At 43.3% G+C, this 287,255-nt stretch overlaps 2 protein-coding genes across 4 annotated transcripts; both read left to right on the top strand.

Annotated features, from left to right (window-relative positions):
* The first annotated feature begins 5,280 nt into the window (after nt 1–5,280).
* LOC115469229 (E3 ubiquitin-protein ligase MARCH5-like) lies at nt 5,281–35,005 on the top strand. The gene is made up of 6 exons (XM_030201668.1): nt 5,281–5,437; nt 7,447–7,649; nt 8,676–8,806; nt 22,242–22,425; nt 27,714–27,880; nt 34,301–35,005. Exons 1-6 carry the CDS (start codon nt 5,409–5,411, stop codon nt 34,487–34,489), a joined length of 903 nt encoding a protein of 300 aa, XP_030057528.1. The 5' UTR covers nt 5,281–5,408; the 3' UTR covers nt 34,490–35,005.
* Nucleotides 35,006–103,829: 68,824 nt separating this feature from the next.
* CNNM4 (cyclin and CBS domain divalent metal cation transport mediator 4) lies at nt 103,830–282,071 on the top strand. Of its 3 annotated transcripts, none has more exons than XM_030201666.1 (8): nt 103,830–105,233; nt 199,914–200,057; nt 209,304–209,441; nt 219,349–219,518; nt 226,367–226,469; nt 234,223–234,285; nt 254,861–255,036; nt 278,155–282,071. In XM_030201666.1, the coding sequence occupies exons 1-8, from the start codon at nt 103,844–103,846 to the stop codon at nt 278,341–278,343; spliced, it is 2,373 nt and encodes a 790-aa protein (XP_030057526.1). In that variant the 5' UTR covers nt 103,830–103,843; the 3' UTR covers nt 278,344–282,071. The 3 variants fall into 3 exon arrangements, with proteins under 3 accessions (XP_030057526.1, XP_030057525.1, XP_030057527.1); XM_030201665.1 differs by having other exon boundaries at nt 234,223–234,357; XM_030201667.1 differs by lacking the exon at nt 234,223–234,285.
* Nucleotides 282,072–287,255: the final 5,184 nt, after the last annotated feature.

Genomic DNA, 287,255 nt, shown 5'->3' with positions numbered 1-287,255 from the left:
GCCCAAACCATTTAAGTCACAGTTGCTGTAGTATCCTACTAACTGGTGGCTGTTTAGTTCTCTTGCTTATCACTATCTTGCCACTTGACAGTGTTTGTTTGAGATTCATTCTCTCGCTCTCACATTTACTGCTGATGTGCATCTTAACACTTGAACTGTTCAAAAGAGAGACACCTTCTGGAGTTCATAAGGTGTAATATGCACAGGCAACATATAGGACTAGATTCAGTAAATGACACTGAAAGAAATCCACACTGTTTAAATCCTGGCTCGCAAGTTAGGTGCAGATCCCCGGTATTCAGTAACACTGCACACATCTTTGGTAACGACCCTGACCAGCCCATGGCTACACCCCCTTTTGAGCTGCACACTATAAGATTTGCACGCAGAATAGTGTGTAGCAAGATGTGTACGCAAATCCAAATGGTTGCCAATTAATGCCAATAATTGATAGCACCCAATTATTGGTGCTTATTGGCTCATTAATCAATTTAGTTGCACACATATCTCAGGATAACCCACAACTTTGTGATTGAATTCTGCACGCCATTTATAGAATCCAGGGGATAATATGTTTGTGATAATGTGTGTTGGAAACAGGGCTGGAACTAGGATGGAGAATGAGGCAGCTATGCAGGTGTCATACAACATGGAGCATCAAGTGCCAACACTTTTCCCTTAACTTCCTGTTTCCTTTCCTCAGTTTTCCATCCTCCTTATCCTCTCAGGCTGAACAGACCACCATGGGTTACACACACTCCTGTGCACAGCCAGATCTCACATTAAGAACTACAAGATTTGGTCTCATAGCAGGAGAAATGCATCTGCTGCTGCCAGCCTGGGATGCACAGTAGGAAGGAGATTAAGTGGGAGTAATCTCAACACTGGCCTGTTAATCCTGGGAGTAGGGGGAAGGTGAATTGACAAGAGGAGGGTATAAGGGGAGAGAGGATGAGGCAGGCAATCCACGGTGAAGGAGGGATAGCATTTTTCAAAGGAAGAAGAGTGAGAAAAAGATACTTTTTTTCTACAGGGAGGAAGGAGGCAATATCTTCAAGAAGGAGGGGTTAAGAAGGGTAAAGTGTGTCTGGAAGGAAGGAGTAGGAAGGGTGAAGTGCATCAAGACTGAGTGAGAAGTAAGACTGAGAAGTAGAAGGGGGAATAGGTCTTGGAAGGAGGAAAGGAACAGCATCTGTACAGAGCAAATGTGTCAATTGAAAGGGAGAAAGTGTCTTGAACTATTATTCAATATTGGGGGGAAAATTATTAGACCTAATAATACTTAATACTGTAAAAACCTCTGTTCAGACTACTTAACTAAATATTGCCTTGGCAAGAATACTACAGCGCTGCGTACATCTAGTAGCGCTTTAGAAATGATAAGTAGTAGTAGTAGTATAAATGTAATTTCAATAAAGCAAATATTCACAAAACAAGTCTAATCCTATCCTGAAATCTCCCAGTCCCTTCTGATTTTATTATCCTTCCACTGAGGCTTAAATACACACAAGACACTATGTACTATGCATTTTCCCCCATAGACCAAAAGGGGATATAAGTATTTGGTCATGGGCTCCCTAAATACATCCTATAAACCCCACACACAGTTTGGTTTTCACAGGGCAAGGGGGAAAAGTGGAAGGAAGAGGCAATAAGAAGGCAATAGTGTCTGAAGAGAGCAAACGTGAAGGTAAAAGACCTTTAGAAACAATGGGAGGCAATGAAAAGAAGGGGAAGAATGTCTGGAGAGATGATATCAAGGATCTGGATGTCTGGTAAGGGACACAGAGAGAGTGAAAAGGGGCAGGAGACTGTGGAATACAGGGTGAGAGCTTGAGGAAATGGGACTGGAGACAGGGCCGGCACAGGAATATTGGTCTCCCTAGGTGAACCATCAGCCTTACACCTCCCCCCAACTAAATTTCAGGTCCTTAACCTGTCAGCTCCCTCCAACATTTAGGTAAACTCTATAATCATGATCATCTGACAATTCTAAAAATGAACATAATTGAACATCATACGTTTAAATATTAACTTTTGTTTTGCAGGTAAAAGTACACATGGATGGTTCTTTCAGATTGTATGGGTCACAGAACTTTTGCTTTGACTGCAGCTGCTTTTTGCTGGTTCTTAGTCTTGCCAAATGGTTCAGCATCTGGGTATCAGTATTATTAGTTCCATAGACAGGTCTAAACCCTAGTAAATTTGGCAAAAGTATAATAATGAGTGATTTAAATTACCTAAATACTGACTGGATAAATGTCACATCAGGAAATGTTGCAGAGGTAAAATTCCTGGATGAAAATAAATGACTGTCTCTTTGAGCAGCTGGTCCAGGAACTGACAAGAGGGGGAGCTATTTTAGATCTAGTCCTTAGTGGAATGCAGGACTTGGGTCAGCTGGGCAACAGTGTTCATAACATCATCATGTCTGAGTTAATAACTGGAGTGAAGACACAAAAGTAATCTACTGTGGCAACATTTAACTTTCAAAAGGGCAACTATGATAAAATGAAGAAAATTGTTTAAAAAAAGCTAAAAACAGCAGTTTTAAAGGTTAGGAGTTTAAATCAGGCATGCACATTAAATACCATCTTGGAAGCCCAGACCAGATGTACGCCATGTATTTAAAACAAGTGGAAAAAGAAGCAAATGTCAGCCAGCATGGTTAAAAGGTGAAATGAAAGAGGCTATTAGACCAAAAAAACATCTTAAAAAAATGGAAAAAGGATCTGAATGAAGAAAAGTGGAAGCAGCATAAGCACTGGCAAGATAGACACAAAGCATTGATAAGGAAGACTAAAAGAGAATTTGAAAAGACACTTGCCATAGAAGCAAAAACTCATAGTAATAACTTTTTCAGGTATATCAGAAGCAGAAATCCTTTGAGGGAATCAGCGGGACTGTTAGATCATCAAGGACTAAAAAGGCACTCGGGGGGGGGACTAAATTAATTCTTTGCTTTAGTCTTTACTAAGGAGGATGTAAGATCTACCTGTGACAGAAACGGTATTCAAGAGCAACAATATGAAGGAACTGAAACAAATCTTGGTGAACCTAAAAGACATACTGAGTCAAACTGAAGAGCAGTATATCACTTGGTCTGGATGGTATAGCCCCCAGTGTACTGAAACAACATAAAAATTAGATTGTTGATCTATTGTTAGTGATCTGTAACCTGCCATAATAATCATCAGTGATACCTGAAGATTGGAAGGTGGTCAATGTAACAACCCCAATTGTTAAAAAGGGTTTTGGGAGTGATCCAGGAAATTACATACATTGGGGTCAGGCAAAATAATAGAAATTATTATAAAAAGAATAAAATGACCAAACACATAGACAAACATGGTTTAATGGGACAGAATCAACATGGATTCAGCCAAACATGTGGATAAAAGTGAGCTAGCTGACATAATTAACATAGTAAACATAGTAGATGACGGCAGAAAAAGACCTGCACGGTCCATCCAGTCTGCCCAAGAAGATAAATTCATATGTGCTACTTTTTTATTTGTACTGTCCTCTTCAGTGCACAGACCGTATAAGTCTGGCCAGCCCTATCCCTGCCTCCCAACCACCAGCTCTGGCACAGACCCTATAAGTCTGCCTAGCACTATCCCCGCCTCCCAACTACCAGTCCTGCCTCCCACCACCAGCTCTGGCACAGACCGTATAAGTCTGCCCAGCACTATCCCTGCCTCCCACCACCGGCTCTGGCACAGACCGTATAAGTCTGCCCAGCACTATCCCCACCGCCCAACCACCAGCCCCGGCACAGACCGTATAAGTCTGCCCAGCACTAGCATAATTAATAGGGAAAATGGAGGAAGGTAAGGGCAGCCCCAGATCAAGTTTTTTTTTTTTTTTTGGTTAGAAGAAGGGAGGAAGCCATAAAAGGTGTGTGTGTGGGAGGGGGGGGGGGGAGACACAGAAGCGAAAGAGGAAGAAAGAAGGTGACTGCAAATGAAGAAAAACACATCACACATACAGCCAAATCCATACTCTCTTAACATCCATCCCACTCAGTGTTTCCACCACACATATACAGACCCGAACTACAGACACCCCCATCCCAAAAAAGCTCCCTTACCTGCAACCTATTCTCCACTCATGTATTTCAGTCGTGAATAAGCACAACAGTCCCCTACTACAAACTTGTACATAACCCCCCACTCAAATATACTGAACCCAGTTTCTCTCATACAAACACACTCCACACTGTCAAAGCACTTACTAGTCACTCACCCCATCCACTGAACATACTATAGCCATTCACTGTCTACACACTCACTCACAGATGCATCAGACCTTTCACACTGAACACACTGCTACTTTCATTCGCTTAATACATAGCAGAGCCACAGAATCACCTCCACCCCACATGCACATACTTGCACATGCAGATCCAAAACAGTTTGTAAACATCCCTCACACCCATCCCCTTACCTCCAACTTAATGTCCAGATACTGTTTAATCTATGAGTGAAAAATAAAAGTAGTTGTGGGACAAGAAAATTCATGTTACCACTCCTTGTGATCTTGGTGCAAGTCACTTAACCCTCTGCTGCCTTCGGTGCAAACATAGAGGGCATTTCAATAACTGGGTGAGTGTAATTATGCACATCTTGTGTTCATAATTGCACCTTAATTGGCACTTATGTATGTAAGTGTACTACTCTCCATCCTACAAGGTAGTACATCAGTGCTATGGCAAGAGGGCACATACAGGGGTGGAGCATGGGTGGGCCATCAGTGTGTCACAAAGCAATGCATGCAGCTTATACAATATTATCAGTTATGTGTGTTGCATAGCCCACTTAAGGTGTACCCACATACCCAGCCTACAGACAAGGTGTAAGTTGTTGCATCAAAAGTTCGGCACGCAAAAGTGGCTTTACACTAGTATTTTATAATGGCTTAGGCAGGCCCACATATCATTACAGAATTGGCCATCAGCATGCACCATTATAGCGCCTATATTGAGGTACCAAATTACAGAATTGCCCCCTTAGATTTGGAGTCAAGATACCTGAACATAACTCACTTTACACCACTACTGAAAAGGCAAGAGGGCTTTCTAAATGAATAAAACACAAAGTAAGATCATAAGCCAAGAAGTTGCTGTTTTGGGAAGAAGCGCTAGTCCTGCAGCTTGAAACGGGCCCCATTTGGTCGAGCAGGCTGGTAAGTGCCTGTGTCTTTAAGAGGCAGTGCTGAGCGCATGCAGAGAGAGAGGAGCAGGGAAGGGAAGGGTTTTGGGTACCTCTGCCGAACGGGCCCCCCCCCCCCCCCAACTCCCCACACGACACGGGCAGGGATCCGGAAGTTGCTGCCACCTCCCCCTACCCCCGCACTTTCGCTTTCTGTATTCCTAGTGTTTTCTTTTTGAGAGGGTTGGGGCAGGAATGGCTGTCGAGGAGGCCATCGCTGAAAGGTAAGAAGGAAGGAAGGGACGATCGAGCGACCAACCAACTAAATGGAGCGAGGCAGTTACTAATATTTAGTTTCTAAATAAACCAGAATTACCCTCCCCTCTGCCCTTCTCCAGTGACAGAGCCGGCTGATCTAGTGTGCATCTCTTCTATGATCGTCTCTGGTTCTGCCCTGTAAGGGATCGGCCAGATCTGTCTCATTATTGTGGCCTATGTTGATAGTTGTTTCCTGGAAAAGTGAACTGCCCCTAGTCTAGGGACCTCTTGCTTCAAAAATTGACAGATTGCCCAGGATACGTGTACAGAAATGGAGAAGGCGTGATATGAAACCATTCCTGATGCTTATAGAGCCTGATCCTGTCTTAAAAACAAAAATTGTCAGAAATACTCACATATTCACATATCACCTAAAAAACCGAGCAAGATGCTGTAGAATATGCAGAATTGTCTTCGTGGTGGACAGTGTTGTTCTAAGAATTGATATTTTTATGCAAATTTTGACTACGTGAGAAATTCATAGCTCAAAAAAAAAGTTATACAAAGGTATATATTTGCAAGCTGATGAAGACGCAATGAAACAGTGTTTAAAGTAAAGGGGGAAATTTTTAAACTGCCCATATGGCTGCAAAGTCAACAGATAGTTTTTTTTTTTTAACCTGTAGTCTTTGCCTGTGTGCTTTTATACACACCTCTTTACTCATAAAACAGTCTGGAAATAGGCACCTACTTCACCTTCACAAATAGCTGACCTGTTGACCCCCCCCCCCCCCCATCACCTTCACAAATAGCTGACCTGTTGTCCCCCATCCCACCCCATAAGTATTTTCAACTCCCAACCTAAACAAGTCCTCATGGCTAAAAGTATGTGAACTGTGGAATAATATACTGTACATGCTTTTTAGCTGGGTAAAAGGAACAATTTTCAGATAGTCTTTTTACCAATGTCATCGGTATTTACCTGGGTAATTGGCTTTATGAAACTTGCCTTCAGAGAGGTCTGTCCCCACTGTGCACCTGATATGTAACAGAGTGTGGGAGAGACCCAAAAGTTGTTGGTGTTCTGTTTGTCAGTACTGGGGAACAGATAAATAGTCTGCGAGTCAGAGCAGAGTTACCATGCATATGAGCACCTACCTATGGGCCACAGCACAAAAATAAGTTCCAGTCGCTATTGCTCTGCAGCCTTGTCTACATGAGGGGATCAAAAGAAGCAGATCACAATGAGAAATGTTCCCTTTAAATCTTTATTCTTGTGAGGTCTGAAAGTAAAATCAAACAAGCCCAACACTGGCAGTGTTTCACCCACACAAGGGCAGTGTCAGGGACTAGGTAATACTCATGAGGCATATTTCAAAGCACTTAGCTTTCCAAAGTTCCATAGAAACCAATGGAAACCTATGGAACTTTGGAAGACTAAGTGCTTTGAAAATATGCCTCATCATACCTCCCTCTGCCCTGTTCTCGGGTTAAAGGGAACATTTCTCATTGCGATCTGCTTCTTTTCGTTGCCGCTTTGGATTTTGCAGATCATATGCCCACTTGTTTTCTTGGACATAAGGGGTTCAACCAGCCATCTGATGCACAAGTTCTAGGGCATTTGGGGCAGGGCTGGCTCGACCTATGGACCAGCTGAGGAACTGGCTTAGGGTGCTGGAGACAAAAGGCACCAAAATCCCATTCTGGCATATCTCCCTCTCTTTTCCCCTGCAGGTGGGAGAGAGGGGATGAGAGAAAGGGGGATATACAGATTGCGGGTTGTGGGGGACACCAATGCAAAAGTTGGTTCAGGGTGCCAAAGTCCCTTGAGCCGGCCTTGATTCAGGGCTATAAATCCATTGCTTTATGTGAGAGACAAGTCACTGTTTTGTGCTGTGACTGTATGCTGGGGATGTTCTCCAGAGAATGTGAAAGACAGGAGTTGCTGATACGCTCTGTGTCTGTGTTCTAGGGAACATGTAAAAAACATGTAAGGGACACAAGATTCACTGTTTTTATTTTCTGTTTGTGTTAGGAACTGTTGGGTGTGCTTTGCAACTGAATGTGATGATTATGTTTCGGAGTGGGTGAGCCCATGCCGCTGCCGGGGCTCCACAAAATGGATCCATCAGTCTTGCCTACAGCGCTGGCTGGATGAGAAACAGAAAGGGAACAGCATGGGGCGTGTGAGCTGCCCCCAGTGTGGCATGGAGTATCGCATTGTCTTCCCGAAACTGGGTAATTGGAGGGGGAGGAAGGCATCTGTTAAAACACAAGGAGAATAGGGTCAAATGTATTTGTACTGCTTTGCAAGAATAGTTCATAGGATAGCAAAGGGAAGCATGGAGACAAACCCAATTATTTTGTATTGTCTGAAAGTGCAGTTTTAAGTGTGAAATCTGTATTCTGTTCAACCTGTTCATAGGGATACAGTGGACACCCTGGGTATTTGTTGCTGCACCTTCAAGAGGGGTGGGTAGGGGCCTTCAGCGTAGCCCTCAGTGGTGAGAGCAAAGTACACATTTGTATAACAATTCAGTTCCAAAGATTTTATGCAGTCCTTCGGTTTGGCACTAACGCGCTTTCCTCAGGAATGAAATGAAATATCTCAGCGACTGATGATAAAAACACATACATTGGCTAGAGAATCCAAAGTACAGCATTGCTCTCCATGTGGTTCCAGCGGTTTTACCACTCCCTCTCTCCATGAAATCCTTTGTGGAGAGAGGGAGCTGTAAAAACACTGAAACCACACGGGGAGCAATGCTGTACTTTGGATTCTCTGGCCAATTTATGTGGGTTTTTTTAGTCATCAGTAGCTGAAATTTTTCATTTGACTTGAGGAAGGCGCATTAGCACCTAAATGCAAGACTGCTTAGAGTCTTTGGAACTGAATTATTGTACAAATAGTTTTTTAATAAACCTACTGTTTCAACGGACATTTGGTCTACTCCCTACCTCTATTTTTTCTCTTTTTTTGTACACTGTGCTGTCTTATGGTCAGGGGGACACTTCTGTTTCTTTTTATGAAAGAAGAGCGGTCATATGGGGAGCTTCCCCAGCTATGAGGACTGTACTGGCCACACTGGTGCCTGCCATCTGTGAGGCAGCTGTAGATGTAATTTGTAGAGATCTATAGGGTTTGTTTTTTGAAATACAGAGAACTGCGGTAAATGTGTGGTAGTTGTTTTCTTCATATGACAAACATTTTCTAAAATATAGGTTTAAAGGGGTGTGCTGACCTATGACCTTTTCCCTTATCAGGTCCCCTTGTGTACTTCTTACAACAAGTAGACCGGGTGTTGTCCAAAGTGAGTCCATTTGCTGCAGCTGGTATTGTGGTCGGGACAGCATATTGGTCTGCTGTAACCTACGGAGCTGTCACAGTCATGCAGGTAACGTCATTAGCAGGCCACGTGTTTCTGTCATACATGTAACAGTAATTAGGAGGAAACAAACTGAAACTCTAAATATCTTCAAACAATTATCAATCAGTGAAGAGTCCAGTGAGAATATCCAAATATATATATGGTCACTATTAAAGAATAAAACGCGAGGAAAAGACCTGAAAACACCCAAACGCTTACTACAATTTTAGCGTCTTCTGCTGGGTTGTGTCATTCATCATTGGTCTTAAAAAAAAAACCTCATGGTATTGAAATTCCATTTATTTCTTTATTACTTCTTTTATTACTTTTTTATATCCTCTTTAAAAAAATTTTAGACTTTCAAATTTCTATTCACACTCAAATTTCTGTTCACACAACAGTTCATAATTTTGCAGTACAACAGTAATTAAATTGAGTTCTTATTTCGTGACATTTTTAATCATAGCATTTATGAAACAAAAAGGAAGTTGAGCACTTAACTGACACCCCACGGCAGCCAGACCCGTTTCACTCAAATGGCTTCCTCACAGGTTGTGCATCGACATCAAAAGTTTTAAAAGGATAGTCTCATATATTTAAATGATGACCTGTGGACCATATATAATTTGAAAACATTAAAAGGGCTAAGCAAAAAAACTGACTTAACAGAGCATCGTGTTTCAAACACCCAAATCATCTAGTTGTTGATCTGGTACCATATCAATTATTTTGAAAACATTAGAAAACCACCTTATACTACATATTATAAGCAGTTCAAACTCACAATCCATCTTGCTGCTGGCGTGTTGTTGAAAATGTTCAAAGTCGAGTATAAAATGACGTTACCATTTATATCACATGATCTATAAAGCTGTGACAAATCATGGGTAGGCACTTTTTAATTGCAGGATCATTAGTTGTTATTCCGCATTAAATGATGTTACCAGTATAAATTGAATAGTTAACTGAAACATTCATACATTCATTATTGTTATACAGACTTAATATAAATTATCTTACAACTGCCATCCTTAGAAAAAAACTTACATTGCTTGGAAAACCTTATGATCTTATATAGAACAAGAACTACCTTGATATTCAAAAAAGCCTTGCTTCAAATTTAGAGTGACTTCATTGTTTAAATCACAGCATCAATTAACCCATCATCAATCTTCAGCAGTCATTCTCAAGAATGCAAAATTATCGATCAATGCTCCCTTTAGAGATTATATGGGACAACAATTAAGTGGTTAATTGAAAAATAAATGCCATTCAATAGTGCTGTTTAGACCATTAGGTTCCAAGGTATTCAAACAGTATATGGAGTGGAGGAGTGGCCTAGTGGTTAGAGCACCAGTCTTGAAATCCAGAGGTGGCTGGTTTAAATCCCACTGCTGCTCCTTGTGATCTTGGGCAAGTCACTTAACCCTCCATTGCCTCAGGTACAAATTTAGATTGTGAGCCCTCCTGGGACAGAGAAATATCCAGTGTACCTGAATGTGACTTGCCTTGAGCTACTGCTGAAAAAGGTGTGAGCAAAATCTAAATAAAATAAATATCCATCTCTGTTCACATTGCAAAAGCAATTTCACCCAGTCACCACCTCTCACATTGGGTTTAACAAGGTCAGTGATAAAACATTTTAGTTGCTCAAACTTATGGTTATGCTCAATACAGTGGTTGACCAATGGTGCTTCACTCCGGTATCTTTTCATATTACTCCGATCTTCATTGAGTCTTATTTTGAAGCACCTCATAGTCTTGCCGACATACAACTTACCACAAGGCCACAAAATTATATATACTGCATGATCACTATTGCAGTTCCTGAAATGTTTTACATGGTAAACTCTGCCGTCATTCGGATTTTTTAAAGATTTTAATTGTAAAGTCACTTCACAGTTTTTGCATCCTCCACATTTAAAATGACCCTGTAAACTATTAGTTTTCTTAACTGATGCAGATGGCAAAATTGAAGAACTTAAAATCTTTTTTAGATTTTTTTTCCCTTGAATAGGAAATTCTCAAAGATGTTTCTGAAACATTTTTATGAAATTTCATGGATTATATTTGCAGTCCTTGAGCTGGTGGTGGTGTATTTACCAAGAAACATAAGAACATTTTGTTTATGGGTTGGTTTTCCTGATCCACTCAGTAACCATTCTCTTGCATTAAACTTGGATCTACTATATGCTTTTTTTACAGTTTTCCTGTTGTACCCCTGTTCTTTCAGATCTTGAATTTATTGCTTTGATTGTGTCTTAAAATCTTCTTTATTACTACAAATTCTGCGGTAATGCAGAAATTGTGAATAAGGTAAGCTCTCTTTGCAATGCTTTGGATGACAACTTGTGAAATGTAAAAACATGTTTTTATTTGAAGGATTTTGATGTACTTCAGTAATAAATCCACTAGAGTCCAGTTCAATCTCTACATCAGGAAAGGTGATATTAATATGAGTGATTATGTGTAAATTGAATTTTAGGATTACATGGATTTAACCAAAGGAAAAAAGATGCAAATTCTTGGATATTGCCAGTCCAAAGCAAAAAGACATCCTCAATATAGTGATTCCAAGAATAAATATATTCCAGAAATGTTGAATGAAAAATCCATTGGTTCTCAAAATTGTTCATGAAAAGAGATGCCACAGATGATGCGACGGTCGTACCCATAGCCACTCCAGAAATTTGATGGTACAGTTGTTCATTAAATAGAAAGAAATGTTCTTTCATTGCTAATCGTGCAACACTAATAATGAACTCGATCAGAACTTTCCGAGGTCTTTCTCGTCGATCAAGTACAGCTTTCAGCAAGTTAAGGGCATCATCTTGAGGTACTGAGGTATATAGGGAAACAATATCGAGGGTTATCATTAGATATCTCTTCTCACCAGTCGGGGTATTCTCCAAAATGTTGAGGAAATGTGTTGTATCTTTAATATTCTAATATATGTTTTATGATTTTCAACTTCCTTTCTTAAAAAGGAGTCCACAAATATTGAAAGTGGTTCTAAAAGAGAACCACGTGAGGAGAGTATTGGATGTCCAGGTGGATTCTCGTAACTTTTGTGGATTTTAGGAAATAAAAAACAGGAATTATGGGATGCAAATTATTCAAAAATTTAAATTCCTCCTTTCGCAAAAAACCTTCTTTGTAGCCTTCATGAGTCACAACATTAATCCTCTTTTGAAGTTTTAATATAGGATCTAATTTTAATTTCCTATATGTACTAGAATCATTCAATTGACGTTCTGCTTCCTTTATAAAGTCTACCCTATTAAGGATAACTATTGCGCCTCCCTTGTTAGCTTTTTTGATTACTTTTGACTGATCACTTTGTAAAGATTTAATAGCTTCTCATAGGCACCCGGTATAAGAGGCTTGGAGAGGCTAAGTCTCCCCCCTGCTGCAGCAGAATGGATCAGCTGTGGAGTCCAGCTGCTCTGAGGGGATTAAATTGTTGATTTACCTCCATCCTCACAGCAGGAGCTGCAGTGAAAGCCCTCTAGCAGTTGTAGAAATTGGTTTATGGTTTGTTTACCTTACTGCTGGGAAAGCAGGGAGGGTTGGCTGGAGGTGTCCTGGGTTGCCAGGGAGATATTTAAGGAGGATGACTTCCTGACCTGCACTGAGGACAGATAGTAGCAGAACGGATACTGGGCCAGCATGATCAGAAAAAGTCACCAGACAACAAAGGTAGAAAAGATCATTTTATTTTCATTATAGTGTTTGGAATATGTCCACTTTGAGAATCAGGTGCTCAACATTAAAAGTTTATATTTATTTACTTATTTATGGCATTTTATCCCACATTAAACATGAATTAGGTGTTTTGTGGCTCTACATGAGAATTGTGATGATATGATCTAATGTTTCTTATTGTTGACAGTCTGCATTTTCCGTATATTGGTGTATTAGGTCTGTCCAGTGTAATATTTATGGTACAGTAAGGTTCTGAGTGTGTTTTTGGACAAAGTTGTGCATAGTGTTTTGCAGTTGAGCGATTGTTGTTAGAATATGCTTTGAGCAACCACTTTATTCTTTGACATATGATACATATCTAATATCTACATTTAATAAAAGGTATTAATTGTGACTTTTATTTTTATTTATTTATTTTTTCTGCGTGTTATCAGACAATTATGGATTTAAGCTCCACCCCCTGGCCCCACCCCTAACCCCGCCCCCTTTATCCTCCCCAAACAGTTGGGCCACCGACCGCCTATGAAGCTTCTCTTTCCTTACGATTTAGGTTGTTATTCTGAAGCTAAAGTTTTCCTTTGAGACTTCATTCAAAACTACTTGACGGAAAGGTACTCTGGGCAAGTCACTTAACCCTCCATAGCCTCAGGTTCAAATAAGTACCTGTATACAATATGTAAGCCGCATTGAGCCTGCCATGAGTGGGAAAGCGCGGGGTACAAATGTAACAACAACAACAACAAAAAAAGGTTGCTATAGTTGAATCAAGGGGACCGGGTGGTATCCAATTTGATTTATTTTGAAGATTTACATTATCCTCCTCAGATGAAAAAACAAAATATAAACGTAATTGTAAAGATCTAATAAACTTCTCAAAAACAGTTTTAAATTGAAAATCATCAAAATGGTTAGATGGGACAAAAGAAAGTTCTTTTGATAAAACACTTTCCTCAGCATGATTCAAAACTCTTGAAGATAGGTTAACTACCATTGACATTTTCTGTTCTTGTTCTGTGTCTGGGGACAAGATCGTCTTGCTCCTCGATTGTTGCTAAATCTTTTGTAATTGCCTCTTCTTGTTGCTAAAAAGCCATCAGATGAGTCACCGCTGCTTGATGAACTTGAAGAATCTCATGAAGAAGTATGGAAACCGACTCCCCAATTTTGATTTCAGATTGCCAAGTTCTCAGTCTACTGTTTTTTTTCTCTTCATTAATCACTGTTTTACTCCATTGTATAATTAACAACATTAAGTCTAATGAACATTTATTTAGTATTCTGTTCCAGGAATCAATGAATTCCTCTAATTCTTTAAACATTTGAAGAGCCAAATTTACCCATAATCCTCTTGGAATTTGTTCTTTTTTACAATATTCTACTAATGCCAGGCCCACCTATCACATGTATGTCAATCTTATTCATAAAAATGTAATTCTTTACTGGGTGAGTTTTGAGGAAATATCTTTAATATCAACTGTAGATATTTTACCCCTCAGATCCATCTAGGTCAGGGATTCTCAACCCAGTCCTCAGGAGACACCCAGCCAGTTGGGTTTTCAGGATAACTCTAGTGAGTAGTAGGTGTAATCGGAGACAGAGAGGATCCCGGGTGTGCCTAGGAGCTATAATGTAGCTGAGAAAGGTCTCCTGATGAAGAGAAAATGAAACACGGCCTGTGTTGAGACTGGGACCAGTTTGAGACCGGGACCAATTTGAGATGAATGGTGCATGAACGAGAGGCACTTGACCACAGGCTATTTCCGTATGGATAAAGAGCTGGAATAAAGTAATATCCGCTGAGGGATAGAAATCACAGCGGGTTGATTGCTTACCTCTGGAAATCTGACCCTGTAATGGGGTTCTGTTGGGATGATTTCATCGGATAGTTTCCTTGCTTGAGAAAACAATTTTGATTGATAAACCATTTATTGGAGTGTGAAGTCACGAGAAGGTGATCATTAATGGACTGTGGACTATCAGGACATTGAGGTTTGAACTGATGCGGAGTTATTACTGCGTCATGGACTGATGTCGTTTACATAAATGTGAGAATTATGTTCAACAGTAGGGATATGGAGAGTGTGTTATTGGGGTAAAGCACAGCTTTGAGTAATATGTGAGATGGTCTATGGATGTATGTAATTTTAAGATGTGGAATAAATATGGTGAATATAATGAGAATGTTGTTTAGAACCACAAATTAGTGCGATATGTGAGTAGTGAATATGTAAGAGATAACATCTGCATACAGTGGCTATTCCAGTTTCTTCTACGAAGACTTCCATCTGTACAAAATTTAGCAGTCAGAATCCTCTGTCAAGCCAGCTGCTTTGATCACATTTCCCCACTCCTGAAGAAACATCACTGGCTACTAGTCACCTATAGAACAAGGTTCAAAGTGCTTATTTTAGCTCACAAGATTCTGTACTCTAATGCTCCCTTATCGTCCTCGCATATCGTTCCTTGTGCTCTTCGCTCTTTGGATGACTGCCACCTCCCTCCCCTGTCCTCCATTAATTTGGAATCTATGTGATCATCCACAATTTTTCACATAGCACCTTTCCTCTGGAACTCATTACCAAAACACCCTCGTTTAGAAATGTCTTACCCAAAATTTAAAACCAGTTAAAAAACTCACCTGATTTCAAACGCATCACACCTTTCCTAAACTAGCAACATCTCTATTCTTTTTTTCTCTCCTACCTATTTCTTACTTTTCACTGCCCTCATCTTTCCTATTTTAGGGGTCCTTTTACTAAGCTGCGGTAAGCACTAATTCATGCTTACCACAGGTTAAAAACGTCTACCATAGGGTGCGCTGATGCGTCCCATAGTAGTTTGGGTATCAGTGCACACTTCCCACGTTCTAAGAAATTGAAAATATTTTTTAATGCTGGGGGCGTCTTTGGGGACGAAGAGTAGGCTTGCCCTTGGCTAATTGGTTAGTGCAGCTGCATCTCAGGGCACTAACCAATTAGTTCGTGGTTAGTGCGGGAACCCTTACTACTTAGTAAATAGGTGTTGGTAAGGGCTTTTGAATTTTGTTTTTATTGTACGCTGCCTTGCCGTAACCCACAAAAGGAAGTATATTAAAAGCAATAAACCATAAACCATCTTGTTCACGTTCATTGTGGATATCCTGAAAACCAGACTGGCATGGTGTGTCCCAAGGACAGGGTTGATGGACCCTGTTTAATGAGACTGACTGCTCTCATTAACATATTAATGCCTAATTGTCTTGAGCAAGACATTTGTTTTACCAAAACAGTACTGGTCACGCTCATGACTAAATTCAAACAAATGATTGCAACCGGCAAGAACATACTATTTCTACAATTCGACATGTCTAGCGCCTTTGACATGGTTGATCATGAAATTCTACTACATATCCTTGAGTACTTCGGAATTGGAGGCAATGTTCTCAACTGGTTCAAAGGGTTCCTAACCACACGATCATATCAAGTGACATCAAATTCGAGTACATCAGCCACATGGACACCTGAATGCGGAGTTCCACAGGGATCCCCCCTCTCACCGACCTTATGTAACCTAATGATGATACCCTTGGCCAAACTACTATCAAATCAAAACCTCAACCCATACATATACGCTGATGACTTAACGATCTACATCCCATTTAAACAAGATTTAAAGGAAATCTCCAACGAAATCAACCAAAGTCTACACATCATTCATTCATGGGCAGATGCATTTCAGCTGAAACTTAATGCAGAAAAAACCCAATGTCTAATACTCACCTCTCAACACAATACGAACAAATTCACCACCATCAACACACCAAAACTGAATCTACCAATTTCGGATACCCTAAAAATTCTTGGAGTTACCATTGACCGACACCTAACGCTTGAGAGTCACGCGAAAAACACAACCAAAAAGATGTTCCATTCAATGTGGAAATTAAAAAGAGTAAGACAATACTTCCCAAGGACCGTCTTCCGTAACCTGGTACAATCATTGGTACTCAGTCACCTAGACCTTTGTAATGCACTCTACGCTGGCTGCAAAGAGCAAATACTAAAAAAATCTCCAGACAGCCCAGAATACAGCAGCCAGACTCATATTCGGAAAATCAAAATATGAAACTGCTAAACCCCTACGAGAAAAGTTACACTGGCTCCCACTCAAAGAACGCATCACGTTCAAAATATGCACCCTAGTTCACAAAATCATTCACGGCGAAGCCCCAGCCTACATGTCAGGCTTGATAGACTTACCACCCAGGAATGCTAAAAAATCATCTCGCACATTCCTTAATCTTCATTTCCCCAACTGTAAAGGTCTAAAATACAAACGAATGCACGCATCAACCTTTTCATATATGAGCACACAAATTGGAATGCGCTGCTGCGCAATCTAAAAACGATCTGTGATCTAACCAACTTTCGCATACTGAAGACCCATCTCTTTAACAGGACATACCACAAAGATTAACACATGTGAACTCCCCCACATGTATCCAAAACTGTCTTAAAATGTTCTCTTGTTATATTACTATCATGTTTTTCATTATCATGTAACCCAAAATCCTTCTGTAATACCAAACGTTTATTCTCTTCTTATTTCCACTATTCATGATGTATTGTAAGCCACATTGAGCCTGCAAAGAGGTGGGAAAATGTGGGATACAAATGCAATAAAGAAAGAAAGAAAGAAAGCAACACTAAATTCAGACTCCTATGAGAATTACTGTCCCCTCTCTAACTTGCCTTTCTTAACCGTCAGTAGAACAAATAATTTATAGTCAGCCACAAATTTTTTTGGAATCTTCTGAAGCACTGAACAGATTTCAGTCTGATTTCCATCCGTAAATATTGAGACAATTTTAGTATGTCTGATTGAATAACAACATCTAGTAGTGCTCTAGAAATGATAAGTTCTAGTAGTAGTATAACATGGACCAAGGTAGGTCAGTTAGTGGAGTTGCTTACCTGTAATAGGGGATCATGTACAGCATCCTGGATAGAGAAGTTTGAAAGGGGGATGGAGTTGAAATGCATCACCTCACCTCTTCAGACACACGTTTACTCTCCCACCATAACTGCTTTGTGTACATTGCTCTTCTAGTTTCCCTTTCTCCCTTGACCAATTCTGCCTCTCTTTTTCTCACCTTCTCCTTTTCTTTTTAATTGAATTTTGTAAACCGCTTTGAAGGCTGTGGTAGGCCCCCTGCAATATATTAAGCATGTGAAATAAATAAACAGTCTGTAGGAAGGCGCTATCAGATCAGGAAGAATGGTTAAGATACTAGTGTGTAGTGAAGGTGTTTACTGAATACCAAGTAGCTGCCTTGCACATCAACTGAGCCTGACCAGCAAATTTGATGCATCCCAGCTCTGCTGGGTGGAGTGAAGCCTGCTTGACTGTAGCTGAATGCTCTATAATTTGATATCTACTTGGAGGTCATTTGCTTATTTATGCTGGTCCATGGCTTTATTCATGATACATGAGATGAAGAATTGTGAAGGCTTTCTGTGCTCTACAGTTTGAAGTAGCTAATAAGACGAGTCCTGTTTACAAGCCAGAGTGTGGAACATTGCCTCTGTGCTGCAGGAGTGCAGCTTAGGAGAAAAGATGGGAAATAAAATGGATTGGTTGAGATGGAATGTTTATATTTATTTTGTTACTATGTGATTACGGTATAACTGTGTATATGGTGAGTAAAGCATGGGCTAACAAATACAACAAAGAACAGGAATTTCAATTTAACTAATCTTCAATATGTTGATATAGAGGGGCATAATCGAACAGGGCGCCCAAGTTTTCCTGAGCATGAAGGGGCGGGGAAACCGCTATTATCGAAACAAGATGGGCGTCCATCTTTCGTTTCTATAATATGGTCGGGGACGCCCAAATCTCAACATTAAGGTCGACCTTAGAGATGGTCGACCTAAATGTTGAGATGGTCGACCTTAGAGATGGTCGTCACCAGTTTTCGGCGATAATGGAAACTGAGGACGCCCATCTCAAAAACTACCAAATCCAAGGCATTTGGTCGTGGGAGGAGCCAGCATTCATAGTGCACTGGTCCCCCTGACATGCCAGGACACCAACCGTGCACCCTAGGGGGCACTGCAGTGGACTTCACAAATTGCTCCCAGGTGCATAGCTCCCTTACCTTCGGTGCTGATCCCCCCCAAACCCCCCCCAAAACCCACTACTGTACACCACTACCATAGCCCTAACGAGTGAAGGGGGCACCTACATGTGGGAACAGTGGGTTTCGGGTGGGTTTTGAAGGGCTCACATTTACCAGCACAAGTGTAACAGGTAGGGGGGAGATGGGTCTGGGTCCTCCTGCCTGATGTGCACTGCACCCACTAAAACTGGTCTAGGGACCTGCATACTGCTGTCATGGAGCTGGGTATGACATTTGAGTCTGGCATAGAGGCTGGCAAAAAATTTAAAATTTTGTTTTTTAGGGTGGGAGGGGGTTGGTGACCACTGGGGGAGTAAGGGGAGAATTCCCTCCGGTGGTCATCTGGCCAGTTTGGTCACCTTTTTGAGGCTTGGTCGTGAAAAAAAATGGACCAAGTAAAGTCGACCAAATGCTCTTCAGAGATGCCCTTTTTTCCATTATCGGCCGAGGACGCCCATCTCTTAAGCACTCCCCAGTCCTCCCTTCGCTATGCCTCCAATACGCCCCCATGAACTTTGGTCATCTCTGCGACGGACTGCAGTTGAGGGCGCTCAAAATTGGCTTTCAATTATGCCGATTTGGGTGACCCTGAGAGGACGCCCATCTCCCGATTTGTGTAGGAAGATGGGCGCCCTTCTCTTTCAAAAATGCCTCTTATAGTGTACCACAAAAGAATAGATTATTACAAATAATTTTATTTTCATTCCAAACAATTATAATCAACATGCTGTGGCAGTTGTGATCTCTTGTAACTGTCCGACAAGGAAGTCCTGTAAATATGATTAGGAGAACCATAAAAACCATAGTTAAGCTGTGGACATTGAGCGGCTCCTGAGGACACCTGGTGGCGAAACACAGCTGTTTCATGCATCTGGTTTCATCAGTGATTGCAATTTAATTTGTTGGAAGAAGTTGATCATATATGGAATATAATTGCCCTGATGATTTGGATTATCCAAATTTGATGACTATACAATATTGTTTGTAAACTTCAATGGATTCAGTAACACAGGAGGTTGCTTGTTTCTCCGTTGTTTTGAACGAACATCATTGATATCTTCATCATGGACTATTAACTTCTATATATAATCATTTATGAACATTTGGAAAGTATATATATATAATGAGAAGGAGTAATTAGATCGGAGAACAATGTTCATTCCAAGGGTTTTTCTGTTTTATGTAATTATTTAGAAGGCTGATTATAATTGTTTGGAGCGAAAATAAAATTATTTGTATTAATCTATTCTTTTGTCGTACATTATATGAGTAAAGCATGAGGCCAATTCTTTTTAATACTTTATTAATGTAGTCTTAGACTGTTTCCTATTGAGTAAAACTGAAGAGAGATAACACCAAACTGCTAGGAGTGGAAGAGTTGCCTAATGGTTAATGCAGAGGGCTGAGAACCAGGGGAACCAGGATAGATTCCAACTGCAGCACCTTGTGACCCTGGGCAAGTCACCTAATCCTCTGTTGCCCCAAGTACAACCCTCCCCCCCCCCCAAAAAAAAAAAAAAACCTCTTTAGAATTCCTAGTAGTCTAATGGCCCCTTTGGGGCAGGTGCGATTCCCAGGCGCTCCTGTGTATGCCGGATCCATTTTCAAAATAGCTGCTGCAACCTCCCACAGTGTGTCAGCAGCCATTTTGACTGTGGAGCTGGAATTGACAGCAACTGGGGAGTTCTCCTGCCCCGAAGAGACAGCTAGACCACCAAGGCTTCTAAATGGTAGGCTTGGGGAGGGCCTTTGGACCGGGGGAGGGTGGTGGGCAGAGAGTGGTCACATTGTGATTGCAGGTATGTGTGGGGTGGGGGGGGGGGGGGGGAGGTTTGGTTTCAGAACAAAAATGCACTGACATTTTCAGCTGAAACTGAGGCATGACCAAACTCAGATTTCGGGCCAATTTCAACACCGATATTTGGTCAGCCTCTAGTAAGGAGTGGGATCAGAAGGGAGGATCCTTCATCTGAGGAGGAGACTGAAGCTGCTAGTGTTCCATATTCTCAGAAGTGGGAGAAAGACTGGAGCCATGGACTTTGAGAATATGTATAAATGACAATGTAAGAGGAGCTAGAATCCAAGTCCCAGGTGCATCCTGCTAACCTTGAGCAAAGAGGGGTCATGAGTAACTTGGACTATAAGTAGAAAAGTCCTTTTGAGAGAGTAGGGGCTTATCTGTTGTGTGGAGTGACTGCATAGAGGCGCGAGAGAATGGAGAGGGGGAATTTAACCAGGATTTGTCGCAAGCCCTAAACAGCTGATTGCTGAAAGAGAGATTGAGAAGGAGCAGAGCCTAGAGACAGCGTAGATCCCAGTTAACTCAAAGGCACTTTAGAGGAGCAAAGACACCCAGGAGGGTCCAGAACATGTGGCAGTGAGAAAGTAACTCGGAGAATAGGAGTGAGTTAGAGACAAAATGAAACCAGAATCATGAGAAAATTGAAACCTTTTCTCCTAATATTACTCTTTTGGGGACTGTATGTCTTATTTTTATTGCCCTTCCAGTAAAGGCCAGAACTGAGCTTCAGTTATTGATTTTAATTTTTAAAATATTACATGGTCTCTGCCCAGAATATATTATTAGTTTTATCTCTGTGCTTAATCCATCGAGGCTCAGGTTCGTTCAGACTTGAGACTCGAAATTCCTAATATGAAAAGCTGTTCAGTAGAGCCAAAAAATCATATCATTTCAGGCAGAGGCCCTATACTTTGGAATGCCTTGCCAGTGGAATTAAGAACTCTTCCAAATTACTCTGGCTTTAGACGTGCTTGAAAGACTTGGGCTTTTTCATAAATATTTGCTTCAAGTTGTACTGACTTCAGAAATTTTGTTATACCTATCTAGAAACATGATTGATGTTAGTAATTCTGTTATACTTATTTCTTTGTACTGTAACTTTGTATAACCTCTCCTTGAGAGCTGCCTTGAGTATTGTTGGTTAAGTGGCCTATAAATGACCATCTATATATATAAAAGGCACTTTGAAGCCTCAAGCCGGAAACTTGAGGCGCCCGAGATATCCGGTTTGGCCTGCAGGCTCCAGTCACTGTAGCTCCGCCCTTGCGTCAAAATGCGATGATGTTGAGGGCGGGGCGGCCCTCACGTCAAAACGTGATGACGTTGAGGGCGGGGCGGCCCTCGCAACCACGTCACTGAGGGACGAAGGGACGAAGAGGAGAGGTGTGCAACTCGGAACGGAGGCAAGGAGGGGGTGTCTGCAACTCGGGAGGGAGGGAGGACGGGGGAGGGGGGATTACCCTGCTAGCGCCCGTTTCATTTTTGCCAGAAACGGGCATTTCTTACTAGTGTTAAATTAAATTAAATATATTTTTGTTTGCCTGGTAGCTTTCCCCTGTCCAGAAAAAGCTGAGAAAATCTTAAGCCACCTACTGAGACCCTTTATCAGTGTTTGGTGTGCATAGGCAGAGAATGATAGAGAAGAGTGTGATTTGGGGCCCGACGCCTAAAACAGCCAGTTCCCCTCAGTCCCTCATATTGGAGGACTGGCTGCACTAATCGCACTCATACCATTGCCTTCTTTTTGTATAGAGAATGCCTAACTACTATTATCCTTTCTTCCTTTCCCGCTGCAGGTAGTTGGTCATAAGAAGGGACTAAATGTGATGGAGCGAGCAGACCCCCTTTTCCTGCTAATGGGGCTGCCCACCATCCCTGTCATGTTGACACTGGGGAAGATGATCCGCTGGGAGGACTATGTGCTGCGTGTGTGGCGGAAATATTCCAGCAAACTGCAGGCCCTCAACGTGCTGGTGCCAGGTGAGGGGTGTGACTCTGGAAGCAGGAATTTGGAGCCCTGCCCAGCCAGAACTGAGGCTCATGGTTAAGGGGAGGTCTTTAATAAGTTGACTAAAGTGCTATAACACTGGCTTCCAAAGTGGCATCAGACTCTTGTGCTTTAGGATATGAGCCTAGTGACAAATTACAATATGAAGGGGATAGGCAAAGGCAATATGTCTAAAGTAGACAAGGTGGTATTCATAGCTTAGCTAAGGAGGGGAGGTGGTTTAGAGCCAAAAGGTTACCAGTTTAAAACCCCAGATCTTCAGTTAAAAAATATTTAGTGACATTATGGAGCAAGTATAGAATTGTTACATTCCCCCTCTTGCAGGTCCCTTGTGCTCTGGCAGTAGACCCCCACCCCCCACCATGCTCCCTGTAAGTTAACCTGTTTTCTTTCTCTGGGTTGTCTGCCTGTCCCCCATCCTTGCTAATTTCTTGGGCTATAGTCTCCCACTCTCTATATCAGTGCTTCTCCTCTCTTTTTTAATCTTATGGTACACTTTCAAGTTTTTTCAATCTTTGTGACACCCCTAACCATGTTTTGCATGATCCTTACTTCCTACCTATCAAGATTCTAATGATGAGAGAGAGGCAGGTGGGAAGTAAGGGTCATGCATTACATGGTTAGGGGTGCCACAAAGATTGAAAAAGCTTGAAAGTGTAGCATAAGATTTCATTATGGTACAATGAAAGCAGTTTACATATTACATACAGGTACACTTTCCTGTCCTTAGTGGGCTCACAATTTAGGTTTTGTACCTGGGGCAGTGGAGGGTTAAGTGACTTGCCCAGGATCACAAGGAGCCACAGTGAGAACTGAACCTGGCTCCCTGGTTCTAACCATTAGGCTACATCTCCAAGCCATGTAGGCCCTATAGGTCTTGTTTCTTGAGATTACAGGGCCTCACACTTGCAGAAGTCGTATGGAAACCAGTAGAGGAGATGCACATAGGTAAACACTGCTCTCCTCCTGCCAGCAGGAAAGAGGGAAGGAAGGTGTGGTTACCAGATTTCAGGAAGGTGAATCTAGAGCAGGGTTGTCCAGCCTCAGTCCTCGAGGGCCGCAATCCAGTCGTGTTTTCAGGATTTCCCCAATGAATACGCATGTTCCATTGTATGCAAATAGATCTCATGCATATAATTGGGGAAATCCTGAAAACCCAACTTGGCAAGGGCTGAGGTTGGACACCCTGATGTAGGCTCTGGTTCCTGTAGTGCCAGTGATAAGTAAGCAGTTAATTCTAGAGTTGGGTAGGGGAAAGCTCAGCAGACTGTTCCCATGGAAAATTATAGTAATCTGCTCTCAATATTGACACATTTTTAAAATGTGCTTTTATCTCGATGTTAATTATACATTGGATAAAAAGAATCCAATAAAATCCGTGTATTTGGTCCATGCAAATTTTATGAAGGAAATACATTGTTAGAAATATTGAACAGAATTCTGGCATATCCACTTTACTGTAGGATCCATACGTCAGCTAGATCACTGTCTTACATATTTCTGTCACCAAACTGAAAATAAAATGCTTTTTTTTTCTCTCTTTGTTGTCTGGGAGTATTTTTTTAATTATTTTAGTCCCTTGTATTTTTTTATGTTTTCCTTCTTGTCTTTGTTTAATGTTTAACTTTTTAATTTCTGTTATCAAATGATAAAGAAAAAATCCAAACAAACAAAGGAATTAATCATGTGCATAAGCAAACAACAGTAAACATAGCTCCCTTTTGCCCCTCCTCCAATTCCCCTTTTCCCCTTCAATAGAAAATGATATGCCACCATACATTAGAGTCTTAAAGAATTCCTTTTGTCTTTATCTTCCTAATTCCTTGTCCAGGCTCTTCTTTCTACTTTACATTTCTTCTCTCACCAGTCTTCATCAATTCCTCCCTTATCCATTTCTCTCTTTTTGCCTCTAAATATCTCCCTTGTATCACCATCTCTTCACTCTGTATTCACTCACTTGGATCTCACACCTCCTCTTTCCTTCACCATCTTTCATCCTCCAGTTCGTCCAGTACTTGCTCCTCTCAGTGTTTCATCTCCTCCCTCTCACTGGGTTTCTTCTTCTCCTATCACCACCTCTGTCCCTCAGCTTCGGTCTCTCCCTCTCTCCTTCCCTACCTTTGTCACCACTTAAGACTCTCTTTCTCATACACATAACCTCCAACACAGTTTCTGGCTTTCTTTCACATACATCTTCCTCCTCTGCAGCTCTTGTGCCCTTGTCTTTCCATACCGCACTCCCACATACAATCACTCCCCAGCACCAGAACCACATGTCTTAGGCTCTGTACTGCCTTAGAGGCTGATCAAATTTTGGTTTCAGATTTGGCATCAAAACTTGACTGAAATTTGGGTTAGGGTTTTGGCTGAAAATTCCTGTGCATTTTTGGCTTACACAGAAACGCTCTCCTGTCCCCATCCTATCTGACCACCTGTAGGCCCACCCCAGGCCCACTTTAGAAAGCTCTGGTGGTCTAGAGGCCTCTTTGGAGGCAGGAACGAACCCCACTCATTCCTGCCCTGTGGTGCTGCTCCATCACAGTGGCTGCTGAGACTGCTGTAGGAGGTCCTGGCAGCCATTTTGTGATTGGACCAGCACGGGCAGGAGACTTGCTGCTGGGATCTCCCACGGCAGTCTCACAAGATGAAGCAGTGGCATGGAACAGGAATGAGTGGGATTTGTTCCTGCCCCCAAAGAGGCCACTAGACCACCAGGGCTTCCTAAGGTAGACTTGGGGAAAGCCTAAAAGGTGGTCAGGTTGGATGGGGAGGTGGAGAGTGATTGCCGGGGGGGGGGGGGGGGGTGGAGAGCGAGGGGGTCACCTGTGGGGGGGCTTTTTTGGTTGGGCATGGGGGAGGGAGGGGCAGTTTTGTTTTTGGGAGGGAATAGGGGGAGGCAGGTTTCTACCAAAACTGAAAAGCCAGTTTCAGTTGAAGATTCAGTTTTGGCAGAAACAGAAGATCCTGGGTTTGGTTGGGCTCTACTCTGTCTCTTTTTTACATCCTTTGCTCTCCTGTCTTCTCACACCTGCCTCAGATCACGTAGCAGCATGAACTTTGGGAAGAAAAAGTTGCCCTAGTTTGCATTGCTGATGTTACCTCCTTTTCCTCTGCACATATCTCCCACAGGAATTACAGCTGTAGCCCGGGGTTGAATATTCTAGCTTCATCCCTCCCCTCTTGTTACTGCTCTCTGCTCTCGAGGTTCATCCCTTTCTGCATCATGCAGCCGCTTTCATGTGACTAATATCCCCTACTCCACCACATAGGGTCCTCTGCTCTGTCTGTAGGCTTCTTCTTTGGTTGGTTAAGTGGTCTATAAATGACCATGTTAAATTAAATATATTTTTGTTTGCGTGGTAGCTTGCTGCTGTCCAGGAAAAGCTGAGAAAATCTTAAGCCACCTACTGGAGACCCTTTATCTGTGTTCGGTGTGCATGGGCAGAGAATCGTTGAGAAGAGTGTGATTTTTGGGAAGATGGCTAAAACAGCCTGTCCCCCTCAGTCCCACATATTGGAGGACTGGCTGCACTAGTCACACTCATACCATTGCCTTCTTTTTGTATAGAGAGTGCCTGACAACTATTATCCTTTCTTCCTTTGTCTGCACTGTTATCATCTCATGCTTAGACTACTGCAACTTGTTTCTCGAAGGTCTCCCACTACGCCTTCTCTCTCCCCTTCAATCCATTCAAAATTCTGCTGCACGACTTATATTCCACCAGTGTTGCTACGCTTATATTAGCCCTCCTCGTTACTTCATTGGCTCCCTATTTGTTTCCACATACAGTTCAAACTCCTCTTACTGACTTACAAGTGCATTCACTCTGCAGCTCCTCAGTACCCCTATACTCCTCCCTGCGAACTCTATTCATTGGGTTCTCTTACCTGTACCCTTCTCCTCCACTGCCAACTCCAGATTCCGTTCCTTTTATCTTGCTGCTCCATATGCCTGGAGTAGACTTCCTGAGTCAATACGTCAAGCTCCAGCTCTGGCTGTATTCAAATCTAGGCTAAAAACCTACCTTTTTGAGGCTCCTATTCACTTGTTCAGTACCCATGTCTTGTTTTATCATTCCCACCTTAAGTATTCCCTTATCCCTTATTTGTTATATTTGTCTGTCTTGATTAAATTGTAAGCTCTGTGGAGCAGGGACTGTCTCTTACATGTTTAATGTACAGCGTTGCGTATGTCTAGTAGCCCTGTACAAGTGATAAGTAGTAGTAGTAGTAGTGGTGGAGGCAGGGGTTTGTAGCAGAAAAAAGACTGTTCTCCATGGAATACTGGAGCAGTGACACAGCAAGGTCTTTTCCACTGGTGTCCCAACACACTAGTTGAAGCACTGCCCTATAAGGACTCCTGCTCTCTGTAGGATGCTTTCTTTTGTGTGACTACTGTCCCCTACTCCATATAGGGTCCTGTGCTTTGTCTGTAGGCTTCTTCTTTCTGTAGGTTTCTCCACTTAGTAGCCTTCCTCACTTTCTAGCTGTGGGCAGCCTCTCTGCCTGGAGGTCATCCTGTTGTCTGTTTACGGGGACACCATTCCCTGCAGAGTCCCCTAATCATCTGGCACTCCCAAAATAGTACGAAGAGCTGAAGCATGACTTTATCAGAGAAGGTTTATTAAATAGGTGGTGATCCTAATAGAAGGGATGGTTTGGATTTAATTCATGCTATTATCAATTGTAGTTCAAGGTGAGTTAGGTACAGTAAGTTTGTACCTGAGACAACGGTGGATTAAGTGACTTGCTGAAAATATCAAGGAGCAGCAGTGGGACTTGAACATCTCAGCTCGCTACTGTAACTATTAGGTTACTCCTCCACACCTTTTCATGACAAATGGGAAAAGATTTTATGCAAAGATGTTTTAATTGTTATCTAAGAGAAAGGAGGTATAGGAGTAAAAACATTGCAGAAGCTGCAGCTAACAAAGAGAGGTTGCAGTTTTACTTATGAAAAATGATGCAAGAGGCAGGGCTTTGCTGCTCAGCTGTAGCACAGTAGCATAAGAGGTCCCTGTGGCAGGGTGCAGTGCTTCATGAAAGTGAGAACTGGTGCCAGGCTAGTTCATGCTAGGGTGGCAACTGCAAGAGATATACAAGAAGCATAGTGGGCTTCAGCCTTGGAGGAGATTCTGTGCCTGCATTTGGCAACTGAATCATTCTTGTAATCTGGTAGAATGCCCCTTCTCTAAGGTTTACCTGATCCTGAGAAGATAGACAGCACCTCTCTCATTGCTTTTCACCTTGTTTTGTACAGGTATTGGACGCCCTGCTCCCCCCATGTTGGCTGAGACATGGTCTCAGAGTGATCATCTCTCCATCTCACGGACACTGTGTGGAGCTCTAGTCTTCCCTACCATTGCAAATCTGGTGGGCAGGCTGATGTTCCGTAAGGTAAACTCCAGCCTCCAGCGTACCGTCCTGGTGAGTATGTGCACAGCCAATGCACAGAACATGATATCTGGAAGAAATCTGCCAGACAGTGCTTGTGTAACCTCGGTTCAGTTTCACTAGGTTTTGCAGTTGTAGAAGTGGACCTCAGGTGCTCTCTGCTGCAAAGGAAGCTTTTCCATCTTCCTCTGTATCTTACATCTGTGCAGCATTGCTCAGTTGCCAGTACTGAACACTGGAGTTCAAACTGTTTTGCTTTTGCAAACACAGCAGTCTGTAGGCAGCAGAAGGATTGATTAACAAGAGATGTCTAAATTGCTTGCAATGACTGGGGAGGGGACACTTGACCCTGCTGTTTATTGCTATCCAGTTCTTCTGCTTTCACTACTGAGTTATCCATCACTCACTGATGCAGTGGAAGATGAGCAGTACTCATAATTCAGGAAGCTCCATTTTGGGCCTCCTGAATGAAGCATCTAATCCAGAATGTTTTTATCATTTGCTTCTCTGGAACATAAGCTTGTGCTACAGGCGGCTGAATTCTGAGCCATCCTCGTTTGAAAGGAGCTGCTACAGGCATAAGTCAGGCCCAGATGCACAAAACCTAACGAGCCCACAACTTGCGTTTTAAACTGGTTCCAGCCAGTTTAAAACGCAAGTAGTTCACCCGGGCATGCACTAAGGGCATTTTCCCTGCCACGGTAGCAGCAACGAAAACGGAAATGCAAATGATTGAAAAGCTATTATAATGAGCTGCACTACCGTTGCAGCCCATTATAATGAGATGCACTACCGTTTTTTCCGATTCCCTTACCGTAGGAACCCTAACGAGATGGTCTGACCTCTTGTTAGGGCTCCTGTGAGGGAATCGGAAAGGAAAAGGGCCCCCAAAAAAAGGTAAAAAAGAAAAAAAAAAAGCAGGAGCGCATGTGAGGGGCGTCCTTTAAGGACGTACTCTCCCTGCGCTTGTGAGAGACGTCTTTTTTTTTCGCAGTTTTTTGCTCTGCCGGCGCTCGTGTTTTTTCCCCCCTTCTATTTAGTCTTCGCCACGCCACTTACCCCTCCACAGCGAAATTTTTCTATTTTCCTGGTTGCCGGAGAATCGGGACGTCCCTTTAGATTAGGCTCCTCTTCCTGGTCTCTTCAGCCAATCAGAGCGCGTTTCGCTGACAACAGCCAGCTAAGCCCGCTTTGATTGGCTGAAGAGACCAGGAAGAGGAGCCTAATCTAAAGGGTCGTCTCGATTTTCCGACTCAGGTACCGAAGGACTAGAGAATGCAAGTGAGCTACAACGAGTAGCTCTTTTGCATTCCCTATCGTTGATGCATTCCCGTTCCCTACCGATTCGCTATGGAATCGGTAGGGAACGGGAATTACCAATGTCTTTAATGCATCTGGGCCTCAGTACATACACACCAGGCTGAACTACTTAGCATTTTATTAATGATCTGGAAATGGGAACGACAAGTGAGGTGATTACATTTGCAGATGACACAAAACTATTCAAAGCTGTTAAAACACATGCGGATTGTGAAACATTGCAGGGAGTCTTTAGGAAGTTGGATGACTGAGCATCCAAATGACAGATGAAATTTAATGTTTACAAATGAAAAGTGATGTTCATTGGGAAGAATAATCCAAATCATAGTTACCTAATGCTAAGGTCCACCTTAGGAGTCAGCACCCAAGAAAAAGATCTCGGTATCATTGTGAACATATGCTGAAATCCTCTGCCGAGTGTGTGGTGGCGACCAAAAAAGCAAACAGAATGCTAGGAATTAATAGGAAAGGGGTGCAAAATAAGACCAAGAATACTATAATGCCTGTGTATAGCTCCATGATGCAACCTCACCTTGCATATTGGGTGCAATTCTGGTCGCCATATCTTTAAAAAGAGATAGCTGAATTAAAAATGGTTTAAACAAGGGTGACCAAAATGATAAATGGGATGGAACTACTCTCATACGAGGAAAGGCTGAAGAGGTTAGGACTCCAGCTTGGAAAAGAGATAGCAGAGGGGGGGATATGATTAAGGTCTACAGAATTTTGAGTGGTGTAGAATGGGTAAAAGTGAATCGATTGTTGTACTCTTTCAAAAGGTACAAAGATTAGGGGACAGTTACACAGTACTACTTTTTATTATAAATGAGATGAACAAGACAATAATTAAATCAAGAACAGTAGCAGAATGAACAAACTCCCCAGCAGAACAACCCCAAATCCCCCAATTATAATGGCAATACATAACAATAGAGCTGAAGTCTGTTATGCATATTGCAGTCCCCTCAGCAGCAGCAACCCCTCACCTCACCCCGGTCTATTGCATTATAAATACTTTCCACCACTGTCCAACTCCTCAGCTCCATACTGGAGGTCCTGCGGTCATGTCAGTTTCATTTTCCATGCTTAAGGTAACCCACAGTTGCCTCTTCCCCTCAATTTCACTTGCTTTTATGGTATATCCTTCACTAAAGACCTCGTCTTTCTCGCGTGTTCCCGAAAAGACCTAGTCTTTCTCGCGTGTCCCCAATACTATCTGTCCTTCAGAACAGGGCTGATAAGGCAGTGTCCCAGCCATAGTTCCCATTGCACTATGTACTCTTACAGTGACAGGATCCATCCTTGCCATTAGTTCCTCCAAGGGTGAGATTATATTACCCAGACTGGAAAGCTTTGGTGCACCTGCCCCTCCAACACTTGATCCTTCAGCTCCTGTTTCCCTTCACATCTGCCTTTCCTTCTCCTCTTTTCTCATCTCTATATTTTCATGCCTATTCCTTTCCCTGGCCCTCATTTTCTGTATCTTCACACCTTCTTTATGGTCCTGTATCCCTCAAAGGGAATTGTACCTCTAATGTAGTCAAATCTCTCTCACTTTTTCCTGCTTCTTCACTTATGCTTATACCTTCCTGGTACGTAACATCTATTCTTCCTGCTTCCATATTGGAAAAGGTCATTGTAGCTATTATTTATGCCCCTGACAGTGGAGTCAATACGAGAAGATTCCTTATCGCCAGTAATCCTGAGTCCCTTCTTGTATCGTTCATTTTACATGTGACACCATGCATCAAATCTTTCTCTCCCCTGTAGTACTACTATGAAACATTCCAGTTGTGGATTGATTCAGGGATGTGTATGTGACCTATTGCCTTGCCCTTCTTAAAACTACCCTAGTTCCATGCTTCTCTGTCTGACATTCTCAGAACATGGAGCCTAGTTAGAGGTTAGAATCCCAAATACCTTAGCCCATTTCAAGGTTCCAGCTACCACCTCAGATGACCTTCTTTTGTGATCTGCCATGACTTTTATTTATGTGAAACTTAATGCCTATGTACCAAATGCTAATCTGCAGGTTTAGTACACACGTTTCAGTAGTAGAGCCTAGTTGATATTTTTTTTTTTATTGGAAATTATTACAAGAACTTGAGAATAGCAACTATACACAGAAGAACATTTGTTTCTCTTACGAACTGAGAAATTAGCTAAGCTGTTTGTTTTGTTTTTTTTAATTCTTGAAAAATGCATGAAATTGCAAAGAACTGAGAGATTTGCAAGTGGGGACGTTGGTCTTGGGATATAACCTAAAAGGGTTCTAGGATGGAGTTACTGTAACACAGAGGTGTATTTTCTAGGAAACAGAATGCGATGGCATTAAAGACAGTAAGGACTGCTTTAGTTGTCCAATTTCCTTCAATTCTGCGGCAAACTCAATAGTAGTCACAGCTTGTAGTTTCACAGCAAAATTGTTAGTGACGCTACTCCTCACTTTTTCTGCAGGTATATTAGAGATGTGACTTGGGGGATCGTTTCCGCTGCTTGAAATGATGCATACCTTTTATCACTTCTATGGCAAAATTTGCTGTGTGAATATTTCTGGTATAGACAATCACTGTTCAGTCACAAGTACACAGCAAATAATTGGTATATAATCTCAGATGTAAGAGACTATTGGTTGATCAGTCCTGGTCTTCTGCACAAGTGCCAGCTTGAAATATGAAGAGTAGTTACATTTTTTTTGTGTAGTGTCCCCTAAGAGTAGCAGAAGCAGTTTCTTCCGTCTTATATGTACTTTATATCTGAAAATTAGAGTACTTATGGGAATATAATCATGGGTTTTTGCAGAGCGTCTTTCCAGGTGCAGCTTATACTCAGAGCGACATGAATGATTTTTTGTTATTCTTTCAGTTGAACCATGTGTACCCATGTATGAGCACTCATTAGGAGTCACATGGTTAGGACAACTAATATTCAGAAAGATAGGGTACACTTGTTCTCTAGAGATGGGTACTGTAGTCATGGATTTTGAAATTTCATTGCTCGAATGATATTTATTTATTAGGATTTCTTTACCTCCTTTGAAGAATTCACTCAAGGTGGTGTACAGTAAGAATAAATCAAACATGAGCAATAGACAATTACAGCAGTAAAAATATTCAAACAATACAAAAGTAAAGCATAGTATACTACTTAACAATATCAACACAAATGTAATAGAACAGTTTTAACTTACAGTATAGGGTATAAGCAAAGATGGAACATGTGGAGGGGCATAATCGAAAGGGGCGCCCAAGTTTCCTGAGGACGTCCTCGCAGGACCGTCCCGGCAAAGGGGCGGGGAAACCCATATTATCGAAACAAGATGGGCGTCCATCTTTCGTTTCGATAATACGTTCAGGGATACCCAAATCTTGACAGGTCGTCTAAAAATGGTCGTCCCTAGACGTGGTCATTTCTGATTTTCGGGCGATAATGGAAACCGAGAATGCCATCTCAGAAACGACCAAATCCAAGCTATTGGTCCGTGGGAGGAGCCAGCATTTGTAGGCACTGGTCCCCCTGACATGCCAGGACACACAACTGGGCACCCTAGGGGGCACTGCAGTGGACTTCACAAATTGCTCCCAGGTGCATAGCTCCCTTACCTTGTGTGCTGACGCCCCCCAACCCCCCCCCCCCCAAAACCCACTCCCACACAACTGTACACCACTACCAATGAGCCGTTTACGGGTGAAGGGGGACACCTAGATTGCGGGTACAGTGGGTTTCTAGGTGGGTTTTGAAGGGCTCACATTTACTCACAAGTGTAACAGGTAGGGAGGGATGGGCTTGGGTCCGCCTGCCTGAAGTGCACTGCACCCACTAAAACTGCTCCAGGGACCTGCATACTGCTGTGATGGAGCTGGGTATGATATTTGAGGCTGGCAAAAAAATATTTTTACATTTTTTGCGGGAGGGAGGGGGTTAGTGACCAACTGGGTGAGTAAGGGGAGGTCATCTGGTCAGTTCGGGCACCTTTTTGTGGCTTGGTCATAAGAAAAAAAAGGACCAGGAAAGTCATCCAAGTGTTCATCAGGGATGCTTTTTTTCCATTATGGGTCGAGGATGCCCGATGTGTTAGGCACGCCCAAGTCCTGCCTTCGCTACGCCTCATGATGCGCCCCCGGGGAACTTTGGTGTTCCCTGTGAACGGAAAGCAGTTGGGGATGCCCAAAATCGGCTTTGATTGATGCCGATTTGGGCGACCCTGTGAGAAGGACACCCATCTTCTGATTTTTTGTCGAAAGATGGGCATCCTTCTCTTCGAAAATAGCCTGATAGCAAGAAGTAAGAGAAGTTGGAAATAAGGGTGACTAATTTAAAGAAAGTTGCACATGAGGTCAAAGAGATGGTTAACAGTATAGATAGGTAAGAGAGTGCACGTGAGGTCAGAGATGGTTAACCATATAGATAAGGTGACAAATTTAAAGAAGTTGCACATAGGTCAGAGAGATGGTTAACATACAAGAAGTTAAGAGAGTAAGAAGGAGTTAGAGAATAAGGTGACAATTAAAGAAAGGTGTACATGAGGCAGAGTGGTTAAATATTATCTTAGCTAAGGGTAGGAGTGGATAAACATATTCTTCTGCAGTATGTGCAGCCCGTGTCACTCCTTGTGTGTGAGCGAGACAAGTTAGTTACTTCTTCCATTAAAAGGCCTGGTTAAAGAGCCACCTTTCACTTGCTTCCTGAAGTAGAGATAGGATCCGCTAACACAAGACTTTCAAGATATGCTGCTAGAAGTTTTACTGAGTCAGTTTTGGCCCATACTTTGCTTGCTTGAGTTGCCAGGTGTCCATCACGGATCTATATTGCCCTGATTTTTAACAGTATTTTGTGTTTTAGCTACATGATATCACCCATGCAGTTTTCATTGGCACAGCCTCCAATGAGCCCTCTGGCAACTGCTTAAGGGTAGGGTCACAAGCTCACAGCACATGTCTAGTAGCACTGTGACTTTCCTTTCACTTGCAATTAGGGATCATCTGTGCTCATTTGTACGGTGGTGAATCATGCTACTATTTTTAACCTTCATCACCTCCTGCAAGTCATACAGAGAATGAAATGGTAAGGTGGACTTTAATACTTAGGAGTAACTGTATTTCTCTTTTTGATCTCCTTCTTGTCCCCTGGCAGGGTGGGATAGCCTTCATTGTCATTAAAGGAGCGCTGAAGGTATATTTTAAACAGCAACAGTATTTGATCCAGGCTAACCGTCACATCCTCAACTACCCAGACAAGGGGGATGAGGAGGAAGACGAAGAGGAAGATGCAGCAGTGCAGCCTGACAGTGAAGATAGTGGTAGTGAGGAGAACATTACTTAATACACACCACAGTTCTTCCTGCTCCTTCCTGGGACCCTCTGTGTGATACATTGTGCAAACTTCTGCAGCCTGCAAGAAAAGGATGCAGAAGCTCTTGCCTTCCTCGCCCTCCCCTCCTCTCCCTAAGTTAAAGGTGCACTCTGCACTTCATCAGTTTTATCAGTAGGGGGTCTGTCTGATGGGATGCAGCAGAACTTTCCCCCCAAAGGCTACATTTAAGTATCTAGTAAAATCTTGTAATTGTTTTTTTTTCTGGACAAGCTTGTATGTGAAGTATTTCCTTTCTAGAAGCTGCAAGAAATTAAATCCTTGGGAAAAGAAATTGCTCTTTTTTTTCAATTGTGCCAGCAAACTGATTTGTCATCTTTTTGGCCTACTTTTGCCAATCTTTCTGTCTGATCCACCCTGGATGTGTCTATCCAGGCAGTGGAACTGCAGTTGGACTATTACACTACATGCTGCAGAGGGAACGTTTTCCTGTGGCACTTAAAAGAAAAATACAGTATTGATTCTAAAGTACATAAAAATATAAAATGTGTCGGTTCTTTATAATAGGTGTTGCTGTTAATATGTCTTATTGTATAAGACAATGTGTACACAGGTGTTTGATTTGCCTAACACCACTCATGGCACAGATCTTGCTTCAGATCCTCCTTTTGATGACAACAGCGCTTGTAAATGCTTCCTCCAGCTCACTAACTTTCAAATCCACTCCTCAAGATGGTTTGGCAGGCAATCAAAATATGATCTGAGAATCAGGTTAGTCTCCATTTCTAAGCAGTGTTTTGTTATGACCTACAGTGCATTATGGGAATTGGGGGCTATTAGAAAATAAGATGGCTGCCCTTTTGTTTCTTTGCTCTTGATATGTTAAAAGGTTTTTGTTGAACATTAAATTGTAACAACAGCTTGTGTATATCTCTTAAGTGCATAAATAGTTGAGAAATGTTATTAATAAATTTGTTTACATTTTGGCAACATAAGCCATCTGAAAATGATCAAATAGTGTTTCCAGTTCAAGCTAAACAATCCAGGAGTTCCCCACTTCCCTGGTATATTTTAGAGACATTTACATTACATCTGAGTCCTACGTATACAGATCAATGAGGCAGTGGTGTGCTGGAGCAGGGCTCTCACAGGCTCTCAAGAGCCGTTTGTTAAGTTTTTAAGAATTTGGAGCCGGTTCTTCCATGGCTACTTTAACAAATTGATCCCAAAATGTGGGCTTGGGTCCCTCCTGAATTCTCTTTTACTTTGCCTGGGAGAGAACAGCCCACTGTTTAACAATTTACCAGCACACCCCTGAATGCAGGTAACAAAAGAGAGCTAGAGCATGCTCTAGGAAGTCACAGTGCAATAAAAGCCAAGAATAACCACCTAGATCAGGTTCTAAACTTAGGACCTCTTTTATCAAGCCGCAAGCCGGTTCCCATACTGCAATGCTGACGGAGCCCATTCAGAGTGAATGAGCTTTTGTCAGCATTACCTCACCGGGAACTGCTAGTGTGGCTTGATAAAAGAGGCCCTTAACAAATAAGAATGTCTTAAGTTGTCTCCTAAACTGATGTAGGTGACAAAATTAGTGCATTCCAAGACAGAGTGGCCTGATGGAAAAGTTAATAACAGCTGGTTCCTAAGACCGTGCACCTCATTGCAAGTTAAACATTGAAAAAAAAGTGCATATATTTTGGGAAATTACCGCCAATATATTTGTGAGTTAAAATACAAATCTAGCATTTATAGGGAGCCAATGCAATTCTAAAAACAACGGTATAAGTGCATCATATTTAGATGCAGAAAAAAAAATCAACCTAACAGCTGCATTCTGAACCAATTGCAACCTATGTTTCAAAAATTGTGAGCAGTCAATGTAGACTGAGTTGCAGTATCAAGCTCTGATAACACTAGACCTTTGAACAAGAAGTCTAAACGTTGGTTGATCAAAGTATTTGTGAAGAACTCTCAATTTCTTCAACAACAACAAAAAAGAAATCTTAGCACTTTGTTCACCTGAAGAGTCATAGTGAACAGGAAACCCATGACTCAATCAAATTTAAGCAGTTGGATAAAGCAGTAGTATCGCTAGTACTGCTAGCTACTAACGGGAAAAAACATTGTTATATCATCTGCGTATATAAATGCTTTTTTTAATCGCAATTTCCAGATAATTCTAAGGAACATTTCACTTGAACAGAAAATTAGAAAACAATTTTTTTTTTTAACTTGAAAAAGTGAAAAGTTCTCCAAATAACATAGGGCGTCTTTTACTAAGGCGTGCTCACGTTTTTAGCACGTGCTAAAATTGTGGGAGCGCTAAATGTTAGAGACACCCATAGGAATGCATTGGCATCGCAACATTTAGCTCACCCACAATTTTAGCGTGCGCCAAAAACGTGAGTGCCTTAGTAAAAGACCCCCATAGTTCATATCATAGTAGGAGAAGAGTTAATGGAAATTTAAAGAGAAAAGATAATCATATCCAAAAAGACATGGTTGCCAACAGCATAGGTTCACGTCAGTTATTTATCTAGAGTCCTTGCTGGATCTTTAACCAATGAACTAGTATCCATAGACTTTCTACTTAGAAATCCTGAGAACTGAACAGGTTCAAAGAAGACATATTTGTCTGATTTCCACTTGATCACACACTTGCAAGGGTATTTGAGGAAAGAAAGTGCACCTAACTAGAGAACTGCAGGTCGCATCAGAAGGAAAGCCTTCCTTTTTTTTTTTTTAGTTTCTTTGGCCAAATCAGGAAATATTCTGACTTGCAGACCCCAAAAAAAGGGACATCTCTTTTTTTTTTTAAAGAAAATCCGTAGAAGCCTGTCTCGGTCAGGAGGTAGCACTAAACATACCACCAAAATAGCTTTAGATAACACATCTAATTCAGTGGTTTCCAAAATATCAGAAATGTTGAAAAAGTCCACCTCCCCTTCAAATAAGTGAACCACAGCAGATCAGGCCTGTGTAGTTTCCTTTTTTAATTCAGGCAGATAATAAACAGATCTCAGTGGAGGAATTATTTCTTTCGGTACTTGTAGAACTTCCTTTAAATATCTGAGAAACATTTCCTTAGCTGAAACATATGGTAGCTTAGGAAAATTAATTACCCACAGATTAGATGCGTTCTCCACCTTTTATCTTAAGAGTGTTCTCCTTAACCAACACAGAAGATACAGTCTGAATATTTTTTAGTTGTTCTGTATGTCCAGCTACTAACTGAGAAACATTATCACACTGAACCTTCATAAGTTCAATATTATTTGTGTTGGTTTGAACCTTTAAATTCATAGTTGCAATTTGAATAGAAAGAGCCTTGCCCACAAAAATGTAAAATCCTAGGAGATATTATAGACCGCAACCTAGCCTTCGAGAGTCAAGCTGTGAACGTCACCAAGAAAGTGTTCTTCACAGTGTGGGAACTCAAGTGAATAAAAAACTGTTTCCCCAGAGAAGTCTTCCATCCAGTCAATGGTCCTAGCCATTGCCGACTACTGCAACAGAATATATGCTGGCTGCAAAGAACAAACTCTGAGGAAGCTTCAGATAGCTCAGAACACAGCTGCAAGGATGATATGCAGGAAATCACGATTTGAGAGTGCCAAGTGATTGCTAAGGCACGAATTACCTTCAAGTTATGTTCTGTAGCCTGTAGAATAATCTTTGGCCTTGCCCCAGAATACATGACCAGCCTCATGCATCTACCGACATGCAACACAATAAAGGACGCAAGAACCTACCTCATCCTATATTTCCCCTCTTGTCGAGGGACAAAATACATATCTACAAACGCGACAAGCTTTACTTACTTATGCACCAAAGCCTAGAATGCACTACCAAACGTCCTGAGAAACATGAACAACTACCTGACTTTACACAAACACCTCAAGTCCTTCCTCTTCAAAAATTCCTCCGTAGCAGAAACCTCTTAGTCACTTGACAAATTAGGCCTATTCACATCTGACCCAATGCAATCTGTAAAACCTGAATATTAGTCTCTCCCATGACCTAAAATATATGTAAGCCATGTTAAACCAACACTAGCTGGAAAATGCAAGGTATAAATGTCGAAATAAATAAATTGCTGTCCATATAGTTTGTAAAGTAAAAGTGGAAGGCCTCTGAAGTTGAAGCGGCGGCATTACCATACCCGAATCTCTCTCCGAGTCCCTGCATCGCAAGCATAGGATTCTTGAGCAGCTCAGCAGCTGTTCCTGTTGCTCCTGAACCCTCCAGTTGCAAGGCCGGAGGTTCAGCTAATACCCCCAGGACCATTCCTGGCATCTTCCCCCATATTTAAATGCTTTTATATCAATTTTGTCAATTGATATAACAACATTTATATATGGGTTAACGATTGTAACAGTAGGAGTAGAGGATAACACAAATGATGATCAGTTGTGGGGATGAAGTCAGGAAATCTTTATCAGAAGCACCGGCAATGTAGACTTGACATGGGCTGTGTTTCGGTGGGTGCAGTCACCTGCTTAAGGGGTCACAAATCTTGCTGCATAGAACATAGAATCAAATAATAAATGAATGTATAACTAACAAATGAAATAAATATTCATTCTCAAAAATATATCAAACATACAATCGAAATCATGTCTATTAAAAGGGAACTGCTAAAAGAACTACATCTATTGAATAAAATAAGGAAACAATATATAAAAACAACATTAGCAATCTAGCTGTATATAAAAGCAGTGTGTCATGAGAAAAGTTTAAAACTCTAAAACTGTTTGGAATGAACAGATCACACAAATTAAATTAAAAACACTACATAAAAATATAAATAATGCATATGTACATAACTAGGCCATTAACAGAGAATCATAAAAGCATATACCTCTAAATACACAAACAGGAAACTATCTGGGGCACAAAGGAAATAGAGCAAACAGAACTCGACTGTACGGTGAACTGATAAAGAAGAGGAAAGCCATGAGTCATACTCACTAAAAACAGGCAGAACTTAATTACTATAGGCTAATAAACGGAGTAGAAGAGACAGAGGCCATGAATCAATTGTGAAGGCACATGAAGAACTTCCAAAATGTATTTTTTTTTACGTATCTTGGGGAGATAACCCTGGAATGAGTAGAAAATTAACTGAATGCACATTTCTGCATCTTACAGTATTTTCAAAGCAATTCACACTTTAGTAACCAAATTACCATGGCCTTTAACGGTAGAATCTAATAAATCCTGGACTCTGAGAGTTATTCTCCAGCTTACCAACTCTCAAATGGGATTCTTGATTATCAACTTTACGTTCGAAGTCGAAAAGCTTAACAGCATTTAAACTCAATTGGTGTGATAGGTTCTGTCCCAAGGCCACCACAACATGCCTTATTTCCTCCAGAGTACACGTGGAGGGGCATAATCGAACGGAAACGTCTATCTCCATGGGCATTTATCTCTGAGAATGGGTCCGTGAAGGGGCGGGCCGAACCGTATTTTTGAAAAAATGGACGTTTTTGAGCTGGGCGTTTGTTTTTTTTAGCGATAATGGAAACTAAAAACGCCCAGTTCAAAAACGTCCTAATCCGAGCCATTTGGTCGTAGGAGGGGCCACGATTCATAGTACACTCGCCCCCCCCCCGATATGACAGGACACCAACTGGGCATCCTAAGTTAATGCGGTGGACTTCAGAAAAAGCTCCCACATGCATAGCTCCCTTACCACGGGTGCTGAGCTCCCAACCCCCCTCCCCCAAAACCCACTACCCACAAATGTACAACACTACCATAGCTCTTATGGGTGAAGGGGGCACCCACATGTGGGTACAGTGGGTTTTGGAGGCCTCCCATTTACCAGCACAAGTGTTACAGGTAGGGGGGGTTGGGCCTGGGTCCACCTGGCTGAAGTGCACTGCGGTACCCACTAAAAGTGCTCCAGGGACCTCCAGACTTCGCGCCTTCTGTCTCGCTGCACCCTAAGCCTGGAATAAACTTCCTGAGCCCCTACGTCTTGCCCCATCCTTGGCCACCTTTAAATCTAGACTGAAAGCCCACCTCTTTAACATTGCTTTTGACTCGTAACCACTTGTAACCACTCGCCTCCACCTACCCTCCTCTCTTCCTTCCCGTCCACATTAATTGATTTGATTTGCTTACTTTATTTATTTTTTGTCTATTAGATTGTAAGCTCTTTGAGCAGGGACTGTCTTCTATGTTTGTGCAGCGCTGCGTATGCCTTGTAGTGCTATAGAAATGCTAAATAGTAGTAGTAGTAGTAGTAGTGGCTTCTAGGACTTGTTGCTGCTGTATAACATTGGCACACCAGTTTACACCTGAAGACTAATCTGTCCGAAAACGTCCTTTATTGGAATAAGCACGTTTACTCACAGTTAACTGCAGATCAGAGGTTGTGCCCCACCACTGGCAACGAGTCTCCCTGGTAGTGAGATTAGCAGGTCAGAGCCGGCAGAATGCTGTACAATGCCCTCTTTCAGCCACATTCAAGGTAAGAACTAAGTTCTCTAACTTGGCTAACACATGGAAGGGATCTAAAACTGGCTAACAAAAATGGCCACTACCTCATGGACTACCCGAAACACAACAGGGCACACTCTGACCCAGTAGGCAGGGGGAAAAGCACCATGGGAGAAGAGCCTACCAACTACCAACATCTTGAGACTGTAACACAAGCTAATGAAATCACGGAGCCCAATACCCTACACCCACCACAATGCAATGCTGATGTGACCCTGTAGTGCACCCGAGAGCCACATCTGACCCAGGGAAAGGCTGTGAGAGGATCAAACATATTATGCTGTCATGGAGGTGGGTACGGCATTTGAGGGTGGCGTACAGGCTGGAAAAAAAGTTTGTAAAGTGGGGTTTTTTTGGTGGGAAAGGGTTAGTGACCATTGGGGGAGTCCGGGGAGGTTGTCCTCGATTCCCTCCAGTGGTCATCTGGTCAGTTGGGGCACTTTTTTGGGACTTGTTCGTGAAAAAAAAGGGTCCAAAAAAAGTGACCCAAAATCACGGTAAAGACGCCTTTTTTTTTTTCGATTATCAGCTAAAGACGCCCATCTCTCCTGGGCTGCTAACCACGCCCCAGTCCCACCTCCGACACACCCCCGTCAACTTTATTCGTATCCGCGACGGAGTGCAGTTGGAAATGCCCAAAATCGGCTTTCGATTATACCGATTTGGGCGCCTTTGCCAGAAAAACGCCCATCTCCCGATTTGGGTCGCAATATAGGCGTTTTTCTCTTTCGATTATAAGCAGGATAGACAGCTTCATTGGATCAAATAACATTACTATAGCCTCAGGTGTTGAGGGTATCACTGGAGCAGCACTCAGGGTAACGTCCGGTTGGGCCAGCCCTCGATCTTCATTCATTATCTCTAACCCTGTTACCTGCAGCTGCTGCTGCTCAGCCTGCCCTGGAGCACTCCCATACTGAGACTCCGGATTACTTGGCACCAAAGTAATGATGTCAGCATCAAGGCACTAGTCATTGGGGGGACTTGCTCCTTGGGGAGAGTAATGTGGAGAGGCATAATCGAAAGGGACACCCAAGTTTTGCTGAGGATGTCCTCGCAAAACGTCCCGATGAAGGGGCGGGGAAACCCATATTATCGAAACAAGATGGACGTCCATCTTTCGTTTCGATAATAGAGTCGGGGACGCCCAAATCTTGAAATTTTTGTCGTCCTTAGAGATGGTTGTCCCTAGACATTTCTGATTTTCGGTGATAATGAAAACCAAGGACACCCATCTCAGAAATGACCAAATGCAAGCCCTTTGGTCATGGGAGGAGCCAGCATTTGTAGTTCACTGGTCCCCCTGACATGCCAGGACACCAACCAGGCACCCTAGGGGGCACTGCAGTGGACTTCAGAAATTGCTCCCAGGTACTTAGCTCCCTTACCTTGTGTGCTGAGCCCTTGAACCCCCCCCCCAAACCCACTACCCACAACTGTACACCACTACCATAGCCCTTACGGTGAAGGGGGGCACCTAGATGTGGGTACAGTGGGTTTGTGGTGGATTTTGGAGGGCTCACATTTACCACCACAAGTGTAACAGGTAGGGATGGGCCTGGGTCCGCCTGCCTGAAGTGCACTTCACCCACTAAAACTGCTCCAGGGACCTGCATACTGCTGTGATGGAGCTGAGTATGACATCTGAGGCAGGCCAAAAAATATTTTTAAAGATAGTTTTCGAGGGTAGTGACTACTGGGAGAGTAAGGGGATGTCATCCCCGATTCTCTCCTGTGGTCATCTGGTCATTTCAGGTACCTTTTTGTGCCTTGGTCGTAAGAAAAACAGGACCAGGTAAAGTCGTCCAAGCGCTCGTCAGGGACGCCCTTTTTTTTTCCATTATGGATCGAGGACATCCATGTGTTAGGCACGCCCAAGTCCCGCCTTCGCTATGCCTCCGATATGCCCCCTTGAACTTTGGCCATCCCTGTGACGGAAAGCAATTGGGGACGTTCAAAATTAGCTTTTGATTCTACCGATTTGGACGACCCTGGGAGCAGGACGCCCATCTTCCGATTTGTGTCGAAAGATGGGCGTCCTCTTTCAAAAATGAGTCTGATAGTATGCTCAATGTTGCTGGGGGCTCTGCTACTCCCCCCCAACCATCCCCGGATCTTAAAGGTCACAAAAGTCTCCATTGTGGTTTGCAGGAAACTAAAGTGCAGTACTTCAGGTGCCCTGACTTCCTTTTTTTCTTAAGCATTTTGAGTTCAAGGTAAGGAGCCAATGTGAAAGTATCCGCCTTAGACACCATCTGAATCTATCTTCTTGACTAATTTGAGGTAATTCAGCAGGTAAAGGTCACCTAACTTTGGGAGATCATTACCCCCCAAGTATTTCAGCCCCCCTTCACCCATTTGATCTGGAAATCCCCCACCCATGTAGCCATCCCAATTCTCACTCCCATGGCTTCCATCTTCTCCACATTTAATGTATACCCAGAATACTGGAAATAATCTGCTAATTCATGCTGAGTAGACTTCAGCAACATCTCTGGCTCTTGCATCACTATTAAGGTGTAATCTGCATATAACATTATTTTATGATCTTTCCCCCCTTAATACACACAAGTTGGGATATTGTCATTGCCTCTATAGCACCACCAATGGTTCAATGAACAAGCAAAAAGTATGGGGGACAGTGGCAACCCTGCTTGGTGCCATGGTGTTTCAACAGTTCTTCTGACCTAAGTCCTTTTACTACTGTCCTGGAAGAAGGCTGGAGACACAAAGTCTTAACCCCCTGCATAAAGGGCCCACCCCCATTCCCACCCTCTCCGTCAAAAATGCCTTCTCATCATTGAGGGCAACACACATGGTGGGGACCCCCTCTTTCTGCACCCAATGGATGATGTTTAAAATCCATCTGACAATTTCCATAATCAAGCACCCCCACACAAACTGCGTCTGGCTGGGAGGAATCACTTTGGAAAGGACCTTCTTCACTCTACCTACTATCTTCATATCGCAAATAAGCAATGCTATTTGTAACTCTGGTTCTCTGGTTTCCCTTCTTAGTGGAAGACCACTACATTGGCTTTATACATGATCTCTGGAAACTCCTCCCCCTGCAAGACCTCATTCACCACTTGTGCCAATAGATCTCCTACCTGGCTCTTCATAACTTGATAATATTCCACCAGGAAAATGTCCTCACCAGCTTCCTCTCCCCTGGCCAGTCTTTTTATGGCCTCCTCAAGTCCCATTTCCCCTTCTTAAAGATGTATTAGCCTACTTTAAAACTGCCTATCCTCCCCCAATTGTGAGAGCTTAGCACAGTCCAGAGATTCTCTCCTCCTCTCCAGATCCCCTGCCCCCACAGAAGCAAATAAATCCAGTTAAGCCTCCAAAACACTTCTGTTATTTCCCTATTTATTTTGCCCACTTTCCCATCTCCCTCTTTTATTTCCTTCACCAACCTAGACTGCTTGCACTGCTTCAGCTGCCGGACCATATTCAGCGTGTCACCAGGTAAGACCGGAATTAGGCAAATTGGATGAACTAATAGATGTTTTTCTGCTGTCATTTACTAATACTCCTTTACATTCACATTTGTATTCTTTCCAATCCAACAGAAATTGGAAAGAATTATATTTTTATCCATAATTCTTGAAAATATAACTTAATTTGGTACACTTTGGATATGTTCCTGGATGTAACTTTCAACAAAAGGAATGATTAATAAAACCCACATCTTATAAGCTTACAATGTGTTAAAAGTGTTTGTATTCAGCAAAGCCATCAGGTCTCTTTCTTTCTGTCTGTATGTTCCTGGGTCCTCAGTTTGAGTGAATTGAGCCCTAAGTAATTGCTTGTGGGTAAAGAAGGATTTGATAGTCTCCCATCAAATTACTCATGCAGTGCCATTCTGTCAATCCTACAACACCTATCACAGGTTCCACTACAGCTGTTGGGCTATATTACCATCAAATTTGTCATTTTTGCAAGCATGCATAAACATTATGATGGGGAATATGCTTTGTATAGCTTAGAGGGGACCTAGAGTTCCTCCAGCTCAATTGGAACATTCCACTTTTGGACAAAACTACCCATCCTTGGCCCGGACTCACAAACTGTGACTTCCACAGTAGATCCTTGTCTCTACGCGCCCTGAATCAGACCAGTAGGTGTCACTGTTGTTCAGTTGCCAAGACTCCCGCCCCCTAGGAAATTGGAACACTACCCCATAGCACCTTAGCCCCAGCCAGTTCAAGGAGCAGAAGGCTCATGGATCAAACCCAGATCTCACATATGACATCATGTAGGATTGCAACCAAGCAGACTCCAGATGTGCTTCTTACCTGTTGCGATGTCAGCACTTTTACATTGTTTCCTGCCAGAAAACAGCACCCAAACCATGCCATACTTTAAAGGGAACATACTGTCAAAACATTTTTCTTCCCCTCACTTCCTTTTAGTTCTATTTCCTTTCTGTAATAATTTTGACATTTTTCAAGGTTTCTTTCATAGAAAACAGAACTTCCATAGTTCTGCTTTTAGTATACAACTTCATGTCACATGAAGAGAGCTCCTGATTAGCCTTGTGCTAATGATGTGTGTAATCCCCGGCTAACCTGACCATGCATACACTGCTCATTCACAGCGCGTTCTTCCCTGAGTGGGCAGAGTCATCTGTTGGGCCTCCCAGCATCTCTCTGATTTCCCCACCCAAACAAAAATAGGCTGCACAACTGTGGTTTTCAAAGATAAATACTCTTTGCTTGCAGTTTGCAGTTAATAAACAGGAAGTTACAGTCCAAAAGCAGATACTCCATTATGAGTCCAAAAGATAGAACTAAATATAGTCTCCAACATCTTTATCTACAGATCTACCCAGCAGTGTAGCCGGGACTTATTGTTTGGAGGGGCCAAGGTTAACAGTGGTGGGCACGAGATAGTGCAGAATGCAGATGTTGACACCCCCATAGGAGCAACTTTTCAAAATGATTGGGAATGCTCAACTCAGCACAAACTATCAAGTCCCTATAAAGGAAATTAAAGTATGCTGGGTTGTGAACACAACTGGTCAGGCTGTCTTTAAATGAAGAGCACAGCAGGTGATGCACACACCAGATGCACTTGTGGGTAAAAGAAATGCTAGGGGTAGCACTGCAAGTCCCACCAGTCTCTCTTCCTCCCCAACTCCAACTCATCACTGCAGCTTACCATCCTACTCCCAACCCGTCTACACCACATTCACGCTATGCCTTCCAATCCACCCTGGTCCATCTATACAACTCATATTCTCCCCCTCCCATCCAGTCCTCAATAGTCCCTCTTCCCTACCTAACCTGTGCACACCATACACTTTCTTTCTTTTCTCTCAGATCATCCCCGCCTTAATGTCGTCGTCTTCTTCCTCTCATCTTCTTATTTGGTCTTTTCCTCATTTCTTTCTCCCAATGCAGTTTGACTTTTGATTTGCAGTAGGGTGCTTACTCCCCCATTCTATACATCTCTGCTCTCTGCTTTCTCCTGACCTGCCTTGCCCCCTACTAATTACTCCCCCCCCCCATTAGGTTCCCTCTCACTCTACTTTGGTCAGTGCCCCTCCCCTGCAGTCTAGGCTCACCAATCCCTCATACCTCCTAAGCAGATTCATTGCACGTTTCAAATTTTTTTATCCCCACCCTTCTTGGCAAGGATCATATTCCTACTCCCACTTCCTTTATTAGTGGTGACTCTAGAACAACAAGCCCTTATTTCTCCTCCATTCTCTGACCAGCACCATTATCCCCCCCCCCCCCCCCCCCACTCCCCTCTTCCCCTGTGTGGGAAAGATATGGGTGTGGCACACCACTACAGCAGTACCCTCCAATTCATGGTGTCCTCCACAGCCACACAGATCACACACCCAAAAGCTAGCCTGTAGCAGAGCTGTGCTGGGAGTGAGAATGGAAAACCAGGGTTTAGTAGCTGAGCCAAGAGGAAAACAAAACCAAGAACCCTTTACCCTCTTCCAAAGTACTCCACCCATCTCTCCTGTAACCTCTTCCTTCTGCTGCCATGCTATTTCTTTGGGATGATACAGCATAATGAGCCCATTTAGTCCAACACTACTGTCTCCTATGAGATGTAACAAGGGAATGACTGTTTTATGTTTGTGAAAAAAGGGAGATGGTGTTACTCTCTATTCCCCTTTCAATTTGAGACTCTATCATAGGTCTTTGCATTTCAGAACTGCCAAAGAGAAGCAATTTTAAAGATATTTTTCATTGTATGGAATCAAATACTGACAGAATCCCCTCTTGCTCTCCCATGTCCTTCCAGTAAAATAACATATTAATTCTGGAGACTATAGGGCTGGAGGAGAAGGGCAAAATATTTATTTATTTATTTATGCACATGTATACCCCACTTTTTTCCACATGTATGCAGACTCAAAGTGGTAATGCACTGATAAGGCTACAGCCAGATCAGTTGTTATACAATTATAATTACATGAAATAGGATAGAAGGAACAGTGTAAGAAGAAATAGGGAAAGGGTAAGAGAGTCTAAAAAAGGTCTATGGACATTTTATTAAGAAGGACTGTAGCAAATATAGCTATTGATCGCAGTTGGCACAGAAATCTTTTTCCAACCTGTCTTTACTTGTTATTGGTTTTCTATCTGTCATCATCAGTGGCATAGCCAGACCTGAGATTTTGGGTGGACCCAGAGCTAATATGGGTGGGCACGCACTGTCTATATAAGTATGAGTAGTGTCTATTGGGATCCTACAAAATAATGCCTTAGAATTCACTTGATGATGGATTTCTAAGTGGTCTGCCCAACAGCTGCCCTGCATCAGTATAACCACATACATACTTAATGGAAAAATTGATATTTTTAAATATAATTACATTATCCCACAATCTCTCCACTGCAAAATGCTATACACAAACTTGTGCAAAAACACACTCATATCCTTACTAAATCATAACAGCACTAATTCCAAGGACAGGATGAGCTACAACCTTATGCTTGAAAAGGCAGAACTGTAATTACACTAGGCTCTAAAACACCAATACACTACCTCGTGGAAAAAAAAAGCAAAACAAAAAGGGCTGCAAATACTACACGCTAGCAGAATACTGCACCTTGATCACACATGAAAAACACATGACACAACAGACATGACACAAGGAACTAGAAATTAAAAAATATGAAGGCAAAATACTGACCTGGAAAGTTAACTCAAGAAGTCAGACTCAGCATTCAGCAATACCAGAAAAATTGAAACTTACATGCAAAATATCACAGATGCACATTTCCAAAAGCTGACATATTCCAATTAATAAATTCTGAATAAAATACTTTTTTCTATCTTTGAGGTCTGATCTATTCGCTTTGGTCCCAGTGTCTTCTGTTTTATGCAGTGTCTTCTTTCCATTTTATATTTTTTTCTCTCACCATGTCCACCATCCTCCTGTGTCCTTATGCGTCCTGTCTACCATCTGTAGCCCTGTCCCTATCATTCCTCAAGTTTCAGTATCTGCCCTCAACGTGTTCCAAACCAGCCCTTAAACTCAGCAGTTTTCCCTCCTTCCATATCCAGCATTTCTCCTCACTCCCCTCCATCCATGTGCATCTACTTCCTCTGTCTTCCCTCCCCTCCATCCATGTCCAGCATTTCTCCTCTCTCCCTTCCCCTCCATCCATGTGCATCTCCTTCCTTTGTTTTTCCTTCCCTCCATCCTTGTCCAAGATTTCTCCTCTCTTCCCTGCCCTCCACTCCATCCATGTCCAGCATTTCTCCTCTCTTCCCTCCCCCCATCCATGTGCACCTCCTTCCTGACTTCTCTCCCCTCCCTCCATCCATCCATGTCCAGCAACTCTCCATTCTCCCCTGCCCTCTCCTCCATCCATCCATATCCAGCAAATGTCCTCTGTCCCCTGCCCCTCCATTCATCCATCCATGTTCAGCAATTCTCCTCTCTCCCCTGACCTCCCCTCCATCCATCTATGTCCAGCAACTCTCCATTCTCCCCTGCCCTCTCCTCCATCCATCCATCTCCAGCAAATTTCCTCTCTCCCCTTTCCGCTCCATCCATCCATGTCCAGCAATTCTCCTCCTTCCCCTGCCCTCTGCTCCATGTCCAGCAACTCTCCATTCTCCCCTGCCCTCTCCTCCATCAATCTCCAGCAAATTTCCTCTCTCCCCTTTCCCATCCATCCATCCATGTCCAGCAATTCTTCTCCTTCCCCTGCCCTCCGCTCCGTCCAGCAACTCTCCATTCTCCCCTGCCCTCTCCTCTCCTCCATCCATCTCCAGCAAATTTCCTCTTTCCCCTCCATCCATCCCTGTTGTCCAGTAATTCTCCTCTCTCCCCTGCCCATCCTGTTTCTGTCTATCCCCTTCCCCCTTCTATCCAGCGTCTCCCCCGCCCCCTCTCTCCCCCTTTGCAGCATCTCCCAGCCATCTGTAAAGAACGACAAGGTGGATGCAGCAGCTCAAAGGTTTGCTTGCTGTGTTTTAAGTGAACAGCGACGGCTGCGCGGGGGAGTGGAAACAGTGATTTCAAATGTCTTCCTTACTTACAGTGGACGAGATAGGCTGGCTCAGTTCCATTCCACTCCCGAAGTTAAAACGACGAACGGGCGGGCAGGCGGCGGTAGTAAAAGCAACAAGGAGGCAGGTTCGACTCCGTCCTTCACTTCCATGCCCTCTCAGCGTCCCGCCTGCCCAAAAGGAAATGATGTCAGAGGAAGGCGGGACGCAGAGGGCAGGGAAGCGAAGGACGGAGTCGAACCTGCCTCCTTGTTGCTTTTACCACCGCAGCGCTGCCCACCCGTTCGTCACTGCGACTTCAGGTAAAAGTCGCCGTTCCAGTCGTTGTCGTTTGGGTGGGCCTGAGCCGAGATTGGGTGGGCCTGGGCCCATCCAGGCCCACCCGTAGCTACGCCCCTGGTCATCATGCTCGTTCTTTTTAAGGATTCTCTTTCAGTTTTCCTCCCATGTTATCATCATGTCTCTTTTCTACATGTATATTTGTCTCTCCCTACAACTTCTTTCATCTCACTTTCTTCTAGTCTTACTCCCTCCTCCATTCTCACCTTCATTCTGTTCTCTCCACCATGACTCCCTTTCCCTCAGCCATTCTTTTCCCAGTCCCACACATGTACTCCCCATCTCTTTCAGCTCCTCTTCTGTATGCAGCTTGTGTCCCGTCTGCTTAATCTTCTTCCTCTCTCCCAGATCATGTCTTCTCCTGCTATCAACCTTGTCCCACACGGCCCATGCTCTCTCTCAGTTCCTCTTACCCTCACAGTCTGTCTACTCTTCTCCCACAGCTCCACTATTGGTCCCTGTCCCCATCATCCAGCCTCTCTCCCCTTTACACATCCTTTCTGCCTCTTCCAGCATTTCAGAACAGCATTGTCTCTCCTAACCTGTGACCCCTTTCCATTCCCTTCACCTCCTTCTCTCCCCGTACCTCTCTGTCTTTTTTTTTTTATTTTACATTAACTACTATAGGTATTACTTTTGCAACATAGGTAATATTGTAATGCCAATAAAGTTATCTGAATTTGTCTGTTCCCTTTGTCATTGTCTGTGTGCTGTACTTGCCTTCCTCATTGGCAGTGTTGCCAGATAGCAAAAAGTTTTTCAGCCCAAAAGTAGACCAAAAATAGCACAATATTAATATAAGTATTAATAAGGTCAATATGAATATTAACAAGGTCAATGTGAATATTAAGGTAATTGTAATCAGTATCAGCATAATTAGCACAATCAGCACCATAATCAGCAGCATCATCATAATTAGCACAAATTCATAATCCATCCACCCACAAAACAAAAGGAGCAAGTTATTTTATTTATTTGTTACATTTGTACCCCACATTTTCCCACCTCTTTGTAGGTTCAATGTGGCTTACATAGTGCCGGAGACTCCAGTGTATACAAATACAATATGAAATTGTGATAGGGTAATGTTCATGTGGTAGGACCACATAGAGGAAATATTTAGCGGAAGAGTTCAGTGAAGGCCATTATGAACTTTAGTGTAGTTGTGTCGCAGATATCAGGCATTTACGTTGGGTCTGTAGGGTATGCCTTTTAAACAGGTGGGTCTTGAGTGTCTTTCTGAAGTGTAGGTGGTCATACATGCTTGCAGGAAACTGGACCAACAGCCTCCTTAACCCCACTTTAGATAGGGCAGAGGCATGGAGAGAGAGAAAATTCCTGAGATGACAAAGCTTGTGGGTTGTATCGTAGCTAAAGGAGAATGTATGGTGCTGGTGTAGGATTGAACAAGAAAAGCCAGCAGTGATTATTTAAAGTTTTTTTTTTTGTACCCTGCGCTTTCCCACTCATGGCAGGCTCAATGCAGCTTAGGTACTTATTTGTACCTGGGGCAGTGGAGGGTTAAGTGACTTGCCCAGAGTCACAAGGAGCTGCCTGTGCCTACAGTGGGAATTGAGCCCAGTTCTCTAGGACCAAAGTCCACCACTCTAACCACTAGGCCACTCCTCCACTCCACAAACCATCTCTCTTTTGATCTAGACACAGGAAAAAGATTTTACATTCTCCCAGGTTTCAACCTAAATCATGTTTAAAGTGGTATATAAACGTAAATAAATAGAAAGAAACTCTGAATGTTGAGCACCTGACCTGATTCTCATAACATGATGTCTGCTTTAGTGGCCCTTTACCAGGAGAAAAAAAATCTCTTCACAATACAACATGTGCTGCTAGGGTATCCCTGTAACCAGCCCCTCCAAATAACACACTGATTATGATTTATAACAACTACTACTACTCTACCTATGAAAAGTTATACTTTCTCTGTGTACATCTGTATGCTGCACAAGCTGACATGTTTGAAAATATAAGTAAGATTAAATAAAAATGCTACCAACAATAAAGCAAGACAAAATGGATGAAGCAGATCATAGCTCTGTTCCGACTCCCTTCCCTTCCTCTGTCCCGACTCCCGGACCCACTCACTGCGCTTTCTGCCTCTGTCCTCCTCTCTGGTGGTGGCTGCAGGTCCCCCTCTCCTGATGATCTGCTCTATGACTCAGAGTGGCGAGCAGATTAGGAGGGGACCCGCCACCACAGCGTCCGGCGTCCGGCTGTCTCCTGTCCCTCGCCTCCTCTGACCTCTGGCTGAGTGAGAAAGAACTTAAGCACGGTACGGCTGCGCAGGCCATGAGAAGAGAGTACTGAGGAAAAAAAAGGAAGGTAGCAATAAGGAGCCAACCCGCGGGCCACGGTGATTTAAAAAAGCCCAACCCTGAAAAAATAGCCCAAAAAACCACGACCTGCGGGCATTCAATAAAAACACGGAGAGGAACGGGAAATAGCCCAAACCCGCGGAATTGGCAACTCTACTCATTGGCTGCTGCTAGGGTACAGCAACTCCCTCCTTCCCTGCAGTCTACTGGACAGATACCAGCTAACAGGCAGCAGTGGGAGACTGGAGCAGTAGCTAGGATACAAAAGCACTTTCTTCCTGTGTTTTCCTATAGCTCTGCAATATGGAACTTGCTGCCACTGATCTACAGACTTATAGGGAAAAATATTGGGGGTGCTCAGGCACCCACAGGGCCAGCATTCAGCATCTGCACGCCTCATTTGTAGTGCCCAGTTACAGAATTGCCCCAGTGAAGTACAATTATTCTTTCACATGGAACATTCCCAAATCAACCAATAAAATTCCCAGCAACAGGTACAGAGCAGAATTACAAAAGCATTCTGTTCAAACTCTGATGTCACATCAGTGAGAGCAGCACAAACTCTCTCCACTGAGAGAGTAACACAAAGCCTTGCAAATACATTCAAAGTGCTCTAACCCTACCTATGAAAAGTCAGCACTGGAAATATGCTAGAACATCAGTACACCTCCAGCTGGAAAAAAAACTAGAACAACCGAACACGTTAAAATAATTATTCTCTGTGGTTACAAAAGGAAAACACAGACTACCACCTAGAAAATAAATAAATAAGAGACTACAATTTAGAAACAAACAAATACCTAGACAAAAAATTAAACTGAAAACCCAAGAAACCAGACTGTGTGCAGCGGAACACTGACAAAAAAAAAAAAGACATTTCCTCCTGTATGGAAGAAAATACATGAAATCCATATTTTCAAAGCTGACATCTCATTTCTTTAAATATTAAAAATCACAGTTTTTTGTACTTTTGTTGTCTGACTATTTTTCCATTTAGGTTGGTCCTGGTCTCTTTACTACATCCTCTTGTTGGTTTTCTTTTAAGTTGTTTTCCAGGCACGCTAACGCTAAATCAATTAAAATGAGTGCATGCTAATGCTAGACACCCATAGGAATATATGGGTGTCTCTAGCGTTAGTGCACACTAATTTTTAGTGCACGCTAAAATGTTAGCGCGCCTAAAGCGCGGCTTAGTAGACAGATCCCTTACTTAAGTGAAAGTAAAAAATTGCTGCCTAATATAATACTTTTTAGTAAAAAGTAAAAGTACCATAACTACAGTGAATGCAACTATTGTTAACATTTTTATCCCAACAATTTTATTGCATTACAATTCAATCACCTTCGCTTTTAGTAAAACTAAATGTTGAAAATGACTGTCACTCATGTGAATGCATTTCTAAGTCTTTAATCCACCACAGCTAAAAAGGTGTTCAACAACTGCACTAGAAGAAGTGGATTGTTTGGTCTGATAAAAAAAATTCCTTCAAATCAGACCATGCAGCAATATTACTGACAGCTTTTAATGTGGTCTGCAGGTATTGATCAATGGAATCTCTGTCTGAAACATTTGACTTCCTTATGGCAAAGAATGCTTTATCAACATTGTTGTCATTATCATCTGTATTAGCAGCTTCATCTTCATTTTTGTTATCATCGTCATGCTGTCCAATTACAGAGAAGGCTTTCACAAATTTGAAATCATTGTCTGTTGTTGTCCTAAATATTTTTCATCTGATGGTAAACTTTGTTTGAATATCTTCAAGAACTGATGCAAGAATGTCAAATGTATGAAAACTCTTCAGTCTTAAGGCCAGACAAGCAGAATATCAATTGAGTGGACTATCATGCCAATATAAAATTTTCCATGGGATGTCCAGCAGTCTGTTGTGATAGAGACATATGTCCGTTCACCAGGAACTGCAACCAGCTTCAGCTTCGTCTCCACTTCAAAGTAACCCAGCTCATCACTGTTCTGTTTGGCTGGAGACTAGTAACCAGTTCAACAAGCACAGGCAACTCTATTATTCTTATAGGCTGTATTCTCTGAACACCAAAATTTAAAATGAGATGATCCACTGTTTGTGTGACGAGGTTTGCAATAGCATAATACTGTTCCAGGTTTTGCTATTTTATTTGGTTTACTAAGGAATCATCATTTAGGTCACTCTGCCACTTTTACTTTTTACTTTTAACTGCAAGCATCAGAAGTAACTAGGTAAAGGTAGTAAAAATTGGTCAAATTATTACTTCAGTAAAAGTAAATAACAAATTTTTCTTGTACTTCTTTACAAGTAAAAGTAACAAAAGTTTTACTTGAGTACAGTAGCTAGTTACATTTACTTAGTTACTTTGCAACACTGCATTTCACCAGTATGGTGAGTAACAGTAAGGCACTGCAACCCGTTATATACATTAATTAACTCCCCATTCACCCCACCTTAAACTCTCACTCATCCAAGCATACTCACAAACCAATCTCAGAGACCCACTCTCTCATACTCAAATGATCAAGTTGGTAATAATTCTTTCAGCCCAGTTAATTTAGGGAGGAAACAGTGAATATAACCCAACATTAAAAAATTCTGTGAGACAAAAACATCATATTCGGATGCTCAGAGGACATAAACCACAACAGCAGAACAGCAATCCATCGCTCAAATAAAGTATCCACCTCGATCAATCAATAAGGGAGCACCATGCTGTATCATTGTTGTGTCACAGAGGATGATGCAGTAGATGTGGCAAACAGTAATTGAAACCTAATCCATAGGGATTTGTAAGTATCCTATTCAGGGCTATTTTGGTTGCAAGACATACACAATTCAAAATCAGCCAATTCAATCATCCTTTGCAGTCAGCAATGTAATGGAGGAGTGCCAGATGATGCCCAGTATTGGAGAATTGTTTCCACCACCACCCCCCCCAAAATAGCTAAATATAGAAATTCTTGCATACTAATGTTTATGTATATATAGGCATCATTTATACCAGGGTACATTATCTGTAATGTGCCCTTGAACTACAAATCCCTGAAATCTTGTAGTTCTCTGTAATAGGCTCTTCCAGAGCATATGTCCCAGATCCCTGTGTCTTATGGGACTCTTCCTATTGGCTTGCCTTGTTCTCTGTGCATGCTGGGCTAGTTCCTCCTTTCTGTTCCCATCAGGACTGTAAGAGTTAGTCTGCAGCATTCTCCTCTGTGAACTGAAACTGCCTATGATGTATTTTGCTATATGACCCTCTTGAAGCTACTGTGATGCTATCAAGATTTCACAAGTGTAAAAGCATAAACAGCATCTCTACTCATTGTGTTGTTGAATTACTCCCAGCTTCTCTCTTGTATGAGAGAGACCTGGTGGAGGACACAGTTTGCAAGGCAAAAACCCTTGTTCTGCACATCAGAACTGTAAGTTACTTGTCCTTGTTTGATTACGGCATTAAAGAAGATTTTGGTTCAAGAGTTCTGAGTTTTCTCGTAGTGATGTTCTATACTCTGGTTTAAGCTGCATGTCAAACACACACAGTGAAAGGGCAGAACACTAATGGCAAACCTTGATTCAGTAGAAGCTGGGTGTCCTTCAAGAGAAGTGCTGAGTAGTTTCATTCTAAAGATTTTTGCACAGTATGTTCCAATCAAAAATGTTATTCCATAAAGTCAGTTTTGGGTATTCCAAGAAAGTGTGCAGTAAAGTCCCTTTCTGAATAAGACATTTGACACAATTAGCCTTACTCCATAAGCCCAGATGAGCTCCTTTAGCTTTAGAAATGTAAGCATGGTGAAGAATCTGGAATTGTGTCTCCTAGAGAGAAGCACTTTTAACATCCAGAAATATATTTTGAAAAAACCTGATCAAGTCTGATGTTATAACCTCTAATTGTGTTTCTTTTGCCCAGTCAGAGGCTAGTGCAACAAGATGGACGCCCTTTGAGAAGTCCCTAATCAATCTATATCAGTTGAGCTGAGAGGGGACATGAAGGAATCCCTGGTCCAAAGCCCCATAATCCACTTTGTCCTTAAATTTAGCAAGTAGGCTTTTATAATAATGGCGAACTTAACCGTAAGCCAGAAAGTGTGTGGATGGTATCTCCCATGCCTCTTGTAATTGTGAAAATGCTGGGAATTATCCCCTTCCTAATTGCAACAATGACCCCAGTGTGGAACCTCCCTGTACTGTCCAGAGGGTAAATAAAGATTGGCCTAAACTTAGTGAAAAGGCTGAATTCTGTATCCGATGTTCTTTGCCCTGTCGCATTCTCTGCAGCCTTCATGCTCTATGCAGAGGAAGCAAAAAAAGGCAGTGCGCTTTTGGCATTCTGAGTATCACAACAGCTCCCCCCATGCAGATATGCAAAGAACGAAAGAGGTATTGTGCAAATATTCAGCAAACCTCTACTTCTGAAAAGGGACTCATATATCCATCTAAGTAGGGTTGCCACATCGTAATTCCTCAGATCAGGTACGTTTAACCCTCCCCACTCCTTAGTTTTAGCCAGCTTTTGATAGCTTACCCAAGCTTATTTGGATTTCCATATAAAACTATGCAGTATAGAACCTAGGTGTAGTTCATCCTTCCTAGTTATCCAGAGGGGCATCACCTGCATAGAGTATAATAATTTTCTTCACTCAACGTGTAATTAAACTCTGTAATTCATTGCCAGAGAATGTGGTAAAGGCAGTTAGCTTAGCTGGGTTTGGACGGCTTCCTAAAGGAAAAGTCCATGGACCATGATTAAAATGGACTTGGGGAAAATCCACTGCTTATTTCTGGGATAAGCAGCATAAAATGTTTTTATCGCCTCTCGCGATTTAACAACTTTGAATAACTTTGTGTCGTCAGCAAATTTAATTACCTCACTAGTTACTCCCATCTCTAGGTCATTTTCACTGACCTTAGTCTTCTCTGTGGTGTTTGTGTGCAATTTTACCAACATGTCCAGATCAGTTCCTGCCATAAAAGCACACCAGATCATGCATAAAGTCATACAGCAGATGCCATTATATTTCAAGTGCAGGTGTCTAATTAGAAGGCATAAAATTTGCAGATTTATAAGTGCCTGCCTCAGAGCTGGTGCTTGGGATGTCCGCTTAGGTTTCCTGTATCACGTGACCCCCCCCCCCCCCCAACCCTGTATTTTATTCTTCTCCCAGTCTCCTATTCCCAGTATTTCATCCACTTTCAAGTCTCCCATTTTCACCCTCTGTATTAATTGCCTTCCAAGCTCATCTGTCTCTTCCTCTCATCTGTTACAAACCCCAGCTCCTTCCCTGTCACTCATTCCCTCTCCAGTCTCTTTGTCTTACCCCCATATTCAGGCTTCCATTTCCCCTTTTGCCTTTCCTTTCTCACCCCCTTCAAAGCCCTGTCCTCTTCCTTTGTCTTTCAACCTATTCATACCCTCCTTCTCATAGGCGCCCGGTATAAGAGGCTTGGGGAGGCTATGCCTCCCCAGCCACAGCAGGATGGATCAGCTGTTATTATAGAAATGCTAAATAGTAGTAGTAGTAGTTCTCTGGTGAGTCCGGCTGCTCTGGGGGGGTTTAAATAGCAGCAGGCTGCAGCTACAGTGAAAGCCGTCTCTAGCCTTTTGTAACCAGTTGTAATTTGATTACCTGCTGGGAGAGCGGGGGGGGGGGGGGGGGGGGGGGGGGGGGGAGGGGGGGGGGTTGGCTGGACTTATCCTGGGTTGCCATGGAGATATTTAACTAGGCTGAATTCCTGCACATGAGCACTTCATACCAAAGAGATTTGCACTGACCCCTGAAATTTTAAAAGTGCTAAAAATAAGTTTTAAAAGTATTTGAAAGATCATTTTATTTTCATTATAGTGTTTGGAATATGTCCACTTTGAGAATCAGGTGCTCAACATTAAAAGTTTATATTTATTTACTTATTTATGGCATTTTATCCCACATTAAACATGAAGTAGGGTGTTTTGTGGCTGTACATGAGAATTATGATCCCTTGTTTCATATTGTTGACGGTCTGCATTTTCCGTATGGGTGATATATTGGTGTATTAGGTTCTGCCCAGTGTAATATTTATGGTACAGTAAGGGTCTGACTGTGTTTTTGCACAAAGTTGTACATAGTGTTTTGCAGTTGAGTGATTGTGGTTAGTATTTTTTTATTTATTTATTTTTGTTACATTTGTACCCCGCGCTTTCCCACTCATGGCAGGCTCAATGTGACTTACATGGGGCAATGGAGGGTTAAGTGACTTGCCCAGAGTCACAAGGAGCTGCCTGTGCCGGGAGTTGAACTCAGTTCCTCAGGACCAAAGTCCACCACCCTAACCACTAGGCCACTCCTCCACAACGCTTTGAGCAACCACTTTCTTCTTTGACATATGATACATATCTAATATCTAAATTTAATAAAAGGTATTAATTGTGACTTTTATTTTTTCTGTGTGTTATCAGACAATTATGGATTTAAGCTCCACCCCTGGCCCCACCCCTAACCCCACCCCCTTTAGCCTCCCCAAACAGTTGGGCCACCGACCGCCTATGCTCCTTCTCTTTTAACTCTTCCACCATCATTTTTTGCCCTTACTCTTCTTCCATACTTCCTTCTCTGACATCTGTCCACCTACCTCCTTCTCCAATATTTATTTACCCTATCTTTCTTCCACTTTAAAACCAGTACCCATTCCTCTGCCCCTCTATGTTCACCTTCCCCTGCATATGCCCTTGCTTCTCCCCTCCCCCACACAGTATCTGTCCTTCTCTTTCTTCTCCCAGTATGTGCTTTGGCCCCCAACCCCCACCTCCCATCTGCCCCTTGTCAGACCCTAGCCCTCTTCACTCGGGCCTAGCATTAGATCCCTTTCCCCATCCCTATATCCCCATGCTAGATCAGTGTTTCTCAACCTAGTGCTCAGGGCACACTCAGCTTCTCAGGTTTTCAGAATATCCACAATTAATATACATGAGATAGTTTTGCATACCACCAAGGAAGCAGTGCATGCAAATCTCTCTCATATTAGTTGCAATTCTTCAATTAAACTACTTCAAGCATTGTATTACTATCACATTATTTAATCTTATTATCAATAACAACACACACCACTACTAAATCTCATATTCCACATCAAGTCTCTTAAATAGTCCATTATACAGGAACTAGTGTCCAAGTAATGGTCCAATGTTGTACAGTTCCTTATTGAATATGACCTTCAACAGATCCAACATCCACGTCTCACATATTTCTCAGGAATACTCCAATCCACTTGGTACATAATCCTTTGCTCCACATAAGAGCGCTGATATTCAAAGAAATCTCCACTTTCACTGTATAAATAGCAGCTTGATCAAACAAGAAGTGGTCTTCACAAACATTCTGCAAACTTTCATTCGGTCTCATATTAGTTGTGGATATCCTGAAGACCCAACTGGATGGGTGTGCCCTGAGTACTGGGTTGAGAACCACTGCAATAGAGGATAGGTGAGCGACAGCAGCAAAAAGAGATGCTCCCATCACTCTGCAAATTATTTTTAAATGCAGGGCATATAAGGAGAACAGTTTTGGTGGGGCCAACTCTGATGGCCCTTCCCTTCCAATGCCTGTGCTGCTATGCTAGTAGTGTTGTGATGCAGGGTCAGCATAGCAAGACAGGCTAGCAATGGCAGCCTTTGGCGCCCCCTAAACATTGGTGCCCACCTGCCATGCTTACCACACTTACTGTGTGCACCAGCCCTGCAGAGAACTGCTACTAATGACCTATACAAGAGGAATGGCATTGCTTTGTCCATTTGCCACTGCAAGGCCTCTACATTCTTCATGCACCTCCTCCCTTTCCTTGATTTTCCTGACACATCAAGAAAAGCAGGAAAACTGATGAATACTTTCAGTCTTGAATTTCTCAGTCTTTCTCAACCAAAAGATCTCTGTCTCTTTCCATTGCATGCAGGTAGTTCAGATTACCACTCTATCCTCATCACCTGCCTCTTTCCCTTAGTTCTAGGAAGGAAGGGATAGGAGGGGAGACAGAAAGAAGACTGCTTCCTAGACTTCTCTGCTGCCATCTGCTGGCCAAATAGAAATATGACCTTCACTATAACCTTGTAACCACATCCTGCTACCCCATAACTGGATATAACAGCTTACTGTACTCTTGAAGAAGAGACACCAGCATTTTTAGTGTACTGATACAATGACATTACTGGTTCATCTGACTACCCTCTTAAATGTGAGACTGAAGCATGAAGCAGCTTCCTGCAATGAGAAACTGCTGGTCTTCTGAGTAGAGATGCTAAACAAACTGAAGTCCAGAGCACTGGAGATTTTTAGTGGTGATTGTGGAAAAAAAATTTAAATTATCACCTTCCTTATTCCATCTCTGTCTTCTGCAGCCCTTCATTCCCTTTCTTTTTTCTGTGCCTCTTATTAGCTGTTAGACTTACTGTAGTTCCACTGGCTCCTACAGGAGTCAGCTTCTCTGTCTCCTTCTATTTCTCTTTTGCAGCCTGCTCAGAATATTCAATTCTGGTTACCACATCTCAAAAAATATATAGTGGAATTAGAAAAGGAGCAGAGAAGGGCGACAAAAATGATAAAGGGGATGGGACAACTTCCCTTTGAAGAAAGGCTAAAGCTAGGGCTCTTCAGCTTGGAGAAAAGACAGCTGAGGGGAGATATGATAGAGGTCTATAAAATCATGAGTGGAGTGGAAAGGGTAGATGTGAAGCATCTGTTTACTCTTTCCAAAAATACTAGGACTAGGGGGCATTCAATGAAGCTACAAAGTAGTAAATTTAAAATGAATCGGAGAAACTATTTCTTCACTCAATGTGTAATTAAACTCTGGAATTTGTTGCCAGAGAATGTGGTAAAGGCGGTAAGCTTAGCAGGGTTTAAAAAATGTTTGGACGACTTCCTAAAGGAAAAGTCCATAGATCATGATTAAAATGGGCTTTGGGAAAATTCACTGCTTATCTCTGGGATAAGCAGCATAAAATGTGTTGTACGTTTTTGGAAACTTGCCAGGTATTTGTGACCTGGATTGGCCACTGTTGGAAACAGGATGCTGGGCCTGATGGACCTTTGGTCTGTCCCAGTATGGCAATACTTGTGTACTTATAATATTGCATTGATGTTGCCACTCTCTGTCACCAGAACTGACCATCCCTTACCAAACTGGGGCTGATGAGGCCAGACACTTCTGAGCAAGTTGTCCTCTGCTCACGAGGGTGTCTTAATCATTAGGCAAGACAAGGCAGTTACCTAGGACAGAAGCTTCTTGGCGCAGCAAAGAGTAGCTGAAATCAATTTAATACAATAGGACCCACCAGTCACAACTATAACCACATACATTTTCAACCTGGATGATTCAGTTATTGAAATTTGAAAATCTAGATACTCGTGACCTAACCATGCCAACAGGGAACAAATTACAACAAATTTGGGAACCATTTTGGATACCCCTATCACCTTTGGCCCACAGCAGAATATTAAACATGTAATAATGTTAACTTGCTTCAGAGACATTAAATTTCCGAGTAAGTGGGGATTGGGTGGGGGTGGGGGGAGTTTATATATATTAATCAGAAGTCATGATGGCACTAGAGTTAATCAGTTTCTATGTCTCACATGTTAGTGCCTGTTGCTATTATTCTACTTATAAAATATATAAACATAACTGCATGCTTCCCCAGTGGAGGGTTGTGAAAAGGAAATTGCGAAAATGGAGCATGCCTGGGGTGTTGGTGCTGGCAGCACAGGAAAAGTGAAGTAACATGCCCTGGAAACAGCACTTAAAGTGGACAGGATATTTAGTTTTAAGCCTATAAGTGCATGCACTTTACCCAGTGAGGGTTGTGCCTGGGCTGCTGATATTAGTGGCTGCCACTGATTGCTTAGCTTGGCTGAGGGGAGTTCTGGGGGTGGGGGTGGAGGATATCTTCAGCCTGTGGGGGTTGGGATTACCCAGGGCCATGAGGGTCTCTGGGGCCCCCCTGCAGGCTATCAGTTGGCACCCTCCCTGGCCCCCCCCCCCCCCCGTGTGGCACAAGATGCAAAGGAAATAGGAGCTGAAAGATGGAGTGCATCTTTGTGGGATTGCTCAACAAATAGATCACAAATAATTTTTTATGATTTTTATGTTTCAATGATTTTTATTGACAGCATATCAAGTACAATAACAACTCTTTGGAAATTACATGGTAAGTCTGTGCTGTCTAACATTTTTATGATTTTTAACCGTGAAGATGATCGCTCACCACTTGCCACACTGACAGGAATTGTCAGCAATATTCTTAGAAACAAATTGCTATACATTGCGAAATAAGATAGCAGATGTACATTCTCAAAGTGGACATATTCCAAACGCTAAAATGAAAATAAAATGATTTTTTTTCTACCTTTGTTGTCTGGTGACTTTCTTTTTCTGATCATGCTGGCCCAGTATCTGATTCTGCTGCTATCTGTCCTCTTAACTCCGTTTCCAGGGCTTCCTTTCCATTTATTTCTTTACTTTCCTCCTTTCTTCTTCATTTCTTGCTCTATATCCATTTCCAGCAATTTCTCCTCTCTCCCTGGGTCCTGCCCTCCCATCCATGTCCATCCTTGTCCCTCTCTGCCCTTCCCTCCTCCATCCATAGCCAGCAATTCTTCTCTCTCCCCTCCCCTCCATTTCCAGCAATTTCTCCTCTCCCTGGGCCCTGCCCTCCCATCCATGTCCATCCTTGTCTCTCTCTGCCCTTCCCTCCTCCATCCATAGCCAGCAATTCTTCTCTCTCCCCTCCCCTCCATTTCCAGCAATTTCTCCTCTCCCTGGGCCCTGTCCTCCCATCCATGTCCATCCTTGTCTCTCTCTGCCCTTCCCTCCTCCATCCATAGCCAGCAATTCTTCTCTCTCCCCTCCCCTCCATTTCCAGCAATTTCTCCTCTCCCTGGGCCCTGCTCTCCCATCCATGCCTCTCTGCCCTTCCCTTACCTCAGCTCCGCGCCCTGGGGCCTTTAAATCTTTTACCTCCAGTCGCAGCAGCGTCAGTGAAAGCGCTGCCAACGTCTCCCTTCCCTTCGCACTCGTTGGTTCTCTCAGTGTCCCGCCTTCTTCTGACGTCAGAAGAAGATGGGACACTGAGGGAACCAACGAGCGCGAAGGGAAGGGAGACGTCGGCAGCACTTTCACTGATGCTGCTGCGACCATCAGAGCCTTGGAGGTAAAAGGTTTAAAGGCCTCAGCGGCGCGGAGCTCAGGTAAGCGGCGAGGGTAAGCACCGTGGCGACACCCTCCAGAGGTCGGCGCCCCCCTGCGGTGCTTACCCCGCTTACTGTATTGGCATGGCCCTGGGATCACCATCAGCTACAGCAGTGGTTCCCAAATCTGGTCCTGGAGGCACCCCAGTTAGTCAGGTTTTCAGTATATCTACAATGAATATTCATGAGATAGATGTGGAGGCAATGCATGCAAATCACTCTCATGAATATTAATTATGGGTGTCCTGAAAATGACTGGCTGGGGTGCTTCCAGGACTTGGTTTGGGAACCACTGAGCTACAGCAAGTGTATGCTGCTGCTAGGTGGGTCTGAACCCAAAATGGAGGGGCTCAAGCTCACCATAGTCCACCTGTGACTACACTGCTGAGGTGAACTTGTGTGGTGTATCAGAACTCTTAACTGCTTGCACCAAGGAGGGACACTACCTATATGTAGTGACACATTCCCAGCATTTGCTTGATCTGAATATGAACGGCTTTAACCTTGGTGAGAGAACTCTCTGAAAGATACCAAGGGTACAGATCTCAGAGAGGTAACTGACATGCTATAAGAAGGGTTAAGAGTAGTAAAACTTGCTTCAGTTGCATTTCCTTATTGCTTAAAGAGTTCTTACTTGCAAAGAAGGATTCCCTTTAACGTTGCTTTTCTGAAGTAGGCTATGAAAAATGTTTATAGCTATTCTGCATGCTGTTTTAGATTCTTTAATTTGGAATTTTTCAAATTTGTATTTTATATTTATCTTTCATTACTTTTTTTTCTTTGATTTTTTTAGGGCTGCATTTCGATTACAATTTGTAATCATGGTTAACATGCAATTAAAGTATGCTATTTATTTATAAATTCTACACACCAAAAAAGGTTGAAATTAAGGTTTTGTGTCTCGCCTTGTAATTCTAAGATTACACAACCTGAATCCTTTCTAATAAATCAACAGGGAACCTCAAACCTCCTAATAGGGAACAAACTGCAAAAAATTCCATCGTCCACTATTTTATCAAGGAGTAGGCTACTATCACTGGTTCCAGTGAGGAGAAAAAAAAGAAAAAAAAAACAAACGCAATGAATATATGAGAAAAACGGATGGTATAAAAACTCTCCTTCTCCTCACTAATTATAGAAATAAACAAGGTGAAACACCTCCCCTCAAAACCACAAAACCGGAAATAAACCCGATATATCTAACATAACCCCAAACACACACTTCAATTAACAGCCTATCCCAATGAGGTTAAAAACTAACAAAACTACCCGCCCAGTATTTTGAGGTGATTCAGTGTGAGACATAGTGTGTGTGAGAGAAAGACACTGACTGTGAGAGAGTGTGTGTGACAGAGAGAGTGTGTGTGTGACAGAGATACCTCCCCCCTCCCTCTGTGGTCTCTGGACCCCCTCCCCCCTCTGAGTTCTGGGGAACCCCCTCCCCCCCTCCTGTGGTTTCAGGTCTCCCTGCCTCTCCCCCCCTCTGCGTGGTTTGCAGCACCGTGCGAGTGTGTGTGTGTGACAGAGAGAGAGTGTGTCTGTGAGACAGATAGTGTGTGTGTGAGGCAGAGAGTGTGTGCGATTCTGCTGTCTCCCCCTGCCCCCATGCAGCCACCCAGTGTTTCTGCTCTCTCTCCTGCCCCCCCCAGTCACCCAGCGAATCTGCTGTTTCCCTTGTCCCCCCTTCAGCCACCCAGCAATTCTGGTCTGTCCCCTGCCCCCCCCCCCCCCAGCGATTGTGCTGTCTCCCCTGCCCCCCTTGCAGCCACCCAGCAAATCTGCTCTCTTCCCTGCCCCCCTTGCAGCCACCCAGCGATTGTGCTGTGCCCCTGCCCCCCATCTTCCTCCTCTGCATCCACCCAGTGATTGTGCTCTCTCCCCTGCCCCCCCTTCAGCCACCTATCGGTTTTCCTCATCTCTTTTCTATTTAAAACACACCTCCAGCGTTCTTTTGAAGCCTCCGAAAGATCCAACGTTTGTGTAGTGGTGTAGATCAATGTCTGCCCCACCCTCACGTCAAACGTGATGACGTCAAGGGCGTAGCGATGCGATTGGTTGAGTGCCATTGCTTTGCCCTCGACATCATCACGTTTGATTCGAGGGTGGGAAAAACACTCATGTGCGAATTTTGATCTACACCACCATAGATTTAGAAAGTTGGGACTTGTGGAGGCTTCATTAGAATGTTGGAGGTGCGTTTTATATAGAGAGATAAGCAGCAGAGGAGACAAGTGCAGTTAAGACATATGATTAGACAAGACAAGACATTGGGATAAATAAAACTGCTAGATTAAGGGTAAATTATATTTTATTTTACATTTATTAAAATAAATATATGTACAGTTGTATAAGGCATGCAGAACTAGTGTCACTTATAGGGTGTGTGGCAAGCTGGTCTAGATGCTTGGGAGAAGAGATAAGCTTTCACCTGCTTCCTGCAGTAGAGGTAGTCTTGAGTTAGATGTAGCCCATCTGGGAGTGAATTACTAAGTGTGGGGGCTACTCCTGAGAAGACTTGCTAGTGAGTGTGACATTGCATGACGTTCTTTGACACGGATACATTTAGGGATGCTCCTTAAGATGATCTTACAGGCCTCAATTATGGGTACTGTAGAGGACTAATTTATTATTTAGGTACTCTGGCCCATTTCACTTGAAACTCAGAGGTGAAATTTTAAATTTAGCCTTTTAGGATATTGGTAGCCAGTGCAGCCCAGTGGTCCTAGCTCACCACTGGTGACACAGGGGAACCCTGGCAACCAACTCTCCTCGATAGACCCATGGGTCACACTAGAAATAGACATGCAGAAAAAAAAATCTGCCATGTCTGGTGATTCTTAATCCCACAAACTAGAACCTCCTAGACCTACCCTATGGATGGGGTCGACCTACTTCATGGTCCATCTCAAAGCAGGAATACTATCAAAGCTTCATTTAGGCAAGTGTGTTCCAGACAAGAGAAAAAATGACCATCACCCTAAAGTATTTTCTTAGTGGCAAAGAGAAGCCGTGTAGAAGACATCACTCAGTGGACAGGAAGACAATGGAGCTTGCTCTGGCAAGAGGAAGCATTTTTTGAGTAACAAAGCAGCGTTGCCTCCATTTGAGTCTGCTTTCTCATTCCACGTCGCTGCCATCATCTCTTTTGCTCTTATTGTTGATGCATGTCACTGCCTCAGGAAAAGTGAAATAGCAGGATTTGGAAACAGCACTTAAATGTGAACAGGATATTGATTTTTAAGCCTAAAATGCATGCACTTTCCCCAGTGTGAGAAGAAAATCTAAATGCTGAAGTAGAGCCTTGTAGAAAGAGGGACATATGCTTTCAGCAGCTGGTGGCCCAGGCTTACTGTGCTGTAGTAGGTGGCCCCTTTGTCTCGTTTGGGGATGGATGGAATAGATGTCTGTCTTCTTTTCCAGTATCTCATTGTGTTGATATCTTGATGGCCACAACTTCCCTCTCTTTGGGTCCCCCTCCCCCCACCTAATGTCAAATCCGTGTTGTATGTACTACCCCAAATGCACATCCCCTCTTTTTTCACCTCTACACCCACTATTATGCTTAAAATCCCTTTGTTTATGTGGCATATGTTCATTCTCTTTTCAATCAGGTCTTGACCCAATCCAACCCTACATTTTGCTCTGATTTCCAGCTGCCTCCAGGGACTAGCTCAGAAAATCCCCAAGCTGTTAGTCTTATGGTGCTGCAGGGATGGATGAGCTTGACTGCATACTATATGTTAAATTGTATTAGAAAATGACCAACATTCAATTGACTTGGAAGGAGGAAGAGAATAAACTCAGCCATGACCCATTTATGTAGCCAGAGGCCAATGCCATTTTAGTAGAGTAAAATGCTAGAGAAATGCTCTTCTGCTGAATTATCTTCCATTCCATGTCCTGTACATTCTTTACCTCCTTTATCTCTGATCTGTGCTGGTATGGAGGAAATGGAAAGCAGGGAAGAGAATGAGGGTCTGGTAACACTGCAGCTAATGCAAGGATCTTTGCCCAGGGAGGAGAGGAACATTGGATGACACACCTCTTTTACAGCTGAACTTTGCTCCACACAGAGTCATTTCTGTGCTTTATGTGAGAGCAAGGGGCACACAAAGTATATTATAAAGTGTGTTAAACAGTTCAAAGCAATATCTTTCTATATAAGCATAGGGAGCAACATAGACAGTATTTAATGATTGTTCCTGCAGCAGGGTGGAAAAGAGCAAACAGATTACACTAGGGTTACCATATGGCTCCAGAAAAAGGAGGATGGATTGAGCCAGCCAGGTTTTACTTCCATTGCTTTCCATTGAAAGCAATGGAAGTAAAACCCGGCTGGCTTAATTACTTCCATTGAAAGCAATGGAAGTAAAACCCGGCTAGCTCAATCCGTCCTCCTTTTTCTGGAGCCATATGGTAACCCTAATTACACCCATCTGCTGTCACCTGAAAGAGATCTGAGAAAAACATGTCATAGAGAACACGGTAACCAAAGTTCTCAAGTAACCCATTTCCAAAGGGAGACTATTTGGCTAGTCCTGGTTCTAAACTTACATCCCAAAGCAGTGTGGTATTTGTAGTCCCTAATTCTAACCATTAAAATCAGCATTGCAGGTCTACAGGCCTTTGTGTTGTGGTTTGTTGGGTGGGAGGAGAGCAAATCTAAATGCTGGCCTCCAGATGCTGGAGATTCATGGTATGCCACTCTCTCACGTCTTCTGAAGGAGATTTCTTACCACTTTGTCTTCTTTTCTCTGGACCATCTCCAGCTTATTTCAGAGCTGCCAAGTTACCTAGTTCCAGAAGGAAAACTTCTTGGTCAGTCCTGGTTTTAAACTTACTTCCCATAGCAGTGTGGGATAGTCCCTGATTCTACCCATTGAAATCAGCGCCGCAGATCCCATATTGCATCAGATGAGATTGGCAGAAATCCAGGACAGGTCTAATATCTGCCTCCTGGAACTGGGTAACTTGGAAGCTCTGCTCTTTATGTCCTTAGTGAGATATAGGTTGCTATGTAACTTTGTAAGTCTATGTGCTTTGAAAATGAGCACCATGGTATTCAAAACTGAACATGATGTACTCCAAGTGAGGCCTCACTAGTGACCTGTACAGGGGCATTATTGCCCTCTTCTTTCTGCTGGTTATACCTTTCTGTATGCAACCTAGCATCTTTCTAGCTTTGGCAACCACCTTGTCATATATTGTTTTGCCACCCTTAGTTCCTCACATACTATTATCGCCTGAGGTTTCTCTCCTGGTCTGTGTACATCAGCATCACCCCTCCTATCACATATAGCTCCTTTGGGTTTCTGTATCCCAATCCCAAATGCACCACTCTACACTTCTTCAGGTTAAAGATTAACTGCCAAGTATTTGACCAGTCTTCTAGGTTTTTTTTAGATACTCGGTATTCACTTCCAGAGCTGAAGGACTGCCAATCAGCTTTTCAGAATATAGTTAATGCAGGCCTCAACAAGTTTTCATTAAATCTAGGAGCCAGCTCAAAAACTTAGGAGCCAGCATCTAAGACCTTTTTATCTCCAGTGATTTTTTTTTTGGAGGTGGGGGCTTGGGTTTGGAATCCCCTCTCAGATTAGCAGTAGCACCCTCTAGTCTAAATAGGTGAAGCAAAGAGGCAATTGCCTCTTTGTTTCACCTATCACCATAGGCTAGGTCCCCATCAGCTCCTCTCTCATATCACCTTTCCAAGCCTTCACCCAGTCTATCTGTCTCTCTCTCATCCCCTCCACCACAGCCTTCACCCAGTATCTCTCGTGGCACTTCTCCAGCCTTCACTCAGTCTCTGTCATACCCCTTCCCCAACCTTCGCCAAGCCTCTCTCATGCCCCTTCCCCAGCCTTCACCTAGCCTCTCTCATGCCCCCTCCAGCCTTTACCCAGTCTCTCTTGTGCCCCCTCCCCAGCCTTCACCCTGTTTCTCTCACGCCCCCCCTCCACAGCCTTTATCCAGCCTCTATCATGCATCTTTTCCAGCCTTCACCAGTCTCTCTCATGCCCTCCCTCCCCAGCCTTCACTCAGCCACTCTCATGCCCCCCTCCAGCCTTCATCCAGTTTCTATTTTGCCCCTCCAGCCTTCACCCAATCTGTCTTTCATATTCTCCCCTCCACCCCACCCCCAGTCTTTACCTGTTTCTCTCTGGCTCCCTGTGTTAAGGCAGCCACCAGCTCTTGCCTCAGAAACTACTTCTCTCGGCTTAGTACAGCTATCGGGCTCTCCATATGCTTGAGCCCCATGGTGCAGGAAGCCTCACGGTTTCAAGTCCCATGAGACTTCCTGAACTTCCTGCACCAAGCCAAGAGAAAAGGTTTGAGGTAGCTCTGCAAAAGGAGAGATAAAATATCTTTCTAGTGAAATCCCAGATGCCAGGGTGTAGTTTCTAGGCACTATGGTGACCTGACACCCAGGATTTCTAGAGCCTGACTTAATTAATATGCATGAGAGATATTTGCATGTTTACTACCTCCACTGTAAGCAAATCTTTCATGAATATTGACTAAATATTCCAATTGGGATTAAAAATAGAAAAACATGATTAAAGCAACAACCTAGGTTAACAAGTATTACAAACAAAATTCTATTACCCAGGTACAACAATAAAAAATATATTAAAAATTTTTGTGAAGGTGCTCAGAAAATCCTTGTGACTCAAAGTGAAAAATCACCTGGTCACCGTTATCTATCATCACACTTCCTCATCAATTTAAGACAGCAGTCTTCAAAAATATTAATAACTCAGTTCCCAATGGTATTTCAATTCATAAGCACAGTCTGTTTTCGATGATGGAATAAATTCAAGACATTTATCTCATTAATCCATTGGGTCAAACAGTTCAACTGAAGAATGCTTTACTGAGGAACTCCATTGAAGAGCAGCTGCTGCTGTTAGATACTGTGTATCAAATAAATAATCCACCCCGACTTGGATCCAGGTTTTGCTTCCATAAGCTTCATCAGGGGATACCCCAAAAGCATATAAAAATAAATAATCAATAACTTCACAATACCAACAAAAAACCCCAAAATAAAACTCACAAAACCCTCACAAGTAAGTCAAATGATCAGGCACATAAAAAAGTGGAAATGCTAACGCCTCAACGTGGTGCCTAGAGAGATCAACACATCAATCTTCTCTCATACGCAAATAATGATCACATGATCAATCTCAAATCAGCTTCTTTGTTCAGACCACTGGGCTGAACCGTATTCCACTGATAAATAAACAACTGTTCTTTCTGAATTAAGATTTGGGAAACATCCCCACCTCGCTGCATCGTAACTTGCTACAGGTTTGCAAACTTAAAGTCCATAATTGTATGGCCCATACTGAACCAATGCTGTACCAGAGGAGTATCCAGTTTGCCTAAACGTATATTGCTAAGATGTTGAGAAACCCTGAATTTGATTTTTCTCTTAGTTTGTCCAATATAATATTTCTGACAAGGGCATTTAACAGAATAAACAACCTGAGCTGTTTTACATGCAGTTGTCTGTTTTAAATAATATACCCTAACACTGTTTGGTTTGCGGACATAAGTAGTCTGCCATACATTAATACAATATGTGCAGTGTCCACAAGCAGAATGCCCATATTCATCCTGCAACATACATTGTTCATCACTCATCAAACAGGAACGCATCAACATATTCGTTAAGTTTTTATTTCTATGGTAGGCAAATTGGAGTGGTCTCTGTAGACTTGGAAAATACTGCAACATTCCCCAATGCTTTTGTATAATTCGGCATATGTCAAACACTTTTGTTGAATATGGCAAAACACGAGTAACTTTAGCTGAATCCAACTCTTGACTATCACATAATACATACTGAACTCGTTTATAAGCTTTTTTAATGACGTGAGCAGGATATCCATGATACATAAATCTTTAGACATAATAAAGGCTTGCTTTTTATATTCCACTACAAAAGAACACAGTCTTCTCAATCTCAAGAATTGTCCCACAGGTATATTGTTTTGTAAATGTTGGGGATGATGACCGTGATTACAATCCATCGACTTCCAAAAAATAGTGGTTTCAAATTGCCCTTGCTTGAAATGAATCTCAATATCTAAAAAAGCTATCGATGCTGTATCACAATGCGCTGTAAATTGGATGTTAGAGTCACAGGTGTTTACCCATAACAAAAATTGTACTAATCTCTCAAGTCCAGCAGTCCAAACAAAGAAGACATCATCTATAAATTGTCTCCAAATGAGAAAATACCACTGCTTTAGATTACTTATTCTGTATACACCCTCAAAGACAACTATTCTTTTGCAGATCTTAGTATCCATCATCCACAAAAAAGGCAAACTTACACAAGACATGCCATACTGGGTCAGATCAAAGGTCCATCTAGCCCAGTATTCTGTTTCCAACATTGGCCAATTCAAGACAAAAGTATCTGTCAAGATCCCAAAAAGTAGCAAGATTCCATGCTACTTACTCCCAGGTATAACCTTAATAATAATAGTTCATGGACTTTTCCTCCAGAAACTTATCAAACTTTTATTAAACCCACCTTTGTTAACTGCTTTTACCATATCTTCAGGCAACAAATTCCACCTTTAAACTAGGCAGGATAACTTAGAGGGGCATAATTGAACGAAAACGTCTATCTCCATGGGCTTTTATCTCCGAGAACGGGTCCGTGAAGGGGCGGACCGAACCATATTTTCGAAAAAAATAGACGTCCATGTTTTATTCGACAATTTGTGAGCTGGGCATTTTTGTTTTTCAGTGATAATGGAAAATGAAAGCGCCCAGCTCAAAAACGAATAAATCCAAGGCATTTGTTCGTGGGAGGGGCCAGGAGTCGTAGTGCACTGGTCCCCCTCATATGCCAGGACACCAACCGGGCACCCTAGGGGGCACTTTTACAAAAACAAAAAAAAAGGTAAAAGAGCTCCCAGGTGCATAGCACCCTTCCCTTGTGTGTTGAGCCCCCCAAATCCCCCTCAAAACCCACTGCCCACAAGTCTACACCATTACTATAGCCCTAAGGGGTGAAGGGGGGCACCTACATGTGGATACAGTGGGTTTGGGGGGGTTGGACGACTAAGCATTAAGCAGCACAATTGTAACAAGTAGGGGGGGATGGGCCTGGGTCCACCAGCCTGAAGTCCACTGCATCCCCTAACAACTGCTCCAGGGACCTGCATACTGCTGCCAGGGAGCTGGGTATGACATTTGAGGGTGAAAATAAAAAGTTGTGAAACATCATTTTTTGTGGTGGGAGGGGGTTAGTGACCACTGGGGGAGTCAGGGGAGGTCATCCCCAATTCCCTCTGGTGGTAATCTGGTCATTTAGGGCACTTTTTGGGGCCTTATTCGTGAAAAAACAGGGTCCAGGAAAAGTGCCCTAAATTCTAGCTACAAATGCATACTTTTTTTCCATTATCGGCGAAAGGCGCCCATCTCTCCTCGGCCGATAAACCACGCCCCAGTTCCACCTTCGCTACGCCTCCGACATGCGCCCGTCAACTTTGTACGCTTCCGTGATGGAATGCAGTTGAAAACGTCCAAAATCGGCTTTCTATTATACCGATTTATTCGTTTTTGTGAGATAAACGTCTATCTCCCGATTTGGGTCGAAATCTAGGCGTTTTTCTCTTTCAATTATAAGGTGGATAGTAACATAGTAGATGACAGCAGAAAAAGACCTGCACGGTCCATCCAGTCTGCCCAACAAGATAAACTCATATGTGCTACCTTTTGATTATACCTGACCTTGATTAGTATCTGCCATCCTCACGGCACAGACCGTAGAAGTCTGCCCAGCACTAGCCCCACCTCCCAACCACCAGCCCTGCCTCCCCCCACCGGCTCTGCCACCCAATCTCAGCTAAGCTTCTGAGGATCCCTTCCTTCTGAACAGGATTCCTTTATATGTTTATCCCACGCATGTTTGAATTCTGTTACCGTTTTCATCTCCACCACCTCCTGCGGGAGGGCATTCCAATTATCCATCACTCTCTCTGTGAAAAAATACTTCCTGACATTTTTCCTGAGTCTGCCCCCCTTCAATCTCATTTCATGTCCTCTCGTTCTACTGCCTTCCCATCTCCAGAAAAGGTTCGTTTGCGGATTTATACCTTACTCTCACCAAATAGAGAACAAGAGATCATAAATTAGGAATAAAAATATTTAGACAAAAAAAACAGAAATGCATTTCCTTTTCTACAGAGCACAACACAAAGAGGCTTATTTCCCATAGCTAACATATTCCATTTAAAATATTCAAAATAAAATGCTCTACCTTTGTTGTCTGGGCATTTTATTTTTCCGTCATGTTGTATCCAATTTTTCTTTTCTTCTTTCCTGTCTTCTGCTAATTCTCTTTCAAGCAGCTGTTGTCCATTTGTCTTTTCTCTTCTCTCCTGTCTATTTATTCCCTGACTACACCTGCCACTGACTTAGTGATGGTTTCTTTTTAGCTCTTTTCTTTTATTTTCTGCCTGTCAATTCAAATTTCACCCTCTTTCTCACACTTCTCCTACTCTTTACTTTTTAGCTACCTATAAAATCTCCATCTTCTCTCATCTACTAATTGTCCCATTCCCCAACTCACTCCTTCCTCAGCCCTCCATTCCCATTACCATATTTCTACCCTCTGTAAACACTATCCTCTCATTCATTGTATTGCAACCCCCATCCTCCCCTTCCAGGCTTCTCCTACATGGTTCCACCATCCCAGTGTCTTCCTCCCTCCACCCTTCTGCCCTCTCCCCCAAGGTCCAGCATTTCTTCCTCTCTTCCCTCACTCCCATTGTCCAGCATCTCTCCATTACTCCCTTCTGCTCCTGGATCCAACATCTCCCTCTTTCACCCCTCTCCACCTCCTGTGTATCTCTCCCTCCCTCTCCTTGACCAATATATTTATTTATTTATTTATTTATTATTTTTGTTACATTTGTACCCCACACTTTCCCACTCATGGCAGGCTCAATGTGGCTTACATGGGGCAATGGAGGTTTAAGTGACTTGCCCAGAGTCACAAGGAGCTGCCTGTGCCTGAAGTGGGAATCGAACTCAGTTCCTCAGTTCCCCAGGACCAAAGTCCACCACCCTAACCACTAGGCCACTCCTCCACTCCACTCAACATCCCTCCCTTGTGCCCCGGGTCCAACATCTCTCCCTTCCTCCCCTCCACCATCATGCCCAATATTTCTCTCCCCCCCCTATGCACCATCTCTCCCTCTCTCTCACCCATCTCCCCTCTCCATGCTGTATCTCTCCCTCCCTTTCTCACCCCTCTCCACCCCTTTGGTGCATCTCTCCCTTCCATAGGGTTGTAATACTGGGGGAGTGTTGCACAATGAGGTATCCTGATATATGGCTGTAGTACTGGGGAGCACTGGAGGACATGAGACTCTCACATAAAGGACACTGACATGTGGCTGCAGGGAGTTAGAGATCCTGATATATGACTGTATTACTGCGGAGAGCTGAAGGTAGTGAGGGACTCAGTTGTAATACTGTGAAGTGCTGCAGGGGGTCTGGGACCCATCTAAAGGATTGTAGTATTGGAGAGTGTTGCAGAGAATGAGGTATCCTGACATGTGGCTGTAGTACTGGGGCAAGCTGAAGCTAGTGAGGGACTCTGACATGGCTGTAATACTGTGAAGTTCTGTAGGGGGGGTGTGGGACCCACACATAGGGTGGCTGTAGTACCTGGGAGAGCTGCAGGGTGTGAAGGACTCTGCCAATTGCCTTTAGCTTTAAGGAGTGTTGCAGCAAGTGAGGGACCCTGACATAGGTAGAGTAAAATATTTCACTGAAGAGTGAGTAAAGCTCCTTGCTTCTCAAGTGTACAATATGCTGCATGTGGTTTTATTGTTATTTATTTGAAAAATGTGTTATACTGCTCTCGGAATGGAGGAGTAGCCTAGTGGTTAGTGCAGTGGACTTTGATCCTGGGGAACTGAGTTCAATTCCCACTGCAGCTCCTTGTGACTCTGGGCAAGTCACTTAACCCTCCATTGCCCCTGGTACAAAATAAGTACCGGAATATACTATGTAAACCGCTTTGAATGTAGTTGCAAAAAACACAGAAAGGCAGTATATCAAGTCCCATTTCCCTTTCCCTTTTGAAGAAAGCATCAGACCATTGCACATATACAAGTGAATAATGATTCTGAGAAATACAAAACACAGACAAACCAAATGGTGACCAGAGGAATGACAGGGCACAAACAAGGGAAGGGAAATTAAGCTGAACAACAAGCAGGTAGAATGGTGTGATTGCTATGTTAGTCCACAGAGAAAGATATGTTGAACTATAGCTGAACAATCGAGCTGTAGATACTTTTTCATTGGACTATTTTGACAGAACTGTGACTAGCTTTCACATACTCTACTCCTTTTGGATTGATGCAATCATTCTGCCCCCTTTGTCTTCTTTCTCTCCTCCCATATTTGCACCCCAGCCCAGCTATCCTCTTCATACCTAAGGCTAGTAGGTACACTGGAATCATCATTCTTGATTACAGCCCTTGCAGGTAACCAGTGATTATGGATTCAGTAGTAGCCTGAGCTGGTATGGTCAGTTGGAGTCAGAGTTCCTGTCCTGTGATGCCACAGGAATGCTTGTTTTCTTGTCTCCTAGTGATTCACTTATTGTTTTACCTATGTTGTAATCACAGAGTAATAAACTAAAGAAGCAAATAAACAGGTCCAGTTCTTGAGTTCAGTGTTACAGTCCTTAAAATAGAATTGGCAGAACAGCACCATGTGGTCCACCCAGTCTGCCCACTTGTACTTGTGTGCTGTGCTGTCACAGGAATAACTCAGGCTGTGCTCTGCTCCCCTTCCTCTTTCACTAAGTTCTCTTGGTATCCATCTCTGACATACTTGAATTTGGTAACTTTTGTTTGTTTGTATTTATTTATTGGGATTTATTAACAATCTTTATGAAGAGAGTCACCCTAGACAGTGTACAGCAGATACAGCTTCACATAAAACTTACAATTTTGTTAACAGTATAAACAACAAACAAAAATAAGCATGAATGGAATCATAAGTACATAAGTGTTGCCATCAAGCCTAGAATCCTGTTTCCAACAGTGGCCAATCCAGGCTACAAGTACCTGGCAAGATCCTAAAACAGTACAATACAGTACAATACATTTTATGCTGCTTATCTTAGAAATAAGTAGTGGATTTTCCCCAAATCTATCTTAATAATGGCTTATGGACTTTTAAGAAGCTAACCAAATCTTTTTTGAACCCTGCTAAGCTAACTGCTTTTACCACATTATTTGGCAACAAATTCCAGAGTTTAATTACACGTAGAGTAATTAAATATTTTCTCTGGTTTTAATTTACTACTTTGTAGCTTCATTGCATGCCCCTACTCCTAGTATTTTTGGAAAGAGTAAACAAGTGATTCACATCTACCCAGTCCGCTCCATTCATTGTTTTATAGACCGCTATCAAATCTCCCCTCAGCCTTTTCTCCAAGCTGAAGAGCCCTAGTCGCTTTAGCCTTTCCTCATAGGGAAGTAGTCCCATCCCCTTTATCATTTTCGTTGCCCTTCTCTGTACCTTTACTAATTCCACTGTGTCTTTTTTTGACATGCAGTGCCAAGAATTGCACACAGTATTTGAGGTATGGTTGCACCATGGAGTAATACAAAGGCATTATAACATCCTAATTTTTGTTTTCCATTCCTTTCCTAATAATATCTAACATTCTATTTGCTTTCTTAGCCGCCATCAAATACTGAGCAGAGGGTTTCAACGTATCATCAACAATGATACCTAGATCCCTTTCCTGGTCAGTGACTCCTAATGTGGAATCTTGCATCACTTAACTATAGTTCGGGTTCCTCTTTCCCACATGCATCACTTTGCACTTGCTCACATTAAACGTCATCTGCCATTTGGATGCCCAGTCTCGAAAGGTCCTCTTGCAATTTTTCACAATCCTCTTGCAATTTTACAACTTTGAATAACTTTGTGTTTTCAGCAAATGTAATTACCTCACTAGTTACTCCCATCTCTACATCACTTATAAATATGTTAAAAAGCAGCGGTCCCAGCACAGACCTCTGGGGAACCCCACTAACTACCCTTCTCCATTGAGAATACTGACCATTTAACCCTACTGTCTGTTTTCTATCTTTTAACCAGTTTTTTTTATCCACAATAGAACACTACTGCCTATCCCATGACTCTCCAATTTCCTCTGGTGTCTTTCATGAGGTAGTTTGTCAAATGCCTTTTGAAAATCCAGATACACAATATCAACTGGTTCACCTCTATCCACGTGTCTGTTCACCCCTTCAAAGAAATGTAGTAGATTGGTGAGGCAAGATTTCCCTTCACTAAATCCATGTTGGCTTTGTTTCATTAATCCACGCTTTTGAATATGCTCTGTAATTTTGTTCTTTATAATAGACTCTACCATTTTGCCCGACACCGACGTCAGGCTCACCGGTCTATAATTTCCCGGATCACCTCTGGAACCTTTTTTAAAAATTGGCGTTACATTGGCCACCCTCCAATCTTCTAGTATCATGCTTGATTTTAAAGATAAATTACATATTATTAACAACTAGTAAAAAAGGCCCGTTTCTGACACAAATGAAATGGGCGCTAGCAAGGTTTTCCTCTGAGTGTGTATGTTTCAGAGAGTGTGTGTGAGAGTGACTGTGTGTGAGAGAGAGAGTGAATGTGCGAGTGTGTGTGTGTGACAGAGAGAGAGTGAGACTGGTTGGGAGTGTGTCTGTGAGAGAGTGTGTGTGTGAGAATGAGAGTGTGTGCGACTGCATATCTGAGACACAGTGAGTGTGAGAGAAAGTGTGTTTCACACAGATACAGTGTGTATTAGAGAGAGAGTGTGAGAGAGAGTATGTGTGCGATACACAGACTCTCTGTGAGCATCCACCCATGTCCAGTGACCCTCCTCTCTGCCCTGCCCCCCCTCCAGCCACCCTCCTCTCTCCCCCTGCCCTCCCTCTAGCCACCCATGTCCAGCGACCCTCCTCTCTTCCCTTGCCCTCCCTCCAGCCACCCATGTCCAGCGACCCTCCTCTCTCCCCTGCCCCCCCCAGCCATCCAGGTTGTCCAGCGAATGCTTCGGGGCAGGCAGGGAAGATCCCCAGTCTTGCCTGCCCACTGCCGGTGCTGACCCCTCCCCCCCCCCCGTTTACGGATCACTCTTCAAAATGGCCGCTGAGACGTCTGCTGAAGTCTCGGCGGCCATTTTGAAGAGCGATCCGGCAGCAGGGGAGGGTCAGCACCGGCAGCAGGCAGGCAAGTCTGGGGATCTTTCCTGCCTGCCCTGAAGAATTCTCTGGACAACCTGGGTGGCTGGAGGGGGGCAGGGGAGAGAGGCGACCTTGGGGGGAGGGGGAAGCAGTGGCTGTGGCGACCTTGGGAGGGGGGATGGAGGCGACCCTGGGGGCCTGGAGGGGGGAGAGATGGCGACCTTGGGGGGTGGAGGGGTGAGTGGCTGTGGTGGCGACCTTGGGGGAGGGGCGGGGCAGCAAGGGCGGGGCCTCGTGCTGCTGTCATGCGGTTGGTTAGTGCTGCGTGTGACATCAGCCTGGGCTTCGGAGCCTAGCAGACCAACTCTGAAGAAAGCCACGGACACAGGCAGCCGGACGCATAGAACGTTGTAGGTGAGAATTATTATATAGGATATTCTACAAGTTCATTTTTCAATTCTATCAGTGCTCTGGGATGAATACCATCTGCTCCATGTGACTTGCTACTCTTCAATTTGTCCAATTGCACCATTACATCTTCCATGTTTATAGAGATTTCATTCAGTTTCTCTGACTCATCAGCTTTGAATACCATTTCTAACACTGGTATCTCTCCCAAATCTTCCTCGATGAAAACTGATGCAAAAAATTAATTTAATCTCTCCACTATGGCTTTGTCTTCCCTCAGTGCCCCTTTTACCCTTCGGTCATCTAGCAGTCCAACTGATTCTTATGCCAGTTTCTTGCTTTACTTATACCTAAAAAATATTTTACTATCCAGCTTATTTTCGAAAGAGAAAGATGCCCATATTTTGACCCAAATGGGAGATGGGCGCCTGTTTCCCCTGGGCGCCCAAATCGGTATAATCGAAACCTGATTTTTGGCGTCCTCAACTGCAGTCCGTCATGGAGACGAACAAAGATCACTGGGGCATGTCGGAGGCGTGGCGAAGGCAGGACTGAAGCGTGGTTATCGGCCGAGGAGAGATGGGCGTCTTTAGCTGATAATCGAAACAAGAAGGGCGTTTTTGACGAGAATTTGGTCCACTTTATTTGGACCCTTTTTTTCAGGTCCAAGTCCCCAAAAAGTGCCCCAACTGACCAGATGACCACTGGAGGGAATCGGGGATGACCTCCCCTGACTCCCCCAGTGGTCACTAACCCCCTCCCACCAACAAAAACCCACTTTACAAACTTTTTTTCCCAGCCTGTATGTCAGCCTCAAATGCCGTACCCACTTCCATGACAGCAGAATGTGTTCTATCTTTTGACAGCCTTTCCTTGGTTCTGATGTGGGTCTCGGGTGAGTGTGACACCTTTACTGTTAAGGGCACTGCAGAGTCACATCAGCAATGCATTGTGGTGGGTGTAGGGTATTGGGCTCCGTGATTCCACTAGCTTGTGTCAATTTGACTGCCCCGATCGGACCGACCGTTCACTTGTCTATTAGATTGTAAGCTCTTTGAGCAGGGACTGTCTCTCTTTGTTAAATTGTACAGCGCTACGTAACCCTAGTAGCGCTCTAGAAATGTTAAGTAGTAGTAAGTAGTAGTAGTAGTAGTTGTGTTAAATGCTCATGATGTTGGTAGTTGGTAGGTTCTACTCCCATGGTGCTTTTCCCTCTGCTTACTGGGTCAGAGTGTGCCCTGTTTTGTTTCCGGTACTCCATGAGGTAGTGGCCATTTGTGTAAGACACTTTTAGATCCCTTTCATGTGTTAGCCACATTACAGCACTTAGTTCTTACCTTGAATGTTGCTGAAAGAGGGCATTGTACACCATTCTGCCAGCTCGGACCTACTGCTAATCTCAGTACCAGCGAGACTCGTTGCCAGTGGGGCACAACCTCTGATCTGCAGTTCAAATAAAGGATGTTTTCAGCAAGATTAGTTTTCAGGTGTCAACTGCTGTGCCAAGGTTATAACACCAGCAACAAGTCCTGTCCCTGGAGCACTTTTAGTGGGTATTGCAGTGCACTTCAGGCAGGCAGACCCAGGCCCATCCCCCCCACCCGTAACACTTGTGGTGGTAGATGGGAGGCCTCTAAAACCCACTGTACCCACATGTAGTAGCCCCCATTCACCCCTAAGAGCTATGGTAGTGTTGTACATTTGTCCCTCCCACAACCAAATGGCTTGGATTGGGACGTTTCTGAGCCGGGCGTTTTTAGTTTCCATTATCGCAAAAAAAAAAAAAAACGCCTATCTCAGAAGGGACCAAATCCATGGCATTTGGTCCGTCCAAACCGTATTTTTGAAACGAAAAATGGACGACCATCTTTTTCGATAATACGGTCTATCCCGCCTCTACACATACCCGTTTTCGGACATAGAAGCCCATGGAGATGGGCGTTCGCATTCGATTATGCCCCTCCACGTTCACATTCGATTATGCCTCCAACACAGTCTTGTTTTGAAGGTCTCTCTTTGCCTTTCTTATCAGCACTTTGCATTTGACTTGACATTCCTTATGCTGTTTCTTATTATTTTCAGTCAGTTTCTTCTTCCATTTTCTGAAGGATTTTCTTTTAGCTCTAATAGCTTTCTTCACTTCACTTTTTATTTATTTATTTATTGATTGATTTTTAAACATAACACAAGCATTACATCTTGTTTAGGTAAAACAGAAAAGAAAAAATTCTACTTCAATATATAATCCCCCATTACAGTTAAATTTCTTTCTTAGACCACAAAATTAGGACAAGGAGGCTAGAAACATAAAAGGAGTTAAATCAAGAAAAGATTTTTACAAGAATATGGCCTGGATCTCCCCATCAAACATACATTTAGTGAATTACAAGATCTCAAATTAACACCTAATCTATCTGTTCACTTTCTTCATACCTATGAAACTCCTCAAATGTTCAGGATCTAAAAAATATTTATTATCCAAGTATTTTAATTGACATTTACAAGGGTAGGCCAGTATAAAACTGGCTCCTAAGGCCTTAACTTCGTCCCTCATTGCCAAGAAAGACCGACGTCTTTCCTGGGTGATCTTCGCGACGTCAGGATAAATCAAACGTTTTTCTCCATAAAATGGTTTTGCAAAATTACGAAAATAAAGTTTTTCAATCATGTTCAAATCTTGTTCGAAAACCATCAAAACAAGGAGGGTACGCCTCTCAAATATCCCATCATTAGAATTTTCCAAGAAACCTGTTAAGTCCTGAAGTTCTTGATTACCATCTGTTCTCTTTTTAGGAATTGGTATATAATAAACTTTATTAATAGGAGGTATTAAGTTTGGAGAAACAGATTTTCATCTTCACTTCACTTTTTAACCATGCTGGCTGTCACTTGCCTTCCTTCCTCCTTTTTTAATACATGGACTATAACTGGTCTGGGCTTCCAGGATGGTATTTTTGAACAGCATCCACGCCTGATGTAAATTTTTGACGTTCACAGCTGCTCCTCTAAGTTTGTTTTTCACCGTTCTACTCATTTTTTAAAGTTAAATGCTAACACATTGGATTTCCTGTGTGTAGTTACTCTAGAGCTGGTATCAAATCTGATCATATTATGATCACTGTTATCAAGCAGCCCCAACACCATTACCTCCTTCACCAGATCATGCGCTCCACTATGGACTTGGTCTAGAATTTTTCCTCCTCTTGTTGGCTCCTGTTCCAGCTACTCCATAAAGCAGTCCTTGATTTTGTCAAGGAATTTTACCACCCTAGTATGCCCTGATGTTACATTTACCCAGTCAATATCAGGGTAATTGAAATCACCCATTATTATTGTGTTCCCCAGTTTGTTAGCCTCCCTAATTTCTGATAACATTTTTACATCCGTCTGTTCATCCTGGCCAGGTGGATGGTAGTACACTCCTATCACTATCCTCTCCCCCTTTATACCATGGAATTTCAATCCATAGATGTGTTTTGTGTCCTTTAGAATTTTCAATCTATTTGATTCAAGGCCCTCCTTAACATACAAGGCAAACTGAATCCTAATAATAGGACTAAGTTGAAACAGTATCAGGAAGAAATAGAAACACTTAACAGCACTGTAAAACAATCATATAATAGAAATATGATAAATCTAATCTGAATATGAATGATACTATAATAGACAGCATGGAAGAACATTCATATAACAGAGATGTGGTACTCACAATGTCAGCACAATGCAAAGCAAACACCCTTCAAGGCATGCATTAGAACATTCAAATATCACAGGCATGATGCTAACACTGTTTGTATAATACAATGAAACATCTTAATAGACAGCTGAGGGGGCAAGTGCAGTTGAGATTATACAGACAGAACAAACTGAAAGCAAGTTAGAAGAAGATAGAAGTGATATGTGCTGGGTGTCCACCACCCTTTCAGTGAAAAAAGTATTTTATCACTTCCCTATGTAACCCTGGTCCCACTCACTCAGTTCACAGGCACCAGCTCAGCTGCTTCGGTCAGGCACCCCGGGACCAGGATATACAAACAGAATTCAAGATGTTGAGCTGGGTGCAGGCTGGAGCCAGGCTTTATCCCGATAGGCTTGTTTACTGGGTACACTTTAAGTCACTCTCACCAAAAAAACAGCCAGCAGTCTCTGTATTTTTCAGGGCTTTTCAGATGGTCAGCACTGCATCAAACATAATCTCCAAATGATATCAGGGGATTCAAAATCACAGTTCAGTTCTATCTTAAATTTCCTCTATTTGCAAACTAGAACCCAATAATCTCCTCATAGACTTCTCAGTAATCTCATAAGAATAGCCATGCTGGATCAGAACACTGGTCCATCTAGCCCAGTATCCTGCTTCCAACAGCAAGGCCGCCGAGAGACTGGGTCGGGCCCCGAGGTCGTCGCCGCCATGCCACTGTCCCCACCCGCCCCCTCCCTCTGCCACCGTGCCAGGCCCCCTGCATTGAAATCATCACAGCGCCTCACCTGTCACCTCACTCCATGACTGAAAGCGCAGCAGCAGCAGATCGGATACGCCTCCCTTCGGGCCTTCCCTCCTTGTTTCCCGCCCTCATGGAAGTTACATCAGATGAGGGCAGGACACAGGGAGGGAAGGCCTGAAGGGAGGCGAATCCGATCTGCCTCTGCTGTGCTTTTAGTCACGCAGGTGACAGGTGAGGCGTTGTGATGATTTCAATGCGGGGGGCCTGGCCCGGTGGTGGATGGTCGACAGACCCAAGGGGGCGGGTGAGATCGGGGGCTGCAGCACCGGGCCCCCCCTTGGAGGCCCAAACCCGGGGAATTTTCTCCCCCCTGCCCCCCCTCTCGGCGGCCCTGTCCAACACTGGCCAATCCAGGTCACAAGTACCTGGCAGAAACCCAAATAATAGCAACATTCCATGCTACCAATCCCAGGCCAAGCAGTGGCTTCCACAAATTCCATCTCAATAACAGATTATGGACTTTTCCTCCAGGAACTTGTCCAAACCATTTTAAAATCCAAATACACTAACTGTCATTACCACATCCTCTGGCAACGAGTTCCAGACCTTAAATATTCTTTGAGTTTAAAAATATTTCCTCCTATTTGTTTTAAAAGTATTTCCATGTAATTGCATTGAGTGTCCCCTGGTCTTTGTACTTTTTGAAACAGTGAAAAATCAATTCACTTTTACCCATTCTACTCCACTCAGGATTTTAGCAGACCTCAATCATATCCTCCTTCAGCCATCTCTTTTCCAAGCTGAAGAGCTCTTACCTCCTTAGCCTTTCCTCATATGGGAGGAATTCCATTCCCTTTATCATTTTGGTTGCTCTTCTTTGAACCTTTTCTAATTCCACCATATCTTTTTTTTAGAATGACAATTGAATGCAATAAAGGTGAGGTCGCACCATGGAGAAATACAGAGGCATTATAATAGTCTCTGTCTTTTTTTACCATCTCTTCCCTAATAATTCCTAGCATCCTGTTTGCCTTTTTGGCCATTGCTGCACGCAATTTCATCATATTGTCTACAACGGTACCTAGATATTTTTCTTGAGTGCTGACTCCTAAGGTGGACCCCAGCACCAGGTAACTATGATTTGGATTATTCTTCTCAATGTGCATCACTTAGCATTTGTCCACATTAAATTTCATCTGCCATTTGGATGCCCAGTCTTCCAGTTTTCTAAGGTCTTCCTGCAGTTTTTCACAATCCGCATGTGTTTTGACAACTTTCAAATTTAATCACCTCACTTGTCATTCCAATTCCCAGATCATTTTTAAATATGTTAAATAGCAGCAGTCCCAGTATAAATCTCTGCGGCACTCCACTATTCACCCTCCTCCTTTGAGAAAAATGGCCATTTAACCATACCCTCTCTTTTCTGTCCAATAACCAATTCCTAATACACAGAAGGACATTGCCTCCTATCCCATAACTTTTTAATTTTCTCAGGATTCTTTCATGAGGAATTTTGTCAAAAGCTTTCTGAAAATCTAGATACACTACATCAACCGGCTCACCTATATCCTGTTTACTCATGCCTTTCCCATCCCATAACAGGGATCATCCACATGTGCAATGAAAGTCCTACCAGAAGTGAGGCACTCCTGCTCCCACTTTTCCTACTTGGGGTGTCTTTATCCCCAAGCTCTCCTAGTTGCTCCCAAGTCGGGAACATTCTATAGTCAACAGCTGCCCTATGGCAGCGGCTTCGGTCTTCACCAACTGTAAAATCCTCCTGTTTGGGTCCCGGGACTTCCTCCTCAGTGCTTAGGGTCTCTTCTGGGGTACCAAAGACCAGAATTTTCTTCATGCAATGCCTTTTATTACCTCTCGGCCTTGCCCCCATGGGCTGGCCCTACCAAAATCCACCCACTAAGCGTGCACTCCCAGCTCTCTTGGTTTAGTGACTGTCCTCAAAATCCTTCCTCCCACTGTTCTAAGCAGGTCATTTTTTTTTTTTTGGGGGGGGGGGGGTGTCAGACCTATAAAACCTCACTTCCTTTTTCTTGTCATGAAGGTTCTCATTCTATGAAAAAAATACAATATTTTACTATCTTATTGAAGCTTGTTAGATATCTGAATGTCTCACATCTAGATAACATGTTTATCTCCTAGTCTTTCCATGTAGGCCATACACCATCTGGTTGGCCCTTCTTTTGACCTTTCTTTGAACTGTCTCCAGGATTTCAATGTAATTTTCCAAATTTTGTGTCCACACCAAACACAGTTCTCAAGGGAATCTTACCAGAGACCAGTAAAGATATTTAATTATTCCCCTCTTTCTCCTAGAATACCTCTCTTTCTGAACCCTAGCATACTATTAGCTGGTAATTATATTGATAGTACTTCCAGCATGCTTAATAGAACTGTACCAAATAACATATTTTACTATTTGGCTGAATACAAATAATAAAAAATATTATTTGGCTGAATACGAATACTGAATACGAATAATGGGCATTGAGCTTTAACATAACAAATAATACAACAAGCAATGTGAAATTAGAGATCAAATGTTTATTTTAGTAGGATTTAAGCACAGTACAGCTCCAGATTATTTATATTCAAATTTAAATCACTATTCGGCCGAATACGAATAATGTATCTGTGGCACTATTCGGGGCCAAATTGAATTGAATATAAATATTCAGTACAGTCCTAATGCTTACTGTACAGGACAGTTACATCAATATTGAGTTTTGCCTTAAAAAATCTGGTGATAAGAATATTTATCCTTGTCAATTCTTCAGTTAGAAAGCTGTGAACAACTGATTTCAAAATGTAACATAATTGTGTTTGTCTTCATGTGATGCAGAGCTGATGAAACTACTGAAGTAGGCAACCACCTATGGTACCAAAATTTGAGAGAAGTGGGTGGCAGCAAAAAACTTGCTGTAAAGACAAATAACTCACTCCACTACCATAAAGTTAGCGTTAGCAACGGCAGGCATTAAGAAGCCTTTCCACTTCATAAGAATCACCCAGCCAATCTGTGAGGATCGGTGCATATGGGACTCCTTCCTTAGCTCTTACAAAGGGAGAGCCAGTGTCACGATTGTGACTATATTCCATGCTGGACTTGCTTTGGGGTTCCTCCAGCCAAGCCAAGCCTGCTTGAAAATCCTGAAGCCTGGATGAAAATCCTGAATCCTATTCCAGTCAAGCCAAATCCGTTCCTGGATCCTGTTCTTGCCAAGCCCTGCTCTGCTGTTCCTGCAATCAAGCCTCACCCTTATTCGTGACCTCAGTTGGGACTGCCTTTATCAAGCACCTGGGAACTTTCTGGTTTGCCTTTGCAACAGAGGTCGTCTGATGAGCTTCTCGTCGGTGAGTGTTGTTGCAGTGCTACCCTGTTACTGCTTATCCTGTCTTTGACCCTGCTTGTTTTCTGGAGTAGTCTACTGTTGCTGCCTGCCTTTGACCCTGCCTGGTTCCTGGAGTATTCTACTGTTGCTGCCTGCCTTTGACCCTGCCTGGTTCCTGGAGTGTCCTACTGTTGTTGCCTGCCTTTGACCCTGCTTGTTTTCTGGAGTATTCTACTGTTGCTGCCTGCCTTTCACCCTGCCTGGTTCCTGGAGTATTCTACTGTTGCTGCTTGCCTTTGACCCTGCTTGGTTCCTGGAGTATTCTACTGTTACTGCCTGCCTTTCTTCCTGCTTGTTTCCTGGGCTATTTGACTGTTTGCTGGCCTCCTGCTGAACGCTGCAGTTCTGGTTTTCCTTTCTGTCCCATAGTCCTGCCGGCCGGCCGGCTGCCCGCACCCAAGGGCTCAACCCCTGGAAAACAGCGGTCAAGCGCAGGTGAAGTCTAGCTGTTCCTGCCCTGCCTGTTCAGCCAGCTTTGCCTTGGTTGCGGTTCCTGTCCTGTTTCTACCAGTCTTTCTGAGTTCTGTCTTATCTCTTGTTTGGGTGGTTCTCCTTCCGCTGCCACTCCTTGGCAGTGGCCCAAGGGCTCACGAGTCCGGATTTTCCTCGAGAGTCTGACAGCCAGTGTCCAGTCAAGAACTGGAATTCCATTCCAATGCATCAGGCAGTACTGGCTTTGGGGTATCTAATATAATAATTTGTTCTTGCAATGTTCCAAGGTCTCTGACTGCGTTTGTAACCATCTCCTGACGTCACTCTCCCACAGTAGAACCCTGCGTGCCTGATGTCAGGAGATGCTACAATTCGAAGCCAGGAGGCGGGAAGCACGCGACCAAAAAGAACAAGACAGGGCTAAGACGTGGGACCGCGGGAGCACAGAACGCGTTAGCCGCTACAGCACTTCAGCTTCAGCCCTCGATCACGACTGACAGCTGAACCACTTCAGGCTGCCTTTGCTTTGGCTTCAATTTCAGCTGTTCCTCTGGTCCTGCCCTCATTTCCTGTTTCCGGAAGGGCGGGACCACAGGAACAGCTGAAACTGAAGCAAAAGCAAAGGCACTCTGAAGCGGCGTCCGTCCGTGCTCCCCTTCACTCTTAGTGGCGCAGCAGCAGGTAAACACTTTTAACAACAGGCAGCAATAGTGACAGGGAGGGCCTGCAGCGCACGTCCTGCTTGCAGTCCGAGGCCAGAGACCAACAGTGGGTGCATAGGACGAGAGAGGGTGGGGGAGGGGGTCCAGGGATGAGAGAGGTGGGGAGGGGGTCCTGAGACCAGAGAGGTGGGGGTCCTGAGACCAGAGAGGTGGGGAGGGGGGCTAGAGACCAGAGAGGTGGGGGTAGAGGGGGTCCTGAGACCAGAGAGGTGGGGGGGGGGGGGAAGGGGGTCCAGAGACCATAAAGGGGGGAAGGGGGTCCTGAGAGGGGGAGGGGGCACACACTCACTCACTGTCTCTCACATACACTCTCTCACACACACACACTCATTCTCTCTGTCACACACACACAGTCTATCTCTCTGTCTCTCTCTCTGTCTCACACACACTCTCACTCTCACACAAACATACACTGTGTCACACACTCTCTCTCTCTCTCACACACACACACACACACACACACACACACAAACACTCTGTCTCTCTCTCTCTCACTCATTCTCTATCTCACACACACACTCCATCTCTCACACACACTTTCTCTCTCACACACACACACTCACTCACTCACTCACATACACACACTCTCTCAAACATACACACTCCGAGGAAAACCTTGCTAGCGCCCGTTTCATTTGTGTCAGAAACGGACCTTCTCTACTAGTATTTTTATAAACCATAGTGTGCTGCACAGTGGCCGGACAGTTGGCTTGCAGCTGAAGTCTGCCAGAGCATCACCTTCTTGGCGCTGTTTCCCATCTTAGTGGCCCTTTTTGATTGAGGTACACGCTTGCAGCACAGGAGGGTGGTGTTCTGGTATGATAATAAAGCAGTGGTTGAAGCAATCAATAGGCAGATGGAGCATTGTGAAATCTTAGTTAGCTTGCTGAGGGTATTTGTGCTACATTGCTCTACGTGACTGTGTGAGCAAAACATGTTCCCAGAGTGCGTAACAAGATAGCTGACTCACTCTCTCTCTCCACATGGGTCCTTTTCAGGCAACCTGCCCCTGAGGCGGACCCTGTGGGAACAGTAATCCCAGATCATCTTTGGCTAATTGCAGTTCAGAAGCGTGGGATCTGCTCCATCTGTTCATTGTTCCAAGCACCTGGAGAGCGTACTCCTGTGGGTGCCAGCGGATAACGAATTTCACACTGCAGCTCTAGCATATCAATGGCGGGAATGTGGGGGCAGTCCACCCCAGGTGCAGGCAGCAAGGCTGTCGGCTCTGCTGGTTCCCTGCCCCTTCTGATACTTCCTGTTCCGGAGCAGGGAACCGGCGGAGCTGACAGTCATGCGACTGCTCTGTGCACCCCCAGGAGGTGAGGATGATGCGCTTTGGAGGAGGGTGAGGGGATGCGCTGGGGGGAGTGCAACGGCAACCCATTCCGGGTGGCAGCCAAACTAGGTACGCCACTGCGCTGGAAAGAGGATAGATAGGACCAATACCAGAACACTTGATAGTGGACTATATCATGTTTGAGTGGAGCAATGGCTTGTCCAGGGGAATGGTAACCTCTAACTTGGCAGCATTAGCATTTTTTGCACAGGTGGAGGGGCATTCAGATTCCATCAAGGGGTTCAAGGTTAAGAGGTTAATGGCAGGTTAGGCGATGGAGGTAGGTCCACACCCTCCAGGTCAGAGACAGACCATTACACACATTTTTCTAGACATATTGTTTGCCAAGCCAATGTGGGGGTGAACACCTTTGAGACATGTCTGTTCCGTACAGCCTTGTCGCTGGCATTATTTGCAGCAATAAGGGCAGTGGGCTGCTATTTAAAAATGTACAGCTAGGAGAGGATGCAGTGCACCTACATATTAATAAACTGGATGGGCTGAAGATAGGACCCGAAGTGGTGAACTGGATTAGGAACTGGTTGACAGACAGACGCCAGAGGGTGGTGGTGGATGGAATTCGCTCGGAGGAGGGAAAGGTGAGTAGTGGAGTGCCTCAGGCATCGGTGCTGGGGCCGATTCTGTTCAATATATTTGTGAGTGACATTGCCGAAGAGTTAGAAGGTAAAGTTTGCCTATTTGCGGATGATACTAAGATCTGTAACAGAGTGGACACCCGGGAGGGAGTGGAAAACATGAAAAAGGATCTGAGGAAGGTAGAAGAATGGTCTAAGGTTTGGCAATTAAAATTCAATGCGAAGAAATGCAAAGTGATGCACTTAGGGAATAGAAATCCACGGGAGACGTATGTGTTAGGCGGGGAGAGTCTGATAGGTACGGACGGGGAGAGGGATCTTGGGGTGATAGTATTTGAGGATTTGAAGGCGATGAAACAGTGTGACAAGGCGGTGGCCGTAGCTAGAAGGTTGTTAGGCTGTATAGAGAGAGGTGTGACCAGCAGAAGAAAGGGGGTGTTGATGCCCCTGTATGTCGTTGGTGAGGCCCCACCTGGAGTATTGTGTTCAGTTTTGGAGGCCATACCTTGCTAAGGATGTAAAAAGAATTGAAGCGGTGCAAAGAAAAGCTACGAGAATGGTATGGGATTTGCGTTACAAGACGTATGAGGAGAGACTTGCTGAACTAAACATGTATACTCTGGAGGAAAGGAGAAACAGGGGTGATATGATACAGACGTTCAAATATTTGAAAGGTATTAATCTGCAAACGAACCTTTTCCGGAGATGCGAAGGCGATAGAACGAGAGCACATGAAATGAGATTGAAGGGGGGCAGGAAGTATTTTTTCACGGAAAAAGTAGTGGATGCTTGGAATGCCCTCCCGCGGGAGGTGGTGGAAATGAAAACGGTAACAGAATTCAAACATGCGTGGGATAAGCATACAGGAATCCTGTGCAGAAGGAATGGATCCTCAGGAGCTTAGTCGAGATCGGGAGGCTGGGCTGGTGGTTGGGAGGTGGGGATAGTGCTGGGCAGACTTATATGGTCTGTGCCAGAGCTGGTGGTGGGACTGGTGGTTGGGAGGCAGGGATAGTGCTGGGCAGACTTATACGGTCTGTGCCAGAGCCGGTGGTGGGAGGCGGGGCTGGTGGTTGGGAGGTGGGGATAGTGCTGGGCAGACTTATACAGTCTGTGCCAGAGCCGGTGGTTGGGAGGCGGGGATAGTGCTGGGCAGACTTATACGGTCTGTGCCCTGAAGAGCACAGGTACAAATCAAAGTAGGGTATACACAAAAAGTAGCACATATGAGTTGTCTTGTTGGGCAGACTGGATGGACCATGCAGGTCTTTTTCTGCCATCATCTACTATGTTACTATTAGCAGATCAAAAAATGGCCAGTTAGACAAAGGGGTCGAGTTAGTACTGCACCGGGTGCAGGAACCACACACTGCCCAGTGGAGAACATTAATGGGTACTTAGCCAGGAGGCCACCCTTGGGGGAGCAGCTGTTGGTGTACGAATACGGCACCCCTATGTCCAAATTCCAATTTGATGCAGTGTTAAAAAGATGCCTGGAAAATGCAGGCACACATTCATGCCAGATCAGTGCAGCCACCTCAGCAGCAAATGATGGACTGCCACCATCTGTGATACAGCGCTTGGGAAGATGTACGTCAGATGCTTACAAGACATACATAAGGAAGGGCATTTAGCCAGCACATTTTATACCACCATTCTAACAGCTTTATTTGGTTTTCTTCCCACAGGCTATGTACCATGAAGATGGACGGTGTAGATCGTGGCCCATTCTTGTGTGTCTTGGGCCAGTAAACGGACTAAGGAGAGACTGTATGGCAGCCACCTGGGATTTGCTGGGAGGAATGTGCAAGTTTATTGGATGGGCCAAGGGGGAATGCAGTGGCCTCAACTTCTTCCTCTCCTCAAAACATGTCTTGAGGAGATGGCATGCCCAAGGGCTATTGTCATACACCTTGGAGGCAACGACCTGGGGGTTTGCTCCTGTGTCCAGGTTGTGTGTGTTGTCAGATGGGATCTCTCTAAAATAGAGAGTTGCACGGGGACAGAAATCTTACCCATCCCCGCCCGTCCCTGCTGGAATCTTACCCGTCCCCACCCATCCCCACTGGAATCTTACCCATCCCCACCCATCCCCGCAAAAATTTAAACCATCCCAACCCGTCCCCACCCGTCCCCGCAAGAATTTAACCCATCCCCACCCATCCCCGTAAGAATTTAATAGTACATAAAAGAAAGTTCCAGTCAGCTCCCTCAGTCTCTCTCTGGATTTGAGCCACAGCACTGTAGGCAAGGAAGGAACGGAAGTTGGAACTTGGAACACTCTGGTGCGCACATGTAAGATTTGTCTCTGATTCACTGGCAGTGTGTGCTGAGAGGTCGCCACATGCACGCGCCAGTAGGTCAGGTGACATCTGATTCTCGTGCCTGTGTCAGAGCTGAGGTCTGTGCACCAGCCTGGGAGCAAAGAGGATTAATAGTAACATAGTAAGTGACAGCAAATAGACTTGAACCGTCCATCCACTCTGCCCAATAGTCACACTCATGATCAATTCATCATTAAATCAATGAGTGTGATATTATATACTTGATTATGGTCTTTCTTTCGTGTTTCTGGAACAAAGACCACAGAAGTCTATCTGGCCCCATCCTTATGTTCCAACTGCTGGAGTTGCCATCGAAGCCCACTCCAGCCTACTCATGTTCTCATTTGTGGGACACAGACCATAAAAGTCTGTCCAACACTGGTCTCATGTTCCAGCCACTGAAGTTGCTGCCTAAGCCCTTTCCAGCCCATCCTACACCAGATTGCCATGTATGAGACACAGATCATACAAGTCTGCCAGGTATCAGCTCTAGTTCATCACAGCCAGAGTCGCCAACTAATTGTCACTTGACATATCCACACACATGCAGCCATTTAAGGTTAGCACGCCTTTTTGAATTCCGTCATCATTTGTGACTCTACCACCTCCTTAATGGAAGACTTTCCACATTTATGCTGTTAAAGCAAGGAAGAAGTGGAGGAGGAGGAGAAGACAGCACTCAAATAAATTGGTATTCGGTAGATGAGAGGCTGGTGCAGGTGCAGCTTACACTTCCACGGGAAGCCCACAGAACTGGTTCCATCCCCGAGGGAACCCCGCAGGAACTGCCTCCGTCCCCGCGGGAACCCCACAGAACTGCTTCCATCCCCGCGGGAACCCCGCGGGAACTGCCTCCGTCCCTGCGGGAATCCCGCGGGTTCCGCGGGATTCCCGCGGGGACGGAAGCCGTGCAGCTCTCTACTCTAAAATCACTTCATTATTTGAAGGTACACACTTGATGTGGTCCAACATCATCCCTCATTGGCAATGCATGCACCTGAAGATGTGGGGATGAGGAAGGAAGAAGGTAAACAGACAGCTGGGATGGTGGACCTGTGGATTGGGAGGCTCTCACATAATAAATGATTGGGTGGATCTCGAGTTACTGGGCTGTACTGGAAAGATAAAGTACACTTGTCAGAGATAGGCAATGACCTTTTTAACAATGATCTGCAGGAAACATTGGAGAGGGTGTTTTAATTTGTCTACAACGACACCTTACCTGATGCTAGGGTCCACCCTAGGGGTCAGCACCCAAGATAAAGATCTAGGTGTTGTTATAGACAATACAATGAAATCATCTGCCCAGTGTGCGATGGTGGCCAAAAAAGCAAACAGGATGCTAGGAATTATTAGGAAAGGGATGGAAAATAAGACCGACCAAGAATACTATAATGCTTCTGTATTGCTCTGTGGTGCAACCTCACCTTGAGTACTACATTCAGTACTGATCACCGTATCTCAAAAAAGATATAGCGGAATTTGAAAAGGTTCAAAGAAGAAAGACCAAAATGATAAAGGGGATGGAACTTCTCTCATATGAGCAGTGGCGTACCAAGGGGGGGGGGGGGTGGGGGCGGTCCGCCCCGGGTGCCAGTGGGTGGGGGGTGCTCCGCTGCCTCCCGTGGCCGTTCCCGCGGCGCCGCACATTAAAAAAACCGGCGAAGCAGCGTCGCAGGCAGCGCCTCATGCCCTGCTTGTAAAAAAAAAAAAATCAAATCTCCTTCCTTCTCCTCCTCGTCTTGACGTCGACTCGGGCCTTCCAATCAATTTGATTGGAAGGCCCGAGTCGACGTCAAGACGTCAAGACGAGGAGAAGGAAGGAGATTTGATTTTTTTTTTTACAAGCAGGGCACGAGGCGCTGCCTGCGACGCTGCTTCGCCGGTTTTAACGGGACTGAGGTGGGCAAGGAGAGGGGCGAAAGGGACTCGGGTGGGGGTGTTCAGAGGGGAGAAGGGGACAGGGGTAGGGGTCTCAGACAGGGGAGGGGAGAAGGGGACTGGGGTGGGGATCTCAGAGGGGAGAAGGGGAGGGGAGAAGGGGACTAGGGTGGGGAGAAGGGGACTGGGGTGGGGGTCTCAGACGGGGGAAGGGGAGGGGAGAAGGGGACTGGGGTGGGGATCTCAGAGGGGAGAAGGGGAGGGGAGAAAGGGACTGGGGTGGGGGTGTTCAGAGGAGAAAAGGGGACTGGGGTGGGGGTCTCAGATAGGGGAGGGGAGAAGGGGACTGTGGTGGGGGTCTCAGACAGGAGAAGGGGAGGGGAGAAGGGGACTGGGGTGGGGGTGTTCAGAGGGGAGAAGGGGGCTGAAAAAAGGGGCAGAGAGAGAGAGAGGGGACAGATCCTAGATGGAAGGGGGAGCGAGAAGGAGGGCAGATCCTGGATGGATGGGAGAGGGAGGGCAAATGGTGGATTGAAGGGGCAGAGAGAAAGGGCAGGCAGTGGATGGAAGGGACGGCAGAGAGGGCAGACACTGGATGGCAGAGAGAGTGAAGACAGATGCTGGATGGAAGGAAGACGGTGAAAAGAAGATGAGGAAAGCAGAAACCAGAGACAACAAACTGTAAATAAAATATATTTTTTTATTTTTTTTGCTTTAGGATAAAGTATTGTAGATGTGTTAAATGTTTATAATAGAACATGTAAATAAGGTAATCTTTTTATTGGACTAATTTTAATACATTTTGACTAACTTTCGGAGAACAAAACCCCCTTCCTCAGGTCAGGATAGGATACTGTAACAGCACTATACTGTACTGACCCGAGGACGGAGGTTTTGGCCTCTGAAAGCTAAATGTATTAGTCCAATAAAATGGTATTATTTTACTTTCTATATTTGTTTTATTTCTATTTGTTAATTTGTAAAGTGGTGATTGGTACTTGTTAGTTTTTTTCAAATTTACATCTGCTGTCTTTATATTTTGCACAGTACTAGGGGACAGTTTCTGTTTCTGTGGTGTTGCATTGTATGCAGAGTCTGGCATTGGGGGTTCAGTTTAATTTTTGTCTAAATAGAAAGTTTATGATTACTTATTCTATAGTGGATTAGGGTGTATCTGTGTTTGTGAAAAAGACATGGCTTTCAGTTGGCATTGACTGTGCAGGATCTACGATCTGTAACTATTCTGTCTGGTTTCGTTTTACAATAGGTGAATTGATGTTCTAATGCTCACTGTAGTGTTTAAGATGCTTTCCTTTTCCTTGTGTGACTCGTAGAAATGACTGCTTATGGTATGGTAGAATTGCTCTATAGGTCCTGAGTGTTTTGTATTCTCGGCATGCTTAGTACTGGATTTGGGGGGGGGGGGGGTGTTAAAAAATGACCGGCCCCGCGTGTCAACTACCCTAGGTACGCCACTGCATATGAGGAAAGGCTAAAGAGGTTAGGACTCTTCAGCTTGGAAAAGAGATGGCTAAGGGGGAGATAATGATTGAGGTCTACAAAATCCTGAATGGTATAGAATGAGTAGAAGTGAATTGATTTTTTACTATTTACTCCTGCAGGAATTCTGCATGTCTGCGCAAAATCTGTGCTCCGAGGTTGAATGGCTGGCCTCCCTGCCATCCCCTGTGCCTTGGCAGGCCCTCCCAAGCTCACAGCAAAGGCAGGCAGGCTGGCTGACTAACTCCCCACCACCCTCCTAGGCCTACGAAATTGGGTTGTGGAGCCGGTGGGGGGAAGAGGGGTTGGTGGTTGGGAGGCGAGGATAGTGGTGGGCAGACTTATACGGTCTGTGCCAGAGCCAGTGGTGGGAGGCGGGACTGGTGGTTGGGAGGCGGGAAATAGTGCTGGGCAGATTTATACGGTCTGTGCCAGAGCCGGTGGTGTGAGGCGGGGCTGGTGGTTGGGAGGAGGGGATAGTGCTGGGCAGACTTATACAGTCAGTGCCCTGAAAAAGACAGGTACAAATCAAGGTAAGGTATACACATATCAGTTTATCTTGTTGGGCAGACTGGATGGACCGTGCAGGTCTTTTTCTGCCGTCATCTACTATGTTACTATGTTACCTGGTGGAGCCTTACTCTTTCCTGCCTACTGCTGCCGCTCTCTGACTTATGTCGCTGCTTTTTCAAAATGGTTGCTGAGACTTCAAGTGGTAATCTCAAGAGGCTACTGCAGGAAGTGTAGGCAGCCATTTGGAAAAAGTGTTGGCATGAGCTAGAGAGTGATGGCAGTGGGCCAGGCAGGAAAGAGTGGGTTCTTTCCTGCCCCGAAGGAACTCTTATGCAGCCCCTACCTCATGGGTGTATGCAGGGACAGGCTGCTGAAAAAAAATATTGATGGCCTGTGGGTGCAAGCAGAGAGAGAGCTGTAAAAAAAAAAGATTGATGCTGTGGGCAGAGAGAGGGGGCTGTAAAAAACAAAAAGAGGATGCTATGTGTGTGTGTGTGTAAGGGAGAGGGCTATAAAGGTGGATGCTATGTGTGTGCTTGTGTAAGGGAGAGGGCTATAAAGGTGGATGCTACATGTAGGTGCATGGAGGGGGCTGGAAAAAATATGGATGCTATGGGTGCTGGGAAACATATAGCTGCATATGTGTACAGGGGGATGTAATACTGGTTAAAATATGACAAATTTGCAAATTTTGTGCACAGAACTTGCTGTCACGTCTGTGGTCGTGACCCCTCTCAGACTTACCTTATTTCTGGGGGTCAGCTTCTGAGCTGGCTTCCGTCTGTCCTTTCTGAGTTAGTTCTGCCTCTGTGTGCTGGCTGCTTCCAGCATTGCTCTAATTACTCCACTATACTGCACCTGTGTGTGTTGAGCCTCTCTATGCTTCAGTATGCTTTCTGCCTGCTTCTTGGTTTGTGCTCCCGTCGCCCTCTGGTGACCAGAACTGGTGGCTGCCATAGACTATCTTGCTTTCCCTACCTGTTCCAGGTTTCAGCCTAGTCTGGTCCAGATCTTCCAGGCTGACAGACTTGTCTTTCTTGTTTGTGCCTGAACAGCACCCGTAGTTGCCTTGAGATTGCTGCAGCTGAGCCTCAGGTGCTGATGGGCTTTATTAATCACCTAGAAACTTCTGTGTTTGCCTTTGCATCATCTAAAGTCCCTGGTATGTTGGGGTGCGCTGTGTCCTTCTGCCTAGTCCAGTTCTAGTCTGAGTTTCTTGCTTGATTCTAGTTAGCTTGTGTGTAGCTAGTTTTGGTTCTATTGCTTATTTCCTAGTCTTGCCTCTGGTCTGTATTCCTGGCTTGGGTTTCTTTCTTAGTGGCAGCTTGGCAGCTTTCAGTATTGTTCTGCTCCCTGCCTGTATTTCTAGCTCCTGGAGCTTCAGCCCTAGTCCTGTTCTCTGCCTGTATTTCTCAGCTACTGGAGCTTCAGCCTTAGTCCTGTTCTCGGCCTATATTTCTCAGCTACTGGAGCTCCAGCCATATTCCCGTCCTCTGCCTGTATTTCTCAGCTACTGGAGCTCCAGCCATAGCCCTGCACCCCTGTCTGCCTTGTTTTTGTCTAGGTGCCTGTGGGCACTTCTGAATCCTGATTCCTGGTGTTCCTGCCTGCTAGCTCCAGTACCAGTTTTCCTCCAAGACCTGCCGGCTGCCTGCACCTGGGGGCTCAACCCCCGGGGCACGGCGGCTAAGTGTAGGTGAAGCCTAGGTTCAGTCCCATGTGTTCTGGTCCAGTAGGTTCCAGTCCAGTGCGTTCCAGTTCAGTACTCCAGTCCGGGGTTCCAGTCCTGTTTTGCCTTGTCTCTGGTTTGGAGGTGATTTTGCCTGCCACTGCCGCTCCACGGCAGGGGTCCAAGGGCTCACAACCCAGTGTCTCTGGGGAAGCCTGACACTTGCAAAATTGTTTGTGCATAATTTTGCTTTTTTGGTGCAGAATTCTGGCAGGAGAAACTCTTATCAAAAAGTACAAAGACTAGGGGACATTCAATGAAGTTACATGGAAATATTTTTGAAACAAATAGGAGGAAATATTTTTCACTCAATGAATAGTTAAGCTCTGGATTTCTTTACCAGAGGATGTAGTAACAGTGGTTAGCATATCTGGGTTTAAAAAAGGTTTGGAGAAGTTACTGGAGGAAAAGTCCATAGTTTACTATTGAGACAGACATGGGGAAACCACTACTTGCCCTGGGATTGGTAGCATGGAATGTTGTTACTATTTGGATTTCTGCCAGGTACTTGTGACCTGCATTGGCCACTGTTGGAAAAAGGATACTGGGCTAGATGGACCATTGGTCTGACCCAGTATGGCTATTCTTTGTGTTCTTACGTTAGTTATAGGCCACAGCTAGTTGTGGGGGAGCCTGGGGCAATTATCCTAAACCAGGGCTGGGAAAATGGCCAGAGTGATAATTGTATGTGTCTTTAATTTCCAGGAGTAAGAACAAATACTCTTGGAAATGAAGGACATATACATCTTTGATGGTTTAATTGTTGTGTTTTTGGTTATATTTTCTGTTGGTTTTATTCTTTCGGGTAGTTTTCAATTTTCTTTTATCTGTCCTATTTATATTGTTCTTTTCCTTCTTTTGATAATTTTATATTGTACATCACCTGGACTTGGCTTTTCTCAAATTTGGTGATTAATAAAGTGTTTATAATAAAAATATAAAAAAACACCTTATTAAAGAGACCAGGAGAATGAGGCAAATGCAACTTAAGAATTGAAAAATTCAATCTTGCATTATCTTAGTACAGAGACTATTGGGCTCATTGTCATAGCACTTAGACTTAAAGTTCAATGGGATTAGATATAACTTTATAAGTCTAAGTGCTCTGAAAATATGCCTCTGTCAGGCTTCTTCCCTGGAAGCACTGGGTTTGCGAGCCCTTGGACCACTACCGGGGAGCGGCAGTGGCAGGCAAGGTCACCTTCAAAGCAGAGACGAGGCAAGGCTGGACTGGAACCCCGGACTGGAGTTCTGCACAGGAATACACAGGACTGGAACCCACTGTAGTGGAGCCCTCTGGACTGGAACCCACGGGACCTAGGCTTCACCTACGCTTAGCCACCATTCCCCGAGGGTTGAGCCCTCAGGTTCGGGCAGCCGGCAGGGTTTACAGAAAAACCGGAACTAGCAAGCAGGAACAACAGGAACCAGGATACAGAAGTGCCCCCAGGCACCTAGGCAAATGCAAGGCAGACAGGCAGGGAATGTCCGGGTTCAGGCAGTCGTCAGGTCAGGAAGAGAATATTCGGGGTCAGGCAGCAAGTATCAGGGTTCAGGCAGTAGTCGGGTCAGGCAGCAAGTATCAGGGTTCAGGCAATGGTCAGGTCAAGCAGCAAGTATCGGGGTTCAGGCAGTAGTTGGGTCAGGCAGCAGGCAACAAGTATCGGGGTTCAGGCAATGGTCAGGTCAAGCAGCAAGCAGAGAATATCTGGGTACAGGCAGTAGTCAGGTCAGACAGCGGGCAGAGAGTAGTCAGATTCAGGTAATGGTCAGGTCAAGTAGCAAGACTATGGCTGGAGCTCCAGTAGCAAGGAGTACTGGCAGCGGACAGGACTAGGGCTGAAGCTCCAGAAGCAAAGGAAAACACACACGGGAAAACCAGAAAGCTAAACACAAGAAAACTAGTAAAGCTGTACACAAGCTAACAAGAAAGCTATGCCCAAGCTAACTAGTCACAAGCTAGAAACTCACACTAAGCAAAACACAGAACAACTGGTAAAGCTGTACACAAGCCAACAAGAAAAGCTATGCCCAAGCTACTAGTAACAAGCTAGAAACTCACATTGAACTGGACAAGGTAGTAGTGCAAAGAGCACTCTAACATACCAGGGACCTTAGACGATGCAAAGATTGCAGTCTCTAAGTGATTAATAAAGCCCTTCAACACCTGAGTAGCAGCTGCAGCCATCAGTAAGCAACTACGGAGGCTGTCCAGGCACAAACAAGAGAGACAAGTCCGGCAGCCTGGAAGAACCGGACCGGGCTAAAGTCTGGAACAGGTAGGAACAGCAAGACAAACTATGGCAGCAACTGGCTCTGGCCACCAGCGGGTGAGAGGAGCACAAACCAAGGAGCAGGCAGAGCACATACAGAACACAGAGAGACTTAGAATACCTAGGTGCAGCACAGAGGAGCAAACAGAGCCAGGCTGGAGACAGAGGTAGAGCTAACAGGCAGCACCCCCAGGTGCAGTAGAGTGGAGTAATTAGAGCCATGCTGGAAGCAGCCAGCACACAGAAAGAAAACTACTACAGAAAGGATAGGCAGAAGCCAGCTGAGAAGCTGACCCCCAGAAATAAGGTAAATCTGAGGGTGGTCACGGCCACAGACGTGACACTATGTAACTTTTGAAGTCTAAGTGCTTTGAAAATATGCCTCTGTGTGTAAAAGGAAGGAGATATTAAAATGTAGAATTTGGTAATCTGTACATTTAACTGTTGTAGAGAACAGTAATTGGAGGTTTTTATGTCACCGAAGGCTATTACAAAAATTTTAAAACTTCACAAGATGGCAGATGCAGAGAAGAGCCTGGAAAGGTGGAGATAATGGTCAGTGCCTCAGGACGCAATGGAGAAAGACATGCAGTAGAGGACACACAGCAGCACATGGGAGGCAAGGAGGAAGTCAGTGAAAATGTACATCAAGCATGGAGGTGATGAGACTGGACAAACTGGATTGCAAGAGGAGTGTATCTGTAGCAGAAGTGGAGAGTGGACTACTCTACCATAGGTCAAAGTTGCCAAAATGGAGAAGCAGATAGCAGACAAGCACAAGAGATGGCAGTGGAATGCTGGCGCTCAGCCTTGGTGTAGAAGGTGGACCACTGCTGCTAATGAACTTTTAGGGCTTGAGTGTGAGTTAAGGGTGGGAAGGAGGTAGGAATTTTTGTATCATATGTGTAGGGTGGTGGGGGTGTGAACAAGGCAATAAAGGGCCCATGGATAGATGAAATAACATAAGAAATTAATGGGTGTACTAAACTGGAACTGAGAAGTCCAAAATGTAAAAAAAGATAGGAAGGGGTGGAGGATGCAATGAATTATTTAATGGTGAATTGTGTGGGCTCTCTCTATAAAACAGGGGTTGAAGGGGAATATGTATGCCTGTAAAGGTACATTTGAGCTCCTGCAAGACAGGACAGTGGGAGAAATTCATTTGGCAAGGCTTATCATTTAAAATGAGCTTGAATGTGTCCCAAAAAGCCACAGAGAATTATGCTTTATCTATTAAAAAAAAAGTGGATACTGCTCTACAAAAGAGATGTGGGGGTGGTGATACTAGTGAACTGAAGTGTCCCCTTTGTGCTCTATGAAGAAGGGAAAGACAGACAAGGGAGGATGATCTGGGTTAGGGGGTGGATAGATGAAAACAGTGGTTTCTATCTTAAATCTGTATGCATGCGGTGGTACAAATTATGATTTCTATAAGACATACTTGGCACATTTTGAGCTTAAAGCTAGGGGGACTGAAGATTGCAGGGAGCAAGAATGGATACCAGCTGCACCTTGGAACCTAAGGAAGAGGAAGGGTAACTATTCTAAAGTGAAGCGTAAAGTGCTATGGTGCTGCATGGAGAAATTTGGTTTAATTGATAGGTGGAGATTCAGGAGCCTAGTAAAAAGGAATGGAAAAATGAGTGATACAGGAATATTTAAGTAGTCACACCCTCATTATGTACCACTTAGCTGGGTTTCTTTGCCCCAAATCATGGATATTGGACTGGATTGATTACTTACTAGTAAAAAAAGGCCCGTTTCCGAAACCAATGAAACGGGCTCTAGCATGTGGCTTTTTTTTGTGTGTGTATGTGTCAGAGTTATTTTGTGTGTGTGAGTGTGTGAGGGTGCGGTGTGTGTGCAGGTTGTTGATGTGTGTCTTTTTTTGTTTTGTTTTTGGTTGGGGGATGTGCTGTGCTGTCCTTGGTCGCTGTTTGCTGCTGGCTGGGTCGCGGGTAATCCTTCCAGCTGGGCCGCAGCTTGTCCTGTTCGCCCACGTCCCAGATGGTCACGGGCACGTTGTTTTCCGGCTCCTCTGACTCCATGTCAAGCGATCCCAAACATAGTCTGTGCTATAGGCCCTCTGGCACTCTTCAGTATTCTGGCATTAGGCATTTAAAAATTTCTCCCCCCCCCCCCCCCGGTCTATTTTTGCACATACCCACAGCAGGAATATTCTTCTCTCGTTCCAGCGGTGGTTCTGTGCTCTCCGTGCTGCACAGATAATGAGCCATTATGCTGTGGAATGCTCCTCCCTTATTGTCACATAGTTTCCTCTGATTGGTCCGTCTTACGTTGCCTAGTGTTGCCTGGGAACGGTGTTGTGATGGTCCTTTGTTTCAGAATGTTGAGGGTGTTTTTTCTGATTGGTCCGTCATGCGAGGGCGGGGCAGAGAGACATGATCAGTGTTCTGGCTTCACCACCATGAATCCATGAACCCTTCAGGGAGTGACTGAGTGACTTCAGAACGTTGAGGGTGAGTTTTATTATAGTAGATATCCTGCCCATATCCAGAGTGGTGAACAAAAATACAGTCGTGCATATGCATATACAAATCTAAGCAATGTGTGCTGTGTCATCAGGATCCTGATTTCCCCTTCCCCAATGCCACAAGCCCTCCTGGAGGTGCCAGATTAAAAAAAAGGGGGGTTACCTGCTGCTGTAGGCCAGAAGATTTGTGGAAGGGTAGAATTTGGGTTGTGTTGGGGGAGGGGCAACAACCTTTTTCTGGAGCCATATGGTAACCCTAATCACTGTTGGTGTGCAGGGTTAGCACTTAAGAAGTCGGCCTGTGCTCATGTCCGAAATTTACGACTGTATTTTCTTGCATTAAATCTAAGCTGTCACACTGCCTCTATCTCTATCAATCATTATCAACAGTCATTCACCGTTTCCTAGCCCAGCTTATGTGCTGTGAGGAAAGGTGTGACTCAATCAGCATATGGAAAAACTCTTGTCCCTCATTTCCAAATCGTTTTGTCTAGTTCTGCTAGAACAAAACTGTTCCATCAGAACCTGTAGCCCTTTGACCCCAACTGAAGGGCTATGGCAGAGCACTGGATTCCGAGAGGAGGAAACCAAGAACCACTTGTACGCAAATTGCACAATCTAGATTTGACCACGTGTCAAGCCTAATCATGGAAGTAAAAGAAAGAAAAAAACAAAACTGTTTGCTTTGTCATCCTGTAGTTCCCATGCTTCATAGTCCTCATGTACCCCAAAGAAGACTGACTTTCTAAAGTGTACGAATATTCATAGTGCCTACTTAGAATAACAGACCTGCTAGCGAGCAGCGCCGTGGCCCGTGGGCGATGCACCGTTCAAACTGAAACACACGTCAATAATAAACTGACAGTGCCATTAGCTGGTAGTTCCAGCTTGAGAATCTAGAGGCCGGATAAATACACCGTCGCCGAGCAAAACAGAACGCTAGAGTTGTTGGGCGGGATTATGCAGATGTTGTGGGTGTGGAGCGTCTGGGAGCATCGCGCTCGAGCAAAAGTCATTCCACCTTAGGGGGCGGAGTGAAGACGTCACTGTGGGCGTGAGAGGGCAGACCCAATGGGCTATGGGTGGGCTGGCGTTGCGCGGTGACGTTGAGGGCTCCGGGCCCTGGAGCTCAGCGGGCTGTAGAGTGGCTGGTTGGCCGTGCCGTGGTGTTGTGTGTGGGATGATGGCGGCTGGCAGCGGGCACTGTTGGCGGTGGGGCTCCCTGCTGCTCTCGTTTCTAGTTTATCTGCTGTCAGCGGTGGATAGCGGTTGGGCTGAGCCCACGCCCCCTGACACTCTGATCCTGGGCATGCGGTTGCAGGACAGCAGCGGACCGGCAGGTATGGGAGAGGACGGCATCATCCAGGTGACGGAGGGCAACCAGGTGCGGTTGCGGCTGTACGGGATGGGGCTGCACGTCCGCACCTGGCAGCTCATTACCTTTGTGGAGCTGCATCAGCAGTGGGAGGTGGCGCCGACCAATAGCACGTGTCTGGATAGGACCAAGGACCTGATCATCCACTCTAACTTCAGCCTTGGGGAGAGCAGCACCTCAGGAGTGCTGACTCTGGACGCCCGGCCGCTGCGTAAGAGCGAGACCTCCAAGGTCTACCAGCTCTGCACCCGCAACAGGACTGGTCACCCCTGGCAACTGCACCGGGGCACCGATGCCAAGCTGCTGGTGGTGGAAGTGAAGAAGCCACTTTTGCCTCTCTGGCTGCAGATCATCCTCATCATCGTCCTGCTGACTCTCTCGGGCATGTTTAGTGGCCTTAACCTAGGGCTTATGGCCCTGGACCCCATCGAGCTGCGTATCGTGCAGAAGTGTGGCACAGATAAGGAGAAACGTTATGCCAAGAAAATCGAACCCATCCGTCGCAAGGGAAATTATTTGCTCTGTTCACTTCTCCTGGGTAATGTGCTGGTGAATACTACCCTCACCATCCTACTGGATGACCTCATTGGGTCCGGGTTGGGAGCTGTCATTGCCTCCACTATTGGCATTGTCATCTTTGGTGAGATTGTTCCACAGGCATTGTGCTCTCGGCATGGTTTGGCCGTTGGGGCTAACACCATAATTTTGACCAAATTTTTTATGATGGTGACATTTCCCCTCTCTTTCCCCATCAGTAAGATTTTGGATTTTGCTCTGGGGCAGGAGATTGGGACAGTATACAACCGGGAGAAGTTGGTGGAGATGCTGAAGGTGACAGAGCCATACACCGGCCTGGTACAAGAGGAACTGAACATGATCCAGGGTGCGCTGGAGTTGCGTACCAAAACAGTAGAGGATGTCATGACCCAGATCCATGACTGCTACATGATCAGCAGTGATGCTGTGTTGGACTTCAACACCATGTCGGAGATCATGGAAAGTGGTTATACCCGCATCCCAGTCTATGAGGAGGAGCGAACCAACATTGTGGACATTCTCTATGTGAAGGACTTGGCCTTTGTCGACCCAGATGACTGCACAACGCTGAAGACCATCACTAAGTTCTATAACCACCCAATCCACTTTGTTTTTCACGATACCAAGCTGGATTCAATGCTGGAGGAGTTCAAGAAGGGTAAGAAGAGGGAAAAAGACCCCTAGTGTGCATCTTTGTCTTCTGCTAGCCACTGGTAGAATGGGAGCTGTTAATGGTAAGGGCTTGAAGATATCTTTTCTGGTCTGTGTGCTGTACCTTCTGTAAGCAACTGATGTGTGAAGATCTAGAAGACCCCGCTGGTCTGTGCCCCTCTTTTGTGCTCTATTAGTAATCGATGGAATGGGGGTAATTAGAAATTTACCTGTCTCTATTCTGTGTGTTGTGTTGCTAACTGATGAGACTGAGCCTGAGGGACAGGGGGTGACACAAGAGGTCTCTCTGTCCCTTGTGCTATGCTGAGAGAGAGAGCCAGCAGCAAAGACTAGAAAAGCCCCCTTCCATCTATAGGTGTCCTTGTGTGAGAGAGTGATAGAGGGACTGCACCAGCATATTTCTGTTGAATGGCAAGGCCTCATTCATAGTCTGTGCATCCCTCTATTTCACTTTGAAATGTCTCCCTTTGTCCTTGCTGATGCTGGCTTTGTGATTTCTCAGGACACATGGTGGAAGATCATGATTCGTGGGCAATGCAAATGCTTACAGTTTCTCTCTGAAGCTGAGTATCCATTCTCCATAGTAAATGACAGCAGATGGTCCATCTAGCATGTCCAGTAACTGTACCCACCACTCCTAGCAGGTTACAACCCTCTGTGCTGTAGTTCAGGCTACTTGGATGTAACTGCTCTTGGCTCCCAGCTTCCCTCTGTTTGGTCTTTTCTCAGATTTACACAACTTTCTTCCTCACCTGCCCAGATTGCCTTCCTTCACGTTATCGGATCACTAGGTTTTTTTATTTACCATTGTTTTGAACTCTGTTTTACAATTTTTGCTCAGTTTACTGAATAAGACCACTTTTTATTTTCTCATGGACTACTGCACAGAGAATGTGGGGTAGAGCATGCTGTTTGTCTGTAGCATTGTCAAGACGGTAGCATAATCCTGGGGATAATGTCTTTGTCAGCTTTCTGAGGATATTCCCACAGGAAAGAAAACTGTGCATGTTGTATTCTTGCTTGTCTGGGTAGGAGCTGGGTGCCCTTGGAACTGAGCAGATGTGATCTAGAAATCATAGCGGATGGATGTGTGGATCACCTCAAAGCATCAGGTTTGCTTAGTGACTTCATTCATGAACGGCTTTTGTAATGGGGCCTGGCAGCCTTAGTGTGATCCTTATTTGTCCCAAGATTTCTGTGTTGGGACATATGTTGGAGAGGCAGCGGGCAAGCTGATGGCTGAGCTAGAGTGCTGCATGAGACTTCAGTTTTCTGTCCAGTGGGGCAGGCAGGGTTCAAGTGCATCACGGAGGTAAATAGCCTTGGAGCACGTCCCTCTTGCTGAACAGAGAGCGGTGCTAAAGATTTCAGTCTCCAGAGGAGGCTTGTTTTCTAATCAGGGTACCGGTCATTCTAGTGCTTGTATAAGGGAGGGAGAGAGGGGTGAGTAAATGAGAACATGTGCTCTAAGGACCCTTGTCTACTTGTCTGTAAAGTGTGGCATACACTTGAACATTATATAAATGTTTTATAGTGGTTATATTGGGAGGGATTGGAGTATTGAAATGCAAATCACCATTCCTTAATCTTAATTCCAGCTGTGCCACTGGTTTCCAAATCACTTGATCTCTGTGCATTGGTTTATCTTGTAATTGGTACATAATTTTCTTTTCTCGTCCACCTTTGGAAGCATTTGTGTTGTCCTGATGCTTTGAGATATATACATACGCTATTCATCCACAAGGTGGTTGCACAGAGACATTAAATTTGAAGTATATACAGTTCTTGGTTTGATTATGGACAGCCCAATTTATCAGGTAGATTTCACACCCCTGTAGAATATTAGTGGCCTGGAATTTGTGTTTCCCATAATAGTGTAGACAGCTGCATTGCTGATGCTTCTGTGGAGCTGAGTCACTGTCTTCCTAATTTCACTTTCTGATCTTTACTGTGTGTGTTTTTTTTTTTTTTTTTCAATGTATACTTTTATCGTTTTTCAAAAATAGCAACAACAACAACCACCACCTGTTACAAAGTATCTTGTCAGCAGAAACATATTTCCAAACTCTGTCCTCCTGCATCATCTATCAACAAGGACCTATCAATTGCAATTCCCTCCTTAATTACTCAAATTCAACCTTCCTTCCTGGCCTCTACCCTCCAAATTATTCCTCTAGTACACAAATGGTCCCCTGATTTTTTTTCTAGTTTGTCCATAGAATGATGTCGCAATGCTGTTCACCTACAATATAAATCTCACTAGTTGCATAAAGATAGATGGCACCTCCACCTGCTTCCAGATCTGTACAATCACACACCTTACAGCTGAGCAGCCCCAAACCAACCATTTATTTTTATAGTAGCCCTATTCTTTCATTGAACCATTAAATGGGTGTAATCTTGGAGCAAAGGTTATATAACTTCCAAATATCTCTTTGAATACTTTTACAACTTTTGGCCAGAATTCTTGAATTATTAGGCAATCTCACCACAGGTGGAATTAGTCTCCCAGCTTCCTGTACCTTTTCCAACACTCTTCATCACCCTTCAGCAAATGTATTAGTGTGACATATGCTGTATATAGAACTTTATAACCAGGCAGGCCAGGAAATCAAAATTGGGTCCTCTGTGTCACCAGGTTTACTCTTACATCATTTTTTAAATGATTTCTCTGTGGAAATGTTAGGTATAAAATTAAAGTTTGAGTGGATCCAGGAGCCGCATTAGGTGTACGAAAGCCCAATAAATATTACTACTACTATTTAACATTTCTAAAGCGCTACCAGGGTTACGCAGTGCTGTACAATTTAACAAAGAAGGACAGTCCCTGCTCAAAGGAGCTTACAGTCTAAAGGACAAAAAATGCAGTCAATCAAATTGGGGGCAGTCTAGATTTCCTGGATAGAGGTACAATGGTTAGGTGCCGAAAGCGACATTGAAGAGGTGGGCTTTGAGCAAGGATTTGAAGATGGGCAGGGAGGGGGCTTGGCGTATGGGCTCAGGGAGTTTATTCCAAGAATAGGGTGAGGCGAGGCAGAAAGGGCAGAGCCTGGAATTGGAGGTGGTGGAGAAGGGTACTGAGAGGAGGGATTTGTCCTGTGAGCGGAGGTTACTGGTAGGAACGTAAGGGGAGATGAGGGTAGAGAGGTAATGAGGGGCTGCAGATTGAGTGCATTTGTAGGTTAGTAGGAGAAGCTTGAACTGTATGCAGTACTTGATCGGAAGCCAGTGAAGTGACTTGAGGAGAGGGGTGATATGAGCATATCAGTCTAGGCGGAAGATAAGATGGGCAGCAGAGTTCTGAACGGATTGAAGGGGGGATAGATGGTTAAGTGGGAGGCCAGTGAGGAGTAGGTTGCAGTAGTCAAGGCGAGAGGTAATGAGAGAGTGGATGAGAGTTCGGGTGGTGTTCTCAGAGAGGAAGGGGCGAGTTTTGCTGATGTTATAGAGAAAGAAGCGACAGGTCTTGGCTGTCTGCTGGATATGGGTAGAGAAGGAGAGGGAGGAGTCGAAAATGACTCCGAGGTTGCGGGCAGATGAGACGGGGAGGATGAGGGTGTTATCGACTGAAATAGAGAGTGGAGGGAGAGGAGAAGTGGGTTTGGGTGGAAAGACAATGAGCTCGGTCTTGGCCATGTTCAGTTTCAGGTGGCGGTTGGACATCCAGGCAGCAATGTCGGATAAACAGGACGATACTTTGGCCTGGGCTTCCACAGTGATGTCTGGTGTGGAGAGATAAAGCTGGGTGTTGTCAGCATAAAGATGATATTGGAAACCATGAGATGAGATCAGCGAGCCCAGGGAGGAGGTGTAGATTGAAAAAAGAAGGGGTCCAAGGACAGATCCCTGAGGAACTCCAACAGAGAGGGGGATGGGGGTGGAGGAAGATCCATGAGAATGTACTCTGAAGGTACGGTGGGAGAGATAAGAGGAGAACCAGGAGAGGACAGAGCCCTGGAACCCAAATGAGGATAGTGCAGCAAGAAGTAAATTATGATTGACAGTGTCAAAGGCGGCGGATAGGTCGAGGAGGATGAGAATGCACAGATAAAAAGTGAAGATTATGAAAAGAGGAAGTGTGTTATATTTATTTTTTTTCCAGAGACACCAAGAGTAACTCCTTCCAGAGTGAGAATGAGTGAGATTTTTCCACGGATGTGTCCAGGGTGTAAATCTGTAAAGAAGTAATACTGAGGGATTTTAAGATTTCTTTGGTTTATTCAGTTGCAATTTTTAAATCCCATATGGAAGTAGGTTGCAAAGCTGTTCTCAATCTGTGTGTACATGGGTGTTTAATACCTGTTATGCTCTCTACTTCCCCAACTTGGTCTTTTCATAATTTCTTTCTTGCCCAAAGTTATCAGATGCCTTAGGTGAACGTTCACTGTGTCACCCCCCCCCCCCCCACCCACTATGCACCTCCTGTGGTGAATTCCCACCCAACCCTTGCCTTCCTCCATTAATTTTTTGAAAATTAATATAAAAAGTCTGTATTTATGACTGGGTCCAACATTTCTCTCTCCCCCCCCAAATTCGGTCTCTTTATTTCTTCCCCTTCCCCATTTGTAGCTTTGCATCTCTGTGTCCCCTCCTCCCCACAGTGCAGCATCTCCCTGCTCTTTCCCACTTTATGTCAGAATCCCCCTGTCTGTTCCCCTCCCTCATCTCCATTTTCCCTTCTCTTTCCTGTCCAGCATCTTTCCATTTCCCCCTCCCCCACCCTCTATGGTCTATCATCTCGCTCTCTCCCTCCCCCCTTGCCTGTGGTCCGGCATCTCTCCTTTCACTCCCCTTCACCTACAATTTGGTAAGTACCCCCTTCTCCTGGAGAACTTCTCTCTGATGCAATTTCTGTTGGGGCAACATTTAGAAGTAAACACAAGTTTGAATGTACACTGAAGGAGAAAGGGGGGGGGGAGACTTACTGGATCATGGGAGGAGAATTGAAGGAGAGATACCAGAGTGCAAGCAGGAGGAGACAAGGGAGGGAGAAATGCTCAGCCACATTGCTCTGGCCATAGGCCTGCCTATCTTTGGGCCTGGGGAGCTCCATTTGCTATGCTGCTGCTCTTCAACCCTTTGCCTCCTGGTCTCTGAGGCTCCAGTGCGGGAGATGAGAAGCTTACTGATTGTGAGATACCATTCAATTGTGTGATTCCTTTGCATAGCGCTTGAATCTTAGTGTTTCCTTTGTTCCAAGCTGATGGTTTTGCAAGATGGCTACCTAAAGTTCTCTGTTAGAGCTCCAGTATTGATAGCTTTGTGCTCCATTTCTCTATGCTGATTTGTAAGTGGGGTTGATAAAACAGTTTTCAGGCCGTCTTGTATGTTTGTTGTCTGGCCTTACCTTCTTTCTCTATACTGTTTTGACCTCCTTCTCTTTCCTTGAGTCCATATGATTTGTCCTTCCTCTGATTATTGTATGTGGCACTTGCACACAATGCAGTGATGGCACTAGAGGAATCTGAGCGAAGGCGATGAGTAAGATTTCAGTCTCTCAGATTTACAAGCACTCTTCACAACCAACATATCTTAGTTTAAGGGTGAAATTTATTTCTGTCTGCAAAAAAATCTCCTTTGATAACACTACCCTGTGTAAAATTTGTATAGCATTCTAGGTGTTCAGTGTTTTACAGTCACATATAGTAAGTAGATAGTCCTTGCTCCTTGAAGCTTACAGTCTAATAAAGATAGACAAGACATGTTGAGGGAGATGGTCTTTGAATTAAAACAGTGGGAACATTTGCAAGGAGTTAGACCTTTTTACTGTTTTAGATGCTCCCTGTTTGACATCCCCTAGGGCAGGGGTGGGCAACCTCTGTCTTCGAGGGCCGCAACCCAGCCAGGTTTTCAAGATTTCCTCAGTCAATATACATGAGATCTATTTGCATACAATGGAGGCAGTACATGCAAATAGATACCATGTATATTTCATTGGGGAAATCTTGAAAACCTGACTGGGTTGTGGCCCTCGAGGACTGAGGTTGCCCACCCCTGCCCTAGTGTATGGAAGCAGTGGAGGAGGCTAAAGGGTGTGGGGACAGGACCTTGTGAGGGCTGATTAGGAGAAGGCCAAGGGATGTTGAGATGTGGTTTCCAGAGAGTGAATAGGGGTCAACAGGTGTGTTAGTAGCGCCTGGGTGATAAAGAGGGCAGGGGTTTGAGGTGCAGATTCAGCTCCTGTGAGGAGGAATAAGTTTTGACAGACTCCCAGAGGTGTGTGATGTGAAGGATGTGGGATAATGATGCATAATTTGCTTCAGTAGGACACCGAGAAAGCACAGCACTACAACTCTCATCAAATAAAAACATGGAACTTGAAAGCAGATAAGGATTATATAACACCCATTTGGTCTGCCCAGTGTTATTCCTGGTGCTGTAGCATTGCAATTGAGGATCCTCTGTGTTATCCCATTAATTATTTGACTCTTACTCTTTATCTTTTTGCTTCCACCACTTTAACTGGGAGGCTGTTCCATCCACCACCTGGAAATGATGTAGAGCAGGGGTGTCCTACCTCAGTTCTTGAGGGCCGCAATCCAGTCGGGTTTTCAGAATTTCCCCAGTGAATATGCATGAGATCTATTTGTATGCACTGCCTCCATTGTAAGCAAATAGATCACAGTCACCCGACTGGGTGAGGGCCGAGGTTGGACACCCCTGATGTAGAGCTTCTCCTCAAGGCATTCTGGCAAATATAAATCCCTATTCTTAAACCAGCATCAGCTCCCCAAACATATCTTTTTCCAAAGCTCTTGATTAGGTTCTTACCATTGCCCTCTGTTTCTGTCTCAAGCCTACTGAACAGCAGGTTTTTTTTTTTTTTTAATATTTGCATTCTGGGCTGGCAAATCCTGGATGTCAAATTCAAGTACAGTCCACAAAAGCAGAACACACGACATCTAATAGTTAAAAAGGCCACTTTAAAACCCGATGTGTTTTAAAGTGGGAAGAATAAAAGCCTTTTTAACTATTAGAAGACGTGTTTTCCGCTTTTGTGGACTGTATTGCTCTTTCTGCAGAACGTTTTTTGTTTTCCTCTTCTGATTACCTTGTCCAAAATTCAAGGCCTGACTCCTAATGGATGAGACAGGAGTAGAGCCTGAAATAGGAAGAATTACACTGGGACACAGGTGAGAGAGAGAATTGCAGTGGTTGCTGTCAGCAGGGTCCTATTTGCTGAGGAGAAGAAATGGACGTGGAGGAGGCAAAAGAAATGTTTGGATATAGAAGATGGAAAGAAAGAGGGTTTTGGAGAGAGGGGTGAACAAAAGAGCAAAAGTAAAAAAGAAAGCCTAATACATAAAAATAGAATAGAGGGATCCGCACTAATCCCAGCAGGAGGGTTCAGGGCAGTTAACAAAAGAGTAGCTCAAAGAATTAAGTCATATTTATGTACAATTAAAATTTTACCAAACAAATTGTTTTTTATGCAAGTGCATAGAGCAAATTTGCAAAGGAAGAGTGTTCCAAATGGAACTTACCTGATAGGAAAACAATGCCTCAAATTGACCCTTAATTTGAATACCTTTGAATGATGTATTTCAATAAGAACTGATTGCATAGTCTTAATGAGGAAAAACACAAATCAGGGAACAGTTGAATTAGCAGATTGGAAGTGCTACCATATAAGACTTGAATCATTGTACAAACAACTTTAATGACAATTTGTGCTTTAATAGGAAGCTAATGAAGCTTTGAAGGTAAGAAGACACTCTATCAAATTTCTTCAGACGGAAATCTAAGCTTATAGCCATATTTTGAACTAACTTGCCTAGCCTCTCATTTGTGTCTATTTTGTACTCAGTGTTCAGAACATGTTTGTATTTGGTATATGATTCTCTATTGGTTGTGATTATCCTTATTGGACTAACTGAAGAATATGAACTCAGTCCATTTTTTTTGTCAGTTTTCAGTTATTCAATTCATTTTGTTCATCAAGGCAGGCAGGATTAATTTGATGTAGTTTATTCCTGTGCCAAACTCACTAAGACCATGGTAGTTTAATGACTTTGTGTTGAATACTCTAGGCAAAACTCACTTGGTCCAAAAGCTGCTACCTATTTTTCTTAAAACTACTGCTGACAGACTGAGTGAGTTTTGGAAAGGTGCTCGTTGATTGTCCAAGGACCTTTGAGAATATGTAGTTTCCTTTTGTTTTCTTTTAGCTTTTTATTTGAAATTTGCAACTATTTCCAAGAAGCATCTTGTACAGAATTACCTTTAAGGCTCATGTAATCCAATAACAGGAATAGCAAGTTCCAAAGGGAAAAATTACTGTAAACAAAGTCCTTGTTTTTAAAGTCACTATAAGGATCCAAAAACACTGTTTAAAGAGTAACCCACACAAAGCAAGTAATTCTGTTTTTTTTTTTTTTTTTTTCATCAGCCCTCTGCATCCTCCAGAACTCATTGTACTGTTGGCTTTGGATAATTCTTTTAGTTCAGTAAGAGGTGTTGCAGTCTGTAATGGATCCACTTTTCTGCAGGCTTTACAACTATTAGAAATATATCTGCAGTGAGTTTGAATATAGTTTTGTGTGTTGCATATGGATATGTAGGTGTGCACCGGCTTGCATTTTATATATTGCCTTCCTTTAGACCAGAGGTTCTCAATCCAATCCTCAGGACACACCTAGTCAGTCAGGTTTTCAGAATATGAACAATGAATAGGCATGAGATAAATTAGAACATAAGAGTAGCCATACTGGATCAGATCAATGGTCCATCTAGCCCAGTATCCTGTTTCCAACAGTGGCCAATCCAGGTCACAAGTACCTGGCAGAAACCCAAACAGTATATATAAAATATAGGGGGGAAAAACCCACTCCACAGTAAATAATGATAAAGAAAAAAGGAATAGTGATAATGTGGCAACACACTAAATCAGTGATGGGCAACCTTTTGAGCTTGGTGTGTCAAAATTCGCCAAAAAACCGAGCATAACTCGGGTGGTGTGTCACTTCGAGAAAAAAAACCATAATTTCGTGATATTTATAGTTTAAATAACAAAAATGTATAATTCTAATATATAACTGTATTTAATAAACCAAAAACTAATTATTTAACTTACCTGCCACTATTTCTAATGGCGGGAAACGGCACCCATGATTTATTCTCCCTTTTTGTTTTCCCTCTCTCATAACGAATTGCTACAAACAAGTAGTGAAAGGAGCATTATAAAAGCAATGAAAAGTGATTTCTTAGCAGGACCGGTATTTTTAGGAACTTCCCAAACAAGTGTGGAGCAGGAGCAGCAGTCAGTGTCCAAGCACAGCTGAGCTAAGCTGCAACAGGATCACAGAGAGGAAGAAAGTGACCCGACTTTATTTGTCTGAAGAGAGCAGCAGCTGCCTGGGTTACTCGCAACTCAGCACTCAGGTTCGACATTTAGAGGCAGATGCAGCAACCAAACGTAAAAAAATCTAAATCGTTAAAGTCCCTAACGATTTTAAAATAACGAAAAATGCACCAAAAAAAAAAGTCACACATGCTGAGATCGGTAGTGAAACGTACAATATATCAAAGAATCACAATACACATCGTTAATCGGCCCCCAAATCATGCGCAGAGCAGCCAAGCGTTATGTTAGCTGCTCTGCGCATGCCACAAACAGTCACAACACAGTCAAATCGCAAGCACATGGCTCCCAAATAAAAACAAAAATTAAAAAAAAGGGTCGGGAGGGGGCAAGGGCGCTCATCAGGAGCGTCCTGTACGGATGGGTCAGATCAATGGTCCATCTAGCCCAGTATCCTGTTTCCAACAGTGGCCAATCCAGGTCACAAGTACCTGGCAGAAACCCAAACAGTATATATAAAATATAGGGGGGAAAAACCCACTCCACAGTAAATAATGATAAAGAAAAAAGGAATAGTGATAATGTGGCAACACACTAAATCAGTGATGGGCAACCTTTTGAGCTTGGTGTGTCAAAATTCGCCAAAAAACCGAGCATAACTCGGGTGGTGTGTCACTTCGAGAAAAAAAACCATAATTTCGTGATATTTATAGTTTAAATAACAAAAATGTATAATTCTAATATATAACTGTATTTAATAAACCAAAAACTAATTATTTAACTTACCTGCCACTATTTCTAATGGCGGGAAACGGCACCCATGATTTATTCTCCCTTTTTGTTTTCCCTCTCTCATAACGAATTGCTACAAACAAGTAGTGAAAGGAGCATTATAAAAGCAATGAAAAGTGATTTCTTAGCAGGACCGGTATTTTTAAATAATTAGTTTTAGTAACCACTGACGTCAGACAGGGGCGGGCCCAGGAGGAGAAAGACGCCCATCGCGAAGGCAGGCATCAGCTGATTCAGCGTTCTTCTTGCCCGTGCAGCGCCTTCGGACAGAGGAGAGAGGCGCTGCACGGGCCCAGTAAGAGGAAGGGGGGCCCGATGGAGGAGGGGAATGGCGGCGACGACCCCAAAAGGGGGCGGGGCACGGACGGAGGATGTCGGGAGGCGGAGCACAGGTGACAGAGTACTGAGGAAGGGAGGGGGGCAGGGGCTTCTAGAAGTTTGCTTTTTCAGCGGCGGAAAGTGGGGAGCAGCGGGGGGGGGGGGGGGGCAAGGCCGTCCGTACAGGACGCTCCTGATGAGCGCCCTTGCCCCCTCCCGATCCTTTTTTTATTTTTATTTTTTTATGTGTTTTCTGAGGTCCTTTGGACCAATCACAGCGCTTTTAGCTCTGCTAATGCGCTGGGATTGGCTCAAAGTTTGTTTATTTTTTCAATTAACACTTTTTCTTGGCACAGAGCTGTCCTAACGAGAGGTCCAGACCTCTCGTTAGTTTTCCTGCCTTTTTCCTGCGTAAAGGCAATCGGAAAAGGTTAGTGCATGTCGTTTCAATGGGGTTTTCACACTAATTGCTCATCTCCATTCCGTTTTCGTTAGCTGCTACTGTCGTCGGAAAATAGGCTTAAGTGCATGGAAAGGATAGGAAATTCTTCCCTGAGGGCTCATTTAACGATGAAAAACGTTTAGTGCATCTGCCTCTTAATCACAATTGCCTCGAGCCTCAGGCACATTTTTCACCTGGCTGAGCTACAACTGCAGTGAGCTGTGATTGGTTGTAGGGAGCCTGTCTGGCGCCTAAAAGGGCACTCCTAATTGGATGATTCTGACGAAGAGGACTGCTGGTTACCAAGGCTGCGAGGTGGGGTGGAGCAGGGGGGTTCCGACTCGGAGGGGGGTTCTGAAGCTGCGATAAGACCACAAACGCCCCTGTCGCCCCTGCCTAAGACCGGCCCTGGCAGTAAGAGCAGGTAGGCTGGGTTCTATCTGCTGCCGGCTTTCAACCCGCGTGTCATCCAAAATGGCTACGCGTGTCAGTGCTGACACGCGTGTCATAGGTTCGCCATCAGGGCACTAAATAATACTTAGCACTGTGCTTTCATGTTATTTATGTTTCAACGATTTTTATTGATGACAAGTTGGACAATACAACTTACTGTACCATATTAATAGCATGTTTAACAGGGACACCACTGACATACATTCTTATTATTAGTCATCAAGCTTTTACATTTAACCCTCCCCCTTCTACTAAATGTTCAACTGTTGACAACTGATTAATTATAATACAGCCAATCTTAAGTGCAGTATAACAAAACATTTAAAACTTACAGTGCTTAAACCGCCTGTTATTTCAACAATGTCAAGTTATTATTATTCAGCCCTCCTCCCCCCTCCCCCCCACCCCTATTCTCTTGTGTTGCTGGAGGATGCTAATTTAACCAAATAAGTTGCCACTTTGCCCACTCTTATCTCCTTTTGCTAGGAACCCCCCAGCCTTTCGCCCCAGACGCTATCGAACCGATCGCCTCTTTAACCCCCCCCAAAAAAAAATTCAGAACACATCCATGGAACTCTGCAGTTTGACTTCTCATCAAGTCCTTGACTTCCACCTTATCACACAAGCCTCCATTAATCCAATCCTCCCAACTTGATCCCAGTTCCCCCCCCCCCCCCCCAGCAAGCATCCAATGCTCCTATTCTGTCTCCTGCTACGGGCTACCTACACGCCCCCTCCGCTTCCCATTAATTGTATCAGGCATTAAGAAGCAAGCTGCGCCCTCTTGGGCTAAGAATTTGCAAGTACGGCATCCAGATCTGGATAAATTGTGCTCTACGTTTGGGAGATTGTTTTGAGTCCCTGGCCTCCCAGGAAGCCAGAAGGTGCACCTGGTTTCGCCAATGCCAGTAGGCCGGCTCATCCGGTGAAATCCAATATTGCATAATGCACTTTCGAGCTACCAAACTCAGCTTCCTACATAACTTTATAGCGGGGGCACGTAACGGGGCAAAAGCTCTTGGTTGATCTAGCAGAAACTGCCTTTCCGTGCCTTGAATCTTATTTCCCAGTCTAATCAAAAACCCCTTTACTCTTTGCCAAAACGCCAGCACCTTGGGGCATTGCCATAGTGCGTGGTAGTATGTGCTGGGACCCCCGCCACATTTGGAACATGCTGAACTGCCCGGCCCCAACACATGAGCCAGCTGTGCTTTAGACATGTAACCCCGAAGGACCACTCTATATCCACATTCCCTCAGTCTTTCATCCTGTACTAATGTACGAATGCCCTTCAGAGTAGCTGCCACATCCCAAGATGCTAATGAGGATCCCAAATCCTGTTCCCATTTGTTTTTAAGGCTGTCATATTGTCTTTTAGGTCTACGCCGAACCAGGGCTCCGTACAGACCGGAGACCGAATACCTCTCAGTCCTCAATTCCTCAAGGAAACCTCGAATTGTCTCACCCATCCTCCCCTTCAGGGTTGTCTGATCCAGAGATTTCATATAGTGCGTGATCTGTGCATAAGCGAATCTGTTGCCCCATGTAGTCCCCACCTTTTCCTGAAGATCGTCAAATGTTATTATCTGCCCGTTTTCTGATAACAAATGTTCCAAGCGCGTAATACCCAACCCTCGCCAGCTACCAAAGGCTGGGTTGTCCAGCCCCGCCGTGAAAACTGGGTTACCCACAATTGGCAACTGATCCGTAATGTGTGGATGTCCTCCCATCTGCCTCATCCACCACTGCCACGCCTCCCGGAGAGATTGGAGTAAAATACTTTTTTTAAATTTAGAAGGGATCAGGCTGCGAGGCAAGTGGATAAGGGCCATCATCTCGTATGGCGCAAAAAAAGCTTGCTCCAGAGTCAGGGGTGTGTAATATTGCGTAACATTGAACACATCTCCCAGATGTCTTAGTAAACATGCCTGATTGTATAAGAACAGATCCGGGAAGCCTATACCTCCTTGCTTCCAGCTCCCAACTAACATGTCTTGGCTGAATTTGGGCTTCTTCCCTGCCCAGCAGAAACGACTGAAAAGGCATGTCACCCTTCTCAAATCCCTCTGCAACAAACGGATTGGCAGTGTTTGTAAAACATACAACCATCGAGGGAACAACACCATCTGTATTAGGTGCACCCGTCCCATTAATGGCAGGGGGAGGTTCATCCAGGAGTCTAATTTATCCCTAGTATGGTCTAGTAAAACCTCAACATTTAAGTGATACAGGTCCGAGGTGTTCATCGTGAGCCGAATTCCTAGGTATTTTAAAGAATCAGTGGCCCACCTCAAGGGGAAATCAGGCCCCCAGTCCCCTCGATTCACCGCCTGTGAGGCCAAAGCCTCGGATTTATTCAAGTTTATCCTAAATCCTGCATAGTCTCCATATTCGCGAAATATTTCCAATAAAGTATCTAGCGACTCTCTTGGATTCACTAGGTGTACCAAGAGATCGTCTGCAAATGCAGCGATCTTGAATATATGGGACCCCACTCGGACTCCCTGAATCATGGGATTCCCCATAATCTCTCTAATAAGGGGGTCTAATACCAAAACAAAAAGAAGGGGGGATAAGGGGCATCCCTGTCTCGTGCCCCTCCTGATAGGGAAGCTCTCTGATTCAAGCCCATTTACCCATAGTGTTGCACTAGGATTAGCATAGAGAACATGAATTGCTTCAACAAACCTCCCGGAGAATCCATATCGCTCCAGTGTGGCAAAAAGGAAATCCCAGTGGACCCTATCGAAGGCCTTTTCTGCGTTGAAACTGATTATCAATGACGCCATGTTTCTCTGTGAGCTATGTTCTAATGATGTCAGAATCGCCCTTAGGTTTTTACTCACCGCCCGACCCCCCACAAAGCCAACCTGGCTCTCGTGTATCAATCTAGGAAGCAATCTCGCCAACCTGTTGGCCATGATTTTCGCCAACAGCTTTGCGTCATAGTTCAGTAAGGAGATAGGACGATATGATGTCGGTTCCAAGGGGTCCCTCCCAGGTTTGAGCAGAACTATTATTTGAGCTCTGTTCAAGTCTGAGGGCATCGCCTGTCTCTCTATTAGTTGATTCAAAAATCTAGTGAGGGCCGGTATAACATCGCCTTCCATTAATTTGTAAAATTCCCCCCGTAACCCGTCGGGTCCCGGGGCCTTCAACCGTGGACTGCGAGCTATGGCCACGCTAACTTCATCTTCGGTGATGATTTGATTAAGGCACCCCAGCTCTTGTGGCGTAAGTTTTGGCAGTACTACATTGTCTAGGTACATCTGATTAGAAAGGCCCTCATCCTCTGGGGGGGCGTACAGCTCCTTATAGAAAGCTCGAAAAGTGTCACAAATTGCCCTGTCAGTTGTGAGGAGACCTCCCTGTCTTTGCCGAAGCGCTAAAATGTTTCTAGTCCCACCCCGGGGAGTAATTAGTTTCGACATTAATTTACCCGTTTTATTACCATGTTTATAAAGCATATAGCGATAGTAGACCTGTGACTTATGTGCCCTCCCCTGCAGGAGCTCGTTCAAAGCTGTCTGAAGCTCCAGCACTTGTTGCTTATCGTCTATCGCATGTGTGTCCCCATACCTCTTCCGCACCTGACAAAGTTGTTTACTCAAACGTAAAATCTCTCTATCTCTTGTCTTCTTCACATAATGGGCATGACTTATGATTTCGCCTTTAAGAACCGCCTTAGCTGCCTCCCAAAACAAAACTGGGTCGTCTAAATGTACTTGATTATGGGTACTATAGTCTGCCCAGCTAGCGTGCAATCGGCCCTTAAGTACTGGATCTGAGCTTAACTCCAAGGGGAATTGCCATCTGCCCGCCCGCTGGGCGCTACCCCTAGGGGTCCATTCTATCTTAACCCAGGCGTGATCGGAGACTGCATACGGCCCTATTTCCGCCATGGTCACCTCCCCAAACATCTGACACGATGTCAGAACATAGTCAATACGTGATTGAGTCGAGTGAGCCCGTGAAAGGTGAGTGTAATCTTTCTCGCCCGGGTGCAGCACCCGCCAGACGTCAATAAGATCTAACAGCTGGCCCATCTGCAGGAGGCCTCTATTATTATAGTATGAGGAGGCTGTCCCAGGGGCTGATCTGTCCAAAGAGGGGTCCCAGGCTGCGTTAAAATCACCTCCCACCACTATGGCTTTATGCGGTTGCTTTAACAGGAAATTGATCAGAGTTTGAAAAAACCTCCGATCATAGCTGTTAGGAGCGTAAACATTGCAAATTAGCAGTCTCTGCCTTCCAACCACCGCTTCTAGAATGACATAACGTCCTGCGGTGTCAATCAGAAGAGGGCTGATCTCTGAGGCTATACCTTTTCTAAATAGTATAGCTACTCCTCCCTTTTTGCCTTGCGCATCTGCCGCTATGCAATTTCCTACCCACCATGTACTGAGTTTGGCATGCTCTGTCTTATCCAAGTGTGTCTCCTGTAGTAGTGCAATATCTGTTTTCTGCCTATTTAGCTGTTGCAAAATCTTAGAACGCTTTATTGGCGAGTTCACTCCGCCTACATTCCATGAAATAATTCTAACCATTATACAATATGTAAGTAAGTGATTAATGCCCTGAGAGTCCATTTCTGTAGAGGGAGAGGACAGCCCAGCCTCTGTCCTCCCCAACCTCTTGCTTCTCGCTTATCTACCATAGTTCTAGATTTTAGACCCGTTCTTTCCGTGACCTGCCTCCTACCCACAATCCTCCCTCCTGAGGGGACCCGGGATAAGAAACCCCAAAAAGATCCCCGCTGCCCTCCCTTATCATTCCCTTTTGTAGGACTCATCTTCTGCTTGCTTCTGCCCTCTTCTCCCCTCCCACTGCCCACCCGCCATCCCCCCTTCCCATCCCCCCCCTGCCCTTTGCACCCGGACCCACATACTGGGACCATTACTTCCTTACGTCCCTCCCTCCTCCCTCCTTATCACATCAGTAAACTTTAAACAATACCCCCTGAAATATTTTGTTTCCAATAGGACAATCTATACAGTATCATTCCCCCCTCACCAGGGGTGTTTCTCACTTCGCTTTTCATTCACACTCGCCGCGGGTGGATTTATCCAATTATTGGACTGCTGGTAGATTCATTCAACTATTAGCAATGTTGACTTCTTGACCGCAGCTGTCGAACAAATCAGTCCATCTGTGTCCAAGTGGTCTGTCTCTTTTATATAGGGTCACAGTTATTTTAACTTGAACAATAAACTTGAACCTTTAACTACGAGTCTCTTCTGACCCGTGTCTTTAAGCCCCCTCAAGGCCCTCTCGTGGCCCTCCCCCGAGGCTATTCAACGTGCTTCTGGGGGTGTCGTATCCAGCTGCTTTAAAAAGTCCTTGGCTTCCCCCGCCGTCTCATATATCCTGGTGGTGCCCTCGTATGTGATCCGCAGTTTGGCGGGGTATTGCAATGCAAATCTGATTTTTTTCTGGAAAAGAGTGGAGCAGACTTCTGAAAACTGGCGTCGTCTAGCCGCCACTCCCGCTGAATAGTCCTGGAAGCATCTAACCGGGTTCCCATCATATGTCAGCGTTGTCCCCGCTCGACTCAGCCGCAACACCTCCTGCTTCTGGGCATAGTTCAGAAATCGTATAATGACCACTCGAGGTCTGTTAGCTCCAGTCATTTTGACCCCTAAACGATGGGCTCGTTCTATCTGCAAAGGTCCCAAGGCTTCTGGGAACTGTAGTTCCGTTGTAAACCAACGCGTTAGAAAAGTCTCCAGACCCCGCTCAGGTATAGTTTCCGGCAAGCCCACCACCCGAATATTATTTCGTCGGGACCTGTTTTCCAGGTCCTCGATCTTGTCCTCCATTGCCTGCAACTTTTTCTTGGTTTGGTCCTGCGCGCTTTCTACCTCTTTCACTCTGTCTTCAACTTCTCCCACCCGCGACTGAAACGTTGCGCAGTCGCGGGAAAGATCTGTAAGCTGGGCTTGTACCTTTTCCAGGTTAGAGTTTATGGGTGATAGTCGGCGCTCCAGCATGTCCTCTAACACCGAGGACATCTCCGCTGTAATTTCCGCAATCCAGGTTGATGAAACCGTCGGTCCGGGCGGGCTTGCAGGCGGCGCCATTTTGTCCTCCGCTCCTTTGCCGCGGAGCTTGTCTCTGTGCGTGGTTTTAGCCGCCATCGCGCCGTCGGGGGGGGGGGGGGGGTCAATTTTGCAAGGACCAACTGCACCGGGTGTTCAGGCCGCCGTGGGTAAACTTTTTTTCCGCGGGGTATGTCTGGTTTCTATTAAGGAGGGAGAACCGGAGCCGGAGAGATCGCTGCTGTTACCCTCTCACGGACATGACGTCACCGGAAGTCCTCATGTTATTTAAATATAAGACAAAAGAGGCATCAGATGTCAGCAGCAAGGGAAGAGCTATAGGATCTCCTGTAGCACACAGCTATTCCAGATCTGAGCTCTAAAGGATTCATCATTCACTTGCCTCCTTTGTCTGAATTGTATCTTATGTATAATATTAATATATATATATATATATACAAAACATTACTGTAAACAAGTACAAAAGCTCTAAAACAAACAAAAAAAGCTACTACTTAGCTTTATTTGTGCACACAGTGCTGGAAACCCAGCAAAAAAAACAAACAAAACCACCTGAAGCCCATATCGGACAGATTGTGTTTTGGTCAGAGCTGCATCCAGGATCGTTAGAGGTAGTCGCTCAGACCATTTACAAGATACTTGCAGTAGTACTGGCAAAAAAAAATGTGGCTCTAGTTACTTGTTTGCAGTAATGTTGCAGTAATGTTTTTGATGTATGCTGTATATATATTTTGTTAGGAGCAGGAAAGGAGTGGGAACAGAATCAGGCTCTTCAAAAAACAGACTGAGGACATCCAAAGTTCAGGTAAAGTTTATTGGGAGAAGACTCTACACAGTACCCTGTTTCGGCACAGGAAGTGCCTTCTTCAGGAGTCTTGATGTTTTGTCTGTATGCACTTGTGGACAAAGTATTATAGAGTGATTCTCTTATAGAGGAGTGTTGTGGTCTTTAGAAAGACCTTTTGTAATGCAGTTTAAAGTATGGCTTCTAAAATTCAGACAGTGGAGGCAAACGATTGGTGAATCCTGTAGAGCTCAGATCTGGAATAGCTGTGTGCTACAGGAGATCCTATAGCTCTTCCCTTGCTGCTGACATCTGATGCCTCTTTTGTCTTATATTTAAATAACATGAAAGAACAGTGTTAAGTATTATTTAGTGTGTTGCTATCTTATCACTACTCCTTTTTTCTTTCATTATCAGAAACCCAAATACTAGCAATCCCAGGGTAAGCAGACATGAGGGAAGCCAGTATCGAAATAACAGACTATGGACTTTTCCTCCAGGAACTTGTCCAAACCGTTTTTTAAAAACTCTGATATGCTAACCGCTGTTACCACATCATCTGGCGGTGAGTTCCAGAGCTTAACTATTCATCAAGTGAAAAAAATATTTCCTCCTATTTGTTTTAAAAGTATTTCCGTATAACTTCATTGAGCATCCTCTAGTCTTCTTACTTTTTGAAAGAGTAAAAAAATTGATTTGCTTCTACTCGTTCAACACCACTCAGGATTCTGTAAACCTCAATCATGTCTCCTTTCAGCACTGCCTCCATTCTACGCCATTCTCTTTCATGCATATTCATTGTGGGTATCCTGAACATCTTTCTGGCTAGGTGTGTCCTGAGGACATGGTTAAGAACCCCTGCTTTAGATGGAGACTAACTCAAAGTGGTTCATTAAGTATAAGAATAATGCAAGAAATGACTATATATCTTAAATGTATATCAAAAATATAATATCAAAGCACGGTTCAAATATACAATTCATGAAAATCTAAAACACCAATATATTTCTAAACAAAATACAAATATTACAAAAATGTTCAAAGAAGAGTGACCAAAATGATAAAGGAGGTGCAACTCCTCTCATATGAGGAAAGCTAAAGAGGTTAGAGCTCTTCAGTTTGGAAAAGAGATGGATGAGAGGGGGATGTGATTGAGGTCTATAAAATCATGAGCGTTCTAGAATGGGTAAAAGTGAATCGATTTTTCACTCTTTCAAAAAGCACAAAGACCAGGGAATACTCAATGAAATTACATTTAAATACTTTTAAAACAAATAGGAAATATTTTTTCATTCAAAGAATAGTTAAGCTCTGGAACTCGTTGCTGGAGGATGTGGTAACAGCGGTTAGCGTATTTGAATTTAAAAAAATTATTTGAACAAGTTCCTGGAGGAAAAGTTCATAGACTATTATTGAGATGGACATGGGGGAAGCCACTGCTTCCCTGGGATTGGTAGCATGGAATGGTGCTACTAATTGGGTTTCTGCCAGGTACTTGTGACCTGGATTGGAAGCAGGATACTGGGCTAGATGGACCATTGGTCTGACACAGTATGGCTATTATTATGTTCTTATGTTTATGTGTAGACATGTATTATTATTAGACACATGGTGAAGTGTTCCCCAATATCATTAAATGGTTGTGTTGTGTGAGTTTCTGGGTCCATATGTCAGATTTTTCCAGGTACACAGCATGTGTTTTGAAAGGAGGGATATTATCTAGGTCTCTCTGAAGGACCTGTTGCTACCTCCCCTCTGCCCTTCCCTCAGATCTCTGCCAAACACTGCTGCAGACTCGCTGTCCTCTTAGTTACTGGATATCTGCCCAGCAGGGCATGTGCACCTCTCCAACTAGCCAAAGAAGTTATTACTGTCCTATGTACCCTCATTAGACATCCACAAGTGGGGACAACCACCCGTACAAGCTGCAAACATTCAGAGAAGTTGCAAATCAAGCCGCATTTCATCCAGGATCTATGGGTATGAGTTTCTGGTTAGACTGCAATTTTGTAAAGATTTTGCCACCTTGGGGTTAGAGAGGCTAAAGCTTTAGCATGGAGTCAAGCATATCCTGGGAATAAATTTTCCCAGCTCTTAATCTAGAGCAGTTTCATAATTCTTTTTTTCAGTTTCTGCACCCCTCCCCCTTCTTAAACCACTTGCCCACTAGTGATTGCTAATGTTACTGTTAGCTGCTAGCATGTTGCTAAAATTCCAGTAGTACCCAGTTATACTACCTGTAACTGTCTTCTAACTGCCTTCACTCTGTGTAGAAAGTTTCAGTAGATTGGCTCAGATTTTAAGAAGACCCTTCTCCACATCCCGTTCTTAGGCACCACTGGTTAAGAAAGGGAAAGGGGATGGAATTTGATATACCGCATTTCTGTGGTTTACACAGGGCTTTTTTGAGGGGGTACTGAGTACCTGCACCTTTTCCACTGTCTGCTAAACTTGACCCATGGTTCTCGTATTTTAATGAAAGAGCTCAGGTTCTACATACAAATTCTGCCTTGTCATAGATTCTGTTGTAGGGTGGGTCCCTCAATGATCACTCCACCCCCGAAGAGTGGCCTGGCATTTGAGTACTGGCACCTTTTTTGCTAGACAAAATGCACTGGGTTTACATATCAAACATTGAGAGGGACCAAAAAATATGTGAGGTTGTTGTTTGCCTTGATTGTTCTTTATCTTGTGTTCTGTTGTTCACATCTTAATGCTCCCTAGTTGTGTGATTATTAGTCATATTGGATTGTTATGCGACTTGTTACCTGTTTTCAATAAAACCTCATGTAAATTATTTAAAAAAAAAAAAAGCAGTTAACGTATTATTTACAGGTACTTATTTTGTACTCGGGGCAATGGAGGGTTAAGTGACTTGTCCAGAGTCCCAAGGAGCTATAGTGGGAATTAAACCCAGTTTCCCTGGTTTGCAGGCTGCTGCATTAACCATTAGGCTACTCCTCTGATCTAGAGTATATGATGCACCTGGGCCAATAAACAAACAGCTGTAGTGGTTTAAAGTGTATAAGTAGAAGCAGTTTTAGCCCCTAAGGACTCTTCTTTCTTACACATCAGCTCTTAACCCAGCCCTGACAGTATAGGATGTCAAGACAGAAAATTCTGCAATCAAGAGACAGCTCTCCTAGATTAGAAAAAGACATACATTTATTAAAGTGGAAGTTAGTTGTGGTGTGAGCCCTTAATAGTTAATCCTTCAGGAACAGGTTTTCTGCAGATGTGCTCATTATGGTCTCTGTTTCCCAAGCTGTAAACGTTTAGATACTTTTTTCATTGCGTCTTTTCATCCTCTCCTTACCTATTCCTCTTTTTCTCTTTCTCCTTCCTCTTTTCTTGTGACTCACCTCCTCCTTTTCGAATTGTCTCTTTTGCTTTTACTCCTCCCTCTGTTTCTACCTAAGATCCATTTTTTTTCTGAGACCATGTTAGCTGTTGATAAAGGGTTTAAAGCCATCCAAATTTGAGTTAGATCAATTACAATGTAAGATTACTGACCAGTTGGTGCGCACTTCAAGTAGAAGATGGGGCAGGGTTTGTACCACGAGGGCAGTCCTGTAACTGAGAAGAGTAGTGAATGATGAGTTGAAATGGAGAAGGGATGGGGGGGGGGGGGGGTGGGTAGGGGGTAATGAAGCTTGCCTCCTCAATTTTGTATCTCATAGAGTCTATGGATTGTGAAGCAGTAGATTTTCAGTGGTTGGACTTCTCTTCCTTGAGTGATGTAGCAAGAATGACACCTATGGGCAGGAGTCAGGGTACAACATACATAGTTCTCAAGAGAGCCAGAGTCTGAGAGGAGTGGATAAACCCTCATGATAGCCAAATGGTATCTCACTGTAATAAATGACCATGGCAAGGTTTCTGGTTGGGTTCGTAGCTCAACTGTGAAGGCAGATAAAGCACATTTAAAAAGTTGTTGAGTCTTGGAATGAGTAGATCATGTGACCAGTGATTATAAGTAAATCTGCAGGAGTCAGTAGGTGTGGGGTGGTCATGCAAGTTGGAGTTATAAATGAGAGGTGAATACATTGGCCATTTGCGCACTGCATTAGCCCTGGCCTCCTAAACTGTTTAGTACTTGGGCAGACAGGCTTTTGGAAGGGATGTAGCACTTGTGATCAAATTTTTGCATAACCATTTACAGTTTGGGGGGGGGGGGGTGAAGAACTTTTCTGAAGGAAAGAGGAGCAGGACTTGAGGGTGGTGATGATGATCTTAGGGTGGCCAAACAGGTAGAAAAGGCGATGGTGAAAGCTAGAAGGATGCTTGGATGCATAGGGAGTGGAATGGCCAGTAGGACAATGGAGGTGATGATGCACCTGTATAAGACTTTGGTAAGACTTCATGTGGAATATTGTGTACAATTCTGGAGACCACATCTTCAAAAAGATATAAAGGTCCAGAGAGTGGCTATTAAAATAGTCATTGGTCTTTGTCATAAAACGTATGGGGAAAGATCTGAATATGTATACTTTGGAAGAAAGGTGGAAGAAGAGAAATATGATAGAGATGTTTAAATAGCTATGTGGCATAAATGCACGGGAGGTGAAAGGAAACTCTGAAATGAGGGGGCATGGGATGAAGGTGAAAGGGAACAGACTCGGAAGTAAACTGAGGAAATACATCTTCATGGAAAGGGTGGTGAATTTGTGGCTTGGTCTCCCAGTGGATGTGGTGGAGAGAAAAACTATCTGAATTTAAGAAAGCTTGGGACAAGTATATAGGATCTTTAAAGGAGTGTATATGGCATGGATCCATAGGTCAAATGGTCTTTCTGCCCTCATTTTTCTATGTTTATATGTAATATGTTAAGTAGCTTCCAGCAGGAGTGTGTTTTTCTGGACTTGACTGCTGCTTATGTTCTTATGTTGTAACTTGGCATAAAAGCCATTTGCATAAAGTGCCAAAAGTGATATCTTACTGACTTGTGAAGGTCATTGAGATCTTCAAGACAGATGATTTCAAACATAGTAGGATCATACTTAAAGCTCCTGAAAACAGCAGGCTAATGGTCTCCCTTAAGGCTTGGCTTTATATTTATCAATGAGCTGTCACAAACAATTACAAAATTATTTATCACACTTGCTTGACTGCCCTCCAAGCAGAAAGCCCACCAGAGTGATTTACAGTCTAAAGGGAATATCAATAACAGTAAAAACAATAATTGAAAACAAAACATAAGAGTTTAACAAAATACTGTTGATCCTGACCATGGCAGACTGTTTATCCAATGGTGTTTGCAGTTTGCCAAACCTAAGATGATTTCAGATGCATTTCACCTTTACAAGACAAATGCAAGCAAGAACTTGACATTTTCTTAATAGGCAATGCCTGAATCATGGTTCAACCATGGCATATTAGTTGTTTTATTACAACCACGTGAAGCAGAGAGTAGCTAAAGTGAGTACTTGTAATAATCTGTGAAAGCTAGCTGGGTCATATTTGGGGAGCAAGGACTCTGATTTTCAGAATATCTGCACTTGCTCTTCTATTCTTCTTGGCCAAGTATTGTTCTCCAGAAATAACCATGTGTATTATAGCTTGAACACTGTGCCTGCCTACAGTGGCTATGTAGTGCCTCCTCTTGTACACTGTAATGAAGTCACAATAAAGCTTATGAGAGAGGTTTGCCTCTATACACACCCTTTGGTGACCGTCCAACTAATCTGATCTGAGGATGTACTGTTCGATTATGCATGCCAGTTGTAGATACGGCATTTTGGTGTAATGTTCTGAATGGTCAGCCACAGATGCTGCTATCGCTGATCCAGCTTGTTGGTTCACTTGGTTTTGGTTTAACTTGGCACTGCTGGACTGTTTAAATCATAGAACCGTTGTGCAATCAGTCCTTTCAGATGGTGTGAGGCTGATGACCCAAATTGTAGCTATAGGCTACTTCAAGTAGTGTTTACATTGTAAACATCCAGTGTCTCATTTCAGTGGTGGGCTACACTTTGCTGATGAGGATGCTAGTTAAGTGTCTAGGCTTGTTTTACCTGTGGTAGGCTAGTGAGTGTGTGTTAGTGGGCTGGGACATAGTGTGTATGTAAGGGACGACTACACTACGACTTCTGGTGCTGTATATGTTCTCTGGTAGGGCAGTGTGTGTAATAGAAGCTTGTATGGTCCTAAATTTCTCAAGTTCATCCTGCAGTATTCCCGGAACAGCATCCATTAGAGCCAAAAACATCCATTATTAATCTATGCTGCTCTCAGAGTTTGGATAGCTCTTAAGCACTTTCCAGTAATTTTTAGTGACTGTAGCATGTCTGTTTCCTTTGCTCTCTGTCGTATTACCAAGGTGAGATTCATGAAAAATGAGGATCGTCTGCTGTTCAGTCAGTGCCTAAGCATGTGCCAGTCATGACCCTGGCACAGGCCTGTGCCATCCCTTTTTATACTGTCCTACTGCCCATATCAGGTTTCACTAGTTAGATTATCTACGAACCCCCATTTCTGAATTATTTTTGGGTATCTTTTTATCAGTATAGTTCATTGGTGTCAGATTTTACTCCCAGGATATTTGCAGAGTTAAAAAAAATTTTTCTTGATAATTTCTACATTTTCTTGTTAATTTCTAATGTTGGTAGGGCCTCTTTTTATCAAACCACACTATTGGTCCCTGGTGCAGTAATGTTGACAAAGCTCATTCACTTTGAATGGTCTTTGTCTGCATTGGTGCACGTGAACCGCTAAAGCAGCTTTATAAGAGGCCCTAAGTATACTAAAAAGTATGTTCAGTCCTAGCTTGGTCTCCTGTTTCTCTGACTGCCTTCTGCTTAGCACATTTGGGTTCCAGTCTAGGTTCAGGCTCTGTTCCTCAAGCTGTTCGCTGCTCAACTGATACGGATACCAGTCCTAACGTGAGCTGCTTTTCTTTCAGCTCTTAGCTGCTCAGCAGGATATATGGGTTCCAGTCTTGGTTCAGGGTCTTGTTCCTTTAGCTCTTTGTTGCTCAGCTGATATGGGTTCCAGTCCTGATTGGAGCTTCTGTTCTTCTAGCAACTCTCGGCGGCTCAGCAGGATATATGGGTTCCAGTTTTGGTTTAGGGTCTTGTTCCTTTTAGCTCTTTGCTGCTCAGCTGATATGGGTTCCAGTCCTGACTTGAGTTTCTGTTCTAGCAACTCTCGGCGGCTCAGCAGGATATATGGGTTCCAGTCTTGGTTTAGGGTCTTATTCCTTTTAGCTCTTTGCTGCTCAGCTAATATGGGTTCCAGTCCTGACTTGAGTTTCTGTTCTTCTAGCAACTCTCGGCTGCTCAGCAGGATATATGGGTTCCAGGCTTTTTTTCCTCTGAGCTTCTCAGCTGGAAATCAAGGTTGCGCTCCTGGTTTGAGGCTCCTGTTCTTTGGCTTTGAGCTACGCAGCAAATTCAGGCTTCATGCCTGGTTCAGACTCCTGTTCCTTTACTTCATTTCTGATCAGCAGGAGACCTGGTTATATTCCTGATGCTGGCTTCTAATCCTTGAGCAGAACACGCCCTTATGTGTAGTATTGAATGATGGAAAGGGGGAAGTAAGGGAATGGGAAGGCATCAGAAAAGCAGCTGTACTTAACTGTTCCTGGGACAGGTAAGTACAGCTACTACTACTTATCATTTCTGTAGTGCTACTAGACGTATGCAGCTCTGTACACTTGAACACGAAGAGACATTCCCTGCTCGACAGAGCTTACAGTCTAATTAGGACAAACAGGACAAATAAGAGATAAGGGAATTACTAAGGTAGGAATGATAAAATATGGGTACTGAACAAGTGAGTAAGGGTTAGGAGCTAAAAGCAGCATCAAAAAGGTGGGCTTTTAGCCTAGATTTGAAGATGGACAGAGATGGAGCTTGGTGTACTGGCTCAGGAAGTCTATTCCAAGCATATGTGCAGCAAGATAAAAAGGAACGGAGTCTGGAGTTAGCGGTGGAGGAGAAGGGTGCAGGTAAAAGAGATTTACCCAGTGAACGTATGACTCCCCTATGAGAGCTAGATGGAAAGCAGTAAGCTGTGAGGGTTGTATTTGATGGCTCTCATAGTTTGGGGGAAGCCATAAAATCACCTCTTGAGTTGGTGAGAAGTACTATTCTCCAGGGCTGTCGAGGGGGGGGGGGGGGGGGGACAAAATTCCCCGGGCCTCCAGGGGGGCCCGGCGCCACACATCCCTTGCATCCAGCGATTTCCTCACCCCCTGCCCTCCCATCCATTGTCCAGCGATTCTCCCAGCCCTCCTCGCTCGTCATTCCTTCCTACCCCCCCACGCGCGTTTAACCGTTTTACGTTTCTTCCTCCGTCGCTGGCAGCGCTGCCATTCATTCTCAGAGGTATCTCCGCTCCCCTCTGCCACGTCCATCTGGCCCTACGTAAACAGGAAGTGCATCAGAGAGGGCTGGATAGGCGCGGCAGAGGGAAGCGGAGCTGCCTGTGAGAATGAATGGCAGCGCTGCCGGCGAGGGTGGAAGAAACGTAAAACGGTTAAACGCGCGCGCGGGGGGGGGGTAGGAAGGAATGGTGAGCGAGGAGGGCTGGCAGGGAGAATCGCTGGACAATGGATGGGAAGGCAGGGGGTGAGGAAATCACTGGACATGGAGAGGAGGGGAGAGAAGAGATCGCTGGACAGGAGGGGAGGGCAGGGGGGAGAGAGAAGCGATCGCTGGACAGGAGGACGTGGGAGAGAACTAAGAGATCGCTGGACAGGAGAGGAGGGCGGGGGGGGAGAGAAGAGATCGCTGGACAGGAGGGGAGGGCAGGAGGTAGAGAAGAGATCGCTGGACAGGAGAGGAGGAGAGTGCAGGGGGGAGAGAAGAGATCGCTGGACAGGAGAGGAGGGCAGGGCAGGGGGGAGAGAAGAGATCGCTGGAGAGGAGAATTGCTGGACAGGAGGGGAGGGCAGAGGAGAAAGGAGAATTGCTGAACATGGATGGATGAATGGAGGGGGCAGGGGACAGAGGAAATTTACTGGATATGGGTGGATGGAAGAGAGGCCAGGGGAGAATGGAGAGTTGCTGGACATGGATGGGTGGAGGGTAGGGAAGTCAGGAAGGAGATGCACATGGATGGAGGGGGAGGGAAGAGAAGAAAAATGTTGGACAAGGATGAAGGGAAGAAAAGACAAAGGAAGGGGATGCACACGGATGGAGGGGAAGGGAGAGAGGAGAAATGCTGGACATGGATGGAGGGAAGGGAAGACAAGAAGTATATGCACATGGATGGAGGGGAGGGGAGTGAGGAGAAATGCTGGATATGGATGGAGGGAAAATTGCTGAATTTAAGGGCTGGATCGGAACACTTTCAGGGCAGATGCTGAAACTGGAGGAAGGATAGGGACAGGGCTACAGATGGTAGACAGGACGCATAAGGACACAGGAGGATGGTGGACATGGTGAGAGAAAAATATCAAATGGAAAGAAGACACTGCATAAAACAGAAGACACTGGGACCAAAGCGAATAGAAAAACTAAATGATCGGTCAACAAAGGTAGAAAAGTATTTTATTCAGAATTTATTAATTGGAATGTGTTAGCTTTTGGAAATGTGTATCTGTGATATTTTTCATGTAAGTTTCAATTTTTCTAGTATTGCTGCATGCTGAGTCTGACTTCTTGAGGTAACTTTCCAGTTCAGTATATTGCCTTCATATTTTTTTTTTATTTCTAGTTCCTTGTGTCATATCTGTTGTCATGTGTTTTTCATGTGTGATCAAGGTGCAGTATTCTGCTAGTGTGTAGTATTTGCAGCCCTTTTTGTTTTGTTTTTCATTAGGTAGTGTACTGGTGTTTTAGAGCCCGGTGTAATTACAGTGCTGCCTTTCCACGCATAAGGTTGTAGCTCGTCCTGTCCTTGAGTGCTGTTATGGTTTGGTAAGGTTATGAGTGTGTTTTTGCACAAGTTTGTGTATAGTGTTTTGTAGTGGAGAGATTGTGTTTTGGCCTTACTGAGGTGGCACCAAATCATCAGAAAAGGTGTAGAGCCTAAATCATGACACACTACCTCTTGAAGGATCTACATATAGTACAGGGGCCCGGCCCGGTGATGGACGGGGGGGGAACGGCGGCGACGACCTCGGTGGGGGGGGAGGGGCCCAGGGACGACCTTGTCCCGGGCCCGGCCCAGTCTCTCGGCAGCCCTGCTATTCTCCCTTGAGCTGGATCTGGGAAAGTATTAAGTGATTCAGAGGATTGTTTTATAACAGGGCACCTGGTTTAAGAGGGCAAGTAGGAGCCTACTTAGGCACTATTTTATAAAGATGCAGGCAGCAGAAATCACACCCGCTTTGCAGGCATAGACACTTACACCTGTGTATAGATTAGTGTGTTTTGGGGCTCTTTTTCAAAGCACCAAGACTTACTATGGAACTTTGTAAGTCTAATGCTTTGAAAATACTCCACGTAACTTGATAAGCTAATATGCCTCTAATCTACAGGTGCGCTTTTCAGCTTTGTCTATATACATGTTTAGTAGCAAATTTTTATGTTGGTTGGTATTTTATGGGATGCAGTTTGTGTGTGTGTGGACATGTATGCGTGAAAATGACTTTTTCTAAAGTTATCTTAGAGCTGGGCAGACTTATACGGTCTGTGCCAGAGCCGGTGGTTGGGAGGCGGGGATAGTGCTGGGCAGACTTGTACGGTCTGTGCCCTGAAAATGACAGTTACAAATCAAGGTAAGATATACACAAAAACTAGCACATATGAGTTTGTCTTGTTGGGCAGACTGGATGGACCGTGCAGGTCTTTTTCTGCTGTCATCTACTATGTTACCAGCCAGCTTATAATCGAACGAGAAAAACGCCCAAGTTCCGACCTAAATCGGGAGATGGGCGTCTTTCTCACAAAAACAAATAAAGCGGTATAATCGAAAGCCGAACTTTGGACGCTTTCAACTGGACTCCGTCGCGGATGCGGACAAAGTGGACGGGGGCGTGTCGGAGGCGTGGTGAAGGCGGAACTGGGGCGTGGTTATCACCCGAACAGAGATGGGCGCCTTTCGCCGATAATGGATGCGTTTGTAGCTAGAATTTAGGGCACTTTTCCTGGACCCTGTTTTTTCACGAATAAGGCCCCAAAAAGTGCCCTAAATGACCAGATGACCCCCAGAGGGAGTCGGGGATGACCTCCCCTGACTCCCCCAGTGGTCACTAACCCCCTCCCACCACAAAAAATGATGTTTCACAACTTTTTATTTTCACCCTCAAATGTCATACCCTCCTCCCAAGCAGCAGTATGCAGGTCCCTGGAGCAGTTGTTAGGGGGTGCAGTGGACGTCAGGCAGGTGGACCCAGGCCCATCCCCCCCCCCTACCTGTTACAATTGTGCTGCTTAATGCTTAGTCGTCCAACCCCCCCAAACCCACTGTACCCACATGTAGGTGCCCCCCTTCACCCCTTAGGGCTATAATAATGGTGTCGACATGTGGGCAGTGGGTTTTGAGGGGGATTTGGGGGGCTCAACACACAAGGGAAGGGTGCTATGTACCTGGGAGCTCCTTTACCTTTTTTTTGTTTTTGTAAAAGGGTGCCCGGTTGGTGTCCTGGCATGTGAGGGGGACCAGTGCACTATGAATCCTGGCCCCTCCCACGAACAAATGCCTTGGATGTATTCGTTTTTGAGCTGGGCGATTTCATTTTCCATTATCGCTGAAAAGCAAAAACGCCCAGCTCACACCTTGGCGAATAAAACATGGGCGTCTATTTTTTTTGGAACATACGGTTCACTCCGCCCCTTCACGGACCCGTTCTCGGAGATTAACGCCCATGGAGATAGGCGTTTCTGTTCCATTATGCCCCTCTATGTCTTTGATAGGACTCCCAGCTGTGTTTCCATTTATGATCTAGAGCCAGGAAGGAAGTGTGACCCTTGGGAATACTTGGATAATGAGTGGCTTGCTGTGTGGTACTTTACTCTCACTGGTATGTGTCTGCTTTAATCTGTCCATGGGCTCCTTTGGGCCAGTAATGGGTGCTATACTTGTGACATATTTGATGGCCATTATAGGGTTTTTGATCTGCGATTCAGCTGCCGATCTTCACTCCAGTGTTCTTTCTTCTGCTTGTTCAGATTTTGTAGACTTGCATATGGAAGAAACGCAGCCAAAGACTTCTGTGTGGGAGGGTGGTGGACGAAGGCCTGTGTGTGTGTGTGTGGGGGGGGGGGGGGGGGGGGCAGAGAAGCAGCCAGTGTCGGCCTCTGCACTCTACTTCTGTTGTTGTTGTACTTGGATGCTGCAATGACTTGTCTTTCCAGTTCTGCAGGCTCGGCCCCTCTGCTGCACTTAACCACACTGGATCTGGACCTGCTTACATCTGGAGTATGTGGGAGGAGAGAGAGAGAGTGACAGGTGGAAAAGGAGATGAAACTGGGGAGAGGAAGCCTTGTTTGCAAATCAAGGATTTGTTAAAGGAAAGAGAGAAAAGATAGGGGGAGAGGGAAAGGGAGAGCTCGGGAGAATAAGGGGTATGGAAGGGTAAAAGAGGAGGGGGAGGCAGGCAGATAGTGAGAAAGAAGACGAGATTGGGAATGAGGCGTGGGGAGAGTTTGAGTTGGCTGCTTCTGGTCTCTGGCACTCTGGTTGCAGCTGCAGCTTCTCCTTTTGGTGTTTGTGTATTTACTTAAAGGGAAGTAACAAATTCACAGTCAGACAACATCATCCACAGTCAAGGGGGAAACCAAGAGACTATACAAGTCTTTCCTCTTATTCTCTCTGTCTCAGCCTTATGTCTCTCTCTCTCTCTCTCTCACTCCCCCACCCCCCCAGCCACCTCCCCTCATCCATATCCTAGCCTCTCCTGCCCCAGTCTCTCCTGCTTGCCAGGCACTTGTGATCTGCATTGGCCACTGTTGGAAACAGGATGCTGGGCTTGATGGACCTTCAGTCTGTCCCTGTATAGAAATACTTATGTATCTCCCTTATATCCTTGACCTCCCCCCCCCCCCCCCCCCCACCTCTGTTGTTGCTTGCAGTATAGCCTGACCACCTAATCCTCCCTCCTTGTTGTATTCTAGTCTTCTTTCTCTCCTCATAGCCTCTCCTCACTGGAACCTAGGCATAGGTGTGGCAACTCTTTTCCTTGGAGTTTGGTCTTTGGCCTTTGTTTTTCTCAGAGGCACTGTCCCTCATCTTTTGCATTTCTGCTGGGAAGCTCTGCAGTTAATAGAAGGTTGTAAAATACAGTTGATGCCTGCTGCTGAGATCTGGGGAGTACTACTACTACTACTAATACCATTTATATAGCGCTACCAGACCACGCAGCGCTGAACACTTGACATAGAGAGACAGTCCCTGCTCAAAGAGCTTGTAATCTAGGTAAAACAGACAGACAAGACAAGGAGTAAGGGAGAGAGGTGAGAATCCTTGCTCTTACTTCCTTTCCATCTTTAATTTAGTATGTTTGCCTAGCACATGGATTCTTGGCCCTGATGAAATGCTCTGTGAATATACTTCTGTTTTGTAAAGCTCTTCATCCATGGAGATAAATCTCTTTATTACTGTGCTGGATGATACCTGCTTGTAGGGTGTAGAACCTATTTTTTTTTAACTTGTACTTCTTTGAATGTAGCATATAATACAGCTATTTGTTTATTTATTTGTTACATTTGTATCCCACATTTTCTCACCTATTTGTAGGCTCAGTGTGGCTTACATAGTACCAGAGAGGTGTTTGCAGACTCCGGTGTAAACAAATACAAATTGAAAAAGATACATATTCAGAAACAGTTTGGCAGGTACATGAGTTTCTTCAATGCACCCACCCACTGTAACCGACACACACATAACCAACTTTTAAACCCCCGTTTCCCCCTACATAACCCCTTCCTCCCTATCCCGCCCAGTTCGCAAAACCTCCACTCAGGAGTCCCGGACCACCATATGCTGAGTCTTCAAGGGTGATTTTGTTGCCAACTTTGAATTTCCATCTATGCTTGAACAGTCCCATGCGATGGTGCTGGAAGGCCGCTATTTTATACATCTTGTACCAACTGTACAGCTTGGCCACTACCAACTTCTAGTTGGGAGTAAGTTGCTGCTTCCAAGTAGATGCTAATACTATACGGGTAGTAGTGAGACCCAACTGACAAATGATATCCCCTCCTTCATCAAGACCCCCTACATGGTGATTAAATAGTGTCACATCCATTGAGGGGTCCACATGTGTACCCAGTATTTGGGACAATGCACAAAATGCTCTGCCCCAGAATATCTCAATTATCTTACAGTCCCACCACATATGAAGATTTTTCCCTTTTTCCCACAGCCCCTCCAGCAACTCTTCCTTCCTCATTCTATCCAGTTACACTGGGGTGTAATACCACTTCATGAGCACTTTATACCCGTTTTCAAGAGTGGTCCCTTGATTGTTGCTTTGATTGCATTACCATGGTGAAGCTAAGTACTACTTTTTTTGTTCCCGTTTTTTGTGATATTTAGACTTCTAACTGAGTTTTCCAACTGTACTCAATGAGTGGTAAATTCGGGTTATTGTTTGAGCACTTAGATTAAAATTTGTCACAATTAAACCTCCTCCTCCGTTTTTTACTGCAGACCTTTTTTCTCCTGTTTTGAGGTTCTTTTTTTTTTTTTTTTAATTATTACATTTGTTTTGCTCTGCAGGTGTTTTTGGAGGGGGGTGGAGCCAATGATAGCCATTTCAGTTGGTGTCCAAGCACATGGTACCCTAGGCTTATGAGGCTACATTATTTATAATTATATTTTAAAAAGTGACTTTAGATATAAGTGCTAAACCAATACCTTATAATCAGGGCATATATACATTCAGTAGTTTCTAAATTAAATTGCTCTGGGCAGTTTTTTTTTTTGAAATTTCATAGGTTTAGTTCTGGTTGCCATATCTCAAAAAACATACAATGGAATTAGAAAAGGTTCAAAGAAGAGCGTCCAAAATGATAAAGGAGGTGGAACTCCTCTCATATGAGGAAAGGCTAAAGAGGTTAGGGCTCTTCAGCTTGAAAAAGAGACAGCTGAGGTGGGATGTGATTGAATAGTTAAGCTGTGGAATTCATTGCTGGAGGTTGTGGTAATTGCGGTTAGCGTATCTGAGTTTAAAATAGGTTTGGACAAGTTCCTGGAGGAAAAGTCCATAGTCTATTATTGAGATGGACATGGGAGAAGCTACTGCTTGCCCTGGGATTGGTATCATGGAATGTTTCTACTAATTTGTGTTTCTAAGTAAAAAGGGGGAAAAACAACAATACAGTTAAGCCACTTATAGCCTGCTAATACCATATCAAATAGTTCACAGCGGGTTACAGCAAGACAATAGCACACAATTCTCCTAGGATGTCACAGTTTAACAAAGATCATTATAAAGTCAACTCATTCTTAAAAATTCCAAATATGTATAATGATTTTTAAATCACATATCTGTTAAACAATAAGATCTTTTTAAACAGGCCATAAATGGGTAGAAATCTCAAATTTGATGGTAAACATTCCTAGAATTTAGCAGCCTGATATGCAAATAGACCTGAGAAAAGTTTCTTGGAGGTGATACCCCGGGGACTTGGAAAAGCAAATGAGAACTGATTTCCAGTATTATAGCATCATCCTATTAAAAGAATAATACACCAGAGAAATCATATATAATGGTACTATACCCTGGATTATCTTCCACAAGAGACATCCTAATTTGAAAATGATCCTCACCAAATTATATATCAATGAAAGTAAGGAGGAATGTAAAAGTGGCAAAACTTTACATTAAAAAACCCCCACCTCAAAATGGGAGAAAAGGGCGGTAGGGCATCAGATACTCATTTAGAGAAGGCTATCCACCTTATTTTTGAAAGAGAAAGACGCCCATATTTCAACCCAATTTGGGAGATGGGCGTCTTTCTCCCGTGGGCGGCCAAATCGGTATAATCGAAAGCCGATTTTGGGCGTCTTCAACTGCACTCCGTCGCGGAAACGGCCAAAGTTGACAGGGGCGTGTCAGGGGCATGGTGAAGGCGGGACTGGGGCGTGGTTATCTGACGAACAGAAATGGGTGGCTTTCGCCGATAATGGAAAAAAAATAGCCGTTTTTAGCGAGAATTTTGGTCACTTTTTTGGACCATTTTTTTCACGAACAAGTCTCAAAAAAGTGCCCTAAATGACCAGATGACCACCGGAGGGAATCGGGGATGACCTCCCCTGACTCCCCCAGTGGTCACTAACCCCCTCCCACCAAAAAAAAAAAGAACTTTAAAAACTTTTTTTTCCAGCCTGTATGCCAGCCTCAAATGTCATACCCAGCTCCATCACAGCAGTATGCAGGCCCCTGGAGCAGTTGTTAGTGGGTGCAGTGGACTTCAGCCAGGCGGACCCAGGCCCATCCCCCCCACCTGTTACACTTGTGGTGGTTAATGCTGAGCCCTCCAAAAACCCCCAAAACCCACTGTACCCACATGTTGGTGCCCCCCTTCACCCCTTAGGGCAATGGTAATGGTGTAGACTTGTGGGCAGTGGGTTTTGGGGGCATTTGGGGGGCTCGGCACACAAGGGAAGGGTGCTATGCACCTGGGAACTCTTTTTTGTTAATTTGTAAAAGTGCCCCCTAGGGTGCCCAGTTGGTGTCCTGGCATGTGAGGGGGACCAGTGCACTACGAATCCTGGCCCCTCCCACGACCCAATGCCTCGGATTTGTTCGTTTTTGAGATGGGCGCCTTCGTTTTCCATTATCGCTGAAAAACGGCCAGTTCCTAGGCATTTGCCCCACACAACCCGTATTATCGGAAAAAAGATGGGCGCCCATCTTTTTTCGAAAATACAGGTTGTCCCGCTCACGGAAATAGACGTCCACGGATATAGGTGTCATGGAGATGGGCGTTCGCGTTCGATTATGCCCCTCTATGAGACCTCTTTTTTATAGATCCAACTATTGCAATTCTGCAGCCTAACCATTTAATCAATCACTTGCCCAAACCATCCAACCTCCCTAACTTATATTCACAGGAGCATAATTTTTATTGAAAACATCTACTCACATATGTAACTTCAAGGGTAGAACTTTAATGATGCATACAAAAAAATAATGAAAAATGGTGACCACTTAGCTGCCCACTGATTTTATAGATTTCCCCCTGCCCAATCCCTCCCTCCTCCAGAACACAACCCCAGTGGGATAAACCTCCAACTTCCATCACTCCATAAGGATGTATCTGTTGGTAGCAGCCAGTACCACATACAAAAATACTAATAACTTTGATCCCCGTCAACCAGATCCAGCCATCATTCACACAACACCTTCACCCACTTCCGCAAACATACCAAGTCTCAAGTCCCCTATACATTCCCCATACACACAACAGCTTTCCTTTCCCAAGAGTAACAGACACTCTTCATGCAAGGTCATCAAGGTTACCCAGTTTACAACAGCTGTGTCTCATATAATAAGCTGCAGTCCAGGAACAGTCATCAACCCAGGTATATTCCTAAGCCTATCAAGTCACACACCATCAATTTCAGCCTGCCACTTCAGTACTCATCCAGAGTGGTCACCTTTTTATTAGCTCCGTTTCAGGCCACCAAAATCCCAAATGGAAAAGTCCAGCAGTAGCGCATGTTTGCCCTGGTCAATGATTTTTTTTTTTTTTGCTTTTATTTTGCAATGACTGCCTCCCATCTTTGTTAAAAATTAAACACTGATAAATCCTTGTGCATAATACAATGAAGAACCTTGGCTGACTCTTCCCCCCCCCCCCCCCACCCTGCTTGACAGCACCTCCTGTATGTGTTACTCTGCCAGAGCACTTAATTAACATCCAGTGTCTCTGTTTAAATAATAGTCATGAAACAAGACGACCTGCTTTGGTTGCTGTAAGGCCTTTGGCACTGTTCCACCCAGGAAAATAGGTGTGGCAGTCTGACATGAGTCCCTGGTTAGTAATCTGATGGTGTTACAGGTAACAGAGGATAGCTGTAAACAGAGTCACTCTAAGGAGAGGAGAGGGGTCAGTACAGTTTCGGTCTAATTCTTTCATAAGCGCTGTTGCAGAGAGGCTGCAATTAAAGTTTTGTCTCTTAGCAGAATCAACAAACAAGTTATAGGTGATAACTTTTTATTGGACTTTTTGAATATATCTGTGACTAGCTATGGAGAGCTAGGTTCACTTCATCAGGTCACTGCAGAAACAGTGCAATTGCACTGGGTTTGAATAGAACAGAGATCTTCTGTGAAGGTGATAAGAGAAGCATGAAGCTGTATATTCCCTTACAGCTCAGTAAAGGGATTCATAGAGAGGGATACATAAAGATGATCACCATTTCTGTCAACTCCCTCCTCTCCCCTTCCTCCATATGCTTTCACTGTTTGTAATGGTCTATGTGCACAGCCCTATTCCTGGCTGACTCTTGTAACTATGCTGTTTCTTCACTGATCTGAAGAAGAGAACATAGCTGCCTTTCAAAGCTTTACAGATGCACTAAGCTAGTCTAGTTAAAAGGAGTTGCCTGATGAAGTGTGGCTAGCTCTCCACAGCTAGTCACAGATGTATTCAGGCAGTCCAACAAAAATGGTGACGGAATTCAAAAAGCCATGGGATGAGCACAGAGGATCCCTAATTAGAAAATGGATGATATAAAAAAAAAAAAAAACTTACATGACTGCATGTATGTTGATGTGTTGAGTAGTGTTTGGATGGTGACTGGCTGTGAAGAACTGAGGCCAGCACTGGGTAGACTTCTACAGTCTGTGTCCCATATATAGCAAGATAGTTTAGGATGGGCTGGAGTGGACTTCAACAGCAACTCCAGTAGTTGGAATGTGAGGACTGTGATGGGTGGGCATCTCTGGTCTATGTCCCAGAAATGTGAAAAAAAAGACTAGGATTAAGTATTTTTATACCACATTCATTGTTGGTTTAATCATCTATATAAATAATTCTCACCTGCAACATTCTGAAGCTTACTCTGTGGGAGGGAAACACTGAAGCCCTGCAGTGTTGGTAGGCTAGGCTGTCAGCAACTCTCACTCATGCACCACTCACTCTCACTCATAGACCCGCCCTCAGCCATGCCCCATCCGCACATAATTCACAACCCCAACGCTCTAAATGAAACCATCACCGGAAGTTGAAGCGTCGAGATATCCACCCCGCCCTCGCGTCACTACGTGATGACGACGAGGGTGGAGCACTGACACTCGATGAAATGCCATGTCCCCCTGCCCCTTGGCGGCCATTTTTCTGACGGAACCTGCATCACGGACCGCCAGCAGCGGACAGGTGTCTGGAGGGGGGCTGAGGGACAGCTGGGTCGGTGGCCATGGGTGGCTGCAGGGGGGCCCGGGGAACAGGAGGCTCGCAGGACAACAAAACCTTGCTAGGGCCCGTTTCATCTCTCACTGAAACGGGCCTTTTTTACTAGTGAATTGATAATGAATATGACTGTTGGGCAGACTGGATGGACTGTTCAGGTCTTTATCTGCTGTCATCTACTATGTTACTGCGTTACTCTGTTTTTGTCAATCCTCATATCTACATGTAGACTAACTCAACAACCATAAGGTTTCTTTTTGCAGAGGATGCTGTAGAGACAGTGGGAAAATGTGGCAAGATCCATTCTAGAAAAGCTTGAAGAGTGTGTGCTTGAGTGTATGGCAACTGAGATGTATTACAAAAATAGCAGGTATGCATTGGAGTAACGTGACTCTTGAATTTCTAAACCTCAGTGGCAACTTTTTTCACATAGACTTCTCAGTCTATAACTCGCTTGCTTCCTCATCGGTTTAGGACAAATTGCTAAATACCAAAATGTTCTCAAATCTACTATAAATCATTTCAAGCTACAACAAACTTCTTCAAATATCAATTTTTATAAGGCATTAAAATCCAAACTTGTCTTTTCTTGATTAAATCAACCGGACCCATTGGTACATCGAGGAGCGGTCCTAATACTACTTGCTGTCTTCTTTTCATATCAAACATTTGAATAGGCCCATTTTAAGCACCTATTGAAGGCACATTTTTTCGATTAGCTTTTGGTTTAGCTCTCCCAGGTGATTAAGGGGTGGTTGGGTGGGGACTGATTGTTTGGACTGCTTGGATTGGTTAGATTATTTTTAAATTTGTATTTTCTTGGAGTATGTGGTGGTCTATCCTATTTTTAATGGATTTCTTTTCCTGGGTTTTTATTGTTTTGTATTGTAAATCGCTGTGATCTTATGTATTTAAGCCTAGTGGTATAGCAAATAAAATAAACTGTAACTTAATGGTTATGAGCACTGCAACTAGGCAGTGAGGGAAACAGTGGATTGCTAGGCGGAGTAACCAGGGCTGTGGAGTTGGAAGCAATTTTATGTGGAGTTAGAATTGGTAAAAATGTCCTGACTGGACTGAAGCTTCAAAATAAATTTACCATATATTATAATGTAAGTTCTTATCATTTTGTACTTATTTTTTTGTCCTGGTTCTAAAATATAAGTTATATTCTGAAATTGTTAGAGATGTTGCCCTGGTGGTTACTGCTTTGCCACCGACCCAAGTTAGATTTACTATACATAGTAGGAGTCAGAGTTGCACAGTAGAAAAATAGAGGAGTTGGAGTCAAAGGTTTGGTGTACTGACTCCACAGCCCTGGGTGTAACCAGGGCAAAAAGAGAATTAATTATATACCTCTGTATGAATTAGCGAAGAAATGTTATCAAGAATGTTGTGTTCAACTCTGAAACCTTGAGAGGTATCTAGCGAGAGGCTACCAAAATAATGTAGATTCTACACCATGAACTGTTTGAGGTAAAAATTAAATCCTTAAATATGTTTGTCCTCGAAAATGGAAAAGTTCTGATATTAAAACAAGGGTATCAAGAGCAAGAAGCAAGCATTTTTCTTTTGGAAAGAAAGGAAATTTCAGGGCAGGGGTAGGTTCATGATAGAAAGAGGACTAGGCTCAGAAGTAAGCTAATGAATCATTTAGATACAGAAAGAACAGATGCAAGCATCAGCCTTCTGGTGGGCAAGAAAAGGTGGAACAAGCCCGGAGGAGCTTTAACAGTTGGAAAGCCAGGATAAGTTGAAAATCAGAGTATCTGCAGTATTACAGTAGGAAGAGAGAAGGGGCTTACAAAATGGGCCTGGGGGGGGGGGGGGGTCTATTGTATGATCCTGTGTTTTATGTTGCATTGAACACTGTGAGAAACCTAAGTGATTTATCAAATATGAAAATAAACAAAACTGAGTCGAGATGATTTAGTTTTCAAACACTTCTTATTTAGTTCATTTGTTTAAAATGGTACCAGCAACCTCTAGCAGTAGTCACATAGTACTACCACTAGGGGTTGCTGGTGCCATTTTGAAACCTGTGCCAGCAGGGGCAAGAGTGACTGGAGAATGCTCCTGCCCTGTACTCGGCACACCCCAGGAGTTTATAAAGATAGGCCCGGGGGGGGCTTATGGGAGTGTATTGAGGCTTTGGGGAAAAGGGGCTTTTTGAGGATGTTCCGTGTGTGAGGGGTGCTTCAAGGGGGATATGTGATGGGGGGGGGGGGGGCTTTTGGGAGTGAGCATGTGTCTATTGGGTGGTATCTGGGGTTGGGGAGAAAACTAATACCTGACTCCTTTAAGAAGAGACCCAGTGCTCCTAGCCAGGAAAAATAATACATCTCACAGTGTTCAATGCAAGCTACTTTATTCAGTTTACTTCATAATGAGGCATTTTGCATGCTTTGCATCTCATGACTATGTATCCTGTGGCAACTTAAACGTGTTATAGTAATACAATACATGTTATTGCTGTTTAAAGCGTATTAGGAGCAAATTGTCTTATGTGCAAGGATGGTGAGCCCTTAGGTCCCGTAAGGCCCCGAGGGACCTTAAGGAACAGCCGTGCAACCCCAAGTCTTCACCCGCGGCGACCGCCGTTCACCAAGGGTTGAGCCCCCAGCTGCAGGCAGTCAACGGGACTTCAGGAACCGCGGGGTGCCAAGCTGTGGGGACAGGGACCAGGAGAGCAGAGGGCAGCTGGAGAAAGAGAACATTCGAAAACGGGCCAAAGGTCAGGGCTGGCAGCAGACAACAAAGTCAATATCCGGCAAGAGCTCGAGGCAGGCAGCGAGCAGGGAATACCAGGAACAGTCCAAGGGTCAAAACCAGAAGAACAAGGAACGCAGAGAAACACAGGAGCCACAGGAAACAGGCCTCGGGAACAGAACCTGAAGCAAAGTTCAACACAGTCTTCTTCCTTAAGTACTGCTCAGGATCAATCGCCCCACCCCCGCAGGTATTGCCGACCAACCCGAGCCTGGTGTTTGACAGAGCCCTTCTGATTGGCTCAGTCTGCCCAATCCAGCACCTCAGAGGCGGAGCTCCAGACCCCCATGCCCGGGAGAGACGAGGACGCCGGCCATCGTGCCCGGGCACCGCCTTCCCCTGCAGCGCCAACCCTGCCCCCACAGCCGGCGACCGAGAGACCGATGGCCGCAATCGCCGGCCTCCGACCTCGGCCCCGAGTTAAGCGGCGGGCCTCGGCTCCCCGCCGCGACTTCCAAATCGCCGCCTCATGCCACGGTGGACGCCGGCTCCCGCCCTCCACGGCGGAAGTGCCGGGGGGAGCCGCGGACGCAACACAAATAAGCTGCATTTTAGTCATAATGCATCTTTATAACTAACTATCTCCCTAAATGGTCAATTTTCTCAGTGAAGAGAGGTGAATAGGGGAGTGCCTGTGGATCTCTACTGAGGTGGTGCTTTTTAACATATTTAGTTTCAACATTTTTATTGGTGAACAATTACTGTAACATTTGTGGTACAACATATGACTTCTCATGTACAAAATAGTAATCAACACCATTACCTAAACCTACACTACCCAAATTGCAAAGGACTGAAATACAAAACAACTTATGCAGCTGGCTTCTCCTACATAAGTGCACAACTATGGACTGGGCTCCCAAAAGCTGTGAAAACAATCCACGACCACTTGAACTTCAGGAAATCACTAAAAACCCACCTCTTCAAAAAAAGCCTACCCCAACGACCCCACGTAACCCTCTTCACCTACCAACACAGCATGACTATGATCGAACAGGACAACACGCAATCTTCATCCATTCCGACCAGCCACTTATACCTCATACGATCACTGTACAACTTTGTATTTGTTATCCACCGACTGGGCAAACGCCTCTGGTGGTACTATGTAAGCCACCTTGAGCCTGCAAATAGGTGGGAAAACGTGGGGTACAAATGCAACAAATGAATAAATAAATAAACCTAGAACCCTTCTTTTCTCGAATGTCCCATTAGACCCCTTCCACTTTCCTTCCACCCCCCTCTTCTCCCCAAACATAAGTGATGAATTGGTGAATACAAATTCTTCCCTTTCCAGTTCTCAGTTGCATGGTAATAGAGAGCTTGGACTCTGATAGCTCCCTACACCCTGTAGGGTCCCCTCCTGTCCCCCCAATATTAAAGTGAACATCCATCCCTCCCCCCCATAACTCCCCCTCCCCTACTTCCTTCCCTTGATTAAATACTTCAGGCCCAGGCAGCTCCTTGTGACTCTGGACGTCACTTAACCCTCCATTGCCCCAGGTACAAATAAGTACCTGTATACAATATGTAAGCCGCATTGAGCCTGTCATGAGTGGGAAAGCGCGGGGTACAAATGTAACAAAAATAAAATATAAGAGACCTTAATGTTGTAGGGTATTGGCAAAACAAAGGCTAACCTACCATAGAGGGGGCCTCCCTATGTGGTGTGGAAAATCACCCAATGATTCAAAGTATAGCTACGTGTTCATGGCGCAAGAGATTGGATGCAAGATCTCCATATAGAATAAAACACAAATTGATGTTTAAAGATGATACTTGTTTCTCTAAGCTTGATTAAAAGTAAGTCATATAATTTATTACGCCAGTGCCAATGAGCGGGAACAACCCCTTGGGTCCAGTATTGTAAAATACATTTTTTTCTCCAATATGTAGGCCATTATAGCAGAGCCTTTGCCTTTGATCCCTAATACTGAAACCTGTCCTAATAAAATATCTCCAGGAAGAGGTGCAGTAGTCTATTTGACTATATGTTCTAAATACCTAATTATTGTGCTCCAAAAAGAACGGATGCCAGGGCAACACTAGAATTCACTATTGTCCAGTGCACTTTGAGCACATTGGAGTTTCAATACGGTTCTTTAAATAAAGTCTCAATTGAGAGAGAGAGATGCTCTGTAAATAATTTGAAACTGAAAAAAAATGCGAATCGCCAATGGCAATGTTGAGAAAAATAATTTATTTACCGCATTATTAAAATAGCCCGACATGGCCATGTTTCACCCTCCTAAAGGGCTGTGTCAGCGGCTAGCGTATAACAACCCAGTAGTGCAGTAAAACCAGTTCCACCTACTGGACAAAAATAACTCCTGTCCTGAGAAGCAGCAGCAGCATTTCGTGATGGTGAATCAGGAGAGGAGTTGTTTTAGATAGCCTTAATTTATCACTGAATATCAGCAACTATGAAGTCAAAGTTCATTTCTACAGTTTTTTTAATGTGAAAGATATCCAGGCCAATGTAACGCCAATTTTTAAAAAAGGTTCCAGAGGAGATCCTGGAAATTATAGACCGGTGAGTCTGACGTCGGTGCCGGGCAAAATGGTAGAGACTATTATTAAGAACAAAATTACAGAGCATATTCAAAAGCATGGATTAATGAGACAAAGTCAACATGGATTTAGTGAAGGGAAATCTTGCCTCACCAATCTACTACATTTCATTGAAGGGGTGAACAAACATGTGCATAAAGGTGAGCCGGTTGATATTGTGTGTCTGGATTTTCAGAAGGTGTTTGACGAAGTACCTCATGAAAGACTCCAGAGGAAATTGGAGAGTCATGGGATAGGAGGTAGTGTTCTATTGTGGATTAAAAACTGGTTAAAAGATAGGAAACAGAGAGTAGGGTTAAATGGTCAGTATTCTCAATGGAGAAGGGTAGTTAGTGGGGTTCCCCAGGGCTCTATGCTGGGACCGCTGCTTTTTAACATATTTATAAATGACCTAGAGATGGGAGTAACTAGTGAGGTAATTAAATTTGCTGATGACACAAAGTTATTCAAAGTCGTTAAATTGCGGGAGGATTGTGAAAAATTACGAGACTGGGAGACTGGACGTCTAAATGGCAGATGACGTTTAATGTGAGCAAGTGCAAAATGATGCATGTGGGAAAGAGGAACCCGAATTATAGCTACATCATGCAAGGTTCCATGTTAGGAGTCACGGACCAAGAAAGGGGAATCTAGATGTTGTCGTCGATGATACGTTGAAACCTTCTGCTCAGTTTGCTGCTGCGGCTAAGAAAGCAAATAGAATGTTAGATATTATTAGGAAAGGAATGGAAAACAAAAATGAGGATGTTTGTAATGCCTTTGTATTGCTCCATGGTGCGACCACACCTCGAATATTGTGTTCAATTCTGGTTGCTGCATCTCAAAAAAGATATAGTGGAATTAGAAAAGGTGTAGAGAAGGGCGATGAAAATGATAAAGGGGATGGGACGACTTCCCTATGAGGAAAGGCTAAAGCGGCTAGGGCTCTTCAGCTTGGAGAAAAGGCGGCTGAGGGAAGAGATCTATAAAATAATGAGTAGAGTTGAATGGGTAGATGTGAAGCGTCTGTTCACACTTTCCAAAAATACTAGGACTAGGGGGCATGCGATGAAGCTACAATGCAGTAAATTTAAAATGAATCGGAGAAACTTTTTCTTCACTCAACGTGTAATTAAACTTTGGAATTCGTTGCCAGAGAATGTGGTAAAGGCGGCTAGCTTAGCGGAGTTTAATAAAGGTTTGGATGGCTTCTTAAAGGAAAAGTCCATAGACCGTTATTAAATGGACTTGGGGAATATCCACTATTTCTGGGATAAGCAGTATAAAATGTTTTGTACTTTTTGGGGATCTTTCCAGGTATTTGTGTCCCGGATTGGTCACTGTTGGAAACAGAATGCTGGGCTTGATGGACCTTTGGTCTTAACCAGTATGGCAATACTTATGTACTTTTGTAGGTTACGTGGTGGGGCATTTTCGATATGACTTCTAAGTCCGATGTTGGATGTTTTGCACAAAACTTCCAAAATCTAAATAGGAAAGAAGCTAATTTTCAAAAAAGAAAAACGTCTATCCCCCCCCCCCCCCCCCCCCCCCCCCCCCCCCCGAAAATACTGAACAAGGTTTTGTGATTTGGACATTTTTTTTGGTCCATTTTTGAAATAAGAAAAAAGAATAGGTGCAAAATGTAGCGATTCATTCCATTGGGTTGTAGGAGGAGTCAGCATTTTTAGTAGACTGGCCCCTCAGACATCCCAGGAGGGCAGTGGGACACCTTAGGGGACACTTCTGTGCACTTCATAAAAATGCTCCCAGGTACACATTTCACCTTTCCTCACTTATCTTGTCCCCTGAACCTTCCAAAACCCACTGCCCCCCACTGTGCACCACTGCAATAGGATGAAGGGGGCACCTTGGGAGGGGTCACATTTCCACCACAAGTGTGACAGTTAGAGGGAGATAGGGACCTGGGTCCCCTACTGTGTACTGCACCAACCGCTACACTACTCCAGGGACCTGCATGCTGCTTTAATAGACCTGACTTTAACATTTGCAGCTGTCACAGAGGCTGGTAAGTCATATTTTTACTCATGTTCTTTGGGGTTGGGAGGAGGTCAGTGACATATTGGTGGGGGGTCACCCCTGATTCCCTCCAGTGGTCATCTGATCATTTAGGGCACCTTTTTGTGTCTTAGTAGTTATAAAAATGTCTTGGTTTAGTCCTGGACGTTTTTGTTGTGTTCTGTTATGGCTGTAAAATGTCCAAGTGTTCAGCACGCCCTAATCCCATTTTCGAAACGCCCTGCCACGACCTGCCCCCTTGTGATTTGAATGCACTTCTGATGGACTTCATAGGAAAACGTCTAAAAATAGGTTTTGAAAATACTGATTTGGATGTTTTTGTGAGAAGAACGTCCAAATGCTTCTTTATGCCATTTTTTAGACATTTTTCTCTTTCCAAAATGACCCCCTATGTAACTTTGTAAGTCTAAGTGCTTTGAAAATATGCCTCCATGTGTCATTCAAAGGTTCATTTCATTAATTTGATATCCCACATATTATAATCACAGTGGTTACAAAGTAATAAAAAATGGGGAGGAAAAAAAAAGAAACAGTAAAGGACACAAACAGTAGAAGAAAAATAATAGACAAAAACAGACACATAAGGGTCACAATACCCTCAAGTAATTAAATTTAAAATAAATCGTAATATGTTAGTAAGTTATAAAAGCAACAAAGAAAAGGGAAACAGTGCATCTCATCTTTCCATCAAATAAGCTTAAAATGTCCTCATCAATTTAATATCTATTTAGTGCCCCTAAGTGGTACACCAGTTTCTCTGTTTCTTATGTCTCAAATGTCTGCATTCTCCAAGGTTCCTTAGTTGGAAAGTGTGCTAACATTATTTGGGAAATAAGTTTGTAAGTTTTATTTTGGTATTTGATATAGTAGTAATATTACCTTAGACCTCCATCATGCCCAGTTTGGGAATTGGGTCATCTTGGAATTGCCACCTTGAAATGTCTTTGACCATTTCTATCCTGAAATGACTATCTGAAAGCAGGCCCACCATATTTGAATGTTCTAGCCCACAGCCTGTTCAACACTTAAGGTCTTAGATCATAATTTAGAGGAAGTTGGAGTAAGTGGATCTGCACTTCTGTGGTTTGCATTTTTTTTTTTTTTTTGGAGAGTAAAAATCTGAGGACTTGATGGGATAGGAAATTTTCTGTGTCATCTTTGTTGAAATGTGGTCTACCCAGGGCTTTTACTTTCTTCATTGTTTTAATATTGTTTTGGGGTCCTATAATTTAGGTGGTAGCTGGATTTGAATTTCAATGTTATCTTTTTGGAGAGGACATATGGATTGTCGCTCATTTTGAATATGACCTTTTGTAGATGTTAGAAACCCTTAATAAATGTCTTGATGAATGGATTAAAATTAAATGAGGATAAATCAGAGGGGGTTTGGGTCAGTTGGAAAGGAAATGAGGTAGGACGAGCCATTGTAATTGATGGTATAACTTTAAAGATTGCTGAAGGTGCAAGGAATTTGAATCCAAATAAAGTTTTCACTAGTTGTTTGAGGATGTTTTGCAAATTTCCATTTATTAAGGTAATTTAGGAAATATTTTGCTCCAGATTATTTAGTTACTATTATCCACATTTTAATCACTAATCAATTTGATTGCTACAATTGTCTCTATATGGGTGTGTTCAGGGAAAATGATAAAATGATTACAACCTCTATAAAACATGACTGGTGCTAAGTGATTTGACCATATTTTGTCAATTCTGCACCAATTACATTGGCTATCAGTTGAATCTAGGATGAAATTTTAAAGTTCTTTGGTTTTTTTTGGACCGTACATCACAAACAACCACTGTATTTGTCAACATTATTGAAATCCTGTCATCCTTAGAGAGCATTATACTCCATGCTGCAGGCACTACTTACTCTTATATAGAAACATAGAAAAATGAAGGCAAATAAAGATCCACATGGCCTACCCAGTCTACCCGTGCATGCCATCTACCATCCTTTCCTGTCCCCTAGAGATCTTATGTAGTTGTCTCAAGTTTTCTTGAATTTAGGTAGGTTTTTTTTTTTCTCCACTGGGAGGTCGTTCACAAATTCACCACCCTTTTCATGAAGTATTTCCTCAAGTTACTTCTGCGTCTGTCCCCTTTCACCCTCATCCTATGCCTCCTCATTCCAGAGCTTCCTTTCAGTTGAAAGAGACTTGCCACCTGTGCATTTATACCATGGAAGCATTTCAACATTTCTATTATATCTCCTCTCTCCTGCTTTTCATCCAAGGTATACATATTGAGATCTTTGTCCCTGTACACTTTGACAAAGACCACTGACAATTTTAGTAGCTGCCCTCTGGACTTACTCCATTCTGTTTATATTTTTTTGAAGGTGTGGTCTCCACAGTTGTACACAATATTCTGAATGAGGTCTCACCAGAGTCTAATACAGAGGCACCATCACCTACTTTTTCCTACTGGACAGTCCTCTCCCTATGTACCCAAGCATCCTTCTAGCTTTCACCGTCGCCTTTTCTACTTGTTTGGCCACCTCATGATTATCGCATATCATTGCACCCAAGTCCCATTTTCTCTTTGCCCCCTAAACTGCACGAGGAACTTTTGCCAGTCAAACCCTCAGCTGTGCTGTACTCAACAAAGAGCCTTCTCTTGTTTTAGTGGGATGATTGTGGAAGTTACTGTGAGAAGAAAAGGATTTCATGAAATTATACAATTTCCTCTAATTTGCTGATATGGGAAGAGAAGGATTCTATGAATTTTTTTAAAAAGTGTGTAGTTTTTCATAATGGGGCCCTTTTACTAAGCTGTGGCAAAAAGTGGCCTGCGGCAATGTGAGCTTGTCTTTTGGGCACGATCTGGGCCTTTTTTTAAGGGGCTGGAAATTGGAAGTGCAGCAAAATAAAAACCAGCGCACATCCATTTTCGGCCTGAGACCTTACCACCACCCATTGACTTAGCAGTAAGGTCTCTCATGCTACCCAGGTGGTAGGCATGCAGCGTACGCACACTGCTGTTTACCCCCGGGTAAGTGCCACACGGTAGAAAATAGAAAATATTTTCTACCTGTGTTTTTGGCGTGCATCAAATTCACAATTACTGCCCGGGGCACTCGGTAGCTGGGTGGTAATGCTGGTTTGGCACGCTCTGGACGCGCATAGGCCCTTACGCACCTTTGTAAAAGGGTCCCAATGTAATTTGATCCGTTTATATTTCTTTTAAAGGGATTTGATGGGAGATTATTGAAAGTTATTATTTGTGATGGTCTGTTTTCATGTTGTACCGTTCTTTGAGCACTTGATAAAGCATGTAGTCAAGTGAGTACATGAAATGAAATAACAATCTGTCTGAATCTGGAGTAGAAGGCTGGTGTCTGTTAATGCTCCTGCTAGGTTGGACCATATTAAATAACAGAAAACGTGGCTTGTTCTGAACCCGAGAGAATACTTGTGATCCATTCAGGAATGATGATTGACAGCGCCTTCCTTTTCAGATGATGGATTAGACTACAGAGAAAACAACTAATTTTTTGAAAGTCACTTCTGTGAGCATTTGATATATAACAACTTATCTATTCTTTTGATAACTTTTGAAAACTTGATTATTTGGTCTTTTTTCAACCTTGAATAGGATTGGAGATTCAATTTGGCTCCTGTATACAAGTTCTACAGGAGGGAGAGCAGGGGATTATGGTGTTTATGAAACTTTAATAAATGGAACTGGGCTTGCTATAGGTGTGGCAGATGTAATAACAGGATGAGAGAATGTGAGAAGGTGGTTGTATGACTATAGATCTATTTTTACTATTTCATTTAACGATGTATTTGACTATTTTTAGATGTAATGATTCAATTTTGTGTGTATTTTAACTAATGATGTAATCTGTTATGTTATACCAGTTTTTGTATTCCGCCTATACCTATTCAGTTCAAGGATGGATTCCAATGAACAAGAGCTGGACCAAACTATCCAGGAACTACAAATATTTGAACCAAACTAATATGGTACACTGAAGAGTAGATAAACCAGCTTTACAAAATAGAAAACTTTTAGAAGTTTTCTAAACTGAAAATAATGAGCCTAAGATTTACAGAAAAAGGAAGCTGGTTCCACAGATTAGCTACTGGTATTTAATAGACAGTGAAAGATGTTTAATTGATTTTTAGTTTTTTATTCATTGGAAATCTCAATTTGAAAAGATTTTGAGTCATATCTTGTAGAAGAAGACCCTTGTAATCTGCAATATAAATTATAAAATGAGAATTAAATTAAGTTAACATTTTTAAATTGTGTAAGGGTTCTTAGAGGAGCACAGGGCTAATATAAAGTCAAGCTGACAGAAGTGAAGAAAGTGGTCGGGAAGGCATAGGCACAAAAGGGAAAAAGGCTACTAAAGAGGGTACAGTGCACTCCAGTTAAGTGCAAGGCCTCGGTCTGAAGTTTAATTTGCATATAGCCAGTGTTACTGTTTAATGTAACTGGTGTTACCATTTGATAGCATAATTTCAGTAACCACACAGAGCCAGTGTAGCACAACTTATTTATTACTGTTATAGGACAATCAACAATTTTCTTACAGTACCAAATGTAGTTATAGATGTAAGACATAGACAGCTGTTCCAAATAAGATGCACACTGTTTGTCTTTTTTTGTTTTGTGTACCGCTGCTGCTAGGGACTGTTATTTAGGTGCTAAGTTGTTCAACTAGTCAGCTCACCAGGTCTCCTTTTGCTGTGTGTGCCACTGCCGCTGCAGCCCCACAATCCCTCAGGCAGGGAAGGAAAGAGTGGGGAACCAGCACCCTCCCTCAGTCGCTCCCAGCCTCATTATATGCAAATTCCACTTGACTCAGGCAGCCGTACATCACAATGTGAGGAGCCAGTGAGGGACAGTGAGGAGAGATCCAGGACCATTCCTCCTCATTAGCCGCATATTATACAACTGCTATGCGGCATTACAGTTGTACATCACAAAGCTGGAGCCAATGTGGGGGGGATGGATCCTGGATCTCTCCTCACTCTCCTTCATTGACTGCCTGCGTCGCATGGCATTTGTGTATCACAAGGCTGGGAGCAAACAAGGGAGGGTGCTGGTTCCCCACTCTTTCCTTCTTTGCCTGAAGGACTCAGCGGATGCAGCAGCAGTGGCACACAAATTATCCACATTAATTAAAAGATACAAGTTGGTCGACTATGCCCCTGAACGGAGTGATGTTGCTGATCAATGCATTGCATTTAAACGGAGCATGCACTTATAAAATTGGGACTGAAACATGCTAATACAGGTAAATGGAGTGTGTGCTTATCTGACGTGCGCTTAAATGGCATGCACTTTAAAGCAAGATGACAAAAGCAAGGAGGAAGAGCAAAAGTAAGGATCATAAAATTAAGAGGAGACGAGAAATGTGTGGAAGAAGGCTAAAGAAGTGCATACGTTATAAGCAAATTATTCTGGGGTTTGCTGAAGGACACCTAGAATAGTGGGATAGTGTCCTTGCCATTTATGGAAAAGTGTTTGTGTGGGGCGAGAAACTGAAAGAAGGTAAAGTCATGGAAATAAATAGGATACATCTAAGGATGTTAAGGGAGCACAGAGGTCTGGTTCCACTGAACGACCTGTTAAAGGTCTTTGGAGACAGGTGTGGCTCTGTGGAACTTGAGAAGATGATGTCCTTTGGAAGAGTGGTGATAGGGAAGAGGTTGGAAATTATAGACCCATTTTTGGTGGTAAAAAAATTAATGGGTGCTCTTCTGAAGGAGGGGATAGTGAAGCATTTAACTGGTGGGTTGCGGATCTGAGGGAGATTGTATCAGACAACTCTGATTAATTTCTTTGATTGTGTGACAGGTGCATTTATTTATTTAAATATTTTTCCCACCACAAAGTTTTAATCCCAAACTTTTAAGAAATACAAAAATAGCACTGGATCAAGAATGTGTGCTGGATGTGATTCACTTGGATTTTGGCAAAACCTTTTGATTTCATCCCATATGCAGGCTTAAAAAATTGAGCAAGCAGTGGGTGCATTCCAAGGTGGTGAACTGGATTAGAAATTGGATCAACAATATAAAATGGAATGGTAAATGGAATTCACTCTGAGGAATAAAAGATGATTAATGACTTGCTTTAGAGTCTCGCTCAGTATCTCTTTAAGCAATGTTTTGGGAAGATTAGCAGGGAGATTTTTTCTATTTTGCAGATGGATGTCGAGATCTGCAAAATATTAGATGCATCTGAAGAAAGTGGATGGAATACACAGCATTTAGGAAAGCTTGACAAGTGGTCAGCTGCTTAGTTTTAGGTTTTAGTACAAAAAATGCAGAGGTTTCTATTTTGGGTATAGAAGTCTAAGTGGTGCCGTATATACTCAAAATGTAAACCCATCCAAATACAAAACCGAGAGTTTATATTGCTAGCATTTCTCTCCTTCCCCATCTCCCCCATGGTGTTTGGCATTCCTCCCCGCCCCCAAACTGGAAGAATAGCTACTTCACTTCCTTCCCTCCCTAGAATAGATGAATCGCCCCTCCCCCAGTGGTCTGCATTTTCTTTCACTTCTCCCCCTACAGTGATGATCAGCATTTTTCTCACTCTGTGATCTCCTCCCCCCCATGTTGACTGGCATTTCTCACAGTTCCTCCCTTCCCTCCCCCCCCTCCACCATGGTGACCTTCACTTCGCTTCTTATTGGTATCACCTCCTGCCCAGCTGCTGCTGACACCGAAGTTGAGTCAGTGCAGGACCTTGAGTATCTATGCATGCTCAAGTCCTGCCAGATCCCTGAAAGAGAGGGCAGGATCTGGCAGGACTTGAACATTTGCCGATGCTCAAGGTCCTGCAGTGGCCCAGCTTGCAGTAATTACTGTGTCGTCAACAGCAGCAGAAAGGAGGTACTGGTAAGAAGAGAAGTGCCCATCACCTCAGGATGGGGGTGGGGGGAGAGAGAAATGCCAGTCATTTTGGGGGGGGGGGAGATGGAGAGAAATGCTGGTCACCACAGGGGGCTGAAGGAGAGAAATGTGTGCTCTTTTGGGCGGGGTGAGAGGGAGGACAAAACAATTCTTGGCTTATAGTCAAGTATGTGCAGTATATAAAATGTCCATAAAACAGGAATGAGACCTCCAGGGTGACTAGATCCTTTGATTTTGAGATCTGGAAATAGTAGGATAAGGCAGTGGCTAAAGCCAGGGGGATGCTAGATTGCATAAGGAGGGCTATACCTAACTGAAAAGAAGCAATGATTAAGTCTTTTAGTAAGACCTCACCTGGAGGTCTTAGCTCTGAGAGGGTATAGATAAATTTGAGGCTGTCCAGAGAAGGTCTGCCAAGATGGTGCAGGATCTACAATTATAAGCCCTTTGAAGTGAACAAATATGTATTCTATAGAAGAGAGGCTAGACAGGAGTGATATGATAGAGCAGGTCTCATCATGGTGGCTAGAAATTTCCCCCTTGTGCCCAGGATTTTCATACCTTGTTTTTCTTTTATTGCCTGTGCTGTTGCTGCCCGAACAAAAATGTCCTCTCCCCTGCGGTGCACACTCTGTAAATTTGAGCTGCGTGGTTTAGGACTTGCAGCACTGGTCTCAGGTTCCCAAGTCCAGCGTGCATTGCCGTTCCTGTACTGGGTGGCTCAAACTTGCCGAGAGCCGCACAGTGTGGAGGAGAGGTAAGTCTTGTTCAGTAGTGACAGTAAACTTCAAGATGAAGGGTCAAGGTCTGAGGGCTGGCTTAATGGGAAATCTTGGGGGTGGCTGGCTAGCTGGAGCAATGATTGTGAGGAGTCACTAGCTGGCTTGTTATGTGGAAAAGGCTAGGCATGGGGGGGGGGAGAGAAATAGGAACTGAAGGTTTTGTGGCTGACTGCTTCCTAGGTGGTGAGGACTAGCTTGCAGGTTGGGAGGAAAGCAGGTCGATAGGGAAGATAGACTGAGTGATGCCAGGGTAGGGGGATGTGAGAGAAAGAGAGATTTGGGGGGGGGGGTGGGGGGGGAGTTGCTGACACTGTGCGTCTGCCCGTGCCCTGCAGCATTGCGTTAGAGAACTGATTTATTAAGCTTTATTTTCCCTTAGACCCAATGGGAACACAAGCTTAATAAACCAGCTGCTAAAGGAGATGCAGTAGACTTCAGAGAACATCCCTCTTGCTCCCCATTCACCCTGTTTTTCAAGGGGGAGGGTTGAAAGGTCAGCTGCTGGCTTCTGAATTTAAAGAAAATATATCAAGGCCTGTGACAGAGGCATTCAAACACCTGAAAGATGCTGGTAATGCTCAATAAACCTACCCGTTTCAAAAGAAAGGACATTCTAAAACAAATTCACTGAGAAGGGCGACTGAGGAGACAGGTTTCTTCACTTAGAGCAGGGGTAGGCAACTCCGGTCCTCGAGAGCCCGCAGGCAGGTCAGGTTTTCAGGATATCCACAATGAATATGCAGGAGATAGATTTGCATACCATGGAGGCAGTGCTTGCAAATCTATCTCCTGCATATTCATTGTGGATATCCTGAAAACCTGACCTGCCTGCGGCTCTTGAGGACCGGAGTTGCCTACCCCTGACTTAGAGTGATGGAAGCCTGGAATGCCCTCTTGAAGTGGGTAGTGATGGTTAAAATAGTTTAAAATATGTGTGGTGGGGACAGAGGACTCTTAGTTGGTAAATGGGCAAGAAGAGAAAGATTGACCTAGTGACAGATCAACAGTTTGTGTTCAGCAGCTGCTATTGGGGCTGCCAGAATGTATGACAAACTGGTTAATATAAAATGGTAGAAGTGGAACATTAGCATCCATGGTGGTGTTTTGTTTGACAGGCTGTGATGGTAGACCTGACTAGCTGCAGGTTCTGTAATGATGAAGTCCTGATGAAAGTGCTGGCACGCACATATGACAAGCTACACAAGGGAACTTCAGAAACAACAGGAAGATGGAGTAATGGAAGAAAAAACTTTATTTGTAATGCCCGACACGGCACCGTGTTTCGGCCAAGTGCCCGCCTCCATATTAGGTACTCTCTCTACACAAAGGCCCCTGAGGCAGGCACTTGGCCGAAACATGGTGCTGTGTCAGGCAATACAAATAAAGTTTTTTCTTCCATTACTCCGTCTTCCTGTTGTTTCTGAAGTTGCCTTGCTGGTCACAGTACTCCTTTGTTTGGCTTCCTGTTACGTAGTGGATCACAGTCTTCTGCTTCTACAGCTTCCCTGCTTGTTAAGCTACACAAGGGACCTAGAAGGCCAGATATTTTTTGGTAATGCCCCCCCCCCCCCCCCATAGCAGATGATTTGCACCCTACTTCTATATATGGCACCAAAAATTGCATGCACACATTTGGATGTGCAATTTAATAAATGAGCCAATTAGCTCTGATAATTGGGTGCTAATAATTGACATTAATTAAAATTTACACATGCATCTTTAGGTGCTGGGATTGTGCAAATCCAAACAGGGGGCATAGCCGTGGGAGGGACATGGGCAAATCATGGGTTAAAATTCAGGGGATCAGTGCCTCATTTAGGCGCAAGGATTTACACCAGAATTCAGTTGTTGTAGATCCTTATACCTAAAGTTGGGCTCAGATCCCAGCGCTAAACACTATTCTATAAACTGCGCTCAACTTTCAGCGCTGTTTATAGAATAACACTTATTTTTTTGGTGCCCAAATTTGGGTGCCATTAATAGAATTGAGTCCTTATTGATTACAGAGCCTTGTACGTTGGCAAGGAGAAGGCAGAAAACTAAGAAGTGGTTGTGTATGCTTTTCTAGCCAAGAGGGTAGAGTACAAAGAAGGAAGATAACAAGACTGCCCTGGATATTGAGACATCTTGCAGGTGCTCAAACCCAGCTGCCAGCCACTACATGGACAGAATATGTGGACTTTTTCTGCTGATACCTGCACACATGTATTTGTGTACCTATATACAGAAAAATATGGTTTTGCTTTGTTATACTTTTTGCTTAAGACTTCTGGCAATAGTGTGTTGGGAAGAGTGGGGGAAGGTGAGCTTTACACACAGTAATGCGATAACAGAAAGCAGGGCCACTGAGACACTCGGCTGGGCCGTGAGCTGGACTGGATAGCCGCACGCGCCTGCCCCCCCGCACCCTTCTGTCTCTGAGTCACTGCTGCGGTGCTCCCTTGCTTTGTCCTCTCCTGCTCCAGTGCTCCTGTGTGCTGGGAGTTGGGACCCGGATGATTGCATTAATGTGATAACGCATTAATGTAATCATTCTGGTCCTGGGTAGTGAGCAGGAGAGGACAGACCCGAAAGCAGGCAGGAAGAAGCTTGCTGGCACCGGGCCTGAGCCCAGGTCCCCCCTTGGAGGCTGGGCCCAGGGAGATTTGCCTCCTCCCCACCCCACCCCCACCCCCCACATTTTAGCAGCCCTGAAAGAAAGTACAAGTGTTCTGGAGGATGAGGAGGTGAGGACTGGCCTGTGTGTAAGTAGAAAGATAAGAGATCAAAGTGACCCAATGTCAGCCTTGAGGGACAGTATTTGAGCATGGTAAGACAGGGATGAGGAAGATAACTTCAATATTTTCTTTGCAGGGCTTAAAGAAAGGAAAGAAGAAATAGCATTGTTTAATCTGTGTTGGTTTAGAGCAAAAGAAGGTAATGAGTAATAGGCAGATTATTTTTAATGTGCAGTGATGTCATTTTATGGCAGACAGATAAACGAGCTGTAATTGCCAGCACTGGAATAAATGAATGCTTTATACTCAAAGATACATCACTGAGCTCATAGTTTGTTTATTCCTAGATTTTTATTTGCACTAGCATCTAGTGCAGTAGTTCTTGGACACACCTAGCCAGTCAGGTTTTCAGTATACCCCCAATGAGTATGCATGAAATAAATTTGCATCTTTCTCATGCATATTTATTATGGATAGCCTGAAAACCTGTCTGGATATGTTCCACGGACTGAGTTGAGAACCCCTGATCTAGTGTGACATGAGTTGCTAGGGTAAGAATCTGTCACTCCAATAATTTTCCACACCTGATTTAAGACAACATGTACTAAGGGCAAAGCAGAGTTCTAGACTAGCACAGAAAATAATGGCCAAAATCAAGAAGGCACCCTCCTCATGGGGAACACTCATGACTGAGTGTGTAAGGGAGCAAATGAGATGTGAATGGAGGTTCCATATTTAATTTCAGGAAAAAAGTGAAATCTTGGTTGCAGGGCCGTGCCAACATGGTAAGCGGGGTAAGCACGGCAGGGGGGCGCCATCCTCTGGGGGGTGCCGCCGCACCATGCTTACCTCGCCCTCCCGCTCCCATTGCCCAACTGCCCGCCCTCTTTTCTCCCGCAAGATCCTTTTCTTTCTTTTTTTCCTTTTAAATTTACCTCCGTCCGGCAGCGCAGCGTCAGTGAAGGAGGCGGCGCTCCCGACGTGTCTAGCCTTCCCTTCGCTCAGTGTTCCGCCTTCTTTTGACATCAAGGAAATGACGTCAGAAGAAGGCGGAACACTGATTGAAGGGAAGGCTAGACACGTCGGGACTAGCGCCGCCTCCTTCACTGACGCTGCGCCTGCGCTGCTGGATGGAGGTAAATTTAAAAGAAACAAAAAAGGAAAGTGATGTTGGGGAGGGGGGGAAAAGGGCAGTTGGGACATGGGAGTGGGAGGGCAGGGAAGAGAGGAGCATGGATGCGAGGGCAGGGTTCATGGAAGGGAGAGAGGGGAATTGCTGGATAGGGATGAATGGAGGGGGCAGGGGACAGATGGGCATGGATGGATGGGAGGGTAGGGCTCAGGGAGAGAGGGGAATTGCTGGATAGGGATGAATGGAGGGGGCAGGGGACAGAGGAACATGGATGGATATGGATTGCAGGGCAGGGCTCAGGGAGAGAGGGGAATTGCTGGATAGGGATGAATGGAGGGGGCAGGGGACAGAGGAGCATGGATGGGAGGGCAGGGCTCAGGGAGAGAGGAGAAATTGCTGGACATAGAGGGGAGGGAAGAGAGATGAAGGAGATGAAATGAGGGGAAAGGAAGAGAGGAGAAAAACTGCACATGGATGAAGAAAATAGGCAGAAGCTGAGGACCAGAAATGAAGAAGAAAGGAGGAAAGGAAAGAAATAAATGGAAAGGAAGCCCTGGAAACGGAGTTAAGAGGACAGATAGCAGCAGAATCAGATACTGGGCCAGCATGATCAGAAAAAGAAAGTCACCAGACAACAAAGGTAGAGAAAAATCATTTTATTTTCATTTTAGTGTTTGGAATATGTCCACTTTGAGAATTTACATCTGCTATCTTATTTTGCAATGTATAGCAGTTTGTTTCTAAGAATATTGCTGACAATTCCTGTCAGTGTGGCAAGTGGTGAGCGATCATTTTCACGTGGCGGGGGGGGGGGGGGGGCGCCAACTGATAGTCTGCAGGGGGGGCACCAGAGACCCTAGGCACGGCCCTGCTTGGTTGTCCCCGGGTTAATGGTCAAGAGTTTGCTAATAATATACTGCTTTTGGGCTGTGAGAGTAAGCAGGGTTATGAGTGGGAATGGGGGAGGTTTTTGTGGGTGGTTTTTGGGTATGGTGGTCTGGAGTGGGAAGGTTGTTAATGAGCTACTGATCTTCTGTTTATCTGTTGTATTTGTGATCAGTATTTTAATATTGTGTACACCGCTTGGAGGAGCCTATTATTGGTTCTTGGGAATGCGATCTGTAAGTGATTTAGGAGCCTATTATTGGTTCTTGGGAATGCGATCTGTAAGTGATTTATTAAATTTTGTGTGTGTGGTCAAAAGAGCTTCCTGCTGTTATTTGTGTGCTTAGTAAACCTAGTCATACTTGTTTTGACAATGTGTGTATATATGATGGATTTGGCAAAAAGGGGAAGAAGTGAAATAAAAAGAAAAATCTCTTTGGTAAGATGCCTTGATTGTGCATTAACATCTGATCTCTGTTTGTTTATTAGTTAATTTGATATCCTGCCAGTTCTAAAATAGGTCTTAGTGTCTTGCAAAATAATTAAAGTTAAAACAAACAAGAAAAGAACGCCGTAATTAAATAGGAAAGAACACAAACACACTACACTCATCAGAGAATAAAATCAAAAAACTTAGTCAATTCTTAATCAGAGAGGTGTTGCAGACCCACTAGAACAAATCATACTGGCAGGGAGCGGAATGGAAAAGGCTTGCCTGAAAAAAATAGGCTTTTAAGAGGGCCTTAAATTTACAAAAAGAAAGCTCACCAAGAAGGTATGGGGGGAGATTATTCCATAAAAAGGGTGACAGATAGAAGTACAGTGAATTACGGGTAGACAAATAGCAAATCTGGGAGAAGGTAGAACTAACTGGTGAGAATCCAGGGAACGGAGAACTTGAGATGGGCTATAGAGAATAGTGACTGTGGAGAGAGATGGAGGACAACCCAAGTGAAGAGCACTATGAGTAAAATACAGTATCTTAAACTAACACCGAAAATGAAAGGGCAACCAGTGTAATTGTATAAGTAGTGGAGAGGCATGATACCACCACTTGGCTTTACATAAGAAGCAGACAGCAGAGCTCTGAAGAGTTTAAAGGTAGCAAAGAAGATAAGAGTGAATACCACACAGTAGACCGTGCTACATTAATCGATGTGAGTGATAATGAAAGCATGACTAAGTGGAGAGAAGCGAAGTCAAGATAGTGTTGAATAGACTGAATCTGATGCAACCAGTAGAAGCCCTTTTTGATAACTTGGGAAACCTGACGGTCAAGACTAACTTGTAGTCAAAAATCACTCCACGGTAGCGAAATGAGGAAACTGGTGAAATGAATAAATTAAACAAATTCAGCAGAATGGAAGGAGGGAAAAAGAGAACCCGATACCCAACAAGCAGTTGTTTTTGAGGGATTACCATCTTTTGTTGAGAGAGCCAGTTGGCTAAAGAAAACAGGACTGCAAATGGAGACAAATCCGGGCTTGGGGGAGACACAGCATAAATTAAGGAGATTGTTGTCTATAGATGAAAAATTTAATATTCCAATCCTGAATAAGCGTGGCCAAGGGACTGAGAAATATGTTAAATGGAAGAGGGGAAAGAAGTGAACCCTGAGGCACACCACAGGGTACAAGTCTTGTGGCAGAAATGGATGAGGCAGTAGAAACTGAAAAACTGTCAGAAAAGAAAAAAACCATTTGAAGACACTGCCAGAGATACTGATAGATTGCAAGCGGGCCAATAGAAGTCAGTTATCTACCAAATCAGAAGAAGCCAAGAGGTCTAAAGAAATAGGAAGAATCACTTTCCTAGTATCCAAAAAAAAAAAAAAAAAAAAAATGAAGTTCACTAGTCAAAGCAGTCATTGTAGTTTTCACTGCTCTGAAGAGCATGGAACCCAGTCTGACGTGGGTGAAGAGTACGGTGATCGGAAAATTGTAGCAATTGATCAAAAACTACTTTCTCTGTAATCTTTGGCAGAATACAGAGATTAGAGATAGGTCTGTTCAGGGCAATCTGGGTCTGAATCAGTAGCTTTGAGGATAGGTGTAATTACCTTTTTCTAGGAAACAGTAATATAACCTGAAGAAACACTAAGAGGGGCATAATCGAACGCGAACGCCCATCTCCATGGGCGCCTATCTCCGAGGACGGGTACGCAAAGGGGCGGGACAGACCGTATTTTCGAAAAAGATGGGCGTCCATCTTTTGTTTCGATAATACAGTTGGTGCTGGGCAAATGCATCAGATTTGGGCGGATTTGAGCTGGGCGGTATCGGTTTTCAGCGATAATGGAAACCGAAGGCGCCCAGCTCAAAACCGAACAACTCCAAGGCATTTGATCATGGGAGGGGCCAGGATGCGTAGTGCACTGGTCCCCCTCACATGCCAGGATACCAACCGGGCACCCTAGGGGGCACTTGTAAAAAGTAAGAAAAAAAATTAAAATACCTCCCAAGTCCACAGCTCCCTTACCTTGGGTGCTGAGCCCCCCAAATCCCCCCAAAACCCACTCCCCACAACTCTACATCATTACCATAGCACTTATGGGTGAAGGGGGGCACCTAGATGTGGGTACAGTGGGTTTTGGGGGCGGTTTGGAGGGCTCCCATTTACCCAGCACAAGTGTAACAGGTAGGGGGGGGATGGGCCTGGGTCCACCTGCCTGAAGTCCACTGCACCCACTAACAACTGCTCCAGGGACCTACATACTGCTGTGATGGAGCTGGGTATGACATTTGAGGCTGGCATATAGGCTGGAAAAAAAGTTTTTAAAGTTCTTTTTTTTGGTGGGAGGGGGTTAGTGACCAATGGGGGAGTCAGGGGAGGTCATCCCCGATTCCCTCCGGTGGTCATCTGGGCAGTTGGGGCACTTTTTGGGGACTTGTTAGTGGGAAAAAAAAAGGGCCCAAAAAAAGCGGCCCAAATTCTCACTTCTGCCGTCCTTCTTTTTTCCATTATTGGCTGTGCACGCCCATCTCTCTTCGGCCGATAAACACGATCCAGTCCCGCCTTCACCACGCCTCCGACATGCCCCCGTCAACTTTGTTCGTTCCCGCGACAGACTGCAATTGGAGGCACCCAAAATCAGTTTTCGATTATACTAATTTGGGTGCACATGAGAGAAAGGCACCTATCTCCCGATTTGGGTCGAAATATGGGCGTCTTTTTCTTTCGAAAATAAGCTGGTAAGTGTGATTAAGTATAGAGTCAGCAGGGGGAGGCCATATCTGGAAATCCTGATTCAAGAGGAAGGAAAGGGATAAGCAATGAAGTAGTGAGGCACATTGGGGGGAGGGGGGATTCTATATATGGTGCCTAAAAATCCACACCTAATCATCATATTCTATAAGTGGTGCCTAGATTATAAAATATAGAATATGCCTAGTTGATATCCTAGCGCCTAAAACTACACGCATCTATTTACACCAATGAAAACATGGCGTGAATCCCGGTGTATAGATTTAGGCACACTGTGCCATATTCTGTACACCTGTAAATATTGGAACTCCCATTTCTATGCCTATAACCATACGCCTTTTTGCCTGCGCGTGTTAGAACTTAGGCGCACTGTGTTACAGAATATGCTTAGTGAGTTGTACATGTAAATTCTAATTATTGTCAATTAGTGCTCATTATTGCTTGTTAAGAGCTGTTATCAACGCTGATTAGCTTGTTAAGCCAATTAAGTTGCACACGTTGTTATAGAATATGCTTGGATTTCGACATGGATCTCTAGGCGCACTATATAGAATTCGGGGATAGTGGATAAAATATGAGACAATAGGATAAGAGAGGGAATTGTAAACATGGATCAGGTATCCTCATAAACTGGGGGAGGGGGTGGCTATCAACAGAAGCAACTAGCAAAGGAGAAACGGGAAAACCTGAGGTGGAGGAGGCAACTGAAGCCTAAAGGGAAATGGGACTTGACATATGCCTTTCTGTGGTTTATTACAACTACATTCAAAGTGATTTACATAGTATATACAGGTACTTATTTGTACATGGGGCAATGGAGGGTTAAGTGACTTACACAGTGTCACAAGAAGCTGTAGTGGGAATCAAACCCAGTTCCCCATGATCAAAGTCAACTAGGCAGTTGACTTTGTTAGAAAAGTAAGAGGCAAAAGTAGTAACTTTGAACAGTTACTAGATTTGGCTAATTGCTTCATGTAATAAGAATTTTTAGCAAGTCTAATTTGAGAAGAGTAGTGATGGGTAGCAGGTTTATAAATCCTAAGAGCATAGGGAGAACAATATTTGCGCCAGTTAACAGGAAAAGGCCATTATGGTACCATTAGTTATGGAGAAGACAACGTGAAGAAGGTTGATGCTGAGAGGGGGGCAAAAAAGAGAGAAGATAGGGTGCTAGGAATTGGTCACTTCAACTAGACTCAGTTCAAGGAAGTTGCAAGGAAGCAAGGAATGTAATGGGGGGGGGGGGAGTTCAGGGTTGCGATAGAAAAACTGAGATAACTGAGAAGATTGTGAGCTTCTATATAGAATGTTGATGTACTAAAATGTGGAATTTCATACAAATTAGTGGCCCATTTTCTGGTGATAGATTGCTGTGTATGTAAATAAGCTCCCTTCATACTTGCAAGAGAAACATTGTTACTGGGCCTTTCTGAGATAGATAAAACTGTGCTTCACGGATGTCTAGTTTACCTTTTCTGTGAAAATCAGCATGTCTGTGATGACATTTGTGCAGGAGTTTTTGTTTGATTTATGTTTATTAAAAGCTTGATGTACTACTCTTGAATGACAGATCAGAATAGTTTACAATTACAAATCTAGAATAAGCAAGAGGTGGCCTAGTGGTTAGGGTGGTGGACTTTGGTCGCTGGGGAACTGAGGAACTGAGTTTGATTCCCACTTCAGGCACAGGCAGCTCCTTGTGACTCTGGGCAAGTCACTTAACCCTCCATTGCCCCAGGTACAAATAAGTACCTGTATACAATATGTAAGCCACATTGAGCTTGCCATGAGTGGGAAAGTGCGGGGTACAAATGTAACACTCACACACAAAAAAAAGTAAATTAAAATAGAATAACATAAGCCAATGATCCAGTAACCATGTTCTGATGTATGAGAAAAAAAATTAATAAATAAATAATTCTATACAAAAATGCATTAAATACACAATACAGTACAATGAAATAATATCAATTAAATCAACCATATGTTTATTACAACAAAATAAAAGAAAATGTGCAAGTATTATGCTACATTGCAGCATTACATTCATTCATAATTTTAGTAAAATTCCTTGTGTAGCAGACACTGCAAAATGTGACTACTTAAGGAAGTGGTGAACTTGCTGATTGCTTCACAAATGGTGGTTCACACGGAAAAGTGCTTGAAAACTCTGAAAATGTAGTGAGGTTTATACTCTTTTTGGAATGCTGTTTTGTTTTTTTCTTGTGAAGCCCCACTTGTGAAAGATTTTTAAAATTAGTCCATCAGCAACAAGTTGGGGGGTTCATAGTCTTTGCTTTTTTATCAAATGTTTGAGCAGAAATATAGAAATTTAGGTAAGGGAAAATGTATGTTTCCTTATAGTGCTGGTGATGATGATATTTTATTGACACAGAGGAAACCTTTGTTCAAAGTTGGGCTCTTTTAAAAGATGCAAAAATCTGAATACCACTAAAACAAAAATTCTGTGGTAAGGACATGGTTATGAATCTCTCCTCTGAAAGTTTTACCTCTGAAGACTTGATCCCAATTGAAAGGCCTACTTAAGTGCTAGGAATCATTTTAGACATTTTGACCAGTTTTAATAATTTATATAAAAGATGCTTTTCAAGCTCAAACAACTAATAGCCGTCTAATCTTATTTCTTTGAAATTCAGTTCACCCACCTTATTGGTCCAAGCTTTGATTCTTTCTCAACTGGACTATTGCAGTGCACTCTATGCTGGTGTTTCCTTTGCTCTTATGAAAAAAAACTCCAACTTTTGTAGAATACCGTGGCTAGACTGATTTTCCACTGAAAAAAAGCTTGATCGTGCTACTTTATTCTTGGTATCTTTTCATTGGTTACCAATGAAGGCTTGAGTGAAATTTAAACTGGCTTGCTTTGTTTTTAAATGTATAAATGGTTTTGCCCCTGAGCCTATGTCTAATCTAATTCCTCCATTTCCTTTGAAATCTTTATAAGTAAACTGTAAGCAGTGTGCTGTGCTTTGCATACTGTGTTAAGAAAACATTGGAAGTAACTTTTGGGATAGACAGTTGGAATAGTGATCTCGGTGGCTTCACCTCCATTTTTGTGTGTGACTTTAAATGAATGCTTTTTTTAGTCTTTCTGTACTCTGGAAGGGAAGCCGGGGTTACTCTTAGATTTGCTTCTTCCCTTCCTAATTTAAGCTCCCCAAGAGCAATCCTTCCCTTCTCCTCTTCTCTACCTGCACTCTGCACTCCAGTTTAATACTATATGAGGTCATTCTTTTAGAGGATAATTTTATACAAAGATGCCTTTTGTCTTTGTTGTATTATTAATCACTTTGAGACCAGAACAGCTGCAGAATCCATGACAGATCATTTATAAACTTTATATGGACAGATTCCTGCAAAAACCAGGCGGAGATATGGCCGATAAAGGACTTAAAAAAAAGAATCTACTAAGGCACACTCCATTGACAAGATGGCAGAATGTGCATTGCCATCCCCTCCTGCGTTCACAGAGGTGCAGCTTGCACAACTTACAGTTGCTGTTGAATGTGCTTTGGAGCTTCGGCTAGGTCAATATCTGGGCAGCTGACACATTTGGAATCCCTTGTGGCTGACACAAACCGGCGGACGGGTGAATTAGAGCAGCACGTATTGACCATTGAAGACTCAGATGTCCAGGTGGTGGATACCCTGGTGACTTTACAACAAAAGGTGCAGAGGCAGGCTGCCTTATTAGATGACCTTAAGAATAGATCACGTGGAGGGCATCTCTGATTAGTGGGCTTTCCAGAGCAGGTTGCAGATCGGGCCCTTTCTTCTGTTCTAGAAGGCTAGCTGAGCAAGGAATTTGTGCTATCTGACAGTGCAGGTCTTGAACGCACTCATTGGGTTGACTGTCAACAGGAGGGCAGGTGGAGGTCCCGGTTTGTTGTAGTAAAGGTGCACAATTATATTCATAAAATGGAGATCCTTAGGGGTTACCATCAGAAATGTAACAACATGCTGTATGAGGGAGAACGTGTACAAATTTTTGAAGTCTACTCTGCTTCTCTACAAGATCAGAGACTGTAGTTTACCACTATCTGTGCAGCTTTATCTGAAAAGCACTAGCATTTCATGTTGTTATACCCTGCCTTGCTTAAAGTTTATCATAATGGGCAGTGGGTTGTTTATGGCAGCAAAGGCTTATTTGGCTCAGTCGACTGCGGATACCACAGCTGGAACTTGAATATTCGGTTTATCTTCAGAAGGCTGTGATTCTTTAGGCACAGCCATAACAACTGTGAGTTCTTTTTTTTTTTTTTTTGGTTACATTTGCACGCCGCGCTTTCCCAATCATGGCAGGCTCAATGCGGCTTACATATTGTATACAGGTACTTATTTGTACCTGGGGCAATGGAGGGTTAAGTGACTTGCCCAGAGTCACAAGGAGCTGCCTGTGCCTGAAATGGGAATCGAACTCGGTTCCTCAGTTCCCCAGGACCAAAGTCCACCACCCTAACTACTAGGCCACTCCTGGGTCTTTGCAAGTTGTATCTAACGGACCCTTTGGTAATATACTGGATGCCTGTTAACTTTTTCCAAGGTTCTCAATGTATGTGGATTTTACTTTGTTTTGGTCGGGGGGAGGGCGCGGGAACCCTTGCACTTGACGTGGTCTTATCCTTTTTTTTTCACTGCTTTATGGTATTGGGGAACTAATTTTTTCTCTGCTACACCCTTTGAATTAGTCTGGGCTGTGAACATTTTAGCTGGCTGCCGCACACGGTGCCTCAAAGGCCCTCCCAATCAATTTTAGCCAACCCTTTTCTCTACTTGGCTCGGGCAACATGGCAATGGCTATATAGACAGCACCATTTTTCAACAGCGGCAACTCCCTATTTGTCATTGTCTCAAAATCCAGATTTTTCTCCAGGCAAAAATGTTTCAGTTTTTTTCCCATTGGTGATCCTTGGACTTCATTATCTACACCAATTCTTGATGACGATAAACTGCGCCCCTTTAAGGATCTTCAGCAGATGCATTCACTCCTGACTATGGATCGTTTTGCTTACCTGCAGCTTCATCACTATGCTGACAATTTGGGCTGGGAGAACTTAAGTGAAGATGTTAAGGAGACTTTAAATGAAGCTCTGACGCTGGGTGCTCAAGATAAAGTGCCTCTTGTGTTTCAATAATCGCTTTCTGCAGGACACCACTGAGGATATTGACTATGCCCAGTAAGCGGCTTTGTGGTCGGCGGATTTGACGATTGACCTCATGGATCAACAAGTATAAACTGCTTTGCATGGTGTACAGAGGTATTGTGTTAATGTTCTTTTTTGGGAACTTCAGTATAAATTTTTGCTACGATTCTACTTTTCACCATGTAGGACTTTTCGGGCATTGCTCTGTCCGACAGGGGCCTGTCCCAAATATAGAGCTCTAGCTGCTACGCTCAGTCACATGTTTTGGGACTGCCCTGCTGTCCGACAGTTTTGGTCACAAGTGATTCACCATGTAATGGCTTTTTGGAAACTTGCTTTGCCATTGTCGCTGATTCTTTTTTATATTTTCTCCTTTCCTACTCTATTGCCGCCTGGATTGTCTGGGCTGTTGCACAGAATGATACTCATAAGGAAAAAAGTTATTTTATTAAGTTGACTGGAACCAGCTGCACCAACTTTATCTCTTTGGCATACGCAGATGATTACTTTGCTGGCAATAGAGCAGATGAATGTGCACGATTTTTCTTCGGCCAGCATATTTGGGCGTGTTTTGGGGCCATATTGCAGCTAGTCGCACAAAGTCGCATTTTGAATCATTAGGTTTTTGCTCTGTCCCCATATTCAACCTTTTGTTACCTGTTTGCAGAGAAGAGTGGGTGGGTGTATTTGGGGGGGGGGAGGGGAGGGTTCATTGGGGATCGAAATCGGAGTTCTTTGTTCTGTACTCTGAAGTTAATTTGCATGTACATTATTAGGTTTGATTCTGGGATTCTTGTCACTTTGCGGTGGGGTGAGGATGTACAAGGAAGGGACAAACTATGTTTTTGGGAACTGACACCTGTGTACTGCTCTGCATTGTTCATTAATGATCATTGTATCACCTATGGAATCTTGGTTCTTTAATAAAAAAATATTTTTCAACATAAAATATGTCTGTACATCACTCCAACTAAGCTATGCCCTAGGAATGCCTGCACACAGCATGCGTGTATGACGACATGACACATATTTGGCTGCCCAATTTTATAAAAGCTATTTCTGTGTCTAAAGCATACTTTACACACAGAAAATATTTTATAAAATTACCTCATTATAACCTGCACTAAGAGGTAGATTAGGGGGCAGCTAACCAGTCAGACCAGGGGAAAGCAAAATTCAGCCTTGTTGAGGAAGCTCCAGTCAGTAAAATTATATGGGAATGTATTTAGAAGCAGAACCACTCAGACCTAGCAGGCTTTAGTAAAGTACAAGAAGATATTGTTTCTAGAGAACAACCTCAAAGTCAATGGGTTGTTGGAAAGAAATTATACATAAGGGATCAACAATGTCTGTCTCTTGGGCAAAATAACTTTCTGAAAATGGAATGGAATGAGACCAAAATTTGGAGTGAGTGGGGGGAGGGGGGAACCAGTGAAAAGACACAGTGTTAGAAAATGGGTCAGATCAAACCGTGGGTTCCAGAGAAACAAAGACCCCAAACAATGGCCCAATACATTTCTATGGGAAAAGCAATTGTACTTTTTGCAGCATAGAAAGTTTTATACACTGAAAACTAGCAATTAGGGAATTGTTTCTTTCAAACTGCCTTTCACCTTTTCTCTACTCTCCTAGTCACTCTTTTATGTACGCACACACACATATGCAGAAGAATTGGAAATAATTTCATGAAGCATGCTGCACATTCTTGCCTCATCACACCCTCCCATGTGCTACACACCTTTTTTCTTCCAGGCTGTTTCTTAGTGATTCGGATGAATATTTCATTTTGTTTGTTAATTCTACTGTGAAACCCAGTGGCTGAACCATATAGCTTAGTTAATGGTTGTGCTTACACCTAATGATTGAACTGTATAGTTTGTCACTGGTTGCTGTATTGTACTTCCAACTAGTGGTGAAGAAGCATGTCAGCCGTATTATGATGGGAGGTTGATCCCTTGTAGTTAAACTGTAAAATATATCTTATCTTTTGGAATATGTTGACAACGACATCTAATGGTTTGATAACATTACCATGTGATTTAATTTTATTATTCTTTACAAACCAATAGAATGTTTGTGTACCAGTTCATTCAAGCTGCCTCTTCCCTCCACCTTCCAGGTCAGACATACACACAGTATTTTGGAAAGAATTCCATGAATCATGCTGTTTATACTTTCCCACTTTATGAATTTGGAAGCAGTGGTAGAATTAAGCAGAGCTGTGGAGTCGGTACACCAAACCTTTAACTCCAATTCCTCCATTTTTCTACTGTCCAACTCCAGCTCCAACTCTGACTCCTACTTATATTAGGCCTTAAATTTTGTTCTGGATCTAAAGTACTGGTAAATATAATTTCTTATTTATCAGTACTTTATAATGTGGTGTTTTTTTTTTTTTTTTTAATTTTAAGGCTGGAGTTGGTACATTTTTACTGACTCCGACTCCACAGCCCGGGAATTAAGTTTGCTAAGGATTAGAATAGACATCACTCAGCATGACTGAGCAGCTTCCTGCATGAACACAGGAGTCAAGGTCCACCTGCAAGGCTCTAAATTGCTTCCATCCCAGGTAAACAGCTCAAAATGTGAATATTCTACTAGACCTGAGTCCTGTGATTGTGGTGAGAGATAGACCTTTCAATATCTTTTTATTTTTTTTTTAAATCCACTAGGTATCATCTGTGGTGAGTCGTACTTTTTTTCAGCTTAGACATATTAGAGCTATTAGACCATTTATTTTCCCTGCTGCATTGAATATTCTTGTTCGTGCTTTTATCTTCGCAACTTGATTTTTGCAATTCCCTTTATATGAGCCTGATCCAACGTGAACTTAGGAGATCGCAACACCTTCAAAATACAGCTGTTAAGCTTATTACAGGATACAAGAAGTGTGACCATGTTACATCGCTTTTGAAGGATGCCCATTGGCTTCCAATTCTCTATTGCATTAAGCTACTTGTTTTGGTTTATAAGATTCATTCTACTGAGAAGCTGTCCTTTTACTCACACTTCTTATTCCTTATAACCCGCCTCGTCTTTTAAACATAAGAACATAAGCGTTTCCAACTTGCCATACTGGGACAAACCGAAGGTCCATCAAGTCCAGCATCCTGTTTCCAACTGTGGCCAATCCAGGTTACAAGTATTTGGCAAGATCCCAAAATAGTACAATACATTTTATGCTGCTTATCCTAGAAATAAGCAGTGGATTTTCCCCAAGTCCATCTCAGCGAAATCTTTTAATTGTTCTTTCATTTCGTTATATTTCTTCTGTTGCTGCTTATCGCTCAAGGTTTAAAGGTTCTTCTTACTTTATCTCAGTTTAAGACTGAGTTAAAGACTTAGGGCCATGTTTACTAAGGTGCGCTAGCATTTTTAGCATGCTCTAATTCTAGACACACCCATATATTCCTATGGTCTCTAGTGTTAGTGTGCACTAAACAAAAATTAGCATGCCTACAGCACAGCTTAGTAAAAAGTGCCCTTATTTTTTCTGGAGGCTTATGGGCACTAGCCCGAGGTTGTGTGGAAAACCAGCAGTTGTACTATCCTACTATTTTCCCCTTTTCCCTTTCCTATGAGATATTGTAGTTCTTCCCCTGTTCCTTTTGTGTCAGTATCATTTTGATAGTCTGCTGTACGTCTTTCTTTTCCCCTTATTAGATTGTAAACTGCCTAGATACACAATCAATTTGAAACTTGATATACCCATTGTTTGTTGGAAGGCTGTTGCTGAGACCAGCTCACAAGGGATACAATTTGCTTATCATGGGAAATACACATGATTGGTTAATGAACACAAAAAGAAGCAGCAACAGCAGCAGATATTGGAGGTGACAGTAGGCTCAAAGGAAGATGAAGAGTAGCCTAATGGTTATTGCAGTGGGCTGAGAACCAGGGGAACTGTGTTTGATTCCTGCTGTGGCTCCTTTAATTGCACCTGTGGACATGGTATGGAAATACTTACTGAAGGTTTTGAAAATGCCCCTCTACCGAGTCTTTACTACTGTCATGGTCTCAGGCTCTTGGACACTGGACCCACGTGAGCTCTTGGACCACTGCTGCCAAGCGGCAGCAGTAGGCAAGACCCCCAACCAGGACTGGGTAAACAAGCAAGGCAGGAGAAGCTGTAGACAGGTAAAGCTGAAACAACCAAACTGGAACCACAGGACTGGAACTAAAGCAATAAGCAAGCAGGGGATAAGCAGGACAGAGCAACCGGTCTTCACCTACGCTTGACCACCGTTCCCCAGGCGTTGAGTCCCCAGGTGCAGGCGGCCGGCAGGACTTACTGGATTGAGCTTGCAGACAGACTAGACCAACAGGATTCTAAACAAGCTTGATTGAAAGGGGGTTGGGACTCAGGGTTCTCACACAGGATACAAGGTACAGAAACAAGTAAGTACATAAGTACATAAGTACATAAGTAGTGCCATACTGGGAAAGACCAAAGGTCCATCTAGCCCAGCATCCTGTCACCGACAGTGGCCAATCCAGGTCAAGGGCACCTGGCACGCTCCCCAAACGTAAAAACATTCCAGACAAGTTATACCTAAAAATGCGGAATTTTTCCAAGTCCATTTAATAGCGGTCTATGGACTTGTCCTTTAGGAATCTATCTAACCCCTTTTTAAACTCCGTCAACCTAACCGCCCGTACCACGTTCTCCGGCAACGAATTCCAGAGTCTAATTACACGTTGGGTGAAGAAAAACTTTCTCCGATTCGTTTTAAATTTACCACACTGTAGCTTCAACTCATGCCCTCTAGTCCTAGTATTTTTGGATAGCGTGAACAGTCGCTTCACATCCACCCGATCCATTCCACTCATTATTTTATACACTTCTATCATATCTCCCCTCAGCCGTCTCTTCTCCAAGCTGAAAAGCCCTAGCCTTCTCAGCCTCTCTTCATAGGAAAGTCGTCCCATCCCCACTATCATTTTCGTCGCCCTTCGCTGTACCTTTTCCAATTCTACTATATCTTTTTGAGATACGGAGACCAGTACTGAACACAATACTCCAGGTGCGGTCGCACCATGGAGCGATACAACGGCATTATAACATTCGCACACCTGGACTCCATACCCTTCCTAATAACACCCAACATTCTATTCGCTTTCCTAGCCGCAGCAGCACACTGAGCAGAAGGTTTCAGCGTATCATCGACGACGACACCCAGATCCCTTTCTTGATCCGTAACTCCTAACGCGGAACCTTGCAAGACGTAGCTATAATTCGGGTTCCTCTTACCCACATGCATCACTTTGCAGAAGTGTTCCTATCAGCACCAAAAGGGTAAAGCAGGGAAGCTAAAAGGGTAAAGCAAGGGAGAAGTGCTTCTAACAGCACACCAAGGCAGAAGTGTTTCTATCAGCACCAAAAGGGTAAAGCAGGGAAGCCAAAAGGGTAAAGCAATGCAGAAGTTCTCCTAACAGCACACCAACTAACCTCGACCTTTGACGTTGCAAAGCAGCAAAGCCCACAGGCGCTTAAAAAGACCATCACCAGCTGAGGCTCAGCTGGAGGAATCTCAAGGCAAGTAAGGGTGCTGCTTAGGTACAAACAAGCCAAGCAAGTCTGCCAGACTGGAAAATCCGGACCGGACTGACCTCTGGAACATGTTTGGAAAACAGCAACAGATAGTCTAAAGCAGTCACCAGTCCTGGCGACCAGAGGGTGAGATGAACACAGACCAAGAAAACAGTCAGAATCGTGACAAGTACATATAGGGAGGGCTTTTATTTATCTCTGGTTAAGTCTTCCATGCCTGGAAATCCACAGAGGAGTATTTCTACATTCTTGATATGAATCTAATGCAGTTCCTAGAGTCACCACTGGAAGTGATAACTCAAAGGACCATCTTGATAGTGACCTTCATTTTGGAACCGAACCATAACACCATTTTGCGTTTCTATTATCGTAATATGACTGAATTGTTCTTGAAATTAAAGGTCCAAATTTTTCCTATTTTGTCTAGAATAACTCAGAAAGGAGCAAGGAATTTCTGGCACATAGTTCTGGGTCTTAATTTTTTGTTATGGTTTCCTTGTTCTTGTGTGAAAAAATGTGAGGGTACAACATACAGTGGGGGAAATAAGTATTTGATCCCTTGCTGATTTTGTAAGTGTGCCCACTGACAAAGACATGAGCAGCCCATAATTGAAGGGTAGGTTATTGGTAACAGTGAGAGATAGCACATCACAAATTAAATCCGGAAAATCACATTGTGGAAAGTATATGAATTTATTTGCATTCTGCAGAGGGAAATAAGTATTTGATCCCCCACCAACCAGTAAGAGATCTGGCCCCTACAGACCAGGTAGATGCTCCAAATCAACTCGTTACCTGCATGACAGACAGCTGTCGGCAATGGTCACCTGTATGAAAGACACCTGTCCACAGACTCAGTGAATCAGTCAGACTCTAACCTCTACAAAATGGCCAAGAGCAAGGAGCTGTCTAAGGATGTCAGGGACAAGATCATACACCTGCACAAGGCTGGAATGGGCTACAAAACCATCAGTAAGACGCTGGGCGAGAAGGAGACAACTGTTGGTGCCATAGTAAGAAAATGGAAGAAGTACAAAATGACTGTCAATCGACAAAGATCTGGGGCTCCACGCAAAATCTCACCTCGTGGGGTATCCTTGATCATGAGGAAGGTTAGAAATCAGCCTACAACTACAAGGGGGGAACTTGTCAATGATCTCAAGGCAGCTGGGACCACTGTCACCACGAAAACCATTGGTAACACATTACGACATAACGGATTGTAATCCTGCAGTGCCCGCAAGGTCCCCCTGCTCCGGAAGGCACATGTGACGGCCCGTCTGAAGTTTGCCAGTGAACACCTGGATGATGCCGAGAGTGATTGGGAGAAGGTGCTGTGGTCAGATGAGACAAAAATTGAGCTCTTTGGCATGAACTCAACTCGCCGTGTTTGGAGGAAGAGAAATGCTGCCTATGACCCAAAGAACACCGTCCCCACTGTCAAGCATGGAGGTGGAAATGTTATGTTTTGGGGGTGTTTCTCTGCTAAGGGCACAGGACTACTTCACCGCATCAATGGGAGAATGGATGGGGCCATGTACCGTACAATTCTGAGTGACAACCTCCTTCCCTCCGCCAGGGCCTTAAAAATGGGTCGTGGCTGGGTCTTCCAGCACGACAATGACCCAAAACATACAGCCAAGGCAACAAAGGAGTGGCTCAGGAAGAAGCACATTAGGGTCATGGAGTGGCCTAGCCAGTCACCAGACCTTAATCCCATTGAAAACTTATGGAGGGAGCTGAAGCTGCGAGTTGCCAAGCGACAGCCCAGAACTCTTAATGATTTAGAGATGATCTGCAAAGAGGAGTGGACCAAAATTCCTCCTGACATGTGTGCAAACCTCATCATCAACTACAGAAGACGTCTGACCGCTGTGCTTGCCAACAAGGGTTTTGCCACCAAGTATTAGGTCTTGTTTGCCAGAGGGATCAAATACTTATTTCCCTCTGCAGAATGCAAATAAATTCATATACTTTCCACAATGTGATTTTCCGGATTTAATTTGTGATGTGCTATCTCTCACTGTTACCAATAACCTACCCTTCAATTATGGGCTGCTCATGTCTTTGTCAGTGGGCACACTTACAAAATCAGCAAGGGATCAAATACTTATTTCCCCCACTGTATATGTTCTTTGATCCCAAACAATTGTTGGAATTTATTTCTGCTACGGAGGAGTTGAATATTAGGGTGTGATGTCATGGTACACTGTAAGGGCAGGCTTAAGGTGAGGGAGTAGCCTAATAGCTCAATGGGCTGAGATCCTGGGGAACTGGGTTCAGTCCCTACTGCTGCTCCTTCTGACCTCGGGCAACTCACTTAACCCTCTATTGCCCCAGGTACAAAAAAGAAAAAAATCCCTTAAACTGTGAGCCCACTAGGGACAGAGAAAGTATATTCATATAATGTATACAGCACTGCATACATGTAGTAGCACTATAGAAGTAATTAGTAATATGCTCAACCTATGGACCAAGTAAGGCACTAACTCAGGGCACCAGTGATAAAAGGTGCCAAAATCGCAGTCCTGTATCTCTCCATCTCTCTTCTCTCCACTCTTCTGCCCCCCCCCCCCCCACCAGAGTTCATTATCTACAGCGTAGGGGTGGAGGGAAGAGAGGGAGAGAAGCCAGACTGGCATTATTGCACCCTTTATCACCAGTGGGGGTGGGGAGGTCTTGAGAAAGGGATATACCGGATATACATTAATTGATTTGATTTGCTTACTTTATTTACTTTTGTCTATTAGATTGTAAGCTCTTTGAGCAGGGACTGTCTTTTTTCTATGTTTGTGCAGCACTGCGTACGCCTTGTAGCGCTATAGAAATGCTAAATAGTAGTAGTAGTAGTAGTAATTGTTTGGGGGGGGGGGGGGTGGCAGTGCTGATGTAAAAGTTGGTCATGGTGCCACAATCCCTTGAGCCAACCCTGCCTGGTCAAGTCAATTAAGCCTCCCTTGCCCCAGGTCAGAACTTAGATTGTGAGCCCACTAGGGACCTGCATATAATATTTTATTTATTTATTTATTTATTTATTCATGACTTTTATACCCCACATTAGCCCGAAATAGACTCAAGTTGAATGTATCTTACAAACAAACAATAAAGTAAATAAAACATAATAATATACAGAATATAACACAAATTACAATAAGTAATGTAAACTATTATGGTTGTACCACAGAAAGGTGGTGTATCAACCCTTATCCTTACCCCTAAGATGAAGACCGCAGATCAAGTGAAGTCTGTGGTGTTACAGTTTTGTAGGCAGGTACAACCAAAAAAAAAATGACCCAAGATGTTCAAACTGCCAACAGTGTTGTATAGTAACTAGAGGCTTCTTTTACAAAGCCGCACTAGTGATTCCAGCGTGGCAAATCAGAGGAATTGAATGGGCTTCCTCTTATTTGCCGCACCGAGAATAGGTAGCGTGGCTTTGTAAGAGGCACTAAGTAAATGCAATTAGTTACTGTACTTAAATAAAAGTTTTGTCACTTTTTTTGCTTGTAAAGAAGTACAGGAAACATTTGTTATTTTTACTTTTATCGAAGTAGTAATTTCACCAATTTTACTACTTTTTACTCAGTTACATCTGATGCTTACAGTTAGTACATAAGTACATAAGTAGTGCCATACTGGGAAAGACCAAAGGTCCATCTAGCCCAGCATCCTGTCACCGACAGTGGCCAATCCAGGTCAAGGGCACCTGGCACGCTCCCCAAACGTAAAAACATTCCAGACAAGTTATACCTAAAAATGCGGAATTTTTCCAAGTCCATTTAATAGCGGTCTATGGACTTGTCCTTTAGGAATCTATCTAACCCCTTTTTAAACTCCGTCAAGCTAACCGCCCGTACCACGTTCTCCGGTAATGAATTCCAGAGTCTAATTACACGTTGGGTGAAGAAAAATTTTCTCCGATTCGTTTTAAATTTACCACACTGTAGCTTCAACTCATGCCCTCTAGTCCTAGTATTTTTGGATAGCGTGAACAGTCGCTTCACATCCACCCGATCCATTCCACTCATTATTTTATACACTTCTATCATATCTCCCCTCAGCCGTCTCTTCTCCAAGCTGAAAAGCCCTAGCCTTCTCAGCCTCTCTTCATAGGAAAGTCGTCCCATCCCCACTATCATATTCGTCGCCCTTCGCTGTACCTTTTCCAATTCTACTATATCTTTTTTGAGATACGGAGACCAGTACTGAACACAATACTCCAGGTGCGGTCGCACCATGGAGCGATACAACGGCATTATAACATCCGCACACCTGGACTCCATACCCTTCCTAATAACACCCAACATTCTATTCGCTTTCCTAGCCGCAGCAGCACACTGAGCAGAAGGTTTCAGCGTATCATCGACGACGACACCCAGATCCCTTTCTTGATCCGTAACTCCTAACGCGGAACCTTGCAAGACGTAGCTATAATTCGGGTTCCTCTTACCCACATGCATCACTTTGCACTTGTCAACATTGAACTTCATCTGCCACTTGCACGCCCATTCTCCCAGTCTCGCAAGGTCCTCCTGTAATCGTTCACATTCCTCCTGCGACTTGACGACCCTGAATAATTTTGTGTCATCGGCGAATTTAATTACCTCACTAGTTATTCCCATCTCTAGGTCATTTATAAATACATTAAAAAGCAACGGACCCAGCACAGACCCCTGCGGGACCCCACTAACTACCCTCCTCCACTGAGAATACTGGCCACGCAATCCTACTCTCTGCTTCCTATCTTTCAACCAGTTCTTAATCCATAATAATACCCTACCTCCGATTCCATGACTCTGCAATTTCTTCAGGAGTCTTTCGTGCGGCACTTTGTCAAACGCCTTCTGAAAATCCAGATATACAATATCAACCGGCTCCCCATTGTCCACATGTTTGCTTACCCCCTCAAAAAAATGCATTAGATTGGTGAGGCAAGACTTCCCTTCACTAAATCCGTGCTGACTTTGTCTCATCAGTCCATGTTTTTGTATATGCTCTGCAATTTTATTCTTAATAATAGCCTCCACCATCTTGCCCGGCACCGACGTCAGACTCACCGGTCTATAATTTCCCGGATCTCCTCTGGAACCTTTCTTAAAAATCGGAGTAACATTGGCTACCCTCCAGTCTTCCGGTATTACACTCGATTTTAGGGACAGATTGCATATTTCTAACAGTAGCTCCGCAAGTTCATTTTTTAGTTCTATTAATACTCTGGGATGAATACCATCAGGTCCCGGTGATTTACTACTCTTCAGCTTGCTGAACTGACCCATTACATCCTCCAAGGTTACAGAGAATTTGTTTAGTTTCTCCGACTCCCCCGCTTCAAATATTCTTTCCGGCACCGGTGTCCCCCCCAAATCCTCCTCGGTGAAGACCGAAGCAAAGAATTCATTTAATTTCTCCGCTACGGCTTTGTCCTCCTTGATCGCCCCTTTAACACCATTTTCGTCCAGCGGCCCAACCGACTCTTTGGCCGGTTTCCTGCTTTTAATGTATCTAAAAAAGTTTTTACTATGTATTTTTGCTTCCAACGCTAATTTCTTCTCAAAGTCCTTTTTTGCCCTCCTTATCTCCGCTTTGCATTTGGCTTGGCATTCCTTATGATCTATCCTGTTAGTTTCAGTTGGTTCTCTTCTCCACTTTCTGAAGGATTGTTTTTTGGCTCTAATGATTTCCTTTATCTTACTGTTTAGCCACGCCGGCTGACGTTTAGTCTTTTTTCCCTTTTTTCTAATACGTGGAATATATTTGTCCTGAACCTCCAGGATGGTGTTTTTAAACAGCATCCACGCCTGATGCAAGTTTTTTACTCTGCGAGCTGCTCCTTTCAGTCTTTTTTTCACCATTTTTCTCATTTTGTCGTAATCACCTTTTCTATAGTTAAACGCTAGCGTACTTGATTTCCTAGTTTCACTTCCTTCAATGCCAATATCAAAACCGATCATATTATGATCACTGTTATCAAGCGGCCCTCGTATCGTTACCCCCTGCACTAGATCATGAGCACCACTAAGGACTAAGTCTAGTATTTTTCCTTCTCTTGTCGGCTCCTGAACTAGCTGTTCCATGAAGCTGTCCTTGATTTCATCAAGAAATCTTATGTCCCTTACGTGTACAGATGTTACATTAACCCAGTCTATATGCGGGTAATTGAAATCCCCCATTATTATTGTGTTGCCCAGTTTGTTTGCGTCCCTGATTTCCTTTAACATTTCCGCATCCGTCTGTTCGTCCTGGCCAGGCGGACGGTAGTACACTCCTATCACTATCCTTTTCCCCTTTGCACATGGAATTTCAATCCACAGTGATTCCAAGGAGTGTTTTGCTTCCTGCAGAATTTTCAATCTATTTGATTCAAGGCTCTCATTAATATACAATGCTACCCCTCCACCAATCCGATTCACCCTATCACTACGATATAATTTGTACCCCGGTATGACAGTGTCCCACTGGTTATCCTCCTTCCACCAGGTCTCAGAGATGCCTATTATATCTAATTTTTCATTTAGTGCAATATATTCTAACTCCCCCATCTTATTTCTTAGGCTCCTGGCATTCGCATATAGACATTTCAAACTATGTTTGTTGTTCCAGTTAAAAGTAAAGAGTGAAAGCAAAAGTGAGATGTGAAGCGCTGCGTACGACTGGTAGCGCTATGGAAATGATTTGTAGTAGTAGTAGTAAATGACAATTTCTTATTAAACCAAATGATACAGCAAAACCCATAACTACTACTACTGTATGCTACTATTTAACATTTCTAAAGTGCTACCAGGGTTACGCAGCGCTGTACAATGAAACAAAGGAGGACAGTCCCTGCTCAAAGGAGCTTACAATCTAAAGGACAAAAAGTGCAGTCAATCAAATTGGGGGCAGTCTGGATTTCCTGGATAGAGGTACAATGGTTAGGTGCCGAAAGCGACATTGAAGAGGTGGGCTTTGAGCAAGGATTTGAAGAAGGGCAGGGAGGGGGCTTGGTGTATGGGCTCAGGGAGTTTATTCCAAGCATAGGGTGAGGCAAGGCAGAAAGGTTGGAGCCTGGAGTTGGCGGTGGTGGAGACAGGTACTGAGAGGAGGGATTTGTCCTGTGAGCGGAGGGTACGGGTAGGAGCGTAAGGGGAGATGAGGGTAGAGAGGTAATGAGGGGCTGCAGATTGAGTGCATTTGTAGGTTAGTAGGAGAAGCTTGAACTGTATGCGGTACCTGATCGGAAGCCAGTGAAGTGACTTAAGGAGAGGGGTGATATGAGCATATCGGTCTAGGCGGAAGATAAGATGGGCAGCAGAGTTCTGAATGGATTGAAGGGGGGATAGATGGTTAAGTGGGAGGCCAGTGAGGAGTAGGGTGCAGTAGTCAAGGCGAGAGGTGATGAGAGAGTGGATGAGAGTTCGGGTGGTGTGCTCGGAGGTGAAGGGGCAAATTTTGCTATGTTATAGAGAAAGAAGCGACAGGTCTTGGCTGTCTGCTGGATATGGGCAGAGAAGGAGAGGGAGGAGTCGAAGATGACGGGGAGGATGAGGGTGTTGTCGACTGAAATAGAGAGTGGAGGGAGAGGAGAAGTGGGTTTGGGTGGAAAGACAATGAGCTCGGTCTTGGCCATGTTCAGTTTCAGGTGGCGGTTGGACATCCAGGCAGCAATGTCGGATAAACAGGACGATACTTTGGCCTGGGCTTCCACAGTGATGTCTGGTGTGGAGAGATAAAGCTGGGTGTCTTCATCATAAAGATGATATTGGAAACCATGAGATGAGATCAGCGAGCCCAAGGAAGAGGTGTAGATTGAAAAAAGAAGGGGTCCAAGCACAGATCCCTGAGGAACTCCAACAGAGAGTGGGATGGGGGTGGAGGAAGATCCATGAGAATGTACTCTGAAGGTACGGTGGGAGAGATAAGAGGAGAACCAGGAGAGGACAGAGCCCTGGAACCCAAATGAGGATAGTGCAGCAAGAAGTAAATTATGATTGACAGTGTCAAAAGTGGCGGATAGGTCGAGGAGGATGAGAATGGAGTAGTGACCTTTGGATTTGTTATTGCAAACCTTGTCATGCAAACAGTAGATCATCTCCTCATCTTAAATTTTACTATTCAGGGAATACTGCCTATGAGAACAGTGGAATTGCCTGTGTTTGTTTGAATTGATTACTGGTTTCCAGCCAAACAGAATAAAGTGGAGATGAAGCTGAAATTGGTTGCAGTTCTTGATGAACAAACATATGTCTCTATCACAACAGACTGACGGCCATCTGATGGATGGCCTTAAGAATATAAGAGTAGCCATATTTGGTCAGACCAATGGTCCATCTAGCCCGGTGTCCTGTTTCCAACAGTGGACAAGCCAGGTCACAAGTACCTGGTAGAAATCAAAATAATGGCAACATTCCATGCTACCAATCCCAGGGCAAGCAGTAGCTTCCCCATGTCTGTCTCAATAGCAGATTATGGATTTTTCCTCCAGGAACTTGTCCAAACCTTTTTTTAAATCTCAGATAAGCTAACTGCTGTTACTACATACTCCAGCAAAGAGTTCCAGAGCCTAACTATTTGTTGAGTGAAAAAAATATTTCCTCCTATTTGTTTTAAAAGTATGTCCATGTAACTTTCTTGAGTGTCCCCTAGTCTTTGTACTTTTGGAACGAGTAAATAATCGATTAACTTCTACTCGTTCTACACCACTCAGGATTTTATAGACCTTGATCATATCTCTCCTCATCCTTCTCTTTTCCAAGCTGAAGAGCCCTAAAATCTTTTTAGCCTTTCCTCAGTTAAGAGGAATTCCATCCCCTTTATCATTTTTGTCAATCTTCTTTGAACGTTTTCTAATTCCACTATATCTTTTTTGAGATACAGCAACCAGAACTGAATGCAATACTCAAGGTGAGGTTGCACCATGAAGCGATTCAGAGGCATTATAATATTTTCAGTCTTATTTACCATCCCTTTCCTAATAATTCTTGGCATCCTGTTTTCAGTTTTGGCCCCTGCTGCACACCAAGCAGAAGATTTCAGCGTATTATCTATATCAACACCTAGATCTTTTTCTTGGGTGCTGACCCCCAAGGTGGACCCTTATATTAGGTAACTATGATTTGGATTATTCTTCTCAATGTGCATCGCTTTGTAATTGTCCACATTACATTTCATCTGACATTTGGATGCCCAGTCTTCCAATTTCCTAATGTCTTTCTGCACTTTTTCACAGTCTGTATTTGTTTTAATAACCTTGAATAGTTTTGTGTCTTCCTCAGATTTAATCACCTCACATGACGTTCCAATTTCCATGTCTTTTTTAAATATGTTAAATAGCACCAGTCCCAGTGCTGATCCCTTTGGCACTCCATTATTCACCCTCCTCTGTTCAGAAAAATGGCCATTTAACCCTGCCCTCTGTGTTCTGTCCAATAACCAATTCCTAATCCACACCAGAACATTGCCTCCTATCCCATGACTCTTTAGTTTTCTCAGGAGTCTCTCATGAGGATCTTTGTCAAAAGCTTTCTGAAAATCTAGATACACTACATCAACCGGCTCACCGGTTTAGTCATGCCTTCAAAGAAATGAAGCAAATTGGTGAGGCAAGACTTCCCTTGGCTGAATCCATGCTGACTTTGTCCCATTAAGCCATGTTTATTTATGTTCCATAATTTTATTCTTTGTAATATTTTTTTTTCTTTTATTTTACCCAGCTCTGACATTAGGCTCACCAGTCTTTAATTTCCCGGATCACCCCTCGAACCCTTTTTAAAAATCAGTGTTACATTGGCCACCCTCCAATCTTAAGGTACTACGGATGTTTTAATGACAGGTTACATATTACTAATAGCATATTTCTTTCATTTCCCACACATTTGACAGTCTTTGCATCCGTTCTCAAAGATATTCAGAATTTGCCATCAGATGAAAAATTGTTAGAACAACAACAGACAGTGATTCCAATGTTGTGAAAGCCTTCTCTGTAATTGGACATTGTAATTATGATAAAGAATAGGAGGATGCAATTCAACAACATGACTTCTGATGTAGAAAATGACAATGATGATGATAAAGTGTTCTTTGTTATATGGAAATCCAAGTGTTTCAGACAGATTTCCTTAATAACCTGCAGACCAAGTCAGAAGACATCAGTAATACTGTAGCCTGGCATAATCTAAGGAAACTGTTTATCAGACAGAGCAATCCATTTCCTGCCAGTGCAGTTGAACAAGTGCAAGGTGATGCATGTGGGAAAAAAGAACCTGAATTATAGCTACATCATGCAAGGTTCCACGTTAGGCGTTATGGACCAAGAAAGGGATCTGGGTGTCATCGTTGATAATACACTGAAACCTTCTGCTCAGTGTGCTGCTGCGGCTAGGAAAGCGAATAGAATGTTGGGTATTATTAGGAAAGGTATGGAAAACAGGTGTGAGGATGTTATAATGCCGTTGTATCGCTCCATGGTGCGACCGCACCTTGAGTATTGTGTTCAATTCTGGTCGCCGCATCTCAAGAAAGAAATAGTAGAATTGGAAAAGGTGCAGTGAAGGGCGACTAAAATGATAGCGGGGAAGGGACGACTTCCCTATGAAGAAAGACTAAGGAGGCTAGGGCTTTTTTTGGAAAAGAGACTGCTGAGGGGAGATATGATAGAGGTATATAAAATAATGAGTGGAGTGGAGCAGGTGGATGTGAAGCGTCTATTCACGCTTTCCAAAAATACTAGGACTAGGGGGCATGCGATGAAACTACAGTGTAGTAAATTTAAAACAAAGCGGAGAAAATATTTCTTCACCTAACGCATAATTAAACTCTGGAATTCGTTGCCGGAGAACGTGGTGAAGGCGGTTAGCTTGGCAGAGTATAAAAATGGGTTGGACGGTTTCCTAAAGGACAAGTCCATAAACCACTACTAAATGGACTTGGGGAAAAATCCACAATTCCAGGAATAACATGTATAGAATGTTTGTACGTTTGGGATGCTTGCCAGGTGCCCTTGGCCTGGATTGGCCGCTGTCGGGGACAGGATGCTGGGCTCGATGGACCCTTGGTCTTTTCCCAGTGTGGCATTACTTATGTACCTTTTAACTGTGCTGATTTTAATAATGATCTACAAGTGCACTCGTATGAGTGACAGTTTCAAAATTCAGTTTTACTAAAAGCCAAGTGGATTGAATTGTAAAGTAATAAAGTTGTTGGGATAAAAATGTTAACAATAGTTGCATTCATTGTAGTTGCGGTGATTTTGCTTTTGTCTTATCCACAAGGAGGGTGAGCCCTTAGGTCCCGCAAGGCCCAGAAGGACCTCAAAGGACAGCCGTGCAACCCCAAGTCTTCACCCGCGGCGACCGCCGTTTACCAAGGGTTGAGCCCCCAGCTGCAGGCGGTCAACGGGACTTCAGGAACCGCGGGGTTGACGGACTGACCTGGCTGGAACCGGGAGAGAAGCGGGCAGGTGGCAAGAAATGTCCACAAACTGGCAGCAGATCAGGGCAGACAGCAACTGCGAAGTCGGAGTCAGACAAGAGGTCAAGGCAGGCGGCTAGTAGAGGGGTCAAAGTCAGGCTAGAGGTCTAGGCAGGCAGCTAGGCAGGGATAACCAGGAAACAGTCCAACATCCAGAAACAGCAACACCAGGGAAACAACGAAACTCAGGAACCACAGAGAATGGCCTCGGGAACAGAACCTGAAGCAAAGTGCTAGCTCAGTTCCCTTCCTTAAATACAGTACAACATCAGCCGCCCCGCCCCCGTAGGTGTAGCCGACCAATCCGGCCCTGGGTACCGGCAGAGCCCCTCTGGCTCTGTCCGATTTCCCAGGCGGGACCACCAACTTGGCCTCCCAATCCAACACCTCAGAGGCGGAGCTCCGGGCCCTCCCGCCCGGGAGGGAAGAAGACGCCGACCATCGCACCTCGGCGCCGCCTCCTTCGGCGGCGCGAACATAGCCCCCACATCCGGCGACCGAGAGACCGGCGGCCGCAGTCGCCGGCCTCCGGCCTCGGTCCCGGCTGGCACAGCCATCCCTGCAGCGGCCCCCGGCTCCCCGCCGAGGCCTCCGGACTGCTACCCCTCGCCGCGGAGGACGCTGGCTCCCGCCCCCCGTGGCGGAGGAGCAGGTAGGAGCGCGGGACGCGACAGCTTTATACTGAAAACATATTATATTAGGCAATAAATTTTATAAAAAACATTTTTTAAATGTGTTCTTCGCTGTACTTTTACTTAAGTATTAAAATATACATTTATTTTAACTTAAGTACTTTGAACAAAACTGACTACCAGTGTATTACTTGGTTATCTTGTCTGTTCTAGCCCGTGGGGCTAATTGTATAAGGGGTTTTGCACGCATAGAAGGCGTCTTAGAAAATTACCCCATGTGTACAAGTAAATGTAGTGACCAGAAGGATATGTATGTTTGAGGGAGGAGTTTTGACAGAGTGCAGACAAGTATGCTCGCTAGGTTATAAACTATTTCACCTATGTACATCAGCTGCATACATTTACACCTGCTCTGAGCTGGTGTAAATGTACACAGCCACATTTCAGCCATGATTTTCACTGCTTTTGTAATATTATTTTAGACATGTAGGTACCTCTGTGTCTTTTATAAAATAGCCTAAAAATGGGCACCTACTACTTGGCCTTCCAGCCTAAGTGGCCTGTTATGAAATTACTCTTTACATGTCTGCAGTATCCTGGGATGCTTCCCTTTTCCTGTTGCTTAGTCAGTTGAATCCGTGTTCAGTGATGTAATGAAATAACTGGATGTTCAGAGGCATGCGTAATGACGACGGTTACTATCACCACTACCACTTCTGTGTGTATGCATCGATCAGCATGGTCAAAATCAGTAATTTCACGGACAAAACAGTTCATTTTTAAGGGCATGTCTTTTTTTTGCTTCTAAAAACTTTGGTCTGGCTTTCCTTCAGTCCTGTACGTCTCTGCACTGTCCACTTAGCAGAATATTTTAAATGATCAGTTGTTTGCATAATAAAAACGTTAGTGTTAGTCTGACATAACAAGAATGAAAGAGGTAGGTGGAACCTTACAGACTAACACATTTGAAGCATAAGCATTCAAAGACCATGCATTAGATGAAGTGGATTCTGGCCTTCAAAAGTTCATGCCTCAGTCAATTGGTTAGTCTGCCTCTCTCAGTTGTTTGCATAGTGAGCTAAAGATTGATCTGTAACAACCACAGTACACAGAAAACAGGTCGAGAGTGAGAATGTGGAATGTGATAGAAAGAGAGCAGAGCTATGGGTCAATTGTGATTTTAAAATAAAAAATATATATTTTGTATGCTTTCATAAGGGTCATGGACTTGATATACCGCCTTTCTGTGGTACTACAACAAAAGCAGTTTACATATTCTATTCAGGTATTTTCTCTGTCTCTACTGGGTTCACAATCTAGGTTTATGTGCATGGGGCAATGAAGGGTTAAGCGACTTTGCCCAGGGTCACAAGGAGCTGCAGCGGGAATTGAACCCAGTTTTAAAAGAATAAATGAAACTGTAGTCAAGCAATTAAATCACACCAACAAATAACCACTTTAAGTGAGCCAGAAAACAAAAATGTAAGAACTGTGGGAGGAAAAGCCTCAGATCACAGGTTGGAACTGCTTCTTTTCTCACAACCCTAAATGGGGAAACCTCATAGGCATAAAAACCTCCCATTGAAATAAAATCAAATTTTTATGAAACTTTTTATAAATTTACTGAAAAATTCACTTAGCAAAACCATCTCAGAACAATAAGGAGCAGAATGTTGGCCATCGTTTCACCTGCAATAGGTTGCTTCAGGGTGTTAGGGACCATTAATCCTAAAAATAAATAAACAGTTCAAATAGTCTAACCAGACTTTGTAGTTTAGGTGGTTGCTTGTCCTTAAGATTTATATAGGACAAAAGACTCAACAATTTAAAGTTTGTATGGGGGAACATAAAAGTTGCCTGAAAAGAAACCATCTTAAAAAGCCCATGGTGCAACATTGTGTAGAGCATAAACATCAGTTTTCTGTTCTGAGATGCTGTGTAGTGGATCATGTGTCAGCGCCCCTTTTGGAGGGTGACAGAAGATGTTGTCTAGGTATGGTCCCGGGTCCAGTTCACAGAGGTAGTAGGTTCGTAGAGGCAGTGGGTTCCCAAAGAATACACAATCCACATGGGTTTGGATATATATAGAAAGTATATTGTATTTACATATATAGGATCACAGCACTTAGTACAGGTAAATATTACAATGCTGTATTTGTGTGTGGGTTTAGATGGGAATCAATGAGAGAAAGGTAAGGATGGGGTTGTGCAGAGAAAGAGAAAAAGAGCTTTGGGGTAGGGCTGAAGAAGAAGGGGGGAGCAGAGAAAGAAAAGCGAGAGCAGAGCCATGTGCTCTGGGGCTCAATATGGTGGTGTGCAGAGAAAGAAAGAAAGAAAAGCTGAGCAGAGCCATGTGGTCTGGTTTATGTACCTCAGGATCAGAGAGGGATCAACTAACTTCTTTCCTTCCCAGCCTGTGTTATCAGCTATTTCCTTTACAAACTCCAGTTTAATTTCCTGATGCAAGGAAGGTAAGCATTTTCACAGGTTTTACTCTTTGAAGTCCCTAGTTTTGGAGCCTATCTGTCTGGCATTCTTTGTTCTCAGAAAGCCCTGCTCCCAGATGCCCAGAGAGGACAAAGGTATGTTAATTAGGGGTAGTTGAGAAACAAAAGGGCTAGCAGGCAGCTGGGCAACATTTGGTCCATTTGCCATCCTCAGAGCTTCCTGAGGGAGGGGGAGTTATCAGAGGTCCATTTGCCATCCTCATAGCTTCCTGAGGGAGGGGGGAGTTATCAGAAGCTGGTTTAATAATCCTGACATCCAGCAATCCTGACAGAGATTACTTCAGTGTGAGCAAGAGTGGATTTTTAGGTTATGATCAGAGGAACCACTAGGTCTTAACACTAAAATTGAATGGCAACATTTTTTCTGAAGATTGTACTATTTATTTTCATTATGTCAGACTCTTTAGTTTCCAGGTTAGTATCCCGTGTCATGGGAAATGACGTCAGTTGCTGAGTTAAAAATGAAAGTAGCTTGATTGGTGGCCATGTTTGTTGGAGCAGGAACAGATGAGTGGCATACTGGTTTAATAGTAAGCAACGATTTAGAACCATTTTTTGTTAAAGAAAAATGTTTTGAAATATTGGTTAAAATATTTGAATTTGTTTATTTTTAGGATTAATGGCCCCTAACACCCTGAAGCAGCCTTTTGCAGGCAAAACGATGGCCATCATTGGTGGGACCCGGCTTTATTAATTCTGCTTCTTATTGTTCTGAGATGTTTTGCTAAGTTCATTTTTCATTTGAGTTTTAAAAAGTTTCATAAAACATTGATGTTATTTAAGTGGGAGGTTTTTTTGCTTATGAGGTTTCCCTGTTTAGGGTTGTGAGAACAGAAGCAGTTCCGACCTGGGATTAGAGGTTTTTCCTCCCACTGTTTTTAGTTTTTTGTTTTCTTGTTCATTTACAGTGGTTATTTGTTGGTGTACTTGAACCCAGCTCCCCAGGTTCTCAGCCCATTTCACTAACCATTAGGCTACTCCTCCACGTTTCATATTATGTCAAATGTATCCACAACAGAAAAGGAGGTTATCAATACAAAACTAGCAGACTGTAGATTAAAAAAAAAAATCAGGATTTAGCAAATCTGATGGTGACAATATTTAAGGTGAATCCTTTAAAAAAAATGTTTAATCTTCCAGTTATGTCTTACCTTTTTTTGGCATCCAGCTAAATTGGAACCAGGACTGGGGTGTGGCACCATGGGCCTTCATTCAACACCACCTGGGGATTTCTCCCTCCAATATAGCTAGTCTGGTCATTATAGGAACGGTCCTGTTCCAGAGCCATGTAGAACCCTGCAATCATGAATCCTGAATCCATTTATTAGCTATTACGTTTTAAGCAGTGACTATACAACACTCTTCCTCTCTGCAAGGGCTCTGAATGTTGCATCTGTAGCATCCTCTGGTGATCTTGGAACAGAAATCCCAAGTTTAATCCCCAAGTCTGGACCTTGCTCTTGGCAGTCCAAAGCACTGTCTTCGAGCCATCGGATAGGTGAAAATGACTTTTTTTTAAAGCATATCTATATAAATAATTCACACCTGCAACATTTTGAAGCTCACTCTGTGGGAGAGAAACACTGAAGCCCTGCAGTGTTGGTAGGCTAGGCTGTCAGCAACACTCACGCTCACTCATGCACCACTCACTGTCACTCATAGACCCGCCCTCAGCCACGCCCCATCCGCACATAATTCACAACCCCAATGTTCTAAATGAAGCCACCACTGGAAGTTGAGGCATCGAGATATCCGCTTTCCCCATGAGTGTGTGCCCCGCCCTCGCGTCACTACGTGATGATGACGATGAGGGCGGAGCACTGACACTCGACGAAACGCCATCTCCCCCTGCCCCTCGGCGGCCATTTTTCTGACGGAACCCGCATCACGGAGCGCCAGCAGCGGACAGGCGCCTGGAGGGGGGCTGAGGGACAGCTGGGTCGGTGGCCATGGGTGACTGCAGGGGGGCCTGGGGAACAGGAGGCTCGCAGGACAACAAAACCTTGCTAGGGCCCGTTTCATCTTTCACTGAAACGGGCCTTTTTTACTAGTTTCTAATGGAAGTGGAGTGGAGGAGTGGCCTAGTGGTTAGGGTGGTGGACTTTGGTCCTGGGGAACTGAGGAACTGAGTTCGATTCCCACTTCAGGCACAGGCAGCTCCTTGTGACTCTGGACAAGTCACTTAACCCTCCATTGCCCCATGTAAGCCGCATTGAGCCTGCCATGAGTGGGAAAGCGCGGGGTACAAATGTAACAAAAAAATAGGGGGATAAATTGTTACAATAACTTTCCAAGAAGGTACTAGAGCTTGAGCATAGCAGCACCTCAAGGCACTTCTATTCAGATTTTTGCAATATTTCTTTCTCGTTGACATTGCTGTAAAAGACTTGGGTGGGCAGTTTTCATCTTGATGCTTAGTGCTTAGGACGTTTTCCTGCAGACATTGTACCAGTTTGAAAGAGAGAGAGTACAAGATACTTTCCCTTTGCAAACTGCCGTAGAAATTTTGCACCTGCTATTTCTGCAGATACATTTTCCCTTGAAATAACATGCACAGATTTGAAAATGTAATGTGTTATTTCCTTCATCTGATGTGAACACAGTTCCAGAGGTATGTGTCTTTGACACCTACACATCCATCTAGGAGACTCTTCACTAGGGGCCCTGTTTACTAAGGCATGCTAACATTTTTAGTGGATGCTAACAGTGTAGACGCCCATAGGAATATTATGGGCATCTACACAGCGCGTGCTAAAAACCCTAACGTGCCTCTAGCTCGGCTTAGTAAACAGGGCCCTAGGTGTTTAATGTGGTTTTTTAAACATACACTGTGAAAACTGTAAGGCTGTTTATAGCTATTCTGCATATTGTTTTAGCTGATCTGCAAGGCTTCGTTCTGTGAGTCTGATGTCCTGCATGCACAACGTGAAGGATGTCAGAAACAGAAGGATGCCTTTTGCGGAAAGAAGAGGACCTCGGCTGGCGGGGTTGGGGTCCCCCGCCAGCAAAGGTAGGCGACGGCGGGAGGGAGGGGTCGAGAGGGTTGTGGGGGGGGGGCAAAGTTGGCGGGGCGGGGGTTGGTGGCGCCGGGGGGGGGGGGCTAAAATGTGCCCCCTCACCTCGGGCTCTGGATCTCCCTCCCGCCGTTCTGGCTATGCCCCTGGTTAAATGACTTGCAAGAGTCACAAGGAGCTTTGGGGGGGGGGGGGGACCTATACCTTTAATTATGCTATTAATCGTGTTTAAAATTTTAATTGAAATGTGGCCTTATATTAGTGCAATGCTGTTAGCTCATGGTAAGAACCACATGAAACACCTAATATGGAAATTCCTATTAGATGACATGATGTGAGTGGGGACTGCACTTTGCAGTAATTGCAGAGATTGGTTCTTTGCATGAACTATTAATGTAGTAAATAATGCAGTGCAGTTAGCCACAGCTTCAGAGATGGAGGAGCTAATGGCATTTTGTGTTATCGACCAAGCGGTTAACGTTTGGTAGGGACCGTTGCTTTGGGTTAATTGCATGTCTGCCTTCCCCAAATGATGGAAATCCCCCCCCCACCACCACCCCTAAAGTTAACACAGGGAGTTTGCACTTCACGTGCCTTCATTTTGATTATTAGTGCACATTTAGGTGTAAAACCTTGGTAGAAGTTAGTAAATAGGCCCCTTGGATAAGGGCTGGGCAGTGTTCAGACAGCCAGTTTACAAGGGTAAGTCAGTATTTACCTAAGTAAATGGCGACTGAAAATTTATTTATTTATTTATTTACGCCTTTTTGAAGGAATTCACTCAAGGCGGTGAACAGTAAGAATAGATCAAACATGAGCAGTAGGCAAAAATATTCAAACAACAATACAAAGTATGGCATGGTATACTACTTGCAATGACAACACAATATGTACTAGAACATTATAATTGGTAGTGAGGGGTAAGGCAATGTTGTATCATATAGATGAGTAAGAAAGTAGGAAGAATTAGAAAGTAAGGTGATTGATTTGAAGAAAGTTGCACGTGAGGTCAGAGAGATGGTTAAATATTATCTCAGCTAGGGTAGGAGTGGATACAAATTGTCCTCTTAATATATCACACTTTTTGTCTTGATTGAGTACTGTTGTACCATGGTCTGTATATTTCAGACATCTTGTTTCGCATTTTGATAAAATAACAAAATTCTCATTAGGTCATCTTGAAATTTGTCTAGTAGCAGTTTCTTCCTGGATGTGTGTTCATAAGGAAGGGAGTCAAAAATGATGTCACATACCATATATGCAGTTGGGTGTGATGTCACGGATGACCTTTGTGCTCTGATTCTTATTAATGTGGCCGATTTTCAACAGAAGAGCTGGAAGACCAGTGAAAAGCTTGACTGGAGTGTTGCTGTAGGATGAATAGTAACTAATGGTTGTATCCACTGGTGGAGCACACTAGCTGGCCCTCACAACAGGAAGCAGCAAATGTATGATAAAAGGGATTGCTGGGCCAAAATCTGGCTGGTTTATTTTTCTTATTCTGTGACAAGTGGATGCTTGTAAATTGTTAATTTAAATCTATTTAACAATTTACAAGCATCCACTTGTCACAGAAACAGAAGGTAATATTGTGCTATAGGAAATGTACAAAAAAAGAAGAAAAAAACCCCTAAATAAATTTAGCAAAGAAAAAAGGCACAAAACTGCTTGCACAAAAGCATAAACAAAAGCAGAATAAGGTCAAAAAGGTTTATTGGAACAATACCCAACGTGGCCACGTTTCGCCCTCAGGCTGCGTCAGGGGTAAAACTAAAAACAAAACAAAATTCAATAAGACCATACATACAAATAATATAACATTCTGCTTCCAAAACCAATGTGAAATATACTATGCTAGAAACGTATATAGATCATTACCATACATTTAAATGCATATCATGAAAACATGTACAGATCACACATACAATTCTAAAATCACATATATAGTTCCAAAATCATATATATATTGTAACAACCTTTAATAATTAAGATAAATGAGATTAAGAAGTATATATATAAAAACCAATAAAATGACAATCTATTGATATGTCATATAGATGGTCATTTTATTACTCGTGCGTTGTAATCATGTCTCTGTAGTGTGTTTGTGATTGTCTTTGTTAAATATATGCCTTATATAAGGGGAAGCATTGTATTACACATCATTGTACACCGTAGGCAGTTGAAAACTGGAATATGTTACCCTGAGACGTGGGAGAAGAGTGAGAATTCTTCATGGCTCTCACTTTTCAGAGCCCTGTTCTCATGCTCATTTTGGTACTTCTGCAGCTGCAGGTCCCTACCATATGTTCACCAGTACCGGCAGAGGTTTACCAGTGCTGAGATGTTTACTAGAGAGAAAATTTAGCTTGCTTGGAGCTCGTTGTTCTTGTCACAATTTGCCTACATATTTGCAGCAGACTTCTGCAATCAAAGTTGTGTAGTTAATCCTCCATTGCCATCTAAGTAATAAGTTTAAAGGATGTGGACCTTTTTTGTGTTTGGGGGAGGGGATCTGTGCTGGGATCCTAGCAATTTGAACATTAATATGTAACTCTCAGATGATTTTTCTTTTTCTTTTTTTTGTCCCCTACTGCTTCCACTGTTCATAGTCCGGTCTGGTCATTGCAGCAAGGGTCCCAAGGCCAGCGGCCATATACCAGGGCTATTTCCAGAATACTGTATCTTGGTCTCTAAATCTGCTCACCAGATGTTGCTTTTACTGATCTTCAGGTTGCAGCACCCTCAGCCCTGGGTGACCCAGCATGTGAAAGACCTGAAGTAGGTGCCCTGTATGTGGTAGCAGACAATGCTGCCATAGAACCACTGGGCTAGCCCGCTAAGAGACCTTGTTAAATTTAGGAGTGTTTTAATCCTTACTTGACACAGACATGTAAGGTCTCTTGTAAACCAGCTGTTGCAGAGTCCATAGTGCAAAGGAAAATGACTTTCTAAGCTTTCTCTGGGCAGTGCAGAAAGTACGATACATTCTTAGTCCCTATTCTAATAGCACTAGGGAACTCCAGGCTGTTCCATTCTTGCAGATGATGTCATCAAGTCCTCAGACAGACTAGAGCAGTAATTATCTGTTGTGGTGCCAGCCTAACTAGAAAGAAAGAAATGATGTGGAAATTTGAGTACATTGATACGATGATTCTGTGGTGCCCACATGGCTGGAATCTTGGTTGTGAGAGTTGAGGAAGGGACCAATGAAGGAGCTGGCACAGACATTGTGATGAACTCTTGAGAAAACTCACTCATTAGATGAACGGAGACAGGGTGAGGGGGAGAATAATGGAGACCAATTTTGTGAATGAAGGAGATTTTCTCACGCTACCTGAACTCTGGTTTGCCAGATGACCCTAGCTCTTCCGTTAGTAGAATCAAAACATTGGTTTATATGTATTGCAATAAAATCATTACATTGTTCATGTATTTTGGAGTGCCTTGCTATTTCCTATTACTGCCGTGAAAAGCCAGAACTCAGATTTTAGTATGAATCAAATTTCTCAAATTCACTTAAAGTGACAAATTGATTCCAGTACACAATAAACATCACACCTACATACTAATAAAAGATAAAATTGATTTCTTTTATGCAATTCTTGACCAAAATTAGTTTTTAGACTTGGATGGTGAAGCCCTTCAGCCTGCAGACTGCACACTGTTTTCAGAACAGTGCTGATTGAAAGCTTTTTATTCCAACCTTCCATCCACCCCCTCCTTTTCAGTCTTTCATGGTCATCAGGGATAGACCTGATTTTGGCCATGTTATCTTTTGTATTTGTAGTTCTCATTTCTCTAGGGGAACATAGCATAACAAGCCTGTAGGTAGAATGGGGTAGAATCGAACTAGGTACAGCCATCTAATGAACCACACCTGCACATCTTGAAGGAATAAGGAGGGATTTCTATGTCTGTGTTCTGTAACTGTGAAAGTGATCCTAGCCGGTTAATGAATACCTGAATGCTTGTGCCTGGTGGGGAATGTTTTTGAAGGCTGTAGGATATAATAATAACCAAAAGTCTGTCCAAATTTTATCCTAGTATCTCATTTACATGAGACCTATCGCATGTTGATGGTACAGGCATGTGCATTGCAGATCACTTGAGCTGGGCTGAATTCATATTTTTCATGAATAAGCTGTTTCCACCCCTCCCCATCTCCAAGGTACTGGCTTGGGTGATGGGCATCCACCCCTTTTTTTTGATCACTTTCCTTTCCTTGCTTCCAGTTCCAGAGCAGTGTGAAGAGCCGACCCAGCTAGTGGCTTCAGTTCAGCTCGGTGTCCATCAGCAACTTCAGTCTGAGCTCCAGGTCTGTTTCCAATTCTAGGTCAGGCTGCCATGAAAGGGAAATTCAGAGACTCACTCCTTTGGGAGCTATGTTGGGAACGTTGTTCTGTTTGGTAGTCTTGTTTGGGATTAATGGAATTTGTTTTTATTTGGTGGATGGGGTACGGTATTTCTTGTTTATATTCTTCTGCAAGAGAAGGTGATTTGAATATTAGTGATACTATTGTATGTTATACTGAATCTGATATTACATTTTTTTGTCGGAACTTTTTTTTTTTTGCATGCTATAATTGTGTTGCAGACCGCTCTGGGCCTTGTTTGAGAAGGGCAGGTGTATAAATATGAAATGGTTGATCTCTCTGTGTCTTACTGCCTTCTTCGTTCTCTTTCCTGCTATAAAGACCTTTTTCCCTCAGTAGGTGTATCTTGTGATATCCTGCCACCTCACCTACCCCTTTCTAACCCTATTTCAGGGTCAGTGAGCCCAGGGAGGGCTGTCACACTGCAACAAATCCTGTGATAGTGAGAGTTGTTTTTAAGGAGTCCTGGATCTTGTGGCACTCTTAAGTACAATGAGGAAAGAAAACCTGGTATCAAGCAGCACAGGGCAGGCTGAATAAATGAATGAGGAGGGAAAGGGAAATGGGATTTGATATACCGCCTTTCTGAGGTTTTTTGCAACTACATTCAAAGCGGTTTACATATATTCAGGCACTTATTTTGTACCAGGGGCAATGGAGGGTTAAGTGACTTGTCCAGAGTCACAAGGAGCTGCAGTGGGACTCGAACTCAGTTCCCCAGGATCAAAGTCCACTTCACTAACCACTAGGAGGATTTGAGGGTCAGATAAATTTTAAGTCAAGGGTGGTTAGTCACTTGAAATTATAAAATACCAAGAGCGTGTGGAAGGGAAGGTGTTAGAATGAAGGCTTGAACAACTTTGAGATCATCATTTCATGTTTATCCCGGGTCTGTGGGATCCCAGGTCTGGCAGGGATTTCAGGATTGGGGAAAACATGCTGGGATCCAAGATCCTAAGACTATATTCATTAAGTATTTCTGTGGTTTAATAGTGGAGACGAGATTCTGGGTTGGGGCCTCCCAGGTTCTATGTAATTACAGACCTAGTAATTACAATTTGTGTAATTCCATAATTACTGGCAGTATTATGGCTTCCTTTAGGAGGACCTGCTGCTTGTGTTTATACAGCTATCACAGTGGGAGGTACAGTACAGGCAAATGTTGCATTCTGTGCTGAGTTTCTTCCTGCTCCTAGAAGTTAACCCACTTTTCAACTAGTGTCAGATGAAGAGCTTCAGTGTGTTCCATTAGCACATGCAAGAAGGAAAAAGTAAGGGCAATCCAGTGAGCTGATTTTGAGACTAGAGAGAGCACAATGTTAATCCACCACAACTATAGAGTTAACTTGTACAGGGCTGCGAAATGGGACTGAACTACAAGAATACAAGGGGAGGGGGTGATGGGTGGTGAATGGATCCATCACTAAGTTAAACTGCTGAGGTGCAGGAGGAAAGCGAAGGTATATGAAGTTGGGGAAGGGGGTGAATCAGTATAGGAATATTACAGGGCTGAGAACTAGAGTGAGTTTTCTTTCCATTGAAAAATGTAGTTCCTTTTCTTTTCTGCAACTTGCTGTTTTAATTTTTGTGGCTTTTCTTCTAACCTTTTCTCAGGCAAGTCACATCTGGCCATTGTTCAGAAGGTAAATAATGAGGGCGAAGGAGACCCATTCTATGAGGTCGTTGGGCTTGTGACCCTGGAGGATGTCATTGAGGAGATCATCAAATCAGAGATCCTAGATGAGTCGGATATGTACAGTGAGTATTCTGGGCAGCTGCCATCCTACCTGTTTATGATACTTTTTTTTTACACGTGAAATGTAAATCTCTCTTTTCCCCTTTCCCACACAGCAGTGCAGCAAAACTGGCATGTCAATAGATTAATTGAATCATTGGATCTGTTTAATAGTGTTTTACTCTTGGGGGCACGCTGTTGCCAAACGTACCTCAAGTAACATCACACACACATGTTGGTTTGTAATTAGAGTGTGCTGTACGTGACAGGCAAGCATGCATCATACAGACCTGTGTGTGTGTAATGTGATCAGTGATAGTATAGGTCACATGAGGTTCAGATCATTATAGAATTTATAGATTGAATAAGTTCTGCCTTTGGGCTTTGGCCTCTTTCCCCACAGAGGTATGAATCAACCCTTCTGGTGCTTGAATTCAAGCCATATTGTTACATTCTCTCTCAAAGTTCAATGTAGTTCTCTGGGGGCTGTTCCAGTGACTTGTGGGGGGTTTATTGGTTACAGTTGTATAGTTGAATGTCACAGTTTTAAGACTAATAAAAGATGTACACACTTGGGGTTTAGTCATTTACTGATGGTAGCATCAGGTCCTACTTAGAGAGGTAGCATGTTCCAGGTCTCCTAATACTGTATACTCTTGAAATTCTACATTTTTCTCAAAAATGTGTAGGGATTTTGAATGAACATCCTTAGTTTGGAAAATACACTGATGATCTGTAGGGCCTGTGCAAGAGAATTAGGATGTTGAACTTTTAGCCTTTCTCTGCTGTCCCTTCCACCCATCTCCTGACTTGTAAATTAGTATGAATACAGGTTATTTTTTCTTGAAAAGAAATACATAATAGTATAGTAGATGATGGCAAGAAAAGACCAATTAACCCATCCAGTTTGCTCAGATGTTCTGCTCTACATTATTAAAGATAGAATCCAGCTACCATCTGAAGAAGCAGAGGCATTACTAGATGCTTTAGACTTGGAGCTCCCTCTTGATATTTAAACTCAACAATCGCGATAAGCCACTTCACTTCCCCTTCATCCCTCAGACAATCCAGTAAAAACAGAGAATCCAAATGTAACTGGAAGCATGCTAGTCTAACAATGTGCACTAACCAAACAGGCAAGCACACTGCTCTGGAAGAGACAAGAGGATACCGGCTGATTTCTACATGACTGGTGGTGTGCACCCAGTTACTTAGAGAGTTGCTTTCACCAGCTCTGTTCCACTTGGTGAAATAGCCCTTATTTTGACAGATTTTTTTTAACCTTCCGCTGCTGCTTCATATAACAACAATTTAAAAAAATGTATATAATTCATACAATAACGTAATGCTAAAAATTACATTCCAGTCATGGGATTCCTGGATGACTGAAGTGTTTGATTAGATTAGCATAAGAATTGCCTATGTATATTATATATGAGCTTTTGAAACCACAGAAGTCCCTTCTTCAAACATGACAAATGAGGACAGAGACCAATATGGTCTTGATAATACATTTACAGTAGTTTTGGATAAAACCTAAAATTCTAATAAAAGCTTTCACAACCTACAAAGAATTCAGTTTACTCCAGGAGACATAAAGCTACTAGATTAAAATCTATCTACTTAAAATGAAACTAAAATGCATTTCTCTACCTTTGTTGACTGGGTAGGGGCTTATCTAATTGCGCTGGGTCATGTATTTTTTTTTCCAGATTCTCCATTACATTTTACTTTCTTTTTTCTTTCTCTGTTCATCAACCAAGTCAGTCTTTGACATTGATCATTCCCATTCATTTTATTTTCCTCTATTTCTCTCTTCTGCCTCTAAATCTCTCTGTTTCATCACCATTTTTAAATCTCTCCATCCATTCTCACGTGGATGTCACCCCTCCTCCTCAGCATTTGGCCTCCCAAATTCTCCCTTTCATTTCCCTCTCATAGGATTGTTCTCCTTAAGTCTCTTGCTGTTAGGGGTCGATGATCAGTTCTCTGCACTGTTCCCGAACAACGCTGTAAAACAGCACAGGGAAAGAACTCCCTTATGAGCAACGCTAATAACATGCAAATATAAGCACGATAGCGTTGCTCAAAGTGGGAAAGTACAGGAGGATTGTGCCTGTGCATGCATTCAAGGCACAGTCCTCCCGCAGAAGTTTGATAGGTCTGGGGAAAGAGTAGTGCTAGACCATCAGGGGTAGCTTTTGCGGGAGGCTGGGCCAGGCCTGGCAAGGGTCCCACTGGACCACCAGGGTTGAATGTATTTGCAGTGAGGGGTCTGGGGGTTCACCGGACCTCCAGGCCCTTGTGTTTGGGGGGTGGGCCTGGAAGAATGCAAATGCACGCTGAACAGGATCTCTCCATTCCTACACAATGCCCTGGGAAACTCTAATGCCAGCTCCAAGCTGGCATAGGGTTTGCCACAGGAGCAGTGCCCTTGTTTAGCATGCTGCCCACTGAGCATTGAATAGGAATATTATGGCCATGCTTAGCATGCATTTGCATGCTATTGGCATTCAGAGCCAGCAAATTCATTATTTCACGCACTCACCGGCTCTGAATATTTTGCGGTAGCAAATGCGGGCGCTAGTCCAGCACTAATGGTCTCTAGTGCTCGTATTTACTTCTGAGCATCAGGGCCTTAGTTCCCTTCTTAGCCATAAAGGTTAGGGCTTTAAATCAAATGTGGACGTTGTTTAAAAATACAATCATGGAATCCTGGTTATTTCTTATTTTGGGTTGTAAGGAGTTCTGTTTCCTAGGTAAGTGAAGTCTGCAGAGTGGACAGTTTTGTAGGTCACTTTTTTTGCAATTTTGGAAGTGTAGTCTGACTCTGAGATAGTTTTCTTGCTTCATATTTTGCGTTTCATTATTAACGGTACCATATGGTCTGGAACTGTGCTAGTTAGGATTTGAAAGATAAAGGTAAATAATTATGTGCTCAGTAAAGTTTGCGAGTACAGATATCTACATTAACAACTGTGGTAACTTCTCATAAGGAAGCAATTCATGCCTGTAACCTCAAGTAAAAGAAAAAAATTTTAAAAATTGGAACTGGAAGAGGCTATTTTGATCAAGGTTGGTGGAAGCATTGAAAGCTTTGGCAACAAATAGGAATCTTTGATTTGTTAATTTCCCGAAAGCACTCTGTCACAAAAAGGAAATTTAGGAAAATATATGGTGGAGAACTTTAATTTGGCTCCTGCATCTATATCACTTATTATATGTCCCGTTCATTAAATATGAGACTTTAGTCACGGAACAGAGTTCAATTTCATCTCATAGATTAGATGCTTCTAATCATTTGGACACCCCAAGAAGAAACTACACTATCCAGCTTATTTTTGAAAGAGAAAGACGCCCATATTTCGACCCAAATCAGGAGATGGGAGCCTTTCTCCCATGGGCGCCCAAATCGTTATAATCGAAAGCCGATTTTGGGCGTCTCCAACTGCAATCTGTCGCGGGAACGGACAAAGTTGACAGGGGCGTGTCGGAGGAGTGGTGAAGGCGGGACTGGGGAGTGTTTATCAGCCGAGGAGAGATGGGTGCGCTCGGACGATAATGGAAAAAAGAAGGGCGCCAGAAGCGAGAATTTGGGCCACTTTTTCTGGACCTTTTTCACGAACAAGTCCCCAAAAAGTGCCCCAACCTCCCAGATGACCGCCGGAGGGAATCGGGGATGACCTCCCCTGACTCCCCCAGTGGTCACTAACCTCCTCCCACCCAAAAAAAAGAAATTAAAAAAATTTTTCCCAGCCTGTATGCCAGCCTCAAATGTCATACCCAGCTCCATCACAGCAGTATGCAGGTCCCTGGAGGAGTTGTTAGTGGGTGCAGTGGACTTCAGCCAGGTGGACCCAGACCCATCCCCCCCCCCCCACCTGTTACACTTGTGCTGGTAAATGGGAGCGCTCCAAACTACCCCCAAAACCCACTTTACCCACATCTAGGTGCCCCCCTTCAGCCATAAGTGCTATGGTAATGGTGTAGATTTGTGGGCAGTGGGTTTTGGGGGGGATTTGGGAGGGCTCAGCACCCAAGGTAAGGGAGCTATGGACTTGGGAGATATTTTAATTTTTTTTTTAATTGTTACAAGTGCCCCCTAGGTTGCCCGGTTGGTGTCCTGGCATGTGAGGGGGACCAGTGCACTACAAATCCTGGCCCCTCCCACGACCAAATGCCTTGGATTTGTTCGTTTTTGAGTTGGGCGCCTTCGGTTTCCATTATCGCTGAAAAACGATACCGCCCAGCTCAAATCCGCACAAATCGGATGCATTTGCCCGGCACAAACCGTATTATCGAAATAAAGATGGACGCCCATCTTTTTCGAAAATACGGTCTGTTCCGCCCCTTCACGTACCCATTCTCGGAGATAGACCACCATGGAGATGGGCATTCATGTTCAATTATGCGCCTCCACGGCTACTCTGCTTGTTAAGATTTGCCTACGAGTGACTCTGATTTGGTGTTATGATTATTTCAAGTATGGGCATGTTTTATTTTAGAATACTCAAGCATCAGTATTTTCTGACGTAGCCAGGGATAAGGAGAAAATCAGTTTTTTTACCTTGATTCCTCTCCTTCTATAGGAATTTTTTGAGCCATCTTAATTGGCTGTTAGCTCAAATGGCTATTTTCTTAAGTGATGAATGCCCTTGATCTACTCCAGATATGTGTTGGATTATTTCACTAGTTATTTTTCTGTAGTGATTGTATGTATTCTTCGGTGCTTCTCTTTGAGATGCTGTCCACCTGCCCCCCCCCCATATAATGGACTTTAGTTACAGTATTTTTATGAGGCTTTTGTCTTTAGGTGTTTTATTTTTCTTGGAGCATGTAATTGCTTTATTTTTTCCTGTAGTTTCTATCAAGTGAGTTCCTTCTTGTTACTTTAAGTTGAATTAAAAACAGAGAAACAACAAAGATCTGTAAATATATATATATAATAGAGCATAAAGTGTATCCTTCAAAGAATGGAAAAAGGATTCGAATGAAGAAAATAAGAAGCAGTATAAGCAGTGTCAAGCCAGGGGGGACAAAATTCCCCAGGCCCGAGCCTCCAAGGGGGGGCCCGGTGTCGCAGTCCCACCCGCCCTCCGTCGTCGACCGGCTGCCACCGGGCCGGGCCATCTGCATTGAAATCACAGCGCCTCTCACCTCCATCTGAAAGCACTGCAGGCAGCAACTGATCGCCTCCCTTTGGGCCTCCTTCCCTCCCTGTGTCCTGCCCTTGTCTGACGTAACTTCTGCGAGGGCGGGACACAGGGAGGGAAGGAGGCCCGAAGGGAGGCGATCTGCTGCTGCCTGCAGTACTTTCACACGGAGATAAGAGGTGCTGTGATTTCAATGCAGGGGACCCGGCCCAGTGGTGGACGGAGGGGGGAGCTGCGGTGCCGACCTCGGGGGGGGGGGGGGGGGCAGGGGTGACCTTGCCCCGGGCCCGGCCCAGTCTCTCGGCGGCCCTGTGTCAAGCTAGATGCAAAGCACGGATAAAAAAGGCTAAAAGGGAATATGGAAAAACTTGCCGTGGAGACAGAAACTAATAGTACACCTTTTTCAGGCACATCAGAAGCAGAAAGCTTGCGAGGGAACCCATGGGAGTGTTAGATCATAAAGGAGCAAAAGGGGCACTCAGGGAGAACAAGGCCATAGAGGAGAGAGAGAATGAATTTTTTGCTTCTGTCTTTACGGAAGATGATGTAACCAGTAATGGTTTTCAAGGGTGACAATGCAGAGGAACTGAAATAAATCTCGGTGAACCTGGAAGACTTACTGAGCCAAACTGACAGAGTCACTGGATGGCATACATCCTAGGGCAGTGGTTCCCAAACCTGATCCTGGAGGCACCCTAGCCAGTCAGGTTTTTGGGATATCCACAATGAATATTCATGAGAGATCTGCATGCAGGACCAGGTTTGGGAACCACTGCTCTAGGGTACTGAAAGAACTCAAACATGAAATTGCTGATCTGTTAGTGATCTGTAACCTGTTGTTAAAGTCATTCGTAGTACGTATCTGAAGATTGGAGGGTGGCCAATGTAATGCCGATTTTTAAAAAAGGTTCCAGGATGATCCCGGGAACTGGTAAGCCTGACTTCAGTGCCAGGGAAAATAGTGGAAACTATTAGAAAGAATAAAATTAAGGAACACATAGACAAACATGGTTTAATGGGACAGAGTCAGCATGGGTTCAGCCAAGGGTAGTCTTGCCTCACCAATTTGTTTCATTTCTTTGAAGGCGTAATAAACATGTGGATAAAGGTGAGCCGGTTGATGTAGTATATCTGGATTTTCAGAAAGCTTCTGGCAAAGTTCCTCTTGAGAGACTCCTGAGAAAATTAAAACGTTATGGGATAAGAGGCAATGTCCTTCTGTGGATTAGGAATTGGTTATTGGATAGAAAACAGAGGGTAGGGTTAAGTGGCCATTTGTTCAATGGAAGAGGGTGAATAGTGGAGTGCCACGGCAATCTGTACTGGAAACTGTGCTATTTAACATATTTGTAAATGATCTGGAAAACGGAACCATGAGTGAGGTGATTACATTTGCAGAAGACACAAAACTATTCAAAGTTGTCAAAACACATGCTGATTGTGAAAAATTGCAGGAAGACCATAGGAAACTACAAGACTGGGTATACAAATGGTAGATGAAATTTAATGTGGACAAATGCAGAGTGATGCACATTTTGAAGAATAATCCAATTCATAGTTACCTGATGCTAGGGTCCACCTTAGGAGTCAGCACTCAAGAAAAAGATATAGGTGTCATTGTAGACAGTACGCTGAAATCTTCTGCCCAGTATGTGACGGTGGCCAAAAAAGCAAACAGGATGTTAGGAATAATTACGAAAGGGATGCAAAATAAGACAAAGAATATTATAATGCCTCTGTATCGCTCCATGGTGCGACCTCACCTTGAGTATTGCGTTCAGTTCTGGTCGCCGTATCTCAAAAAAAGATATAGTGGAATTAGAAAGTGTTCGAAGAAGAGTGGCCAAATTGATAAAGGGGATGGAATCCTTCTCATATGAGGAAAGGCTAAAGAGGTTAGGGCTCTTCAACTTGGAAAAGAGGTGGCTGATGGGGGGGATATGATTGAGGTCTACAAAATCCTGAGTGGTATAGAACGGGTAAAAGTGAATCAATTTTTCACTCTTTCAAAAGTACTAAGACCAAGGGACACTGAATAAAATGACATGGAAATACTTTTAAAACAAATAGGAGGAAATATTTTTTCAATCAAAGAATAGTTAAGCTCTGGAACTCTTTTTTTTTTCTAACGTCTAACCTAAATATTCCCTTGCTGTAATTAAGTTCAGTTATTTCTTGTCAGATTGAGAAGAAACAATTACTGTTCTCATTGGATCTCACCCTCTGCCCTCTTGTGTTTAAAATTCACCGTCATTCTTTACTTTCTAAGTTAAATAAACCCATTATTTGTCTTTGCTATTGCACATCCCTTTTAATATAGGTAGAGACTTTCCCCTAGACTCCAAATGAATATCTTGCTACTATTTTGTACACTTGTAGAGCATCACCATAGTTCTAGCATATAATTCCTCTTTTCAGAGTAATGATGCCTTACTTGTTTAACCTTTTCAGTATTAGTTGTAATTTTCTTATCTCCCAATTTTTAAACAGGACTTCTAATTTTTAGCTATAAGAGGAGAACCCTGTTCAAACATCCTTGAAGGGAGGGGGGAGTTTTGTTTTTTTGATTACAACAGTCGAACAGTGAAAACCAGCCTACTTTTCTGGGCTCGGATGATGTCATCTGGCTGCTGCCATTGTGGCTGAATGATTCCATTCGAACAAGACTAGTCTCTCTAACCCAGTGTTTCCCAAGTCAGTCTTGGAGTACCTTGTGGCAGTCAGGTTTTCAGGATATCCACAATGAATATGCATGAACTTGATTTGCATACATTGCCTCCATGATATGCAAATTTATGCAAATCTTTCATGCATATTCATTGTGGATATCCTGAAAACCTGACTGTCAAGGGGTACTCTAGGACCAGAATTGGGAAACACTGCTGTAACCCATCTTGCCAGACTCCACGAAGAGGCCAGAAATGCCAGAACTAACTGCTACAAATCTCATGGCAGCAGTCTGTGAAGGTGACTGGGGAGTGGGGGGGGGAAGAGGTAGGGAGGGTGGGATGGAATGAGAGAGAAGGCAAGTTTGTAAGAGATGAGTGGGGAATTTGGAAGGGAGGAGAGAGAGGGAGGATAAACTGTCCTTCAACTGACTTTCACTAACTCCTTTGTGTATTTCAAAATTCAGTCCACCTAAAAATATGCCAAGAAGTTCATTTTGCAATGCAAAAATACCAGTACATTTCTGTTTTTCTTGCTTTATCAAAGCACCTAACTGCCTGAAAAATTAACACTTTAATTCTATTTGAAAACATCTAGGTTCAGAAGCCTACTTTTTTCCCTCCCTGTGTATGTTTTAAACAATTTTTATTGAACCAAAATACACTAAGATATAATCAAGTATATTAACAGTTCAATATTTTAACAATTTTAGTCCCTTTTCCTATTTCCCTTTTCCCATCCAACCCCTTTATGGAACAATTTGTAAATTTTTTATTTAGATTTTACTCACACCTTTTTCAGTAATAGCTCAAGGTGAGTTACAGTCAGGTATGCTGGGTATTTCTCTGTCCCTGGAGGGCTCGCAATCTAATTTTGTACCTGAGGCAATGGAGGGCTAAGTGACTTGCCCAAGATCACAAGGAGCAGCAGTAGGATTCAGAACCAGCCACCTCTGGATGTCAAGACTGGTGTTCTAACCACTAGGCCACTCCCTAATAAATAAAATACTTTTCAAAAAAAGAATAAACTAATATAGTTCAGTAGTTACCTTCACTATCCCGTACATTTCACCATCTCCTCCCAATCTCCCCAACAAAACTAATAACACTCGAATTCTGAAAGGCTTGAACTCTTTGTAGCCTTTCAGAAACTCTACTTTTAAACATCTCCATTGCTAAGTTGCTTTGTCTTTATATTTTTTTGTTGTGTGCGCTAGACAGGGGTGTATGCATGGGGTTCTCTGTTTATATGCCCAAACCCAGAGCCCAGGAAGCAAGTGCTGTATTGTTCATCTCGAGTGACTGAGGGAGCTTCATCTCGAGTGACTGAGGGAGCCACTGTCCTGTAGTGAGATAAAATTACAGAAGCTTCCTCAGTCTGTAACTGTGCTTTCTCTGTCCACATTTTCCTTAACTCCAATTCTTGACTCTTCTTCCCACCACCCTACAGCGGACAATCGCAGTAGGAAGCGCGTCAGGAACCAGAAGAACAGGAGAGATTTCTCAGCCTTCAAACAACCAGACAATGAGCTGAGGGTGAAGATCTCTCCTCAGCTGCTGCTGGCTGCACATCGCTTCCTCGCCACTGGTAAGCTTGTTTTATATAAACCACTGTACTGAAGTCCTGTTTTACTGGGATAGGTACTTCCTCTTTGCTTTTGCTGGGTCTCTTCTAGTTTTTGTTATGATGTCCCAAAATATTAAAGTAGTAATACCAGCAAATAAAATTTCCCCTTGAAGACTAACTTTATGCAGAAAAAGCAGAGAATGTAAGAAAAAAAATTTCAAAAAAAAAAAAGTGCACATGATTTATAAATTTCTATTTCTGCACCAGAGCTACCAGAGGAAAGGATAAGAAAGTAACTTGGATTGAGTGGTGTAGCTTAGTAACTGGCTTTGCTTAATTGCTGTGATTGCTTTTTCCCTTCAATAGCACTTTCAGTATAAATTGTAAGCCCTCTGGGGACAGGAAAATACCTATTGTACCAGAATGTAACTTGCTTTAAGCTACAATTAAAAGACATGAACTAAATTCAAAAGCCCTTCTTTCCCTTCTCTCCTTCCCTTCTGTAACCTTAGTACTTTGAGGGGGGTCTTTTACTAAAGCTTAGCTTGAGTTATCTGCAGCAGGGCCCATAGGAATAAAATGTACTTATCCAGCCTAAACGAGGGAAGAGCAGAGAGAGAGAGCTGGTAGAGAGTGACAGAGACTTCCTTGGGGAAGATGAGTTTGTCTGCCTCAGTCTACTGGAATCATTAAACAGCACCCACTGCTTTTTACATTCTTCCTTTCCTGGTTCATTTTGACATTTTCTAGGTTATTCTGATGCTTATAAAATCAAGGAATCTTACTGTTATAGGTTGTAGTCATGCCTGTGGCTTTAATTTATTTAAAAGCTTTTATAAACTGCCTTCCTGATTTTTATCTGAATGTCTGAAGTGGTTTACAAATCAATATTTATTTTATTTGGATTTGGTTCAAAACTTTTTTTAGTCGTAGCTTAAGGCGAGTTACGTTCAGATACAGTAGGCATTTCCCTGTCCCTGGAGGGCTCACAATCTAAATTTGTACCTGAGGCAATGGAAGGTTAATTGACTTGCTCAAGATCACAGGGAGCCGCAGTATGATGTGAGCTAGGCTTCCCTGGTGCTCAGCCCAGTGCTTTATCCATTAGACTTCTCCTCTACTTCCATGAATATGATTTGTTCCACCTTAAGGCCTTCACATTTCATAATCTTATATAATAACATGATTTTGAGTGCTTGCTTATAAAAGCTGCATTTGATTGGCTGGTGAAGTTTTTTTGTCATCAGACCCCTTTTGTAAATGCCTGATAACAGCACTACTGTGACATCATTCCATTTTAAAAGGAAGTGATGTCACAGCCTGGGTGTCCCAATGGTTATGGAATGAGGGGAACATAGTTTACTCTGTAAATGAGAGTTGCTTACCTGTAACAGTAGTTCTCCATGAAGACTCCCTAGCTATATACAGGTAAGACATTAAAGCATATTGTTTATGTACAAACGTATAAATAAACTCTGGTACCTGTGTCTTGAGGAGGTGGTATGTTGTCGAGTCATACACCAGAGGCCAAAACTACTTCTCTGAAAGAAGAATCAGCAGCTGAAGCAATGTGATGGGTAAAGGTATGTGCTGACGACCAAGTTGCTGCTCTGCAAGTATCTGTCATAGAAGTGTGATTAAGATGTGCCACAGATGCAGCCATGGCTCTTAGCCTGTGAGCTGTAACGTGTGGAATACCTTCCAAACTGGACGAGAATAATCTTGATCAGTGGACAAAATAACTGGGATGGCCAATGAGGTGAAGCAGTTTGTTGTAAATAAATGGTCAATGCCCTAACACAGTCCAATGTGTGTAAATCTCTGTGCTGTGGTGAAGGGTGAGGAGGAGGAGGAAAAAAGACTAGTAAAATTATTGATTGATTTACATGAAAAGGAGAAACTATTTTTGGAAGACATTTTGGAAGTGGGTGTAAAATGACTTTTATCACGTGAAACTTGTGTATAGGGAGAATAATATACTAAAGCCTGAATTTCTCCAATACGACATGCTGATGTAATGGTGAGTAGAAAAGCTGTCTTTCAAGTGACAAATTTAAAATCTGTTGATTTCATGGGCTCAAAAGGTGGTTTCATGAGTTATGCAAGGACTCTGTTGAGATCTCAAAGTACCGGCGGATGTTGAATAAATGGTTTCAAATTCAGTAGTCTGTTTATAAATAAAGTAGCATCATTTACAGGGTCATGAAAAACTGAAAGAGCTGCCAAATGTATCCTGACAGATGAACACGTTAATCCACTGTTAGAAGGGTGTAGTAGGTAATCTAGTATTGATCAAATGGTGTACGATAATGGGTCTATGTTTTTAGAAGTACACCAAGTGCTTCATTGGCTTGCAATAATTTTTCCAGCCTTGAATATTTCTCACAATTGACTGTCTAAATATACAGTTCAGAAATCATTAAAGGGGGAATTTATTTCTCTGATCTACACAACATAAGCTGCACTTTCAACCTGAAAAAACAATTATAGTAATATACAAAAAGTAATTAAGAATACAAAATCAAAAAGTCTTGATTGCATACATTTACAGCCTTTGTCATAGCAAACCCAAATTAGCTCCAGTTCCAAAAATTGCCTTAACAAGGCTCATAATAAGTTATAGGCAACATTAGCTCCAGTTCCAAAAATTGCCTTAACAAGGCTCATAATAAGTTATAGGCAACGTGTCTAGTCACAGTAGTTGAGCCGATTCAAATACTCTAGAATGGAAAATCAAGCTGTATTTGTTCTGTTTCTTCCATTATTTACTGTGAGAGACTCCCCCAGGGGAAAGGGAAGGTTTGAGGGGAGATGAGTTAGATACATCCAAAGTATGAGTACAACATGAGTGGCTGAAGAGGGACCTCAGAAAAAGTCCAGTATTGTTTCTACCTCGTTTAAAGAGATATAAATAGCTCACAGCATAACAAAAATTTTTTTTTCGTGTGCTACTGGGCAAAAGCCATTTGTCCTATACTAAATTCAGTGTGCGTATTCCAAATCTGAAGTCAGAATTGTTGTAACACGTCAGGAAATTTTGTTATGCATAAGTTTGCCCAAATGAATTAAGCACTTAGAAAGCATTGAATAGTTTTTTACAGAACGAGTTTTACTCCAACAAGTACCTGATCTACATCAAAGTTTTCGTAGTAAACAGTATATGAAAATGTAATGGAATAACAAAATTTCAAAAAAGTCTCATATTCCAGTTTAAAAGTCTTACTTCAGCAAGGCCCAGTACTATTAAAAGTGTTTCAGGCATCTGCTTTTGCATTTGTGACCGGTCATATTTTTCCGTTGCAAAAACCAGCAGTAGTCCCCCATCATGTTGGGATTCCAGCGACCTTGATATCTGTTCTCCATTGTAGAAATGTCTTTATGGAACCTCTCTCCATGTTCGTCACTTACGTGTCCCAAATTGAGTGGGAAAAAGTCAAGATGGGAATGTAAGAAATGCATTTTCAATGACATTCGGCAGCCAAGTTGTTCATATGCTTTAAGCATGTTGTCTACTAGTTCAGCATAGTTCTCAGCTTGTCTGTTCCCAAGGAAGTTCTGCACTACTAGCACAAATGCATCCCAAGCTGCAAGTTCCAGAGGGTTGAATTTTGTTCTGAATGTGTCATCATGCATTAGTTTGATTTCGGGGCCAGTAAAAATTCCGGCCTTTATTTTAGCCTCAGTTTTCAGTGTGCTAAACATCTCCTTCAAATACTGGAAACCATTTCGATCACGATCAAGTGCAATTACAAAATTTTTTATTAAACCAAGTGTAATGTGAAGTGGTGGAAGATAAACTTGAAGTGGATTGACCAGTGATTTCTGTTGTACATTGTACCAACCAACTATGTGCTCAACTCTGAGAGGCCACTGTCTGATTTTGTAATGATTTTTGTCATCACGACTGTTCCATAGGCACAAGAAACACATATGCTTCGTGTACCCTAACTGTAGGCCAAGCAGCAGTGCTACCACTTTTCAGGTAAGCACAAATATTCCACTTATGTTCAGAGTATTTGATCATTTTCAAAATTAACTGTATAGAAGCATGGGTCTCTTTCATTCCAACCCCATGAGCCAATGGAAGAGATGGTTTTTCGTTACCATTGTGCAACAAGACAGCTTTCAAACTTGTATTGCTAGAGTCAATGAATAGCCTCCATTCATCAGGAACATGTGTACCATCTAACTCCATCATAAGACCATTTACATCAGTACAGAAACAGACATCGCTTTCCAATGCATAGTATGCAGCTAACTTGGTGTGTCGATGACGAAAGTGTGAAGTTGTGGTGCTTCATTGTAGCAAATTCCATTCCCGAAGTCTAGAAGCTAGCAGTTCTGTCTTTTCTTTAGATAATGACAGATCTCTTACCAGATCATCTAAATCTGATTGGCTCAGCAAGTGCGGCTGACCCTCCAGTTGTTTTGGATCAGGAGATACATCATGCCAATCAACATCTTCTTCATCAGGATCAGAAGCATCAGTTTCAATTGCTGTTTCTGCTGCAGGAGGGGCAGGCACTGGATTCTCTACATCGTGTGGTACTGGTTTAAGAGCAGACTCACAGTCAGGATACACAATTTGTGACTTGTTTCTCTTTGAATATCCGGCGATTTTAGGCATGCAAAAATAACAGTCTGAATGGTGATTTTTCTGCTCATGCCAAACCATTGGCACTGCAAAAGCCATTCCTTTTCTTTTACCATTCAACCACTGCGTTAGCCCAGAGTAACACACAGTGCAACAAACATGAGGTGCCCAGCTTTTATCTTGATCTCCAATTTGACAGTCAAAGTAATACTTGTAAGCAAGGCGCACTCACTTTGTCAGATTCTTGCGCTGATCAGTGTATTTGCCACATATGTTGCAGAAATTGTCCGGATCGTTAACACATTTGCGTCTATCCATCTTGCCTTATATACTTACTGCTGACATCAGCCAATAGACCTGTCTGAGCGCGTCTGGACAGGTCCGGGCATGTCCATTGGAATATTTCCAATATATAATGCATTAATATTATAAGTGAATAGGCTTTGCATGTATAACTTAAAATCTAGACGTGTCAGGCAAATTCTGAGTTCATATTTGGAATCGGCAGGTTCAATTTAGTATAAATCACATGTTTTTCTCTCAGTAGCAAAATCATTGTTGCGTTGAGGTGCCCAAGAAAATAGAGGGCAATATTCAAAAGTCATTTGTCCAGACGTTTGGAAAACTGTGTGTAGTATATGTGTATGTTTACCCACATGTTTCTACAGGCTTTTGAGGTGGTGTTAAGCTGGGGAAGGCAGTGATGTGAGTAATTGGTCTTGTAGAACTATGCATTTTTGGAAGAAATAATGTCATTGGACCTAATGGCAGGATAGAGCCATGACCCTGACTACTCACATTTTAAAAGTGATTTATAAGTGTTACCATGCAAATTGAGAGAGAATCCTGTAGGGTGTGCACCAGTGGATCTAAAGCACAAATGGAAATGGAGTGCAGATGGCAGTGAAAAGGAAGGCAGCTGACTTGCAAGATTATGGATTTTGAAGTGGGAAGACCAACATGGTGTACGCAGTGCTTGAGGAGCCAGAGCAGCTGAGACAGGTCGCATCCAGAAAGACAGTGAATTGGAGGCTGAAAGTGAGGATAAGGGTGCACACTTGATGAGTCGGACAGATCTGAAGAAGTTGTCTACTATGAGGGATGGTCTGAATGCCTTGTAGTCTGTAATAAAGAACTTTTGTGATGGAGTTGAAGAAAGAGGTGGCAGATCTAGTTATGCAGGTAGATGAGGGGAAGAGCACGGCAGAGTGATGCTATTAAAATAGCTACAGATAATATGGAAAAGCTGTCCAAGCTTTTTTGGTGAATAAAATAGAGGACCTAGAGAATCAATCACATCGCAACAGTTTGAAAATTGAGGGTGTGCCTGAGACTGGAAACTTATGGTGACTATGATAAGGTGGCTAAGTCAATCCATGTGGCAATGTTGGCAGAGAGAGCAGAAGGAGAGATTATGCCAGAGATCAAATTGAGCTGTGCCCATTGGGCGCTGAGAGGGGACCCCAACCGGACCAATTTGCCAAGAGACTTTATAGTCTGTATTCATGATTTTCAGCTGAAAGAGCAGGTTTTGGTGAAGGCCAAAGCATAGGCAGAGTACTTGAGAAGGCCATAAGATTTAGATTTTGCTGACCTTGCAGCAGTGACCCTGTAAAAGAGAAGGGAATTGAAGCTGGTTACAAACAGTCTAGGAGAGAAATCTGTGATATCGATGGCTGTTCCCATTTGGGATGAACTTCATGGGTCAGGAGAAAACCTGTTCAGCTCTGTCCTTGGTGCTGGCAGCTTAGAAAGTGGAAAAAGCAGGGCTTAGGGTCATTGAGAAGGCAGTAATAGCATTGGCTAAACCAAGAACTGTGACAGAACAAGCGATGTGGAAAAGACTGATGAGGAAAGGATCCAGGCTGTGGTTGCCTGAAGGAAGGGGAACCTGTAGGGAAACAGGGTTGGTGTTACTGCAGATTCCTGAAGAGTGGATTTCAGGGACTGAACGGTTGGAGTCAGAGTGGAACTTTAAATGTGACTCGGGATGGGGGTGGTATGAGGGGGTGTATGCGTGGATGGTTGAATGTGAAGGGGTATGGTAGGTTGGGAAGGATTGTCTGTATCGAGATAGAGTGAGTATTGGGGGGGGGGGGGGGGTTGAGGTTCTGGTTGTTAGAATACCTGGAGGGGTATGGTGGGAGAGTAGGGATATAAGGGTGTGGGTCGGTAAAGCAGTAATGGAGTACCAGAATGAACACTGACTCAACCAGGAGGTAGGAGGCAGAGAGTGATAGAAGGGGGGAAATAATGGATGGGAAGGAAGTAGAGAAGAAAGGGGGATAAGGAAGTTTGGTGTTTAAGGAAAAAGTATAGGATAGGGAGACTGGGGGAGGGGTTGATTAAAGCATTGGATTTAAATCTAAAAGTCAGGTCCTTGAATGTGATGGGATTTAATGTGGGTCACAAGTGGCAGTTGTTGGGAAAGGAGAGACATAGAGGGGGTGGATGTCATTCTCATCTGAAGGTGGTTCAAGAGCAACAGTTAAGATCTAGACAATACTCATACATCATATTGGCAGCAGACAGTAAGCAGCATTGGAAGGGAAAGGTAGGGATTATGTTTCCGGGCTGCTACCAGGTAAAATAGGGTAAAGTGGAGTGTGACTTTGGGGGTGGGGAGGTGTGAGAGTTTGGATGGGGTGTGATTGACTATCTTTTGTTTATATGACGAAACCAGAATCAGGGGGCTTTCTTTGACAACTTTGGGAAAAATCATGAATTTTCTATTAGAATTTGGGGGAAAACCATGAATTTTGGTGCGGATTAGCTAATTGTGGGAGGGGACTTTAATATCACCCTGCAGCCTCCCTAGACAGTTTGAGGGAGGGTAACAGGAGGCTCCAAATGAAGATTTATGGAAAGGATGGAGTTGCTCGATTATATGGCGAATGATGTCAGTGGATTATGGGTCCAATGCACAAAACTTACCAAGCTTGCAATGTTTTCTTAAGACCAGTTATAGCTGCTCTAAAGCAAACGTTATTTAGCATCTAATTTAACAAAGGGGTTCTGTGTCCCTTTTACTGTTTGCCATAGCAGCTACTGATAATGATAACCCAATGCAAATGTATTACCAGCAGCTCATTAGTATTAAAATAAGCCCTCCAAGCGATGCACAGAAAGGAGTGCCTACCTTTTAACATGCAAATTTTTCCGGCAGGACTGGAGCTGTCTGTGTAGGGGTACAACCTAGTGAAACAGTCTGCTTGCACTACAGTTTGCTGGATGTACAGTACTTATGTTAAACAACCAAGCCCTCGGCAGACAAGGCCTAGCAAATATAAACAAAGCAACCCCCCTCCCCCCCCCCCCAAAAAAAAAATTTTCAACGAAGCAAAGCAACTTACCCCCAGCCCCCCCCCCCCCAAATTCGCAAGTCTCCGCAACTGTTTTGCAGTAGCCTTTTAAATGAAATAAACAAGCTTAAACACACAAACATTTAAAAAAATGTTTTAGCTGGTCATGTGCGCTGTAGGAGTGGAATGCCGAGCAGAGAAAAGCACCTAGCGCATGCGCAGATCAGTGCTTACCGAGAGACACTTGTGCGCATGTGCTAGGTGCTTTCCTTACCAAGCTGCTTACAGATTTTCCATGCATCTGATTTGCATGCAGTTTCCTTTGAGCATCGTTTGCTAAGTTCACCAGTGGATAGAAATGTTCACGTTGTATAATGGCAACTTTTGTGCATCGGGGCTTCTACTCGGTGGTCCTACAGCAGAATAGGAGGAAGATGGTGTGGGTCATATGAGGATGATACACAGAATGAGTTAGCTAACATCATGGACAGTACATAAAAGTGGGAAGATTTAAACAAATGTGGTCTTCATCTGAAAACTGGTTGTGTGTAAGATGGGGAAATGACTTAAGTGTAAAAAAGTTCAGGTGCTGTACCTTGGGGAGAGGGAGGGGATGGATGAGGGGAGGGGATGGATGAGTGGAGGGGAGAAGGGTAATTGGAGTAGGCTGGATTCAGTTCAGGGGACTTTTTGTCTCCATCATGGGGGGAGGGGGCTTGCTGAAGAAATAACAGGAAGCCACCTTCTGGTGGGAAATATGGTGGGGGAGGAGATTGTGTCAGTTGCCTACATATTAACAATTTGTGTGTGTGTTTGGGGGGGTGGATATAAAAGAGGATAACTGTGGGGGTGCAGAAACCAGTGTTTATCTTGGAATTTGTTTTTGATGTATCTGGAGTTTGAACAATAAATAGTTAATGGGGGAAAAAAAAAGAACTTGCATTTTGGACAGAAAAAGTAGCAACAGAAAAGCATGTGTGGATCTCTGCAGGTAATTTTCCTTGGTCAATTCTCAAAGGAAAATATGCCTGTACTTTCCCTTTGAGAACTGGTGCAAAATGCTTGGGCAAATGTACTGTAGACTTCTCACCTGCCCACATAGATTTAAAAATGTTACCAACTGTAAATTGTGATGTGTGAAGGAGAAGCTGAGCTGGGATTAGAACTCTTTTCCTTGATGCTCTGGTCAGTAATTCTGTGCACTGTGAAGTCAGTTTTCAAGGATTCAGCTGCTTTTTTACATAGGTACAAATAGTCAACCCACCCACGTTGTCCATATTAAGGTAAGTGGATTTTTAGCTGTGCAGGGAGAATGAGGACTGCATTTTAGGAACATCCTTAATTAGGTATTGTAACACACATGTATGTAGCCATGTAAGCTGATGTTCAGATGTGGTAATATGATGTGTGTACCTTGTTTGAAAATCTTGTTCTGTGCAGGTTTAATAGTTTGTGCATACTGTATGTTTTTTACTATTAGATGCCCCTGGAAATTTGCCCTTATCTTGCTCAAATCATGTAAGAAAAACATGAACATTGTTTCTTTCAGCTTTCTAAGCCTTTGGATGCTATCTGACAGTGTTACCTGCTCCAATAATAGAGCTCTGTCAGTTTACTTTCAATAAAAATGATTTAAGTTAAAAAGAAATGTTCAAACAGATGTAAATGATAAAATATGATATTAAAAACTGGCATAAAATGTCCCTACCCTTTTGAAGAACAGAGATATTAACTTTTGGCTTTCAGTTCTGTTGAAACTTTTTGTAGGATGTGGACAGGTTATCAGTAATGGATTTATAGGAATCTGGGAAGCAGAAGTAAAGGAGAAGAGAGATTAAGGCCAGGAATGGGAGGGCAAAAAGAATAATGAAATTTTAGTAAAGTTTGTGTAATATTATATTGTGTTCCTTCTGTCCCTGTGTTTCCTTTCTCACTGTTTCATCATCCTTGGTCTCCTGTCTTCCTCACTCCCATCCCCTGCCTTCTCCCAATCCTCTTTCTCTCCATCTCTCACCGTCCCCTTTCCCTGCAGAGGTGCCACTCTTCTCTCCGTCTCTGATCTCAGAGAAGATCCTGCTTCGACTGCTCAAGCATCCAGACGTCATCCTGGAGCTCAAATTCGATGAGGATAACAAGAAGTCACCACAGCACTACCTGTACCAGAAGAGCAAACCAGTTGACTACTTCATCCTCATCTTACAGGTGCTGCTAGCCAATCAGCTGCAATAGCCTGGGGTATAAAACCAGTCAGCGTTCTTGGTAGTGTTTCCGTAAATACTGCATAGGAAGCATCCTGAAGGTTTGCAGGAAAGGGATTGGAAGAGCTGTGTTTGGGTAAAGGGACTAGAATAATAGAAGGAGCAGCAGAGCAGAATCTAGCTGTGTTGGCAGAGCTGTGACGCAGAGGCGTAGCCAGGTTTTGATCTCAGGGGGAGCAGACTTTTATAAAATAGGTGCCGGTTGGTATCAGCTAGACAACAGTGTCTGTGTTGTTGCTCAGGGGCTGTAGCAGGCACGGATTAATACAGGCTGTCTCTGTTGAGTCCTGCCTACAAGGAAACAGTAAGTTACATCAGGAAGCAGGAAGCAGAAGAGGTCCCTGGACTGGCCAGAGCAGGCAACCTGTCTTCTTAACTACAAAGTAAAAATATTCAAATCGTGACCATCGCCTCAGGAATAGCACACACATTCCTTCCACTGCTAGACACCTTGTTTAAATCAAATGTGCTTTTGTTTGTGAGGTGACTCTACAGGATGTGAAGAACACTGGTCTTTCTGTGTGTGGAACACTAGTCTTGAGCATTTTTATTTTGGGTGACAAAGGCCACCAAAGGTGGCCCTTGCCCCACAGCCTACATTCAAATAGGGCTAGACACTTTGTGAAATAACACAAGCCCCTGCAAAAAGACACCCAAAACCTGTACTGAAAACTAACCCTTTTGCCATTCAGGTTTTCAGGCTATCCACAATGAATCTGCATGAAAACGATTTGCATGTAATGGAGGCAGTATATGCAAATCAATGTCATGCATATTTATTGTGGATAGCCTGAAAACCTGACTGGCAAGGGGGTACTCTAGAACCAATTTAGGAAACACTGCCCTAGAACACAAAACTCACCACACCATAACAGCCCTAACCATATATATTACACTGGGCTCTGGAGCACTGATATACCTACTATTGGGAAACTGGAACAAGCTGCACTGTTACACATTCCTACACAGACACTACATGCTAGCAGAATCCTTCACCTGAGTCACACATACAGAACATGGACAGACCCTCATCTATATAACATAAGAGTAGCCATACTGGGTCAGACCAATGGTCCATCTAGCCCAGTATCCTGTTTCTAACAGTGGCCAGCCCAGGTCACAAGCACCTGGCAGAAACCTAAATTGTGACAACATTCCGTGCTACCAATCTAATACAGAATAGAGAGCAACAGCAACAAAAAAAAAACAACAAAAATTGAAATAGAGACCCCCCCTCCTCTCTGCTTAAGGAAGCTAGACTCTCCAAACAGCACAATACTGGTAAAAAAGAAACAGAAATGCATTTTCTCCTGTACTTTGCAAAATAAAAACAGAAAAAAATGTACCTTTTGCAAAGCAGGTACATCTCAGTCCTTACAAAGTATTAAATAAAAATAATTTTTTTTCTACCTTTGTTGTCTGTGAATTTGGCTGCTCCCAGTCTTTTTTTCCATGCTTCACGAGTCAGCCATACAAATCCTTTTCCAGGTTGGCCTTTCCATTTCTTCTCTCGCCTCTTGTCTTCTTCCTTTCCTTCTGTACATCTGTTGGCACTGATCTTTCATTTTATGTCCACACTATGAAATAGCTGTGCATAGAGCTGCCAAGTGATCGAGCTCCAGAAGGGAGATTTTTCAACCAGTCCTAGTGTGAACTCGCATCCCAAATTCATGTGGGATTTGCAGTCCCTGATTCTACCCATCAAAATCTGTGCTGCAGTACATTCAAAATTACTTAAGAAAATGCACTTCGACCCCTGCAGGGTTGGTAATTTGAAGACATCGGAGATGTGCATTTTTAAATACTGTCATATTCCTAAAATCAAATTCAAAATAAAATACCTTTTTCTACTGTTTGAACAATTTATTTTCTCATTTGCTTTGGTCCCACTGTCTCTTTTCTGTTTTTCTCTGTTTCTTCTGCCTTTACAGGGTCTCTTGCCCATCTGACATTTCTTCTGTCTCCAAGTGCACCATCCTTCTTTCCTCTGCACTACTGTTTGTCCTTTCTAGTATCTCCCTTCTGTGTCCCTTGTCCCTATCCTACCCCCAAGTTCAGCACAAGCCTACCTGGTCTCCTCATCTCCCCTTTTCTAATATCTGCCCTCCAAGTGTCATCTCTCCCTTTTTCGAACATTGCCCTGTGTCCCCATCTTCCCCCCTTTTCCAGCATTACCTCTTTCTCCCCATCTCACCCTGTTTTCACCCTTCTCTCCATATTCCCATTCCCCCCTTCCAGTGGTGCCTCTGTGTCCCTGTCTTCTCTTCCCCATTCCAGTAGTGCTGTCTCTGTGTCCCTATCTCCTTACCCCCCTTTCTATTAGTGCCCCTGTGTCCCTATCGGTGAACAGTGAAGAAAAATGAGCTCAACCTATAGAGTTTATAATTGCGTTTTCTACCTGCTATAATAATTTTTGAAGCTGTTTTAGTGATATTCGATTGTTATTTCTTTTCTTCTCCAGCTTTTAAGGCACTGCCTATCCAACTGAAACTGCTTTAGACTTGTTACTGATGGACAAACAATAAAAAATTACAAGTTGGATGCAGTAGCTCATAAGTTTGCTTGCTTTGTTTTGAGTGAATGGCAATGACAACTGTGCAGGGGAGTGGAAACAGATTAACCAAACTGGCTTTCTTGCTTACAACGGCATAGGCAGTCGGAGGCCCAACTGTTTGGGAAGGCTAAAGGGGGCGGGGTTAGGGGTGGGGCCAGGGGTGGAGCTGAAATCCATAATTGTTTGATAACACACAGAAAAAGAAATATAAAAGTCACAATTAATACCTTTTATTAGATATTAGATATGTATCATATGTCAAAGAATAAAGTGGTTGCTCAAAGCATATTCTAACCACAATCGCTCAACTGCAAAACACTATGCACAACTTTGTGCAAAAGCACACTCAGAACCTTACTGTACCATAAATATTACACTGGGCAGAACATAATACACCAATATACCACCCATACGGAAAATGCAGACCATCAACAATATGAAACAAGGATCATAATATCACAATTCCACAAAACATCCTAATTCATGTTGAATGTGGGATAAAATGCCATACATAAGTAAATAAATATAAACATTTAATGTTGAGCACCTGATTCTCAAAGTGGACATATTCCAAACACTATAATGAAAATAAAATGATCTTTTCTACCTTTGTTGTCTGGTGACTTTGTTTTTCTGACCATGCTGGTCCAGTATCCGATTCTGCTGCTATCTGTCCTCTTAACTCGGTTTCCAGGGCTTCCATTTATTTCTTTACTTTCTGCCTTTCTTCTTCATTTCTTGTCCTTGCTCCCCTGCCCCCCCCCCTACAGCCATCCATACCCACCCATTGATTCTCTCCTCTCCCCTGCCCCTCCCTCCAGCCATCCACACCCACCCACCCATTGATTCTCTCCTCTCCGCTCTGCTCCCAGGCAGATTTTCTAACAGGAGCTGCTCATCCAATCAGAGAGCTCTATTTGAATGCAGATTAACATACAGATACTCTAATGGGAATTTTTAGTCAAAAACACTAGCTAAACCCTTCGTTTTCGGATCAAACTTCACATTTTTGAACAGAGCCATGCCCTAACATTAAGGCTGTAAACATGTCCAACAATTTTTACCCATAAATATGCAAATGAGAACCTCCCAAAAATGGACTAATTTGCATATGGCTTGAGCAAATTTGAGTACATAGCATACCAATCCCACTTCCTAGCACCTAAATTCTGCAATTAGATTTAATGCAAATACTTTAAAAACTTATTTTTAGCACTTTTAAAATTTCAGAGGTCAGTGCAAGTCTCTTTGATATGAAGTGCTCATGTGCAGGAATTCATCCTAGTTAAATATCTCCCTGGCAACCCAGGACACCTCCAGCCAACCCCCCTGCTCTGCAGTAAGGTAATCAAATTACAACTGGTTATACACAAGGCTAGAGATGGCTTTCACTGTAGCTGCTGCTATTTAAACCCCCCAGAGCAGGCGGGAGAACTACTACTACTACTATTTAGCATTTCTATAGAAACAGCTGATCCATCCTGCTGTTGCTGGGGAGGTATAGCCTCCCCAAGCCTCTTATACTGGGTGCCTGTGTACAACAGACTAGATAGGCTGAGTTCCACTCCTGTCTATTACACCTTATTGGGCAGCTTTCTTCCTTCTCCTTCTCCAGCCCCCCCCCCCCCCCCCGAGTCTTACATGTTTCATCCGTGGTGATTTTCACTGCCCCTGCGCAAGTCTTGCACCTACTCTGATTCCTGTCTCTTCCGCCCACTCTCTCCCATCCACGTAGTTACTCGTTTTTAAAGCCCTGAGGCATTCTCCCTCCGACACCGACGATTCACATAGCCAGCCTTCTGCCAGCGTCGGAGCCTCTCCTCAGGCGCATTCCGCCTCCTCTAATGCAACTTCCTGTCTTCCGCAGAGGTGGGACACGTCTGAGGGAGAGGCCCTGACGCTGGCAGAAGGCTGGCTATGTGAATCGCCGGTGTCGGAGGGAGAACGCCTCAGGGCTTTAAAAATGAGTGACCACACGGATGGGAGTGAGCGAGCGGAAGAGACGGGACTCAGAGTGGGTGCAAGACTCACGCGGGAGGAGGCAGAGAAAGCTATTGGCACTGCAGGCATTTGGTGCTTAGGCGCCATCTCTTCTAAAAATCTGTTTGGGGGAGCGACCGCTCCCCCTGCGCCCCACCTAGCTACGCCACTCCTGTGAGGGGCAGGATCAGCACCGCAATAGTGGGAAAGAGGGGGTTTTACTGAGGGCAGGAGAGACTAGCAGGGGTCATTGAGAGACAGGACTGTGGTACAGTGGTAGAGCTGTGCATCAGTCTCAGTACTGGAATAGCAGGAGGTGCTGCATAGGAGTGGAGTACACTGGCAGAGTTGTGTGTGGGGTCTCACACTGGAATAGTAGGAGAGGTGCTGTGGCAGAGTGGAGGGGTTTCTGAATTGAAACATCTGGAAGCAGAGCCCTATTCTGCTTCTGCAGGAATGAGTGACACTTAGATTCACAGTTTCACGTGAGCTGTTACAATTTTCCCACAACACTGAGAGTGAGGCCACCCCTTCAAGCCCATGCTTTTGGATGGAAAAAGCTGAGCTATGTCTGCGTGGTTGGGTAATGTCTGCATGGTTGGGTAATTACAGTTTGTGCGCACGTTTCTGAGTTATCTGACACTTATCCCCTTTCCAGCCTATCCCAGAATTTAGATTCTTGATGGGAACTTGTATTGACAGAGGAGAGTGTTAATGCTGTTCCCATCAGTGCATCATCTGCCTCTCTCTTAGATTATATACTGACAACAGTGTTGTTGTGATGGAATGTTCTGGGATGTTGTGTACCAGGATCTTTTTCAATAGTTTATAGCATACATTTTGGCTAAGATTAAGTGTAGCGTCAAACATGGGATTTTGCGCTGTCAGTTGAGCATGATCCCTTCATGCCTTTGGCTGAGATTGAATGCTGCTAAGTAAGGGGTGATTTGATGATATAATGACCGTTGTCAAGGGAGGAGATTTGAACCTCCTGCTAAAAGTTACCAGTAAACAGGAATTCTTGAAATTAACTGAATGATAGTGGTAGTTTCTCTCCCTGTGCGTTCTAAAATTTCCCTGGAGAGATTTTAGTCTAATATCACCTTTCCTTCTTCCCCTCTTACATTGCTTCATATTGTTTTCTCTTTGGTTTGGTGTGATGTGTGTGTGCTAAGGGAAGCCTGCATGTAGTGGTTTGCTGGAGCTGGCTCTCAGGGGCTCACGAGAGCCATTTGTTAAGTTTTAAAGAATTTTGGGAGCCGGTTGTTAAAGTAGGCCCTCCTCATGGCTTCTTTAATAACTGGTTCCCAAAATATGAGCTTGGGCCCCCTCCTGAATTCTCTTATACTTTGCTGACAGGGATGCTGAGTCCTGCCAGCCAAGTAAATAGACTGCAGCTGCTCCCCGCTCCTTGTTTCCAGCTCTGAGCAGCAGGCTGGGACTTCTCTTGCATTGTGAGAAAAGTTCCAGCATGCTGCTCAGAGCCAGAAACAAGCAACAGGGAGTGGTGGCAGTCTATTTATTGGTTGGTGGGGCTCGGCATCCCTGCCAGCCAAGGTATGCCTAGCATGCCCGCATGGGGGGGGGGGAAGGAAGGCATGCGTTGCCCCCCCCCCCCCCCCCCCCCCCCCAAATTGCAGGGCTGGCTATGCCCGGAAAGAGAGCCTGTTGTTAAAAATTTACCAGCACGCCCCTGCCCGCATGGCTGTGGAAATTGGAGCAGCTGCTCAGTGGTAGCTCTACTTGCCCTCCAGTGTTGCTTCCACTATGCCAGTCAAGTCACAGATTAGGTGGGAGACTGGTGGGACAGGCTTAAAGAAAGAAAAGGAAGGAACAAAATAAGTTGCTGGAACGGGGCATTTTGGAGCACTTGCTGCCACTCCCCAAAATTTGGTTCTAGTCTGCTGTCTCACTTTTTCCTTATGAGAGAACTGCCCCTAGTTGTACCTGCTATGCGGTTAGACTCTGTGTGTGTATGGGGGGAAGGTTTTGTTTTGCCTGTTTTGTGCTGTACATGTGTGTTGGATGGGGATAGGAGCTTGTACTGCTATTGCTTTTACCATACAGAACAAACAATTCTTCAGGGCTGGATGTTTTGGGTTTTCAATTTCAATGCCTTGGGGTTGCAGTTTCTTAGATTTTGGAGGCTTCGTTCTGTCCACTGTTGTAGAACTGTGCTAGTGCCCATGAGAAAATGTGATTCTCATGTTGATGTTGAGACGAGTGTTTCTTTTCCTGAGCTAGTCTTTTTCTTGCAGGGGAAAGTAGAAGTTGAAGCTGGGAAGGAAAACATGAAGTTTGAGACAGGTCCATTCTCATACTACGGTGTGCTGGCACTGAGCACCACTCCCCCAAGCACAGGTAACATTTGAACACAGGGTGTGCTGTTCAGGGAATCTTATTGCCACAGTAGCTCCCTTGCAATTGGGTGACTGAATAAAAGGGTGCTTCTACTTGCTTGGCCTTTGGTGACTAGGGCCTGAGAAACTGCAGGTGCATTTCTGCTCTTCCACCTTTCATGCATACACATGTAAAATAAAAGTAGGACCTGCGTAATCATTAGGCAGACTAGATGGTCATGGGGGGGGGGGGGGGGGGGGGGTGATGAACAGCAGTTGCAGCCAAAATGAAAACAGTAGATCTTGAGAACCACACAAAGTCAAAGAAAAGTGACTGCATATATTTACTTGCAGGAAGAGTGGGTAATTTTCAAATAAATGTAGAATTTTTAAAAAATAATTATTGGTTGTTGAAAGGGTTTTGTAATTATTTTCCAAAATACAGCAAATAGGAGAGCACTTAGATAAATTGTTCCTAAATTTGAGTAGAGATCTGATTGGGTTTTCTAGTACATTCTACTCATTTCTCCATTTTTGATCTTTAATTTTCAAATAACCCATTTAACATGGTAAATGGCTTATTATGTATATACATATGAAACAAAGATTAATATTTTAAAAAATGATGTCCAATTATGCATTTTTACAGGATCATTCTGGGCTGATCATAAATTCTGAGTTGTGGGAGGGGGCATTAGAGGCCTGAAAATTGAGAGTGCAAGGCCAATGATTTGGCCACGTAATATTGCACAGGCTCTGCCTTGAGGATACAGTAATTTCTGTGGAAGGACTTGGGCCTTACTGTTATTGAGACCCCTCAGCTAGAACCAGCCTCCTGTGCACTATTTGCACGCACCTGAAGATTTTCAGCTGAGCCCAGTCTCTTATATGTTGTTCAGCATGTACCTGTGAAAACTTCAGGAAACATTTGTACCTGTGCTGCTAATGTAACACACCAGGGCAATTTTCAAAAGGTGTTTACCTGTTTGAATGGTTACTGGATGGAACCTGGGATCAAACAACTTGGCTCTACTCTTGATCTCTGCTATGGATAATTTATGACTTTTCTCTTTTCCGATTTTGTAGATTTTTATGTGAACCGCTATATCGAACATACCTAGTAGCAGTATATCACATTGAAAATAAACCGTAAACTTATCTAGTTAAAAGGGCTGTTTGAACATTACCCACACTGTATGTGGATAAAAGAATGTTCATTGTTCTACCTGCATATTCATGGATGTATTTCTGGGGTTGAGCTAGGCTGAGGGGGGCTGCTGGTCAGTTTTCAAAATTAGGTATGGTTTTTGCCATAAAAAGCTGATACAAACCTCTGCAGGTGTATTTTCAAATGGAAAGTATACTTGTAATTCCTTTGAGAACTGGTACAAAATCAGTAGGTAAAATTACCTATAGACTTGCAGGTTTTAAAATTTTGCTAAGAGTTGTTTACAATTTTTACCTCCCTTTTTTTTTTTTTTTTTTAAATGTGTGTATAATCAATGTGCAGCTGAGATGGGATTAGGAATCTTTTCCTTGGTTTTCTGGTCAGTAATTATAACTTTCAAGGATCCAGGTGCCTTTTACATAGGTATAAATATTTAAGCCACCTAATTTGTCTGTATAAACACATTTTGCCCCAGATTCTATTTAATGCGCCTAGAGAACCTCGCCAAAATCCAAGTGGATTTTATAACAGCACTTAAAATTGGTTCTAATTAGAATTTACATGCACAATTCACTAAGGGCCCCATTTACTAAGCTGTGCTAGAGGCGCGTTAGTGCTTTTAGCGCGCGCTAACTGTGTAGGCACCCACAATATTCATAATGGTGCCTACACAGCGTGTGCTGTTTTTGTGCACGCGCTAAAAGCGCTAGTGCACCTTAGTAAACAGGGCCCTAAGCGTATTCTGCAACAAAGTGCACTGAGCTTCTAACTTGCACAGGCAAAAAGGGGCGTGGTTATGGATGGGGAAATGGGCATTTCATGGACGTTCCAAAATTTACACGCATAGTTATAGAATATGGTTCAGGGTACGTAAATCTATGCGCTGGGATTTACACCACGTTTTCGTTGGTAGAAATGGATGCGCGTAGTTTTAGGTGCCGAGATATCAACTAAGCGTATTCTATATACTACGCCTAAATCTAGGTGCCGCTTACAGACTACACTTAGTTGGCACTGATTTCCGTGCCAGTTTTTTAGGCGCCATATATAGAATCTCCCCCTTTATGTTTGATATAGGTAATGACAGTAAAATGCAACTACAAAGTACACAAAAGAAAAAAAAAAAACACATTTTGATATTATAGCTACTGCTTCTGTTTCTCCCCAGGATTATATAGCATTTTTTCCAGTTTGAGTGTTTGCAGTGTTCATTCTGTGTTATATCACAGGGTGGCAGAGGGAATTTGTGTTGCTGTTACTGAAGTGACAGCAGAATTTGAAAATTCTTTTCTCTTTGCATGGTTAGTAGTAAGGTAGTATCCTAGTTCTCACATCTGTTGTTGGCAAGTTTTCTGTGGAAATAGTGTGTGTTACAGACATGGAGCTGCAGGATTTCTGTTGGGTTACTATCTCATTCTGTATAATCTGGGGTTAATGATAAACTCTTGATTTTACTTTCATATAAGAGGCCTGGTTGAATTATGCTATCCAATAATTTGAATGTTAGTTTTACAGGAGTATTGAAGGGTTGCTTTATTGCCTTTGATTTTCCTTGTAGTGTCTTTATAGTCAATTTAAAACTCCCAGATGCCGTTGCAGAATGCTGTGCCTAATCTGAGATATGCTATGCATCTCCATTTATTAGGGTAAAATTTGAATTTCTGTTAGAGATTTGTTTGGCTTTTTCTGGAAAAGCGTGTTTTGCCTTTTCCAGGTTCATTCATAGGTTTAGAATCTGTTGCAGACCTTGTGGACTAAGGGACTGAATGACAGTGTTGGTGCTGAGGGTCTCTCCAGTATTGTAGGGAGATAATTGATGTAGGTATTGAAGAGGAAGGGGCTCAGGCTACATTCCTATCTGTCTGCAGATTGTTTATTTTTACCTTTACAAGTGATGGAGAAGTAAATGGATTTAATTGTATTATACATGTTTTAACCTTTTTACCAGTTTGCAGTAGTTAAAGATGGAATTGAAACCTTTTTTAAACATGTAGATTTGCAGATTTTCTCCTGTCCAGTCCAGTTTGTGCTTTTCAGGTTAAATATGTGGAAGCATTCTTTGATTCATGTATTGTTACAGGGGAGTGTAATGGGATTGAGTGGGGTTTTGGACTACTCTTTCCAGCAGATAGTTTCTTCCTGGGTCTTTGTTTGACCATGTGTGGAATCGTCAGATTTGACCTCATTATAGAGGTGCTGGAAATACTTAGCCCTCATTTTGCCATTTTGGATTGCTAGATCAGGTTTGATTCAAGCTGTTTCTAATCTGATTTTCTCAGGTTCTGGCACACCTTCTTGTGGTTACTTTTAACACTCCCCTAGATCAGCAGTTCTTAACCAAGTCACTGGTAATCAGAGCCAGATACAGAAATGCATTCCTCCTAGGAACACATGGTGGTGGGGGACTTGAGATGTGAAATGTAGGGACTTGAACACATTGCTTTGCTTGCTGCTCTATCTCTGACCTGTATGCTTTCTTTCTTCACCCTTAAGCCACTTCCTCTCTTCTGTCTCTCCCTTTCCATTTCTCTTTTCCTCCCTGTTCACCAAACTAACAAGTAAAAGCTGTCACCACTTAACTGTCCTGTTTTCACTCTCTCACTTAACTGTTTTCTGGTCAGTTGGTTGATTAGGTGGTTAAACAGTAAGACTACCTTGAAATATCACAACAGTAAGTTTTAGTGGTACTTTTTATTGGATTAATTTAATACATTTGTAATTAGTTTTCCCTTGGACTAACATGGCAACCACATTACTTTATTCATCATGTGATTACAAATGTATTGGTTGCTGGTTAAACTGAGGTTTTAATAGTTTATTAAATTATGAGGTTGAGTGGACAGTTCAGTAGTGGGTTGATATGTGACTTGTTAAAGTTGAGATCATTGGTTGGTAATGGTTACTCTGTTGAGTGGTTAAATAGTGAAATTTGTGGCTTTAATGAAATAGAATAGAATGTTCATTGGAGGTTAAACATTTTCATATTGATTGTTTATAGGTGTTGGCATTAATGGTTTGTTAAATATGGGATTAGTTGATGTATCTTGTTTTAAGCACCGTGGTGGAAAGGAGAGTAATAAAAAACAACCTGTGATATTTATTTTCTGGTAGAATGGTGGAAATACTGATTAAACACTGGGGTTTATTATTGGATTTCTGATTTTATTTTTTTAAACTTGGCAACTGCCTTTATCCCTGGAATGATTCACACATAATGTATAAAATCCAACACATTTACAAATATATACAGTCTTATATGACATCAACCTGAAAACACTCATATACACACACGTACAGTGATGTGCGAAAGTCTGGAATAAGCAGCTTTTAATGTTGTTTTGAAGCTTGAATATGCAATTGCCCACACAACTGTAGATCTTATGGCGGAACATCATACATTATCTGTTTGTGTTCACTCCTCTTTCAAATGCAACTAATTTTGTACTTTGGATATGCATTCATATTGTCTGCTGCTTAGCAAATAATAAAGTTAAGCAGAATCAGATCCTGCAGCAAAAGTGGATTCAACCTCAGCTAATCACAGTTACATAGTTCTGACTGCAAGATCACCTCGCATTAGCTTCTCGTGCAGTGATTTGACAACTGTGGAGTGGCAGTTTCTTTATCTACAGTGGGTAGAAGATGCCTGGAATATGGACTGAGGGGATGTAAAGCAAGAAGAAGCTGTTGACAGAGGCACAGAGGACATACAGAGTCAAGTGAGCAAAGTCATTCTCAAAATGGACTTGGGAGATGTAGGGAAAGGTAATTTTCAGTGAAGAAAGCACTTTCTGCTTCTTTTAGAGCAGTGGTGTAGCCAGACCTTGACATGGGGAGGGGGAGGTCCAGAACCAAAACTGGAGACATATTTTGGCCCCCAGCTCCCTTCCCCACCGCTTCCGCCTCGCATATCTTGGCTGGCGGGGGTCCCCATCCCCCGCCAGTTGAAGCATTTGTCTAGCACTGGTCTCTGCTGCATTGCCTGCTCTGCTATTATTGAAACGGAGCACAGTTTCACTAAAACGATTATGCATGCGACGTGAGGGGAAGAGCAGGGCAGGCAATGCGACGGAGAGCTGGAGACCAGCGCTGCACAAACTTTTCAGCTGGCAGGGGTTGCGGACCTCTGCTAGCCAAACCAGGGGCCCCGGAGCCCCCTGTAGCTACACCACTGCTTTGGAGACCAGGCTCGCATATATGAAAGGTAATTTCCATGTGAAGAATGCAAGCCAGAGTGTTTGAATATGTATGTCAAACATCCTTTAAGATCATAGCTTGGGGCTTATGACAGCAAGTGGTGTTGGGATGTCTGCAAATGCCAACAGAATGATAAATGCTAAGAAATACATTGAGGTGCTGCAGAAGTGCATGAGTCCATCAGCAGAGAATGATTTTCCAGCTGACTACATATTCCAGGGCAACAATGCCCCATGCCATCAAGCAAAGCAGTTGTTGACTGGAAGTAATCCAAGATCTGTGCCCTCCGTTGGCCAATCCAGTCATCAGACCTGAATCCAGTTGATATTATTGTGGCATAAAATAGCACTGGAAATGTATCCAAGCAGTATCCTGCACTAAAATGAGCTGACGGGCACTCGCTGCAGCCTAGAATCAAGTGGTCACAAGCCACCATCTTCTAAAGTTGATCCATTCAATGCCAGGATGGTGCAAGGCCATCTGCAAGAAGAAAGACTGACCTGACAAATACTGATCATCACTAACGCATACCCATATGGCCATTTTCTTGCCACATTAAAAAATAAATAAAATTAAACCCCTTTTTATTTTAATCATATAGGGCCAGATTCAGTAAATGGCGCTGAAAACTAGGCAGTGGGAAAAATCAGTGCTCAGCACTATTCTGTAAAAGGCTCTCCGGGATGAACGCCCTTTATATAAAATAGTGCCTAGCTAGATTCCTGCGCTCAACTTTGGGCGTGAGGATTTACGTCAGCAGAAACCTGGTGTAAATCCTGATATGCAAGTTGGGCATGGATCCTCGTAATTCTGTATCACTGCAGGCATCTTTTTAGAAAACCCCTGACCCGCTCATGCCCTTTTCATAGCCACACCCACACCACACTTTGGGTTGTGTGCTATGGGATTTAGGTGCCCATTCTTATAATATTGCACACAATCGGATGTGCGTGCAACCCCTAATTGGTGCCCAAATTTGGGTGCGAGTAATTGGGCACCCTTTACAGAATTTGGGGAATAATGTCATGGACACAGCTTCTGTATAGCAGCTGAAACACACTGAAATTGCAATGTATAGACAATACCTGTATTTAAATGTTGTTTCACGTGTAATGTACATTTACAACTGGAACAGTATTACAGAATCATTGTGCAGAAAGCCACAAGGAATAAATACTAAATAAGCATACATAAAAAAAAGTAGAAATGAAATGCATACCTATGATACTGAAATTCCATGTTGCAGACAACCTATTCCAGCCTTTTGCACACTACTTCAAAACTACAGCAACTACAGTTTGCTGATGGCTTCTAATGTGACACGGGTGGTTAAAGTGGTAAACAGGGAATCTGTTGGCTTGTTGGTTTCAAGCCTGAGACACAGATTTGCTAAAGACTAAGATTAATACCCTTACATTGTTAGTTGAGAAGGTAATAGTTCTTGGATTTGATTAGATAAGAGATTAGGACAGAAGTGCACAACCCTGGTCTTTAAAGGCTAGTAGTCATGTCTGGTTTTTCAGGTAACCAAGCTATACAAATGTAGTTCTTAAAACAAATGTATGCCACTCTGCCTGTTGAATATTCATTGTGGATATCCTGAAAAGCCAGGCTTGTTTGTGGCCTTGGAGGACCATAAAATATCAAAACTTAATTTTAAACCCAGGTCTGCCACATTTCCAAAGAACACACCTCTTGGTCAAGGTACTTAATTGAAACGATAAACTTTTTAAAGTTTTTTTTTTTTTTAAATAGAATAAATTTATATGCTGAGAAATCTTTATTGTGCCCATAAATTCATCAAAATTCAGGCAACCTTTTTTCTATCATTGCACGTTAACAACACAGTTTAGTTCTTAGTAACTAAATAGCAAGAATACTTATTTCAAAACGCAAAACTGCAATAACTCTGTATATTTCTCCTTCTTGTCATCACTCTCAAAAAATATACAGTACCACATTTTATATTCCAAAAGGAGTTTTAGCGAGATAGATAAGCTCCTACCAATCCCTTGGAGGACCAGAGCTGTGCACTCTAGAATTAGTGATACGGAGTACATAATGAACAATTTAGATAAGTTAATGGTTATTTGCTGTAGTCATTGGTGAAAAGATAGCAGTGGTGCTGAAGTTTCTTTCCCTTTTTGGACCTGTTGGCCACTGGGGTAAATGTTTCACAAATTTTTATTGTTTGTTTAATGATTTGGATAAATTCATCTGGTAGTCTGAGTCACTGGCTCTCACTTGTGTCAAATGCCTTCTTTACTCCACTCTGGCAAAGCTGGTCCTTTTATGTTTGATAAATTGGATATTTCCTTTTGGATCACGGAACCAATGGTAGTGTCTGTTCACAGTCCTATTCTTTCTTCTCCTCGCTCATCTCTTGTTTTTGTTTCTTCATTCTCCCCAGCCATTCAGTCTCCGCTCAGCCGCCAGCCTACAAAAAGAGGTTCTGTATTTGCCAGGTTATCAGGTAAAACCAGTCCTGCACGGAGTGAAATACCAGCTCTCAGTCCACATAAGCCAGGAATGATAACATCATTAGGTCAGCATTAGTACATTAGTCTCCTCCTCTTGAGACACTGGATGAGCAGCCACAACTGCTCTTAGAGCCTGAACCCTTAATGGGACTTTTGTATTTTGCCTGCCAGACTTTGCAGGGTTTAATCAAAGGGAGCCCTCTTCATGTTGCATTACATTTTGAAACAGTCTGTATCAAAGTAAAGTCATTTAAGGGGTTTTCTGTCTCACATCTCATAACTTGCTGTCAAACATTAAAGATATGACATACCAAGTAATCCATAGCAGTCACATGTTAGAGGGAAAGATTGGTTTAGATTTCATAGTAGAATGCAACCAAAGTACAGAGCCTTTTACCACTGAAGGCCTGTATGACTCAGGGGAGAGCACAGGGAAACAGAGCCTGTGATCACTAGGGGACTATGAATTAGAGGAAGACCTTAGAGATACAGAACCTCTTACCACTAGGGGACAGTATGACTTGGAGGAAGACCGTAGGGATATGGAGCTTCTGACCTCTAGAACAGTATGACTTGGGGGGGGGGGGGGTGGTAAAGCATAGGGATACAGAGCTTCTGACCTCTAGGACGCTGTGAGTTGGGGGAAGAGTGCGGGGATACAGAGACCTTTAGGAATCAATGGATGAGTGGGATGAACAGAGGAATACAGAGCTTGACGCCTCTAGGACTGGATGGTTCGGATGATAGGTGAAGAGATTAGTTAATTCCATCCAGTCCAGGTCAGTAGAGACAAAATGTAAGTGCCACTTTGCTGTTGTACCAAGTGTTCAATTCAATCTAGACAGTTATTCCAGGAAATATCAATTAGTCACTTAATTGGAAGGCTTAGGAGACTTGCCAGAGACTGAACACATTACAGTGAATGTTAAGAGCTGCTATCACAGTCCCAGTGATACTGTCTTATTATGAGGGACTGCTAGGAGTCAGCGCTTTGGTACTGCGGGAGATAATGAATCATTGCAGTAGCCACTAGAAACTTCTCCCACAATACCACAACAGATAATGAGTCATCACAGCACCCACTGGGAATCGCTGCTGTGGTATCTCAGCAGATTCTGAGCCATTACAGCAGACACTGGGAATCACTGACATGGAAACATGGCATTAACTGACCTCACTTGCATGGCCACTAACAGGTGACGCCCTCTTTGTAAATACCAAATGCAAATCACCCCTTGTCTCCTTGCAGCGGAAAGGGCTTTTTAACCCACTAAAGCACAGTTGGTGAACAAAGGCTCTTGAGCGAACTGCATGGTTCTTAGGGTTCTAAAAACAATGATATGAAAAGCGAATATGAGAAGAGTTAGGGTTTCAGAGAGAGAAGCAAGAAACAGAGGAGTCACAGAGAGACTGCAGAGAGTGAGTTGAAGAAGAGAGAGGCAGAGAGCGGACAGGACAAGCACAGGAGAAAGGTAAGAAGTTAGTGTCTAAAAATATCCATTAAATTAGGAAAATATTTTATTCCTGAATTTTCCAGAAATGCGTATTCAAATGCTAGTGAGTCCCATGGTGGCATGTAAAAATAGAGATGATATCTTGATCAGAGAAACATAAAAATAAGTTATTGCTTTTTAAAAGGAAGAGGAATGAAGGGTGTTTCTCCTTGTTGCTCTGCTGGCTTGCAGGTACCCGAGACCATTGGGTGTACCTGTGCAATACTGAACTCTGGCTTCAGGCCCTGTTTCTTCCCCCCCCCCCCCCCCCCCCCCCCCCCCCAGCAAACAGAGCCACTGTTGATCATCCCCACACCTCCATCCTTTCAGCCCTGCAGGGAAGGGTCGGATACTTTCCTGATGTGCTTGGATCCCTCATCTTACATGCTTAAAGTGCAGACTTCCCAGGGACAAGGGTCTGAGGTGATGATACCATTAACCTCATTCAAACATGCATGGGATAAGCATAAAGGAATCCTCTGCAGAAGGAATGGATCCTCAGGAGCTTAGTCAAGATCGGGAGGCGGGGCTGGTGGTTGGGAGGCGGGGATAGTGCTGGGCAGATTTATACAGTCTGTGCCAGAGCCGGTGGTGGGAAGCGGGACTGGTGGTTGGGAGGCAGGGATAGTGCTGGGCAGACTTATACGGTCTGTGCCAGAGATGGTGGTGGGAGGCGGGGATAGTGCTGGGCAGACTTATACGGTCTGTGCCAGAGCCGGTGGTTGGGAGGCGGGGATAGTGCTGGGCAGACTTATATGGTCTGTGCCTTGAAGAGCACAGGTATAAATCAAAGTAGGGTATACACAAAAAGTAGCACATATGAGTTATCTTGTTGGGCAGACTGGATGGACCGTGCAGGTCTTTTTTCTGCCGTCATCTACTATGTTACTATGTTACCTCACAAGGGAGAGAAGGCAACGTCTAGTGGGGTAGAAGTGGTGGGTGTCTGTGAGCAGAATGGACCCTTACACAGGGCTACTGAGAGCATCATGATGGCTGGCAAGGAAATAGGATTTAACATAGACCTGGGGCTGGCCGGAGCACTATGGATTGAGCTTGACCTAAGGCAGCCATCAGCTCTACTCTCATGCAAGTGTCAGGCCTTTTACATGGGAAAAGAGTCACTCTTTCCACATATTTAGTTTCAGCATTCTTTCCATATATTGTTTTAGCATGGAGGCAGCACACAGTGTGTATGGGTGGTTCTTTTCTGTTGACATAACAAAAGCTGAAAGGCAAGATAGAGAAGCTCCACTTAGGGCCAGTGTAATAGGAATGCAATCTCACTGCCCTTAATAGTTATATAGCAGGAGGGAGATGGAAGGGGAATACATGATGTGCTGCTACTCTTCTATTGCTGCTGTGAAGGAAAGATGAGGAAGAAAGAACTGGAGGGGGAGGAATAAAGGAGAATGAGGGAGAGAGGATTACTGGGTGGGTAACAGGATTATAGAAAGAGAGAATGCAGGAAAGGGATGGAGACAGAGAAGGAGGAAGAAAGGTCTGGAGAAGTGTGAGATCTGGTTCTCCATGGACAAGCAGGATGAATAAGCCACACACTGATGTCATCAGCTCTTGCCCTAATTGCTGCTGAAAGGTCATTAATTCATGTGGCTGGCTCATCAGGGTGGCTTATGGTAGGCATTCCACCAGAAGCAGGGGAGTTCAGCAACCAGTTCTGATATGAGAACTGCAGAGGGACTCTCGTGAAAGATCTGTTATGCTGTGCCTCTCTTCTGTTCCTGCCAGGCTGGATCCGAGGGTCAAGGACCTGAGGAGATCTGTATCCTCTGGGAAAGGGAGGTGGTGGGGACCCCCTCCCAATACAAAATAAGGGTTTTCAAAGACATAGCAGGAGGATCCATCCTTCTGGCTAGGCAAATGGAAGAGACTAGTTCAGTAGCAGGTAAGCACAGTTCGGGAGGGGGGGTGCAGGACTAGCACATACTCTGAAATGTCATCTAGGTCTTTCTGAGCTCTAGGACAGCTATTCATCACTGGTGTGTGGCTGACCTATCCTGTTTTCACAGAGAACTCCTGTTACAGGTAAATACAATTTGCTTGATGTGGGCAGAGAAAAGAATGAGGGAGGGGGATAGTTGAAAAATGCAGAAGGCTGGCTAGGAGGAATGAGAAGTAGGTGGGGGAGGGTGAGGTTAGCAAGGGGGAGTGAAAAAGGGTTGAAAGATTGAGTGGTGAGGCTGCCTAATAGGAAGGGGAAGAAATGAAATAGAATGAGAAATGAGAGACTGGAAGAAGGTCAGCTGCACTAAAAAGAGAAGAAGAGAGTCTGGGAAGAAGGGATAAAAATTAATATAGAGACAGGCAAGAGAAAAAGTTACAGGATGGAGGTAGATAAGCTATAGTGAGAGAGATTATTTGGGAAGAAAGGGGAAATGAATGAAAAAGTAACAAGTTCCACCAAGAGCTAATGTAGCTGTTGTAAATAAAACAAAAGCACCCCTGGCAGAATCCTCATGTTTTCCTGATAGCATCCTGAAAATGTTATGTGACTAGAACTGCAGATACAAATGTTTTATTGTGTGCACAGATGGGACACCTAAAAAACCACCTTTGCCATTGAACAGTAAGTATAAAAGAAGTAGTAAAAACTAAAAACAAAAATACATATGCATACAGATTGTAAACTATTTTTTATAATGTAAAAGTGTCACATTTTAAATAATGTAAAATCTACACAAATATATCATTGAGTTCCCAGAGTATTTAAGTTTGAGCCACTACAGACAACTTGGGCTGTGGCTATAAGATATAACATATATGGTCTGCCTGTCTTGAGCAATATTCAACCCAAAGCCATTTACAGTGAAATAAGTGATAGATGAAGGCTGGTAAGGGAATTGCTATCCCTGACCTAGCGCATGCCCTGCTTGGCGGCTTCTATTTTGTATGTCTCTGGAATAAAATATTCAGTGACTCTCATTCCAAAGCTGCAGTTCTACAATGGGCATTCTGATGTCACCATCATCTTAGCCTGTAATTGGATGCTGCTGCACCATTTTCTGTATGTAAATGAATCTAAACAGAATATAACCAAAAGGCTATTAAGGCCCATCTACTGGTTTTATTCATGGTACATTGCCATGGACACCAATTGGTTTCTGACTTTCCTCTCACTTCCTTGCACCTGTGGAGCCTCTGTGCTCATCCTTGAATTCTGTTACTGTTTTACTTCCACCTCCTCTCTTGTTCCATACCCCTCACCACCACTCAGATTTGCTTCTATAGAAACTCATTTGGGTATAAGTAGAGTCTTTGACTTTTCTTATTTTACTTTAGAAGATTTGATTTCTCACCTCACCAAATAAGCTTGAGATGAGTTGCAATAAAATCATACTCTACTGACAGAAAATAGCTATCTTATCTCCACCCCCCCCCCCCCCCCCAGAATTGCTGAATTCTCCCTTATGTTGCTCTATAGTTAAAAATCCTATATAATAAAACGCACCTCCAACATTCTGAAGCTGACTGCATGGCTGAGGCATTCCTGCTCGCTGTATCCATCTCCTGAATTGACATCAGGTACTTCCGGGTTCGTCACAAGCAGAAGTGACGAACCACACGAGGGTTCTCGGCTTCAGAATGTTGAAGGTGCATTCTATTAAATAGGATTGGTCAGTTCCTTGAAGCACAGCCAGAGCTCAGCGTCCTGCACAGTAACGCTCAGACACCAGAGAGGGGGGGGGGGGGCCCTGACACCAGAGAGAGGGAGGGAGGGAGGGGGGGCCTGACACCAGAGAGGGGGGAGGTATCTCTGTCACACACACACAACACACACTCTCTCTCTCTCTCACAGTCAATGTCTTTCTCTTACTCTCACACACTGTAGTAAATCACCGGGACCTGATGGTATTCATCCCAGAGTATTAATAGAACTAAAAAATGAACTTGCGGAGCTACTGTTAGAAATATGCAATCTGTCCCTAAAATCGAGTGTAGTACCGGAAGACTGGAGGGTAGCCAATGTTACTCCGATTTTTAAGAAGGGTTCCAGAGGAGATCCGGGAAATTATAGACCGGTGAGTCTGACGTCGGTGCCGGGCAAGATGGTGGAGGCTATTATTAAGAATAAAATTGCAGAGCATATACAAAAACATGGACTGATGAGACAAAGTCAGCACGGATTTAGTGAAGGGAAGTCTTGCCTCACCAATCTAATGCATTTTTTTGAGGGGGTAAGCAAACGTGGACAATGGGGAGCCGGTTGATATTGTATATCTGGATTTTCAGAAGGCGTTTGACAAAGTGCCGCACGAAAGACTCCTGAAGAAATTGCAGAGCCATGGAATCGGAGGTAGGGTATTATTATGGATTAAGAACTGGTTGAAAGATAGGAAGCAGAGAGTAGGATTGCGTGGCCAGTATTCTCAGTGGAGTTAGTGGGGTCCCGCAGGGGTCTGTGCTGGGTCCGTTGCTTTTTAATGTATTTATAAATGACCTAGAGATGGGAATAACTAGTGAGGTAATTAAATTCGCCGATGACACAAAATTATTCAGGGTCGTCAAGTCGCAGGAGGAATGTGAACGATTACAGGAGGACCTTGCGAGACTGGGAGAATGGGCGTGCAAGTGGCAGATGAAGTTCAATGTTGACAAGTGCAAAGTGATGCATGTGGGTAAGAGGAACCCGAATTATAGCTACGTCTTGCAAGGTTCCGCGTTAGGAGTTACGGATCAAGAAAGGGATCTGGGTGTCGTCGTCGATGATACGCTGAAACCTTCTGCTCAGTGTGCTGCTGCGGCTAGGAAAGCGAATAGAATGTTGGGTGTTATTAGGAAGGGTATGGAGTCCAGGTGTGCGGATGTTATAATGCCGTTGTATCGCTCCATGGTGCGACCGCACCTGGAGTATTGTGTTCAGTACTGGTCTCCGTATCTCAAAAAAGATATAGTAGAATTGGAAAAGGTACAGCGAAGGGCGACGAAAATGATAGTGGGGATGGGACGACTTTCCTATGAAGAGAGGCTGAGAAGGCTAGGACTTTTCAGCTTGGAGAAGAGACGGCTGAGGGGAGATATGATAGAAGTGTATAAAATAATGAGTGGAATGGATCGGGTGGATGTGAAGCGACTGTTCACGCTATCCAAAAATACTAGGACTAGAGGGCATGAGTTGAAGCTACAGTGTGGTAAATTTAAAACGAATCGGAGAAAATTTTTCTTCACCCAACGTGTAATTAGACTCTGGAATTCGTTGCCGGAGAACGTGGTAAGGGCGGTTAGCTTGACGGAGTTTAAAAAGGGGTTAGATAGATTCCTAAAGGACAAGTCCATAGACCGCTATTAAATGGACTTAGAAAAATTCCGCATTTTTAGGTATAACTTGTCTGGAATGTTTTTACGTTTGGGGAGCGTGCCGGGTGCCCTTGACCTGGATTGGCCACTGTCGGTGACAGGATGCTGGGCTAGATGGACCTTTGGTCTTTCCCAGTATGGCACTACTTATGTACTTATGTACTGTCACACACTCTATGTCTCACACTGTATCACATTCACTCTCTATGTGTCACACAGTCACTCATACACTCTCTTGGTCTCATACACTTAGTCTCACAGAGAGTCTGTGTCTCACACACACTCTCGCACACACTGTATCTGTGTGAAACACACTCTCTCACACTGTGTCTCACATACACACTTGCACACACTCTCATTCTCACACACACACTCTCTCACAGACACACTCGCACCCAGACTCACTCATTCTCTCTCTCTCACACACACACACTCGCACATTAACTCTCTCTCACACACAGTCACTCTCACATACACTCTCTCAAACATACACACTCCGAGGAAAACCTTGCTAGCGCCCGTTTCATTTGTGTCAGAAACGGGCCTTTTTTTTACTAGTCTTTCTATAAAACCATGTTTAGAAAAAAAAAAATCTTAAAGTTTTTCTGATGGCTTCTCCTCCATGGTCATCTGCTAATCTCTTTCGCAGCTTTTTTTTTTTTTTTTGAGTTGTAGCTCAAGGTGAGTTTTATGTTCAGCCACAGGAGGTATTTTCCAGTCCCTGGAAGGCTTATAATTTGTACCTGAGGCAATGGAAGGTTAAGTGACTTGCTCAAGGTGACAGGGCCCTGCAGTGGAATTGGGCTTCTTTGTTTCTCAGCCCATTCAGTAACCATTAGAGTGCTCTGCTGCTCAGCTTTTAATTATGTGCATGCTATACCCATAGCATGCACATAATGGTAGTGTGAATTTGTTTTGCCTGCAAGTATACATGTGATTTTTTTTCCCTTATGTAAGTGACTGAGCATGTTAAGCAGTGACTACACTTGTGTTGGTGACTCAGTGTACATACCTGTGACTGTGCTGGCATCTTTAAGCATGTGGAGTAGCCCCTAAATATATGTGTGGGTGTGTGCAGAGCGGTGGTTGCTCACATACACAGTTGGATCTTGGATTTGGCTTAGCTCATACTTGAATTGATGACTTTGTATGTATGCAATGTGGGTACATGTTTTACCATTTATAGCTCTGATTGTGAACAATACCGTACACGGTATCTGGGAAAAAACCAGGACCCCTTATAGTTTCAAAATACTTTGCATTTGTCTGAACACAAGTTATGAATTAACTAAGAAAAAATCTAGGGGTGGGCAATTAATGTGTTAATATTTTAACGTACTAATAACATTTTAATGCCAGCTGATTTTTTTCCAGCTGATTTTTTTTTTAATGCGGACTTGCCTCCTTTTCCCATGATTACCTCAACAGCTTGGGCTACACATTTTCTCTTCTTCCTCGCTGCCTCAAAGTCCATTTTCTTCCCCTGCACTGTGATTAGGCTCTGCAGATACTTGAGCCACGCTGCTGCTGTGCAGGAAGTTGGGGAAGTCTCATGGTCTCAAGTCCCGCAGGAGTAACGGGACTTGAAACTGCGAGACTTCTCCAACTTTCTGCACACCATGGCTCAAGTATCTGCAGAGCCTGATTGCTGTACAGGGGAAGAAAATGGACTTTGAGGCAGTGAGAAAGAAGAGAAAATGTGGAACCCGAGCCTGGCTGTTGAGGTAAACATGGGGAGAAGGGGGCATGAGAAAACCTGGGTGAAGGCTGAGGAGGGGAGCAGAAGAGTATCTGGGTGAAGGCTGCGGAGGGGAGCAAAAGAATGGGTGAAGGCTGCGGAGGGGAGCAGAAGAGTATCTGGGTGGAGGCTAGGGAGGGGGGCATGAGAGAATTTGGGTGGAGGCTGGGAAGGGGGGGGGAATGAGAAAATCTGGGTGAAGGCTGGGGAGGGGGGCATGAGAGAAAGAAACAGAGGGTGAGAAAGATAGAGAACTTTGTGCTCAATAAGAGAGCGCCAGTAGGAAAGGGTGAGAGAAATGCACAAAATGCATGCTGTGACTATTCGTGATTAAAATTTTTAATCATTGCCCACCCCTAAAACCCCACCATTATACTAATATATTTTCAAAGGTCATGACCATGCTCTTATTGATTGCTTATGTACCAAAGGTCTTCAGGGCAGTGCATTACGCAGGTTTCAATCTTTCCTGTCTCACACTTCCAATGAGGTTTATCAGTTCAATTCATGTTCTTGTTCTTATGCCTCTCCATGTGGTATAGGAAAAGAGACCGCAAAAGGGAAGACTTTAGCCCATTACGTATAGAGGTACTCACAGAATGAGTAGTGTAGCCAATGGGCCTCTTTAAAAAACAACAGGAGGACAAAAAGAAGCAAAAATGCTTTATTCCTTAAAGTACTTGACACGGCACAGTGTTTTGGCTAAGTGCCTGCTTCAGGGGTTTTAAAAGAACACTTCCCTTCTGGATTTACTCACCCGACTTTTACTCTGCGTCTTTTTCAAGATAGCGTGGTTTTCAACTACATATGTTTTAAGACATTGACAAACTGTAACAAGGTGCATTCTTTTAAAACCCCTGAAGCAGGCACTTAGCTGAAACACAGTGCCGTGTTGGGTAGTTTAAAGAATAAAGCATTTTTGCATCTTTCTTTTTGTCTCTCTGTGCTATGCCACAGGGCTCTGTGCTGGCTCCACTACTTTTTAATATATTTCTGGCCCCTCTCTTGATTTTTGTAGAATCATTAGGCCTACGTGTCTTTGCCTATGTAGATGACATCCAAGTTCTTATCCACATTGATCCTACTGATACCCTTGCTGTCCAATCTCTAAATACCTCATCCTCTCATCTCAGCACAATACCTACAAACCCATAACCATAAACACCCCAGACCACACCCTCCCTATCTCAGATAGCCTGAAAATACTCGGCGTTACAATTGACCGCAACCTTACAAAGAAAATGTTCTACTCAGTGTGGAAACTTAAACACGTAAAACCTTTCTTCCCGAGGGAAATATTCCGTAACCTAATACAATCAATGGTACTAAGCCATGCAGACTATTGCAACGGAATCTATGCGGGATGTAAAGAACAACTCACAAAGAAACTCCAGACTGCTCAGAACACAGCAGCCAGGCTGATATTTGGTAAAGCACGATTCAAAAGTGCCAAACCCATCTGAGAAAAACTGCATTGGCTCCCAATCAAAGAACGTATTACCTTCAAAATCTGCACCCTGGTCCACAAAATTATCTACGGCAAAGTCCCAGGCTACATGACAGACCTCTTAGATCTACCAACCAGAAACAGAACCAGATCATCACGAACATACCTAAACCCCCACTACCCAAACTGCAAAGGACTCAAATACAAAGCAACCTACGCATCCAGCTTCTCCTATATAAGCACACAACTATGAAACTCACTGCCAAAAGCTGTGAAAACAACCTACGACCATCTAAACTACAGGAAATCACTAAAAACAACCTGTTCAAAAAGGCATACCCTACCGACCCAACATAAATGCCTACATTCTGCAACACAGCAAAACCAAAGTTTGTAATGGACACTATATAACCTCTCCTCTCTTCGATCCCCATTGTGCCTTAACCTTAATCGACCACAACATCACCATGTATTTGTTTCTCTACCAGACTTGGCGAACGCCTTTACAGTACCTGCAAATAGGTGGGAAAATGTGGGATACAAATAAATAAATGTCAAGCTAGACCAAATTGCATTTTGGCTACACTCACATAAGCTTATACTCAATTATGGGAAGAGTAACAATGTCCTATTTTCATGCTCTAATCTGTCTCCTGTAGCTCATCCCATCACCATAGCTGGTAATCTGCTTTCCGTGGTTTTGACAGTCAGAATTTTAGGTGTTATCCTCGTTGACAGTCTGACTTTTCGCCCTTATATTTCCAAGATTATTTGTCAATGTTTTTTAAAGCTACGAATGCTTTATTTGATTCAGCAACTGTTTACACCAACAGCCGTTTGGGTTTTTATTTATTCACTAGTCCTCTCAGGCCTGGATTATTGCAATGCTTACAGGTAGTTCAGAACTCGACTATACGCCTTCTCACTGGGTCAGCGTGTTATGATGATATTACCCCTCTCCTTCATGAGGAGCATTGGCTACCGGTCTCATATCGGATCTCCTACAAGTTACTTCTTTTAGTTCATAAAATTCACCATTCAGGCCTACTTATGATATCTCACACCTTACTGTCCCCCTCGGACTCTTCATTCTTCTCAGGACAGTTTGCTTCAGATCCCCTCCTTTCATTATGTTCAGCTCTCTTTCTTACGTAAATGCCTGTTTTGTATCAAGGGCCCACAGCTCTGGAATGCTGCTCCCCTGTCCTTGCGACTGGAGACTGCTTTGTTTGTGGCTGCCTTCGATCCTGGCTGCACCTCACTGACCGCTAATTCCACTGTTACCACCAGGTGCTGCTGCTCTCTGCTGTGTTTGTCACCCTGTTGATGACTTACTGGTATTTCTCTTTTCCTTCTTATTCTGTTCTTACCTCTTTCCGATATTATTATATGGAGTTCTTTTCTGCTCTTATAGACTTAAGATGTAAACCGCTCTGATAGTTCATCCTCTGAGTGGTATATCAAGCGATTAATAAACTTGAAACTTGGGGGGATCCCATTTTTTTTCTGGACACCGTGTATATTGGTCATTGCAGATCTGTGCTCGAATACCCGGAGACCCCAGGATGTAGCCATTCCCTCAGAGACTGGGGCAGGGACACTATTTGCAGCAGCCAGCCCTGCATGTATTGATGATTTGCATCACCTGTACCAGAGCACGTCTGTGAGCATGTGAAGTGACTGGGCATAAGTGTAAGTGACTGTGTATCTGTGGTTGAGCTTTCACCCATATTTATGACTAACCACATGCACATTGTGATAGAGAAAGTGTGTCAGGATCTGCACACATGGCAGTGAGCACATGCAAATATATGTGCACTTTAGATGTATTCAGGTTTGTAGAATAGTTGACAGGTTGATATTCAAAAGGTTTGTCCTACTAATTTTGTGATTTTAGCTGGACAAATTGGCAGGGTTTATATTATCTCCATTTATTTCTTCACTACTGCTCAGTGGGTAAATTTCACCCAGGTAAATCATTGGCCACATGAAAAGGTGCAAGGATGGACATATTTCCAGGGTGTGGTAAAACTGTAGCTGGCCAGCACAGGTATTCAGCATTTAATTCCACAGACAAGCATGGAGATATTGGCATGTTATATCATGACTTCATCCGACAGATTCAGTATGTAATGCTCTCCTGAAGCACAGAGAAGCTTTTTAGGGCATTCCCTCTCCAGGCAGTGCTCGTTCCTCCCCTTCAGTCTAATCCAAAGGTTTTGAACCCAGTCCTCTGGACACCCAGCTGATCGGGATTGGCTGGGTATGCCCAGAGAACTGGTTTCAAAACCCCTGGTCTAATGTTTCCACAATAAACACAGCTCTTCTCAGAAGCACTGGTAGATTTAAAACAAACAAACCCAGTGCTGAACAGGCAGACTGCACTGTGGAGGCATGGCCAACACTGCCAAATCCTCTTTCTCTCCCAGGCAGGCATGGCAGCCTAATTGACTATCCTACCCCCTTCCTGCTTCCGTATGGGCCCAGCAGAGTTACCAGTATGAGAAAATGGCCACACCAAAAAGATCAATGCCAGAGCGGTTGTGAAACTTTTATTACCAGTGACAGCACATGGCCCTTAACATTGGGACTGTTGCTCTATCCCAAACCCCCTCCCCCCAGCTCAGAAAATCTGCACATGGGTACTGGCAAAAGACATGGCCTGGACAGTGCAGCACAAGGGCACTTGCCCTGTGGGACACTGAGCATAGTATAGCTTTCCAAGGCTGACCAGTAACAAGCAGACTGTGAGGAACCTCATAGACATGTTAAGACAGCTAAATAATAAAATTAAAAAAAAAGAGCAGTGGAACAAGGTAACATTTTTGCCCCCCCCCCCCCCCTTCCTCCACACACACAACAGATTCATCAGGGAGCATTCCAACAGCACCTGTACTCATCGTATATTGGAGATGCACGAAGGTACTTCCCCCTCCTCTTCCCTCCTAGATAAATATCTCTATTGATGCCTCTACCAGATCCATTTCACTGCTGTCCTGAGAACTGGCCATATCCACTCATGCGCAGCCTTGAGGAATCTCCCAGAGTGTGCTCTTGCAGCTACTCAAAAGAATCCTCCAAGACAGCGTTGGCCTCCCACAGAGCACAGCAGTCGCTACAGGTGAGTCATTCCTAGGCCTATCCATGTCAGCTGACAGCCATGTCTATCCAGTCTGACTACCAACCTAGGAAGGATGAGGCTTACCCTCTCCCTCCCCCATAATGCCCAGTCACTTCAGATCTCGGGTAACAACATCAACTCATCTCATAGCCCTGTGGTTTCCAAATCTGGTCCTGGAGGCACCCCAGTCAGTCAGGTTTTCAGGATTTCCACAATGAATATACATGACAGAGATTTGTATGCACTGCTTCCACTGTATTCAAATCTCAGGAATATTCATTGTGGATATCCTGTAAACCTGACTGGCTGGGGTGCCTCCAGGACCAGGTTTGGGAACCACTGTCATAGCCTGTCTTGATCATACATGTGTAGCAGTGCCACTGAAGATGCTACCTCCTTGATCCCTTCTAGCACTCCAATCCAGACAAGAAAGTAGAAGAACCATCCCACCTAGTTCCTCTGGAAAAATCTCTAGGGCTGCAAGATACATTCCAATGTCCTTCCAGGCAAAGATCAGAAAATCCTGAACACAGTAGGGAAAAATATACACTAAGGGACCATGCTCAGCTTGAATATAGTAGCCCATCAGTTGCAGTTCCTACATGATCTCCACTCTCCAACAGATCATTGACCTCCCCAGATCATGCCTTGCAGATTCCCAAGAACAGCTTGCCCAGCTCCACTGTGGCACAGAAGAAAGTAGTTTTCACCTTATTCAGATCACCTAGAAAGTCTACAATAACACATCCTGCATAACTGTGGTCACAATTGATGCATGGAAACCCACATGGCTCAGAATATGTGGCCTCTGGGATGAACTGCATGACTGCCTCATGTACACCAGGTGCCTGGGCAACAACCTCTTCAGCAAGAAAGTGAAAAAAAACATGGGCATTTTTGAAAGAAACGTCTAAGTTGAGATTTGGACATCTTTGTAAAATGTCCAAATCCGGGGGAGGGGAAAACTGTATTTTCAAAAAAAGATGGACGTCCATCTTTTGTTTTGAAAATACCATGGATGTCCTTAGACATGGACGTCTTTGAGTTTCAGCGATTTTCAAAACCAAAGATGTCCATGTCAAAAACATCCACATCCAGGCCATTTGGACATGGGAGGAGCCAGCATTTGTAGTGCACTGGGCCCCCTGACATGCCAGGACACCTACCGGGCACCCTAGGGGGCACTGCAGTGGATTTCATAAATTGCTCCCAGGTACATAGCTCTCTTACCATGTGTGCTGAGCCCCCAAAACCCACTACCCCCAACTGTACACCACTACCATAGCCCTTACAGGTGAAGGGGGCACCTATATGTGGGTACAGAGGGTTTCTGGTGGGTTTTGGAGGGCTTGCTGTTTCCTCCACAAATGTAACAGGTAGGGGGGTATGGGGCTGGGTCTGCCTGTCTGAAGTGCACTGCACCCACTAAAAACTGCTCCAGGGACCTGCATGCGCTGTCATGGACCTGAGTATGACATTTTAGGCTGGCACATAATATTTTCAAAGATGTTTTTTGAAGGTGAGAGGGAGTTAGTGACCACTGGGGGAGTAACGGGAACTTATCTGGTCATTTCGGGTACCTTTTTGTGCCTTATTTGTAAGAAAAACACGTCCGGGTGAAAACGTCCAAGTGTTAGTCATGGACGTCTCTGCTTTTTTTTGGTTATGGTTCAAAGACATCCAAGTCTTAGGCGCACCCAAGTCCCGCCTCCAACACGCCCCCCTTGAAATTTGGACATCCTTGCAACGGACTTCAGTTAGAGATGCCCAAAATTGGGTTTCGATTATACCAATTTGGACGTCTCTGAAAGATGGACGTCCAAGTACCGATTTATGTCGGAAGATGGACGGCCATCTCTTTTGAAAATGAGCCTGATGGTCTCTCAAATCAAGGACCATTTCTTCTTCTCCTTGCATGAGCTATCTTCCCAGCCAGAAAGACCAGTTATGTCACTACTGCTTGGCTCAGTAGCCCCTCTGTATAAAGCCATAGCACTTGCAAATTTTCCAACAGTTCTATCTACTAACCTTTACCCATCAGCCTCCTCAGCCCTACACAGAGTGTCAGAGACCCCAAGAGTGTAGGCTGCCTCCACAATCACTTGGCTCAAACCTACTTCCAATGTTTGACTGCCTGCATCATTTCATAGAGACTTGGTACTCCATCACCACAGATTGATGGTCTTGAGCATTGTAGACTTTGGCTACAAAATGTTTTCCACTGCCCAAAACCCTTGGTACTCAAAGTCGCATCCAGGATTCTGTTCTAAGACATCACTCTCCCATCCACGAGACTAAAATAATTCTTGCAAAACAAAGCCTTTTCAACGAGGGTGAGATTTCTACTCCAGAATCTTTCTCATCCTCAAAAAGTCTGGGGGGCCTCTAGTCCATCCTCACATCCATGATTTCAATGTGTTCCTTAGAACAAAAAGTTTAAAATGAATCTGTTGCCATTGGCCTTTTGCTCCTTGGTTGCAATAACTGACTTGCCCCTCTAGATCTTAAGTATGCCTACACCCACATACACATCCACCTCCATCACTGGCAGTTCTCCACGTGGACATCTGTGAAGTTGCTCCATGGGCTTCAGTCCATACCTTTGCTAGATATTACTGCCTGGAATTGCCATCCATGCAAGACACTGCCTTTGGGCAGTTAGTCTTATGTATCCGTTTTGTTAGCCTACTCATCACGTTTTCTCAACTTGTCATCCCTTCTGTTTATCTTTGTTTCTTGGGTCACTTACCTAGAGCCAGCCCTACACAGCAGTCCTCTAATTTACCCCCTTAAGGTAAATCCAATTTTATAAAGGCATTTTTTTCATATATGACAGTATGAACACGTAAAATGCCTTTTATAAAATATCCTATGTATACAAGTATACACATACTTCACAAGTCCAATGTAGACATATTATAGGGCAAAGTTTAGATTTATAAAATACACATTATTGCGCATTTTGTACTGCTCTTGAGCTGGTGCACATGTGCATGAGTTCATCAGACTCTGCAAGATTTGCTATAGTATTGTATAAAGACTTATATATACCTATGTGTCTTTATGAAATAGGTGACAAATAGGTGCCTTCTTTCCCTCTCAATCTAGGTGACATGTTTCTAAAATTACCCTCTGTAAAAGTTACTTGGGAATGAAACCTGTGTTCTGGCAGGCTGATTGGAGACGTGGCTGAATCACAGAGGCTGCTTAGCTGTAACCTTAGCTTCCAGAAACATAACCATGAGGGGCAGAAGGAGAAGTCTGGCCCTACAAGAGCCCTTTTGACCAGCAAGAAATGTCTTATCAAGGGTGGTATATAAAGAAGTTCAGCCAGCTATACCCTTGCTGGTTCAGTGGTGTCCCTGGACAGAAATATTTGGGGTGGCATCAGGGAGGCAAGCTAGGTATGTTGGGGGGGGGGGGGGAGAGGGGGGAGCCAAAGTGACATTTCCATACATCATCATTATTCCCTACCTACAGTTTTAAATAAAGCTTTAAAATATACAGTAAGGGTAATTCTATAAATTGGGATCTAAAGACAGTTGTTGTGTGCTTAAGTTATAGAATAGTAGTACTTATGCACTTGATAGATGCCTCTAATTGGCAATTAACGCACATAACAGCTAGATGCTGTTTTATAACATACACACTAAAATCGCTTACTGAGTGAGTGGGGGGAACGTGGGCAGGTCATGGGCGTTTCTCTAAAATAAATATGTAATTTATACAGTACTATAGGTTATGCACAGTTCAGGGTACAGTTAGATGCCAACAGTTACAACTGCCACTGACTTGATGTAACTGTTGGCATCTAACTTTATGTGCACCAGTGCCTGCTTATACTAGTATTATATAACTGAATCTTGTCGCTAAGATACCATTATAGAATTGGTGCTAAGTACATGGCATTGGGACACCAAAATCTTGGTACTAGTTTATAGAATTGCCACCTGTAAGTCTCAAGGGATTTGTATGCATAAAGAATCCCATGAGCCAGTTTCAGCCACCCTAAAAAATACCCATTGTAAATGATAGTAGTATTTCACAAATTCTTCGATATTGGAGTGAAATCTGGATTCCATACAAGATAGACCAGAATCCACACATGCCAAGTTACCTAGTTGTAGGAAGGAGACATGACCAATCCTGGTTTTGAATTCACATCCCAAAGCAGTGTAGGAATTTATAGCCCCTAATTCTACTCACTGAAATCCATACTGCAGGTCCAATAATGCTTCAGATTAGGATTGTCAGAAAGCCAGAAATAGCTTAAAATCTCCCTGTTTAAACTGGGTAACTTGGCAGCTTTGAGAATCTCGGCATAAACCCCGAACCTCCAGTTTTGTAACACACATCACAGTTCCTAATAATGGAGCTAGGACCTTTTCTCATACAACTCACCATACAAAATTATTATTTAAATTGCAAAATATATAGAAAGTAAATGTTTCCATTTTCTAAAATTAAAAATAAAAATCTTTATTTTGCCTTTGTTCTCTGGCTATGCCATGACAGTGCTCTGTAAGCCACATTGAGCCTGCAAATAGGTGGGAAAACGTGGGATACAAGTGCAATAAATAAATAAATAAAATTCATGTTTGTCACAATCTCCAGTTTCTGCTTTCCTATATCTTCTCTTAGCTCTCTTTCCAGATCTGCAGCCCAACTGTCACTTCTCTTCCTTCCTGTGTTGTTTGCCTTTTCTCTTACATCCATCTCTGATTTGAATCTTTACCTTTGTTTTCTTCCTTTTTATTTTTCTGCCTTTCAGTATGCTCAGTTTTTATTCATTTTTACTTTCTAGTCAAGTTTCTTGTTCTGTATCTACCTCCAGCTTTCTATCTCCCTCACTCCAGCCCTCCCATTCATATGGTTCCCCATTTTGGTTTTTTTTGCTAACACTTCCCTGACTCCAGCATCTCCCCTCTATCTCTCTATCTCTTTATCTCTATCCAGCATCTCTTGTCGCCCTTCCCCCATTCAGCATTTCCCCATCACCCTATTTGCCTGTTTGCCCACCAGTGTTTCCTGTTTTGAGGGGCGGGAACTGGCAGAGCGTGCAGCAGCACTTGAGATGGAAGGCCCTTAGGCTTCACTCTTCTTTATTGCTGCTGTTGCATGGCTGAGAGGCCATATCCATTTGAACTGTGATGACAAAACATTTTTTGGGGGGTGGCACTTGCCACTCTGAAGTGATGCCTATGTGCTGGTTCAGCAGTTTTCAGTGGGTCTGACCATTTACTGCTGTCCCAAGTTCTTGCACTGCTTTGATACATGTTCTTCCTTCTTGCTTCCTGCTTGATTCCTGATTTACATTTGGTTCCTGTCTCATACCTGATTCCTGCACCGTGGTTGGTTATCACTCTACCTGTGGTTCCTGATCCTGCTTGGCCAAACTCTGCCTTGGGCCTAGCCTCTCTGTCCAGGTCATTGCCCAGGGGAGATCCTGACAACCCTCATATTCTGCCTGCATCTCCCCTGCTTGCCTATGGAGAAAACGTAGTAGCCTATCTGTAATGGGGGTTCTCCATAAACTGCAGGGGAATGCAGCCACACTTTCTTGCCCTATTTCCCTCAATATTCCATCAGGAAGAGGTAGCAGTTCACTGGCAGCTGAAGCATAGTGTGTGGAGGATGGAGGAGCACTGCCTAGTGCAAGAATTCCCACACATGCTTAAGGAAGCCTAAAAGACTTTGTTTGGCTTAAGGAGAACTCAGCACACTGGATCCATCAGATTATATTGTCATACTGGGTGGCTATACTCCCCTGCTGTCTATGGAGAACCTCCATTACAAGGAAGCAACATATTCTATCTGCCTACTTTTGTGTGGGTAAGTCCAATCAAGTAGTGTTCATCTTGAAGTTGTCTGTTTAAATCTATCCTGATATATGCAGTGGAAGACTTATCCAGTTAAGTCCTGCTAAATATCCTACTAAAGCTATCAGATGAGATGCTGGATAACTTGGTGAAGGCTAGAGAATGAGGTGATGAGAGGCTGCATACCTGTGGGGGGATGGCTAGCAAAGGGGACATGAGATGTTGGACATCTTCAGCGTGAACTGGTACAAATAGGTCCTTTTCTGTGTGAGACTATGCACCAGTCACAGAATGTCCCAAGGGTTTCCAATGTCCTAGGCAAACCTTCAGCTGTGCACTCTTACCCCTTGGGATGACTCAACGCACTCTCCCCTTCAGTGTCTAACATCTCAGTTCCCCTTCAGTAGCACTCCCCAAGGTATTCAGCCTCTCATTAATCCTTCTCTAACCGGCACCTTGTTGTCTAGCATCTCATCTCTTCTCTCCCCTCATCGCCCTTATGCCCAGCATCTTCGCCTTTCCCTTCCTTATGTTCAGGGCCACTGAGAGACTGGGCCAGGCCCGGGACAAGGCCGCCCCCAGGGCCCCACCCCACCCCCGCCGCCCCAAGGTCGCCGCCGCCACTCCCCCCCCCCTCCATCCGCCACCGGGCCAGGCCCCCTGCATTGAAATCACAGCGCTTCTCACCTCCATGTGAAAGCGCTGCAGGGCAGCAGATCGTCTCCCTTCGGGCCTCCTTCCCTCCCTGTGTCCCACCCTCGTCTGACGTAACTTCCGCGAGGGCGGGACACAAGGAGGGAAGGAGGGCCGAAGGGAGGCGATCTGCCTGCAGCGCTTTCACACGGAGGTGAGAGGCGGTGTGATTTCAATGCAGGGGGCCCGGCCCGGTGGCAGACGGTCGACGACAGAGGGCGGGTGGGACTGCGGCACCGGGCCCCCCTTGGAGGCCCTGGCCTGGGGAATTTTGTCCCCCCTGCCCCCCCTCTTGGCGGCTATGTTTATGTTGGGCCGCCTGCCACCCTCTACTTTCACCTGGGCCCAAAGCAACATCAGTTCAGTTTGGGGCCTTTCAGCACAGGCCTGCATTCAAGTGCTGTCAATTCATGCCCCTTTCAGTGCAGACTTCTTCTTGGCGGGAATGGAGTGTTTCAGTGCTTGTGCAGGCTTGTGCTTAAAGGCTCCATGAACAACATTAAAGTTGCACTTCCACCCCTCTCTGCTCTGAATTCTGCTACCTTGTCTGCATTTGGGCAGGGCCTACCCTGACCAGTTACCTGTATGAGTGCATGAGAGAGTATGTGGGAGCATGTGTTGATCAGCTACCTTCATGAGAGTAAGTATGTAACTACCTCTTGAGTATCTGTATTTCTTTGTCTCTGCATATTTACATGTATGTTAGTTTCACTGGGGTGTCTGGTGATGTGTGTTTTTGTGTGCACATTATTTTGTATGAATCTAGTTTGTTTATATTCATGTGTGTACTAATATTTGCATGTTTTCTCAAGGATATATGATTTGGTTCATGAGTCGATTATGTTTTTGTCTTTATCTCTACGACAATTCTTAGTCTGTAGCACATTAAAAGCTCTATTACAGATATGCATAGTTGACTCCTGACATCCATATCTTTGCAGAGCTGCGCTCATCATCTCATGCAGGTGGATTGAGTCGTTCAGGATCAGTTGGTTGCCGTGAACACCCAGACAGTATCTCCCCCACGATTAGCAGCACCCAGTTTGGTTCTACTGGGTCCCAACACTACATCTCTGACTTCAGTGTCCGAGCAATCAGTGATCTACAGATTGTTAAGGTGAGTCGTCTTTGGAGAATATCAGTTATTGGATCACCCACATCCCCCAAGACTCTGTACTAAGAATATTAGAGTAATTGAGAAACTGCCTTGTCTATCTTCTGTTCCAGTGATACAAGTCTGTGTGACCCAGTGACATTCTTTCTTCTCTGATTCCTTGAATTGTTTTCTTTGCAAGGCCGCACTGAATTATCAGTGCCTTATGTTGGAGCACAGCTCCCCCACCCCCCACCAATACATCTTCATTTCCTTTGTATGAGATAGCAAAGCTTATATGTAAGAGCAACGGTCCTTCTGTGTGAGAGACATGGGAGTCCAGGTAGCAGAACACACATTCTTCCTTGTTCTTTCTCTTCTGTCTCTATCTTTGTGTGAAGATAGAAAAGCAGACCAGATGAGAAATAAAATTGACATTTATAAATTGCTACTATAATACTTGACTAGGATTAAAAGATTGTGCTTGACAAGGCCATGTTTCGCTCAATGATGGACTGCAGTGACTAATTTAAAGAAAGTTGCATGTGAGGTCAGAGAGGTAAATAAACATCTCAGCTAGGATAGGAGTGCATAAACATGTCCGGCTGCAGTATGTGCAGTCCATGTCACTCGTGTGTGTGCATGAGACTAACAGGTTAGTTACTTCTTCCATTAAAGGCCTGGTTGAAGAGCCAAACTTTCACATGTTTCCTGAAGTAGAGATAGTCTTGTGTTAAAGGGAGTGCATTCCAGAGTGTGGGGGCTACTCTGGAGAAGGCTCGTGTGCGGGTATCACATTGTGTAATCTCTTTTGGAGATGGTGTAGTTAGGGATATTCCTTGGGAGGACAATGTCCTTGGAGGTGTGTAGAAGTACATAAGTATTGCCATACTGGGAAAGACCAAAGGTCCATCAAGCCCAGCATCCTGTTTCCAACAGTGGGCAATCCAGGTCACAAATACCTGGCAAGATCCCCCAAAAGTACAAAACATTCTATACTGCTTATCCCAGAAATAGTGGATTTTCCCCAAGACCATTTAATAATGGTCTATGGACTTTTTCTTTAGGAAGCCGTCCAAACCTTTTTTAAACTCCACTATGCTAACCGCCTTTACCACATTCTCTGGCAATGAATTCCAGAGTTTAATTACATGTTGAGTGAAGAAACATTTTCTCTGATTCGTTATAAATTCACTACATTGTAGCTTCATCACATGCCCCCTAGTCCTAGTATTTTTGGAAAGCGTAAACAGACGTTTCACATCTAACCGTTCAACTCCACTCATTATTTTATAGACCTTTATGATATCTCCCCTCAACCGCCTTTTCTCCAAGCTGAAGAGCCCTAGCCGCTTTAGCCTTTCCTCATAGGGAAGTTGTCCCATCCCCTTTATCATTTTCATCGCCCTTCTCTGAACCTTTTCTAATTCCACTATATCTTTTTTGAGATGCAGCAACCAGAATTAAATACAATATTTGAAGTGTGGTCGCACCATGGAGCGATACAAAGGCATTATAACATCCTCATTTTTGTTTTCCATTCCTTTCCTAATAATACCTAACATTCTATTTGCTTTCTTAGCCGCAGCAGCACACTGAGCAGAAGGTTTCAACGTATCATCAACGACAACACTTAGATCCATTTCTTGGTCTTTGACTCCTAACGTGGAACCTTGCATGACGTAGCTATAATTCGGGTTCCTCTTTCCCACATGCATCACTTTGCACTTGCACACATTAAATGTCATCTGCTATTTAGACGTCCAGTCTCCCAGTCTCGCAAGGTCCTCTTGTAATTTTTCACAATCCTCCCGCGATTTAACGGCTTTGAATAACTTTGTGTCATCAGCAAATTTAATTACCTCACTAGTTACTCCCATCTCTAGGTCATTTATAAATATGTTAAAAAGCAGCGGTCCCAGCACAGACCCCTGGGGAACCCCACTAACCACCCTTCTCCATTGAGAATACTGACCATTTAACCCTACTGTCTGTTTTCTATCTTTTAACCAGTTTTTAATCCACAATAGAACACTACCTCCTCTCCAATTTCCTCTGGAGTCTTTCATGAGGTACTTTGTCAAATGCCTTCTGAAAATCCAGATATACAATATCAACCGGCTCACCTTTATCCACATACTTATTCACCCCTTCAAAGAAATGTAGTAGATTGGTGAGGCAAGATTTCACTTCACTAAATCCATGTCTATAATTTCCCGGATCTTCTCTGGAACCTTTTTTAAAAATCGGCATTACATTGGCCACCCTCCAATCTTCCGGTACCACACTCAGTTTTAAAGATAAATTACATATTACTAACAATAGCCCTTAAACGATCTGACTTCCCCCCAATAACAGTCATCACTTCAGTAAAATAGAAGGGGGCCTCACTCTTGTGCACCTCTCCATTCATACTCACAGGAAGTCTCTGTGATTCATTATCAGTGGATATCATTATTGATATGAAGCCCTATTTTTTTTATCATTCCCAAGGTTATTCACAAAATGCCTAGTAGTGATCACAGCCCACCTTAGGTAGTAAGGGATCTTTCTGTTTGTTTGCCAGGATGACTAGCTGATAAAAATTCAGGTCAACGGGCGCATGGTGAGCCCAGCAAAAGGTGGTGAAGCTTCTATTTTGAAATTTTTTGTTATTTAAAGAAGAGCAACACAAGGAGCAAATTATCAGCTTATTATACAATGAATCATTATATCAGTGCTTCTCAACCCAGTCCTTGAGGCACACCTTGTCCCATCGGGTTTTCAGGATAGCTACAATGAATATGCACAAGATAGATTTACATACCATGGAGTAAGTGCATGTAAATCTATCTCATGCATATTTACTAATGGGTATCCTGAAAACCTGATGGGTCTAGGTGTTCCTCTAGGATTGGGTTGAGAAGCACTGCACTATATTACAAAGAAACAAAAGAGCAAAAGATTTTCCAGATCTCAGCAATGGGACTAAACTATGAATTAAGCAATGAACGTATCCATATAAGCTCTTCTAGTTTTGAAAGAGAGTCATCATTATTACCTTCCCTCCCTCCTCCCAAAAGTTACCAATGACTTCAATGCCACAAGAACCAATTGTAATGCATATTACATATTCAAAATCCTTTTACATGCCATGTGACTCAGTGTTCCAGAAAGGCTCCCATGTTCTTTGGAAAAGTAATCCCTTATAAGAATCCAAGGTGTCTACTCCAATACATTCCATAGTATGTAATAAAATCATTTGAGAGTGCCATTGCTCCACAGGAGGAGCATCTATAGATAACCAGTTTAACACAAAGCTCAACAAATCCTGGGTGCAAGGTCGGCATCATGCCTAGAAATTGTGTTGTTTTTTTTTTTTTTTTTGTAAAACTACCCGGCATCTGTTATGCTTCTTCACCTCAATTTGGCTGTCTATGTAAGCTTGAGCCGCGTGGTGCAGAAACCTTGGTAGTCTCTTGGGACTTGAAACTGTGAGACCAGCCCGAACTTCCTGTACCGTTCAGCTCAAGTTTACATTAGAGCTGAATCACAGCGGGGGCTATGAAGCATTCTGTTTCCTTTGCAAAGGCAGCCTGTGAGGGAAATAGGTAGCAGAGAGTGTGAGTAAGTGAGTGAAGGCTGGGGGGGGGGGGGGGTGAGAGAGAGTGGGTGAAGGCTGAGAGGAGGTTGAGAGAGAGAGAGAGTGGATGAAGGCTATGGGGGGATTTGAACGAGAGAGTGGGTGAAGGCTGGGGGGGGGTTGAGAGAGAATGGGTGAAGGCTGAGGGGGGTTGAGAGAGAATGGGTGAAGGCTGAGGGGTTGAGAGAGAGAATGGGTGAAGGCTGAGGAGGCGTTGAGAGAGAGAATGGGTGAAGGCTGAGGGGGGGTTGATAGAGAATGGGTGAAGACTGAGGGGGGTTTGATAGAGAGAGAGAATGGGTGAAGGCTGAGGGGGTTTTGAGAGAGAGAGAATGAGTGAAGGCTGAGGGGGGTTTGAGAGAGAGAAAATGGGTGAAGGCTGAGGAGGATTTGAGAGAGAGAATGGGTGAAGGCTGCGGGGAGTTTGGGAGAGAGAAAGTGGATAAAGGCTGCTGGGGGTTTGAGAGAGAGAGAGAGAGTGGATGAAGGCTGAGGGGGTTTGAGAAAAGATTTGTTTCTATATTAATACCTTTCAAGTATTTAAACATCTGTATCATATCTCCCCTATCCCTCCTTTCCTCTAGGGTATACATATTCAAGTCAAGTCTCTTTTCATATGTCTTTTTGTTGCAAATACACAGGAAACAGCGAAGGTGACTCAAAAAGAAAGGCTGGAACAATGCTGTCTTTCTTGCTGAATTGAAAATTTAGAGGCAATCTAACAGACTCAACATGGCCGTGTTTCGGCCAATGGACCTGCCTCAGGAGTCTCTAAGTGCTGTATGCAATGTATTTGATGATATTGCATACATCTCAATTCAGGAGAAAAAATTATGGAGTTGATCGATGACTGATATGAATCTTGGCGGGAAAGTAAACTAATAGCCAGTTAGTATTGGGCTTGACAGCTCAACATAAGATATCCAAAAGAACTCAGGACTGTTGCTGGAAGCATCTCCAGTCCAGAAAGTAAAAACATAAAAACGTTTTTATTTTCCTGACTGTGGACACTTCAAGTGCTAGTCCTGAGTACTTTTTGATCTTTTTGGTGAGATGCTCTGTGTTTTATTGCTCCGATTGTTTGGTTTCAGAATCAGCCATTTGATATTTTCAGTGAGACGCTCTGCACTTTATGACTCTGATCGTTTTCACTCACTGAACTTTGCTTAAGGTGTACACTGAGAATCATTGAATACAGAACCAGTTACTGATTTCATGTTTTCACGTCTGATATTTCCACAAGAGTTTATACCCCTGAAGCAGGCACATGCTGTGCTGAAACATAGCTGTGTCGGGTTTCTCTTGGTTCCTATCTTCATTGATTGACTCCACTTTTTTATTGACATCCATGTATAATAACATTTAGAGTGGAACTGAGAAATTGGAATAACTGTACAATTAGGGGTTTAAATTATGATCATCCATGAGAAATTGCTTAAACAGAAAGGCTTTAAGGTATTTCCAGAAAATCAAATAATTAGGTTCCCATCTGATGAATTTTGCAAGAGATTTCCACCATTTGGTACAGAGGTAAGGGAATCCTGACATGTAGATTGACTTGTAGATCATATTTTTGCAACTGGAATAGTGGAGGGTTAGATAATCTCTTGAACCAGGGAGAGCATTGTAAAGGGGGAGATCAATTAAAGGTTGCATATAATCTGGGGTTAAAGCCATATAGTATTTTGAAAACAAATGTACATAGTTTGAATGTTTATTCTGGCTTTGATTGGTAGCCAGTGTAACTTTATAAGCAAAGGGGCTGCACTTTCGAATCTTGTAGCCTTATAGACTAATCTGGCTGCAGTTTTTTCAAGGAAGATTCCTTACAGCCAGCATAAATGGCATTGCAGTAATCAAAGTGTGATAATACTAATGTTTGTACTAAGGTTCTAAGCATATCATTAGGGAAGAGATACCCGATTCTTTTAAGTTTTCACGTTACTTTAAAAGTTTTTGTGATGACTTCTTGGACTTGGATGTTGAATAACATGTAGGAATCAATTATTATACCAAGTATCTTTAGTTGTGAAGTTTTGACAGTTTATGACACAATGAGGGTTAGATAATAACAGAAATTTTGATTTCTTTCTATTCAATTTTAGTTTAAAGGTGGGGGCCTAATTCTCTATCACGTCTAGACCAGATTTGATGATAGATAGCACTTCCTAAATAGAATCTTTGAAAGGGATGTAGATGGTTACATCATCTGCATAAATAAAATTATAACCATGGGCAATCGGCACCTTTCCTAAAGGGGAAATCATAATATTGAATAAGATGGGTGAAAGGGGGATCCCTGTGGGACTCTGCAGTCTGGAGCCTATTGGGGGAGATGGAATTAGGAGATTTGACTTGATAGGATCTAGATTTTAAAAATCCTCGGAACCAATTTAGGAAAGACCCTCCTATACCTAACTTGTCCTTTAGTGCAAGTAGCAAATTATGGTCTACCACATTGAATGCACTTGGCATATCAAATTGCATAAGGATGATTTTCCTGCCTAGGCTAATTTCTTTCCTGAAGTTAGCAATTAATGTAGTTAGGACTGTTTACTTGCTGAAATTGGGTCTGAAGCCAGATTGTGTATGGTGAAGAAGGGAAAAGGAGGACAGATAATTCATAAATTGGTGAGTGACTGTGCCCTCAATCACCTTTACTAGTAAAGGGATAGAGGCCACTGGCCTGTAATTTGTTACATTGTTTATTTTTGCCAGAGAATTCTTAGAGATTGGGGTTAACATTATGGACCCTTTTTCTGCGGGGAAATGGCCTCAGGATAGCAAAAGAGAAATATGTGATCTTAGGGATTCTATAAAACAGGTCAGGTGCAGCTTTTAATAGAAAACTAGGGCAGGAATCTAATACACAGAAGATCAATATTTTAATAGAAAATATTTCACCATTGAGAATGAAGGGGGAGAGAATGATACCAGTGAGGTTATTTGTCAGTTTCGTCATGAATATCATAGGGTGTCCTTTAAACATTATAACGTTACCTCTAATTTTTATGATTTTCTGCGCAAAATATGTATCTAATTGGGTAGCAAATTGAACAGATTCGTTGGCAGTAGTAACAGCCTGGGTATCTTAAGAGGATGTTGACTATACTGAAAATACATTTGGTATTGAAAGGATCAGTTGATATTAGATATCCATAGCAGTTTATTTTTGTCTTTTTTTTATTGTATAGTTATAGAGTCTTAGAGCTGATTTCCAATGTCATTTATTTTCTAAAGTTTTGGATTTTTGTCATTTTCTTTCAAGCTGTCTACATTTTCATTTGATACATAGGATGTCTTTCATTGAACCAGATGGATTGGCTCTTTTTTGATTTATATTTAATTTTTACAGCTGCTACAGAGTCTAGTATTGATTTACTTAATACATCCCAATCTTTTATGAATGTTAATGAATTAGACATGAACATGAATTTAGTATCTTGTTCGACCAGAAGTCATTAATTTCAATCCTTTCTCTAGAATTAATAGAGGGAGAGTGGACTTGGGGTGAGTGTTTTTCAATGATTCTAGCCAATTTAAGGTGAATACTAATTTGTAATAATTTGACCATAGGGTTGGTTCCCATGAAGTATCAGATATGGATAAGGCTAATGGTAAATCTATATGCAAAAAGATCAAGAAGGTGACCTTTCAAATAAGAGACAGGGGTGTGTGGGTGTAAGAAATTCCAGGAGGATAAGAGAAGGATTCTGAAACGTTTTCCTCCTTTAATGAATCCCCATATCAGATGAACAGTAACTGATATATTTTGATTCCTTGCCCTGCAACTGTATCTTGAGGAGATTCCTGGATTTTGTGTAGCTAGTTTTTGTTCCCCATTCTCCCTTTTTTTTCATTTCGTTATTTTGTATTTTTTTATATAGTTATTGTACATTGCTGTGATGACCTTCCCAATGTACAGGTTATAAATCTAGCAAATAAAAAAATGTTTTAGGGGTTATTGGCATGAATGTTAAGTCATCAAAAATAGAATCACTTCAGATCAATAAAAACACTGGCAGCAATAAAACATCCTACATACAAGGGTATACTGCCCTAAAATAAAACCACTCAAGATGTTAAAATGGTAAAATGCTTACCAACATGGAAGAATTGCAAACATACATTATGGAGCTCATTTTCAAATGAGAAAAATGTCCAAAAGTGGCACAAATCTGCTTTTGGACATTTTTTCTCACAAAAACGTCTAAATTAGTATTTTCAAAACCAAACTTAACAGTGAGAAGATCAGGTTTCTTCTGGTCACTCGTAAGAAAATTCTTCCAAAGACATGTTCTCTGATAGTAAATGGGCTAACAAATTGGAATCATCATTAAAAATTCTAGGCATTATTATAGACCAAAATATGACATGGGAGATTTAGCTGAATGGTCATATAAAGAGACGTTTTGGCTTATGTCTAACCTGAGACGTATATGGAAATATTTCACTCAAGAGAAATTTAGGTTGTCAGTACAAGCTTTAATTCTGAACAAAATCGATTATTGTATTATTTTATATCTGGGATGCACAAAACACTTATGGCCTCTTTTGCTAAACTGTGCTGGCGATTCCTGGTGCGACAAATGAGAGGAGCCCATAGGAATTGAATGGGTTTCCACTTATTTGCAGCGCAGGAATCGCTAGTGCAGCTTTCTAAAAGAACCCCTTAATTAGAAAACTTCAAATTACTCAGAATATGGCCATTAGAATTATTTGTGGTGTGAGAAAATCTGATAGAGCCTCCCCTCACTATGTTCAGTTCCATTGGCTACTGGTGGAGGCCTGAATATATTTTAAAGCCACATTGAGCCTACAAATATGTGGGGAAATGTGGGATACAAATGTAACAAATAAATACATTTTTAGACATTTTTCTATGAAGTCTGTTAGAAGTGTGTTGAAATCACAAGGGGGCATGTTAGGGGTGTGTTAAGGGTGGGATCTAGGCGTTCCTAACATTTGGACGTTTTTCAGCCATAATGGAAGAAAACAAAAGTGTCCAGGACTAAAATGAAGACATTCTGAGCTAGACCTGTTTTTATAACGAATAAGGCACAAAAGGGTGCCCTAAATGACTAGATGACCACTGGAGGGAATCATGGATGACTACCCCAATACCCCCCAGTGGTCATTGTCCCCTCCCACCCCCCACAAATGTGAATACAAATATGATTTAGCAGCCTCTATGACAGCCTCATATGTTAGAGCCAGATCTATTAGAGCAGCATGCAGGCCCTTGGATTAGTGTAGTGGTCAGTGCAGTGCACCATAGAGTGGGGGGCTCTGGTACCCATCTCCCTCTACCTGTCATATTTGTGGGGGAAACTGTAAGCCCTCAAAAACTCACCAGAAACCCACTGTACCCACATATAGGTGCCCCCTTCACCCATAAGGACTATTGTATTGGTGTACAGTTGTGGGCAGTGGGTTTTGGGTAGGTTTTGGGGGGCTCAGCAGAAAAGATAAGGGAGAAACTGTGAGATATGTACCTGGGAGCATGTTTTTGGAGTCCACTGCAGTGCCCCCTAGAGTGCCCATTTATCTCCTGGGATGTCTGGGAATCCATTCTACCAAAAATGCTGACCCCCTCCTACATCCCAGTGGCTTGATTTTGTATGTTTTTCGCTTGGATTAAAAAAAAAAAAAAAAAACCAAAACTTCAAATCACAAAACCTTGTTAGAAATAGTATTTTCAAAAACAAAAGATAAATGTTTTTATTTTTTGAAAATGAACTACTTTCCTATTCAGATTTTGGACATTTTTTGCAAAACATCTAAAGTCGGACTTAAACGTCATATCAAAAATGCCCCTCTATGTCAGTAGCATCACAGTAAGATTTTGAACAAACGCGCTCAAGGGACATATGTAAATAAACCCAATGCAAAGCTTGATGCTTGCAGATGTCACATTAACAAAAACATGTGTAAATAAACGCAACAAATTGTAAATATGCTGTGCTGAGAAAATGGTATAAAAAAACCGCATGAAGGGTATAAACATTAAAAAAAAAAAAGAATACGTAGTAAGTGACGGCAGATAAAGACCTAAATGGTCCATCCAGTCTGCCCGACAGTCACATTCATTATCAATTCAAGATTTAAATCAACAATGAACATGATATTATATACTTGATCGTGGTCTTTCTTTGGTGTTTCTGGGACATAGACCTTAGAAGTCCACCTGGCTCTGTCCTTATATTCCAGCTATTGGAGTTGCTGTCAAAGCCCTCTCCAGCCTATCCGAATTCGTCTTGTTATTTGTGGGACAAAGACCATAAAAGTCTGCCCGGCACTGGCCTCACGTTCCAAACCACTGGAGTTTCCGTCAAAGCTCTTGCTAGCCCATCCTAAACTGGGTCACAATCTTCCAGACTCAGACCGCACAAACCAGCCCAGCACTGGCCTTAGTTGATGCAGCCAGAGTTGCCATCTTAGCACCACTTGACAGTCAAACACATGCAGCCCAGTTTTGTTTTTTTATATGATTCATTTTCTTATTAGAGATCCTCTGTGTTCATCTCATGCCTTTTTGAATTCCACCACAGTTTTTTTTTCCCACCACCTCCCTCAGGAGGTCATTCCAGGCATTTACCCTCTCCGTGAAAAAAGAATTTTCTGACATTACTCCTAAATCTACCACCCTGCAACCTCAATTCATATCCTCTAGTTTTACCATTTTCCCTTCTCTGGAAAATATTTGTTTCTATATTAATAACTTTCAAGTATTTTAAATGTCTGTATCATATCTCCCCTGCCTTTCCTTTCCTCTAGGTTATACATATTCATGTATTCCAGTCTCTTCTCATATGCCCTTTGGCGCAAGCCCCATATCATTCTTTTCATCTTCCTCTGGACTGCTTCAAGTCTTCTTACATCTTTACCAAGATACAGCCTCTAAAACTGATCATAGTGTTCCAGGTGGGGCCTCACCAATGACTTGTACAAGGGCATCAACACCTCCTGCTGGTTACACCTCTCTCTATATAGCCTAGCATCCTTCTAGCTATGGCCACCACCTTGTCACACTTGCTTCGTTGCCTTCAGATCCTCAGATACTATCACCCTAAAATACCTCTCCCTGATTGTGCATATCAGCCTCTCACCGCCTAGCACTTATGTCTCCCTTGGATTTCTTCTAAACATTAGACCATTTTTCTAACTTCTGCAGATTCTTTTTCATGTTTTCCTCTCCCTCCGGAGTGTCCACTCTGTTACAAATCTTTGTATCATCCTCAAAAAGGCAGATCTTACCTTCTAAATCTTCAGCTATGTTGCTCACAAATATATTGAACAGAATCGGCCTTAGCACCGATCCTTGAGGCACTCCACTACTCACCTTTCCTTCCTCTGAGTGAATTCCATTAACCACCACCCTCTGGCATCTATCAACCAGTTCATAATCCATTTCACCACTTTGGGTCCTAACTTCAGCCTGTCAAGTTTATTCAACAGCCTCCTTTGAGGAACCATGTCAAAGTCTTTGCTGAAATCTAAGTAGATTACATCTAGCGCACATGCTCAATCTAATTCTCTGGTCACCAAGTCAAAGAATTCAATCAGATTCGTTTGGCACGATTTACCTTTGGTAAAACCATGTTGTCTCCAATCTTGTAACCTATTGGATTCCAGGAAAATAATTAATAATAATAGAGAACTGTGTAAAAAAAAACATTACAAAGGTAATAATGTATGCCATACAAAAAAGTACAAATGTATGCTATGAATGTAGCGTCACAGTTAAATTCAGAGAAAAGAGCGCTAAGAGAGCCTATGCAAATGGATGCAACAAACCATGCTATTAAAATATAGAGCGTGATGCTGACAGACATGTTAAGATAAGACAAAAACCATAAGTAGATATATCAATTAAGAATGCTATACTGACTGTATTATACATAAGGGAACACATAAAAAGTTAAAATAGTGGAGGAAAATAAAAAATATATTAATGTGGACAACAAAATAAAATCATGTGCCATATGGTAAAAATGAAAATTAAAAACACATATCATCCAGGCTTAAATTTTGAACATATACATTATCAACAACTTGCATGTGTAAAACCATAGTCAGAAAATTGTCTTCCCTTTTTCTGTATATATTGAAAAAATATAATAGAGGAAAAAACAGTACTGCAGAACAGAAAAAAATCTACATAATCACAGAAAGACCCTCAAGTCTAATTCACAATTAAAACCAGCTGGTGCAACTGTATTCAAATCAAATCATTCTTTGTTCAACTTGTAATAATATATTCTCCTTAGATTTTCTACGCCAGTTACTTTTAATAACTTTAAATACGCAAAATTGAGTTCTTAAAAAAAAACCGATTGTATTTAAGACACTGTGGAACCAGAAGAGCTGTGAGTATGTACCTTTTCAAACAGCTTTTATGCTCTAATAACCTGGTCTTAACTTTCTTTTTTGTTTTACCTACATACTGCTGTGTACACGGGCACATGATTAGATATACCACATTTTCAGTTTTACAGTTTGAAAAATGTCTAACATCTATCCACTTTTCTAACAAGGGATGTTGGAATACAGAAACAGACATCGAGATCTTACAAACAGAATATCTGCTACATGGGTAATGACCAAAGCATGTGGCAGTGGCAATACTGGTAATGCAGATGGTACCAATCTGTCTCCAAGGTTCCTGTCTCTACAATAAGCTATAGTAAGCTTCTTATTCCTAAAGGACTTATGATTAATAAGCAATTGCCAATATTTTTTCATAATCTGTTGAATGCTGTGAGACAGTGTTGAAAATTGAAGAGTGCAAACAATACCAGGATCCTTTTTTTTTTTAGTACATAAGTATTGCCACACTGGGACAGACCAAAGGTCCATCAAGCCCAGCATCCTGTTTCCAACAGTGGCCAATCCAGGTCACAAATACCTGGCAGCATCCCGAAAACGTTCAATACATTTTATGCTGCTTATCCCAGAAATAAGCAGTAGATTTTCCCCAAGTCAATTTTCTCTTAGCATTGTTCAAAAGACTCTCCCTTAGCCTTCATATAGCATTCGTTAATGCATTTGGTTGGATATTCCCTGGCTTTAAACTTGTCAATCCTAATTTCTGCCTGTTTTTCAAATTCTGCAAATCTGTACATAACCTTCTTAACCGAAGGAACTGACTTATAGGGTAAATGGTTCTTCAACTCTTATTATGAAAACTACTGCACTGTGAGTATTTATTCCTATCTGTAGGTTTTGTTTAAACAGTTGGACTAAAACTATATATGCCTTTACAGATAAAAATATCTATATACGCTATCTCGTGTTGATAAAAAGACATCTTAAACTGAAGATTAATATCTCTCTCATTAAGTCAGTCATGAAAGGTCTTGAGATGTTCCTCACTTCCCTGCCACAGAAGAAGCACATCGTCTATGTATCGACCCCAGAGTTTTACATATTTAGAAAAAGGATGATTAACAAGGTGTTTTGCTTTGAAATCACCAACATAAGCAAATAGAATGGACATGAAAAGAAGAAAAAGAATGAGAATAGCTTGGAAGAAGAGTCTGAAACTTAGAGGAAAGAGAAAGTAGTAGCTCAATACTATTATTTATTTATTTATTTGTAGCATTTGTTTCCCACATTTTCTCACCAATTTGCAGGCTCAATGTGGCTTACATTTGCCATAGTGGCGGTTGCCATTTCCGGGTAACAAAATTACAAATGGTGTTGCGTTAAGGTGCATACATACATGGTAACTTAGATGGAACATCACATACGTGGAACAGTTCATGGTATATATATATATATATATATATATATATATACCGTGTACATACATACATGGTAAAGAAGAATACATTATGGTATTACATGAAGGTTCCTGGGTGATAATTGGATTATAACATACATTAGGTCATCGACTATGGAGAGACCATATTTGACATAAGGATTGTAGTGATAGTATTTGTTCACTAATGGCAAAGAGGTTAGTCAGTCAAGTGATAAGGTTTCGGTTGTGTCTAGGTCGTGTATAGTCTTATTATTTAGTATTTAAGATGGATGTTTATGGTACGCCTTCTTGAACAGATCTGTTTTCAGTAGCCTTCGGAAGATAGATAGGTCTTGCGTTGTTTTTATGGTCTTCGGTAGTGCATTCCATAGCTGGGTACAGATGTATGAGAAACTGGTCGCGTATGTGGATTTATATTTTATTCCTTTGCAGTTAGGGTAGTGGAGATTAAGGAATGTGTGTGCTGATCTTTTTGCGTTCCTAGTAGGCAAGTCTGTTAGGTCTGACATGTAGGTTGGGGCTTCCCCGTGAATGATCTTGTGGACCAGGGTGGAGACCTTGAACACAATTCGTTATTTTAGTGGAAGCCAGTGTAGTTTTTCTCTTAGGGATCTGGCACTTTCGTATTTCATTTTTCCAAATATGAGTCTCGCTGCCGAGTTTTGAGCGGTCTGAAGCCTTTTAATGATTTGTTCTTTGCATCCGGCATAAATGGCATTGCAGTAGTCTAGATGGCTTAGCACCATTGATTGTACTAGGCTGCGGAATACTTCCCTTGGGAAAAAAGGTTTGATCCTTTTAAGTTTCCACATTGAGTAGAACATTTTCTTTGCTGTGTTTTTCGCATGATCTTCGAGTGTGAGATTTCGGTCAATTGTGACTCCCAGAATTTTTAAGCTGTCTGAGACCGGAAGGGTGTAGTCTGGGGTATTTATGGTATTGGGTTTGTTTGTGTTGTATTGTGAGGTCAGGATGAGACATTGTGTTTTTTCTGCGTTGAGCTTTAGTTGGAATGCGTCCGCCCATGAGTTCATTATTTGGAGGCTGTGTGTGATTTCATTTGTGATTTCAGTTGTATCTTGTTTGAACGGGATGTATAGCGTGACATCGTCTGCATAGATGTATGGGTTGAGTCCTTGGTTGGAGAGCGATTTGGCTAATGGTATCATCATTAAGTTAAAAAGAGTTGGTGAGAGCGGTGATCCTTGTGGAACTCCGCATTCAGGTTTCCATGGAGTTGACGTTTTTGCATTTGATATCACTTGATAGGTTACCACAACCAACCAGGTGAGTTATATGGGATAAAGGCAGCCTCCGTGACAGAGGGCACCAAGTGAAACAGTCTTCAAGCCTCAGTTAAAGCAAGAAGATAATAGTATGAGAGCGGCTCGTGAACGTAAGCAAGCTTGTTGGAAACAGACCATATATTGCCCAGGAAGTATGAGAGACGGAGAGAAGAAGAAATGAGAGATTACTGTTTGATGTGCATAGATAGGCTGAAGGTTACTTTGTAGGACCAGGATTGGGATTAATGTCCACAGTGGAGGAAGAGGAGTAGCAGGATAATACAGAGAAGGAAAGATGTGATCAGGATGAGATGCTCTTAAGAAAAATGGAGATAGTTGAATGAGAATAAGAAAACTTTGAAGCTCAAGAGCAGATAACATGGTAGAATGTTCAATTAATCATTCATAACATTTATTTTATGAATGAATTGTAGTTTGTCGCATTTTCATGGTGAACGTTTCAATCCAGGAGTCACACTTGTATATGTCAAAGTAATTATTTAAGAGTGTGGGGCGTTATCAAAAGCTTTCTTGTGGTCAGTCTATTCTAAACTGAGTTTTCAGTTTTTCTTCCAGCTGGTCATCAGCTGGTCTTTGTTTCCACATTCTTCTCTTTTATTGCCCTTCTATTTTATCACCATGATGATATAAAAATATATGATCACAACTATTTTATGTACGTTTATTGTCATGAATTAGCTTGTAAATTGTACGCAAGCAAATGTTTAGACAGTTTTGGAGGATGTTAGCTTGGATCTCCTTTTAGAAGGAGAAGTGTTTTTTCATGTTACTATTATGATGTTAGCTAGGTTGTGGTGGACAAAGTTGAGGGCTCTTTCAGGTTGGGGCTGTTCTCAGCCTACTTTCAGTTTTGTAGTTGATAGTTCAGGCCATTCTGTAATTTGGGAGTTACTTTTTATTTTATTTATTTTTTATTTATGCATTCTTATATCCCACTATTATCCAAAAACAAATTTTGGTTCAAAGTGGATTACAATTGACATTTTGGTGGAGTTACAATAGTGTTGTGCAATGTGGAGAGGGCATCTATAGTTCATGTGATTATTCATAGAGTTTTTGAAGAGATAGATTTGGAAAAGGTAGTGGTAGCTTTTGTGCTCAGTTGTAAAGTTTTGGTGATGTTTTTTCATATAGTTTTTGAAGAGGTAGATTTGAAAGGAAGGCGACAATATCTTTGTGATTAGCTGTAGAATGTTTTGAAGAAGTAGGTTTTCATTTCTTTTCTGAATTGGAGATTTGTGATGTTTCTTCTCAGTTTCCATAGTGTTGTGAAGCATTTTGATGTTACTGCTAATATTTGATTGTCCAGTGTTAGATGTTTGTCGAGAATGATTCCTAGTATTTTAAGTTGTGTTTCGATATGGTATGTTTGTTGGTCGATTGTGAATTTTTGGTAGGATGTGGGTTGTGTGGGCTGGATGGTACTAGGAATTTGACTTTGTCCCTGTTCAGTTTGAGTTTGAAAGTTGTTGCCCATTCTTCCATACGGACCGATCCTTTTTTTTTCTATTTTGTCCTGTATGTTTGTGATATTGTTTTGGAAATGTATGAAGATGGTGGCATCGTCTGCATATATAAATGGGTTGAAACTCATTAATTCCAGTTTTTTTCCGAGTGACACCGCCATCATTATATTGAACAGTATTGGTGATATTGGCAATCCCTGTGGTACCCTGCACTCAGAGATCCATGAAGCTGATGTTTGGTTGGACATCTTTACAATGTAGGATCTGGTCTTTAGGAAGCCATTGAACCATGTTGCCACTGCACCGCTGATTCCTATGTTATTGAGCAGTGTCATTAGTGTGGTGTGGTCTACTAGGTCAAACGCACTTGACATGTCGAATTGTAGTAGTAATACATTTTGTCCTTGGCATATTATGCTTCTGAACTCCGTTGTCGCTGTGGTTATGACCGTCTCAGTGCTGTGTTGTGGTCTGAAATCTGATTGGGATTTATGAAGAATTGAGAATTTTGTCAAGTATTCCGTTAGTTGCTGTGCTACTAGACCTTCTATTGTTTTGGTCAGTATTGGTATTGAGGCTATTGGTCTATAATTTGCGATATCACTGATCTTGCTGGTAGCATTTTTGGAGATAGGTGTGAGTACTATGTCACCTTTGTCTGTTGGAAATTGACCACTTTCAAACATGTATGTGATGTGTTTGGTGAGGTACTCGAAGAACCAGTGTGCTGGGTTTTTCATCATGTAATTGGGGCATTTGTCAAGTAGTCAGTATGCATGCGCATATTTTGTCAATAGTGTCTTTACTGTGTCTAGTTGGGGTGGTTTGAACGTGGTCCATATTCTGTCTGCTGCGGTGTGGTTGTCGTGTGATTCGCAGGCCTGTAGGTAGTCTCTGGTGATTATTTGTGGTTTTGCAAGGTTTGACCTTGTGTTTGTCATTTTGTTTTTGAAGTATTGTGCAAGCTCGTCTGCAGTTGGTATTTCAGTTGCTGCCAATATGTTCTGGGTTTTCAGTAGTTCATGAGTTCAAATATTTTTTTTGTATTGGTCTGGTCGGGTTCATATATGTACTATAGTGTTCTGCTTTCGCTTTCTTTATGCTGTTTGTGTGTGTTCTTATGACTTTTCTCCGTATGGTTTTGTTTGTGTCTGTTTTGTTTTTCGCCCATGCTCTTTCAAGTTTCCTACAGAGTTTCTTCATGTGTGGTAGTTTGTCATTAAACCATGGACGTGGTTGTTTTGTGATTTTGTTTTTGTTTTGAGTGGTTCTATTTTGTTTAATGTGTTTTCACTTGTTTCATCCCAGTTTCTCATGATACATTTATCTTCGGGTGGCATGTCACTGAGATAGGGAGAGGCTGCTTGCTTGTAGAGTGCAGGGAGACAGAAGTTGTTTTTATCCAATCAGAATAATGAAATTAAACTAAGTGAAGGAAAGAAAACTCAAAATTAACTCAGGGCCGGTGACCCGACATATACTGAGCAGAAATATGTAAGAATTTGAGCAGTAAATAACAAATAGTGTGTTATTTAGCCTGAAATTTGGGAGCCCGATGTGAACACAGCCAGTCATGCTAGCATGATATATACATACATAATTTTCCATTCACTTCTCTGTTGGGTAGCCATTATGCTTCCCTATTGTGCTTTCCTCAACTGTGAGATCCCTTTATCATCTTCGATATATTTGTGTAGTACATCATCTCCTTCTAAACATCTTTTTGGTGTCAGTAACTATAGTTTGGCTGGTCTTTCAGCATATGTAAGCCCCTCTGTCCCCTATTCTTGTTTGCACCTTTCCAAAGATTCATTCTTGGGGATGTATGCTCAAAACTGAATCCCTCCCCCCCACCCCCACACACCTATTCTCTAGATATCCAATAAATGTCTTATACAAAGGTAGAGTTATTTCTAGGGCTTTTGATTTTAGTTTTTAACCGATAAAAACTAATAAAATATCCCTTATGAAAAAAACAATTAAAATAGGTATTTATTTATTGAATAAATATAGAAACAACCCGCAAGTACTCCCCCTCCCTTTCCCTGGTTTGTCCTGTATCCTTCACTCATTTTTTTTTTTGTGCCTGTTACCAATCCACCCAGGTATCTCCTCTGGTTTTGTGGTAACAACCCATTCAGAGTGTATTGCATCTACCTGTTCTTGGAACATAAGAGTTGCCACATTGGGTTAGACCAGTCCATCTAGCCCAGTATTCTGTTTCCAACAGAGGTCAGAATCTCAGGAAGTAGCAAGATTCTGTACTACTTATCTCCAGGGATAAGCAGTGGTTTTCCTCAGGTCTAACATTTTAACTATGCATTGAGTGAAAAAAAAATATTTTTTCCTATTTCTTTTAAATGTTCGACGGTGTAACTTCATTGATTGTCCCCCAGTTGTTGTAATTTTTGAAAGAATAACAGTTGATTTGCATTTTCCCATTCCATTCCACTTAAGATTTTATAGACCTCCATCTTATCTCTCCCCAGCCATCTTATCTCTCCCCAGCCATCTCTTCTCCAGCCTGAAGAGCCCTACCCTCTTTAGCCTTTCCTCATATGAGAATTGTTCCGTCCCCTTAATAATTTTTGTTGCCCTTCTCTGTACCATGAAGCGATATAGAGACATTTTGCTTTATTCTTTATTCCTTTCATAATAATCCCTAATATTCTGTTTGGTTTTTTTTTAGCCACCACCACCACCACCTAGCAGAAGATTTCAGTGTATTGGCCATGAGGATGCCTAAATCCTTTTCCTGATCATGATTTCTGTTGTGGAACCTAGTATCGTGTGGCTTTAGTTTGGGTTATTGTTCCCAAAGTGCATCACTTTGCATTTGCCCACATTACATTTTTTTTGCCATTTGGATGCCCAGTCTTCTAGCCTTCCAAGGTCCTCCTGCAATTTCTTACAGTCCACATGCAATTTAACAACCTTTGAATAGTATTGTTAATTTATTCACCTCACCTTTTGTTCCCAGTTCCAGATCATTTATAAATATGTTACAAAGATCTGGGTTTTCTAGCCCATTATAAACCATAAAGTTGTATTGCTCTGTTTCTCATCCTCCTTTCACCTATCCACCCCCATCCTGTTAGACTATCACTGAGATGCTTTGATGTTCCCATGCATTATCCACCCCCACCCTGTTAGACTGTCACTGAGATGCTTTGATGTTTCACTTATTTATACAGTTATCTACCACATTTGCTTATTTCCGATCTGACGAAGAAGGGCAACCTTTGAAAGCTAATCAAGAAATGTATTAAGTTATGTCCGATAAAAAGGTATCATCTTATTTTCTTTTCCATGTTCTATTTTATTTCTATTGATTACCTTTAAAAGTGGATTAACACGGCTACCACACCTCTCTACTCATAAATATGTTAAAAAGCACTGGTCCCTGTGGTACGTCACTATTCACCTTTCTCCATTGAGAGAATTGGCCATTTAACCCTAATTTGTTTTGTATCTTTTAACTAGTTCCCAGTCCTCAACAGGACATATTGCCTCCTATCTCATTGCATGCATAGATTTGTTTATTCACTTACTGCCTTTTCCAAGAAAGGCAGTGTATAGCAAGAATAAACTGAACATAGGCAATTTTCAGTTCCCTCAGGAGCCTCTCATGAGGGACTTTGTCAAAAGCTTTCTGAAAAGCCAGGTCTTCTATATCAACCACTCACCTTTATCCACACCTTTCAAAAATACAGCAGATTTAACTCTGTCCCAGTAAATGTTTATGTGTTCAGTAATTTTTGTCATTGTAATAGTCTCCACCGTTTTGCTTGGCACTGATGTTAGGCTCACCGCTTTGTACTTTTCTGGATCACCTGTGGAATCTTTTGTAAAAATGGGTGTTATGTTGGTACCAACTGCTGTCAAAATGGTTCTGAATCCAGAGGTGTCTGAGTTCCTATGAAGTAGCAAGTTTGCAAAAGAGTCCCTTGTTGAGAGAAGATTTAAAACACTTGTAACAGAGATATAGAAAGTTAAATATTTTTCTTTCTTAATTTTAAGTGTTTTGACCTATTTTGGCATATGTGATACTAGTTTGAAGGTGGGAATTTGTTACCTCTATTGGGTTGCTCTGAATTTTTAATTTTATGCATTTGAAAAAATGCTTTTTGATACTGAATGAGTAGAGATTTTTCTGGCCGATGATTATGTAAGCTCCAGCTCGGTACATATGTATGTTGAAAGGATTGTGAGCATTTTTCACTAAGGTCATTTTTTTCCTCCACTTGTTATTGAGATAGATTCTTTAAATATATTTTGAAATATTGGTGGTGATAATTTAGCTGTATAAATTAACCCAGCAACTCGTTTGAAGAGCTTATCGTATTTTTTGATATTCTTGGTAATTGAAATCACCCATTGTTAGCATTGACAAATGTTTTTTAGTTTTCCTAATTTTTGTTAACATTTCATTATCTATTCTTGTTCCCCAAATTCATTGCCCTCGTCTTTCCACCAAAACCCACTTCTCCTCTTCCTCCACTTTCCTATCTCAGTTGATAACACCCTCATCCTCCCCGTCTCATCTGCCCGCAACCTCGGAGTCATCTTTGACTCCTCTCTCTCCTTCTCTGCGCATAGCCAGCAGATAGCCAAGACATGTCGCTTCTTCCTCTTTAACATCAGCAAAATTTGCCCTTTCCTCTCTGAACACACCACCCGAACTCTCGTCCACGCTCTCATTACCTCTCGCCTGGACTACTGCAACTTACTCCTCACCGGCCTCCCACTTAGCCATCTATCCCCCCTTCAATCTGTTCAGAACTCTGCTGCACGTCTCATATTCCGCCAGAACCGATATACTCATATCACCCCTCTCCTCAGGTCACTTCACTGGCTTCCGATCAGATACCGCATTCAATTCAAGCTTCTCCTTCTTACCTACAAAAGCACTCAGTCTGCTGCCCCTCACTATCTTTCTACCCTCATCTCCCCTTACGTTCCCGCCCGTAACTTCAGTTCACAGGATAAATCCCTCCTCTCAGTACCCTTCTCCACCACCGCCAACTCCAGGCTCCGCTCATTCTGCCTCACCTCACCCTATGCTTGGAACATCCTTCCTGAGCCCTTACGCCAAGCCCCTTCCCTGCCCGTCTTCAAGTCTTTGCTTAAAGCCCACCTCTTCAATGCTGCGTTCGGCACCTAACCCTTACCATTCAGTGAATCCAGACTGCCCCAATTTGACTGCCCCTATCGGACCGACCGTTCACTTGTCTATTAGATTGTAAGCTCTTTGAGCAGGGACTGTCTCTCTTTGTTAAATTGTACAGTGCTGCGTAACCCTAGTAGCGCTCTAGAAATGTTAAGTAGTAGTAGTAGTACTTCTGCACTTTAAATCTCATCTGTCAGATGTCTCCCCTTTTGCCTAAAGTCTGTTATAAACTGAATGAATCCTGCTGTATATTAATGATACAAATTTAATGTAGTATGCAAAAATTGCAAAGCCTGATTTACACTGAGCATTTCCTTCCCTTCCAAGTGTGCAGCCTCTGAAGGGAGCTGTTGGGAAGTACAGACAGCACAGTGTGAATTGCTCTTATGAAGAGTTAAGTTTATAATAGAGCTCCTATGTGATTTTATAAAATTACCCCAGGAGAAAGGAGGTGCACACATTTACACCTGTACTGAGGTAAGTGTAGTAATATGCGTGTATGTGCTGGTAGAAATTGCATCTCTGCATGTATTTTATAAAGTAATGGGCCAATATTCAGGCAGTGGTAGTCAGTGTTTCTTTTAAATGCTGACCCTGCCAGCTGAATTAGACCTGGATAATCAGTGCCGAACCAGTATTGAATATTCGGGTCATTGGCAGGCCTGGGTGCCAGCCAGTATTGAGTGCTGCATACCTAACCGGGCAAAGATAGGACTGATTTTTATGTGGTTCTGTCTGCCCAGTTAGGTATGTAGGCACCAACACTGCATATTTTTCAGGTCCACCCCAACTCTGCTCCCAGGACTGACCTGGCACTGCCCAGATTGTGCTGTGGCAGTTAGAGCAATATTCAGCAACACTGCCCAAGTAAGCGCTGCTCGAGCTCCTGCCTGCTTAAATCATGCTGAATATTGATCCTTAAGCAGATTAATGCCAATCCTACCTCCGCTCCACCTATTCTTCACCCCCCCAAAATGCTTGTGCATATGTTGCATAGAAATAGGAGCTATGTATAAATAGGTACTGTGTGTCTGTGTACCCCTTTTGTATGTATATCTACCCCTGGGCAATTCTACAAGAGCCCACTTGAGTGTAAAATGCTGTTCTACACATTCAAGTTCCTTTAGAAACTCCCCTGTAGTGACTAGTCCACCACCCATTAAAAACTGAAGGAATTGCCTCCATCCATGCAATTTTATAAAACTCAGAAGAATTTGGCTAATGGCAAGCAAATTTTATTTTTGCATTCAGGAAAAAAAATGTGTGCATCTGTTTTTGAACAGGGCTGGTGAATGCTTAGCTTGAACTTTCAGTGGAGATGCCAGAGCTAAGACAGGGACAGAATTCATGCATACATGGAATAGACACTCAGGGACCTTAGTGGTGGTGGGGAAATGAAGACCAACCTGAATTTGGTTTCTTGGATGTTAGCCTATTTTTCTAAATAATGCACAAGGCGGCTAATTTGGGTACAGTAATCCCCTGTTTCAAAGAGCTCACAATCTTAGTGTCTACCTGAAGCAGCAGTAGATAATGGGTCTGATTTACTAAGCTTTGTATCCCCCCTCAACAGAGACAGAGTAGGAGAAAGAGCCTCAATAAATTGGATCAAAAGTGACTTCCCAATGTCACAGTGTAGAAGTGGGATTTAGACCTTAGTTTTCCTTGTTCTCAGTTTATTCCTGTAACTGGGCAGAGTTCGGAAGGGAGCAAGTTATGATTTTCTGCTGAGGATGTCTGTGCTTCTGTCTCTTGGGGTTGTGTGCTTGAGAGGGTCCCTCTGTGATCCATTTCTTCCACTTGCCACACAGATCACACGTACGCAGTATCAGAATGGACTGATGACCTCCCGTATGGACAGCAACCCCCATTCCCCTGAGAGTGAAACCAGCACAGCAGAGAAGAATGAAGGAACAGCGGATGAGACCACTAGCCTCTTGAACGAAAAGAGCTCCAATTCTCTCCAGCGACTACAGAGTCCCCGGGACCATTCTGTCTGACATGAGACACACTATGGCTTTCAGACTTTGGCAGGCAGGATGACCACGCTCACAGCAGGAAACCTCAATATTTATCAACTCTTGCTTCTCTTCGCCTTCCTCCATTAGGATGGAAGAGCAGTAGAGGACTTTGCTGGAGCAAGGCTATACCCTGCCATGGATGGACCAGCACTACTCCTCAGACCACCAGCACCTCTCACAAGTACTCCGGCTTCTGAGGAGTGCTGTGATTTTTATAAGTATATATATTAACAGTATCTGTCCCTTTCCTGGGACGTTTCTACTCAGAGAGCTTATATTGAACAGCTGCTGCTGATTTGTTTTTGCTTTTTGATATTTAAAACAAACTGTGGAACAATTAATTCTTGCCTCTTTACTGAAGAGGACAGGAAATGCTAGGGAACACTTCAGCTCTAGGTAGGCTCCACCTGCTGCCTGTCTTGGTACCTCAGTGCAAGTCTCCTCTGGAAGGACTATGGTGATATGCTGAAACCTGGCTTGCATTGTTTGTGTTCGGTAGGGTTCCATGCATGTAGCAGGAACAGTGACAGCACCATGGCCAGCTGTGCACCCTACTCCATTTCTTTCTCTGTATGTGGGGAGGGGGAGGGGGAAGTTAACTTTTTTTTTTTTTTAGATGAAGCTGTTGGTCTAACAATCTGGGGAAAAAGAAAGGAAGTCAGGGAACAGAAGCCATTTGTCTCTTGTTTACACAGTGAAACTCACTCACTGCCTCTCGTCTTAGTGCAGCAGTCTTTTCCCAGAATCCTTGCAAGGAGGTAAAAAGGACAGTTGCATGCTAGCCCTTGAAATAATGGTGGTGTTGCTTTCTTGTCTTGTGTCTCTCTGTCTCCACATCCACGTTTGGTTGCATATGCCTGATTGTATTTGTGTGTGCGTGTGCGTCTGCATACTCATGTGCACACTTATGCATGATGGAAGATTTTCCCCATTATCCCCTACATATATGTGTGTGGTTTGTGGATGGAAGCACCCCTGACTCATGGGACACTCTTTGACCTTCTGTGCCAGGTGAGGAGAGACTGATTCTTTGCACTAATTATAAGAGTAAAGAGTACTTCATAACGGATGCTCACTCTGCTGTAGACTCCAGGTTATCAGGGACAGATTGCTTTTGCCCCAGTACATGCATGAATTTGTAGTTCTGAATTTCTTAGGGAAATACATGGAAATGATATGCATGATTAGGGCAAGTTCAGAGCTGGCTCAGCCTGTCCCTTATGACCTGGAGCCATATGGTATCTTTAGCTTTAATGAACAAGTCTTCTCTTTGTATAAAGCTTAATGGCACTGGTCACCTGGGTATATTTGGGCTGCTTTGAGCCACACTCTGAGCCCTGACAGTAGACATGGGGCAGGTGTTGCACTATCTGAGCTGTTGATTTGAGAAAGCTTTATGTGATGAACTGACCAATGAACCCTGCTTGGGGAGGGGTGGTAGCAGGAGCTGCCTGATCGAGGGCTGAAATAGAGTGTGACATGCAGCGGTACGGAAAGTGCTATACCATCTGTAGATGTTCTCTGAATTGTATCAGGGAAGAAGGTGTATAAATGAGGCAAAAATAGGTGGGTAAACCCCAGAACCAGGCAATAATAATCAGTCTTCCTGTTCAGAGAGAACACGTCCTGAGTGCTGTCTTCTTTTTTTTTTCTATGCAGTAATTGATTGATAGTAATAAAAGATGTGTTTCTAGTAAATAATGCCATGAGATGAGTTGCAGACCAGCAGCATCTCCACATGTTCCATGTTTACACAACACCTCTTCTCACCAAAGGGACTTCAATCCACATGTGTGGGGCTAGAAGACGCCGGTGAAGAGGATCACATCTCAGTCTAACGCTGTCTGTGTATATGATCTTGAGCTTGTCACTTTATCTCCCTGTGCCTTATGGGGGTAATTCTATAAAGTAGAGGCTAACATGCACATAAGTGATTACAATAACAGCACATATGCATGTATGTACAAAAGTGCACCTAAGCACTATTCTGTAACTACGCTCCTATCTTATTTAGTGTGTAGTTTATAGATGGGCGGACTGTGAATACTGTAAGGTACATGTGTATCACCAGCACTTAGGCCCACGTACCTACACGTATTATCTACCCAGTTATGCTAGTATTCTATAAAGAAAGTAGGGGCCTATGTTCCTTTATAAAATATGTGCCTATATATATAGATGCACAGTTATAGAGTTACCCCCTCTATGACCTCATTATGAAGCCTAAAGAGGTTTGCTGCTGTGCTCCTTTCCTTTCTAGAAGTTTAGCTGCAGTGTATGTAAATAACCAGTCCCTTCACCCTGGATGTGACTGCACAAATTGTTTAAAACACTGACATGTTGGAGTAGTGATACACCTCCACCATATCAAGTAAAATGAAGGGAAGAAATATAGACACCTGGCATAAGGTAGACCAGATCTTCTAGCAGCTCAGTGTGGGAGTTAATTTTGGGAACCAAGTCTTCCCTGTTTAAGAGGCAAGTTCCAGACATGCTTCTTGTCCCCTTTTCCTTCTCCCTGCAAGCTATAGATTTAATCCTTCCTGCTCTTCTCTGTAACCCTATCCTCTCTCCTCACCTCAACCCCTAGTACAATTTCTAGGCCTACCTCCTGCTCCTTTTCCAGGCCTGCCTGCCTCCATGTTTCCAGCCTGCTGTCCCCTCCCCATTCCAACTTTAGGCTTACCACCTGTTCTTCCCACACCCCATGGCCAGCTATTGACCTTCCTTTTGCCTCTTCTGCACTCTTGGCCTACCTTCCTCCCAGTCTCCATACGGGTTCTTGGTCTGCCCTTGCCCTCAGTTACCTGGGTTTGTAAGGTCTCATTATCTGAGATAGGCTTCCATAAGCAGTCTCCTTTGACTTGGGCTTATATAGCCTATAAGGCATGAGTCTTTAAAGAGCAAAAAGACTGACTACCTCTTTATGATGTTTTCTCTGCTGAAGCCAACCTTATTTCCTGCATCTAGAAGGTTGTGATGTGGTCTGAGCCTTCTGCAGCACCTGTTTCTTAATGCTCATACTTTCTGAAGTACCCTTCCCTCCTGCCCATTTCATCTTAAATTCACATAGTGTGATGGGTGGAGACTTGGAGACCCAAGCCTGGAGAGGCATTGTGCTGACACCTTGGGCTTTGAAGTACTACAGTTGGTTGGTTGTGGGCTTCCTCAGGCTGATGATCAGTTCCCCACACAGTTCTGAATAGCACAAGGAAAAATACCACCAGAACAACGCGGGGAACTAGCTCCCCAATGATCACTGCTAATAACATGCAGATTTATGCATGTTATTAGCACTGATTGTAGGGGTACTTCTCCCGCAGAGGTTTGACAGGTCTGGGCTGTCAAAAAAAAAAAGCCTGAACCTGTCAAACCTAAACTCAAGCACCAAACATAAAGGCCTGGAGGTCCGATGGGGGTTGGAGGTCCAGTGGACTTTCAGACCCCCCCTACCTGCAAAAGCTCCCCTTCAACAATAAAAACAAAAACCTTGGTGGTCCTGTGGGACCCTACTAGCCCCCACGCACCCACTGGCTAGCCTGGTGGTCTAGTGCACCCCAAACCCCCTCATACCTGGACAAGGTCTGCCTCAAAATGGTGCCACCCTGCCAGGTTGATGCATCCTGGAATGTACTGGGTGGGGCTTCAGTACCATGTAAGAGAGAACAGGGCAAGCAGGATGCTGCCATTTTGAGTCGGCGCTCACAGGAGGGGGGGAAGGAGGTGCACTAGACCACCAGGCTAGCCCTTGGGTGGGTGGGCTAGTAGGGGTCCCACTGGACCACCAAGGGTTTTTTTTTTATTGTTTGGAGGGCTTTTGCATGTGGAGGGGGAGGGGGGTCTGGGGATCCAGTAGACCTCCAGCCATTTTTGTGTTTGAGGGGGCTGGAGGCCCTTGTGTTGTGGGAGTGGGGGGGGGGCAGAGGCCCTTGTGTTGATGGGGGGGGGGGGGCTGGAAGCATACAAATGCATGAAGGACACGGTCTCCCTATTCCTCCCCAATGCCCTGCCAAACCCTAATGCCAGCTCCGAGCTGGTGTAGGGTGTGACGCGGGAGCAGCAACCTTGTTTGGCATGCGCTGGCTCTGAACCTAGGGCGCAAGCAAACCCGGGCGCTAGTCTGGCACTGATGGCCTGTAACACCCATGTTTGCCTTTGATCATTGGGGTTCATTGACAAAAGACCCTGTTCCTTATAAAACTATTTGCGTAACATTCCCTAAGAATAGCCATTTAGAGAGGCTTCAGAGTGGCAGAGACCATGTTTACCATATTTTGTATAACGTTTAATTTGTATATTTTTGTGATTATTATTATTTTTTTCTTTTTGGAGATGGGTAAGTGGTTTTTCATAACGTGGTGAATATTTTGCTGCCTTTGTTTTGGCTGAGCTCAGCAGTGTGTTTCTGTTCTTTTTTGGGGGGTATTTACATTTGTATCTTGGGGGAGGAGTTGCACACACACCATGTGTCTGAGATTTGGTACGAAAAATGAGAACTGTGTTGGTGCCACTGGGCATGGAGAGGTTTGTTTGTTCCTGAGCAGCAGGAAGAAGAGACTGGCTCTGACTTATGGTGACCATATAGCTCCATGTCTGGGGTCTGGGGCATTTGGGGAGGGTGGGGGGGAGCAATCTGAGATGATCCTAGTTGTTGTTTTTTTTTTACCCCTTATATATAAGGAGATATAGTTCTTCAGAACTTCACTTCCCTGCATGCAGTGGCATAAAATCAGAGCGGGCTCATCGTCATCAGTTAGACAAGGAACTGTATAGTCACCCATCTCAGACAAGCTGTGGGTGAGAGTGCAGCCTTAGCCATACCTATTAAATGGAGAGAGTGAGAGAGAATTATATATTGTAAATGAAAATGCAAGTCAAATTTTAATAAAGAACAAAGGAAGCATGGCCATGGTGCACTTTAAAGCAGCTTTCTGTAAGGTTCTGAACAAGAGGCTTTCAACTTTACAGAGTGAGCCATATAATCAAACCCACCAAGGACAGCAGTTGGGTTCCTTCTACAGCACTGGGAGCTGTCTATCCCTATCGTACCTGGCCTTACCTTACCTTCAGCATGCTTTCTCATGCTTCCATTCCTCCTACCTGTGTGATCCAGTTTTGGGCTCATCTCTTGCCAGAGCTGAGTTTCCTGCCTTTTGCCTCTGTCTATTTTTGACCCTCTGTACAGAGCAGGATTAAAGCATAGCAAACCAGGCATGAGTCTGGGGCCTAAGCCTTTAGGAGGTATCCTCTTAGTTGTTCTAATTCAGGGACTCCCAAGTCTGATTTTTTTCACTGGTAAGTCAAATGCTGGTAGGGAGGGTGGGGGTGGAGAGACTAGAGCCATCACCATGTGGACATTTGTCTATTGTTCACTGTCTTCCAGTCAGAGTTGCAATCAGTGAGCAGTACTTCATAACTGCTGCTTCCACCTCTGCTGGTTGGAACCGTGCAGGGCCCCCATTTGTGAGAATTTTACAATGTATTTATATTATGATGGAGGCCCCACCACCCTGTTTGCCTAGAGCTCACCAAATATTTAATTCTACCCTGCCCTCTATCTTCCTCTTGACCTGGGCTTCATCATTCTGTGACCCATAGTTTGGTCTTTGATGTGACCTGAGTTTCCAGGTCTCATTTCCTGTATGACTTGGAATTTTTTTCCCCCTAACCTCTCATGTGAGCTGAGCCCCTGGCCTCCTGCAAAAAAAAAAAAAAAAAAAAAAAGGTGGTGATGGGTGTTTGCCACATGCCTTCTGTCCCCAGGGAAGTCTTTCGAAACCTAATACAATCAATGGTCCTAAGTCACGCAGATTATTCTAATGCAATCTACGCAGGATGTAAAGAACAACTCGCTAAAAAATTCCAGACCGCCCAAAACACAGCTGCCAGGCTGATATTTGGTAAATCAGGGTTCGAAAGTGCCAAACCCTTCCAAGAAAAGCTGCACTGGCTCCCAAAGAATGGATCATCTTCAAAATTTGCACCTTTGTCTACAAAATAATCTACGGCGAAGTCCCAGGATCCATAACAGACCTAATAGATCTACCAACCAGAAACAGAATCGGATCATCATGATCATACCTAAACTTACATTACCCAAACTGCAAAGGACTTAAATATAAAGCAACCTACGCATCCAGCTTCTCCTACGTAAGTGCACAACTATGGAATGGACTCCCAAAAGTTGTAAAAATAACCCATGACCACCTAAACTTCAGGAAACCACTAAAAGCCAACCTCTTCAAAAAGGCTTACCCAACGTAAATCCCTACACCCAGCAACATAGCACAACCATTGATCGTACTGGACAATATATTTGTTGCATTTGTATCCCACATTTTCCCACCTATTTGCAGGCTCAGTGTGGCTTACAATGTATCGTTATGGCATTCGCCATACCAGATTAGATAACAGTTGTTATTACATAGAGAACATGTCTGACATAGTAAGATTAAGCAAACATATACAGTGGTGGAAATAAGTATTTGATCCCTTGCTGATTTTGTAAGTTTGCCCACTGACAAAGACATGAGCAGCCCATAATTGAAGGGTAGGTTATTGGTAACAGTGAGAGATAGCACATCACAAATTAAATCCAGAAAATCACATTGTGGAAAGTATATGAATTTATTTGCATTCTGCAGAGGGAAATAAGTATTTGATCCCCCACCAACCAGTAAGAGATCTGGCCCCTACAGACCAGGTAGATGCTCCAAATCAACTCGTTACCTGCATGACAGACAGCTGTCGGCAATGGTCACCTGTATGAAAGACACCTGTCCACAGACTCAGTGAATCAGTCAGACTCTAACCTCTACAAAATGGCCAAGAGCAAGGAGCTGTCTAAGGATGTCAGGGACAAGATCATACACCTGCACAAGGCTGGAATGGGCTACAAAACCATCAGTAAGACGCTGGGGCGAGAAGGAGACAACTGTTGGTGCCATAGTAAGAAAATGGAAGAAGTATAAAATGACTGTCAATCGACAAAGATCTGGGGCTCCACGCAAAATCTCACCTCGTGGGGTATCCTTGATCATGAGGAAGGTTAGAAATCAGCCTACAACTACAAGGGGGAACTTGTCAATGATCTCAAGGCAGCTGGGACCACTGTCACCACGAAAACCATTGGTAACACATTACGACATAACGGATTGCAATCCTGCAGTGCCCGCAAGGTCCCCCTGCTCCGGAAGGCACATGTGACGGCCCGTCTGAAGTTTGCCAGTGAACACCTGGATGATGCCGAGAGTGATTGGGAGAAGGTGCTGTGGTCAGATGAGACAAAAATTGAGCTGTTTGGCATGAACTCAACTCGCCGTGTTTGGAGGAAGAGAAATGCTGCCTATGACCCAAAGAACACCGTCCCCACTGTCAAGTATGGAGGTGGAAATGTTATGTTTTGGGGGTGTTTCTCTGCTAAGGGCACAGGACTACTTCACCGCATCAATGGGAGAATGGATGGGGCCATGTACCGTACAATTCTGAGTGACAACCTCCTTCCCTCCGCCAGGGCCTTAAAAATGGGTCGTGGCTGGGTCTTCCAGCACGACAATGACCCAAAACATACAGCCAAGGCAACAAAGGAGTGGCTCAGGAAGAAGCACATTAGGGTCATGGAGTGGCCTAGCCAGTCACCAGACCTTAATCCCATTGAAAACTTATGGAGGGAGCTGAAGCTGCGAGTTGCCAAGCGACAGCCCAGAACTCTTAATGATTTAGAGATGATCTGCAAAGAGGAGTGGACCAAAATTCCTCCTGACATGTGTGCAAACCTCATCATCAACTACAGAAGACGTCTGACCGCTGTGCTTGCCAACAAGGGTTTTGCCACCAAGTATTAGGTCTTGTTTGCCAGAGGGATTAAATACTTATTTCCCTCTGCAGAATGCAAATAAATTCATATACTTTCCACAATGTGATTTTCCGGATTTAATTTGTGATGTGCTATCTCTCACTGTTACCAATAACCTACCCTTCAATTATGGGCTGCTCATGTCTTTGTCAGTGGGCAAACTTACAAAATCAGCAAGGGATCAAATACTTATTTCCACCACTGTATGAGAGGAAAACATTTCTAAGTATAGGTAAAGTAGAGAAGTGTTACATTTACAGTTATTGATTATTGTGGTATGCCTTGTTCAAGAGGTAGGTCTTTAGAGATTTGCAAAAGTTGGTTAGTTCGTGAATAGTTTTTAGGTTAAGCGGCAATGCATTCCATTGTTGCGTGCTCAGGTAGGAAAAACTTGACACATGCGTTAGTCTGTATTTTAGACCTTACAGCTGGGGAAGTGAAGAGTCAGGAATGTGCGGGATGATCTTTTAGCATTCCTGGGGGGCAGGTCAGATATACAATCTTCATCTGACCTTCACAGTGCCTGACACACACCTACCTCATCCGATCACAAAACAGCCTTGTATTTGTTATTAACTGATTGGTGAACGCCTTTTGGTACTGTGTAAGCCACATTGAGCCTGCAAATAGGTGGGAAAATGTGGGGTACAAATGTAACAAATAAATAATAAAATAAAGATGTAGCATTTCTGGCTGTGACTGGAGAATGCCATCATCTGGAATATTATAAATTTATAAGATTTTTGAGTGAGAGGGGAAAAGGTCTAGTTAACTTCCTGTGCGTCACTCGAGACTTGCCTTCTTTCTCTCCCCTGCTATTCATAACTGGGGATAGGGGTTGAGAGAGCAGGCCTGCAATTGAGCTAACTTTGACCAGAATGTCAGGGGCCACTTGCACCAGACTTTGCACTGTCTCTGCCACTTCTGTTGTTAATCCCGCTTTTTCAGTGGCTCAGTCCAGAGCATCTTCATCATGACTTGTACAATATGTACCTGATGGTCATAGTGCTGTACAGAGAAACATAACTGACTGTTC

Source organism: Microcaecilia unicolor, chromosome 4 (genome assembly GCF_901765095.1).
Source record: "Microcaecilia unicolor chromosome 4, aMicUni1.1, whole genome shotgun sequence".
Lineage (NCBI taxonomy): Eukaryota > Metazoa > Chordata > Amphibia > Gymnophiona > Siphonopidae > Microcaecilia > Microcaecilia unicolor.
This window is presented reverse-complemented; position numbering and strand designations above follow the sequence as displayed.

What these genes read in the sequence shown, in the direction of transcription:
- LOC115469229 (XM_030201668.1), top strand. Translation starts at nt 5,409, where the DNA reads ATGGCTGTCGAGGAGGCCATCGCTGAAAG. An exon ending in CCTCAACGTGCTGGTGCCAG is followed by an intron (nt 22,426 to 27,713) that starts GTGAGGGGTGTG and finishes TGTTTTGTACAG; the next exon opens with GTATTGGACGCCCTGCTCCC. An exon ending in GCCTCCAGCGTACCGTCCTG is followed by an intron (nt 27,881 to 34,300) that starts GTGAGTATGTGC and finishes GTCCCCTGGCAG; the next exon opens with GGTGGGATAGCCTTCATTGT.
- CNNM4 (XM_030201665.1), top strand. Translation starts at nt 103,844, where the DNA reads ATGATGGCGGCTGGCAGCGGGCACTGTTGGCGGTGGGGCTCCCTGCTG. An exon ending in ACATCGCTTCCTCGCCACTG is followed by an intron (nt 209,442 to 219,348) that starts GTAAGCTTGTTT and finishes CTTTCCCTGCAG; the next exon opens with AGGTGCCACTCTTCTCTCCG. An exon ending in AGGAATGATAACATCATTAG is followed by an intron (nt 234,358 to 254,860) that starts GTCAGCATTAGT and finishes ATATCTTTGCAG; the next exon opens with AGCTGCGCTCATCATCTCAT.